The sequence below is a fragment of the Pseudorca crassidens genome, chromosome X (assembly GCF_039906515.1).
Source record: "Pseudorca crassidens isolate mPseCra1 chromosome X, mPseCra1.hap1, whole genome shotgun sequence".
NCBI lineage: Eukaryota > Metazoa > Chordata > Mammalia > Artiodactyla > Delphinidae > Pseudorca > Pseudorca crassidens.
The window spans coordinates 127624367-127908999 of record NC_090317.1 but is presented as its reverse complement, the minus strand read 5'-3'; the positions used below and the strand labels follow the sequence as shown (position 1 = coordinate 127908999).

At 50.3% G+C, this 284633-nt stretch overlaps 3 protein-coding genes across 12 annotated transcripts in view; 2 read left to right on the top strand and 1 right to left on the bottom strand.

The window, feature by feature from the left end:
- Positions 1–79376, top strand: part of LOC137216322 (F-box-like/WD repeat-containing protein TBL1X) — a 231348-nt gene extending 151972 nt beyond the window's left edge. For 6 of the 8 annotated variants that reach the window (XM_067722255.1, XM_067722252.1, XM_067722257.1 and 3 more), the window contains 15 exons: positions 8988–9076; positions 25428–25546; positions 54035–54180; positions 57415–57664; positions 59652–59784; positions 60164–60305; positions 61085–61148; positions 61268–61365; positions 63621–63681; positions 68805–68926; positions 72452–72526; positions 72892–73019; positions 74764–74929; positions 76662–76763; positions 77711–79376. In XM_067722255.1, the coding sequence (XP_067578356.1) occupies positions 25489–25546; positions 54035–54180; positions 57415–57664; positions 59652–59784; positions 60164–60305; positions 61085–61148; positions 61268–61365; positions 63621–63681; positions 68805–68926; positions 72452–72526; positions 72892–73019; positions 74764–74929; positions 76662–76763; positions 77711–77737 (1572 nt within the window). In that variant the 5' untranslated portion in view covers positions 8988–9076; positions 25428–25488 and the 3' untranslated portion in view covers positions 77738–79376. The remainder of the gene's footprint in view (positions 1–8987; positions 9077–25427; positions 25547–54034; positions 54181–57414; positions 57665–59651; positions 59785–60163; positions 60306–61084; positions 61149–61267; positions 61366–63620; positions 63682–68804; positions 68927–72451; positions 72527–72891; positions 73020–74763; positions 74930–76661; positions 76764–77710) is intronic. The other 2 variants (XM_067722258.1, XM_067722259.1) reach the window with 2 other exon arrangements.
- A 5349-nt stretch (positions 79377–84725) lies between these two features.
- On the bottom strand, positions 84726–110631 carry LOC137216323 (G-protein coupled receptor 143-like). Its single transcript, XM_067722260.1, is given in 10 exon segments — positions 84726–85135; positions 91952–92195; positions 93375–93492; positions 95113–95221; positions 96772–96881; positions 99345–99437; positions 105626–105720; positions 106648–106757; positions 110153–110428; positions 110431–110631. Coding segments are annotated over 10 exon segments (1299 nt in total). The 5' UTR covers positions 110480–110631; the 3' UTR covers positions 84726–85040.
- A 16013-nt stretch (positions 110632–126644) lies between these two features.
- Positions 126645–267129, top strand: SHROOM2 (shroom family member 2). Of its 3 annotated transcripts, XM_067722248.1 has the most exons (10): positions 126645–126908; positions 188305–188456; positions 208618–208749; positions 215952–218199; positions 219405–219502; positions 250375–251028; positions 255174–255692; positions 256783–256954; positions 261511–261783; positions 264393–267129. In XM_067722248.1, exons 1-10 carry the CDS (start codon positions 126744–126746, stop codon positions 264657–264659), a joined length of 4680 nt encoding a protein of 1559 aa, XP_067578349.1. In that variant the 5' UTR covers positions 126645–126743; the 3' UTR covers positions 264660–267129. The 3 variants fall into 3 exon arrangements, with proteins under 3 accessions (XP_067578349.1, XP_067578350.1, XP_067578351.1); XM_067722249.1 differs by lacking the exon at positions 208618–208749; XM_067722250.1 differs by lacking the exons at positions 126645–126908; positions 188305–188456; positions 208618–208749; positions 215952–218199; positions 219405–219502 and having other exon boundaries at positions 250794–251028; positions 261514–261783.
- The last annotated feature ends 17504 nt before the right edge of the window (positions 267130–284633 follow it).

Sequence of the window (284633 nt, the reverse complement as noted above, 5' to 3'; positions counted from 1 at the left end):
TCTTTAAAATTTCAGCATATTTCTGAAAAGTCGGAAATTTGGGAGAGTTGGGCAAACCATAGCATACTGTACATGGAGTGTCATTATCTAGGTGGATACCTGGGTACATGGAGGAGCCAGATGAGGAAGGTGGTCCACAAAATTTCTGCTGCCTACAGCTCAGAGCCATGAGAAAATCGTAACAGGAGAGAGATAATTTAGTGTATGTGAACCCCTGGTATGACACTGTTAGTGGTGGTTCGTGGATATATCATTGAAAACACATTGTGAGATTCTGGTAGGAAGGATTCTTTCATTGTTTATTAAAAGGATTACATAACTTAAAGCACTTAGAACAGAGCCAGGCAGATAATAGATGCAATTATGTGTAAACTTTTTTTTTTTTTTTTTGGCGGCACGCGGGCCTCTCACTGTTGTGGCCTCTCCCGTTGCGGAGCACAGGCTCCGGACGCGCAGGCTCAGCGGTCATGGCTCACGGGCCCAGCCGCTCCTCAGCATGTGGGATCTTCCCGGACCGGGGCACAAACCCGTGTCCCCTGCATCGGCAGGCGGACTCTCAACCACTGCGCCACCAGGGAAGCCCTGTGTAAACTATTTGTATTGGTTTTTTTCTTTTCCATTATAGTTTATTACAAGACATTGAATATAGTTCCCTGTACTTTATAGAAAGACTTTGTTGTTTATCTGTTTTATATATAGTAATGTGTATTTGCTAATCGCAAAGTCCTAATTTATCTTCCCCTGAACCCTGCGCCTGCCAAATCCCCTTTGGTAACCGTAAGTTTGTCTTCTACATCTCTGAGTCTGCTTCTGTTTTGTAAATAAGTTCATTTGTATCATAGTTTAGATTCCACATATAAGTGGTATATGATTTTTGTCTTCCTCTGTCTGACTTACTTTACTTTGTATGATAATCTCTAGGTCCATCCATGTTGTTGTACATAGCATTATTTCATTCTTTTTTACGTATTACTCCATTGTGTGTGTGTGTGTGTGTGTGTGTGTGTGTGTACCACATCTTGATCCATTCATCTGTTGATGGACACTTAGGTTGCTTCCATGTCTTGGCTATTGTAAATAGTGCTGCTATGAACATTGGGGTGCATGTACCTTTCCAAATTATGGTTTTCTCCGGGTATATGCCCAGGAGTGAGATTGCAGGATCATGTGGTAGTTCTGTTTTTAGTTTTTTAAGGAATCTTCGTATGTTTTCCGTAGTGGCCATACCAATTTACATTCCCACCAACAGTGTAGGGGCGGGGGGGGGGGTTCCCTTTTCTCCACACCCTTGCCAGCATTCATTATTTGTAGACATTTTAATGATGGCCATCCTGATCTGTGTGAGGTGATACCTCATTATAGTTTTGATTTGAATTTGTCTAATAATTAGCAGTGTTGAGCATCTTTTCACGTGCTTTATGGGCCATATATATTTCTTATTTGGAGAAATGTCTCTTTAGTTCTTCTGCCCATTTTTTGTTGGAGTTGTGTTTTTTTTTTATTGAGTTGTATGAGCTGTTTGTATATTTTGGAAATTAAGCCCTTGCCAGTCTCATCATTTGCAGATATTTTCTCCCAGCCCATAGGTTGTCTTTTTGTTTTGTTTATGGTTTCCTTTGCTGTGAAAAAGCTTATAAGTTTGAATAGGTCCTATTTGTTTATTTTGGTTTTATTTCTGTTGCCTTGGGAGACTGACCTAAGGCAACACTGGTATGATTTATGTTAGAGAATTTTTTGCCTATGCTCTCTTTTAGGAGTTTTATGGTATCACGTCTTATATTTATAAGCCTTTAAGGCATTTTGAGTTTATTTTTGTATATGGTGTGATGGTATGTTCTAACTTGCTTGATTTACATGTGTCTGTCCAGCTTTCCCAGCACTACTTGCTGAAGAGACTGTCTTATCTCCGTTGTATATTTTTGCCACTTTTGTCGAAGATTAATTGACCGTAGCTGTGTGGGTTTATTTCTGGGCTCTCAGTTCTGTTCTGTTGATCTGTATGTCTGTTTTTGTATCAATACCACACTGTTTTGATTACTGTAGCTTTGTAGTAGTATTGCCTAAAGGCTGGGAGGCTTCTGCCTCCTCCTTTGTTTTTGTTTTTCCTCAGGATTGCTTTGGCAATTCTCCGTCTTTTATGGTTTCATATAAATGTTTGGATTATGTGTTCTACTTCTGTGAGAAATGTCATGGGTACTTTTATAGGGATCACATTAAATCTGTAGATTGCTTTGGGTAGTATTCTGTAGTATTGCTTTGGGTAGTAATCCATAGTATTGCTTTGGGTAATCTGTAGTATTGCCATTTTAACAATATTAATTCTTCCAGTCCAAGAGCATGGGATGTCTTTCCATTTCTCGGAATCATCTTCAATTTCCTGTATCAGTGTTTTATAGTTCTCAGCATATAAGTCTTTCCCCTACTTGATGAGGTTTATTCCTAAATATTTTTTTGAAGCGATTTAAAAGGGATTGTTTATTGTTTTTTTGGTTTCTTTTTTTTTTTACTTTCCCTTTCTGATATTTCATTGTTAGTGTAAAGAAGTGCAACAGATTTCTGTATGTCAATCTTGTATCCTGCTACCTTGATGAATTCGTTTATCAGTTCTAGTAGTTTTTGCCTGGAGTCTTTAGGGTTTTCTATATATAATATCATGTCATCTGCATATAAGAATTTAATCTCTTCCCTTGCAATTTGGATACCTTTTATTTCTTTTTCTTGTCTCATTGCTGTGGCTAGGACTTCCAGTACTATGTTGAATAGATGTGGTAGAGTCGGCATCCTTGTTACAGATATTAGCAGAAAGACTTTCAGCTTTTCACCACTGAGTATTATGTTGGCTGTGGGTTTGTCATAAATAGCATTTATTATGTTGATATGTTCCCTCTGTACCCACTTTGGTAAGGGTATTTATCATGAATGGATGTTGAATTTTGTCAGATGCTTATTCTGCATCTATAGAGATGACCATGTGGTTTTTTTCTTTTCTTGATGTGGTGTATCACATTGATTGATTTGTATATGTTGAACCATCCTTGTGACCCTGGAATGAATCCAACTTGATTATGGTGTATGATTTTTTTTATGTGTTGTTGAATTCGGTTTGCTAATATTTTGTTGAGAATTTTAGCATCCATATTCATTGAAGATATTGGCCTGTAATTTTCTTTTTTGGTAGTGTCTTTGTCTGGTTTTGGTATCGGGGTGATGGTGACTTCATAGAATGTCTTCGGGAGTGTTTCTTCCTCTTCACCCTCCTGGAAGAGTTTGAAAAAGGTTGCTATAAGTTTTTCGTTGTTTGTTTGGTAGAATTCCCCAGTGAAGCCATTCGGTCCTGGAATTTGTTTGCAGGAAACTTTTTTAAAATTATAGATTCTATTTCACTTCTGGTGACCGGTCTGTAAAAATATCTATCTCTTCTTGATTTAGTTTTGGTGGGCTGTATGTTTCTAGAGACTTGTCCATTTCTTTTAGGTTGTCCAATTTGTTGGCATGTAATTGTTCATAGTGTTCTCTTGTGGTTTTTTAAAATTTCTGCAATATCAGATGTTATTTCTCCTCTCTCATTTCTTATTTTGTTTATTTGGGTCTTCTCTTTTTTCTTCTTGGTGAGCCTGGCCAGAGGTTTGTTGATTTTTGTTTACCCTTTCAAAAAACCAGTTTTTGGTTTTATTGAGTTTTTCCATTGTTTTATAAAACTCTAGTTTATTTATTTCCTCTCTGATCTTTATTATTTCCTTCTTTCTGCTGACTTTAGGTTTTGTTTGTTCTTCTTTTTCTAATTCTTTAGGTGGTAGGTCAGATTGCTTATCTGACATTTTTTCCTTACTTTTTGAGGAAGGCGTGTATTGCTATGAACTTCCCTCTTAGGATTTCTTTTGCAGCATCCCAAAGATTTTGTATGGTGGTGTTTTTGTTGTCATTTGTCACAAGGTATTTTTTAATTTCCTCTTTGATTTCATCGTTGACCCATTGGTTTTTTTAGTAGCGTGTTTAGTCTCCATGTAATCGTTTTTTCCTCATTTCTGTTTCTGTGGTTCAATTCTAGTTTCATGCTGTTGTGGTCAGAAAAGATGCTTGAAATAATTTCTGTTCACCTTAAATTTCTTGAGGCTTGTTTTGTGTCCTAGTATGTGGTCTGTCCTGGAGAATGTTCCACGTGAACTTGAAAATAATGTGTATTCTGGGGCTTTTTTGGATTTAATGTCCTGAAAATATCCATTTTTGTCTAATTGTTCTATTGCGTCATTTAGGATCCCTGTTGCCTTATTGATTTTCTGTCTGGAAGATCTGTCCATGGATATCACTGGGGTGTTAAAGTCTCCTACTGTTACTGTATTCCCATCAGTTCCTCCCTTTACGTCTGTTAGTATTTGTTTGATGTATTTAGGTGCTCCTTTTTATTGTTTTTCAGTAACTTTAACCCAGGGTTACCAATCCTATTGAACGTGGAAAATTGGATCACAGAGCTGTTTTTCATGTGGTGATACTAAACACATACTAACCATCTGGGAAACATCATTGTGAAGAACATGCTTTGGGAAACTCTCTCCTGCTTCTTTGAAAGCTCCGTTTGCTTGGCTTCCAAGTCCCTGTGGTTCTAGGCTTTCCTGGCAGCAGCCGTGCTTGACATTGTCCCATTCTGTGGATGATGATGGAGAGGCGATTGCTGAAAAGGCCTGCTGCCCCGGGTATCTTTCCCACCTGTCCTTCATGGTGTGTCAGATTCTGAGGGTCAGGAATGCTGTGGTGACTTAGCAGGGTGGTTCTGGTAGAGGTCTCTTTGAAGTTGCAGTCAAGACATCAACCGGAGCTGCAGGGACTTGATGGTCTGATAGGTACTGGATGATGCAGTGCGATGGTGGCTCTCATGTGGCTGGCATGTGGTGTTGGCTGCTGGCCGCAGGCCTCAGTTCTGCTCCGTGCTGACCTCTCCACCAGCAGTTAAAGGAGTTTAATTGTACACATTTGATTCATTTTTATCAGGAGATACAATCAATATGTATATAGTTAAGCATTTCATTTACGATCAATAAAAATGTAGGTTTATCCTGAATTTTCACTGAGTGAGCCATATGGATTATTTGTTTTGTTCCACAGATTTGGGCAACCAAGAAGGAAGCATTATGACAACCTATGAAAATATCCCCTAGATAATTCTTTTTGAATCTAAGCCCTGTGTGAAACTGTTACTTCACCTTCTAATATTTCTCCGTAAGAATCAGGCAGAAGTCATAAAGAGATGAACTTAGTCTAAAATCTCTTCTGTTAAAAAGTTTCTTGGCATTATTGGCATTTGGGGGCTGATGAGTCTTCCGTGCAGGGAGGCTGTTCTGTGCGTTGTAGATGCTGAGCGCTATTCCTGGTCTCTACCCACTAGGCGCCGGTACCTCCCCTCCTCCACTTGTGACAACCGAGAGATGTCTCCAGACATTGTCTGATATCCTGCAGTCCCCTGGGGCAGAGAGCACAGCCATCCCTGGTTGAAAACCACTGTGTAAAATAGGACACACCATGATACTTCCATGCTGCTATTAGGGGTTGCATACGTGGATCATATCAGATATCAGTGTGAGAAGGTACCTGGGTAGCCAGAGTCACCTCAAGGGGTCCTGGGAAGCCAGAAGTGCAGGCAATTCCCAACTCAAAACTTTGGAGCTGAACTACCTCAGGGGAGGGAGAAGGATTTAGAATGATAGCCAGGGCTGCAGGCAAAACAAAACCAATCCAGCGCCTCTGGTTGCCCTGATAGACTTGGCAGCGCTTCTGAATGGAAGAGTAATTTGGTTTGCCCCAAGGAGAGCGACACTGCACCATTCCTCGTCTCTGGCAAAATGATGTAGAACAATACATACCCAAGGCATGGGCAACGGGGGCGCAAGCACATTCCTGGACGTCAGTGTCCCTGACAGCAGTATTCACAGTAGTCAAATGCGCATCAGCTGGTGGGTGGAAAGGTAACAAACGGTAGCCCACGCGCTCAGCAGAGCAGTACTCGGCCGCCCAGAGGAGTGAAGGACTGACACCTGCTGCATTGTGCATGAACCTGGGAGACATTATGCTAAGCGCAAGAAGCCGCACACAGAGAACGTGTTGTGTGGTCCCATTTATGTGAAATGTCCAAAACAGGCAAATCTGCAGAGACAGAAAGCAGGCCGGTGGTTGCCTGGGCGGGGGGAGGGGGAGGGGGATTGAGGGCTGACTACTTAATGGGCCCAAGGTTTCCTTTTGGGGTAATGTAGATGTTTTGAGACTTGACATAGGGGATGATTGCACAGCATTGTGAATATACTAAAGGCTTTACGCCTCCTGTGTGGGAGGACTATTAGTCATCGTCTACACCATTCCATGCCAAGAACTGACGGCAACCAGAAAATGAGGCCTTTTTATATTTATTACTACCTTTGAGAGTAAAGAATATATTGCATTTGTTAAAATCATTTGCGTTTCAGACTTCCCTAGCGGTCCAGTGGTTAAGACTTTGCCTTCCAATGCAGGGGGTGAGGGTTCGATCCCTAGTCAGGGAGCTGAGATCCCTCGTGCCTCACAGCCAAAAACCAAAACATAAAACAGAAGCAATATTGTAACAAATTCAGTAAAGACTTAAAAAAGGTGGGGGTGGGGGGACTTCCCTGGTGGTCCAGTGGCTAAGACTCCGTGCTCCCAACGCAGGGGGCCTGGGTTCGATCCCTGGTCAGGGAACTAGATCCCACAGGCTGCAACTAAGAGTTCGCATGCCGCGACTAAAGATTCTGCATGCTGCAACAAAGATCCTGCACACCGCAGCGAAGATCCCATGTGCCACAACTAAGACCTGGCGCAGCCAAATAAATATTTTTTTAAAAATCATTTGCGTTTCACACAGATCTTTTTCAGCACGTAAATTTTTGCCAGCACTGTTTTTTGTTTTTGTTTTTCCGGTACGCGGGCCTCTCACTGTCGTGGCCTCTCCCGTTGCGGAGCACAGGCTCCGGTCGCGCAGGCTCAGCGACCATGGCTCACGGGCCCAGCCGCTCTGCGGCATGCGGGATCCTCCCGGACCGGGGCAGGAACCCGCGTCCCCTGCATCGGCAGGCGGACTCTCAACCACTGCGCCACCAGGGAAGCCCCGCCAGCACTGTTTATTGATAGTGGTTCTATTTAGGTGTTAATAATGGGAAAATCAGGACTGACCAGGGATTGGAAGTTCAGGATTCTCACTTTAACTTATTATTTCTAGTAACGAACTAATTAATTTTGACATGTTGCATAACCAGAATGTTATTAACCAGTCATATTTCACATTTTTTGTGTTTATAACACACAGACGATGTTAATTACATGTACTGAATTTAACAACTTATATCAAAGATAACCTTCAATTTGTGAGTTACCATCTGTTTTGGGCCAGAGAATAGGAATTTGATACTAAAGCTTTTTCCTGAACAGCTTGTAATGAGAGCTGTTTATATATTAATTACTTAATTGAATTGTTACGGATTTTAATGTTTTAATTTTCAAGCAGTTTGGGGCTTACTGTGGTGACATCTGCTTATATTTTGATACTTTATGGTGTTTAGCAGTTTCATCATAAGGCTCTTGGGTTTACAGCCCAATCCCGAAAATAATTTGCTGTCTGCTTCAGGTTTGCTGTAAGGAGTATCGTCCTATTTCATCTCCACTGCCGAGTTTTTTTCATAATGAAATGTATTTTTATTTTATAAGCAAACTCAGTATTCCCTAGTGCCTTCTTCAGTGTGGTGCCCTTTAATTTCTATTCAACGAGCTATAGAGGAATTTTGTTTAAATCTTACTATTTTCCTTCAGTGGTAGATTTTTTCAGTTGTCCTGGTTTTATCTTATAGATCCGTATGTGGTTTAAAAAGGTACTGTAATGAAACTTAAGGGCCTATGAACCTGCTTGTAGAATCCTTTTAGTCTCCTTTCTTTGAACAGTGTAACTATAAACGTGACTCAGTGGGAGTAATTTACTTGAATTTCCTTAAAACATTTCAAGAGGTTCTGTATACATTCACTAATAAGAAACACCTTCATTCATAGCCTCACTTATGGATTTGAATTATATTAAACCTGGCGCCTTTTTATTATCACTTAAGACTATCGACCAAGAATTTAGAGAAAACAGCAGGCATTTAATTTCCTTAGTTCTTGAGCTTGTAGATAATTTCAGCCCTGTAGGAGACTGGATTCACTCACAACTGAAGAGAATTTATGAGGAAGAAGGTAAATATTATTAAGTAGATCCTGGTTGACTGCTTACTGTTTATACTGACTGAAAAGTAAAAATGAGTTTTTGATATGAAGGATTATCATATGACATATACCCCTGGCTTCTTCAGAAATCCATGCAGGTGGAACCCCTGTGAAACGGAAACGTAGGAAAACAATAATGTAAAAGTTGAGAGTCAGTGCTTGCTTTCGCTTTATTTTAGGGAAGCCAAAAAAGGAAAAAAAGATTCTGACATTTCTGTGTTTTTTTGAGCACATAAAAGAGTGGATATCTGCACACAAACATGCGTGCCGTGATTATTGTAAACATGTGACCAGGCAATGTCTGTATTGTCAGAAAAGATGTCTGGAGCATCTTTTCTTCTCTTAAGGCTGTGTACAGTTTAATTTATTGGTTGTATGTGATACGGTCCCTAAAACAAAGATATTATCATTGAATGATAGCAGGAACAGTATCTGAGCTAAAATCAATTTTATTTACTTTGAGACGTTTTCCTTACAAATCTCTACATGTACCATAATACTGACTGGCCGTTTTAATTTCTCCTTTTTCACACTGCAAATAAAACTGCATAGTTTGTGTTAAAGTTTTAGGACAGAGATTATGAAACAGTAAAATGTGTTAAGTTTGAGTTGGGATGAAAAAGAAAAACAAGAATAGGACAGGTCAAAGGTGAGCAATTCCCGAAGAATTTTAAGGTGTTTTTTGTTGTTACTGTTGTTGTTGTTGTTTTTCAAATCTCTCTGTTTCTCACCAGGCAGGTCCCAGCAGACACTTGGCGTTTTATATGATCGGATGCTGGGGAGCCCACTGGTTCACAGGTCTACACATGAAGTCAGCCTAAAGGTAAACGCCTGCCTTTGATCTTTGTCTTTTACCTGAAATTCGTTTGAAGCAGAGCTGCGTTTTGCCAAAACTGAACACCTTCTGTTTTAAAATGCTTTCTTGAGACGGAGTCTGAGGTCTTTCTCCTTGCTGAAGTTGAAGGTAGTAGATAGAGCATCATTAAATAATGATGGGTTCTTTAGTCCATTCTACATAACAGATTGGCCTTTTATTGCCTTCTAAGAATTGTGGATGCTGAACCAGCCATTATAAACTTTTCTGGGTCTTACCGGAAGCAGATGACACTTTCTAAAATCATTCCCTCTTGTCAACACGGTGAATTAAAATTAAGCTGCAAAATTAATTACAATTGGGCACACAAGTCTGGATCTTAGTTGGCCCCTGTATCTTAATGCTATGGTTTATTAGTTTCTTAATACGATTTGTGTCTGTCTGCAAATTGATTTACTACTTAACCTTGAAACTTCTTAGAAAAACGTGTAGCTTACTATTTATAGATCTCATGAGAGGATAAGGTACCCAGAAGAGCTAACCGAACAGTCGTAGCTGCACAGGCATCAGGAGTTGAAGCCCAGGGAGTTTCAGTGGTTGTCGGGACTTCACACTTGCATTACGGGGGGCATGGGTTTGATCCCTGGTTGGGGAACTAAGATCCTGCAAGCCGCACGGCCAAAAAAAACAATCAAGAGTTGAAGCCACATCCCAAACTGAAACTGATGGCTCCCTCCCCGTCCGCTACCAAGAAAAAGCGCTGTTATCTGTTGGTAGATGGGATTCTAGGGTTTGCTTTTATCATTTACTGTTTTGTGTTTTCTGGTTCTTCCTTTAATTTTTTTAAATTAAAAAACTGATAGAACTTTTGTACTTCTAAAAACATCAAGATGGAAATTTGGGGGAGATTTTTGCTTTATTGTTTTAAAGGAACCAATCAGAACTAAAATGATAGACCCAGATTTAATCAAAGTAAGAATCTTAGAGGGGTGAGGTAGGGAGGGTGGGAGGGGGACGCAAGAGGGAGGAGCTATGGGGATATATGTATATGTATAGCTGATTCACTTTGTTATAAAGTAGAAACCAACACACCATTGTAAAGCAATTATACTCCAGTAAAGATGTTAAAAAAAAATCTTGTTGATGTATTTTTGTTTAAAGCCAAATGTATAACAAGGTAAATATGTACAATTGACCCTTGACTGGGTTTGAACTTCACAGGTCCACTTATACATGGATTTTTTTCAATAAACCATAGACTACTGTATACAGTCCATGGTTGAATCCACAGATGAGGAATCTTGGACACAGAGGCCCAACTGTCAAGTTATAAGTGGGTTTTCAACTGCACAGGGGCCAGTCCCCTTAACCCTGAAGGTTCAACTGTATTAGAATTTCAGTATTTTACTTAAATATTTAAAAAGCGTAGTTTGTTTTAAAAAATTATAAAAGGTTAATTGAGTCTGTGACATCAGATGTTGACATCCATGTTGTAACATGAATCCTTTTTATGGCCAAATAATATTCCATTGTATGGACGTACCACATTGTGTTTATCCATTCATCAGTTGACGGACATTTGAGGTGTATTTCCTTTTATTGAGTGGTTATGAATCATGCTGCCGTGAACGTTCGTGTACCAGTTTTGTGTGGATGTATACCTTCATGCCTCTTGGGTATATACCTGGCAGTAGAATTGCTAGGTTGTTATGGTAACTCTGTTTAACATTCTGAAGAACCGTCTAACTTTTCCACAGTGGCTACACCATCAGTCAGTATGTTTTGAAATGCAGTTGAACCATATTTTAAATGTCAGAGGGAAGAGGAGAGAGGGGAGGCCTGTTGCTCATGAGTGTTTCGATTGTGTATTAATTCAGTACTTAGGGAACGTAAGCTTTGCTTGGATTGAATTGAATTGAGCACACGCTGACTTCCTGCTGTGGGTGAGGCATTGGTGCTTAGCTTTATAGATGACTCTGGACATTTTTGTAGCCTTTATTTAGCTCCTTGTACAGTTTATACGTGCAGATGGTCATTTGGGACCGTGCTGGGAAATGACACACTGTTGCTTACCTACCACAGTACCCACGGTGCATCCACGAGCTGGGGAGTCATCTGTGTAAAAACCACATGCCCTTCCTCTCTGTGTTGGGTGCTGTGCGTCAGAAAGTGAGGGCTCATATCTGTTCCCCTTAGACTTCCCTAGTTTCAGCAGGTGCCTCCTTTGAAAGCCATTCGCAGCAGACCATGGCTGTGGTGTTTTCTTGGCTGTCCATTTCACAGTGGTTGGTGTGTTCACCAGGAACATCCACATTTCGGGGCATCACCTTCAGGTTCTCAGACAGGAAGATTTCAGGCTGGGAAGCGGTGAGGCAGGTGTGCTCTAATGTGGAAAGGGGAAAATCTTCAGGAGAGCAAGGTTGGCAGACCTTTTCTGTCCAGGGCTCGAGAGTAGATAGTTGAGGCTTTGTGGGCCAGTGGTCTGTGCTGCGGCCGCTCAGTCCTGCCCTTGTCGTGTGAGAGCGGCTACCGATCTTACGCAGATGAACAAGTGTGGCTGAGCGCCAACAAAACTTCACTGATGGACACTGGAATTTGAATGTCATATCAGTTTCATGGGTGGCAAAATAGCATTGTTTTGATTTCCTTTTCAACCATTTCAAAATGTAAAAGCTATCGATAGGTCACAGTCTTTGCAGAATGCAGCTGCAGGTGGGAATTGGCCTGTGGGCCACAGTGAGCCCACCTCGACCTAGAGAAACACACCTGTGTTATTTCTCCCTCTTCTGACTGCAGCCTTTGAGTTGGAGGACATCCGAGGTGCAACTCTGCAAGGTCTGTGGCGTGCTTAGGCCAGCATCCAAGTTGTGGTTCCTCGACGAAAGCACTGCAGATTCTCAGGGAATCGAGACTTGTAGGAATCTGAGGGCCTTCCATGTGAAGGGCGGCTCTGGACTTGTGTAACCGCCGCTGCTCAGATGTTCTTAGCCCTAGGCAGTTCCCCGCCCCTCCCCAGGGGACATTTGATCACGTCTGGAGATGTTTTTCAGGGAGATAGCTTCTGGCATCGACTGGGTGGAGACCAGGGGTGCTGCTCTACAGTGCACAGGGCAGCCCATCCCAGAGATTTCCGTGCTCCCCAAAGTCCGGAGTACTGAGAGTGACGAGCCCGATTCACTGCTACTGTCCCTGCTGTATTTTGTGTTCTAATCTGAACGGTTCTGTGGCTGTGGGAATGTAAGATGGCGAGCACTTGACTACAAGACTGAGTTCCTGCGTTTGCCGACGTAACATGAGACTCATTGAACTCTCAGCAGATGCTTGGGTTCACGATGCTTTAAGTATTTTTCTTTTAAAACTTTTTTTGTTGTTGTCATTCATTTAAATTTAAGCATCAAAATACGCTTTAACACCAAGATTTTTGAGACGCAGGCAGGCTACCTCAAAGGGCAAGGCATCGCCCGCCTTAACATCTATGGAGAAAACCACAGGGTTTATTTTTCAGAACTCTGGAGGTCACCTTATATGAGTAAATGACCTCACTTACGACTCCACCTACTGCAGAAAAGGGAATCATCAGGGCCCAAATAAATCCTGCGTTATGTGGGTGAAAATCACAGCGTCTTAGGGGTTTCATAACCAGCCTGTACATATTGCTGAAATTGGTCTGAGGGCCTAGTGCACATGGTAAACAATCCGATTGCAGCCTCTCAGTCTTAGAGATAATTAAAATCTGTACGTTAATTTACAGATTAATCAGAAGCGTTAGCTTACAAGACCCAAGTCATTAGAAAAAGAAGACAGACTACTCTTATGTGGAAGCAGCGGCTGTCTGTGTCTCCCAAGGCACTTTGCTTTGAAATCTTGGGTACCTGAACTGGCATTTCACTGTGTAGGGGAGAAGACTGAAACGATAACTGTGCGATTGGTCTTACATGCATCGTCTGGCTCCGTGATGCAGACTTTCTTAGCAGGGGTTTGCTGTTACTGGGTGGGACATTTTTTAGGAAGGCTTCCTTCTGGGTCTGCCTCCCGATCAGGCAGAGAAGTGGAGGGTGGGGAGGGTTTGCGGCTCAGAGGGTTTGCGAGAGGACCCGGGGGCCGCTCTGGAGATGCGCACGTGGTCTTGGCGGTAACTCCAGGACGGGACGCCTCTCTTGTCACGTCAGCATCCTTCATGGCTCTGCACACAGGGTTGGGATGCAAGGCCCCAGCCAGCCGTTAATTAACCCAGAAGGGCAGCCAGGCACAGAAAGGACCCTCTCTGAATGCCTCACTCAGGGGATGTTTTGGATTTTGTGAAGCGCTGCATTATTTTCGTAACCCGAGAAGACTCCCTTCTCTCTGCTCTCTCGACCCTGCGGCTTTATTTCCTACTCAGCTGGGTTGCTCTCATAGTGATGATTTCTGAAGACGCTGCCAGCTTTTAATGACATTTTAATGAACATGAAAACAGTTCACGTTCATAGGAGAGAATTTGGAAGCTACAGAAAGGCACGCACACACACACAGATAAAATTCCAGCGTGATCGCACCCTGGAGAGACGGGTGTATTTTATTATCTTTTTTATATTTTAGAGGGTATCTTTTGTGTGCGTGTACAAAATGAAATTTAGCGACATGCACGTTCCGTCCTGAAACCTATTTTTTTCACGTATCGCCGTATCATGGACATTTTCTCCCATCGTGAAAATCCTTTTGAGGACTGCATCTTACGACACTAGTGCATTCTTATATTTAAATGGCAATTCCACTGCTAGGCCTGTGAACTCTGATAATAAAATGATAGTTCTTTGATTATATTTATAATTTTGGACCATCTGACTCCCAAGTAAGTAAATATAACTGTAAAATGAGTGAAAAATCTTACCTTTGGGGGGATTTTTCTTTTCTTACCATAAAATAATAGACATACTCATTGGTGAATGAAGATATGTCTATTAAAAAAAAAAAAAACACTGTTAACATTTTCCTGTTCCCTGCCCTATCTTTTCTATGTATATATTCTCCTGTAATCGGGGTCTGACTGTAAGTGCCTTAATTTATTGAATCGCACTCATGCTGTCATCGGACAACAAAACAGCTTTCGGTCCTTCCAGTGGCTACGTATCGGCTTCGTTACAGTTATGCCGGAAGAACAGGTATATGCAGCGTATAAAACAAGCCCGCTTCATCTCCACAAGAAGCTGGGTCCCCGTCAAGATTGTACAGAAGAATTTATATGTAAATGCTGGTGCGTAAATTAAAACTCATCTTAAACTGACCACCGGGAAACTCAGTTTCCGTTTGAAGAGAGAAAAACATTATGGATAAAGCGAGCAGGGAGGTAAGACCCAGTGCGTTCCAGTCAGAAGAGAATTTGTGAAATGCGGAGAGAAGGAAAGTGCCTTGTTACGATGAGGTCATTTCTAGCAGATTTTCCAGCTGCTCTGGCTCTCGGTCCTCAGTCTGCATGGAATCGAGTCCCAAAGCACCCTGGGCCTCGTCCAGAAGATTACTTTAAGAGATGGATTCTTCCAGCGTGAAAGCCAGCAGACTAACAGCGGAGACAAGACATGAGACAAAGTTTCTTCCGTCCCTGCTTTAAAGGATTTTAAGAGAACATTTCATAATGGGACAGATTGCTAAAAGAGAAACTTCTGCCACCAGTGATACCAGCCGAGCACCACGGCCCCCGCCCTGTAATCGCTGTGCGCTTAATTCACTGTTTCCGAACCAGCCTCCCCTCCTGTTGGCAGGGAACGCGCTTGCCCTCTCTGTCTTCCTCTAGCAGAGCCAGCTCTCAAGGAGCTCTCCTGTGATTATAGCCTTTAAGATAATTAAAGAGCAGTGAAGATTTTGTTGTTTGGGGGCAGTGCTCTCCCTTCCCAGAGCACGAGAGCATATTAAATACTGTAAGTGCATACTCAGTACAACGAAACCCTCAGACACCATTTCTCCTGCAACTGAATTACTTTGTGAACTGGACTGTGAGTCATAGAAGTTTTTGCCACCTTGAAATTAGATCGTGAAAAGGAGAAATACTATAAGTAATAATGATAAATAAGCTTCCCTTTAGCTTCCTGATGGATTTAACCCCGAATTATTACTTATGTTGGAATACTCATCTTTAGTGGGGCAACTCCAGGGGTGTCATCCGTCCGCACTAATTTTTCCTCCTTCCGTAAGCAGAACAGCGAGGGAACGTGTAGCTTTACCTCGCGGTGAGGGCGGTCATTTCTTTTTCGCACACTCACAACGCCAAAGACCTCAAATCAACCTGACTGGAGGTGCCTCGAATCAAAACCGGGTCAGGCAAGAGAATAAACACAATTGCAGTAATTAAGAACCCTTTTTAATTTTTTTCCTTCTTTTGGAGGCCGAGGACGATCTGCCGGTGCTGAAAAAGCTCTCCTTTATTCTAGAGCTGGGGAGGTTGGAAGGCATCCACGGGAGTCGTCAGGACTTGAGCTGGCCACGGCCGGCTCCGGAAGCCGGCGAGGTGCTGCAGTGAGACCCGGCGCTCCGGGTCTCCGTGGTGGGAGTGCCGGGCCGGGAGTGGAGGGCGGCGAGGTGCTGCAGTGAGACCCGGCCCTCCGGGTCTCCATGGTGGGAGTGCCAGAAACCAGCGAGGTGCTGCAGTGAGACCCGGCGCTCCGGGTCTCCGTGGTGGGAGTGCCGGGCCGGGAGTGGAGGGCGGCGAGGTGCTGCAGTGAGACCCGGCCTTCCGGGTCTCCGTGGTGGGAGTGCCGGGCCGGGAGTGGAGGGCGGCGAGGTGCTGCAGTGAGACCCGGCCCTCCGGGTCTCCATGGTGGGAGTGCCAGAAACCGGCGAGGTGCTGCAGTGAGACCCGGCCCTCCGGGTCTCCGTGGTGGGAGTGCCGGGCCGGGAGTGGAGGGCGGCGAGGTGCTGCAGTGAGACCCGGCCCTCCGGGTCTCCATGGTGGAAGTGCCGGGCCGGGTATGGAGGGAGGTGCTTTCTCGGAAGGGCTCTCGACCTGCCGCTGGCCTGCTGACGCGTCACCCGCTGCCAGCTCTGAATCACTTTGGCAAGGGTGCTGTGTTCCTCGGGCCCTTTCAGGGGGCTCTTTGCTTTGGGGATGCTCGCAGGTAGCCGAGTGGGAGTAATAGCCGTCCTACGTCTCTCCTGTGCCCGGGGCCCTGACCTGGGAGTTCGTATAAAACCTGTGCATCCTCACCACCTCTGCCGGGTGTAACGGCTCTCGTCATCCTCAGTTTGGAGAAGGGAAAACTGAGCCACGTGACTCGCCCTGCAGTCCACAGCTAGAAAGGGATGGAGGTATGATTAGGAATCGGGCCACCTGGCTCTGAGCCACGAGGCCCCCGAGTCCTCCGTTTTGTGCTGTCCTCTGTGGCTCTCAGGACGTTAGTTCCCTTACCTCTAGCCAGTAAGTCCGCGGACACCAGAACCATGACCCTGGTGTACCCCAGCTTTATTGCAGCCAGTACAGGCATTTCGAGCTCCACATCACGTGCCCACAAAGACCATCCTTGGAAGAAAGGACACAGGCCAACTTCTCCCCCACCTCACAGCCCACAGTGACGGCACAGAGGGCCATCTTCCCGCCCTGGGTCCCAGGGAGCACTTGGTTCATCCTTGAAGGTTACCCCCACCCCCACACACAGCTCCTTCCTTTCCTTCCTTTTTCATACTTCTCCGCCAGATCTTGTGTCCGTCAGTCGAGGATTCACCTTCTCCCTCTCCCAGACCTTCCTCCCTCTTCCCTGACCTTCCTCCCTCTTCCCTGACCTTCTCCCTCTTCCCTGACCTTCCTCCCTCTCCCTGACCTTCCTCCCTCTTCCCTGACCTTCCTCCCTCTTCCCTGACCTTCCTCCCTCTCCCAGACCTTCCTCCCTCTTCCCTGACCTTCTCCCTCTTCCCTGACCTTCCTCCCTCTTCCCTGACCTTCTCCCTCTTCCCTGACCTTCCTCCCTCTCCCTGACCTTCCTCCCTCTTCCCTGACCTTCCTCCCTCTTCCCTGACCTTCCTCCCTCTTCCCTGACCTTCCTCCCTCTTCCCTGACCTTCTCCCTCTCCCAGACCTTCCTCCCTCTTCCCTGACCTTCCTCCCTCTTCCCTGACCTTCCTCCCTCTTCCCTGACCTTCCTCCCTCTTCCCTGACCTTCTCCCTCTCCCAGACCTTCCTCCCTCTTCCCTGACCTTCCTCCCTCTCCCTGACCTTCCTCCCTCTTCCCTGACCTTCCTCCCTCTCCCTGACCTTCCTCCCTCTTCCCTGACCTTCCTCCCTCTTCCCTGACCTTCTCCCTCTCCCTGACCTTCCTCCCTCTTCCCTGACCTTCCTCCCTCTCCCTGACCTTCTCCCTCTTCCCTGACCTTCCTCCCTCTTCCCTGACCTTCCTCCCTCTTCCCTGACCTTCCTCCCTCTTCCCTGACCTTCGTCCCTCTTCCCTGACCTTCTCCCTCTCCCTGACCTTCCTCCCTCTTCCCTGACTTTCCTCCCTCTCCCTGACCTTCTCCCTCTCCCTGACTTTCCTCCCTCTCCCTGACCTTCTCCCTCTCCCTGACCTCCTCCCTCTCCCTGACCTTCCTCCCTCTCCCTGACCTTCCTCCCTCTCCCTGACCTTCCTCCCTCTCCCTGACCTTCCTCCCTCTCCCTGACCTTCCTCCCTCTCCCTGACCTTCTCCCTCTCCCTGACCTTCCTCCCTCTTCCCTGACCTTCCTCCCTCTCCCTGACCTTCCTCCCTCTTCCCTGACCTTCCTCCCTCTTCCCTGACCATCTCCCTCTTCCCTGACCTCCTCCCTCTCCCTGACCTTCCTCCCTCTCCCTGACCTTCTCCCTCTCCCTGACCTTCCTCCCTCTCCCTGACCTTCCTCCCTCTTCCCTGACCTTCCTCCCTCTTCCCTGACCTTCCTCCCTCTCTCAGACCTTCCTCCCTCTTCCCTGACCTTCTCCCTCTTCCCTGACCTTCCTCCCTCTTCCCTGACCTTCCTCCCTCTTCCCTGACCTTCCTCCCTCTTCCCTGACCTTCCTCCCTCTTCCCTGACCTTCTCCCTCTCCCAGACCTTGCTCCCTCTTCCCTGACCTTCCTCCCTCTTCCCTGACCTTCCTCCCTCTTCCCTGACCTTCCTCCCTCTTCCCTGACCTTCTCCCTCTCCCAGACCTTCCTCCCTCTTCCCTGACCTTCCTCCCTCTCCCTGACCTTCCTCCCTCTTCCCTGACCTTCCTCCCTCTCCCTGACCTTCCTCCCTCTTCCCTGACCTTCTCCCTCTCCCTGACCTTCCTCCCTCTTCCCTGACCTTCCTCCCTCTCCCTGACCTTCTCCCTCTTCCCTGACCTTCCTCCCTCTTCCCTGACCTTCCTCCCTCTTCCCTGACCTTCTCCCTCTCCCTGACCTTCCTCCCTCTCCCTGACCTTCTCCCTCTCCCTGACCTCCTCCCTCTCCCTGACCTCCTCCCTCTCCCTGACCTTCCTCCCTCTCCCTGACCTTCCTCCCTCTCCCTGACCTTCCTCCCTCTCCCTGACCTTCCCTCTCCCTGACCTTCCTCCCTCTCCCTGACCTTCTCCCTCTCCCTGACCTTCCTCCCTCTTCCCTGACCTTCCTCCCTCTCGCTGACCTTCTCCCTCTCCCTGACCTTCCTCCCTCTTCCCTGACCTTCCTCCCTCTCCCTGACCTTCCTCCCTCTTCCCTGACCTTCCTCCCTCTTCCCTGACCTTCTCCCTCTCCCTGACCTTCCTCCCTCTTCCCTGACCTTCTCCCTCTCCCTGACCTTCCTCCCTCTCCCTGACCTTCTCCCTCTTCCCTGACCTTCCTCCCTCTCCCTGACCTCCTCCCTCTCCCTGACCTTCTCCCTCTTCCCTGACCTTCCTCCCTCTCCCTGACCTTCCTCCCTTTCCCTGACCTTCTCCCTCTCCCTGACCTTCCTCCCTCTCCCTGACCTTCCTCCCTCTCCCTGACCTTCCTCCCTCTCCCTGACCTTCCTCCCTCTCCCTGACCTTCTCCCTCTCCCTGACCTTCCTCCCTCTTCCCTGACCTTCCTCCCTCTCCCTGACCTTCCTCCCTCTTCCCTGACCTTCTCCCTCTTCCCTGACCTCCTCCCTCTCCCTGACCTTCCTCCCTCTCCCTGACCTTCTCCCTCTCCCTGACCTTCCTCCCTCTTCCCTGGAACCCTGCTGCCGTCCCTCTTTAGTACCTTGTGGTACAGGTGCGGGGCTTTAGGTTATTTGCATAGACATCTTACTAACAGCTTCAAGGAAGCGGTGTGTGTGTGTGTGTGTGTGTGTGTGTGTGTGTGTGTGCGCGCGCGCGCGCCTGCATCTGAGTTTGTTTCATCCTGCCATTGCCGTCACCATGCCTTGAATATCGTAGGCGCTTGGTAATTTTTTCTATCATCGCTTTGTACCTCATTTATCTCAAGTGTGGGAAAAGCAGGGTGAAGCATTTGCCTGTTTCCATTTGCAGCGGGGTTACAGTAAACACGAGACTGGGGTCCACATGCTCGTCTCCCGTGAGGAGTGGCGGCTTCTCACCGTGGGGTCTTCTCGTCACAGAGCGTTTCTTTCTGAAGAGGTGTTTGCAGGAAGTAATGTCCGGCCCTCATGGTGATTGAAGAAAGTCCATGGCGAGCGTCAGGGCTGTGCTAGTATTTGCAGTTGCAGAGTGCTTCAGAACTGACAGACACCACCTTCCCACCTGCAAGATGGAACGTGGCTCTCATTTCAGACTCACAGAGACAGAAAGGAGGCAGAAGAGTGGTTCCCGGGGCCTGGGGGAGGGGGGAACAAGGAGGTGGTGTCCACTGGGGACAGAGGTCATTGGCGGTGGTGAAGAAGTTGTGGAGGTAGGTGGGGGGTGGCTGCACAGGAATAGGAATGTCCTTAATGCCTCCACCGGGTTGTGCACTTCAGAATGGTCACGATGGTAAATTAAACGTTGTGTATATTTTAACACAATTGAAAAAACAAAACAAAACACCAGACCTGGGAATTGAGCCACTGACGTAAATTTCACCTGCCTGTGTCTGGGGTAGAGAAGCCCGCGCCCGTCCCCGAAACTTTGAATAGCACTGTAATACCAGCACGTTTATTTATTATACATGAAATTATACAGAAAATCCCTGATTTTAAAAAATCCATGATTTTATTCTAACATCTGTCTCTGGAAATTGAGCTCTTGTCTTGGAGAAAAGAGGATAGGTAACTTTTTTTCCCAACCTTATGTAGATCTTGACGAAATTTGTCTAAAGCAGTAGCTTTTGCCAAGTGAAGATCAGCCGTTTTACTCATTTGAGTCAGAATAGTGATGTTGACGCAGTAAAATGACAGCAGCCACCTTCAAGCGCTTTGCTCAGAGGCGCTGCGGTTAGACACCAGTTAATCGTTGGTTTCTCTTGATTTTGCTGTAATCAGACCCAAAGGTTGGCGTGGATTGAACGTTGCTGTGGTTTACGGTCGGTTTAAAGAATGTTCTCCGGTGTGTATTGAATAGTCTCACAATATATATGCACATTTCAGTCCACTGGTCACTGTAAATCCTTTTTTTGGAACTAGTTAGGTTTTAGAAGAAATAGTCATTTAAGAAATTTAAGCCATTTAATTTAAGAAGGTGTTTTATTGGTGGGGGAGACTTTGATCCAATTATTAGATCAGTTTTTTTGTTGTTTTGTTTGTTTGTTTTTTGCGGTACGCAGGTCTCTCACTGCTGTGGCCTCTCCTGTTGCGGAGCACAGGCTCCGGACGCGCAGGCTCAGCGGCCATGGCTCACAGGCCCAGCCACTCCGCGGCATGTGGGATCTTCCCAGACCGGGGCACGAACCCGCGTCCCCTGCATCGGCAGGCGGACTCTAAACCACTGCGCCACCAGGGAAGCCCTAGATCAGTTTTTTTAAATTAATACATGTATAGGCATACCTCATATGTGTACATACATGTACCTCATGTGTACAGTCGTACCTCATAAATGCCACGTTGTACTTCGGAGACATCGCGTTTTTTACAGATTGAAGGTTGATGCCAGCCCTGCAGCGAGCAAGTCAGCTGGCGCCGTTTTTCCAACAGCATTTGCTACTTTGTGTCTCTGTGTCACATTAGGGTAGTTCTTGCACCATTTCAGACTTTTCATTATTATTATATCTGTTATGGTGATTTGTGATCAGTGATTTTTTTTTTTTTTTTTTTTGCGGTACGCGGGCCTCTCACTGTTGTGGCCTCTCCCGTTGCGCAGCACAGGCTCCGGATGCGCAGGCTCAGCGGCCATGGCTCACGGGCCCAGCCGCTCCGCGGCATGTGGGATCCTCCCGGACCAGGGCACAAACCCGCGTCCCCTGCATCGGCAGGCGGACTCTCAACCACTGCGCCACCAGGGAAGCCCGTGATCAGTGATTTTTGATGTTAGTGCAAAAAGATTACAGCTCACTGAAGGCTCAGATTTTGGTTAGCATTTTTAGCAATAAATTTTTTAATTAGGGTATATAGCTTTTTTTAGACGCAATACTGTTGCACACTTAATAGACTACAGTATAATGGAAACCTCTTACATGCACTGGGGAATCAGAAAAAAATCCTGTGACTCACTTTATTGCTGTGGTCTGGAACTGAACCACAATACCTCCAGGTGTGCCTATGTTGAGGTGGACCAGTCAGTAGAAACACATGACACTCTTGTGGACCAAATGGTATGACATCCCTGGTTCTATCGCAGGCCGGGGATGGTTTTTGTTTTCTTTCCTCTGCTGTTTACAAATCAAAAATCCTTTAAGAAGTTAATACCATATTGGGGAAAACACTCTGATCTTGGATTCTAACTTAAAATTTCAGAGAGAAGATGAATCTGGGATCAGAAAGTAGAGAGCTAGAGCTTAAACAGAAATTTTCTTAGTTGGGAAAAAGGCTAATGCCTAAAGAAGAACAGAGGAACGGGCTAACAGAAGGCGTCCATAATCCCCCGTCCCTGGAGGATCTTAAATGCTCTTGCTCCAGAGTCCTGTGCTAACGCTTGTGCAGACACTTCTAATATATATTACAGACACTTGTGGGGTGGGGAACGTGAACCAGGCTGTGGGTGCAGGGGTGTCGTCCGTATGTACCCAAATACTTTCTCCTTAGGAAACGAAGATCTGTATGCTGCAAGACAAAGATCAGCACTTTCCTTATGAAAATGTGATTTTGTGGAAAGAGTTTACAGACTATTTGAAGAAGCCAAGCCCTTCTGGTGCATTTTAAGGATCCTTTTTAGTAGCGTGGCCGTTTCATTAAGCAATGTCTATGAGCTAGCTCCACGGTGTCTTACAATTTTATAAATGGAATTCATTTCAAACACAAAATGCTTAGTTTTCCTGTATAACAGTTGTTCTCAGCCAGCAGCAGTTTAGCAATTTGTAATATTAGGCAATGTCTGGGGGTGTTTTTGATCATCACAACCGTAGGGGATGGAGGGGAGGTTGTGCTGGCGTCTAGTCTAGTGAGAAGAGGCCAGGGACGCTGCTAAACATCCTACAGTGTGCAGAGCGTTCTCCTAACAGAGAATCGTCTGGCCCCAAGTCAAACTCCCTGAGGCTGAGAGACCCTGTTGGTTAGATTAGATTTCACTGTTTATAAGTACTCAAAATGACAGTAAAAGGGAGTTAGGGGTGGTGTCTGAGTCCATTCACGCTGCTATAACACAGTACCATAAACTGGACAGCCTAAACAACAAACATTTATTTCTCACAGTTCTGGAGGCTGGAAGTCCAAGATCAAGACACCAGCAGATTTGGAATCTGGTGAGGGCCAGATAACACCATCTTCCCTTCATGTAAGGTTTACACTATACTGTAGTCTATTAAGTGTGCAACAGTGTGTTCTTACATGGCAGAAAGAGGGAGAACTCTCTGGGGTCTCTTTTTATAAGGGCACTAACCCATTCATGAGGGCTCCACCCTCATGACCTAATCACATCCCAGTGGCGCCACCATTTACCATTTACCATAGAGAGAACCTGAAACTGAATTCCTCATGAGAACTGAGTCACCGTCATTACTGCCACTCAGGATCATCAAAAGTCTCTTTAGAGCTACACTATTCTGCCGTGCACATCTCTGTTATTATTTGTTCTGTCCCTTGAATAATGTTTTATTTTTTTACTTGTATATACTCTGATTTCATAGCTTTTTATTTAGTCTCAGATATCTTCCTAATGCCATCCTCTGTGTGAGCTCCCCAGAGTTCAAGCAGACGTCTCAGGACACATGTATATTCTGACCGTCAAATTTTCTTTCCAGTGTCTACAAAAGTGCAGAAATACCACCTAATTAAGTGAAGGAGATAAGTATTTTTGCATGACAAAATTCTGGTAACTACAAATTAAAATCTTGTTGTTAAGACGACAAAGTGAGAACTGGAGTGTCCCAAGAGGCCACTGCATTAGTTATCTGCTGCTGCATAACAAATGACCACAAGTTCAGCAGCTAGAAACAACACGTTTATTCTCTCACAGTTTCCCAGGGTTGGGAGACCGGGCACGTGCGGGGCTCCTCTGCACAGGGTCTCCAGAGGCTGCAGCCACGTGGTGGCTGGGCTGCATCCTTATTTAGAGCTGAGAAGGGAAGGGTCTTCTTCCAAGCCCACACTGTTGGCAGAACTCAGTTTTCTTGTGGTTGTAGGACTGAGGCGCACAGCTTGCTGAAGACTGCCCTTGGTTCCCTGGGTGGTTCGTGTGAAGGCCGGTAGGAGCGTCTTTCTCTAGTCCACTAAGAGTCTTATACAATGTAATGTAACAATTGTAGGAGTGACATCCGGTCATCCTTGCCATATAACCTAACCAGGGTGTGGCATCCGTCTCCTTTGACATATTCTGTGTGGTAAAAGGGAGTCATAGGTCCTGCCCACACTGGAAGGGAGGGGATTATATCAGGTGGGACTCATTGGGGGGCCATCGTGGGGTGTGTCCATTATGACAACCTTTAATTCAAATCCTCCCAACTTGAAATGTGCCTTTTGTCCTTTTACCTTGTTCTAAACAAATGGAAATTTAATTGTAATTCAATAATGAAAGATTTGCCACCATAAAGCTGCCTGAAAACATATGGCGTGGACTCTGAAGACAGTTCCCAAACAGCCTGAAATGTTCAGTATTGACGACACAACTGAAGGAAGCTGCGGCCCTTCTTGGCCACTGCCATTTGGAGTGAATGCTCTTGCACACGTGTGAATTCTGCTCTGTCTGTGGGTACAAGAGTTCTATTTGAGTGACTTCGGTCCTCTTTGGGCCAGGGTGCTCATAGGTCTGACGTAGGATTGTGAAGAAAATAAGGCTCGCTCTTCTTGTCTGCCTCAGACACAGAGGCTTCCGAAGTTCTCATCATCCCCTCCTCCCCCAGGTTTCTACGTGCCTTCCAGTACTGCGGTCTCGGCCAGACTGACGCAGCCAGTTCTGTGGCAAAACACAAACGATGTAGGTGCTCTCTGTACCCATGGGCTGGCTTCCTGACACCTGGCCTCTGTGTAGAAGTCATGTCAGGTGACACATACGCTGACTTAGCTCCGCACTGATGTGTGTCTGCCTTCTCAGGGCCATGTGCACCCTGTAGGTTCAGTGACGGTCAAGTTCATCACTGAACTTTTATCAGTGGAAGGTGTTATGATTATTCGCTGCTTCAGAGCCACAGGTGTTTTCCAGACCATATGGTCGCCCTGCCTGGGGGTGTCGACGTGCCTGCTGGCCTACCCGGTCGTCTTCCCCATCTGTCTAGGGAAGGGCGGCATCGAAGGCAGCCGCGTCTGTCCTACTGCGCATCGGGATTCCGTTCAAGCTCGCTGTCGACTGCGTTGTGATCATAACTCACACTTTAGTGAATAAAAAATCAGTGTTTCGGGGCTTCCCTGGTGGCGCAGTGGTTGAGAGTCCGCCTGCCGATGCAGGGGACACGGGTTCGTGCCCCGGTCCGGGAGGATCCCACATGCCGCGGAGCGGCTGGGCCCGTGAGCCATGGCCGCTGAGCCTGCCCGTCCAGAGCCTGTGCTCTGCAACGAGAGAGGCCACAGCAGTGAGAGGCCCGCGTACCGCAAAAAAAAAAAAAAAAAAAAAAAAAAAATCAGTGTTCGTTCTCATTCTCTGTGGTCCCTGAGTTTGTCTCCATTAGTGGTTTATATGTGAGTCCATCCCAGCATTTATAAAATACACCAACTCATCTTTTTTGGGAAAACTTTCGCCTGTATGAATGTGTCTATATATACATGCACACACACACAAATATAAAATCTTTATGTAATCACGAAATACAACACGGATCAGGCATTAATTACCTTGACACGGACAACATCCTGAGTATTGTATTTTTTAATCATCTCAGAAAGAATGCAGTAAAAAAAAAAAAAAAAACTACAAGCAGTGCTTCAAAACTCTCTTCCACTTTCTCCTCTCAGCGTTCTCACAGAAGGTGGCCCCCGCTTCGTAAAGACCTCATCGCCGCGAGGTGAGGCTAAGATGAGCATAACCAGTGACGAGGTGAACTTTCTGGTGTATCGCTATCTCCAGGAGTCAGGTAAGACGGAGGCTTCCTGTCCGTAGGAAATCATCTTCCACATGCCAAGTGCAAGGCGAGCAACCATGCACTGGTCGAACACTCAGGCTATAGAAAAAGAAGAGCTCAGAACACTCTTGTTCAGAGGATTACAGGAGGGAGGAGAAGGTTCTGGGGCCGTCCCATTCCGGGGGCGGGATGAGGCAGTATGTTCTTTCCCCTGACGTTTCTGTTCACGTGAAATCAGGTTGGAATTAAGATCAAGAGCAGTTGTGATAGATATGGTGAGGGGCGGGGGTGATTTGGGGTTCCTGGCCCCCAGCACAGGGAGGGCATTTATGGGCTGGTGTGTACATATGGTGTGTATATATGGGGGTGGGGTGATTTGGGGTTCCTGGCCCCCAGCACAGGGAGGGCATTTATGGGCTGGTGTGTACATATGGTGTGTATATATGGGGGTGGGGTGATTTGGGGTCTTGGTCCCCAGCACAGGGAGGGCATTTATGGGCTGGTGTACACATATGGTGTGTATATATGGGGGTGGGGTGATTTGGGGTTCCTGGCCCCCAGCACAGGGAGGGCATTAGTGGGCTGGTGTGTACATATGGTATGTTTATATGGAGGTGGGGTGATTTGGGGTTCCTGGCCTCCAGCACAGGGAGGGCATTTGTGGGCTGGTGTGTACATATGGTGTATTTATATGGGGGTGGGGTGATTTGGTGGGGTGGCTTGAACAGAAATATATCGTCTCAGTGTTCTGCAGGATAGCGGTCTCAAAGCCAGGTGTCAGCTGGCGTGGCTCCTTCTGAGGGCTGTGGTGGCGTCTGTCCCAGCCTCTCTCCCAGCTTCTGGTGCTTTCCCGGCTGTCTTTGGCTCTCCTTGGCCTGTAGGTGCATCCTCCCCTGATACATACCTGCACCTTCCCGTGGCATTCTCCCTCTGCATGTACCTCTCTGTCTAAACTTGTCAGGTTTCTCCTTTTGTAAAGACACAGTCATATTGGATTAGGGGCTCATGGTGTTCCAGTACGACCTCATCTTAACTAATTACATCTGCAGTAAGCCTTTTTCCAAATAACGTCACATTCTGAGGAGTGCTGGGGGGTAGGACTTCAACATGTGAATTTGAGGGGACAGTTCAACCTATAACAGTTTGCTCTGCACACATTTAAGCTTTATACACTTGGTGTCATGTTTTATATATTCTGCAACTTGATTTTTCAAGAAGGAAGCCAATTCCCAGGTCCCACTTGCCAGAAACACACGTGCTAGGACTCAGGGTGAACCAACTGTGGGCCCCTGGGACGGGCTCTTTCAGGGTCAGCCCAGAAGGGTGCGATGGGCAGGCCTTGAAGGCAAACCAAATGGCTCGATTCTTATTCTTGAACACATTATTTACCCATTGGAAAAATGGTTATCCTGGGGCTTCCCTGGTGGCGCAGTGGTTAAGAATCCGCCTGCCAGTGCAGGGGACATGGGTTTGAGCCCTGGTCCAGGAAGATCCGACATGCTGCGGAGCAGCTGAGCACGTGCGCCACAACTATTGAGCCTGCGCTCTAGAGCCACGAGCCACAACTACTGAGCCTGCATGCTGCAACAACTGAAGCCCACAGCGCCTAGAGCCGGTGCTCTGCAACAAGAGAAGCCACCGCAGTGAGAAGCCCGTGCACCACGAGGAAGAGTCGCCCGCATTCTCCGCAACTAGAGAAAAGCCTGCTCAGAGCAACAAAGACCCAAACGCAGCCGAAAAATTAAATAAATGAATTAGAAAAAAAAAAAAGGTTATTCTGGGCAAAAGGGATGAAATACATCGGGCATGTAGCATGTTATAAATAAACCTCTCCCCACCAAGCCTGGATCTCTCTTTCTGCAGCGACCCCAGCTAGAATTAGTTGTGGAAAGTACACGTTCTTTCTACATATACACTCGAACATTTGGATTAGCTTTTGCCAGAACATAGTATAAAAAATGGATAAGCAAAACAAAATAGGCACTGCCTCCCCCTGTAAACCAGGGCAATCACCACCACTGCTCTGATGCCTTAACCTCAGAACTTAACCAGGGAATCTCAGCTGCAGTACAAGTGTTCCCCTAGCACTGATCTGATAGATTCCCAGAAACGATTGCAAGTGAAAATTCCATGTACCCCACCCTGTCTCCCTGTAGATTTCCAGCATTGCATTTGGGATTCTTTCCTTTTAGAAACACCTCCTCCCAAAGATAAGATGAAGGTAAAAGCACAGTCACAATGTGTGAACCAATGACAGGCTACAATTCCCGCCTCCGTCTGCGCACAGCGGGGAGAATCAAGGGTGCGAAAGAAAGCTTTCGTGTAACCCAGAGAAAGGTTTCTCCCGGGCCGTGGGGCAAGAGCGTTGTGGACCTCTTTGAGTAAACACAGAAATCTCCATTCCTCCCCCAGAAAGGCGAAACTTCCTTTTTTGGTGTCTGTTTACATTTGTCTCACATTTGTTGATAAAGTTTCTGTAACCAGGCAACTGAGAGGGAGACTTGGGAGACAGCAATGTATAGAATTTCATCAACGCTGATTGCATGTAACGTCTGCTGAACTGCTGTCCTGATTTGTCAGACTCCCTAGAGAAAGTCCCATAGGTTGAGTGAGGAGTTAAGAGATGACTCTGTCTTCCTCTGACGACTGACTCGAGTACCCCACGAGGACATGCCCCAGAGAAGAAATGCCTAAGGTGTAAGTGTTCATTTGGGGGTTGTTGTACATGTTTATCTCAAATCTCAAGCTTTGGTTAAGCGTATGTTTATTGAGCACCCACCAAGTGCCAGGAGCACCTTCTCCTTGGCCTGTCAATGTCTCCTTTCTAATTTAAAAAAAAAAGAAAAAGAAAAGAAAGAAAAAAGTCTCTTGATTAAGTATCTGTGCTCTCTCTCCTTTACCACCGTCAAATGCATTAAAGCTAACTAAGTCCTGTATTGTGACAAGTGATTCATTCCTCAACCCCTCCCAGCGTGGCTTCTCTGCTAGAGGTTGAAAGTTCTCTGTTGTGGCGTCTTCAGTAATCTTCATCCTCAGGTTGTGTGTAGAAGAAAGTGGGCGTGGAGGAGGACGGAGATGGTAGGTGGTGAGGACCCCGCAGTGAGGCAGACCCCTGGTTCTCTGGTAGATCTGCTCATCACCTCACAACCAGGAATAGACTCAGAGGTTCCCCCCCCCCCACCCCAAGGGACAAGTTCCCTGCAACCACGGGCACTCCTGGTCCTGCGGCCTGAGCCTGCAGTGCAGAGAGTCCTGCACTAAACGTGTCACATATCAGGTAGGATGCTTTCGGCTGCAAGTAAGATAACCGACAGAACATTCATCCCCCCAGATAGCAGGAAGGCAGGGTATTGAAATGATACTTTCCTGAAAGTGTTGTGGGAATCCACATCTCATCTCTGCAAACTCAGGAAAGAATCTTGAACATGGGCTTGTTTTGTGTTTCTGCCCTCAAGAGGCAGAGTTCGTATCATCTGGGACTCTTCCCTGACCGTATCATCTGGGACTCCTCCCTGACCTTCACCCAGCTGTGTATATATTCCACAGCCTTTTCCTTCAAGGCTTCTTGTCACCGTTCGTTGTCTGAAGCAAGGGCCGTGCCCGTAGAAAGCACTCCCTAAACACTACTGATTTGTGACGTCTCACAGGTGCGCTTCATGGCAGCCTGATACGTGAAGCTGGTTAGTTAGTAAGCAAGGCTTTTCAACTCAGCAGGAGGAGATTTTGACCAGCTCTGGCACCAGAGTGGCTCAGTTGGTTTTTGCATGAGTTACCGGTAGTCCAGTTTTGGGGGCTAGGAGTCCGTTGGCCTCTGCCTTACAAGGGTTAGTCGTGTGGTCAGATCTGCCGTCTGGGCAATTTTTAAGAAGCAGATTGTGGCAGAGCGTCTTTGCCATGCAGCCCGTAAGTTCCCTTCACGATCCGAGCAAAGGCTCACTGCCCAGCACGCATATAAGCCAGTACTGTGTCACCAGCTTTTGAGAGAAGAAGGAGGTCTTTTGCGAGGTCAACCTGCCAGGACTCACATCTGTCTCCCTGATCCAGGGTTTGGGGCAAAACTCAAAGGGCTGGGGGAGTTTTGAACTTGGAAGCTGACGGGCTAGTCTCCAGTCAGCCCGTACAAGCTCCTCGCGCTGCTGGAAGCCAGGTTTTCCTTACGGAAGGGTCTCTCGCTTCACGAAGGGCTCTGGTGGCAACGTTTCTGTTCTCTGAGTTCCACAGACTGAAGATTCTTGGTTCCAAGGTCATCCTGGAGATGGGTTCTTGTCTTGTGCTGACACAGGGCTGTTTCTGTAAAACAACTCCAGGTTCGAACAATGAACAACCTGTTTAAGGAGGCACAGCCTCTCTGAGCTGCTCGGTGTTTTCCATGCTCTTTCAGTGTGCATGCGTGTCAGCCTGCCTGGGCTTCTGCGAGCAGCCCCTCCAAACGCTGGGCGAACCGTGAGTTCCTCCCCGCTGCTCTTCGTGAATACAGTGGCGGAGCCCGGCGTCGGTATGAGAAGTGAGGACATCCGATGAGTGAGTCTCTGTAGGCATATTAAATACTTCCTCTGGGGCCTCATCCTCAAATCTAAATTATAAAGAAAATTTGTTCTCCCAGATCCAGTGGGGCAGGGACCCAGTGGACGCTAGCGTTGGTGGCAGGCAGCTCTTTACACAACCAGGGGGGTTACCTGCCAGGAGTTACCAAGGCTCTGGTGAAGGAGCTCAATGAATGGGTTTGGAGATCTGTCACAGACAAGCTCGAGTGTCTTTGTTATGTCGTGCGCACAGGACCAGCTCCATGACGGATGGAGGGAAAGATGGTCTCATATGGAGCTGGGTCAATGTCACCATTAATTCTGGAAAGGAGAGAAGGTCTGGGGGTTTGGGGCCAGATTCTCCATGACGTTAAACGATGACAAGACCTTTTTCTCATTCATCTCAGTTGGCAGCCTTGGAGAAGACAGACATGACCTTTCCTTGTTAGATGTGGCTGCTTCTCCCCTCCCCACCCTCATCTGTACCATCTTTTTCTTTTTCTTTCTCTCTTTTTTTTTTAATGTAAGGTATAATTTTCATGCCATAAAATTCATCCTTTTTGGAGTACAGATTTGCAGTGTTTGCCAAACGTTTACAGTTGTGTAACCACCAGCACAATCAAGATACGGAACAGCTCCATCACCCCAAAAAGTCCCCTGTGGCCCTTCCCCCCACTGCAGCCCCTGGCAAGCACCTCTCTGCTTCCTGTCCCTGTAGTTTTGCCTCTGCGAGAATGTTTTAGGTGTGGAATCTTCCAGCAGGGAGCCTTGACGGTCTGGCCTCTCTCGGTGCGTTTGACGTTCGTTCACACTGGTGCGTACATCAGTAGTTCCTTCTTTATTGCTACATCATATTCCATTTTAGGGATGCAGGGCGGTTAGTCCTTTGTCCTGTGTGAGAACATTTGAGTTGTCATCAGGTTTTGACGATTACAGCCAAGGCTGCCACAAACGTTTGCGTACAGGCTTTTGTTGTATGTGGGCTTTCATTTCTCTTGGGTTGGTATCTGGGAGTGGGATTGCTTGGCCGAGTGGCAAGTGTGGGTTTAGTTTATCAGAAGCCACCACATCCTCTTCTGTCCCACTCGGCAGCGAGGCACTTCACAGCCATCCGTGGTTTTATAGGTTTGATTCGAGTTGTAGAGCTCATTGGTGCCTGGGCCGCAGGACATGTTGGGAAGTAAGGAAAAGGACACTGTCCCCCGCAGATATATCTACAGGATACTGATGAAGTTTTACGCTTCCTCTCAGGGTTTAAAATTAGCCTTCGTGAGCCTGTACCGGGGTCACGGTTTCCCCAGATCTGCTGAGTGAGAGAACGCCCGCCCGTGCACACCGGCTCCTCCTTAAGCAGGCACCTTTCTGCGGGAAACTAGGAAACTCTGCAGCCTGGCCAGCCCTCCAGTGGGTAAGACCGAGCGTGTGGGCAGCACCTATGTCCGTCTGGGCCGGCTTCCAGGTAGATAGCAGGATTCCGACCGGCAGGGCCCCAGGTAGGGCAGATGCTAGAAGTTGCCATGCGTTGATTTGACAACACACCCAAGGTATTAATGTCATTGAAACTTGGGGAAGTGTTTCTCTGCTGTGAGTTTTGTGACTGACATTTGCACAGCAGGAAGAACAAACAGGCTTAATCAAAACCACTTGACGACTGTGGTGGTAACCGTAACAGTGAACAAGGAACACAAGTGAGAAGTTGTTTCCCTAACGTTTTGCCAGGTGCGGGTGTGTTACCTGGCTGCGTGTCCCCAGTGGCTGTTTTTTTTAACATTTTAGACGGTAAGAGGAGCTTATCATTATGAGAGATGGTAGAAATTCATTTATCATATATCACAAATCAGCAGGATGGTGAACTTCTTTCTTCATTGTAGAGATTTAAAGACTTCCCAGTAGGATTGAAAACTCCTCATACGCTGGAATTTACTTTCTGATCTGTCATGATGCGTGATCGAGAGGCCAATCTATTACACATATGTTTTGCCTATATTAGCATTGCCGTAGGTGCCTTATTCTGAGAGGAACATCAGTGGTTTTCAAAAGTAAAAGTCTGGGGCTTCCCTGGTGGCGCAGTGGTTGAGAGTCCGCCTGCCGACGCAGGGGACGTGGGTTTGTGCCCCGGTCCGGGAGGATCCCACATGCCACGGAGCGGCTGGGCCCGTGAGCCATGGCCGCTGAGCCTGCGCGTCCGGAGCCTGTGCTCCGCAACGGGAGAGGCCACAGCAGTGAGAGGCCCGCGTACCGCAAAAAAAAAAAAAAAAAAAAAAAAATCACAGTGGGGGCTTCCCTGGTGGCACAGTGGTTGGGAATCTGCCTGCCGATTCAGGGGACACGGGTTCGAGCCTTGGTCTGGGAGGATCCCATGTGCCGCGGAGTGACTAGGCCCGTGAGCCACAACTGCTGAGCCTGCGCGTCTGGAGCCCGTGAGCCACAACTGCTGAGCCTGCGTGTCTGGAGCCCGTGCTCTGCAACGGGAGAGGCCACGACAGTGAGAGGCCTGCGCACCACGATGAAGAGTGGTCCCCACTCACCGCAACTGGAGAAAGCCCTCACACAGAAACGAAGACCCAACACAGCCCCCCAAAAAAAAAAAAAATCACAGTGGAAGCAACCCAGTGTCCATGACGGATGAGAGGGAAGCACAGTGTGGTTCCTCCATTCAGTGGGATGTTACCCAGCCTTACGAAGCAAGGCAACTCGGACCCGTGCTCCCACGGGGATGGACCTTGAGGGCCCTGCACTCAGTGAAGTAAGCCAGGACAAAAGGCAGATCCTGCGCGATTCCACTCACACGAGGTCCCTGGAGGAGTCACGTCCACACGGACGGAAAGGTGGGTGCCGGCAGGTGAAGGAGGGAAGGGGGAGTTCGTGTGGGAAGGGGATGGAGTCTCCGCTTGGGAAGATGAACAGATTCTGGAGGTGGACGGTGAGGATGGTTGCACAACAGTATGAATGTGTTTCATGCCACTGAGCTGGACACTTCAAATAGGTAACACGGTGCATTTGTGTCATGTATATTTTAACCACAACTTTTAAATAAATCACAGCATTATAGGTAAGTTTTCTGTATAGCGTATTTCAGAGTTTGGAAAATATGTCTCAAAAGGAAGATAAGAAACCACTTAAATTCCACAGTAACATTATTAACACTGAAAGGCTTCTTAATAGAACCATACAGCATTTGGGGTGAGTCCTTGGCACACGTAGCGTCATTTTTAAGCTAGGTTGGTATCCTACAAAAATCTGGTTATTTTTTAAAAATAATGCTGAAAACAGCATGTTTTGCAATAGCAGTATACTGGAGATTTCCCAAATGTCTGTGATTGGCTCAGCAGATTGTGATATGTCCATATCCCAGAGTCCCACTCAGCAATAAGTGGGAACGAATTATCGATACATGACACAGCCTGGGTGAGTCTCCAAGGAGATGTGCTGGAAACCACAAGCCATCGTCAAAGGCCGCAGACTGTGCGGTTCCTTTTGTAGAGCGCTCTGAAAAGGGCAAGCCTGCAGAGATGACTGCCGGGCGTCGGGTGGCTGGGCCACCTGCACAGGGCTGCTGTGGGGGAGTTCTTTCATGCTGATGAAAGAGCTCTGCGTCTTGACCGCAGAGATGATCACACATGGACACATGGGATAAAATCTTACACGCTACGTGCGTAGGTGATGCGCGTGCGCACACGCACAGGTCAGAAATGGCGAAACCTGGAGAAGGTTTGCAGTCAGGTGACCAGTCGGTTGGATGTAACTTCTCGGTTTTGATATTGTCCTAGGGCGAGATGAGATGTCACCATTGGGGGAGGCTGGCTGAAAGGCACACAGGACTCCACTGTTTTCACAACTTCCCGTCAGTCCATGATAATCTTGAAATTATTAAACAAAAAAATTAAACAGGAGTGATAATTTTGCACTTCCATGGTCTGCAGAGCTGTGTGTGTGTGTGTGTGTGAGAGAGAGAGAGGTCAGTAATACAACCGAGGCCGAGAAATTTTAATTAGAATTTGCAGGTCATTAGCCATTGTGCAGGCCTAGGGTTTTGTTGTTGTTGTTGTTGTTTTCGGTACGTGGGCCTCTCACTGTTGTGGCCTCTCCCTTTGCGGCGCACAGGCTCCGGACACGCAGTCTCAGTGGCCATGGCTCACGGGCCCAGCCGCTCCGCAGCGTGTGGGATCTTCCCGGACCGGGGCACGAACCCGTGTCCCCTGCATTGGCAGGCGGACTCTCAACCACTGCACCACCAGGGAAGCCCCTAGGCCTAGGTTTTGATGGGGTGTCTGTTTTACTCGGATTCCACTAATAGCTGTATTAACTAAGAAGTGGATAGCCACACTCACCTTCTGGGGCTTTTGGAAACAGAAAAAATAAAGAAAGGTCATCTGAAGGTGAACGGCAGTGGTCATGTGTACATAGCATGAGTTTTTGCTTCCTTGGGAACTCAGCAAACTCGGTGCCGTGCTCACCTGGCCGTCTCCTCCTGGGTAATTGTCGTGAGAAGCAATTCTGCATTTGATTGGGACCATAGGTACTGGACGGGCTGTATTTTTACGGGGAGGATAAAAGTCTATGCAGTGTTCCTCATCCCTTTTCCAGTGTTGTACGAGATTGTTAAATATCCCCTCATGGTCTTTAGCTTGAAGAATTCTATTAGGTGGGCAGAGTTGAGGGTCTTAATCTCTGGAGATATTCTGAATGGCCACAGGAGCGTGCAGTATCAAAAGACTGTCAGCCTCTCCTGGCAGTCAGGAAAGAGCCAGGGTTTCTCAGCCGCAGCACTGTTGACATTTGGGGCGGGTTGTTCTTTGCCGGTGCGGCTGTCTGGTATTGTAGGTTGTTAAACCGCATCCCTGGTCTCCACCCACTGGATGACAGCAACGCTTCCCCACCCTCCCGTGTTACAGCCAAAAATGTCTCCACTTTGCCAAATGTCCCCTGGAGGGCAGAATCATCTCCAGTTGAGAACCCCTGATACACATCCTTGAGCTGTGGGATGTTTCTTCTTCCAGTTAGTTTTTATTGGAAAGTGGAGTTGTAATGGGATTCTCATTTTCTCACTCTGTCGTCTTCTTGGGCTGCATTTTGATTCCTTCTGCTGCAGAACTCAAGTAGACTTTAAGAGTGAGCATAATGCAGTCCCTGTTTTTATTAAATTTTTTCCAGGGTATTTTTCCACTCGAGGAAGAGGGAAGTCTGCCAGCACCATTCTCTAGCAGATAATAAAATAATCGGGAGTAGCAGTCTTCAGTCTGGGTTCTGTTTTCGGTTTGGGGGGGTGCTTTGGACTCCCAATGAGGAGTTTAGATAACCAGGAAAAGGGTGTTCCTCTTAATATTTTTGAATAATTGCATCTCCAAAAATGATTAAGCGGCATTGCCCTCTGTAATCCCAGCAGCTGACACATCACCCAGTAGGCTCCGCCGTGTTTCCTGGGACCGTGGAATGACTTCTTATGCAAGACACGTTTCCCCGGATTCGGGAAGTCATTTTAATGGTTCAACTATCTTAATTTAAACGCAAGTTCAGGGCTTATTGTTCAGCTGAGGCTCTAAAAATATTTTTGACTGCAGTGGCTCTTCTCCATTGCTAATGTTGTCCCTGTTTAGAAAGAGAATCTTTATGAAACGGTAAAGACAGGCATTTCTCTGAGGTAGTGGTAGCCTTTGCTTTAGAAATCATAAAGGAAAATATTAGTTTCATTAAATAATAAATCAGGAAGACCTGAACAGTTTGTCCGTGTGAGTAGAGGACGAAAGTACCTTTAAAATCATGTGAGGGAGTTCCCTGGCGGTCCAGCGGTTAGGATTCGGTGCTTTCACTGCCGCGGCCCGGGTTCGATCCCTGGTCGGGGAACTAAGATCCCACAAGCCGCCCGACCAAAATAAAAAAATAAATAGAAATAAAATAAAATCCTGTAAAGCAGTGATGTCTCATGTGCTCATGTCTGCCAGGAGATGGAAGCAGTGCCTTTCTGGTGGTTTGTGGGCTGCGCCCCCTAGAGCACCCTCAGGCTCGATGGTTTGCTAGAAGGATTCACAGAATTTAGCAACTGTCACACTCAGTGGATTACAGCACAAGATACAGGTTATAATATACTGCATGGTGCTCTCCCTGAAGTAGACACAGGTTAATTGTGTGAGGCCATGCCTGTGTTGAGTAGCCTGTTGTGTAACCCTTCCACAGTGTATATCCGTGTGTCAGAGCATCACAATGTACACATTGGCATATGTCAGTTATATCTCAGGAAGGCTGGGGAGAAAAGATACAGCTCAATCAAAGTCAATCCTATGTGTCTCCATTTCTGTTATGTTCCTCTTAATTGTAGTATAATTTGGTTTATATTTTGTTTGTTCAAATGTCTTGTTTATGCAACATCTGATAGTGCCCTTTATTTTGAATTGATAGCTTCGACTTTTCTCCATTAAAATTTTATCAAGGGGCTTCCCTGGTGGCGCGGTGGTTAAGAATCCGCCTGCCAATGCAGGGGACACGGGTTCAAGCCCTGGTCCGGGAAGATCCCGCATGCCGCGGAGCCACTAAGCCTGTGCGCCACAACTCCTGAGCCCACGTGCCACAACTACTGAGTCCATGTGCCACGGCTACTAAAGCCTGCGTGCCTAGAGCCCGTGCTCCACAACAAAAGAAGCCACCGCAATGAGAAGCCCGCGCACATCAACAAAGAGTAGTCCCTGCTCGCCGCAACTGGAGAAAGCCCGCGCGCAGCAACAAAGACCCAACGCAGCCAAAAATAAAATAAAATAAAATAATTTATTTTAAAAAATTAATACACCCGCCCCCCCCCCCCAAAAAAAAGATACAGATTACAATCGGCCAAGGGAAGAGGTGCACGGGGTCCAGTCCGGGAGAACCGGGCACAGCTTTGCAGGTGTCCTCTCCTGGCGGAGCGACCTGATGGTACCTCATTCTCCCAGCAGCATGTACGATGACACGCGCAGTGTTGCTAACCACCCAAGCTTTGGTGTCCAGGTTTATATCAGAGGGCAGTCATGTGGGCCTGCAGCACCTGCTGAGGGGGACAGAAGGAGAACCTGGACAGGCCCTGGCTGTGTCCATCCTGCCCCAGTCCAGTCCAGGTTGTGGTTGCATATCCGTCACTTACGCATTTGTGAGTATGTGTTTACCTCACTTTTAAAAAATCACTTTAAAAAATGTAGGGGTGGATAAGTAGCTGGAGAATATGATGCCCACGCCTCTTATGTAGAAAAGAGTAAAGCACCCCCAGGAGAGCTTTGTGGCATCACTAATGCACACGCCTCCTCCAGCGAGGCCTGCCCACGTTCCCTTTGCAGAGCACAGTATGCAGAGGGGCTGAGCCTCCCCTTACGCTGTGCACGGGCGTCGGGAAGAACCTGTACTATGAGAATCGTCTCATCACAGACCCTCTTGTAGTGCTAGTTGCCAGCGAGCTCCACTTCGTTCAGAAAGAGTGTTTTCCTAAACTGCTCTTTGGGTTTGATGATAACCGCTTAGAGTAGCAAAACGGAACCGTGGAGAAGTTGCCTTTTTATGTCCCAGATGTTCACAATCATCCCATTTCCCGTGCAGTTTTGGTTGTGCAATCTTTTCTAAGCTTACTGCTCTCATTTGTATGTGTGTGAAAGCTCAGATTCAAGACTTGCCATTCTTGTGCTCATTAATTTGTCGGGGGGGCGGTGGGGGAAGCAATTAGAATAAAAACCACTTGAAAATCAGTTGAGTATTTATAAGTTACAGTTGTTTAAGTATGTGTCTTGCTCAATATAGCCAAGCAATTTCCCTTGGTATTGCCATCAGAGAGAGGTTAGATGCTGTCGAAGATGCCCTTAAGTCTTATTATACCGTAGTTTCCTACTTTAAACGTTAGTGATGATATGAAAAAACCTAAGATGGTTCCTGTTTCCTTTTTTTAGCTAAGACGAAATAACCACTTACGAAGGTGCCTGTTTCCAAAGTTCATACACCATTACATTTAAGATCCGCCTGCTCTGAAATTCTAATGTGACTTTAAAAGTGTCCGGCTTTGATGTATTTTATTTCCTGCCAATTTCAGTTCCCTTTCTTCCTTCCAGACTGAAGAGCCAGTCATCTGGACTGTCAGACACAACACTGTCCTTTTTCTCCCAAGTTTCTATATGTTGCTCTACTGATGTCTCCACCACCCACTTCTTAAATGCCATTGTCCCCAAGGTGACATCCTTTTCTTTCCCTCCCATGTCTATGTGGCCAGTGTGCTGTTCCTTCTGCAAGTCTAGGTGTCCATCCTAGCCTCTCTACTCACCCCCAGTCTAGGTGTCCATCCCTAACCTCTCTGATCCCCCAGTCTGGGGGTCCATCCCTAGCCTCTCTACTCACCCCCAGTCTAGGTGTCCACCATCCCTAACCTCTCTGATTCCCCAGTGTGGGGGTCCATCCCTAACCCCTCTGATCCCCCAGTCTTGTAATCTACCTCCAGCCGCTCTGTTGCCTTCCATACTGCTGTTTTGGCTGTGTATCTCCCAAGCATTCTTTAACATAATTCCACACTTAATACCATTGCCATTTCCTGACCACTGTCCCTCCCCGGCAAAGAAAAACTTCCTCTGTCCCATAATCGTGTCGCGGTTTAATATGAAAACATCAGAATCCTGTTCAAATATTCCTTCTCCATAATATCTTTCCTACTGTCTCCATCAGCTGGGCACTCCCCGTATCTTGTCAGTGCCACCTCTTTCCCCATTGTCACTGCTTTGCCTTAGTGACAGTGGCGCCCACTTGTCGAGCACGTGCTGTGTGCCAGGCATGATTCTAAGTACTTGACCGATAAAACCATTACCCCTAAGAAGGAGGTGCAGCTGCCGCTATCATTGACAGATGAGAAACCCAAGGCGTTGAGAAGGTAGCCACTTGCCCAGGTCACACTGCCAGGAAGTCGTAGAGCTAGGATTCACAACAGGCCATCTAGCTCTGGAAGCTTACACTTAAGTGATTTTTCTGGACTCTTTTTTTTTTTTTTAATTTATTTATTTTTGGCTGCCTTGGGTCTTTGTTGCTGCGCGCGGGCTTTCTCTAGTTACGGCGAGCGGGGGCTACTCTTGGTTGCGGTGCGCGGGCTTCTCGTCGCGGTTGCTTTTCTTGTTGCGGAGAATGGGCTCTAGGCACGCGGGCTTCAGTAGTTGTGGCTCGCGGGCTCTAGAGCACAGGCTCAGTAGTTGTGGCGCACGGGCTTCATTGTTCCGCGGCATGAGGGAATTTCCCGGACCAGGGCTCGAACCCGTGTCCCCTGCATTGGCAGGTGGATTCTTAACCACTGCGCCACCAGGGAAGCCCTTTGTTGACTCTTAATGTGGTGAAATTGTTGATTTATCTTTCGACATTAAAGCCTGCATTCCTGGAATAAACCCCACTTGGCCCGGACATTTTGTCCTCTTCATATATACCACTGAATTCCATTTGTTCTGTGTCTGGAATATTTGAGTGTATTTTACCAAAAGAAGTTAGGCTGTGGTGTTCCTTTTTGGATTTCCTCATCATGTTTGGATCTTAGTGTTATAGTGGCCTCATAAAACAAGTTGAGGGATCAGAAACTGCTTTCCTAAGCACCTGTTGCTCCCATCACCTAGTTTAGGTCTCTCCCCTGGATTAGTTGGAGAAATCTTTCTGTAAAAGATAGTATTTTCATCTCTGTCACAACCAGTCATTTCTGTCTTTGTAGTGCGAAAGCAGCCACCAAAAATACATAGACATGGGCTTCCCTGGTGGCGCAGTGGCTGGGAGTCCGCCTGCTGATGCAGGGGACACGGGTTCGTGCCCCGGTCCGGGAGGATCCCACATGCTGCGGAGCGGCTGGGCCCGTGAGCCATGGCCACTGAGCCTGCGCGTCCGGAGCCTGTGCTCCACAACGGGAGAGGCCGCAACAGTGAGAGGCCCTCGTACCGCAAAAAAAAAAAAAAAAATACATAGACACATGAGAGTAGCAGTGTTTCAGTAAAACTTTATTTGCAAAAACAGGCAAGGGAACAGATTTGGCTCAGAGGATATAGTTTGCAGACTCCTGTCCAAGCCTACTAATGGAATGTAGGAGTTTCTTCCCATCCAGGGAACCTGGACGCCCCCACTGCCCCCATGTGTGTATAGTGAGTATTGATTACTTCCCTGTCCTTTGGACACTTCTGTTGCCCTCCTCTGTCTACACATGTATTTCCCATCCTCAGTTCTCTTGTACTGTCTACATCATTTTTGCGTCTACCTAAAAGTATTTTGTTAATATTTATTAACATTTTTCCTTAAATTGAAGCAGTTACTTTATCCTGAATTTTCAAATACATCTATTAATTGTACTTGCATGAGGCACATTAAAGTAAATAACTTTGACTTTAAAAGATCTGGCCCTGTGCTACGTAAAATTGTTTTAGGTACTGTCAGAGGTAGGGATGCCATCCGGGAATCCTTGATATGCACGAATAAAGCAGTTGTCGTGGTTTGCAGGTCTCTACCTGTCTCTCGCTGGCTTGTCTGTTGAGTGGTGGCACTGCCCTAGGTGCTGGGGTTGGAAGGACAGATGGGAGGGGGAAGTCTTTTCCTCCCCACCTAGAGAGTGTCACAGATTAATTAAAGAGGCGTGTGACACAGAGGCTGATAAAAGTGAGGTTGGAGGAGTTCGCAGAGGACCACAGGGGAGGGTGCAGAGAGCAGGAGGCACTTGAGCTAGAACTCTTCAGGCAAAGGAGGAACGAGAGCATTTCAACCAAAACCAAGAGCCAGAGTTCGTGCCGGGAGGCTCAGCAAAGCCCCGCGTGTTTATGGAGGAGGAACCATCTTGGCGAGGGGAACAAAGGATACGGGACGGGAGGGGAAGGAAGGAAGTACTGGGACGCTGGGTCAGCAGCACAGGAAGGCCAGGATGTCCAGTGGGAAGCCACTGATTAGTCTTTGAAAGTAAATCTGGAGGCCGTGTGTGTAAGTCAGGGATGACTCGCAGTGAAAACAGAGACTCAACCAAAATGGTGACTGTTGACACCAATTAGCAGCCGGGGGAAATGCTCATATTGTGTTAGGTTAGAAAGAACACGGGTGCAGAATTCTAGGACCCCAAGAGTTACACGTAAAAACTACTTTGCGTAGGGCAAGCGGACTGGAGGAAATCCCCCGTGTGAGAACAGCACTTGTGTCGAGCACATAATGCTTGACTTATTCCCTCTCTCCTCCAACTTGGTTTCTCTGTTTTCCCCCCAAGTCCTATGTTAATTGTAGTTTTTAACCGTGCTGTCCGTTGTAAATCTCCGGTTTGGCAGTCGTGCTCGACTTTCCCAGTCACGAATAGCAGGGTTCACGAGGGTTCAAAGCCGTTGCGGCCACGGTGCCGGAAGGGGCGGGCTCCGAGCGAGGCTGCTCCGAGCGGCGGCCGGAAGCGGGAGCTGAGGTCTGGGTGAACTTGTGGGGGCAGGCGGCCGCCTCCCCGGCGCCCCTCGCGGAGCTGCCGCCCCCCCCCCCCCCCCGGCCAGCTGTGGCCCCAGGAGGAAGTAGCACCCTTGGTTTACAACCTGACTCGTGCTCTCTCCTTCTGGAGGCCTCCCAGGTTTAGCGGATGTTACAAGTCTTGGCAGGGGTGCGAGGTCTGCAACAGCCAGCAGCCCAGGCTGCTCTCCGCCGCCACCCCTGGGGTCCAGGCCAGATGTTAGAAGTGAAACCCTGTTTTTAACGAGGTCCTCCTGGTATTTCTTCTGGGCGCCATCCAAGCAGTCCCATTTTACACTGAATTCCACGTTACGGCAGGTCGGTGAGAACAGGTCTGCGGCTCAGAAAGCCACCTCCCTGCCCTCGGTTTTTTCTCCAGCAAGATCCTGGAGAATTGGGACAGTGTGGGAGAGCTGGGTCTCGGGGATTTTTTTTTTTTTTTTTTTTAAGATAAACACATTGAAGTGTAGAGTTGTCATGAACATGTATAGTGATGTAGACTGAAAAATCAAAAAGAACTCTCAGCATATGTTTGCGCTTTTTACCATGGGTAAAGCTAGAGTTTACGGTTATAAATTGCTTCCCGGGCAGAAAACGTAATCCTCTGGTGAGACGAATCCATCACTTCCAAAAAGAAGAAGTGAACTGATAATACATCGGCCCCCAGAGATGAGGGTATGATTTCTTATTCTCCCGCCTTTTCTGTTTACATCTTCTCACTCCGTGTGTGTGCATGTGTGCGTGTCTGTGTGTGTGTCTGTGTCTGTGTTCCTCTGTTTGATTTATTTGGTCCAGCTCGCTCTGGACCACCCTCAGCCTCTCTCCCGTCTTTATTTTTATCGGTACTGTCCCCACCCGCACACCTGAGTCACCCGGTCCCCCCACCCTCCTCGCCCCCCCAGAGGAAGGCGGGCCGCTTTGCAGGCAGCTGCAGTGCTGTTAGAGAAAACTTTGTGATCCGGGAAGTACTGACAGAGGAGAAGCTGTGCTGACTGCGCCGTGTCCAGGGATGTTACAGAAGTAAGGAAGTGCTACGTATTCCTTAGCAGTCCACGGTTTCGTTTTCAGAACGACCCCATTGTCAAATCCCGGTGGCCAGTTGGACTGGATGAGTGTGTTGACCAGTGGCTGCTTGGTGGTCATTAATCTTAGGGCTGGAGCGACGGCCAGAGCCATTGACCTCTCTCTCTCGAGGTGGCTTTTGCAGGCATGTGGAAATCGTATTACAGTCCCCCCATGCACAGACTCTCACATGTGTGCTTTCACTTCCTGACCAGTAGGGGGCACCCCCACCAAGCTCCCCACCCTCCGTTATGTTCATAAAGCCGTGGTCCCGGTTCCTCTCTCTGTTTCTTGGCGTCTGGTCTCTGCATGTGATAAGGTTTCTTGTGGCCCTGGTGGCCTGGCGTGGCCGCTTCCCACTGGAGTTGTAAGGAATGGCTTCTTCTTTCCGTGGCCTTCATCTCTCCATGTCATCACTCACTCACCTCCATAAATTAAAATCCCGTGGGTTTGATTGGGACGATAAGGTCATTTTTTCCTCTGCCTAGAATTTTAGAATTGAAAGGGACCTCGGAGATCGCCTAATTCCACCTGTTTGTTGGTCAGGAAAGGAAGCCAGGGAAGCAAGTGAGGGCAGGCCCGGGCCTCGGAGCACATGGGTGAAGTGTGTTCTCTCTGTGAACAAAAAGAAACAGTACCAGGGCTTCCCTGGTGACGCAGTGGTTGAGAGTCCGCCTGCCGATGCAGGGCACACGGGTTCGTGCCCCGGTCCGGGAAGATCCCACATGCCGCGGAGCAGCTGGGCCCGTGAGCCATGGCCGCTGAGCCTGCGCGTCTGGAGCCTGTGCTCCGCAACAGGAGAGGCCGCAACAGTGAGAGGCCTGCGTAAAGAAACGGTAGCAAACTCCTGCACCACTGCATCTGACTTTGCTGTCTCTTGTTCCCAATATAGTTTTTTCATACACTTCATCTTTGTTTGCCTCTTTAACCTGGAAAGCATTCTGTCTAGTTTCTGCAACGTAGGCCTTGTTTGCAACTTATTTCGTTGAAATTTGAAATATAAATGGTATTAACTGAAGAGACGATTTTCTTCCTCTTTTTAAAAAGGATACCATTTTGAATCATTCAGAGGTTTCTAAACAACTTTTAGTAGTGTCTGGTGTGTGGGTTAAGAGAATGGACTCAGAGATCAGATGGCCACTTGCTAGCTGTGTGCCCTCGGGGAAATCACTTTTAACTGCTCTGTGACTCAATTTCCCCATCTGTAATAGGGATTTATTAAGACTGAATCATAGGTTGTTGCCAACTCGCTAACCTAATTCATGAAAAGGGCTGATACACATAATAAGCACTTAATATCATTACTTTTATGATTAACTATTATTATTCTCAAATAACGTGATGGGTTTTTAATTCTGGAATAGACATATGGCCAAGAGCCCTCTTTGGTGTTTTAAGACTGTTGCTTGTATGACATCTTCATCTAAAAGCTGCTTTCCCGAAACTGAGTTATTTGTAGTGAGGTGGATGGGCCTAGAGAGTGTCATACAGAGTGAAGTAAGTCAGAAAGAGAAATACAAATACCGTATGCTAACACGTATATATGGAATCTAGGAAAAAAACATGGTTCTGAAGAACCCAGGGGCAGGACAGGAATAAAGACGCAGACGTAGAGAATGGACTTGAGGGCACAGGGCCGGGGAAGGGTAAGCTGGGACGAAGTGAGAGAGTGGCATGGACATATATACACTACCAAATGTAAAATAGATAGCTAGTGGGAAGCAGCCGCATGGCACAGGGAGATCAGCTCATTGCTTTGTGGCCACCTAGAGGGGTGGGATAGGGAGGGTGGGAGGGAGACGCAAGAGGGAGGAGATACGGGGACATATGTATATGTATAGCTGATTCACTTTGTTATACAGCAGAAATTAACACACTGTTGTAAAGCAATTATACTCCAATAAAGATGTTATAAAAAAATAAAAGCTGTTTTCCCTCTGTTATGCCGTTGCACCTAAATCCTTCATTCTTGTACTTCTTCCTAGTCTTTCATTCTGAAAACAATGAGGACTCAGTTTTATTCAGTTTCTCACCCCCCTTCGTCTACATCAGCTTCCCCGGTGTCTCTCAGCCATTCTACCAGTCCATCTGCAGCCCCAGCTGCTGTACTGAGGAAGGCGCTCTGTGTTACCTGTGAATCCCGATGGGCTTCCTGCCCTCAGGGAGCGTCGTCAGCCTTCTCAGGAGCTAGGAGACAAATGGGGATAAAGAGGGTGCTGCGCACTGCACCACGGCAAGATGGAGGAACGGGGAGGCTGCCGCGGGAGCCGGGAGCAGAGAGCAGCCGTCCCCTAGCGCGAGGACAAAGAGCAGGGATGCGCGGCCGCAGGCCTGGGGACCGGGAGGTCTCAGCAGTAAGGGAGAGGGAATTGAGCGGCAGGGTCGCTCAGCCTGACCCCACTGGCTTCGAGGCTGGATCACTCTTTGGCTTGGAGAGCTGTCCTGTGCATGGTAGGTGTTTAGCAGCCTCCTGGTCTCTACCTACTAGCCGACAGCACACACATACACAGCCCCTGGCGATGAGCAAAGATGTTTCCAGATACTGCCCAGCACCTTCCTCTGGCAGATGGAATGGCCCTCGCTTGAAAAGCACGAACCACTGTTCTGGACCAAGAGAGCAGAGTACAAGCAGAGCCATCCTGCAGGAAGGCAGGTGTGTGCTTCTAGCAAAAGCAGCCTGGAGAAGCAGTGAGATAAGGCCAGGCTCAAAACAGGTGGCGCAGTGGTTGAGAATCTGCCTGCCTGTGCAGTGGACACGGGTTCGAGCCCTGGTCTGGGAGGATCCCACATGCCGCGGAGCAACTAGGCCCGTGAGCCACAACTACTGAGCCTGCGCGTCTGGAGCCTGTGCTCCGCAACAAGAGAGGCCGTGACAGTGAGAGGCCCACGCACCGCGATGAAGAGTGGCCCCCGCTCACCACAACTAGAGAAAGCCCTCGCACGGAAACGAAGACCCAACACAGCCAAAAATAAATAAATAAAAAAAAAAAAAAAAAAAACACAGGGAATCAGAGGCCTCGAGGGTTATTCCCAGGCCTGCAGGCTCCTCACTGCTTTTGAGAAGGAGAGTAAGTCCTAGGTTCCTTGTGGGGCATCAGCCAGGTTACTGTGGTAGTTCTGTGTCCCATCACATAGCACCTGGAAAGCCTGAATGCTGCTGCCGGACACAAAGGAAGCGCGGAGTAAATGTCGGTGCTAGGCTGCTGCCGTCGTTGCCACTGTCAATCAGACAGAGCAGGAGGAGAGTCTTAGTGCCTTTGGGCCGCTGTAACAAAGCACTGCAGACTGAGTGGCACATAAACACACACGCTTGTTTCTCGCCGTCTGGAGGCTGAGAAGTCCTGGGTGCCGGCAGGTTCGGTGGGACCCCCTGACAGCCCCGCAAAGTGCTCTGGGAAGAAAGTTATATTTACTCCTACAGAGATAACTGTGGGAGTTTCTGCTCGTGTTGATATAAGGACCAATCCCATTCCTGAGGACTCTGCCCTCATGACCTCACCGCCTCCAGAGGCCCCGCCACCTAATACCATCACTTTAGGAGGGTGGGTGTCAACATATGAATTTGGGGGAGACAGACATTCAGTCCGCAGCAGAAAGAAATGAACGAGCACATATGGGAGGCCATGACATCTGCTTTTGTGTGGTCCGTGTGTGTGTACACATATATGTATACATGCATATATCTACGTGTGTGTGTGTGTCTATATGTATACATACATATATCTACGTGTGTGTGTGTGTGTGTGTGTATCTGTCTATCTATATGTATATATACAGTAATCAAGTTGGCACGCTTTTCCTATAAAGGAGTAGATGGTAAATATCTTTGGCTTTGTCGGCCGTACTAGCTCTGTTGTAGCTACTCAGCTCTGCCATCATAGTGTGAAAGGAGCCGTAGGCAATATATCAACTCATGTGCGTGGCTGTGTTCCAGTCAAACTTTATTTCTAGGCACAGGCAGCGTGGGCCTCAGCTTGCCTATCCCTGATCTAAGTAATTTTCGTATCGTGCCCATTGGCCTTGGACAGCTGTCAGTATTCCAAGTATAAAGTCCATTAAGTACTTTATAAAGATTCTGCGTTTTAGTGCCTCAAATCGGTGCCCTTGGTATTTGTTCCAGCTGAAGATGCAGAACCAACGGCAGAGCTGCCTAAGGATTCCGTGTCTGCTTTTCTCTGCCGAATAAGCAGTGTGTCTAAGGGCCGTGAGTGATCATTTAGCAGGTTTTGCTGATGAATCAGGCCAGCGTTAATGGGGCAGGATGGTTCACTGCACGACTCGAATGGTTTGGGAAGCCATTTCTGAAAGAGGTGTGGCTTAGTGGTTTTGCATTAAACAAAGCATGTACTCAGTTTGTTTTAAATCTGTTTTTATTGCCTAGTTGGATGGAGCACCTTCCCTCACCTGCTGTTTTCCTCTCTCATGAGATGGTAGCACCTTTCACCCTAAATGGGAAGGATTTTACTCTTCAAGATCTTTTTTTTTTAATTTACTGTTTTTATTGAAGTATAGTTGATTTACAATATTGTGTTCGTTTCAGGTATACAGCAAAGTGATATGTGTAGAGAGATGTATATATATCTACATAGATATGTATATATCTATATTCTTTTTAAAAATTCGATTCCATTATAATTTATTACAAGATATTGACTATAGTTCCCTGTGCTCTACAGCAAATCCTTGTTGGTTATCTATGTGATGTATAGTAGTGTGTATCTATTAGTCCCATACTCCTAATTTAGCCCTCCCCATCTTCCCCTTTGGTAGCCATAAGTTTGTTTTCTCTGTCTGTGAGTCTCTTTCTGTTTTGTAAATAGGTTCATTTGTACTGTTTTTTTAGATTCCACACACAAGTGATATCATACGGTATTTGTCTCTGTCTGATTTACTTCCTTAGTGTGATCATCTCTAGGGCCATCCATGTTGCTACCAATGGCATCATTTCAGTTTTTATGGCTGAGTAGTGTGTCTCATTGTGTCCACACTGCATCTTCTTTATCCATTCATCTACTGATGGACAGTTAGGTTGCTTCCATGCCTTGGCTGTTGTGAATAGTGCTGCAGTGAACACCGGGGTGCAGGTATCTTTTCAGATTAGTTACTCTTGAAGGTCTTACTGTGCTTTATAAAAAACGTAGTGCTTGTGTTGAACCTTTCCCAGTTTCTCATGATGATACCCTTTTTTCTCCTCGGAAGTATCTTCACTTCGTCTGGTTATCCGCCGTTACCGTGTGTTATCTGAATTCTGTCACGCGCTTTTCGACGGCAGCAGTCCACCCGCGGTGTTTATAAACCCAGCAGAAGTGTGAGTAGACGAGACCTGTGGATTGTGTCCTTTTGGGGGGTGTGCTTCCTCTGGGCCATTGGTTGTCTGCCATGGTTAGGGTGAGTTAGGCAACATCTGTAGACCTTTTTGGTTGTCATGGCCGAGAGGAGGCTTGCTACTAGCATCTAGTGTGTAGAGGGACTTCCCTGGCGGTCCAGTGGTCAGGAATCGGCACTTTCACCTCCGTGGCTGCAGGTTCCGTCCCCTGGTTGGGGAACTAAGATCCTGCATACAGCACGGTGCAGCCAAAAAAAAAAAATCTACCGTGTAGAGCCCAGGGATGCTGCTAAACATCTACAGTGCACAGGATTAAACATCTACAGTGCACAGGACAGCCCCTTCCAGCTCCCCGGCCCAGCGAAGGATGGTTTGTAGAGACCAGGGATGCTGCTAAACATCTACAGTGCACAGGACAGCGCCCCGGATGCTGCTAAACATCTACAGTGCACAGGACTAAACATCTACAGTGCACAGGACAGCGCCCCGGATGCTGCTAAACATCTACAGTGCACAGGACAGCCCCTTCCAGCTCCCCGGCCCAACGAAGAATGGTTTGGCCCAAATGTCAGTCATGCCACAGCTGAGAAACCTTCCTGAGGAGAGATTCATCGGGGATGACTCTTGCTTAGCAGGAGGCAAGTCTGCGGGCTTCAGTGACCGCTCCAGGCCGCCCGCGCAGTGGACAGCAAGGACGCGCACACTGAGCCGTCCCAGGAATCTTTCATCAAGGTGCCACCCAGCTCTGCATTCTGCCCCTGTTTACCAACTTCCACACCTGCCATTGAGCAGCTCTGAGCATTTCCACCTCTGTCACTGACATCCGGTTCTCTGTTCCTCCCAGTGTCTTGTTGGGGAGAAGAAGGGATGCACTGAAAGCTGGGGGACAGCTGAGGAGGCGTAAGGCACACAAGTCATAGCACTGGCAGACTGAAAACGGATATGCTCATTAGCCCTGGAGCCTCGTTGGGAGGGGTGGTGCGCTGCTGGTGGCATATGGAGGCTGGCCACCCCCAACACAGGGGCATCCTTCCTGGAGATGCCGGTCTTCCAAGGTGGCGCATTACACGGCACCTTGGCACAGGGCAGTAACCGTGACCTAAGAGGAAGTGCTCAAGCAGGCCTCCCCGACAGAGGCTGAGGACGTCCCCCTGTTCCACGGTGAATGAATTCCAGAACCGGGAAGTACCCTAACGACATCAGTTGTCCTCATTGCATGGACAAGGCAACATGGAAAAGGGATGTTTCCACTAGTTCATGGTCTTCTATCTAGATTAAAAAGCATCTGCGGGGGCTTCCCTGGTGGCGCAGTGGTTCAGAGTCCGCCTGCCGATGTGGGGGACACGGGTTCGTGCCCCGGTCCGGGAAGATCCCACGTGCCGCGGAGCGGCTGGGCCCGTGAGCCATGGCCGCTGAGCCTGCGCGTCCGGAGCCTGTGCTCCGCAACGGGAGAGGCCACAACAGTGAGAGACCCGCGTACCGCAAAAAAAAAAAAAAAAAAAAAAAAAGCATCTGTGGAAACCATGTAAATGTCCATCGACAGATGAATGGGCTAAAGAAGATGTGGTACATATATACGATGGATTACTTACTACCCAGCCATAAAAAAGAATGAAGTAATGCCATTTGCAGCAACATGGATGGACCTAGAGTTGATTATACTAAATGAAGTGAGTCAGACAGAGAAAGACAAATACCATATGATATCACTTCTATGTGGAATCTAAAATATGACACAAATGAACCCATCTACAAAACAAACAGACTCACAGACATAGAGAACAGACTTGTGGTTGCCAAGGTGGAGGGTGGGGAAGGGATTGAGTGGGAATTTGGGATTAGGAGATGCAAACTATTATATGTAGAATGGATAAACAACAAGGCATAGCACAGGGAACTCTATTTAATGTTCTGTGACAGATCACAATGGAAAGGAATATATACATGCATAACTGAGTCACTTTGCTGTACAGAAGAAACTAACACAACATTGTAAGTCAACTATCAATAAAATTTTTTTTAAAAATCTTGTGATAAACCATAATGGGAGAGAATATGAAAAAGAATGTGTGTATGTATAATGGAACCACTTTGCTGTACAGCACAAATTAACACAGCATTGTAAATCATCTAGACTTCGATTAAAAATAAATTTAAACTAGAAAAAGTCTCTGTGTTCCTGCTGCTCTCGCCTCTGATTCTCCCTTCAGCTCCTTGAGGTACTCCTTAGCCCCGCGTGGTAGTAGAGGAAACGGAGGCCCAGCCCAGTGAAGTGGCCTGGCCCAGACCCTCAGGTCCTGTGTGGCTGAGCGAGGATGGAACCCAGGACTCCTGACACTTTGTCTGCCTGGCCCTCCCACTTGCCTTGATGAAATCTGGTTGGCCAGAAATCAAGAAGAAAGTCTCAAAAACAAATGGACTGAAAGCAACCATTGATTTGGAGGCCACACATAGATCTGTCCAAAGAAATGCAGCTAATGTAAATTTAAACAGATAGGAGGACTCTCTTCAGCAGTGACATGGAACATTACAGCAAGGGTTTGAAGATAACCTAGCTTCCAGTCATGATGTACTGTCATCTCCAATAGCGGACCCAAGTGTTCAAGGTCATGGTTCCCTTATAGAGCTTTATCCTCCTTAGTCATCATTTTGCTTTAGTGGGGGGACATTCCTTCTAGCAGATGGCTTTCAGCCCTCCTCTTTGCAGAAGCCTCAGACTCACACACACACACACACCCATTCGTCTTCAGTGCTCCATCCCCTTCTTTCAGCGGTCCTTCACTGAGTATCGTCATCAACATGTTCTAGAAATGGAATCTACTTGGAAGAGCAGTATCACGGGGAGAGATAAGAAAGTTATGCAACCAAACTATACACCCAACCCAGATAAAGAGAGCAACCAAGGACGTATTCAAGTCTTGGCTCAGAAGTGGGTTTGCACCCAGTTCTTTTCAAGTTGCCTGCACTGTATCTGTGGCTGCTGGTGGTCCAGCTAGGAATGGACTTGGCATTCACCTGGAGAATTGAAGAATTTTGGTTCCTGTGCCCGTGGGTCTTAGAGTAAGTAAGGTTAAAAAGGTGAACCTTGGAGTCACGTAGTCTAGAGTTGAAATTCTAGTTCAGCCTCTCATCACATGTATGGACCTTGGACAGGTTATCTTATTTCTCCAGCATGTGTCCTTCTCATGTGTAAAACAGAAACACCAACTCTGAACAGCTGCTCTGAAGATGGAGATAATGGACACAAAGTGCCCAGGTTGATTAAAGGTGGTGAGGTAGTCAGAATCTGCTGTGTTTCATGTGACTTAAGTAGCATTGCTAACAAATATCCTATATTATTAACACATATATGTGGAACCTAGAAAATGGTACAGATGAACCGGTTTGCATGGCAGAAATAGAGACACAGATGTAGAGAACAAATGTATGGACCTCAAGGGGGGAACGTGGCAGGGGTGGTGGTGTGATTAATTAGGAGATTGGGACCGACATGGATACACTAATATGTATAAAATGGATAACTAATAAGAACCTGCTGTATTAAAAAATCAATAAAATAAAATTCAAAAAAAAGTAGCATTTTTATGGCCCTGTGTTACTTGAGGGAATAAATGAGTGGGTGAGCAGATGAATGAAATAATACTTCTGTAGACTGAATTTTGTATTTCCCTTCCGAACACACACACACACACACACAGACACACAAATACATATGCTGAAGCATAATCCCCAGTGTGATATTTGGAGGCAGAGACTTTAGGAGGTGATTAGGTCATGGGGATGGGGCCCTTGTGAATGGGATTGGTGCCCTTCTAAGAGGCCGCATGGAGCGCTCTTGCTCCTTCCACCTTGTGAGGTTACAGGGAAAAGACAGTCATCTGTGGACCAGGAAGTGGGTTCTCACCAGACACTGAATTTGCCAGTACCTTGATCTTGGACTTCAGCCTCCGGAACTGTGAGAAATAAATGTCTGCTGCTGACACCACCCAGTGTGTGGTGTTTAGTTATAGCAGCTGTAACGGACTAAGACATACACCAAAAGCTTGACTTTTCTCCCACGGCTGCTCCATCAGTCACTGAGATGTATTTGTCAGGAGCCCTGGTCACAGTCAAAGCTGTGCTCTGGTGGAACACTCTGTAGAAGTTTCTAGGTGGAGTTGTGTGGTGGGCTGCGATTGGTGTCCTACTGCCTGAGTTTGGAGCTAGTGACTGGGGTGTGTCAGTTACCCTTGGGAGATCTCAGGACCTGATCCGTAAAAGGGAGAAAAGAGAACGAGGGAATGACTGCAGAGGGTTACGGAATTAGGAGGAAATCCTTGGAGCAATGCCTGACTGAGAGAGTGTATACCGTGTAATGGCTGGCGGGTGTTATTTTATTACTGCCGCGGCGGGCGTAGTCCTGCACTAGACCTTGTGAAGATACCAGGAGGATAACAAATGGCTCTCAGTCCAGTGTCCTGTCCCATCAGCTGGTGGAGACACGAATGGAAGAGATGGTAGGAGCCAGGTGGACGGGGCTGTCACCTAGGAAGAATTCTTAGGAGAGAGAAGCCATTGTGGCCCAGAGTATATAGGGATGAGCCCATGCGATGGGGAGTCCGGCCAAGAACCCACTCGGTCCTGCTCCATCCATTGACCTCAGATTTTTCTAGTCTACCCCTTGCCGGAAAATGAGTGATAAGAGCTTAGAGATTAAGACCGTCCACAGGGTGGCAGAGACTCGGGGGGATAGAGTCATTGGTTAACACAGGGGTGGGTGGTTCTGTTCTGGCAGGAGTGGGTAGGGGAACGGAGGGCAGTGAGAGAGAAAACAAGTTAGAGGGAGAAGGGAAGGCTGACTGCAAAGGGCGTTTGTTCATGTCCTTCAGAGAGTAAGAGCAGAGGGACTCTGTGCGGGGAGAGCCTCTGAGGTGCTGTCCTGTACAGTCTAATTTAGGGGGTTACAGTGCATAAAGAAATGTACACAAGTTAATAGCAGCTACGGTGCTACTCCTGAAATAAGTATCAAGTGTCTGTTTTATATATTCTTAATAATGAGGCCATGAGCGGCAGGTGGGCTGAGCAACAGGGATTGGAGAGAGAAAGGGACGCAGATGCAGACAGAGCTCTTCTCGCCTGAGGGAACCTTCCCATCTGCTGAGCGTTTTGTTCATTGCAGAGGCTGGTTGTGTTTTGGTAACGAAAGGCAGAAGCACTGAGGATGTTGACTCTGATGGAGGGCGGGGGGCCCGCGGGGTTGATGAATGTGAGTGTGGCTCCAGCGGCGGGGAGACCCCCGCCAGCCACCCGCCAGCACGTAGGATGAGCCAGGGGTGATGGGAGGGCGCTCGTGGCGGAGACACCTTGGGAGTGGGCTGCCCGGGGCCCACACAGGTGAGGGTCTGACAGAGCAAAAGGCAGCCTGTGCCTCGGACCCGCAGCCCTGTCCCCCATGGCCCCGCAGCTCCCCCTGCCCTGCCCCGTGCCCTCCTTTATTGAAACAGGCATTGTTTGCGACCTGCAGTCACCGTCCTGACTTTGCTCCCGACGTTTGCCTCCAGGCAGCTCCATCCACACCTTACCTGCGAGCCCCTCTCACTTGCCCAGTGTTGTCAGCGGCTTCCTACGGAGGCACTTGCTGAGGGGTGCTAGGGGAGGAAGGGGGAAACCCAGCACCTCTTAGCCAAGGGGATCGCCCAGTGTTTCGGTAAAAGGACCCAAGGCCACACCACTGAGTCCGGACCGGCCTCTTTTTCTTCGGGCAGTTGGTGGTGAGATTCATGTGCCGTGAGCACCGCAGGGAGGGTGCAGGCAGACGTGAGCCTGAACTTCTGGGAGGAGCCCTGCAAGCCAGGCCGAGAGCCCCGCGGTCTGACTGCTGTAACAGAAACCTTGAACCCGGGCCGACACGGGCCTGTTTGGCTTTTAAAACGCGGAAAGGGCTCTACCTTTACAGCTGTTTCCCGTCCCGCGCAAGTCAGAGGCCTGCCTTGCTCTGCGTCTCTCCCTCTCGCTGCCGCATCCTGCCCGCGACACCCCACATCGCAGGCCGGGCATCCTCCGGCCACGTCCCTTCCGCTGTTAAGCGCGTTGACATCAGCGGTGCCGCCTTCTAGGTCTCAGTGGCTGTGCCTTCCGCCCTTGGTCCAGGCTTCACGGAACGCTGGCCTCCCTGTCTTGCTGCAGGTTTTTCGCACTCGGCGTTCACGTTCGGTATCGAGAGCCACATAAGCCAGTCCAACATCAATGGGACTCTCGTGCCGCCGGCTGCCCTCATCTCCATCCTGCAGAAGGGCCTGCAGTATGTGGAGGCCGAGATCAGCATCAACGAGGTACGTGCACCCCCGGGGCGGGCCCAGGCCGCGCGCACGCTGCATCGTGCGCGCGCACACCCTGGATCGCGCGCGCGCTGGGAAGACGCGTCACCTTAGCACACGGTTCCCCGCCATCTCTCGCGGTCGGTTAGGGTTCCTTCTCTCTTTGCGGTAAATACTTTCTTCAGTGGGGGGTGGCGCTTCCGTTGTACCCAAGGAGCAATCTTCCGAGGCCCTTTAGGTGGTTGTGTCGTTTTCCATATCCATGCGCACATCGCCAGCTGTGGACTGACGTCACACTACGTTGCCAAATGGGAAAAACACGCAGCAGATCCGCAGCTGCTTTATACGCTCATCCCTGGGTATGCACCGGGGATTGGTTCCACGACCTGCCGCAGGTACCAAAACCCGTAGTGCTCGGGTCCCACAGTTGGCCCTCCTGTATCCGCAGATTCCACATCCGCGGATTCTACCAGCCGCGGATGGTAAACGTAGTAGTAAATGTGTTGGGAAAAAAAAAAAAAATCCACGTATAGTGGACCTTGCCAGTTCAGACCTGTGTTGTTCAAGGGTCAGGGGTGCTTCAGGACAGGTGTGGGCCTTGCACGTGCACAGAAAACGCCCACCCCCCCGGAATATTTTGAGCAGTTCAGTCGAAGAGGGATCCTGGGAAACATTTGCCTAGAATCTGTGCTTCGTGTGGACCCGACAGAGGGCACAGCCAGAGACCACGGAGGACAGATGAGGACTGTTGTGTTCGAGAGGATTCCAAGGGATGGTCTTGTTACCCGTTGAAGAGCTGCAGAGGAAGGGGGCAGTTGTATCCATAATTATAAATTTAAGTCACTCCAATTTGTTTGTGTCCCCTCCCTCTTTATAGATTGGGGCACAGTGTTCCCTCCCTCTTTATAGATTGGGGCACGATGAGTCCTTGGGCCAACTTCATACCAATTTTTAAATGGGCTCTTTTGGTTGAAAACAGTGCCCGTCTCCCCTGTTCTATTTTGCTCTTGGGATCGTACTGTGAAGGTGCCCGGGGCCTCCTGTGATGTCCGAGGCCTCCCTTGCATCTCGGTCTGAGCCCCTCTTACTTTCACCGCACTTCCCGCCGTCTCTCCTTCTTTCTGCCCTCGTTTCTCCCACCTCGGTCTGGCACGCTGCTCTGCCCCAACTTCCCGTCTCCTGTCACGGTCCATCCTGCACAGCTGACGCCGTCCACTGCCCACATGCCCCTCTTTACCACCAAGTGTCCCCTTCCCGGGTCACACCACCCTCGGGCCCAAGATCTTCCTGAACCCTTCCAGTTTCCTCCATCCCCTCTCCCTCTGAACTGCTCTCACCCTTACAAGCCTGTCTTTTTTTTTTCTTTTCTTAACATCTTTATTGGAGTATAATTGCTTTACAATGGTGTGTTAGTTTCTGCTGTATAACAAAGCGAATCAGTTACACATATACATATGTCCTCATATCTCTTGCCTCTTGCGTCTGCCTCACAAGCCTGTCTCATGCATAGCATTTAGCTCCACTTTCTCTTCAGCTTTTAAAACTACGGAAGGAATGTGTCTTGTGTTCTGTCACGTGTATTCCTCTGCTGTTTTCCAAAACCCCACATCCTTAAAAACACCTGAGTGTCTGCCTACCCTGTGCTCTTTCTTGCCTAACAACGGGCAGTCTCCTCTTTCCTTGTCTTACATTGGGTGCCTGGGATCTTCCACCAGCAACTTGAGGCCCCGTCGCGTCTCTCTTTCCACAAAACAAACAAGTGTGGGGATAGGGTTACAGGACCCCAGAGGCCCCACCGGCTCTCAGATTGTGTGATGCTGAGTGAGATTGGATTTCCCTTCCCCCTGCCCCTGCGGCCCCCTGCCCCAGTTTCTACGTCTTTCATCCGCGGAGAGGCCCCCATACCTCTCTCTCTCGGCAATTCAAAGTCCAGTGTGTCCAGAGGAGAACGAAAGGTCATCTCATTTGTCACTTAGGTTTCGGGTAGTTAAAAGTGAGACAGTGTGCTTTTAGAGCTTAAACTAGAAGGTTTTTTGTCACCCTGGGCAGTTACAGCCTTTTGCAAAATCATCATCCACTTGGGGCTTGAATATACGAAGAAGGAAGGTGACGTAGAAGCCGGCTGACCAGTTGGTCAGCACTGGCCCCTCCATGGCTGGAACCCGGGCAGCTGTGAGGTGACTGGCTCCTTTTCCCCGTGTTCTCTGTTATTTTATATTGTTTCCCTGATTTTCAAGTACTGTGTAGTAACCTGTAGTCAGCTGGGGTGATGTTTCATTCACACGCTGTGTTGCTGAAACTTAGGTCCTTCAGTTCTTCCTGATTTATGAGAAAACAGGCTAAAACGTGTTTGCACGTCCCGTAGACACACTGAGAGGCTCTGAGTTTCGTGTGAGTGATATCTGGAGCGCTTTCTAAGGAAGGAACTCCCTCCTGCGTTGCTAAGTGTGTATGAAAATGTTTTCATTATCCACGGAAGCCAGAGGCTCCGGGGAAGTTCGGAAAACAGGAATTGTAACTAAACGATGCTGTTGTTAGAGTATCGTGGCCGTGTTAGTCTGTGCGCTGATCCCAGGAAGTCATTTCAGATGGTAGCAGACGTGTGTGTTTTAGTACATCAGACGGACAGATGCATTAGGAGTCATGTCGTGAGCAGTGCGGGAATGTCTGATTTGGGCCTGCGGTCTCCGAAGAGACGTCTGTCCTATCAAAAGGGAGCAGTTCCACACCTGTCAGAGCGCCTGGGCGGGGTTTCCCACCCTCGGCACTCTTGACACTTGGGGGCCAGATCATTCCTTGCTCCAGGGCCGTCCTGGGCCCTGGGGGGTGTGGAGTAGCGTCCCTGGTCTCCACCCGCTAGACGCCAGGAGCACCTCCACAGTCATGACAACCAGAAATGCCTCCAGACTTGACCACATGTCCCCCGAGGGGGTAGAATCGCCCCCCTGTTGAGGACAGCGCGTCAGGGGTAGCCCTGTTGTCATGACAGGAAGTATCCGGATGCAGGTTGGTATTTACCGAGTGCTGGGTGCCCTCTGGCAGCAGCAGGCACACCGGGCCCTCCATGGACGCTCGCTCTTGCCGGCCCCTACCCGCCTGCGCGCTCTGGGATCCCTTGCCCTGGCTCAGGACGCCCGGTCCGGCCCCGCCTGCTCGGCGGCCCCGCGGCTCCCGGGATCCTGCGTGTCTGTCCCCGACGCGCACCCGTCTCGCTGGGAGCTGACATCTGTGCCTGGGCTCTGTCCGCAGGACGGCACGGTGTTCGACGGCCGCCCGATAGAGTCGCTGTCCCTGATTGACGCGGTGATGCCCGACGTGGTGCAGACGCGGCAGCAGGCCTTCCGGGAGAAGCTGGCGCAGCAGCAGGCCAGCGTGGCGGCCACGGCGGCGGCGGCGGCCCCGGCGGCCCCGACGGCCCCGGCGGCCGTTTCCCAGCAGAACCCACCAAAGAACGGCGAGGCCACGGTGAACGGGGAAGAGAACGGAGCGCATGCGATAAGTGAGTGCGGGGCTCCAGAGCTTCGCGCTCCGGCAGCTTCTCCCTCGTCTGAGTCTGGGCAAGTCCTGCAGACCCCTTCCAGACCTGCCTGCTGGGCGGTGCGTATGCGGCAGCGTCTAGGGCTGGCTTGTTCTGTGGCCAGGAGGGCTTCGCGCTCTGTTCTCACTGAGATCCTTGGACGCAGCATTCTCTCAGCTTTAGGAGGTTGTGCTACTCTGAGGACTCATTTGTTCCACCTGTGATTGCTGTCGGGCACAAAAAGGAGGCCCCTGCGCCGTCCTCCGGCCTCGCGGACGAACTCTGACCTGACACTCGGAGCTCACGGTCACTGACAGGGCACCCGGCACAGACAGCAAGTGCCGTCTTATTTGGTGGTTGCAGCAGGGTCCCTGTTAGGTAATGGCCCTGAAGCGTCCGGCAGACGAGTCGGAGAGCATGAACCTTTACCCAGGGAGCCTGCCGGCACTTTGACACGCGGCATATCAACTCGGAGACGGCTTCAGGGTCTGAGCTCAGAGTGTGTGTGCGCACTGCGCACGTGCGTGTGCGTGTGTGCGTGCGTGTGTGTGCTTCCTCCTTTGAAAATCATTTCCCTCCGAGCAGCCATGCCGCCCCTGCGGGGGCGGCTCACCCCCCGCCCCGGCACAGGCCGTCTCCCGCTAGAGTCGAGATGCAGCTGCAGCGCTGCGCAGGAAGCCGGGGCAGGCAGCAGCGCGGGTTATGTTACAGCAGGGTGGCCTGAAGCCCATCTGTCTAGCGTCCGATGAAAAGACCTCCCGCCGGCAGGCCCCATGATCACTGTTAACGAGGTCCAAGATGACGGGACAGGGAAAGAAGAAGAAAAAATAGGTGGCTTGTACCCACAGGTCATTTATGGGCTGCCCACTCCCGTGGGATACATCCCTCAAGGCGCCCAAAATAAAGAAAACAGGAAGGAGGTACGTGTCCTTGTCTTTAGGCTTCCGCCCCAGGCAGCGATCCTAATTGGTGAGCTCTGAGAAACCTCTGTATCCGCCGAGACAGAAATTTTGCAAACTTATAAATTGCACCGTGTATTTTAAATCTTAACCTCTAAGGGAGTGTGGCCACGTGGAGACCGTCGCATGCCTTAAGGAACGCCGGTGGCTGGCAGGCCTTTGTTTCAGGAGTCCCTAAGCGTTACTTTTCACCCGAGGGCTGGCCAGCACCCCATCCCACGTACACCGTCCGGTGGTTTCCGACTCTCACCTTGTTCCGGAAACTAGTCCCACCTGCTCTTTGCTCCCATCTTGCTACAAGGCAGGCTGTGGCCTGAATGGAGTCTCTGAAGTGATCGTTCATTCTGATCTTCAAGAATCTTTTTTCTTGTGCCACAGAGGGGGAAAACGGCCACTACCCAGGGGGAATCTCTTCCGGGTGGCACTTAGCATGCCCTGTCACCCTTCCAGAGCCTGGACCCTGTGGGTTATATGGAGGGAGGACTGCTTGGGTTCAGAAACCTGGTGGTTCTGCTTGGCTTGAAAAGCATGGTACGCAGACGACTCCAGTCAGAAGATAGCACTTGAGTCCCAAGACTCTGAGGGGTTGAGGGTAGCAAGCTTCCAGCAGAATGATGGCCTGCCCCCGTGGTAGCTTCACAGGTAGGGCGCTTCACAGCTAAGCACCTCACAGGGTGCTTCCGGGTAAGACCCGTTGTCCCGTCAAGAGAAGGAACCTTCCGCCTGCTCAGGAGCTGGCTGGCTGTCATCTCTTCTGTCCAGTCTTCTTCCGGCTGTTGTTAGAAATTAGCCTCGCCCTAGTTATAGAGAGTAAATACCGGTTTTTATTCCTCTGTCAAATTTGGAGACTGTCAAGAAATGTCACGTATCTACTAAATTACACAGAACCCATGATTTGGTTGTCATCGCCATGGGTGACAGCAAAGGAGGTTGTTTGTAAAACCCACGCGCCCTGAGGATGTTTCCTTGGTATCCCTCAGACCTGTGTCTTTCCCTGTTTCCTGTGACAGATAATCATTCGAAACCAATGGAAATAGACGGAGACGTGGAGATTCCACCCAATAAAGCCACCGTCCTTCGGGGCCATGAGTCTGAGGTGTTCATCTGTGCCTGGAACCCTGTCAGTGACCTCCTGGCTTCCGGGTAAGGGTGTCCGGCTGGGGGTGCCCAGGGTCTGGGTGTCCGAGTCCTCCCTCACAGGACATGCGCTCCCCCTCCGTACCTTGTTGGTGGCATCTTCCCAGTGAGTGCAGACCAGGGCTTGGGGCGCCCCGAGTACCTCAGGCTGTGCAGAAGTGCCCAGTCCAGCCGTTTTCTCAGCGGGCTGGGGAGAAATGCACAGACATTTCAAATCACTAAGTGCAAAAAAAAGGTCGGGAAGAGAAAACCACTGTGAGTCAGCGATATCGAAAAGACGGAGGACCCCGTGCCGAGGATGCCCGACCTAGCCAGACAGCAAGTAGTGATGAGCATTGCTGGCCCTGGGACCGGAAGCTGAATGCTGTGTGTGTTCCTTGCACAGATCTGGAGATTCAACCGCAAGGATATGGAACCTCAACGAAAACAGCAACGGGGGCTCCACGCAGCTCGTGCTGAGGCACTGTATACGGGAGGGGGGGCATGACGTCCCCAGTAACAAAGACGTCACCTCGCTGGACTGGAACGTAAGCCTCCGCCACCGCCTAGACCCTTGAACGTCTGTAAACCACAGCGAGGGCCGCCGTGGTGCTGATGGAGCCGGGCAGACGCAGGAAGGGGGCAGTATTGTTGGTCAGCCCACCTGGGGGGCTGGCCCCCGTTTCTGAGCGCTCCTCCCGAGGCCCTCCGTGTTGGCGGACCTCTAGCTGGGTGTTCCCTAGCCACACGTTGGCAGGATGGAGTCTGGTGGTTTTATCGGGGAACCCGTTCTGCTGGCGCTCTGTGAGTTGTCACGAAGGGAAGATGACTTTCCCCCCTGACGCTTCAGCACCTGTGTTACGTGCATTTAACACGTGAGAGACACAGAGCTCTCTGACTTCTTTTTTTTTTTCTGATTGGAACATCTTTTGATTTTCTTGCCCTTTATCCTGTTTATGCATATTCTGTCATTTCACCACTCTTCCCCATTTGCACATATTTTTAAGAGCTCACCTAAGTCTCCAGGAGTCTCACGCTAACTTTTCGTACCGTATTTTCACGGACGTCGTCAGTGGTGAGGGGTTGCAATCTGTTTTCCTTGCCCCCTCGCCTCCTTGATGGTTGTATACGGGGAGCCTGTTTGGTCTCACGTTTTCATTGAAGGGCAGTGCGAGCTAAAGTAGGCCAGCGTGACTGATGAGTCTCGTGACTGGGAACCTGTTGTTGACGTCAGGTGCTGCCGCCCAGGGATAATGCGAGGGGCCCTTTTCCACTGCTGCCCCTACTAAGCTGCTTCTGTCGCTCTGTGTTTCTCTCTGGCCTGCAGAGTGACGGCACACTGTTGGCTACAGGTTCCTATGATGGTTTTGCAAGAATATGGACGGAAGACGGTAAGTCCTGACGCCCTTGTGTTGGGGTCGGAGAGGAGGTGCTTGGCCTGTTGTCATCCGGGGAACAGACTGAGGCCCGGAAGTCACCCCGCTTGCTGTGTTTGTGTTTTACGTACCAGGTAACCTGGCCAGCACCTTAGGCCAACATAAAGGCCCCATCTTTGCCTTGAAATGGAACAAGAAGGGGAATTACATTTTGAGTGCTGGAGTAGACAAAGTGAGTGTTTGCTTAAGATACATTGCTGTCCTCTGTAGGTGCCTGTTTATGTTTAATCTCAGATAACATCATGCTTTCTACGAATTCTGAGAATTCCGCCTCCCGTTAAGAAATCAGAGGGATCTGTTTTGTTTGCTCCTGTGGTTTTGGTCTTAGTGTTCATTTCTAGCACATCGTGTCTTCATGTACCGTAGACTGCTCTACAGACCTTTATCAAAGCTCTCCCCCGGCCCGTCACACCTTTTTCCTTGAGGTTCATAGTTCACTGATAGAAAGAAGAAAATCCCCAAATTGCGTTTGTCCGCTGCTTGAAGAAGCCCACTGGCGTGGGGTGTCCTCTGCATAAACTTACCCCACCCGCCCAGGGTGATCTTAGGAACACAAACGGTTTTCTCTCCCCAGGCTTCCGTTTTCCCAATCTGATGACTTGTTGCATCGCGCTGTAGACCGCAGGCTTCCCTGAGGGCAGGAGTAAGGTAGACACCCGTGCGAGGGGCGGGGCTCACTGGGATGATGTGGCCCTTTTCACAGAGGGGGAAATGGAGCCCCAGAGAACTTCACTAATTTGCCTCGGGACACATTGGTATAAAGTCGGATGGGAGACTCAGGCCCTGGACGCCAATAACAACTGCCCTGTAGCTTTCACACTCTGCCAGAGAATTCTTTGCATCTTCAGGTCCTCCCTGCCCCTGAGGCCGTTTTTTCTAATCATTTTGAATTTTCTACCTGATTATCTTCTGTTTCTACCAGGCGATGAACTGGATGGTTAGTGGAAATGCACATTTGGAATTCTAGTAGCCTCTGAGTCAGACACTATCTACCATGATTAGTCAACCGTGGCAGGAATAATAGTTGCTTTCTGTAAAGTGATACGTTCTCGGGGAGGAAATGTAATTTAGGGATGTTGACTTTGACCTTCAGCGCGAGCTTAACCCAAAGTGGCTAAAGTGTACTTCAGTTTCTTGAAAGCTTTTGTGTAAGGAATACTTTCTTTTGCCCAGTGCATATTTAACGTTACAATTGTTGATGGTAGTAGGTGAAATTGTATCAGAATTGTGGAAGGGTTTATATGTTCTCTGCCTTGCCAGATTTGTGAGTGGCTCAATTAAGAAAAACAGTTATACTCCATCAAACAAAAAATTGTTGGGAATTCCCTGGCAGTCCAGTGGTTAGGACTCCGCACTTTCGCTGCCAAGGGCCCGGGTTCAGTTCCCGGTTGGGGAACTAAGATCCTATTAAGCTCTGCGGCGCAGCCCCCCAAAAAAGGCAAACTGTTAATTGGTCTGGAGCTGACCGAAAGTTTCAGAGACACTCATTGCTCTGAGTACTTCCTCTGAAAATTACTGCTGTCGATACGAAATAGAACTAGTTCTTCTTAAAGTAAAATCTTTACTAAACGTCATTGACAGGGAGGTGTCCAGGTTCCAATTCAGTTGAAAATTCCAGTTGATTAAGAACTAATTCCAGTGGTCTTCATCGAGCTGCCAGATGGCTTCTTCCCTAAGTGTCTCCCAACATTAGTACGTTCTTAAGCATTTGTGATTTACTTTGTTTTCCGGGGAGGAGATCTTTTTTTTTTTTTCTCCTTATATATAGACCAATAAATCAGTGCCAGACCCCAGTGTAACCCAATTCTCTACTCTGTCTAGTGATCCCAATTCACGGAGTGAGTGACGGTCAGGGGAATTTTCAGAAATACCCATTTCTGCAGCTTTTCATTGGGAAAAGTGCCAAAAAGGTGTTTATCGTTACAGTTTTTTCAATAGTTTTTCATGTTTGGGGATAAGGGGGATTTCCCGCCAAAACTGGTAGTTTTGCGAATATCAGTTCCAGCTGCTGTGTCTGGTGGAGTAACCAGCGCATGTGGCCAACTTCATGAGTGTGACCCTCCAGATCGTTAAGTGTGTAAGAGACACCCTGGATTCCAAAGACACGGGTGAAAAAGAGAATGCCAGACATCTTGTTGATACGAGTATATGGATCTTATGTTGAAACGATAATATTTTCGCCATGCTGGAGTGAAATGAATTTTGTTAAAATTAGTTTTACTGGTTTCTTTTTTAATTTTTTCGTGTGGTGCCTGAACATTTTAAACTCCCTGTGTGACTTGCATGCTATTTATATAGTGTTGATTGGACAGTGCTGCTTTAGAAAAAAGAGGGGCTCACTGCATTTTCTTATATCATAAATTTTACTAGAGAAAACTTTGCAAGAAGAAGAGTAACTAACTTTTTTTTTTTTTTTGCGGAGCACAGACAACAATAATTTGGGATGCCCACACAGGAGAGGCCAAACAGCAGTTTCCGTTTCATTCCGGTGAGTATTTTTTTAAATTTCCCTTTTTATTCTTTGTCATTCAAAAATAATAATTCAGAGTCCTAGGAGGTGTCCCTTAAAGTAATGGTGAACGCTTAGAGGATGGCAGGCACGGAATATAGCTGGTAGGGAGGAAACCCTTCTCACAGGAAGCACTGCTCTTGAGGCCTCCAACATACAGATGCCCTTGGCGCTCGCTCGCTCAAAAGTTTCATTGCAAAGCTGCGAACCAGCCCCAGAACTGGTGTGGGCTCCCTTCTGCTGCTGCCCCAAGGGCGCTGTGTCAGGGGCGTCCCTAAGACCTCGCCCGGCGTCAGCAGTTCACCCAGGACGACTCCCAGGGCGTGCAGCTGAATTCATAGCGCAGATGTATTACAGTAAAAGGATACAAAGCAATGTCAGCAGAGGGCAAAGGCACATGGGGCGAGATCCAGACCTTCCAAAGGTAGTCTCCTGATGGAGTCGCGTAGGACGTGCTGGGTTTCCCCGGAAGCAGGCGGTGATCATGCGTGTGATAGGTCGTGTGAAGTCAGCAGAGCCTGTGCCCAGCATTTCTGGTTCGTAGGCACCCTGTGCCCGCCTGCACCCGAATGCTTCACTCCCAGGAGGAGCGTGGGATTCAGTATAAACCACGTTGTTTGCACAGACGGTGGAGGCACAGAAGCCGTTCTTACCAGTTAGGGCATGGTGGGAAGTCCGAATTCCCAGACTCGGGCCAACGCCGTCCTTGCCGCCAAGCCTTCCTACAGGGAGCAGCGTCAGGCCTGCAGTCGTCTTGCCTGCACGGATGTGTAGCTGCTGTTCTCAACCACACACGTCTGTGTTTGTGTTGGGTCCTCACCAGGCCACGTGGGGCAGCCAGGGGTCTAGGGAGTCCAGGTTCCCAGATTCCCCCCTGATGCTTCATGTTCCGTGGGACTGAGTCCTGTTGTTAGATGTGGTCTCTTATCTGAGGACAGAGGTGGAAACTAATAAACTTTTGGGAGAAGCTGGCTTGAAGTCGCCAGCAGGGCGTAGGTGCCGCTTCCCTTCACGGGAGGCGTCTGCTCCACTGAGAGGGAATCACTGAGTGTACAGGGTGCACGTTTTACTGTGTCAGGTGGCCCCGGGACAGTGTTTAGGAGGGGAGCAGAGGGGCTTTCCTGCTGGGTATTTCTGGGTGCCTGGCGATGGTCTGAACCAGAGGACTGGCCCCGAGGACTCCCCAGGACGGTGCATCTCCTCCGTGCCCAGGGAGGGCTCTACGCGGGGGACATGGTCCTGCAGGGAGCAGACTAAGAGGAAAGGTCCCGACCAGGCCTTGACACGACTGGGACACGTGCGTGGACGCCAGCATCTGTGACTCCACGCGGCACTCCGTTCCCTCCTGACGGAGGCAGGCCTGGGAGGCGCCGGCTTGCACCCCGCTACCCCGGAGAGGCAGCCCACCTCTTCCACGGCTGTCCTTGGGACCACACCGGACACACCTGCTGGGGCTGCCAGTGAATTTTCTTGTTGCTTTAATCTGATACCATTGATGATGTGGAAGTTGGTGGACGTTTTATAGAATATATTTCCCCACGAGGAAATGGGCAGGGCTCCAAGAGCAGGCAGCTTGGCATCCCGACCTGTCTGTCTGTGTCTGTGTGTCTGTGTCTGTGTGTGTGTGTGTGTGTCTATGTGTGTGTATGTGTCTGTGTGTGTGTGTCTGTGTCTGTGTGTGTGTACGTGTCTGTGTGTGTCTGTGTGTGTACGTGTCTCTGTGTGTGTGTGTGTGTGTCTGTGTCTGTGTGTGTGTGTGTGTGCCTGTGTGTGTCTGTGTGTGTGTGTCTGTGTGTGTGTATGTGTGTGTCTGTGTGTGTCTGTGTGTGTGTCTGTGTCTGTGTGTGTGTCTGTGTCTGTGTGTGCCTGTGTGTGTGTGTCTGTGTGTGTGTGTCTGTGTCTGTGTCTGTGTGTGTGCCTGTGTGTGTGTGTATGCGCCTGTGTGTGCACGTGTCTGTGTGTGTGTCTGTGTCTGTGTGTGTGTGTGCCTGTGTGTGTACGTGTCTGTGTGTCTGTGTGTGTGTCTGTGTGTGTGTGTGTGTCTGTGTGTGTGTCTGTGCCTGTGTGTGTGTGTGTCTGTGTGTGTGTGTGTGTCTGTGTCTCTGTGTGTGTGTGTTTGGAGCGGGCAGAATGTACAAAGCACTCCCCACTGTCTAGCTGCACGACATTTCTGTCACCCCGTAAGGAGACCCCTTGCCCGTGAAGAGCTCGCTCTCCCTTCCCCCTTTCCCCATCCCCGGCACCCCCGTCTCCAGGTTTTGATCTGTGTGTGTCGTCTCCATGTCAGACCTCTGTGCTGTAGACTCTGCAGACCAAAGCAAGTGAGCCTGGTGGGTTTCCATCCTGTTTGGCATAATCCCAAGACCATCCCTACCTCTGCTGCCAGGACGGATGCAGTGACAGGGCAGAGGCGTAGAACCCCAGGTGTGCTGACTTCTGTGCTCGCGTGGTGGGGGATATCTGTGATGAAGAGAGCTCTGGCTTCTGTTTTTCAGAGGATGATTTGCCCAAAATAGCCATCAGTAAGGTTCGTCTAACAGTTTTATCTTAAGAGTTCGTGTACCAAGGCTTCCAGTGGAAATTAGTATTCCCAGAGCATTCCCAAGGTCCATGCGACGGCTTTCCATCCCGCAGACCACATGCCCCTTGTGTCCTGAGAGAGCTTCTCAGCTGCGGTGTTGCTGCCCACGAGGTCGACCCGTATCCCGTTGCTGGGGCAGGAAGCTCTGTGTGTTCTCTGCTCTTTCTTTGCGTTGACAAGTGGTGTGGTAGAGACTGTCCAGGATGGAAGGAAAGAAACGGTGCTGTTTTTCAGGAGGAAGCGCAGGCAGGGAGAGCGGTAGGGGCACCTTTCCTTAGCATTTGATGGGTTGATCTGTGAAACCGCCTTGCCCCGTAGGTGTTCGCCATGAAGGCCTGGTGGGGCGCGTCCGCTGTTTACCAACAGCAGGAAGTGTCAGCTCAGAGCCTGACGGCGTTCCCCCGCTCAGCAGTGACAAGGAAGTGTTACCAATCGACTACTGATAACACGCGACGGCTTGGATAGGTTCTCAAGGGGGTTCTGCCGCATGGAAAAAGCCCGTCTGCAAGGGTCACGTGCTGGATGACGCCATTGACATAACATTCTCGAAATGACGAAATTTTAGATGTGGAGCCAGAGTTGAGGGGTGGTCCAGGGAGGGCTTGGTGTGCTGATAACGTGGCACAGGGAGGTCCTCGTGGTGATGGAACAGGGTTCCGGATCTTGACTGCGGTGGTCGTTACACAGGCCTGCGCGTGTGATCCAACAGTGCCGCACTGCACACACGTGGCGCGCGTTCACCTTCTGGGTCTGGGCGTTGTACTGTAGGGGCATAAGATGCCACCAGTGGGGGAGGGGTACAACGTGGGGCCTCTATTACATCTCTGCAGCGTCCTGCGATTCCGTAAGCATTTCAAAATTAAATTTTGTTTTTTAAAAAAACAAAGTAATGCTTGGCTGTACCTAGACTGCTGCCGACGGTCAAACCTCATTGGCCAAGTGTGGGCAGGGAGGCCACACAGACCCCCAGCATAGCTTAGCCCCACCCACACTGGATGGTGAGCTCCCGGGGGGAGGGCAGGGTCCCGGCAGCAGCATCGACGCAGAATGGGGCCAGACACCTGAGCACACAGCATCCTCCGTTTAGATGGCAGGGGTGCAGCGCACGTTAATTCTTAACGGCCAGGTGCTGGTCACCAGCCCCCGAAACGCCCGCCAGATTGTCCCTCTTCCAGGCGTATTAATTGCACACACCGCTGCAGAGGCTGGCCCGGGAATTCGTGATTTGGCTCCTGCAGTGTCGTAAACAGCAGCAGCTGCGGCTTTGCTCTTCGCGCTCTGGCTCCCGGGAACATCCTTCTGACCAAGTGGATCCGGTTCCTTTGTTCCACTGGGCACACGTAGGAAATGCAGCAGAAACCGTGGGCCCGTGCTGAACCGCTCTGCAGGGGGTGTGACACACAGAGATGCACGCCCTGGGGTGTTGAAAGAGCCTGCTGCCTCCCGGCCACATCCTCCCACCCGTAGCCTCTGTGTGGGGACAGAGCTGGACAGGGGAGCCAAGGGGATCCAGCCCTGCGGCTGTGGAAGGCTGGCGCGTGTGCACGGGTGCACCTCTTGCTTTAAGGCTGAGCACGGGAGGGGCAGTCCGAGTTAGCGTATCCTGAGGAAGCTGGATTCTTCTCCCAATTCAGTGCTGACCTGCCTGTAAGAAACACACGTGGGACATGGTCAGGGATCGATCTGTCGATGAAGATCTCACCAGGGGCTTGCAGGACTTAACCCTCTGTGTGTCCAGAAACAAGGAAGCGTGTGGAGAGAACAAGGATGCTGAGTAGTCTCTCGGGGAGGTCGGGAGAAGGGAAGAGGGCCGTCACCATCCCCCAAACCTCACAGAGCTCTTGGAGCCACTCGCCCCTGAGAAAGGCCCAGGAGCCAGAGGCAGCGTTCACCATAAGGTCACTTGCGTCCCCTCAGGCTGTCCCCTTGTCAACGATGAGCATCCTCCAGTTGGTGGAATGCATTCATTGTGTGGTGGGGGATTTTTTGGGGCCGCGGCACGTGGCCTGCGGGATTTCAGTTCCCCAGCCAGGGATGGAACCCGGGCCCTCGGCAGGGAGAGCACGGAGTCCTAACCGCTGGACCACCAGGGAAGTCCCTGTGGGAGATTTTCTCAGTGCGGATACCTTGAACACAGGGTATGAAATCTTTTTCCTCTCCTCTCTACCTAAAACACATCCAGTCAGCCCAGCACAGTGATATTCCTGGGAGCGGCAAGGTGCGGGAGAAGACGGCGTGCTTCTCCCCTACTCTGTCTCACCTGTGCCAGGGGAGCAAGAGACTGCGCTTATGCCGCCCGAGGTGTCACGGGGTCTCGCTCCGGAGGCCTCTGGGCATCCCTCCAAATGGGAAGGACAGACTTTCAGGTCTGTGGGGGACAGAGGCTGTGTTCACACTGGGGGTGCTGCTTTATCTTGTCCTTAGGCATCTTGACTGTGCTGTTACTTCTTCTAAGTCGCCTGAGCTCTGTGCACAACTGCTAAATGCAAATGTTCCCCCCTGACCATTTGCTGCTCCACAGCCCCTGCCCTTGACGTGGATTGGCAGAACAACACTACCTTTGCTTCGTGTAGCACAGACATGTGTATCCACGTCTGCAGACTCGGCTGTGACCGCCCGGTCAAAACGTTCCAGGGACACACAGTAAGTGCGAGTTCTGACTGTGGGGCTCAGGTTCGTGCGAATGTGCTGGGAGCTGGGAGCTGGCTCCTCTCTGCCCAGAGTTAAAGGATGCTGTGACTGCAGACCAGTTCTTGTGCAGCCCACTGCTCCTTGGGCTGTTGTAGCTATCTCAGGTGATTGGCTAACCCAGTTATCCATCTGGGAAGGCAGTGTAAAAAAAAAAGTGACCTGAGATGAGCCAGATGTTGGATTTTGCAGGAAAGACTTTAAAGTAGCTATTATTAGACTGTGTGAGGAAACAGAGGAAAGGCTGTTTGTAATGAGTGAATAGATGCAGAAGGGCAGCAGAGGAAGGAAAACTGTTCTTAAAACAGTCAAGGGGAGTCTCAGAATTGAGAGGTAGACTGTCTGAGGTGAAAATCTTAGTGGATGGTGGAGGGGTTGCAGAAATACGGTTAGTAAACCTGAGGAGAGACCACAGGGGCTAGCCAGTTTGAAGAACTGATAAAAGATTGAACAAATGAATGGAGGCTCAATGACCTACGGGACAGTGTGAAGAGCTCTAGCATATATGTGTAATGGAGAGAGAAGAAAAGAATGGAACGGAAAGATTATTTGAAACGATGATTTTGCCAAATTTTCCTAAATTTGGTGGAAAACAACATTCAATCCAAGAAACTCAAGACACCAGCTGACTTCTCACTGAATTCCTTTTTTAATTAATTAATTTTTTTTATCGAGGTGTAGTTAATTTACAATATTATATAAGTTTCAGGTGTACAACATAGCGATTCAAATTTTTGAAGATTATAATCTATTTATAGTTATTATAAAATATTGGGTATATTCCCTGTGCTGTACACTATATCCTTGTAGCTTATCTATTTTATGCGTAATAGTTTGTACCTCTTAATCCCCTCCCCCTGTCTTGCCCCTCCCCCTTCCCTCTCCCCAGCAATAACCGTTAGCTTGTTCTCTGTATCTGTGAGTCTGCTTCTTTTTTCTTTTTTTTCTTTTACGCGGTACGGGGGCCTCTCACTTCTGTGGCCTCTCCCGTTGCGGAGCACAGGCTCCGGACGCGCAGGCTCAGCGGCCATGGCTCACGGGCCCAGCCGCTCCGCGGCATGTGGAATCCTCCCGGACCGGGGCACGAACCCGCGTCCCCTGCATCGACAGGCGGGCTCTCAACCACTGCGCCACCAGGGAAGCCCTGCTTCTTTTTTCTTATATTCACTAGTTTGTTGTATTTTTTTGGATTCCACATATAAGTGATAGCATACGATATTTGTCTGACTTAGTTTATTCACTAAGCACAACACCCTCCAAGTTCATGTTGTTGCCAGCGGCAGAATTTCATTCTTTTCTTGTCTGAGTAGTATTCCGTGTCTGTGTGTGTGTGTGTACCACATTTTCCTTATCCACTCATCTGTTGATGGACACTTAGGTTGCTTCCATGTCTTGGCTATTGTAAATAACGCTGCTGTGAACATTGAGGTGCGTGTGTCTTTTCAAATTAGCGTTTTTGTTCTCTGGATGCATCATCAGATCCTCCCGCATAGCCCATGAGGCTCTTTGCAGCCTTTCCCTGGCAGATCCCTCTAGTGTGCAACGCCCCCGCCTCTACCCCGGTCCTCCTGGAGGACCTGCTGGCTTTGAGCGCCTCACACCTGCACTGTTCCCCACCTTTGACTCACGGCGTCCCTTGCCACTAACTTACCTGACATAAGTTGCGTTGTCCTTGGCACTTGCGTTCCCTTAGTACCCACTTCCTCCAGCATCTGTCCCTACAGGTCCCTGCTTCCAAAAGAAGGTTCTTTCAGAGCCCAGGGACCAGTTGTCCCGTTACCATCTTGTCGTGGCTATAAACAGACCCTTCTTTTTTAATTTTTCTGACCTAAACTTACTTCTCCTCTATGCCTAGACCGTCCCTGAGCTTTCACTAGGAAATCTTTGTGACTTGCCGTATGCCCCATTCGGGACTTTTGTGCCATCGCACCACCTGGCTCTTTAAACGGGTCTCATTGCAGCCCATCATTCCACACACGCTGTGAGCTAAATGTAGTTGAGCTGATTTCTTCCCGAGACCCCGTGAGCCGTTTCTGGGTGCTTTCTGGGAATTGTGACTTGGGCTGCAGAGGGAGGGAGAGGAAAGTCCACTTGCACCCTGGAAGATGAGAGGGGGTTCGACTGGGGACAGTCAGTGGGCACCAGCTCCCTCTTGCAGGCAGGTCCTTGGAGATGCGCCCTCGGGTTCTGTTCTCAGCAGTTACACTCAGAGCCTCCCACGCTGCCCTTGTCCCCGGTGCGCACCTCTCACCAGGCACCGCCTCTCTTGGTGTCCTCCTGGGTCCGCTTGCCTGTGCGCACACACTCTGTCCGACCACCTCGACCTCCCGGGCTCACCCACAGGCCTGCTCCTTGTACTGCAGGCTCCAATCCCTCCCTTTTTTCTGGGCCTTCCACCACGGGTACCACATGGAACACAGACGCAGCCTTATCCCTCCCTGTCTCGCACCGTTCAGCACTCAGTGCCCTTAGCAAGTGGCGTGACCATTACCATTTATCATCCAAACCAGAGCACTTAGCAGCGTGGGATTAATTGGGAAGTTAATTATGGGTGTGAAATGAGTTAATTGTTAGGCTGCAGCAACAGGCATGAGGGAACGGGACGGGGCTCCACGGTCCCCCTACTAGAAATGGGAGGCCCGAGACCCGCGGCTGGCTCCCGCCGTCTCTCCCCGGCCCACCCCGCCGGGCACATCGTTCCCCGCCTCCACTCAGCTGCAGGCGGCTCCCTTGCCCACGGGAGCATTTGCCTCGTCCTCCAGGATTTAGCCTCGAGGTCCCCTGGCCTCCAGAACCGGAAGGCCGCCTGCGGCCTTGTTCCTTTCTGCGCCTCCCCCCCCCCCCCCCCCCCCCCGTCCCCTTCGCACACTGGCCCGCCTGCTAGAGCTTTCCATATGGGCCGAGTTACGGCGTTCTGTTTACTTGGCTCTGTTTGCTCTGGAAGTAGCCAGGTAACGTGTGCTCGTCTGCGTGTGTGTGTTCAGGTCACATCGTCTTGGGCCTGGGTTTACCCCTCTGGCAACCTTGCTTCTTTACGTTTCCTCCCCCTCCACTCAGCACCAAAAGAGACATGTCCTGACAGATTTAGACAGAGCGGGCAGCTGCTGTATCAAGAGTGAGCAGGGAAATGACTTTCCGAGTCAGCTTTAAAATAACTTACAGGTCTTCCTGGTTTTACGTGCTGCCCTTACGCTGTGTAAATTCATTCGGCTTCCTTCCTAGTTGTGATTTTTTTCCTTAGAGAACTGAGATGGGGGTGGCTGGTTGTGTGTGGCACACGGCTGTACATTTTGTGTCACGGAGCTAGGCGGAGTAAGGAAAGGGGGCATGTGCACGTGGCCTGGGCGTGTTCTTTTCTATCCAAGGTGGATGCAAGTAAGCTTTTTGCAGAGAGGACGGTGCGCTCCTTCCCCCTGCTGGAAGGTTGTATTACTGCGCCCAGGCCCTTCTTTCTTTTTGAAACCCTTTGCTCTCTTTCAGAATGAGGTCAATGCCATCAAATGGGACCCTTCTGGGATGTTGCTAGCATCCTGCTCTGATGACATGACATTAAAGGTAAAGCATTCTAAAAGGCTGAGCCGTTTGACCCCAGATGACCCCCTGTACTCAGTGCTGGTCTTAACATTCACTGCTCCCCCGGCTGCATATTCTGTTCTGAGCGCTGTTCCCACTTGGCAAATGGCAAGTCGCTGTCCTGCAGTGACCTCCTGCTTCATCCTGCCCTTCCTGCGGCCTTTCTCATGGGCGCCCCCTAGTGTTCAGCCGGCCCCTCTGCTGGCCAGTCTGCCAGCTGCCCACCCCGCTGGGCGTGAGCTTCCCAGAGGCGGGAACCTAAGGAACGCTCCCAGCAGGGATGGTGGAGAACCTCCCCCGGTGGGAGAAGCAGTCGTTGCTCATCTTGTCCCCAATGTGTTCTCTAGATCTGGAGTATGAAGCAGGATACGTGTGTTCATGACCTTCAAGCTCACAGCAAAGAAATATATACCATAAAGTGGAGTCCCACCGGGCCAGCCACCAGCAACCCCAACTCCAACATCATGCTAGCAAGGTAAAGGGGAGACAGCCCTCAGCCCGGTCTCGGTTCCTAAAAGTAGCCGTGCTCACTGTGGCTGAGCCAGCAACATGGCCGGGAAACGTTATTCATATCCAGAGAGCCCAGAAAATGTTGCCAAGTTGTCTTCCAAATGTGCTTACACCCTTCCAAAGAACGGAGAGGCGGCTGATTTTGAAAGGGCCCCGAGACATAAATTATCACGTGACGGCTAACTTGAGGTAAGGACGGTCTTAACCATGAGGCTGGTGAGAGGAATCAATACATGTCCGGGCCCCCGGCACTTTGCTTTCCTGATGGAGAAAGGAAACAATTCAGCTTGGACCTCGGGCTTGGTGTACTTGGTTCAACTTGGAGCTGCAGGTGGTGACAATGCTGAATGGTGGTAAAGTCTCCCCAGCCGCAGCCAGATCTGACCTAACCGTTTATACAGTGAACGCCCCCCTCCCGCCAGCACACCAGCATTGGAGGCAGAGGAGTGGCCAGTCAGTCAGATGCCAGAATTGGGAAGAGTGGTTGTAAGTCACCACAGTGGCCTCCGCAGAACTACGTCACTTAGGCTGCGGTCAGCAGACTTGTCCCCGCGCTCATTGGACCCCATGCACGATATAACGTTCCAATCCCAATATGATATTTTAACACGAACCTTTAGAAAAACGAACTAAAGAGATTCTGAGGCTGAATTTCCGGATTACTTAGGGGTCCGGAGACCGTGATCCAACAGAGCGTGGGTGTGTGTTTAGCTGTTTGGCCTGGGAAAGACCAGGCTTGCAAGGAATGTTTCCCTGCCAGGAAGCACGAGTGGGTTGGTTCTGTATAGGTGCAGAGAACAGGGTTGTGGGGAGAAGTGGCAGGTGGCATGGCCCTCCTATAAATGAGGGAGAGCCCTCCGTCTTTGTGGTGTAGCTGTGGGGTGGGCGGCCTCGCCCGGCAGCAAGGACTCTTGGAACTGAGAGGACCGACCCCAGGCCACCTGTTAGAAAACACTGGATGGAAGTCCCACATCGGCTGAAAGGCCTATCCAGAAAGACACGAAGGCTGTTACTCTCTTATTTCAAGTAACTGTCGTGAAATCCACTTAAATGTCTAGGGTACAGATTTTCTTTATAACTTGGAAGGTGCTTTGTATCACGTGGCACCCGTTAGGAGCGTAAGCGGTCGTTCTACTTAACGAGCATAGAGGGACATGCTGCTGCCTGGAAGCCCCTGCAGAGAGAAGGAGCGCCGGGTGAAGCATCTTTGTGCTGTGTACTCTTCTTTCAAATTTGGAAATTACTGAAATTTGCAGCTCCCAGGAGTGCGATTGTGTATTTGGATGCAATTATATTTTAATTCTGTACTCGCTCGGTTTGGTATTTCCCCAAATACGGCTCTCAGCACTGTTTTAGTTGGCAACGATAGATGTTGTGTTGGTAAGTTGTGGGAGCACTTTAGAAAATGTAGTGAATACAAAAGTACGTATCATTCATATCTTAGAAAAACACACAGACAAATGAGTATGGACGTCAGTTTGTTTCCCTCGTAACAGCACCCAAAAAAAGGAGAAGATTTGTTTTACGACCGTGGCTTTGTTTTCAGTGTATCTGGTTCACGGTTTAGAAGAGGAAGAGTGTACCCGCTTGTTGTCTCGAAACGTAAGAGCCAGGAAGGGAGAGCAGCGCCTGCTGTCCGTGCCGCGTCTTAGGGAAACAGTCGGGACCCCGCGTGTGTTGTGGTGACGTTTTCTCTCCCGTCTTTCCAGTGCTTCGTTCGACTCTACAGTTCGACTGTGGGACGTGGAGCGGGGTGTTTGCATCCACACACTCACCAAACACCAGGAACCAGTCTATAGTGTAGCTTTTAGCCCCGACGGGAAGCACTTGGCCAGCGGCTCCTTTGACAAGTGTGTGCACATCTGGAACACTCAGGTAATTCCCTGATTCCCACTGCCCACTCCTCTCCAGAGGGAGCGCCCCCACAGTCGTGTTTTTGGTGGCCCACGCCCAGAACGGCAACCAGGGAATGAGTGTGTGCTCAGGAATGCCTCACCTCAGACGCGGAGCCGTGACACAAACCCCAGCTCCCCGGGTGGACCCCAGACCCGGTGCCATCTGCCCTGTGTTCCGTGGGGGCGGTCGGTCTTCCCCGCCAGGGACGCCCATCGACTCGTTGCTTTTTCTGAGTCCTTGGCGGGCAAGCCCTCCACCTGCCTCTTCCTTCTCTTGGGCATGAGCAGTCACCTTGGAAGATCGTAACCCAGTCATCTTCCCACCCGAGACGCTGCCCTGTGGGTACTGAGGTCTAGGTCAGAAGTGGCATTCCATCCGAGCTTTCCAGGGGGAACGGCCGTCCGGGGGGAGGCCAGCCGTGACCGCCTCTGCTCCACACCAGCTCCTGTAGCTTCTTCAGGGAACAAAATCAAGGACCATGGGGAATATTCGTTGGCTGTTGTCATGGCATTTTGATTTTTTGAAGGGAAGTGTTTTATGTTTGGGTAGCAGCAGGAATGTCCCTGTTGGTTGTGCTGTCACAGAAGTAAAAGGAGACGGTGTTTGAGTATACTGGGCTCTTGTGTCTCCTGCTAATGGAAGAGGGAAATGTGCTATGGGAGGGATCACTGCAGACAGCCAGCAATCCATCCTGTGTGGCCTCAGGATGGATGAAATGGCCTCTCCTCTCCTGGTTTTCTGGGGGGTTTTTTTTGTTTGTTTCGTTTTGTCTTTTGTATTTTTTGGCCGCCCTGTGCAGCACGTGGGATCTTAGTTCCCCGACCAGGGATTGAACTCGTGCCCCCTGCAGTGGAAGCGCGGAGTCCTAACCACTGGACCGCCAGGGAAATCCCTCCCCTCCTGTTTGTTCCCACGCTCCTTCCCGATTCCTTTAGGTCTGGGTGGCATTTGGATGGATGTACTTTCTCAAGCCCGCTCCCCCTTGTGGCTGGTGCAGGGGGGCGGTTCGGGAGCCACGTTAGCTGGCGGGGCGGGGCGTTGGGGCCCGAGGGTGGTCCACTGAGACCTCAGGCTTCCCAGGAGCCGCCTCACGTGCTCATGTCTTCTCCGCGAGTAAGAGGCGACGGCGGCCCTTACGTGGAGCCAGCCTGGTGCCGAGCCCAGCTTCAGAGCCCCAGATGGGCCACCCGGAAAACAGACATTAGCGTGTAGCCGTCTGTTCATGGAGCTCTCGCTGGAAATAGTGATGGATGGATTTCTGAAATGACATCATCAGTTAGATAACTCCTGCTGTCAGCAAGTCATTAAATCATTTTACCCCTTTACTTACTTTTTTTTATAAGTCACAGAACTCTTTGAGACATGTCGAGGGTCTCCTTAATCCTCAGTGCGATGGACGCCTTCTCTAAATATAAACACACGCGAGATCTTGTTGACGTGCCCCTTCCCCGGCTGCCTCAGTCCCCCTGCCACCCTCGGTCGCTGGCCCCCGGGAATGACCCCTGGGAGGCGTGACCTCGGCTGCAACATGTTTAGGTCGACTCCGCGGGCTGCCGTAGGTCAGCTGTGCCCCCCGTGGCAGCAGGTCTGAGAGGCGCGTTACGGCCACTGAAAACTCCGTTAGCTTCTATGTTTGAACGTTTCTGTGCCGACACCCTGGGGGTCCACGTCGGCGCTCTGCATCGTGAGTGACGGTGGCTTTGCTTTGCAGAGCGGAAGTCTCGTCCACAGCTACCGAGGCACCGGCGGCATCTTCGAGGTGTGCTGGAACGCCCGAGGGGACAAAGTGGGCGCCAGTGCGTCGGACGGCTCCGTAAGCAGCACCCGTAGTTTCCGGGGGGGCGGAGGGCTCGGCGGTGGAGACGCGAAAAGTCAGACCCCTGATACCCGCGGGGGCTTCCGGCGCTGTGGTGGCCTCCGAGCGCCGCGGCCAGTGTGTTGGTGAAGGAAACTGCTGGGCCTCTGCGAGCAGCCGTCTCTCTGACTTCCTGAATGGCGTTTTCTCCGTGAAATTGGTGGTCCGCAGCCGGGGTGATTCTGCCCCCTGGAGGACATCTGCAGCGTCTGGAGGCGTTTTGGGTGCCACCGCTCTGGTCGGGGGGCTACTGGCATCTGATGGGCGGAGGCCAGGGCTGCTGCTCAGACCTCCTGCAGGGCACAGGACGCCCACAGGAGAGACGTGACCGGCCCCAAGGAGCGCAGGTGCCGAGGCTGAGAAACTTGGTCCTGCCTTGGCTCCCAGCCTGCTGGGCCCTCTGCTGATAAAGGCCCGACTTTGCATTCCACGGGTCTCCGGGGTCCCGGTGGCCCTCTGCTGATCCCCTAAGATGTCTAGCTTTTGGATTCACGCCTGCACTTGGAACTGCCATGAGCTGTAGGGCAGGTGGCAATGGGCGGGCTGGCTGGCCAGATGTCAGCCCGGCCCCAGATGTGTGCTCAGGTGTGTTTTGCCCTCTGCCCCGCCGTGTCGGTGTCTGGTCTGTGACACCCGCCCATGGCTGTGGCCACCCCATTAGTTCCCAGCATAGCCCTTGACCTGGCTGTTCCCCTCTGTCCTGTTTGCCTGGGGTTGGTTGGTCAGATGCTCAGACGTTAGCCTGTCGTTAGAGATGCTCTGAACCCTCTCTACTGTGTACCAATAAAACTTTGTAAAAAGTGGGTAACAGGCTGGATTTGGTCCACAGGCCGTTTGCCATCCTCTGCTCTAAAGGCGTCTTGTGTCGTGTCTCGAGATAACAGGAACTTTCTCTCTCCTTCCAGGTGTGTGTCTTAGATCTGCGAAAGTAAACACGAAGTATTTTAGAAACAAGAAGAGAATTCTAACGGACCAGCAGTGAATGTGTGGGGTTGTAGCACTATTCAAACACGATTCTGTCAGCTCCAAAACTGTATGAACTTGACCTTAGAGTGTACTTTGAAATCAACTCATCCCTGGCCACAGGAGTCTCTATTTTTTTGTAATCTTTATCAAGAAGTTTAAAACAAAAACATACACACAGTCATATCAAAGGGGGAAAAGAATGGTTTCCACCTGGAACATTCAGCCTGGGAAGCACGAAGCCACCAGCTAGACGGTGCACGGTTTGGTTTCCATCCAGAACAGGCTCTGATGGCTGAGAGGAAAAGAAAAAAAAAAAACTGTGCCAAAAAGAAAAAGGAAAAAAATGCTGTGATAAACCAAAAGGGGGGTGGGGAATTCCTCACGTGGTGGGTTTTGTTTTTTTTCTTCCTAAAAATTTGGACACTACAGTTACTCTCACCAGGATGTTCAAAGACCAGTTTGTACGGATGACACGGGCAGCTTTGTAATCCCAACACTTTCTATTTTCTAGACTCTTTGTCACGTGGTTTTTCTATGGGCTGGAATCCTGTCGTCTGGGGGCCTTGGGTCTGAGGTGGAAACTGTTTTGGGTTTGTTGCTTCTTTGCTGATGTCGCCTGCCCCCTCCACCTCCTTCCTTCCTTCCTTCCTTCGTGGTCTTGATTGGCATCACGCCCTCACAGAGTCTCTGACAGGCGGGGCTTTCTCGCCCTCCCCTCCCCTCCCCCCTCCCCCTCGCGCACTCTCTCCGCCCCTTCCTCATAGTTGCTTCCCATCTTAGGTCTCAAGGGCACTTTTGGCGCATAATAAGTGCTTTATGTAAGAAGGCAGGGCAGGGGGACTTTTTACTGGAGGATGAAAAAAATAAGTGACTTATAAGAGAAAGAACCCAGAGTATTTTTGGAGAAAAAAAAATATTTTTATGTTAAAACAATTTTAAAATCCTAAAATGGCCATCAGACATAGAGAGCTTTGTGTGATTCATATTTAAAAAAAAAAATAAAGTTTAGGAAGACACAGGCAGGGTCTGAGGTAGCTTTTTCCCTTCACTTTCAGCCTGTCGAGAGGCAGTGAGGAATCTGTGTGGGAAGGGGCCAGCTCTGGGGTCGGCGTTGGGACTGTTCTACAGCAGAGAGGAAACTCCGGGCCCTTCCAGCTCGAAGACGACCTTGGCGTGTTTCAGGGTGTGTTGACCACATAGTAGGCAGCAGGAGAGACCTGGAGAAGCGTGTCTTTGGACCCAAGAAGTGTTCCCAGGACCAGCGGCGTGAAAGGGGCCGTCACAGCCGTCCACTGGGCAGGATGCCGCCTGGCATCGTTCGGGCCGCGGGGCCACTTGTGGTCCCCCCACCAAGAGCACCTCGGCTGGTCCTTGCACAGCTGACGGGACGGGCTCCAGGATCTCACTGGGTCTAATATCGACAAAAACGAACAGGGAGAGAGGTTTTCGGTCCTGAAGGTGAATTCCGTAGGTAGAGTGTCACTAATAATTTCTGTCCCCTTCATAGTTTCTTCCTCTTGCAACAGAGGAGGAGAAAGGTTTTCTTTTTGTAATAATGAATCTTTTTACTGTTTTTAAAAAATTAAACGTGGCTTTGTGTTCCTAGAGGAGTTTTCCTTTCATTGGATCAGGTGACCTTTGTACTTTTGTTGTCGTAACCCGACGCTGACCCATCTTTTAAATTAGCAGCGGGGGAAGCAGCGGAAGACAGGGCCTCTGGGTTCGTCCGTCTTCCTGCAGCCACAGGCTGGGATGGGGCAGGGGGCCGGGCCCGGGGGGCTGGCGGCAGGCAGGGTGCAGCCGTGTGTGTGTGTGCCAGCAACAAGGCCCGGTGTCACTTAGAGGGTGCTGTCTGTCCGTGGAGTCAAAAGGTAACGGGCAGAGCAGACCAGGCCCTCCTGCAAGCCTCGGGTTGTCCCGGGACCAGCCCCGCGAGCCAGAGTGCATTCATCTTCCTCGGATCATTTATGGGCCTCCGTGGATCTGTGAGTTACTCGAGCCCCGTCTGCAGGAGACCAACACGTGCCCTGGTTATGTGGGAGCGGAGCGTTTCACTTGGGACCTGTTGCCTAAACGCTTGGCCTTTAAGAAGATCAAAGTCCTCCAGGGTCTCCACTGCCGTCTGTGAAGATGGCAGATGTCCCCGGGCGCACTGGTAACGCCCTGCCACCAAGAAGGTACTAGGTTTGGGGTGCAGCTCGGGGGGGTCTAGACGAACACCATCTGGACCCCCTCACCCAATGGAAATGTGTCACGTCTGCAGGCATCTGCTGTCCAGGGTCAGGACACAGTTTGCGTTTGACGAGCCAAAGCCTGCTGGCGGGTGAAGACGGTCGGTTCGCGACACGATGCTCACCAGACGGTCGGCACCCAGGGTCTCCAAGCGCCGACTTTAGCCTCTTGGTAAATCTGAACCAGTTGGGACTTGCCGGGTTGGAGCCGAGGGCTGTGAGGCCGCTGACACGGGGCTCGATCCCGGCCCTGGCAGTGACCTGAGGCTAAGGAAGGCAGACCGTCCGCGTTCCTGGCGTCCTCGGCCGGCCACTGGGAGGGAGCCTCCCAGGGGCCCCAGGGAGGCAAGACGAGGAGGCAGCCAGCGCCCCTGGAAACCCGTCCCCACTCTCAGCAGGACGGCAGCTGTGCCCTGAGCCGCAGACGCTGCTTACCAGCTGCACCATGCCAGCCAGCGCTCAGCGGACGCGTCCCTGTCATCGGTGCCCCGTGGCTCGTGTTAGCATTGGGCGTCGTGTACAGCTTCTAACACTTGGAAGTAAAAGCCTCAGTCTCGGTGACCAAATGGGACCTCGATTCTGAAAGCAGGAGTAACACAACGACTCTCCCCGGGATTTTTGGTTGGGTTTGCGGTGACTGAGAACTCATTCTGCGCACACCTGGGAAAGGGATGCTGCCCCACGGGGCACGTCTGGCCCCACGTGACACCCAGAACGTGACGTTCGTTTTGTCTTTCTAAAAAGAGATCTTGGAGCCAAGTGAAGTGCACTTTGTCAAACGTAAGGGTCTGCTTTTGTTCCTTGTTGTTTTCCCTTTTAACCTCTGTTCCACCTTTTTCTTTTTTAATCGTGTTTCTTGTCAAACGCAGAACCATTCCTCCCGCCGCTCACTGAGGTGAATTCTGGCTTCTGCGGATTTTATTGTCTGTGTCAGACGTGCAGCCAGATGTGCTTCTGTCCGCGTTTTCCAGATTCTGTTCCATCCACACGGCCCCCGTCTCGTGCTCCCTCCCGCCCCTCACCCTCATGCGCTCCCAGAAAGAGAATCACCTTGTGCGTCGTAGCTCATTTGTTTCAAGAGAGAATCAACAGATTATATTCAGTGTCTTGAATAAATTGCTCTATTTTGATAGAGAACTTGGTGGGTGTCTTTCTTCGTCTTGGTCGGCACCTCTGGGGCCCACGCTGACACCCCTGAGTGTAGACGGAGCTCTGCGTTTTCTCCAGGAATAAACGGGAGGGCCGCTTTCGGGGTCGCGATGGCAGGAGGGTCAGCTGCCCCGTTACGATAGAAAGGGAACATGCTTTTTAGTACGTTTCCTTTGTGTTACTGTGTTTCAGGCTGGCTGTTGTAGAAAGTCAAAGCGGATGAATTTTCTCCTGTCAAGTGGGGTTGGTTTGCTGGGAGTTGGAGTTCAAGGATGAGCTTTGAGTAGTCAGCAGAACCTAAGGTGGTAGGATACTGGTGAGCGGACACTGGGCACGATGCGGACAGACATCTGGAAACGTTGACCGGAGTCTGCTCTGTGCCAGCCGCGGCCAGGTGTTTCCACTGACGCCACTTTCGTCAGTGAACGGATGTGACGTAGCTGAATTGAGCCGCTGTCCCCGTGGTAGGCAGACGCAACGAGACGGGCTGCGTTTGGCTGTACACATGGGTCACAAAAGAAGGTCGTGGTGTCGTTTCCTCTAATCGCAGCTCGATCCTGGGCTGGAACAGAGCCAGGGGCTGGCCCACCCCTTCCTCCCTCTGCCCCAGTGTTGTCTGGGGTTCAGCCTTGCCTGGTTTTGTTTTTCTCTTTTTTAAGTCTTGCCAAGTTGACCAAGCGTGTTCCCACGTGGTGGATTTGGGGTGAAGCTCTGAGCACCCCAAGCCCTGCTGCTAAAGCCACGGGGAGGCCCCGGGGAGACCTTTGTAGCAAGCACAGTGGGCTTGCACAGCGCGGGGCAGAGCTTCCCGGGATAGATGCGTGTGGGACGCGGGCTCTGGTGGCTTCAGCAACGATGCTGGTGGCATATTCATAGCTTCGAAGGGGTTTCTGTGTGCTGTGAAGGAAACTGGGTTGAGTCCAGATTGTCCAGCTTTCATCCTCAGATGCATGGAACCCATTGCCGCAGTGATTCTAAAAATGTTTGTCCGTCGAGGCTCCCACTTTATTTCGGGAACCCAAGCTTCCCCTCACTGCGCAGAGACCTTTTTTTTTTTTTTTTTCCGGCTGCCCACATGTGGGTGCTGTTCCTAAGGTCCTTGAGGTGCTCCTTATATTCACGGAAAGGTTTCTGTGCACCTGTGGGTGCTGGTGGCGGTCACTGTTGGTGGAAGCCTGCAGATCACATGGTGAGATGCATGAAAAGGGCTGGGAGAGGGTGGGAAGCAGATAACGTACCCTTACAAAAAGACGCAGAAGTGGGTGGAATGTTGTTTTTCTTTTTCTTCCAGTCTGGCTCCTTTTTCTCCCAAGTGTCTTCATCCATTTGCAAGGTAAGCAAAGGAAGACGCAGCTCCACCTGGAGGACCACGTGGGGGTCGCGGGGAGGGGGACCCGTGATGGGGGAGGGCTTGGGGAGCCTCGGGGTGGGGGGAGGGTGGGGGGCGGTACCCATGGTGGAAGGAAGCAGGGACTGTTACAGTGTTACCTTCTCCTGAAACTTGAAGTGAAATCCTCTGGGGGATGGGGGACTCCTATTAGGAATATACTTACCCTAGAGCAAAGTTCTTGAGAGAAACGGCCACCAGAAAACACAACTGTAAACCTCGAAGAGGGTATCTTTGGAATAGGGGGAATAAGTAGACTCATTTAAACGTTTCTTAAGGTGTGGTAAATAAACTGGCCAATAAATTGAAATCAAACAGAAGCCACCTGATAGGAGCAGGCTTATCTTTGCACCCAAGCTACACTCCCAGCTACACCTGTCACGTGCAAACTCCTGGCTCTGGGTCCCAGTTCCCTCCCCTTTTCAAGAACCTTCCCATCTCCCATCACCATCGGTTCCTCTCCCCTAGATCTTTCCACGTATCGTCCCAGCTACCATCTACAAAACAGTAACATAGCAGCCCCCTGCGGCAGCCAGCCTTACACGGAAGTTGCTGAAAGCCAGGCGTGGTCTGTCGTGATCTGCTGTGCTCGCTTGTTATTCCCGGGAGCGACCGATAGCATCTCTGTCCCCAGTGCCCAGGTGTAGCTTAGGGCGTGGCACGTAGCCACGGGAAGGCATCCACTCACCGGCTCACTCTGCCTCCATCCCAATCGAAACCACCCTGCCAGCTGTGACGCTGACACCCCATCTGCTGAGAGAGGTCCCTTTAACCAGATAGTCACAGCAGCCTGAGTTCTCACGTGCAAGCTCTGAACCTGACTGTGGCTAATGTAAAGCCAACAGAATGGGTGAGGATGACATTGAACACCTCGGGGGGAGCCTCTGGAGAACCAGGCTTGGGGGCCGTGTTCGGCTGCAGGACTGGGCCCATACACGTAACACCAGGTGCAGACGCGGCGCTGGGAGCTGCCCACACCTTGATACTGGACACTGGGCTGGCCCCTGAAAGCACACCCCGGATGCCTTCCGAAGCAGACACACCAGCTGCCGACCCCTTTCCAGCAGTGCTTCTGCACGGCCCATGGCCTTGGGCACCCGCTTCCAGCTTAGACTTGGGACACGAATCTGATTTTCTGCCAGGCCCATGCTTTGCTCTAGCTGCGAGGGAGCCTGGGAGAGTGAGCAGCTGGCAGCTTTGCTCTAGAGTGGGGTTGAGGCTGTGCCTCATTCAGCATGGGGAGTCCTCAGAGGACGGGCTTCTGATGCTGCGGGCAGATGGAATGTCGATGCAGAGATTAAGAACGCAGATGACACCCGGGAAGTTCAAACTCCTTCACACCTGCTGGACGCTTTGGGTCAAGGTGGCTGGGACGTCGGTCCATCTTGAGGAGCACGCAGCCCTGGGTACCACGGTCACAGTCATAGGATGCCCTGAATCCATCTGCGGCCATGTGACTCCAAAAACACAAATCTAGAAGCATCCTGGACAGCTTTTCTAGAGCAGGATGGAGTCCTAGTCTTGATATAAACGAGGGTCACATGGCAGAGCTGACTGCAGTGTCCTGAGGAAATGGTGCCTTGCCTTTCGATAGACTTACCTAGGTGGCTTGCGTCTCCAGGGAATAGTATACACAGTATTTTTGCCCCCAGATATATATGCACATGTATATGTTCAGTATCTATAGTATACAGATTTTATGAATAGCCGACCGTCTGCACTGCCCATCCCCCGGCCAGCGGCTCCTGCGGATGCGGAAGACCCCCCCACGGGTGTGGACCAGGGCCTCTGGATTTCGAAATCGTGCGGGTCCTAGAACAGATCTCTCATGGATATCAAAGGACGACTCTCTATATAATTATATATGTGTACTTTATATATGTAATCTATATTTCAGCTGATGGAAAGACGGAAACGTAGGCAATGATCTGAGCATAATGCAGGTCCCAAGGATTCCTTAGACTCAATCATTGCTCAACACAACGTGGGGACCGAGGGCTAAATTGCCGGTCCAAGCCTGTCCTCCGCTGCCCCCTAGTGGTGGATAAGGAGCTTGCTGTGCAGCTGCTCCTCGGTGCTCCGTCGGTCCTGCTGCCTCTTCTCGTGGCCTTTTGGCATCATCACTATCTGACTCAAGAGCATTCTGTGGAGGTGCTGTTCAGACAGAATCCAAGGCAGGCTGGGAGCTCGGACACAGCTCGTTTATTAACTTTTCCAAGGACCTGGGTCTGGCATTTACATTACAGCCAGATCAGAAAAACGAATGTCAGTGGAGAGTGTCTGATCTGGAAAGCCCCGCCCTGCCATCCCCAAGCGCAGGCTCACGGATCATCCCTCCTACCACAAAGAGGATCTTGGGGAATACACTAACGTGGTGACGGGAGTGGGATTTGGGGGGATGCTACACCATGCAGTGCGCTGACTGCAGGCGAGATCACAGTCCTAAGGGATGAGAAACGTGGAGTCTGAGGAAGACGGGATCTGGACCTCTATCTCGTCCTCTCACAGGTCTCCCTGGGCTTTTGGAACAGATTCAGTCCCCTTTCCGTTGCGGGACACACTTGCAATATGGATTTCAATTGTGCTGGAGTCAGAACCTGGAGAGGAAAAAAAGACTGTCACGTGACGGTGTCCGTGTCCGAGAACGTCTTTCACAAGCTTCACAACCGTCTGTATTTAAAAAAGAAAAGTACATGATACTTTCACCTACACGTGGTTAAATCATTCCGAAGGACAAAAGTCCTACAGAATCACCTGGGGCAGCTGATGTATGACCTCCCTGAAGGGAGGTCCACCCTGTCTCCCTTCCTCCAGACCTCACCACTGGGCAGCTCACCGCATCTCAGCCGAACCCTGTGGGTGCTGCAGCCCAAACGGAAACAGACTGTTGACACGGGGGAGTTTCGGAGCCCTGGAACACGCTGTCTAAGGGGCCCGAGATCTCAGCTGCCCCAGGGGTCACTCGGGGGCAACAGGGCTCCGGGGTCGCCCGGCCACCTGCTCTCAATTCCACGAGGTGCCCCAAGGACTCCTCTTACTAAAACTTAAGAGGAGGGATGTAGGTAACCATCAGTAGAGTGAAAGCAAACGTCACTCCAGCCAAAAGAGTAATCCTGGAGGTCTGTTTAATCACCCCAACAACACGCCTTCCTTTAGAAGGTGTGGGAGATCTTTGCAACAGATGTCTGAATTGTTCTTTCTACGGATATCACTCCACAAATATCCAGGCTCGCCTGCCGGGTGCCAGGTTCTAGGGGGGGTGTGTCCGGAATACAGCGAAGGAAGACGCAGAGAAGGGTGGACTTTTCAGCGGTGCATGGGGCAGGTGACTGCCCTTCAGGAACATCTCCAAATCCCAACTCCCTCCACCGAGAGGCCCCGCTGACGGCTGCAGCCTCCTCCCCTCACGTCCCTCTGCTCACTCACAACCTCAGGCACATGCTTCTCTTACATCCAAGCTCAGTGCTGCCCCAGGGCCTTTGCACATCTCTCTTTCTGCCCGCAAAGCGCTCCAGATTTTCTCATGGCTCACTCCCACACTGCATTCAGGTCTCCACTCAAATGTTACCTCCTCAAGGAGGTGTCTGGGACGCGTATCTAAAACCACTCTCCTGCCCCCTCTTGGCGTGTTGTTCTTCGCAGCACTTCTCGCCGCCTTGAATGTTGTACAGTTCTTTGAGACTTTCATTCACAAATGCTGATATAATAATTATTATATAATCATACGGAGAGTCTCAGTGGACAGCGCCATTTGTCTACCTTAGTCGCCACAGTATCTGTAGTGCCTAAACAAGGCCCCGGCACGATAAACTAACGCTGAATGGCTAAATACCGTGGGGTCACCGCCTTGACGTCGGTGGGACACGGCGCAGGCACCGCAGAGCACTCACGGAGACTAACGTGTAAAACCGGCAGGAAGAAGCCCGCAGTAAGAAGAGCCACATGCAGAGTTTCCGAGGACACTTCAGGGGGAAAAGGAGAGGCCGTCAGCTCTCTGTGGGCTTGGAAATGCCTGGGGAAGCCGGAGCTACAGGAACAGGTGACGATATTACCCAAGAGGACGCAAGCGCGGGGTCTGCGGCGTGGCCGACACAGCACCGTCCCCACCACCACCCACACCCCACAGCGGCCTGCGGCCAACCACACAGGTCGGAGGGAGCCGCCCCAAGCGTGAAGAGCCCACCAAGGGGCGGGGAAGGAATTCAGACGACGGGGGAAGGGCCGGTGCCTCCGACGGGGAGGGTGGGAGCGGGGAACCTGCGCTTCCGGAGGGGTTCGCTGGCGCTTCCCCGAAGGCTCGGTTCTCTCGGCGTCGCTCGCCGTTCATGAGCGCGTCCTGGGCTCGTGGGAGCTTGTGTGCGATTTCTGTGGTCTTTTCAAAAAGCCTCTGGGTTGGAGGGTCACACGGGGGCTCGGGATCAAGATCTGGCCCGTTACCTGACGCTTTGGGACATATTCTGCCCCCCTTTTCAGAGTTCCTGCTTCCTTCCCCGTCCCCCGGGGCTCCACGGAGGAGACCCCTTTGTGTCACGACAAGGCCATGGTGGGGGTGAGGGACTAATTCTCTGTCGGTGCATGTGCACATCTGAGTGTGCGTGCAGGAAATGCAGCCGCCAGCGACCTCCCAGTGCCCAAGGGCCGAGCGCCTTCCTAGCAACTCCCGTCAGGGAGCCTTGCAAGCCCAGGCAGGTTCTCGAGAACTTCCTGGCTCCACGCAGACCTAACATTTGGGAAGGCATGTTGGATGCCCCGGTGCCCTCAGCTGCTGCTCTTGGATCCCTTAAAACCTCGAGGCCCTAGATCAGAAATCCCAACCAGGTGGTTACTTGCATGAGCCATAGAGAGCGTACAACCCCTGGGCCTGCGTCCCCTTCAAAGTGTTGAATTGGGTCCCGCCAGCCCGACAGAGTTGGAGGCCCTGGGGTTGTTCCCTCCCACACTCCCCTGGCAAACACAACCTATGGCGCCACCTGGTGGTACGTGGAGGGGCAAGTGACGGCAGAGAGAATCACAAAGAACGAGGTGTATGAGAGAACAGAGAAATGGGGACGGTAACGGGGAAGTGTGGGAGAGAACAGGGAATTTGGGGATTGTGAAACTGTGATGGAGGATAAAGAGATGTGCAGAGACGCAATGGTGGGAGAGAGAGTACTGTGGGAAACGGCAGAAACTTGGTGGGAGGTGGGGGAGATACGGAATTGCCAGGCAGAACTGAGAATTATGGGGAAGAGAGTACTGTGGGAGAGACTAGCCGTTGTGGAAGAGAGGCATTGTGGGACAGAGAACTGTGGGAGATGACGGGCAATTGTCAGAGAGAAGGAATTATGCTGGAGAACAGAAATCTCTCCGAGAAAAAGAATTTGGGGAGCGGTGGAATGCAGTAGCAAAAGGAACTGTAGAAGACAAGAGATTTGTGAGAAACCATGAAGATTCCAGAATTGTGGCAGAAAATGGGAAATTGTGGGAGCAATAGGGGGCTGTGGGAGAAACACAGAACTCTGAGTAAAGCAAGGGGTTGTGGGAGAGGATGGAGAATTGTGGGAACAGCAAAGGATTGGGGAGAGAAAGGGCAATTGTGGGTGAGAGGGAATGGTGCAAGAACTAGGGTATTGTGAGAGACACGGAATTGTGGTAAAGACACTTGGGGGGAGAGAAAAGACGTGCGAGAGAGACAGACAGTTACGCCCCCTCACTTCCATCCACTGTGTTCTGCATAGGCCACAAGCTTCCTACCTGTGGACACACTACATGTGCTCTCTTCTAACGACAGCCTTCTTCGTCTCCCCACATGCCCCGCGTCTCGGCCCTACCCCACTGACGCAATCCTTTATACCCTGTGGTCCATCTTGTCCACAGCCACACCCCTATCCCTGTGGCCACGCCCCTCTGCCACAGCAAGGGAAGGCCTGTTCTCCTCAACGCCCCTCCCCGCCAGGCCTCCGCCTAAGACGTGTCCCCTTTGTGACCACGCCCCCAGCTCCACTGCCGTCCCGCCGTGCCCCCTGCCGGTGGGCAGGGCTTGGGGGAACCTGGTCCAGGGTGACGTTGAAGGCTAGGGGAGCAGATCTCCTGAGAAATACACACCCCAACCTTTGAAGGCAATGATAAGGTTAAAGTATCCATCAGATCCTGAACTTTTCCCTTGTGAGCACAAAGTGTCCCTATTAAAGAAGGGCCGGAAATCTGACACTACGCTCCGTAAAGCTCATGGACAGAGGAGATAATACTTTAAGGGTTTCTGGTGCTCACCAGATAAAAACCAACCGGGTTTCTGCTTATTTGTGAGAAGTACCCTTTTTTCTTGACTTTTAGTCCCAAGGGAAATCATAAAGATGCGATTTTGAACGAAGTTGTCATAGAGAATTACGCACAGATCCCCTCAATGTTAGCTGTTGCCATGGTCACGAAGCATGATCATCCAATCAACTCTCCCACATCCATTCGCTAGGCTAGTCCTACAAGCAAATCTGAGTGCATCTCTCCACTTAAAAACCTTAACTGGCCTCTCGCTGGCCACTAGATAAGATGCCAACTCCTTAGCAGAATCTGTAAAAACCCTTCGTTATCTGTTCCCGACCTGCCTCTCCAGCTTCCCACAAATCCCACGCTGTGCCCACCCCTGAACAACGTACAGACATTCTGCCCTAAGTCTCCACACGGGGCGCCCTCCGGGCTTCCTCCCCTCCCATTCCAGTCTGCGGTGCAAGACCCAGTCTGAACATCACCTCCTCCAGAAGCCCTCACCCATGCGCCAACACCAACAGAGGCCCTGCCTTTTCTGTGTTCCTTTAACGCATCAGACTTTTTAGAATAAAATACAGTATTGTCTTTACTTAACTGACACTTGCAAGTTTCCTACATGATCCTTCCCAGGGACACGCACAGTCCACACACACCGCCCCGCCCCTCAGCTAAAACGCCGTTGACCATGTTGCAGAGGCTCGATGAATATTTGTTCAAACTCGGTTGACTTGTAAGTGCCAGACACCACGTCAGATACTTCCTTTCGGAGGCTCAGAGGAAGCCTGTTGGCCTCGAAGTGAATCCTAAAGTAGAGGCTTAAGGATATGATAAACCAGTCAAGCTTCATCTTAACCGATGCAAACAGGGAGAAGCCTAACTGTATTTACTGCTTCGAGTTTGCATCTCTGGGCTTTTCTCCCACATGTAATAGTACTTTCTGTATTATGAGTAGCTCCCTCCCTTTACTAAAGAGACTAAAAGCAAAGCGGCTGGGAAGGAGGAGAAAGGAAACGGCCCAAGACCAAGCCAGCCGTATCTCATTTCCAAGATTACCACTGTAGGCAGAAGGCTGCCGCTTCCTGAGGGTCCTGGCAGCGGCGTGTACGGCCTGTGGTATAAGAACAGGAGTCTCCTGCGTGGGGATCCTTCTGCCCTGGGCTTGTTTCCTGACACGTATCCACATCGTTTGCCCAGATCGCTCTGCCTTCATACTTTAAACGCAGATTGGAAATTTTCACGGACTCTTTCATTCTCTGTCTCGCCAACATTTGCTCCATGTCTCCGCTCAGGTTATGAATATGTAATGGGGTTTAGGTATGCTTACTAGAGTTAGCATTTATGGAATGCCCTCTGTGTCCCAGCACTATTTAAGCACATAGCACAAAGATCTATTTAATCTTACGAAAATCACTGTCGTTAGCACCCTGTTAGAGGTCAAGAAATACTGAGTGAGATTTGCAGGAAGGGCTGTAGTCCTCAGCTCACTTGGAGGAGGCCGAGATGGACAGTCCTGCGCCCAGAAGCCACGAGCCCTCCCTGGAGGGTGTCATCGTGGCTCCTGCGTAGCAAGTCCATTCCTTATACTTAGACCATATGTCACCTTGCTTCTAACAAGCTTCACAAATGTTGCTTTTATTCAAAGAAAGTGCTTACTCATTATAAATTCTTACTAAAAAATTGGTTAAGAAGATCTCAACTTTTTCCCCAGCTCTTTTGAGATATATTTGACACAGTACCCCAACTCTATGTTACTAAGAATTCTTTAAATCTTACGTCTAAGAAGTCTTTACAGCTTACAATTAATTACTCTTAGGCCTTTTAGAACTAATTTCCCATCAAAAATGTGTAATTTAACATAATTATTACAAACGACTGTTGGGCCCTTACCACGTGCAGTGGTCAAGCATGAGTGCAAGATGGTACATGGGTTGCAGGGTGATGCATTCTGGTTAAAAGCATTTGCAACCAGCCCCAGTGTAATGAAGTGGGAAGAGGGAGGGGCTCCAGGGCCTCAGTGGGGACAGAAGGAGGGCATGGGGTGGCCTCCTCCCCAAGCAGCATTTGTGGGAATCAACCCCCCGACCCCCAGAAGAGGTGCAGCAAACATGTGTCCGCTTCTTGTAAAGAATTTCCAGTCTTGTTACTCAATGCTAACAGCAAAATGTCTGCTCAAGAAGAATCTTTCAAGGGAATAAAGGTCTGCATAGACCAGGGACAGTAAAATTAATCAGTTATCATAACCATGACAGTCCCTGAGATTTCGTTAGGAATAAGGATCATAGGTCTAGTGATTTTTCTCTCTCATTACCCATCTTGATTAGAATATAAGTGAGCTTTTTGTAATAGTAAATTCAGAATACAGAGCAAATGATAAATTATAAGGTTACAGTATGTTTAATGAAAAGTACATATAATAGTTTATTTATATATTTTATAAATATATAAATTTATATAAATGTATATATAAATGTATATATATATTTATATATATAAATAGTATACATGAATATATAAATATAAAATGTATGTAATAGGTTTAGTAGACGGCAATCTTTAGAGAGACATTATTGGGGCCTTGAACTTTCTTCCTCCTTGTCGGCTGGGTTAATAGACATAACCCCAAATCCGATTAAACAGGAGTTTAAAAACAGGACCCATCTGAGGACCACAGTGCTAGAGTCTTGAAATGAAAAGGGCAGATCAGAAGAGCCAGCACTGGACGACCAGCATGTTCCCTTAAATGTCCCCGAATGAGGTGGACAGACCAAGCGGCATCTAAAAGCTGCTGAGGTCAGGTCGTACCATTCCTTGTCTGACGGCAAACGTTCGCGACAGGTCGTACCATTCATTGTCTGACGGCAAACGTTCGCGACGGGTTTGAAGTGGCAGTTTTGCTCCTATTCAAAAGGCCGTCCAGCCCAAGGTGGAGCCGCTCATAATTATTACAAGGCTACAGTGCTTAATAACTAGAGAAAAGGTACCACTGTCATAGTAAAAGGAGAGGTGGATGACGCGATGAGACCTAACGCTGTCACTTTCCACTCTCGCCTTGAAGCAGGTTCCAGACATCAGGACGGAAATGCTATGCACCAGCCACGTGGCCGTTGATAAAGCACTTCCAGGGGAGCCGGGGCCCCGCCGTCCACCTGCCTTGGCGGAGGGGCTCTTACCTTCAGACAGCAGGCTCACGGCCTCGTCGGAAGTGTGCCCGCCGGCCCGCACCTCCTTCCTGGCAGCGGGGCTCTCCCGGGGCTCATGGGAGCCCCGCAGGGACGGGGGACTCCGCTCGGCGGCCGAGGTGCTCATCGATTCCCACTGGATCTCCTTCCTGGGAGCCTGAAAAGCCGGGCGGCAGCCTGTCCAGCCGTAGAAGGCCAGGGACAACAGGAACCCTTGGGCTGGATTCAGTATCCCCTGGCAGGGAGGACAGAGAGACAGGGGTGAGTCAGGGTGGGACGGTGGGAATCAGAGCACTGGGTGCTCCCAGGGTGACTCGGGGCCCGCTGGGCTGGCCTCACTGCGACCTGCCCCACTGGCCGGTGTGGGGCGAGACAGATTGGCTGGCGGTGCTGCGCCCTCAAAGGTGCCCGAAGACACGGGAGGTGGCGTGGGGAGAGGACCTGAGTCAGACCAGGGAGGAGGCGGGAGAGGGAAGGCCCTGCGCGGCCCAGCCGGGCTGTCTCACCTCTGGCCCGTGGCCGTGCTCCCTCGCAGGGACTCGGGGCCCTGCCCCTCGCGCCCCTGTTAGGATGTGACCGCACAAAGGCACCTGAGCCTGTCAGTCCAGGAAACTCTGCTTACGTGTGGTCCCTGCACGTGACCACGGCACGGGCAGGGGTGGAGGCAGGCAGTGTGGGTCTTACCCTCCTGCGTCAGCTTTCCCCCGACTCTGAAGCAACATACATTTTAATTCTGTGTAGGGCACCGTGCATCTCTCCACGAACAGCTCGTGTGTGGATTTTTGTATTTGGAAATGCAATATGATGAAAACACTGAGGGAAGCGACCCATGCTCTTTCCACCTTATCATGATTTTGTGTATTTCTCGCCAATATTTTTTCATGCACGTGTTACTAGGTAGTTGAAATCAGTATAATTATTAGATCTTGCATGTTTCACGGAACACTAGATTTCACAATTGTCATTTTTTTACACTGTCATCTTCGACATCGGCGTAAGATTCCTCAAGATCAAAGACCATCATTAACTTAACCGTTCCCTTTTGTTTAAAACAATGTGGGTTACCTATAATGCTTCATAACTACGGACAGTGTTATAAGCAATACCTACATCCCTATGGTTTTTTCAGTCTGAAACATTTCTTCAAGAGAAATTCCCTGATATTTTAAATCAGCCTGAAAGGTTTGATTCACTTGCCAAGTTGATTTACCAGAGTCATGTCCATTTAATAACGACCCCAACACTGAATGAAAACAGCTAGCTCGTGGACCCAGGCCAGATGTTAGCATCCCAGGAACCTATTCAACTCCCTGCCTATTTAAATAACATATAGATCATACTTCTGAGTGGTTTTATCCCTTCTGTTTTTTTTTTTTTTCTTTAGGAAGAACATTTTAAATTAAGATAGACCTACCATCATGAACCATGTGGTCTCGGCTGCATTTCTGACCTGTTTCAAAGAGTCTCCATTGATATCTGGTTGCATTTCAAGATAGAATAAAAGGCTTTCATTGATGATATTCGACACCCAACTGTTAGAAAGAAAATGGCCCACAGGTGAAGAGAACATGTGACATAATTCTTTTTTTTTTTTTTTTTTTGTGGTACGCGGGCCTCTCACTGTTGTGGCCTCTCCCGTTGCAGAGCACAGGCTCCGGACGCGCAGGCTCAGCGGCCATGGCTCACGGGCCCAGCCGCTCCGCGGCATGTGGGATCTTCCCGGACCGGGGCACGAACCCATGTCCCCTGCATCGGCAGGCGGACTCTCAACCACTGCGCCACCAGGTAAGCCCCCACAATTCATTTTTAACGCTGGGGGTCAGGGACCATGCCTCCCGACACCTAGAAGTCCTGGGGCGGGGGCAGTGCTGCTTAGCAAGGAGGACGCAGCACACCAAGAACCTGACGTAAGACATGCCACCCCTCTCAGCCCAAAGCAGAGACCAACATATCCTTCCGATGGTCGCACTCAACACCACATCAGGTGGAAGGTTCTAGCACATGTCAAATAACCCAGAGTTCATCCTTCCTCTGAAGAGTAAGCTAATGTTTTGATGGAGACCAAAACAAATCTTGACATTTTATGTTTGAATTTTTTGAGGTTATTCTTGGCAGGGAGGTGACGTTTGAAACCACAAGCTCAGTGTATTTTTAGAGGGAGCTAATGTACGTCTCTCGTAGGAGACTGTGCAAACAAACCTGCTTGCATCACATCAATTATTAACACCACAAAGGCGTGCTCTGTCTTGCGAAGCATTGCTTCACCACAGCGAAGTGTTTCCTGATTCCAGTCGATTTTGCATTGGTCACAGGTCTATGCCCAGCACACCCACTTGAAACGCTGGGGCAGGACACCTGTGGTGGGAGGGGGGGTGGGTGGGGGAATGGGGGTGCGTGGACAGTTGAGGACAGGAAGATTGCTCTCTACCCTTCTTTTTTTATTATTATTTTTATTCTTTTGGCCATGCCACGCAGCTTGTGGGATCTTAGTTCCCCAACCAGGGATGGAACCCATGTCCCCTGCAGTGGAAGCGTGGAGTGCTAACCACTGGACCGCCGGGGAAGTCCCACTCTACCCTTCTTGCCTGAGCGGTGAGTCATAACACTAAAGATGGGTCCTTGCCCTTGTATCTTGTCAGATACAGGAATCCTGGTGTCAAGACTGATGCAAGGACTTCCCTGGTGGTCCAGTGGTTAGGACTCCACGCTTCCACTACAGGACGTGCGGGTTCGATCCCTGGTCGGGGAACTAAGATCCCACATGCTGCGTGGCAAAAAAAAAAAAAAAAAAAGCCTGCTGCCAATGGGTGGACTTAGAAGGCACTTGATTTAAATGCTAACCCCAGCGACGGGGCAAAACTCCGGAGGCATATGGGTGGGACGCATCAAAACTAAACTCGGGACTTTTCGTTCTTAGGGCTCTTTATGTAGTTTGAGTAGATGTGAATAGCTTTCCAGAAGTTCACGGATGGTAGACTTGCCTTCCTGTCTCGCAAGCATTTCCTCCAAAGGCACCTAGCACAAGTTTCAAAAATTTCCTCTCCGAAGACTCTTGCCTTTGGAACTTTCAGGTCACACTTGGAAAAGCAAATGACAGGCGGTTTGCATTTCCCTTCCCAGGGACAGTTTTTTAAAAAAAGAAGAAAGGTTACCAAATAATGAAAACCAGCATTATTTTGAAAAATCGGGTCTTGATCACGTCTCCCATCCGCCTCTCGTTCTCCGTGTAAACTCCTTGACTTCCTTTTAGTAAAGAGGCCACTGTAAAGAGCAGAGGGGAACAGCACGTCATTTGGTTATTTACGTTTCCCGCGTGCAAAGGAAGGGCAGTAAAGCAGGTGGGAGCTCCGAAGCAGAGCCAGGAGGCCGTGACGCCCAGCGAGACCCGGCCGTGCTTTCCTCACCACCTGCACGTGGGACTTCTCGGAGACTCACGGGAATATAGAGTTTTTAAACGTTTACTATGGAATCACTCTAGATTTACACAAGATTTGCAAAGACAGTACCGAGAGTTCCCGTATACCTACACCCAGCTGTCCCCAGAGTTAACATCTTACACAACCATAGTCACATTGGTCACCATGAAGAAGTCAACACTGGTACAGTGCTGTTAACTACACTCTGGATTTTATCTGGGTTTTACTAGTTCGGGAACTATATGTGTTTACGGTTTATATTTTTTACTATAAAAATAATGCATGCTCACTATTGTAAAATGTTGAAAGATTTGACATTTATCCTTGTAGACAAGTTGGAAAATACAAAAAAGTTTAGAAAAGAATTGATAACCCGTAGTTCACCCAGAGACAACCATCGTTAGCATCTTAGTGTATTTCCTTCCGGTCTTTATTCTATAAGTCATTTTCATTTGTTTGATGTAATCAAATCACTATTTTTTAATGCAATTTTGTTAAAAAAAAAAGCTATATTTAATAGACTAGCTTTTTGGGGGGAGGGGTTTTTTGTTTTTAATTTTTATTGGCGTATAGTTGATTTACAATGTTGTGTTAGTTTCAGGTGTACAGCACACTAGTTTTAAATGCAGATATGCAAAGAGCTGCAGTGATTTTTCTCTCCCTAGTGGTAGAGCACTTCACTTAGGTTCAATTTCTGCAACCCACAGCTGATCATCAAGTGACCTTTCTGTTAAGGTGTGTTTCTTTCTTCTCATTCTGCCCGTGAGGGACCCACAGGGCGGCATGAGGGGCCTGGAGACTTGCCTCAGGGCACGTTTCCTTGAGGACGGGATGGGGGCTGGAATGCAGGTCCCCTGCCTTGGCCGGGAGGTCTGTCCAGTGCATTCTGCTGACTCACAAGATCCCTTTCACCCAGTTCTTCCTGATGCATTTGACTCACTTCCTGTGCTCTCCTTCCTGTTTACTGCCCAATGGGAGAAGACACAGGCCCAGACATCACGGGGAGGGCCCAGGCTCCCAGGACGGCTCAGTCCACATCCATCCCTTCCCCTCGGCTGCCCTTTCCTTTCCTGATCCCGTCTCCCCTCCGCAGTTTTCCAAGGCCACTGGGGTCCTCTGGGGCACGCCCATGGCAGACTCAGGAGGAGCCCAGACAGAAGTGAAACGTCTCCTGGTCCCGGCTTTGAGCTAGCAGACGTTGGCCAAGGACTCGTACAGCCCATAATTGAGTAGGCTCGCTCCCTCTCGTTTATTAAACCCCCTCACTTTCCCCACCTGTACTGTGCTCCTGTCTGGAGGATGACACATGAGGTCCATGGTCCTAGATAATGATCAGAGCCCGTGGCCTGGGGCCGTAGCCGCGGCCTCGCCCCCAGAGCACTTCCCTGGGTTTACCTGCAGTCACTGTCTTTCGGAACAGGATGGGGTTGGCCACGAGGACGAGCAGCAGAGGCAAGTACGTGGTGACATAGTGGGGGATGGCGTGCTCCAGACCCCTGTCACACCTGAGGGAGGAAAGCCGGGTCATTCTCCAAAACACCGGGGCTCTGCCTGAGATACGCCGACTCATCTGCAAGTCGAGACAAGAGGACCAGATCGAAGGAAACACACAGATCGGCTTCTGACTCTGCCCGAAGGAAACCTGACTCGTATCTCACGTCTGCGGACAAGCATTAAATCACAGAAGAAGGAGGGTCAGTCACGGTTCTGTGTCTCGTGAATCAGGGAGCTTTTAAAGTTCCCTGCTGGGAAAAGGTGAAGAGGGCAAAAGGCGCTCTGGGGTGGTGGATCCCCCCCAACTCCCCCACTGGGTCTCTCAAACAAGTGGGTCTCCCCCATTTGTCTTTCAAACAAGACAAAGGCGTTCTACGAACCTGCTGGGTTTTCGGCACTTACTACAGCTGTCAGCTAAGCCTGGCTGACATCACGCATAGGATCCAAGCTCTGTCCTCGACTATCAAAATACCCGAGCCTCACACGGCACAGGATATCTGTTGTCATGGTGACAGGTAATCATTTCAGGGGTTCTTTTCGGGGAGGGGGACCCGGATTTCTACTGATGGGTCTTGAGAATCATCTATCACCACAGGACACGGTGGGTGCCACACACAGGTATGCTACCGAGGCCGGGGCTATCAGTTAACAAATACATAGCGTAGAGGAGAACGGCAAAGAGGAAGAGAGAATCCAAAGCAGAGGGGATGTTGCCCAGGCCCGACCCCAGACGGGGTGGAAAAGCAGAGGAGGGAACAGCTCCTGTGGCCACGGAAGGTGGAGTGATAAAAACGCTACTGCTCTCGTTTTCATAGGTATGAAGTGCTCACACCAGAGGGGAAAGTGGCTGAAAGTGCATGGAAACAGGTAAGAAAAATGCAGTGCCCATCTTTGTTGCCTTAAGGATGACAGTACCACCTGAGGATGGTGCCTTCTTTCTGTTTTTTGGTTTGCGTGTTTTGTTTTTTACCCTGAAAGCCGTATTTTATTGGAGTATGGTTGACTTACAATGTTGTGTTGCTACCTTCTTTTATTTTATTATTATTATTTTTTTTGCTACCTCCTTTTTAACAGAAGCTTTCCTCTTGAGCTGTGAAAGCTAAACTGTGGTCGGGAAGGGCTTGAGGGGAGAAAGGGAAACAAGAGGGGGGAGAGATGAGATTCGGGTGCCTGTACTGAATGTAAGGAACAAACGAGAGAGGGTGGGAGCCTGCAGAGCGCCGAGGGCTCTGGGTCGTCGTGGGCTCTGAGGGTGGATATGAGGAAGGATGGAGATGCTTCAGGGGGCGGCCTGGAGACCGCGGGGCACCTTGGCGTTCCTGAGTGTCCTTGCAGCAATGGCTCCCTCGCGCTCAGACGCAACGTCCCCAGGATCTCACAGGTGGAGGCCAGAGATAAAAACTCCCTTTCCAATTAAGCGCATCCCTCTGTAACAGCTGCTAACTCTGTACTTGTCCTTTTAGGGTTCCTGGGGAGAGTGGGCTGTTTGGAGGGATCTACACAGAGGCCACAAAGCAACACCAACGTGGAGACATCTGAGTGAGTGGCTACAAGAAATCGAAAAAGAAGGGGCAGAAACGGTCTACACCACAGGTCAGCAAACTTTTTCTGTAAAGGAGCAGATAGTCAATATTTTAGCCTCCAGAACCCTCATAGCCTCTGTCAAACTACTCAGCTCTAATGTGTAACTGGCCATAGACCATACATACACACATGGGCACGGCTGTGTGCGAATAAAGCTTTATTTACAAGAGCAGGGCAGAGGGCCGGATCTGTCCTGAGGGCTGCGCTGTGCTGATCCCGGGTGTACACTGCCCTGAAGTCACAGACAAAGAGACAATGTCCAACCTCTGTTTTTCAGCTTTCCATTGAAAATTAGAGTATATATCCTTGGAGGGACCTTGAGGCTTTACAAGTGGTTGCACTGATGGGGTTTTAAACTTGAAGAAATGCCTGAGACAATTTCAGAGGCCACATCGCCCAGTGTCTGTGTTCAGAACAGCACAGGATGGAGAGAGGTGAGAAAGTGCAGACAGCAGAGGCTTAAAATAAGCTTGTCAAGAGCGAGCGACCCTTTGTGTCTTCCAGCCATCTCCAACTCATTCTTGGGACGCTCAACTCACCTGCTCGCCCAGAGGAAGCTGGTTTGAAGAATGAAAAATAAACAGTGGGCAGGGGAAGGCTGCGTCCGTCTGGAGGGGGACAGGCCTGGAGGCTGGCACACAGGCTGGTACGGGGGAGCCGTGGCCCCAGCTTTGCATCCACACCGCGCACAACACCAACCCACACGCAGGGGACAGGCAGAGGCAGGGACGCTAACTCAAGGTGCCAGCCACTGTGCTCTCAGCTGCACAGATCCAGGACGATGGCCTGCCCGCCCGCTCGGGGTCAGTGCCTGGGCGTCTCCTGCAAGAGAGGCGGGGGGGGGAGGTCCAGGCGTCGGGGGAGTGGGCTTGCTGGGAGCCCCGGCTTACCTGGCCACGGAAGGGTAGTACAGCATGAATGCTCCCTCCACGCAGAGCAGTGCGGCCAGGCCCCAGGCCATCATGTGGTAGAGCAGGATGGTACTGGGGGAAGAAGGGGCAGAGGGGCGGCCACGCCTGAGGTCCAGCACTGACCAAGCCCCGAGCTCCGCGAGCGGCAGGAAGATGCACGCAGAGCAAACCCTTGGCAAACAGCTGCCCGATTTTGCCTGGGAGGTTTTTATTTTTCCTCTGATTGAGGTGAAATTCATATAACATCAAACTCACCATTTAAAAATGAGCAACTCGGCGGCATTTAGGACATCTACAGTGCTGTGCAAGCACCCCCTCTATCCAGTTCCAGAACATGTTCATCCCCCCAGAAGGAAACCCGGACCCACTCAGTGGGCTTTCCCCGTCATGCTTGTGCCCCCGGCCCTGGTAACCACTCATCTACCCCCCGTCTCTGTGGATTTGCCTGTTCGGGACATTTCATCCAAGAGGAGTCACACACGACGTGGCCTTTTGTGTCTGGCTTCTTTCCCTCAACCTAAGCCTTTCAAGATTGAGAGGAGGGGACTTCCCTGGTGGCACAGTGGTTAAAACTGCACGCTCCCACTGCAGAGGGCCCGGGTTCTATCCCTGGTCGGGGAACTAGATCCCACATGCATGCTGCAACTAAGAGTTTGCATACCACAACTAAGGAGGCTGCATGCCTCAACTAAGGAGCCCGCCTGCTGCAACTAAGGAGCGCTCATGCCGCGACTCAGGAGCAGGTGACCGCAACTAAGGAGGCTGCCTGCCACAACTAAGACCTGGCACAACTAACTAACTAACTAAATAAATAAATAAAAGATTGAGAGGAGTGAGGCACGGGTACCTCATAATTCCTCCTAAGTGCCTGGCTCCCCCAGTAGGCAAGCAACTCCTGGCCTCTGTCCTTCCTGAAGTCACCTCCGTACCTAATATGCAAGCATCTTAATGCTCAATCCAAACCAAGAAGGTCTCTAACAAACGTGTGGTGGTTCGACGATCCAGGACAGCGGGGAGGTGTCCCATCTTGCCTCCTACCCCCCATTCCCTGCATAGTTCACATTCTCTCATCGTTACCATCTCCATCCTTCACCTCTGTACTCCCACACACCCCACCCTGTCCCTCTGAGAGATTCAAGGCAGCCAGCCTTGCAGGTGGGGTCAGGACGATGGGCCACCTGAGCCCGTGCAGAGCTACCTCGCTCTTCCAAGACAGCCTTTGTTTGCCTCTTCTGTGCAATGGGACGTGGCCCGGGGCTGCTCCCTCAGAGGTGCCCACTGTTACTCAAAACTCTGCCAGATGGGACTTCCCTGATGGCGCACTGGTTAAGAATCCACCTGCCGATGCAGGGGGACACGGGTTCGAGCCCTGGTCCGGGAAGATCCCACATGCCGCAGAGCAACTCAGCCTGTGCGCCACAACTACTGAGCCCGTGCGCCACAACTACTGAAGCCTGCGCGCCTAGAGCCCGAGCTCTGCCACAAGAGAAGCCACCTCAGCGAGAAGCCCGAAGAGTAGCCCCTGCTCGCTGCAACTAGAGAAAGTCCGCGCGCAGCAACAAAGACCCAACGCAGCCAAAAATAAATGAATAAAATAAATTTTTAAAAAAACCCTCTGCCAGACGCCTGGCAGAGGGTGCAGCCCCTGGCCCATCAGGACTTTAACCCTGCGGACCCGCCGTGGGGACAAAGGGCGTGGTCAGGGATGCGGTGAAGGACGCCCTTCTACAAGGAGACAGGAGGGAAGAGAGATGGCCCAGAGGGCATGCTTCAGGGAGGAGACACTGCACAGCCGGCCCACTGGGCGGCCACGCGGACGCGGCTGCACCTTCGCCTCCCCTGGCACTGCTGGTTCTGGAGCAGCCCTTCCCTGCCCGTCCGGCTTTGGGAGCGTGCGGGGGTCTGTCCTGCCCACAAGTCACAGGCTTTGCCGGACACTCAGGAAACTAAGGAGCAGCTTTGCACAGGGGCTGGGCCGTGGCAGGGTGGCATCTGCGTTCCAGACGCCAAGCCTGGGCTGCAGGGAGCCGCTGGGGTCATCTCCTGGGTGGGAGGGCGAGGCCAGCTCGCGCTCCCCAAAGCCCGGCCCTCGGTTCCCCTCGGCCCCAAACGCCCACGAGGGGGGGGAAGTCAGAGCCGGCCGCGGGACCCAGGCCGCGGCCACGTCAATAACCGATACAGCCAGAAAGCCGTGGCGGATCGATCCGGAGCAGCCCCGGCTGAAGACCCTCATCCCTTTTTCTGACGGCAAGCCAGTTTTCACGTGCGGGCACGCGAAGGCCGCTCCGCCCCCCACGACCCTCTTTGCTCTCACACTCCCCTTTTCTTAGGGCAAGCAGAGCTTCTCCCGGGATCTCAGGTGCCGGTCGGCATGGCTAAACCGTGCGTCTCCCGCACCTGGAGCCCAAGAGGCAGTTTACATGTTAACTTTCAATCTGCCTTAATGACATTGCTTAGGGAAAATTCTCCCGCGCCAAAGGAAACAGCTAAATGCTGGAAGGATCTAGAAGGGAATGTGGAGTTTAATCCCGCCATACCGGAGGAGTCTGGCCCCCTGCCTGGGAATTCCTCGGGACCCCTCTCCACCGGCTGCAGGTTCTTCATTGCCACCTACAGCATCCACTCCGCCCTCGGCTCTGCAAACAAGCTGGCGATTCAGAGAGGGGCTCCAGAGGCTCTGGACCCGCACGCTCAGCTCTGGCTCTAAACCACCCCGGGCTGGCCCCTCAGATACCTCACCCTGGGAAGCGTGACTTGTGCTAGGGACGAGGTCGGTGCTGGGTCTCCGTGGCTAGAGAGCACCCGTCTTATTTCTCTGCTGTGGGCCCGCTCCTTTTTGATGGGAGAGCCCACTTCACCGCCGACGGTCTTCCCAGCCCTGGAACCCTGCCCTTGGGAGGCATCTGGGTGTTTGGCATCCCTGGAGGGCCGCCTCCTGTTCGATGGGCGGGTCCTCGGAAGCCTGGCGTCCTCTAGTCCCTGCACATCCGCAGACTTCTGCCTATCCTAACGCCAAGCTCCAAGATGAATTCCAAACACCCGCCGGGGTGTGAGGAGGGCTTCCTGATCGCCTGTCCTGGCTTCTGAGGGCTCTGTCTGTTCTCCGGGTCCAGAGAGCTGTCACTCAGCCCTGTCCAACTCCAGTCCCTCACGGGTGGAGGTGCATTTCCTATGACAGCAGGAGACATACTCTTCTAGCTTCTGTTCGGTGCTCCAAGGTTCCTCTTATCTCCACAACTGAGTGGTGGTCTATGAGACCTCTAATTGTATCCTAGCTCCGATCCCTCCCAAACTGAGTGAGGGAACCATCCCACTTGCACTCAGCTTCTGGGACAAGGTCTCCTCGTGCTGCCTACCCAAAGTCATTCTCCCTTTTTTCCTCAGCAACAGAACCTGGATGTCAGGCAGAGCAGCAGCACGCTTGGATAATCAACTGTATTTCCTACCTCCTCTTACAGCTAAGTGTGGACAGAAAACTAAGTTCTGGCCAATAACATGAAAATGTTATTGTTGTGTAAAACTCTCATGGACAGCAGGCCTGCTTAAAACAGGTCCCTGCTTAAAGGGATCTGGCTCAGGGGACAACAGGCCCCTTTTGCATTGCCCCCTACCTCCTTCCTGTTTTCTGGAATGCTGATGTGATGACTGGAGCTCCAGCAGCCATACTGGGCCATGATACCTTGAGGATGGAAGTCACATAATAGAATGGTGGAGCAGAAAGAGAGAAGGAGCTTGGGTCCCTGATTTCCAGCATAAGAGCCCTAGATTGCCTACCTCTGGCCTCTTTTAGCGTGAAAGAGAAATTCCTATCTTAAGCCACTATTGTTTTATGTATTTTATGTAGCCAAAACTAATTCTCACTGATATACCTGGTTGGCAACCTTTAACCTTAACTGTCTTCCCTACAGAATTTTCACAACCAAGTATACCTCGGTTTTGTACAGATGTGTAAGAGCTTGGGAACTAAGGCAAAAAGGTAGAAGAAAGAAACGCAAAACTGAAGAGAGTACTAAATTTCAGGCCAGAGAGACAAAGTGAATGATGATGTGATACACGTAAGGAATACCAAGGATCTCAGAGTGGTGATTCACTAAGATTGCCCAGTGTAGTCTGTAGCTTAATATGGTCTTTATTTGGTTACTCACGTTGGTTTCAAAAGTGAATTTATTGAACCCGTGGTGCTGGGGCAACTGGATATCCACCTACAAAAGAATAAAGGCGGACCTATCCTCACCTCCACACATAAATTAATTCAAAGATCTAAATAAAATTGTTCAAACGATAAAACTCTTAGAAGGAAACAAAGGTATAAATCCTTGTGACCTCGGGTTAGGCAATGGTTTCTTAGATGACAGCAAAAGCACGAGAAATAAGAGAAAAAAACACAAAAACTGGATTTCATCAAAATGAAAGACTTTTATGCTTCAAAAGGTACCACCAAGTAAGTGAAAAGACAACCTGCTGAATGAGAGAAGATATTTGTAAATCATATATCTAATGAGGTACTTGTATCCAGAATATATAAAGAACTCCTATAACTCAATAATAAGAAAGACAAACAGCCCAGTTAAAAACTGGAAAAAGGAAGCAAAGAGATATTTCTCCAAAGAAAGTACACGAATGGCCAATAAGCACATGAGAAGATGCTAAACATCATTAGTTATCAGGGAAATCAAAACCACAATGAGATACCACTTCACACACAGCAGGATGGCTAAAATCTCAAAAAACCAAACACACAGAAAACAAGTGTTGTTATCAAGGATGCGGAGAAACTGGAACCATTACACATTGCTGGTGCAAAGGTAAAATGGTACAGAGTCTTTGGAAAGCAGTTCAGCAGTGCCTTACAAGGTTATGCAGAGTTACTATATGACCCAGGAATTCCACTCCAAGGTGTATACCCATAAGTATATGGCGAAAACATATGTCCACACAAACACCTGCATACAAATATTCATTGCAGCATTATTCGTAGCAGTCAAAACAATGGAAACAACCTAAAAGTCCAGTGACTGATAAACGGGTAAAAGGCAGATAGCGAAACAATGGAGTATTATTCAGCAACGCACAGGAATGAAGAACTGCTGCGTGCCACAATATGGATAAATCTCGAAAATAACAGGCCAAGTTTAACCAGCCAGATACAAAACGCCACACATTGTATGATTCCAGTTACAGAAACTGTCCAGAACAGGCAAATCCAGAGACAGACAGTAGATGTGAAGTTACCAGGAGCTGCGGGAGAGGGAAGAATGGGAAATGACTCGTAACCAGTACAGAGATTTGGGGGATGAATAACACGTCATAAAGCCAAATAATGGTTATGGTTACACAATTCTGTGGATATGCTCACAAACAATGGATTTTATACATTTAAACAGATGAACTTTATAAAGCTATTTAAAAAGAAAAAAGCAAACAAGGGCTCCATGCAAAGGGGGCCTAATGGAAGTGCACCACGAACTTGGTCGGGGACCCATCCTTCCTGGGCCTGGAGCCCGGAGACCAGGACACCCGCCGTGCCCTCCTGCTTCTCTTTGGCACGTAGGTTCTCTGTGCTTCTGTCTCCTCCATAACGTGCACATCCCAGCTCCAACCCCAGCTCCCAGTTACCGAGCGCCTGCTACGTGCCAGGCTCCATCCATAACCATCCACGGGTACTATCACATTTACTGTTTCCAGGAACCTCCTGAGGTGGGTACTGTTTTACAGCTGAGAAAACGGAAGTCCAGAGAGGTTCAGCCACTTGCCAACAGTCACACAGCTAGTGAGTGATGGGGCAGGAATTTGAACCCACCAGGACCCAGGCACTAACCCTTCCTGGGTTCCTCCCAGGCAGCCCCTGGCAGCTCCAGAACCCTCGGGCTCCGTATTTAGCATCCTGTATCAATACATACATCTAAGAACTTTTCTCCTAAACCTTTAGACACCATCAGAATTTTTTATTTTCATGCCAATTCTTATTTTTTTTTAAGTCTTTGTCGTGTTCCAAATATTTAATCTATTGAAATACTGTTTTCAGGGTTTTAAAATCCTGTTTTTTTCTGGTAGGGGGCACCTGGAGAAATCCTCGATATTTCGATTGTGCCTTCAGCCTTTTATAAAAATGAGCTGAACAGACGTTTCTCGGTGGAGGGGTCAGCTGAAAGGTTCTGATCAGCTGTGTCTGCCGTACAGAGATGCAGCGCTCAGCGGTGTCTCCAACCTTCCCTCAGGCAACAAACTAGGGCAGAAGCCAGCTGGCTTGCTCTGAATACCTCAGTCCCGCCGATCTCCGGATCACCAGGTAGGCATCGACCGCATAGCAAAACAGCCACCAGAAGCAGGCGCTGTACAGCAGCTGGATCCACATCTGTAATCGGGAAGAGCCGGCGTCAAAGCTCCTGGACATGGGTTTCCGTGAAATGAGCTGGCAGACGCCCACTTCCTCTGACGTCACGGGGCAGCACGTGAAAGCCCTCCGGAGAGGCTTGGAAACCCAGGCCGGCATGTGGCCTGGGACGGGCGTGCGCCTTGGTGCCCTGTCTGCTCAGCTGCACCGGGTCCAGCGAGCCCCGCCTTGTGCTACGCTTGTGGTCAGAGGTAGAGGGCTCAGGTGTGCGGCTTGGCCTGGCATGAAGCTCTTTTGCTGAGGACCAAGGAGGATGGGCAGGAAGGACCTTCCCAGTAGAAGGAAGGCGGTGGCGGGGGGACTCCGTACGTTAGAAGCGGCACGAGATCTATATACTAAGACAGAGGCTCCATCGGGATGCAGCTGGGAAGCAACAGAGGGGAGGAAGGGAGAGATGCTGACGGCTGTGGCACAGATGGCGGGTCAACAGGGTACCAGTGTCCTTTGAGGTCATTCACTGGAGTGTTAACTTGGCGGACAGAGCAATATGGATGGACAAATGGCTATTTTTAAATATATATTTTGTTAAGTAAATACATCCATTAAATCAGTAACTTTTTTTTTCTTTTTTCCTTTTTTGCCCAGCTGGTTTTGATTGTGGCTGGATCTAAGGTAAGGATTGAATGTGTGTTTAAGGGTGGGGATGGCAAACATACTAGCACAGTGGTTCTAAAACTGGAGTGTGGGTCAGAGGCCCCTGGAGGGTTTGTTAAATCACAGACGGCCCGCACCCCAGGGTCCCTGGTCAGTGGGGTGAGGGCTCTGAGCGTGTGCATTTCTAAAAGCTACAGTGGGCTAGCGGGAGGGATGCGACCACGCTTTGAGGACACAGCGTAACGGAGCGGGGCAAAGGGGAGGGAAGGGGGAGACCAGGGGAGGTACACTTACTGCACTCCCCATGCAGAAGGCGGTGGGCCACACGTCTGTCCCATTCACGGCTGAGATGTCGTCCACGAAACTCGGGAACCCTAACCACACCGTAGACCGGACTGTGATACCTAAGGGAGAATCAGGTGATGCTTTGTATCTGCTCCTAATACAAATCTAAAGGTGACTTGTTGACTCTGTAAAAATGATGGATGGACGGATGGATGGATGGATGGATAGATAGGCAGATAGACAGATAGATAGGAAGGGAAAGAGAAAGATGTGAGGGAGACAGGGAGGAAAGAAACACGCTGGTGTGTGCAGAGAGACAGAGAAAAAAATAAGACTCAGAAAATAATTATTATGGTAGTGGAGCAATCCCAGGCACTTTGATTTCAACTTCACCCCCATTAGCCACAGTGCTGTCCCTAACGTTGTCTGTCTGTTTATTTGGCACCCAGAAGTGATTATGTGAATAACAATTTATATTTCTTGGCTATATTTTTAATGTCCAAGTTAACTAGTCCTCACGTAAAAAAGAATGATTGAGAAAGCACATTCTGAAGTTTAAAAAGATAGTTCTTTCATTCTTTAAAAAATATACATTTAAGATTTTCACAAATTAGCTCTTGATAATCTACTTTTGCCATTTATTATTTGTGAGTTTTCCTTGCTATTTGACCCAAATATCTGATTCTCCTCAACACAGTATACACACGTAAGGCATATATTAGGGTTCTCTGTTAAGTAATTCGATAGATAGCCTTTGTTTAAGCATTCACTATGTAACACCCCGCTCAAGGGGACCTGTGAGCAGTACAGAGTTACACACTAGTGTTGTGTGTGTATTTCACATACAGAAATATACACTGTGTCACATGCTACCAAATATACACTGTGTCATATACCACTAAAAGGGTGAGTATGAACACTAAAAGCCTAAGATATAGCTTCTCGTTCTTAAGCACAGATAACAAAAATAATGCTTTGCGTCCACATAGTGCTTTGTCGTTTTCAGTCCAGAGCTCTGCTTTGAGCTCGATAAACACTTTTTTTTTTTTGTATCTATATGAGGTGATGGATATTTACTAAACTTGTTGTGGTAATCATTTCATGATAAATGTAAGTTATTATGCTGTACACCTTAAACTTATACAGTGCTATATGTCAATTATGTCTCAGTAAAACTGGGGAGGGAGTTCCCTGGTGGTCTAGTGGTTAGGATTCTGTGCTTTCACTGCCGTGGCCCGGGTTCAATCCCAGGTCAGGGAACTGAGATCCCACAAGCTGCACGGTGTGGCCAAAAAAAGAAAAAAAAAAAGAGATATTTAAAAAAAAACTGGGGGAAAAAAACCACCCCATGAGATAGGCATCTGTATTTCTTTTTTTTTTTTTTTTTTTTGGCGGTACGCGGGCCTCTCACTGCTGTGGCCTCTCCCGTTGCGGAGCACAGGCTCCGGACGCGCAGGCTAGGCGGCCATGGCTCACAGGCCCAGCCGCTCCGCGGCACGTGGGATCTTCCCGGACCGGGGCACGAACCCGTGTGCCCTGCATCGGCAGGCAGACTCCCAACCACTGCACCACCAGGGAAGCCCTGTATTTCTTATTTTTCAGCGAGGAGGTCTGGTCACCAAGCCTTCCCCTGACTCCTGCTTCTGCCCATTTGCCCGCAGTGTCATGCACCTTCCTTCTAAAGGCCAAAGGATATACGAATATTACTTTGCTGACCCTCAAAAGATGTTTGCATGCAGCTCTATTTTCAGATATTCAAGTTACAGAAACTAGATTATTATTAAGATGCTTTTCCAAAATGCTTTAGCAGAATCAGGAAGAAAACCAATTTTTTATTTTATTGTCCTGCACCAAATTGATTTTATCGCTATAGCTTCCTGTCTTACTCCTCGAGTCTAAGCAAGTGACTAGAGGTTCCATAGCATTTATCTGAAGCCAAGATTCTTGAGTGTCTCCAATCACACAACCAGGAACAGGAGGACCAGGCCCTGGGACACACAGCCACCTGTGCCCAGAGAAGCACTCAAGGGGCCCCCGAAGCTGCTGCCCCCTCACGGCACAGCGGTGGAAGGCACTTCAAATACCGCCAGCAGCCTTTCCTTCAAGAGCAAACACGACTGAAAAACACAATTCCAAAATGCCAGCACCTGTCAGCCAATTACAAAACATGGACAGTATTTGGATCCTGATTTGAAAAAACCAGTTGTAAAATAGCATTTATGAGACACCTGAACATACACCAGTGATATTAAGCAACTGGTTTTCATTATTTTGGGGTGATAGTGATATCTGTGTGATATGTATGTTTTTTAAAAATTCTTATCTTCTACAGCTATATATTGAGATTTGTGTGGGTGAAATGATATAAATTCTGGAATCTGCTTCAAATTAACCCAGTGGAGAGTGGGATACGGGGATGGGGTATAGATGAAGCTAGGTGATGGGTACAGGGAGTTTGTTATACAATCTCTCTACATTTGCATATGTTAAAAAATTTCCAAAATAAAAAAGTTAAAATGCTTGGCAATATCTAGCATAGAGGTTTGTAAAATGTGCCGTGCTGGAGTTGAAAGCAGGGGTCAACAAAGTCTCTGTAAAGGGCCAGAGAGAAGATATCTTAGGCTCTACGGGCCATAGTTTCTCTGTTCAGCACTCACTTCTGCCCTTTTAGGGCCAAGATGCCCCCAAACAAGGCACAAGTGCAGGGCATGGCTGTATCCCCATAAGACTCCACTTACGGACGCTGCCATTTACATTTCATGGAATATTTACATGTCAGAAACAGTCTTCTTCTTTAGATTTTTCTAAAAACACTTTAAAATGTAAAAACTTTTTTAGTTCCTGGGCCATAGATAAGAGGCAGCAGGCAGGATGTGGCCTAAAGGCTGCAAGTTTGCCCATCTGTGGTATAAAACCCAAACTTAGATAGATAAATAAACAAGTAAGTAAATAAAAGTGTAATAGATATACATATATATATACATATATATACACATATATATACATATATATATACATATATATATATATACACATATATATATGTATATATATATATATGGGTTTCTTCCTGATTCTGCTAAATCATTTTGGAAACGATTTTGTGTGTGTGTGCACGCGCACGAAATATTAACTGTTAGTCTCTCACTAGTGGTACATTTAGGGATGCATTGTATTTTCTGGGTTTTCCTTCACAGCACCGTCTAAAGTTTCCCTATAAGTGCAATAACAAATACATCAAACTGTTTAAAAAACAAAAAAAACAACGGTCCCCCGAAGGAACTTTTACCGACCATCTTGTATCGCAGAGTCCCCTGGTCGTCCAGTCCGGCCCCTGGGGAGCCGCCTCCGGCTCGGCCCTCCTACCCGTGGGCCGGGCGTCCTTACCCGCGTGGCGACCAGGTCCTGGGCGGGGGCCGCGCGCGCTCATCCACGCCCCCGGCCGGGAGCGACCTGCGGGCCGCGCGCCCTCAACCGCGCGCGGACGGATCCCCACCCGCGGGCGCGCCCTCACCCAGGCAGCCGAGCAGGTCGCAGGCGGCGGCGGCGCGCAGGATGCGGGCGGAGGCCGGGGTGCGGGCCGTGGCCGGCGGGGAGGCTGAGGGGAGGCCGGGGCCCGCGGGCCGGCGCCCGGGCAGCAGCCGCAGGAGGCCGAGCGCCAGGTGGAGCGCGCCGCTGCCCAGGCACAGCGCGTGGAAGGCCCGTGGCTGGAAGCTCAGCACCAGCTGCGTGGCGGCGTCCCGCGTGGCGCAGCAGAAGGTCCCCAGGCGCGGGGAGGCCATGGTCCGTGCTGGGGATGCGGCTCGTGTCTGCCTGGACCCCGCCGGCCGGCCCGGGTCATGTGCTGGTCCGGCCCTTGGCGGGGGTGGGGAGGGGGGGAGCCGTCATGTGCCCTGGGCCTCTCCGCAGCCCCCGCCCGATCCCCCGCGCTGGCAGTCAAGGCGCCAGGCTTGCTGGGGGCGTCGCGCCTCTGCAGACGCGTCACGAGGGTGATGCTTGGTCGGGGGCGGGGGGTGCGGGGGAGGGGCGGGGGAAGGAGCGCGCCGGGGTGGGGAAATCAGCTCTCTCCCCTTTCACCAAGGCCTTCCCAAGGGGAGGCGTGGGGCGTTGCTAATTCTCCAGAGTCCAGAGCCCCCCCTGCCCCCACCACCCCGACACCGCCGTCTCATCTTAACTCATAAGAAAGCATGCCTCGTGCCAGATCTGCCCGGTGTGGGACTCTGCCGTCCCTAGTTTTGATCCCTTACAGGTTCATAAACTGTGACTGCAGTGATTGGCATTAAAATACTTCTTTTTTAGGGTCGCTCTCCCATACGGAAACGACCCCCTAGAGCTAAGATTTTCCCTGAAAATCAACAAATCTTGAAGAAAGGGGAAACTGCTTTGCCCAGCTCCACACACACACACACACACACACACGCACGCACGCACGCACACACACACACACACGCACTGTGCACCTTCCAGGGCTCTTCCATTTTTACTCATCTCAACAATGTAGGGTTAAGTTTTTCACATTGTAAAATTACTCGCTTTTGAGAGTACCTCTGTTTAGGAAAAAAATGTTCAAGTTTATTCAGATTTTCTTAACTTCTTTCCTTTCTAGATGAATTTCAGTATACATTGAAAATCATGCTTTATTCTCTATGTATAAAAGTTTCAAAATGATATTAGTACTAATGATAATATACTGAGTGGACTGTTTTCTTAAAAACACTTCAGGGTTGAAAATAAAAGAGCCCCCTCTAGATTCTGGCTTTACTAACCAAAGCTTTATTTTTTAAAAAGAACCCCACCCCCACCCCCAGCTCCATCATATTTATTAACAGCAAACCTAATAGGCCTGTTTGCAGCCAGGAGCAGACACACTTTGACCTCTCCCTGCAGTACATGAATTTTTCCAACCAGAGGTGAGGCGTCCCTGTTGTTTTCCTCTGTCTCCTCCCACCCTGTCTTCTCGTCTACATTTCCACCACCAGCTTTGCAGTTTTAAGTAAGACAAAGTTTGGGCTCAGGCCCTCAGCCTTCTTCCCGGCAAACCACAGGACTGGGCTTCTGTTGGGACCCGTGAAAGGCAGACGGGAGCTGCACTGCCAGATGGAAGCAGAGCCTTTAACCAAGAGCTCCAAGTGCCACTACTTCAAAAGGTCTGGCCCGGCGCATCTGTAAGCAGGGGCAGCTGCTTTGATAGAAGTCCGGAGCAGACCGACATTGCCAAACCTTAACTGCTCTTGGATTTTACGCCCTTGCTTGCAAAAACAGTAGGAAACATCATAGGGCTACTCCCCAAACGCTGGTCTGCGCTCCTTCAGGAAGCGTAAATCTCAGTATCTGTTTTGAACAGTTGATCTTCTATTTCCTTAGCTCTTGGAAGGCAGAAGCGGCTTCTGGAAGTTTGTGTGTGGAATGTGCTTTAAAAGATAAAAATGAAGAAGGAGAGTCTGTTCGTCTGCTCCAATGCCAAAGGTTCCGGGAGCCAATCTGTGCAGAAGCGTCACTGCGTTTCAATCTCTGTCGCAAGCCCAAGCTGCAGGTACCCCGCCTCTCTGCTTCCCACGTGCACACCTGCAGGCCCTGGAGGACTCAGGTGCCCAGCGTCCTCCAGAATGGAGGTTGCCTACAAAGCTTCAAGAGGATAAAAAGCGTTGCCGTGGCTTGTATCTTGGTCTTCAACTCCTTTTCTGCCTCCTGGGGAGTTCAGTAGTTCTGCAAATATTCCACACGATGGATGGGTTTTGAACCCAGGCTTAGAAACCAAAGAGCCTCCTGACTTGTGGTTTTTGTTGGCAACTGACCTCACCTGGCAAGACCTGAGAGTCTTGGCTTCTGAAGGAATCTTGTCCTTTCCTCTGAAGAAACAACAGAAGTGGATGGATTGAGAAGTAGCGCCTCAGTACAGCTTCAGCTCTGCAGCGGTCACAGAACGAATCTGTCAGCTACGCCGTGTCAGCCTGGGAAGAGATGAAACCGAGCAAGCCCTGGAAAGGAGAGGGTGGGATTTGTGTCCTGAGAGGAGAAGGGAAACTAAACGAACATGAATATCATCGCTACCCCGACCGCCTTCCGTGAGCTGGCAGCATTAAGAACTTCAAGTCTTGCTTAACTCGTACCCCCATCCTTGTGTCCCATCTTTTTATCTCTAGGTTCTGTACAAAGCACCAGAAGAGGTGAGGAAACCTATCCAAGGTCACGGAGGTGGTAGAGCTGATGCTCAAATCCAAGCAGATTACGCCGTAAGGTCCAGAGGGGAACTGGAGATTCATTTCCCCGTCAACGTGAATGTCTGCGAACTGGTCAGACCAATGAAAGCACTTTCTCCACTCACCATCTTGAAGCAACAAGAAGTCCGCTTTTGAGAAGTTGGAAGCAGGTCGCAGATGGCCGAATTTGAGGCCATCAGAACGTGACTGCACTTTCAAGGAAGTTGGGGGTGGGGGCAGTGAATAGGATGGACACACACATATATGTGTTGCCTGTTTCAGACTTCGTTTAAATGGTATGTTTCCTTTTGTGGCACAGTATACTAATCTAGTAAAATGAGATGAAGTTATTTCTGGGCAGGCTCTTTGCTCTGGAGTCCTGATGCACATGAGACTGTCAGATCTCAGGTATCTAGTAAAAGACGAAATCCGCTCATTAACCACAGGCTTTGGCTAATTTTGAAATGACTGCTTCGCTGCTACTCAGGCAGCTGTGAGCAGAGGCAATAGGAAACCCACAGAAACCTCAAGAGCTTGGCTTGTGGCGAGAGCTCCCGCGTGTCTGCAGAGGACGCAGCCTTACGTGCAGCTGGTCGCACACACGGCAGAAACATTTGTCTGATACACACCGCAGAACAACAGCTCAATCTCAGAGGGACTGAAAGGCAGTCACAGAGAAAGTGCGGGTCAGTCAGTCCCCTGAGGGAGCCCGTGGTTTCAATGTGATGGCTCTTCCCCCCAAGTCTTTGGGTCTCACTGTGTTGCCTTTAGTTGGACATCTAGAGTAAACCGTGTGCAATAACCCCAGTCTCTCAAACTCATGGCAGCTCTTTAGTCTATCACAGGGGTCAGAAAACGTATTCTTCAGAGGCCAAATGGTAAGTATTTTAGCCTTTGCAAGCCGCATGCTCTCTGTGGCAGTTACCCAACCCTGCCGTGGGACCCCCCAGACTAGTCATCGGCAGAAGGTAGATGGATGCGAGTGGCGCTGTACCAAGAAAGCTTTATTTACAAAAGCAGACAGCCGGCCCTCGGGCTATAATTTGTCCACCGCTGGTCTTTTCTGTCAAACTAAGCAAACCAAAATAATAGTAAACTAAGAAGTATGTATGGGCTTTTTTTTTTTTTTTTTTTTTGGCCACATGATGCGGCACGTGGGATCTTAGTTCCCTGACCAGGGATCGAACCCAGGCCCTTGGCAGTGACAGCCCAGAGCACCAACCACTGGACCGCCAGGGAATTCCCTGTATGGGCTTTTGTAAGGTGTGGTTACTAGATTTTTAAAGAGTATTTGATTCTGCTTTAGAAAATAAGAAAAACTCTGCAAAGAAACAAGTAGCTCGTGAAACACGTGAGACCAGAAGCCTCCGAACATTAGTGAGCTTTTCAATTGGCTATCACTGGTGACACCTATCCTGGCTACCCTTTCTCTCAGGGCTTTAAATTGTCTTAATGTTGTGATTGGAGCATCTTAATCTGGTCTCAGGGATAGCCTAGCCAGTTATGAACTTGGTGGCTACCATTGAATCAACGTGATTTCCCACAGAACACTTTTGAATCATAAAGATGTTAAAACAGTCAGGAAAAGGAAAAATTTCCCAGTAACTTTGTAGTGAGAAACCTGGCAGTCACTACCTTACCCTAGAGGTCAAGGTGAGTGTCACCAGTGACAAGCAAGTGGATGTCAAGTACCCCCTGATGGGATGCGCTGAGGGCGCTGCCATCACTTCTGCAAGTTCCTCCCGAAATCCATAACCCAGTCTGGTCGTGAGAAAAATGTCAGACAAGGCCACATTGGGGGACATTCTATGAAATACGTGACCAGTCCCGCTTAAAATTGTCCATGCCATGGAAAACAGGGAGAGGTGGAGAAACAGGCCAGAGGAGGCTAAGGAGATGCGACAACTAAGTGCAGCAAGGGATCCTGGGACATCAGTGCACAAACTGGAAATCCAAATGAAGTCGCAAGTTTAGTTACTAGTAAGGTAATGATGTTAATTTCTTAGTCTAGACAAAAGAACCATAGTTACGAACGCTGTATTCAGGGAAATCAGGTAAAGTGTGTACAAGCTTTTTGTGTATTATCTTCGCAACTTTTCTGTAAACCTAAAATTATTATTATTATTGCTATTATTTTCTGGCCGTGCCGCGCAGCATGCGGGATCTTAGTTCCCGGACCAGGGACTGAACCCTCTCCCCTTGTGGTGGAAGTGCAGAGTCTTAACCACTGGACCGCCAGGGAAGTCCCAACCTAAAATTATTCTAAAATTTTAAAAATTTTATTGTTTTAAAAGCCAATCACAGGGCTTCCCTGGTGGCGCAGTGGTTGAGAGTCCTCCTGCCGATGCAGGGGACACGGGTTCGTGCCCCGGTCCGGGAAGATCCCACATGCCGCGGAGCGGCTGGGCCCGTGAGCCATGGCCGCTGGGCCTGGGCGTCCGGAGCCTGTGCTCCGCAACGGGAGAGGCCACAACAGTGAGAGGCCCGCGTATCGCAAAAAAAAAAAAAAAAAAGCCAATCACAGCGTATCTCACCTTCTGAGATGCTCCACACTCTGTCTGTGGAGTGTGTTTCTCTCCAAATAAATCCAATTTTTACCTATCAAAAAAATAAATATAAATAAAATAAAAGCCAATCACACGATCGTGCCTGCAGGCCTTCTACAAGGCTAACTATGCAAAGGTAAAGAAGTATCATAAGTCAATTAAATTTTTAGAAACTTGCTCTGTGTGCCCGGAAGAAATCTCTACATTGCGGTTAAAATTCTACCACCTTTCAGAAAGCCTGTTTCTGATACTTCCTGTTATTTCTACTGCTAGTCAAGTACTTCTACATTCCTTGAAATTCAAATAGATTCAATTGAAACAAATATTTTGGCCAGCAGCCAGTGAAGGAATTTCCAGCAGCCGAATCAGTAGCCCTCCAACACCAAAGCAGTAGCGGCTTCCGTTTTCAGGGCCTCTCCTTCCCATGCAGCCCCCGAATTGTTTCAGCTCTGAGGATGCACAGATGGCCAGTCCCTTTCTCCTCGTGTGTGTGGTTGCAGTTGTGCTGGGAGTGAGAGGCGGAACGGGATGAACGTTACCGAGCTCCCACAGTGTCCGGACTCTCCTGGCTGTCGTTTTATTCCGTGCTTCTCACGGTGTGCTCTCACTAACGGGACACACCACCCTCGGAGTTTGTTAGAAATTCAAGTTCATCGTGCCTTCTCTGAGAACCTCTTATAAGTATCTCTATTGGTTTTTTCCCCCCCTCAAACTGTGGCATTTGAAGCTAGAAAGGCCTTCATTCCCTAAACACTCAAACGATATCGTCGTGAAGGAGCAGAAAGTTCATGCTGCCTTTGGGAAAATCAGTCCGTTCAAGGATCTCACGGAAATCTCACGCATGTAGAATCTTTTTCTTTTTCTCCTTTTTGGTTGCGCCGCACGGCATGTGGGATGTTAGCTCCCCGACCAGGGATTGAACCGGGGCCCCCAGCACTGGAAGCGCAGAGTCTCAATCGCTGGACCTCCAGGGAAGTCCCTAGAATCCTTTTTTTGCTGCTTGGAAATTGCTTGGGCTGGTTTTCACTAGAACCCACATGCCGCAATTTTATGCTACGATTTCGTTGGCACTGCTATCCCCAAGTTGCAAGCAGGTTGGGTCGCAGAAGGCATTCAAGATTTGAAAAAGATGTTCCCCAAATGTAATTCTCCAGATGGAGGTAAGGCTGCCAGGCTGGCCTCACAACTCCTGTTCTCTCAGGAGCCCGGAGCCCGGCCCCCGGGGCAGAGCTTTGATCTCTGGCCCCTGACCTCAGCTGAGGGTCACTCAGGGGTGGGTGGTGGACATGGCCCAGGCAGGGGGCCGCTTTTTATTCTGCCCTTCGTCCCCTCACCCCTCCCTGAAGTCTCCCTAACTTTGAATGTTGAAACAGAGGCTGAGCTCTTGGTTTCTCTGAAAGCCCTGGGCTTTTCTTTGTAAAGCAGAGGACCGCACCAGAGACCCTGGGGAGAGAGAACTAATACTAGACCCAGCATGCCTAGGGCAGCCACTGAGAACTTGGGTCCCCGATTAGAACTCAAGAAGGCAGTGACAGCAGATGACTCACACCCCCTCTATTCATTCCGCAGGGAAAAGTGTTCTGTCTGTGGCAAGAAGTCACCACCATTCAGAATCTCTCCTGGGATCACAGGGAATGAGACACCATTCACCTGAGTAGTAAACCTGGATTAGGCCTGAGTTTGTGGTTTTAAGCCCCTGAATTTCAGGATGGTTTGCTGTGAAGAGATGTCATTTTCATCTTCTTCTTATTATTTTTTTAAATTAATTTTTATTGTAGTAAAATTGCTTTACAATGTTGTGTTAGTTTCTGCTGTACAGCAAAGTGAATCCGTTATACATATATATATATCCATTCTTTTTCAGGTTCCTTTCCCACATAGGTTATTAAAGAGTACTGAGTAGAGTTCCTTGTGCTATGCAGTAGGTCCTTATTAGTTATCTATTTTATATATAGTAGTGTGTATCTGTCCATCCCAATCTCCCAATTTATCCTTCACCCCCTTTTCTCCCCTGGTGACCATGTTTGTTTTCTACGTCAGTGACTCTACTTCTGTTTTGTAAATAAGTTCATTTGTGTCATATTTTAGATTCCACATGTAAGTGACATCACATGGTATTTGTGTCTGACTAACTTCATTCAGTATGACAATCTCTAGGTCCACTGAAGTGACATTTTCAAGTGTACTTGGAGAGTCAACCCACTGCTCAGCCCCCTTGCTGTGATGCTGTCTCGGCCCTCTGCTCCCGTGGGCCCAGAGAGCCCAAAGCAATCAGTGCTATTCTGTGAAATACAACCTGAGAAAGAGATGCCAGTGTGTCTTTTGTAGGTATCCCAAATCTTTTTTTTTAAATTGCAATATAGTTGATTTACAATATTGTGGTAATTTCACGTGTACAGCCAAGTGATTCAGATATATATATATATATATATATATATATTTCAGATTATTTTCCATTATAGGTTATTACAAGATATTGAATATAGTTTCCTGTGCTATACACTAGGTCCTTGTTGTTTATCTATTTTATGTATAGTTGTTTGTATCTGTTAATCCGAAACTCCTAATTTATCCCTCCTACCCTCCCTTTCCCCTCTGGTAACCATAAATTTGTTTTCTATGTCTGTGAGACTGTGTCTGTTTTGTATATAGATTCATTTGTATTATTTTTTAGATTCCACTTGTAAGTGATATCGTATGATATTTGTCTTTCTTTGTCTGACTTACTTCATTTAGTATGATAATCTCTAGGTGCATCCATGTTGCTGCAAACGGCATTACTTCATTCTTTTTTATGGCTGAGTAGTATTCCATTGTTTTATATATATATATATATATAATATATATATATATATATATATATGCCACATCTTCTTTCTCCATTCTTCTGTTGATGGACACTTATGTTGCTTTCATGTCTTGGCTATTGTAAATAGTGCTGCTATGAACAACGGGGCACATGTATCTTTTCAAATTAGTGTTTTTGGGTTTTTTGGATATATACCCAGGAGTGGGACTGCTGGATCATATGGTAACTCTATTTTTAGTTTTCTGAGCTGTTTTCCACAGTGACTGAACCAATTTACATTCCCACCAACAGTGTACAAGGGTTCCCTTTTCTCCACACCCTCTCCAGCGTTTATCGTTTGTAGACTTTTTGATGCTGGCCATTCTGACTGGTGTGAGGTGTTGCCTCATTGTGGTTTTGATTTGCGTTTCTCTAATAATCAGCGATGTTGAGCATCTTTTCATGTGCCTGTTGGCCATCTGTATGTCTTCTTTGAACAAATGTCTATTTAGGTCTTCTGCCCGTAGGTATCCCAAATCTTTTTTTTTTTTTTTTAATATTTATTTATTTGGCTGCCCCGGGTCTTAGTTGCAGCACATGGGATCTTTAGCTGTGGCATATAGGATCCAGCTTACTGACCAGGGATCAGACTCTGGCCCCCTGCATTGGGAGCGCAGAGTCTCAGCCACTGGACTACCAGGGAAGTCCCAGGTATCCCGAATCTTTATGAGGGCTTCCCTCGGAGCAGTCCTCACCTGGCTTGAGGGTGGGACCAGGCTTCCCTAGGTACCACCTGAAGTCAGCAAAGAGCTAGCCTGTTCTGCTGGCCCTCAAGAGAGCACTTAGGACCACCAGCAAGCTGCAGGCCTTTAGCCAGGCTTTTCCCACACTAACAGGAAGAGTCCCATTCATTGTCTAGAACACCTTAGAGTGGTTTCCATATCTGCAGTAAACCAACTAATGTTCCCCAAAGATGACAGGTCCTAATCTCTGGAACCTGCAAATGTTACCTTATTTGGAAAAAGGGTCTTTGCAGATGTGATTAATATAAGGATTTTGAGATGGAGAGATGATCCTTGATTCTCTAGGTGGGCCTTTAGGGCGATGACAAGGAACGCCCGCAGCCACCAGAAGCTAGAGGGGGCAAGGAACAGATTCTTCCCCAGAGCCTCCATACGGGGTATTGGCCCTCCTGACACCTTGATTCCAGACTTCAGGCCTCCCAAAGGGAAAACATTTCCCCTGTTTTAACTAGTTTATGATACTTTGTTACGACAGCCCTAGGAAACTAACACAACATCTGCTAAAGCGTCTCAGATTCAACCTGCCCAAATGAAAGCCATCAGTGCTCCCTTCACTTGTTCTTCTGCCCCAAATTCCATGTATCAGCTGCTCAACTCAAGTAACTTCAGCCAGAAACCCAGGAGTTGTTTTTGACAGCCCCCAACTCCCAGGATACACACCCGCCCTAGGAGTGGGGCCTGGGGGCTCAGACAGATTCAGAATGAACAGGATTGGGGAATTTCTGTGCTCGTTTACAATAGAGAACATTCCTCTGCTCGTGTGGTCCCCACCTGATGAAACGTCGCCCCTACTTCCTCTCAGCTGGCAAGATAGTAGCTCAGTCACTCCCTCCTGGATGTGATTTGAAATACTTCACAGAAAAAAAAGTGGGTAGGGATGAAACAAAAGAGGTCTATTTTTGTGTCTGCTTGAAATTTCCACGATAAAAGATGAAATTTTTTTTTCAAAATTTCACCTATGGTTTTGTTCATCCTTTTTTTTTTCCTTCTCTTCTCTACTTGGATTTCTTTCCTGCTGAAACTTTTGCATCTAAAAGACGTTTTGCCTGTAATTGTGCTCTAATTGTTTCAGGGTGGTTCATGATTTTTTCCCTCACAGCCACAGTTAATGTTTCATATTTCCGGCATCCTTTACATTCCTTCGCAAGCCCTCCCTGCTGTTGGACAAGTAAAAAGGGCTCAAGAAATAGATGCTCATTGGCTACTTTATTTTTTTAATTTATTTTTGATTGGAGTAAAATTGCTTTACAATGTTGTGTTAGTTTCTGCTGTACCATGAAGTGAATCAGCTGTATGTATACCTATATCCTCTCTCTCGGACCTCTCTCCCCCCTCCCCGCCCACCCATCTAGGTCATCACAGAGCACGGAGCTGAGCATTTATTGTTTGTAGATTTTTTGATGATGGCCATTCTGACCTGTGTGAGGTGATACCTCATTGTAGTTTTGATTTGCATTTCTCTAATAATTAGTGATGTTGAGCACATTTTCATGTGCCTGTTGGCCAGCTGTATGTCTTCGCTGGTGAAATGTCTATTTAGGTCTTCCGCCCATTTTTCAATTGGGTTGTTTTTTGATATTGAGCTCCATGAGCTGTCCGTATATCTTTGGTTACTTCATTTAAAAAAACAAAACAAAAACTGAAAAATAGGCAATGGCTTTCTAAAAATGTACTTTAAAATATAAAAACGTTTAGGATTTCCCTGGTGGTCCAGTGGTTAGTACTTGGAGCGTTCACAGCCAGGGCCTGGGTTCGATCCGTTGTTCGGGAACTAAGATCCCACAAGCCACGTGGCATAGCCAAAAAAAAAAAAAAAAACCTAATAAAAACTTTTACAATAGTAGCTTCAGCTAAGTACTCTCTTTTTAAGTACTCCTGATTTGCATAGTTAGGTATTGTTATATATATATGTGTGTGTGCATTTTTTTTTTTTTAACTTTTTTTTTTTTTTTTTTTTGCGGTACGCGGGCCTCTCACTGTTGTGGCCTCTCCCGTTGTGGAGCACAGGCTCCGGACGCGCAGGCTCAGTGGCCATGGCTCACGGGCCCAGCCGCTCCGCGGCATGTGGGATCTTCCCGGACTGGGGCACGAACCCGTGTGCCCTGCATCGGCAGGCGGACTCTCAACCACTGCGCCACCAGGGAAGCCCTGTGTGCATTTTTTAAAGCACCATTTGTTTAGTCCCTTCTATTTGCCAGCAGGAAACTTGGCCCTTCACATATATAACAGTTTAAAGAACATGTCCTAAAGGTAAAGGAATTGGGACTCACACAGACCTAAGCAAGAATCTAGTTTTATAGGCAAAGCTTCCCCATAGAAGGTTTCAGCCTGTTTGTGGTGATTGGCATTTGAAGGTCGAGGGAATCTCAAAAGGTGGTCAAATGCCTAAGTATCAATATCTTACAGAAGGAAGTCAGCTCAGTCGCTCAGTGAGAACTGCCCTCTGGTACTGGAGCTGGCGCTGGTTCCCGTGAGTGGTAGCGTGTGAGTCCTTCACGGGGACCTGGGCTCAGTGACCTCAGTCACGTTATTTAAGCCTGATGAGTCTCAGTTTCTTCTTCTGTAAAATGGGCTGATGCATGCCCTGAGAAAATCTGCTGAGAGGACCCGAGTCCATGTGAATAACATGCTTGGCACCCAGCAGGCTCTCCGTGAATGACGGTCACTGTTTCTCAGCTGCTGTGGCTGCTTTGTTTGCAGTTATAATTGCTGGGCCCTAGGACGCAAACTTCAAAGATGGGGGCCACAAATACTATCACGGTGCCAGGCACATGGAGAGACCCAGCGGTCTGTCCTCCTGTCCCCTGCACAGAAAGACGAAGTCTCTCCCGCCTAGAGATCTGTAAATATTCCAAGTAATAACAAGATCCAGGGTAAAATCCTTGTGAGAGGGAGAAAGTGGTTGCTGGGCTGTACAGACTCAGCTTTATCTAAGATCTGCAGCTAAATTCCAGTGTTTGTAACAATACCTTGCAGGAATCAAGAATAAGATGACAAACACTGGTGACTAAGGGCAAAGTCATTGTGTCAAAGTTTTCCTCTAACTGCCACCATACCTGTGCTCCCTGATCTTGACTGACCCTCTACCAGTCTTAATCATAGGGTCCCCAACTCAGGTACACTGTGAGTCAGGTAGGAAACGGCTAAGCCTGCCTTTTAAAAAATATCCCACTGAAAGGTGTTTCGGAAAGCCTGATCTTACTAACTGAAGGGTACTTGGCCCTACAACGAGAAAGGTAAAAGCAAAATTCTGGCACTCCATCCTCCATTACGTCTTATAATTATAAATCTCCTGTTAGGACAAAAAACTAAAATAATTTGAGCTCTGTTTCATAGGGAGGGCTAGTTATTTTTTTTTTTTAATAAATTTATTTATTTTTGGCTGCGTTGGGTCTTCGTTGCTGCCCGCGGGCTTTCTCTAGTTGCGGCGAGCAGGGGCTACTCTTTGTTGCAGTGCGTGGGCTTCTCATTGCGGTGGCTTCTCTTGCTGCGGAGCACGGGCTCTAGGTACGCGGGCCTCAGTAGTTGTGGCACAAGTGCTCAGTAGTTCTGGCTTGCAGGCTCTAGAGCACAGGCTCAGTAGTTGTGGTGCATGGGCCCAGTTGCTCCATGGCACGTGGGATCTTCCCGGACCAGGGCTCGAACCCATGTCCCCTGCATTGGCAGGCGTATTCTTAACCACTGCACCACCAGGGAAGTCCAGGATTCGCTATTGATTAAATCTCTGAAAGTCGGTTCAATTTGCCCTTGGTTGACTAATTCATTGACTGTTGAGCAAGTGAAGGCAGAGCTCACTTTCATTTCACCCATTTCCTCTCTATCAAAGGAAACAAGCCTCAGACTGGAAAAGGTGGCACACACACACCCGAGGCTATTGAATGCCCAGGTGTGGACGCTTGGAGGATGCTCCTTGGGTCTGGAGGGTATATGCTCAGCCTCATGTTCTGAGCAGTGAAGATGAAAGTCCAAAAAGTGAGAAGCTACACAGAACAAATGTGCCCTGGGCTTTCCAGAAGGACAAAAGCTACGTGCTGACAAACATACTCCACTCTCAGAAATTCTGGCCGAGCTGTGAGTTCCTAGAAGAGAAAGCTGTCACCACTAGAAGTCCACACTGGTTCAATGTCATACTGAATTCTTTCAAAAGGGGTGCAAGGTTGATAAATTGGGACTATGCCTTTCATTCACAAGACAGTGAAAATTTCACAAGATTGACAGTCTTGTCATAATATGTCAGACATGATACAGAAGTTTAGGTGTGACAGGACCACAGGCAGATGTGCTCAACTGTGTAATCCCAAGAATGTTGATGAAAGATTTATGAGGGGCTGAGAGGAGAGCATCTATCTCACAGCAGGCCACACATGGTGTGGCGCTGTCCCTTTCATCATGTTTATTAATGTGAACGTAGACAGCTTTATAAATATTCAAATGATGCTAACTCGGAAGGGAGGCCTAATGTGAAGATTAAAAAAAAAAACAAACTCAGCAGAATGATGTTTAGTAAGGATGAAGGTAAATTTACACCTAAGTTCAAGGAATGACAGTATAACACTTTCAAGTGGCAGATGGGTGATCTGACAATGATTATACAGTGAACATAAAATGTTAAAGACGACTTCAGCTGTGATTTATGAAGGCAATGATTTCATGCTTTAGTGAATCTAATGGTCTGAATAGTTCAGCCCCAGGTAAGATCTGAGATTTAAACTGAGTTTTTTTTTTTTTTTTTTTTTCGGTATGCGGGCCTCTCACTGTTGTGGCCTCTCCCGTTGCGGAGCACAGGCTCCGGACGCGCAGGCCCAGTGGCCACGGCTCACGGGCCCAGCCGCTCCGCGGCATGCGGGATCTTCCCAGACCAGGGCACGAACCTGTGTCCCCTGAATCGGGAGGCGGACTCTCAACCACTGCGCCACCAGGGAAGCCCTAAACTGAGATTTTTGTCAATACTAGCTTTAACTGGGGGCAGCATGTTTTGGGATAGGGGACGTGCATAAACTCTAGGTGCATTTATATGGTCCTTTAACTTTTGGTTGATCATATACATCTTTTTATTTATTTTTCCCATCCACTTTTAACTTAATGTATCTAGGCCATGCCACGAGTCTTTCGGGGTCTTAGTTCCCAGACCAGGGATTGACCCGGGGCCCTTCGCAGTGAAAGCGTGGAGTCCTAACCACTGGACCACGAGGGAATTCCCTCCATCCACTTTTTTTTTTTTTTTTTTTTTGCGGTACGCGGGCCTCTCACTGTTGCGGCCTCTCCCGTTGCGGAGCACAGGCTCCGGACGCGCAGGCTCAGCGGCCATGGCTCAAGGGCCCAGCCGCTCCGCGGCATGTGGGATCTTCCCGGACCGGGGCACGAACCCGCGTCCCCTGCATCGGCAGGCGGACTCAACCACTGCGCCACCAGGGAAGCCCCCACTTTTTTTTTCTTTAGTTTACTTATTTTTGGTCAATCCTCACAACATGTGGGATCTTGGTTTCCCGACCAGGGATTGAACCCGTGCCCCCTGCACTGGAAGTGCAGAGTCTTAACCACTGGCCCACCAGGGAAGTTCCCCCCAACCACTTTTTAAATTAAACTTTTTATTTAGAGATAATTATAGATTCACATGTAGTTGTAAGAAATAATACAGGGACCTCCTTTGTATCCTTTAACCCCACTTCTCCCAATGGGATCATCCCGGAAAATGACAGCATACTGTCACAACCAGGATGTCAACATTGATACAATCTGGGCTTCCCTGGTGGCGCAGTGGTTAAGAATCCGCCTGCCAGTGCAGGGGACACGGGTTTGAGCCCTCATCTGGAAAGATCCCACATGCCGCAGAGCAACTAAGCCCGTGCGCCACAACTACCGAGCCCGCGTGCCTAGAGTCTGTGCTCCACAAGAGAAGCCACTGCAATGAGAAGCCGGCACCACAAGGAAGAGTAGCCCCTGCTCGCCACAACTAGAGAAAGCCCGTGCACAGCAATGAACACCGGACGCAGCCAAAAATAAAGAAATAAAGGAATAAATTTATTTTAAAAAAATTGATACAATCCACCAAGCTTATATATAGGCGTGTATTTAGTCCTGTGCAATTTAATGTGACCACCACAGCGAAGGTACACTTGAGATGGATTTTTACAGGCACCTTCCTTTCAAGTCTCCATTTACAAAGGAAAAGTCACCTCATTCTTCTAACTAGAGGCATTCTGGACACGGCAGCTTGGAGTTATTTATGAGGCGGTAACCCCGTGCCCAGCGCCATGACCGCTGCCCAGGGGAGCTTGCTCTCTTTCTTCAGTTGTCCGGATAAGATGCAACTGATCAGCCACAGAACCAGAGAATGAAAATCTCTCTTGACCGCGAAAGACACTGGGACTGCTGCTGAGATTCCTCGTCCTGGCTCTGCAGCGGCAGATCCCAGACAAGGACTCAGGGACCCCTGACTCTCTGTTCTGCGCTCTCCTGGCTTGTCCTTGCCACCTACTTCCTGCATCATCACCTGGATGAAGCGTCTTCGAGGAACCAGCTGTTTCCTAGCGTCCAGCTACAGAACAGTAATATACCTAATACGTCAAGTCCTCAGGGCACAATTGTACCAAAGGGAGAGCGGGGTTTGAACGCAATGACTTCCTCAGCTGTAACTATAGAAAGAGCCAACACCGGCCACTCGGTAACTGGGCTGCAGCGCCGGACAATGCGGGCGCGCGCAGAGGGCTCCAGGGACCCGCCATCCCGCTGCCCTGCGCTGGGGGCACAGTGGGCCGGCGCGGGGACAGGCGGGCGGCACGCGGGTGGGCGCGGGTCGGCGGCGGGGACCCCCGCGGCGCTCCCGGCCTCACCTGCGCGGCCGCCCACCGCCCGCGGTCCGCGAGAACAAAGGCGGGGGCGCCAGCCGGCCGCGCGCTCCAAGATGGAGGGCGCCGGGGGCTCCGGCCGCCGCTGGGCCCGCCTCGCCCGGGCCCGCCTCGCCCCGGCCCGCCCCGCGCGGGCGCTTCCGCCGCCTCACCTGCCGCGCCTAGGCCACCCGAACAGCGAGCGGACGTGCCCCGAGCCTCCGAGGGCGGCCCGGCGCCCGAGACGGAGGAGGGGCCCCCGGACCTCTAGCCCCCGCCCCCGCCCGCCCTCTGGCACCGCGGGTCGCGCCCCTCACCCCGAGCGCGCGCCCCCCACTCCGCCCCCCAGGCCTCCGCGCGCCCCGAGCGTGAGCTTCGGCCCCGGCCCCCAGTACACTGCGCTCGGCTGGCGGCGCGAGGTCCTGAGCGCGCTCCCAGCCTCGGGGCGACTTGGGGAGCCCCGGGCGCGCGCTCCCAACCCCCGCGCCTCTCCCCGCCCCTCCCACCGCCGGCGGCCGCGGGGGTCCCGGACGGCGCGCCTCTCCCCCCACTCCGCCTCCCACCCTCCGGGCAACTCGAGGGAACCCGAGCGCTCGCCCCGCCCCCTGCCCCCCGAGCGGCGCGAGCCCCCGAGCGCGCGCCGGACCCCGCCGCTCCCCGCCCCCTCCCCGCGGGCCCGCCCCCTCCGGGGCCCGCCCTCCCCCGCGCGCCGCGCCGCGCCGCGCCGCGCAGCGCCGCGCGTTCTGCCGGCTCCCTCCCTGTCCGGGGCCGGTACTTTCCTCCCAAGTTGCAGCGCAAGTTTGCCAGTGGCCGGCGGCGGCGGCGGCGGGGCGCCGGGAGCCTCCCTCGCCCTCGGCCGGCCGGGGCTCCCCCGAGTGCATGGGCGCAGGTCGGGCGGCCCTGGGGGCCTGAGCGGCCGCGCCGCCTCCGAGCCCCGCGCCATGGAGGGCGCAGAGCCCCGTGTGCGGCCAGAGCGCCTGGCAGAGGCCGAGGCGCGGGCGGCCGATGGCGGGCGCCTGGTGGAGGTGCAGCTGATCGGCGGCGCCCCTTGGGGCTTCACCCTGAAGGGCGGCCGCGAGCACGGTGAGCCGCTGGTTATCACGAAGGTACGGAGGGCGCGGGACACGCACGGTGACAGCCGGGAGGTGGCCTGGGGCCGAGGGACTCGTCGGGGGGTAGGTACGCTGGAGGGGGTGTCCAGTTCGCGCCCCCGGGCCCAGGACGCGCGTCCGCCCAGGTCACCTGCGAGGACGTGGGTAGTAGGACTCGCATAGGTGTGTGGTCCGGGCGCCACCTTGGTCCCTCTGCGTTGTTTCCCGGTCCTGCTGGCTCCCAGCGCCGCGGTTTCAATGGCTCCTGTTCCGGGTCCCCTCCCCTCCCCCTCCTGGGAAGGGCCTGGCAGGGTCCCCTGTCACTCCCGGCTTCGCCTGTGCCGGCCTGCACCTGTGGGCCTACCCAGAGGTCGGGGAGGGACATTCCCACGTGCCGGGGGTGGACAGAGACGTCCCCACCTGTGTTTGCCTGTCTAGGTATTTGTTTCTGCACCCCTTGGACCTGCACCCGTTATCGCTAGGAAGCCCAGACTAGCAGCTGCCGCCAGCCGAGCTTCTCGATTCCCAAAAGCCCATCAATATTTATTGACTTTCGCTTCCAGCCCTAGACCCACGGCGCTCTGGATACCTGCAAAAACAAATTGAAACTTTTCGTCGTCCTTTATGAAAGTGGGGTTTGAGCCCCCAAAATAAGTTCCTAGTGTGTGTGTGTGTGTGTGTGTGTGTGTGTGTGTGTGTGTGTGTAGGGGTAACTTTGAATTCTCTTGTCTCGAAACAGAAAACCATCTTGAAACTTACCAGCCGAACCCGTATAAACCTGTAAAAAGCACACAGAGAGCAAACCAGTCGTCCTGTTTTCTTCTGGTTAAAAGTGTCTGTTGGTCAGTTTCTCTGGGAAGGTCTGGGCCGCGCCATTCCTGGGGACAAAGTTCCCTTTAAAATGCAAAAATTCTTGGCTTCTAGTAGCGTTTGAAGGTGACTTACTGGTTTTCTCTGCTTTCCTGCTTCACCACAGCAGGAAGAACTAAAGTGACTCCTAACCCACCCCACCGGATTGAATTTGGGAGGCGGTGTGGCTTTGTTGTCTAGATGGTAAATGAGACACTCAACTTCTGATCTTTATTTTCTCTCATTTTTATATTTATAAAACTAGAGACTCTGAGGGGAGACGTGCACTGAATTTATGTGGAACCGGGGAAAGAGGCTGTCATTGTTGTTATAAGTTTCACCCATGTGCAAACCCATTAATGAATTGGATTCTTTGGAAAAATGTATGTGGTGGAGTAGCCATAGAGTGTACACCTTGTGCAGGACAGGCATTTCCTGCATATACGTGTATTAAGGCACAGTAGCCTGTGCCTTTTCAATAATAAAAGTTTTACTGGGCATTTCTCATGGTAAAAGTTAAAAAGATATCAGGTAAGTTACTCAGACTTTTATCGTTTCTAGAGCTTCTTTTAAAAAAGAATATGCGTGCGCGCGTGCGATTCAACCTGTCTTCCTCGGACCTGTCTTTACAGCAGATGGAGTAAGTCGTAAAACATTATTTAAGATGACATCTTGCTTTTTGGGCTTATGCAGTGTAAGAAAGCTGGACTTAAACTCTAAAATTCAGTTGTTTGACCGGAAGCCGGAGAAGGGGACCTCCTCCTTTCTCTGTACCTCAAGTTCTAAAAAACCCCGGGCATTCTTAGTTGTTTCTCCTCAGCTTGTGCAAGAGGACCCTGTTCTAGAAACTGAAGGAGGTGGGCAGTAAAACCCACGGACACACACCAGGGCCTAATCAGGGCACAGGAGGCAGGCAGTCTGCTCCTGATTGGGCCCCTGGGTTGGCTGTCACCGTAGTTGCTAAGGTGTGTGGGTAGGTAGGGCTAGGCTGGTAGCGGTGTACACGCCCTGCCTTTCCAGATCGTGCTTCAGGATTTTGCAGAAATAAAACTGCTTCTGAGTCTTATCTGAGACGCTCATATGTCCCTCCCTTAAACTGCTGCTTGGTTTTTGTAGGTGCTTTACTGTGACTGGAGATATGTGGTTTCTTTGCTTAGGATGGAGAGGATTCAGGACAGTTTGGGACATCTGTGACAGATTTCCATGCACACTTGTGTACACATGCACACACGTGTCCTCACACGTGTGCTCACACATGCCACAAACGTGTGCTCACACATGCATGTGTATATTCCTTAACCACACATTGTATTGCATGGTATTTGCAGTATTTCACCTACTTGTCTTTTCTCCTGCATTAAGTCATCACTGATGCATGTTTACAATTCAACAGCTGGTAATTAACTGTCACATTATTAGAGAAGGATAAAGGAAAGCGTGCCCATTATAATCACTTAAAACATGGAAATAGACTGTTGTGGCGGAGGCTGGGGAAATTTGTTCCACCTCCAGAATGTAGATTAATCCAAGGTTTGAATCTCCCTTTCCCGGCACCTACTAAAAAATCTTTAGGGCGCGTTAGATAATAGGCCTTCTAATGGCTTTTTTGTTTTCATTTAAAAAACCTTGTAATTAAATTGTTACATGTTAGAGCCCTGGGATATTATACAGCTCATTTCTAACAATCTGACTTGGAAGAAGCTTGATCCAGTGTAAGAGGATGCACTCTGTTTACGATGATGATGTCTCAGTTGAAAGCCTCATAGGAGTGTACATCTTAGAACTGGAAGTGATGCCAAGAACAAGGCTGGTTCAATCCCTGATCTCCTGATGGAGTTTTTTATTTTATTTATTTATTCATTCATTTATTTTTGGCTGTGTTGGGTGTTCGTTGCTGCCCACGGGCTTTCTCTAGTTGCGGCGAGGGGGGGCTACTCTTCATTGCGGTGCGCGGGCTTCTCATTGCAGTGGCTTCTCTTGTTGCGGAGCACGGGCTCTAGGCGCGTGGGCTTCAGTAGTCATGGCTCGTGGGCTCAGTAGTTGTGGCTCGCGGGCTCTAGAGCGCAGACTCAGTAGTTGCGGCGCACAGGCTTAGTTGCTCCGCAGCGTGTGGGATCTTCCCGGATGAAGGCTCGAACCCATGTCCCCTGCATTGGCAGGCGGATTCTTAACCACTGCGCCACCAGGGAAGCCCCTTGATGGAGTTTCATTAGCCCATTTTGTAGATGAAACAGCTAAGGCCAAGGAGGGTTCAGTGGTGTGCCCTGAGGTCACAAACCTGGCAAATCTTGAGAAGCGTCCTCAGGACCAGATCTTGACCCTGCATGTCTCTGCTTTCTCTCCACGTGCTGCCATCTGCTCTTGTCTGGAATCCCTTGCAATGCCATCTTCAGTAACTTTGTCACATCCTATGAGGGTTTTTCAGCCTTGGCACTACCGATGTTCTGGCCTGGATGTGTCTTTGCTGGGGGCGGGGGCGCTGTCCTATGCATTGTAGGGTGTCCAGCAGCAACCCTGGCCTTTGCCCACTGACACCACCCCCCAGGTGTGACAACCAGAAAAGTCTGCACATGTTGCCAGATGTCTCCCGGGCACAGGTCACCCTCGCTAGAGTGACTGTACATCACTTTTGCTTTGAAAGGATTTTAGCTTTGAACGCGTGTGCTGAATTCTTCCTTCTGAAGATACTCAGAGGCCCCTGGCATAGTCAGCTTTGGCCGGGAAGGCTGTTTTCTTCCTAAGCGCTCGCTGGCCCTGGTGATAGGCTTTATTTACATAGTAAAACTCAAACAAATACTTGCTTCATCTGCATTTTTGTATCTGGAAAAAGGAAATGGAAGCAGGAACTCCCGAGTGCTGTGTTTCATGGGCATTCAGCGGGGCTGCTCGGGGAGGACTGCCTTTTCTCTGGGTCGGGTTTGCAGTTACAGGGATACTGACTTCCCGGGAGTGGCATTCCTGGAATTCAAAGTGCACACTTGAAGTCCCCCAGCAAAGTGGCAACCAGATTTGTGACCATTCGTTACGTTGACACTGACTTGTAGGTTGATGTATTACCAGGGCTGGAAGAGACACAGAACCCCAGTGTTTCATACTGCTGTCGGAGGGGAGCAGAAATAATGTCCGTGCCTTAAGCTCCAAAGACTCTGACTTGTTAGTGTTTCTGAGACTGTGCTTTGATGCGGGGCCTCTCAGGACCTGTGTAAGCAGGTGCGATGTTGTACGTGGTCCTGCTATCTGCGTGGCGCCTTCTTTCCCCATCAGCTCAGCAAGTGTTAAAGTTCCGTGGGCGTGGCTAGGGCCTGCTTTCTAGTGTGGCCCTGGAGGGGCTAGAACTCCAGGAGGGGAGGGCCTGCTTTCTAACGTGGCCCTGGAGGGACTAGAACTCCAGGAGGGCCCTTGGGGATTCGTTAGGAGACCTTAAGTGGGCCAGCTGGGTGTCAGCAGGCCCCCTTCGGCCTCAGGAATGTTTGTGAACCGGGGAAGGAATGAAGCCCCTGGCCCTCCTTTTCACCGTTTCTTAGCCCTCCCTGCCCCTTCCCGCCAAGAATGCGAGAGAGCCTCAGCCAGGAGCTCCAAAGAGGACAGTAATTTGGGCCTGGCCTGGTCCCACGGGCGGCTCCTTTGGGAACCCGTTGATTTTCAGGTTGCCTTTGGGGACCAGAGCCGTCCTGGGGGTGGTGCGGGGGAGCTGGGGCTTGGGGTACCCAGCCTGACGCACCCTCTCGGGAGCCTTTAGACCGTGCGGCGTTCGCTGGATGCCAGGCCGTGTCCTTAAACGTCCTTCTTGGTCTGCACGCTGAAGGCGGGGTGGAGGGGAAGCGGGGCGCATTTCTGGGGGGTTGGCGCACACACCCAGGTGGCACATGTCCTGTGTCAGCCGTTAGAGCTCCTGATGGCGGAGGCTTGGGGCAGAGACTAGCTGCCGGTTGGGGGTGGGAGGTCCCTTCCGCGGTGGTCTGAAAGGGGCTCCGTTTCACGGGCTGTGCTGAGTCACGGTCGTTGGTGACCTGGCAACCCTGGTCAGGACAAGTTGTTGTCTGGACGTCCTTGTATTTGCCCCCAAGAGCCAAGTTCTTTATCAGTTACCACTGAAGGCTGTGAAAAAGGGTGGGGGGGGGGTGTTGAATTCAGCTGTGTATCGGGAACCGATGGATCTCAGCCTCTCTGGGTTTTGCTGGATGTCGGTGTCGAAGCACAGTCCCACGTCAGCACCCATCTAAGGACCGCTGCCGCTTTCCCAGGGCTCCATAGAAATAGATGGTGGGTGGGCGAGGGCTGGGCGCCCCTCCTCGGCAGACCCAGGTGCTGTGGGTACCGTTATGGCCGAGGCAACTCCTGGGCACTGTGAGATCCCAGCCTCTTGGAGGCCAGCTGCAGTTTGCTGATTGTTCAGAGGAGTGTAATGCCGGAGACTCATTTGTATTTAAAAATTAATAGTACGGTTAAAAAAAAAAAAGAAGGGTGAGTTTTCTTTCCTGTGCTGAAACCCCTTTCCAGTTGGTGGAAAGGCAAGACCTGTCTTGCCAGCTGGCATGCAGATATATCTTTATTCCCCTGTCCCAGCCTGTGCCTAGCTGGGTCCTGTTAGTTCTTACCCCTGGTCCTCCTGAGGTGTTTTGGGTGCAGGGGTGGGAAGTCTGGCAGAGAGACCCAAGTCCCATCCCGAGCTCTGGTGCTGGAGCTTTGAGGTGCAGTGGGTGGGGGGTTCTTCCTCTCGTAGAAATTAATTCAGCAGGACTCACATCTATAAATCCAGAAGCTTCCACAGTGTGAAAAGCTATAAACGTAAGCTGTCCATCACACTTCTGCATCGTGATGGATTTTGCCCTTCCTGGTTCAGTTATGAGTGCTTCGTAACGTGTCCTAACACTCATCTTTTGAAAAGAAGAAAACAGGTTTGCCCGAGAGCTAAATGTAGAAGAGAATGAGAATGGAAGGCTCATAAAAATAGCCGTTTTCACCTTGTCCTAACTATCTGGGATCTCTTAATTCACCTTCCCATTTCTCGGCCAAAGAAACCGGGCTCCCAGCTTGCAGAGGGCTGGCTTTTCTACTTGGGAGGCATTTTGGGGCTGTCCTCCTGCCGAAGTTGCTTTGTGTCAGCATGCAAATGAACCTGGATTTGAGGATTTCTTCGGGGCTCTGGGGAGCTTTTCTCCTTGTACACTGGGCGCAGTGTAAACAGTCAACGAGATAATTTAAGGACTTAAAGGCTGAACAGACTTTTCATTCAGTCTTACCTCTTTTACTTTTCATGCACTGCAGTCAGGCATGGGGCCATCCTTTGATGAGAAATTATGCAAGCCGCACTCTTCCAAGCTGCAATTTCCACCCACACGAAGGGTTTTGAAAGCCCTCAGGGTTGCATATTGCTCTTTTGGTCTTTTTAAAACCTTGCCAGTGCTCAACAGAGGGAGGGTGTATTCTGGAAGAATTGTTTTCCTGTTACCTTGCTGGATTCGATATTTGCATGGCCCTGTGGTAGGTGGAGCCTGTTTCCCTGACCAGTGCGAATGTTAAGGCCTCTCTTTGGGGGAACATATCTTAGTGGAAGGACGACGGTAGGATATGGTTAAAAAATAATTGGACTAACTTTATTTTAGGTTCGAACAACTAAGGTTGTTACGAAAAGCCAGGATTTTCTGAATTGCAATGCAGAGGTGACTTTTTTTTTTTTAACCTGGGCTGTTTTTCTGAAATCTCCTGGGTATGAAGTTGGAGGTAATGTCTGCCGCCTCTGTGGGATGGGTCTGGAAGAACAGTGCTCTACGTGGCCTGGGAAGGGTTGGGATTGTCTTTCTTTTGGCCAAAGGTGACTAAGACTTTCAGATCAAAGGCAAATTGTGAAGGTCAACAAGAACCCAGGCAGGGTAGATTGTGTGGGCTCTAAAGGCAACATTTTACTTATTCAAGGGAGGAAAGACACAAAATGTTAGTGTATCTTTTTTTTTTTTTTAGTGTATCTTTTTGAGATTTGTTTTTATTTTTATCAGAGTGGCTCTTGCAGGGTTGAAATAATCAAATAGTTCTGCAGGGCTTGTTATCATACCAGCAGTTCCCCACTGTCATTTCCTCTTCCCTAGAGAAGCTATTGAAACTTTTTAGCTGATTTCTTTGGGCATTTGCCCATATTCTATACGGCTGCTACTTTCATTGTTCCGTTTCGGGATAACTGTTGACTTCCCACTATGGGAGCTTGGGACGTAGTCTTTTTTTCCACACCAGCTACCCAAACACATACCTTGGGCCCCCATACTCCCAACGTAACTCCATCATAATTTTGGTTAGAAGAGGGTTTTTTCAACCTTAGCATCACTGACGTTTGGGGCCACCTAGTTCTTTGTCGTGGGGGGCCGTCCTCTGCCCTGTGGGAGCAGCATTCCTGGCCTCCACCCCCGAGAAGCCAGTACAGATTCCTCCGTCTCCGGTAGCTGAGATGGTCAGAAACGTCTCCAGACGTTGCCAGATGTCCACTGGGGGACAGAAATCGCCCCCTTTGAACTGGGAGTTTGGGATGAGCAGATGTAAACTATTGTATGTAGGATGGATAAACAATAGGGTCCTACTGTAGAGCACAGGGAACGGTATTCAGTGTCCTGTGGCAAGCAATAATGGAAAAGAATATTAAAAAAAAGAATGTCTCTATGTGTAGAACTGGGTCACTTTGCTGTACAGCAGAGATTGGCGCACATTGTAAATCAACTCTACTTCAATAAAAAAAATAAAATTAAAAAAAAAAAAACCCTGTGCGCTGAGAAGACCATGGTTCGGGGGAGAGTCATGTGTCACAGTGTTCATTGCGGCGCTCTTTGCAGGGGCCAGGACCTGGGGGCATCCTGGCTGTCCGTCGACAGATTAATGGGTGGGGAAGATGGCTGGTGGGGGGCGGCCGCGTGGCACGGGAAGATCAGCTCGGTGCTTTGTGACCACCTGGAGGGGTGAGATAGGGAGGGTGGGAGGGAGGGAGACAAAAGAGGGAGGAGACGTGGGGATGTATGTATGCGGGTGGCTGACCCACTTTGTTGTACAGCAGGGGCCGACACACCATTGTGGAGCAATTGTACTCCAATGAGGATGTTAGAAAAGAAAAACTAATATGAATACAAAAAAAAATAAATGCTAAAGCATCTTGCTAATATGTAGAAAAAGTTATTTAAAGACAAAATTTATTTTTAAAATTTGTTTTTCGTCTCATAATTGACAGAATAAAATGTTACAGCATTTGCAAAAAAATAAAATAAATTGCCCCCTTTGAGAACCACTTGGTTAGCAGTATTCGGTGTGTGTGTTATTTTGAATGCCAGTGCCAACACCTGCTGAGCCTGCTGGTGCAAACTATGATTATTTCTCCTGCACAAGTTTTCATAACCACCAAGTGTAAGGATACGCTTTGTTTCTTTGCCTGATTTTCTATGTGCATATCGTTGATTCATCCGCCGCATCTTCCCCAGTTGCAAAAAATCTTTTACTATATTCAGACACAGAGCGGGTCGTCTTTTGAGACCTTCTCTATCTGAGAATGTCATTATTTTACCTTGACAGTAAATGGACTGTTGGGTGTGCAAGTCTGAGTTGGAGACGGTTTTCCCTAGGCACTTTCTTTGCAGGTGGTGTTCTAACCTCTGCAGGTGTACAGTATTGTGGGGAGACAACAGAGCTTTCTGTTTCTTTTCTTTTTTTAATTTAATTAATTTATTTTTATTTCTGGCTGCGTTGGGTCTTCGTTGCTGCACGTGGGCTTTCTCTGGTTGCGGCAAGCGGGGGCTACTCTTCGTTTTGGTGCGCGGGCCTCTCATTGAGGTGGCTTATCTTGCTGCAGAGCACGGGCTCTAGGCGCGCGGCCTTCAGTAGCTGTGGCACGCGGGCTCAGTAGTTGTGGCTCGCGGGCTGTAGAGCACAGGCTCAGTAGTTGTGGCGCACGGACTTAGTCGCTCTGCGGCATGTGGGATCTTCCCGGACCAGGGCTGGGACCCGTGTCCCCAGCGTTGGCAGACGGATTCTTAACCACTGCACCACCGAGAAGGTCCCAAAGCTTTCTGTTTCTTAGTCCTTTGCACTAACTCTAATTTTTTCTGTCGTATTTTTCTTTTCTCTGTATTTTTGTTCTTCTCCGGAGATTTTGTACAGCCTTATCTTCCAACCCTTCCATTGAGTTTTAAATGTGTGCTTTTGGGTTTTTTTTTATTTCCAGAGTTGTTTGTTTTTTGTTTGTCTGTTTGTTTTGTTAGTGTTGTTCTCGAATGTTCCTTTTTGATACCATACTGATCTTGTTTCATGGTTCTTCTTTCATATCTTTGAGAATATTCACTGGTTTTACAAAATGTCTTCTTGCTGTGTAGATTCCGTTTCTGAGCTCCGCTGCTTTTTGTGTGTTTGTTTGCCTTCTGTTGGGGGCTCAGTTCGTCCTTGCCGTCTGCAGGTATGTAAGAGTGGGTGACCACAATGCGTTTTGGAGGGTGGTGCATGTGGGTGAATGATCTAGCCAGGCTGCTTCTCTGGGGACTCCTTTAAGGCCATAGCTTCGCTTGTTTCTTTTGCGCTGGTCACATCCCTTCAGATAGTAATGTTTTCCTCTACTGAACGTAAGTTTCTGGTGTAGGGCAGATTTGAACGTTGGTGCGAGGTTTGCCAGTTTGGAGGAGCCCTGCTTTGCTTGGCGACGTGAGAGTGGTCATCTCTGCCTCCTGCTGTGGCCACAGCGGTTCCAGTTTGGAGAGAACGTCTTGCATATGTAGCTGAATCGTGCACTCTGTCCTTAACCTTTTCTCACCCTTAATCCTTCAGGCTGTCAAACTAGAATCATTCCCACTTCACTATATTGACACAGGGGTGAAATGAGTCAGTATGGAAAGCTAGCTCTAGTAGATTTTTTTTTTTTTTTTACATTTTAAAAATTCTATTTATTTATTTTTGGCTGCATTGGGTCTTTGTTGCTGTGTGCGGGCTTTCTCTAGTTGCGAAGAGCGGGGGCTACTCTTCTTTGCGGTGCACGGGCTTCTCATCCCGGGGGCTTCTCTTGTCGCGGAGCACAGGCTCTAGGCACGTGGGCTTAAGTAGTTGTGGCTCGTGGGCTCAGTAGTTGTGGCTCACGGCCTCTAGAGCGCAGGCTCAGTAGTTGTGGCACACGGGCTTAGTTGCTCTGCGGCATGCGGGATCTTCCCGGACCAGGGCTCGAACCCGTGTCCCCTGCATTGGCAGGCGGATTCTTAACCACTGTGCCACCAGGGAAGCCCTAGTTCTAGTAGATTTAAATTCCATCTCTCCTCCGCCTTCCCCCCTTTCCCCTACTTCATCCTGCTTCACTAAGAATTTGGAAAACTATAAAAAGTAATGTGAAAAAATTTCTTAAAAAAGTAATGTTAATGTATGAAATTGCCAATTTATTATGGAAAGACTTTAAGCTGGATTTTGTATGGCAACATTTTAATGCGTCTCCTAGAGATTTTGGTACTTATTCTGACTGTTTAGCATTGGATTTGTAGAAAAGCATTTAATTCAAATACACATCTTATGCCAAGCACCAGTACATTATTTGTGCTATTTACAGCCTACTGGAAGTGATTATTTCCTCCTTTCCACCAAAAACTGGGGGTTTTTTTTGTTTTTTTTTTTCCAAAAACTGGTTTTTTAAAAATATATTTATTGGGGCTTCCCTGGTGGCGCAGTGGTTGAGAGTCCGCCTGCCGATGCAGGGGATACGGGTTCATGCCCCGTTCCGGGAGGACCCCACATAATATATATATATTATATATAATATATATTTATTTAGGCTGTACCGGGTCTTAGTTGTGGCATGCGGGATCTTTAGTTGCAGCATGCAGGCTCTTTAGTTGCGGCATGCGTACTCCCAGTTGTGGCATGTGGACTTTTAGTTGCAGCAGGCATGTGGGATCCCCAACCAGGGATGGAACCTGGGCCCCCGCATTAGGAGCGTGGAGTCTTAACCACTGGACCACCAGGGAAGTCCCTAAAGTATTTTTGAATAATACTGGTCTTTCTTTTTTATAATATTAATGAAAGGTGGCTCTTTCAGATCAATGTGATATTCAGAAGAATTGGATTTTAAAAAGTGGTTTGGGAAGTGAAAATAGTAGGAAAGATGAAGGTTAAATATCCCATGGCAACAAACTCCATTTCTTCACCGCTTTGCTTTCTGGCAGTAGAAAATCTTTCAGGGCATGGAGTCAGACCCACAGGCTTGGTAGAGATGCTATCTGTTTACTGGAGCCTGCGTCTCCTTTTCCTTCTGCACATGCTGCTGGACTACACTTCCCAGATTCCCTTGCAGCTATGAGGCCATAGTTCTACCCAATCAGAAGCAAGTAGAAGTGATGCAGGCCATTTACCGCCTGTCGTGCTTTCCTCTTCTGGTTGTCTGGAATGAAGATGGTCCTGGGGCAGAGCCTCATCAGCACGGGTCCCTGAAAGCCTGAGGAGGAAGCTAGCTGACCATAGCCTGGTTACCCTCCCAGTAGTACCAGTATATGAGCAAGAAATAAGCCTCTGATGTATTTGGGCCATTACACGTTTCTTTGATTACTCACTACAAGAGTTAGACCATTCTAACAAACGAAATCTGGAGAGAAATCAGGAATTTTCTTTTTTGTTGTTGTTGTTTTTTTGTTCTGTTTGTTTGTTTTAAATTTTTATTGGAGTATAGTCGGTTTACAGTGTTGTAAATAGTTTATAGTATAGTTTCTGCTGTACAGCAAAGTGAGTCAGTTATAATATACATATATCCACTCCTTTTTAGATTCTTTTCCCATATTGGTCATTACAGAGTACTGAGAAGAGTTCCCTGTGCTCTACAGTAGATCCTTATTAGTTATCTATTTTATATGTAGTGGTGTGCATACGTCAATCCCAGTCTCCCAATTTATCCCTCCCCCCCCGTTACCCCCCTTGGTAACCATAAGTTTGTTTTCAGAAGTTTTCCTTTTAATGAATACCGCTAGCTTTAAGAGACTGAATGTATAATGTTTAATCTACACCCATACAGAGGGAATGATTATTTACTTTGCAGACGGAATCACTGTGGGTGTCCAATTAGCATGTGGCTTATTCCCTGCACACTTATTACGTAAAATGAGACCTGCGTGCTCAGAAGTTTCGCTTCTTTCCACCGTAGCTTTTCCCTCAGCTGGTAATTTAATTTTCACCCCGTGTTGCTTTGCCTTCCCCTCCCTGCAGACGATTGCCTGGGAGCTATGGAGAGGTGGGGCAGAGGCGGGGAGGCTCCCGGGTCCAGCTCCTTAGCCCCCTGGGAGGGCTGACCACAGGAGGGGAGGGTGGCTGCCCGGCCGCCCCGCCGGTATGATGTCAGGGCGTGCACCTTTCTCCTGGTTGAATTGTGCTTTACTCACCACTTTGGTTCAAGTGCAGAGGGTATTGCCCGGGTGGGTTACATTAAATCCTCATTAACCGGGCTGCCTCTATCAGATTAATCAATTATGATCTTGTATGGCAGCCTCTTCTTTTCCCTAGGGAATAGAATACAGAGACACATGAGGTAGACCATCAAGGAAAGGGAGATAAAGGCGAGTGCAAAGTAAAGCTGGTCCCCGGAGGAGGGTGGCATTCGTGTGGGGATCTGAGGGTTAGGGGGCAGGGGATGCCGAGAGGGGTGGGGAAGGAGAGCCTCCTCTGTTCCAGGTGTTGAAATGCTTACCGAAAGCCTGGGAAGGTGGGTGGGGGGAACCCCGGTGGCCCTCCATGACTTTCAGAGGAGGTGAAGGGATTCTTTGCTTGTGGCTTGGAAATGCTGCAGCTGATGAAATACTGCTGCTGCTGAAATTCTGATCTGTCTGTGTGAACTGTGCCATGCTCGTAAATCTGTAAACCCAGTGACACTTATCTGTGCTGATTGTGCGCGTGCTTGTCAGTTTGTGAGCATAGCAGTGCTGTTTTTTTCTTGTTGCAGAAAGATTCAAACCAGCTTCAAAAAATTGAAACTCACGGAAAAGATAATCAACAACCCAAAACAGTTAATAATCTTATTTTTGGTAGTAGAGCTATATTGAATTTTTTTTTCCCCGTCTGTGGAATTCTTTGCTTGGTACCGTGCAGATCTAATTACGAGTTGCTTGAACGTAATTCTCTTAAGAATTACGTTGTCGACAGTCTTTGGAATCACATGCTAGCTTAAAGGAAGCTGAGTTTTGTGTATGCCACTTGGAATTTTAAAAATGATATGTTTCGTTTCTATGGTATATATTGAGTTTTATCATTTAGCTTTTTGTAGACAAGCATATAAAAAAGAAAACCCTAACTTCTGGAAAACTGAGTACTTCGTGTTGATCAAATATGTTGGTCTTTAAAACAGCTGTGTGCTTTTTCTGGTAGGTGCAGCTTTTCTTCTAATTTTCATTAGTGTTTAGATGCCCTGAATCTTTTTTTTTTTTTTTTTTTTTTGTGGTACGCGGGCCTCTCACTGCCGTGGCCTCTCCCGTTGCAGAGCACAGGCTCCAGACGCGCAGGCTCAGCGGCCATGGCTCACGGGCCCAGCCGCTCCGCGGCATGTGGGATCCTCCCAGACCGGGGCACGAACCCGTGTCCCCTGCATCGGCAGGCGGACTCTCAGCCGCTGCACCACCAGGGAAGCCCAAGATGCCCTGAATCTTGAATGAAAGTTTGGAAAGGAACATCTGGACTTGAAAAGACAGGCCTGCTGCTGCTTGAGTCATATTTATTTTGCGTTGATCTCACCACAGAGTGGATGAAATCGTCCAGAGTGGATGCCTCTGCGGGTTACGAGCTGGGGTGGGGCTACTGTTTCCCCTCTTCCTCCCCACTTTCAGGGGCTGGCATTTTGGAGAGAAATTATTAGAACCTCACACCACTGCAGGTACTTGTGCAGTTTTACCCCCGAAGGTGAATTTACATTGTCTGCTGCTGACCGAGGACACTCCTTCTCGTGCTCCCTGGCAGGGACTCGGTTTGCTTTTACAGAGTGTGACTCTCGAATTACCTGTGGTGTTATTGCCGATCTGAAAGAGATGTCTCATTCACGGAGAAACGCTCTTTCTTTTGACCCTTGTGAAAGTGGCCTCTGCTGGCTCTTCCTGTTGGCGTGCGCGGCAGTGTTGGTTTCTGCTGGAGGCCCCTCCTTTGTCTCTCCTCTTGTCTAGGTGGTCTCGTGCGCTTCCTTGAGGCAGGCAGACGGTGCTCAGGTCTCCACTGCAGGCCCGGAATCTGGGAGATCCCCCTGGGTACCGCCCAGGCTGCTCCAACTCAGTGTGTTGCAGATGCAGAGCTTGCGCCTTCCTTTACCTTAATTCTCCTGCACTTCCGGGCCTGCCCACAGGTTTGTCCCCAAATGCAGGAGGCATCCTTGATGCTTGTCTCTCCTTGACCTCCCGTGGCCAACCGATCACCCAGTCCCTGGAGCCTCAGTGTCTCGTATTTGTACCTTCTCTTTCACCCCCGGTGTCCCGGCCTCCGTTATCGCCTCTCGGGGCAGTCACGGGACCAGTCTTGTACCGTCACCACCTCTGGACTCTCCGTGCGCCAGCCTCCTCTAGACCCCCAGCCGTGCACGTGCCAGAGCCCGGCGGGGCTTCTCAGGCTCTTGCTGGAAAGGTAAACTCCTCGTGTTGCACCTTAGCTGGTCCGGAAGGAAGGTTCTTTTACCTTTCAGCTCCTGCCCATTTCCAGCCTCGTCTTCTGCAGTCCTCCCTCCTGCCTTGACTGAGGAAGGAACCTTAGGTGTTTCTAAAGAACGAGGCCACGCGTGTTGTGACACCATTACAGAATGACGCTTCCCAGGCCTCCCAGCGGCAGGGGATGACTTGCGGTGTGTGACGGGCAGTGGAAGGAAAAGCAGAGTGCGGGACTGGAGGAGTCTGCCCTGTAGAGACGGTGCCCCCGGCCTCACCACAGCGGCTTGTCTTGCACATTGCTGTCGCCAGGTCCTGCTTTATCCTGGAAAGGCAGGCATGCGCACACGTGTGCAGGAAGCCCTGCCAGAATTCCCCGCAGCGGGGAGAAGGGGAGAGGGTCCGTGGGCTGTCCTGAGTCTCCCTCGCCTGCTCTCCTGGGCTGCATTTCTGCTGTCTTTACTGCCTCCGAGGTCCCTTGTTAACCAGACTTCAGTGTCATGGGCAGGTGCAGGAGCGGGTGGCCCAGGGAGTGTGGAGGACGCAGAGAACCCGACCTGTGACCAGCCTGGGGGCCAGGCCCGCCCCGAGCACCCGTGGCCCCGCGCTGTCGGCCAGAACCAGCCCAGGCCTGGCGCCACGGGGCGCTCGTCCCGTGGATCCACATAGAGACCACGGCCTGGCTTCCTTGCCATCCTTGCAGCCCCGAGAGCATTCTGACCTTGGATCTTTGCGCATGTCTCCCAGCTCTGCACCCACTTGGACTAAGGGTGCATGCACAGTGTTGAGGAAGCCAGTTCCATTCCCTGGGGGCGCTGGAGAGCGTGCAGGGCAGGCCTGCCGGAATGTTTTTTCCCTTGAGTTTCAAAAAATTTTTTTTTTGGGGGGGGGTACGCGGGCCTCTCACTGTTGTGGCCTCTCCCGTTGCGGAGCACAGGCTCCGGACGCGCAGGCCGAGCGGCCATGGCTCACGGGCCCAGCTGCTCCGCGGCATGTGGGATCTTCCTGGACCGGGGCATGAACCCGCGTCCCCTGCATCGGCAGGCGGACTCTCAACCACTGCGCCACCAGGGAACTCCTAAAATTTTTTTTTTTAATTGAGATATATCTCACGTAGCATAAGATTCATCCTTTTAAAAAAATGTACAGTTTGGTGGGGTTTAGTATACTCGGTTGTGCAGCCATCGCTCTAATTCCAGAAATTTTCATCACCCACAAAAGAAACCCTGTGCCCATGAGCAGTGCCTCCCGTTCCTGCTGCCCCCAGCCCCTGGCAACAACCGGTCTGCTGTCTGTCTCCATGGGTTTGCTCTTCTGGACATTTCATCTAAATAGAACCACACAGTGCGTGGCCTTTTGTGTTGGCTTCTTTCACTCAGCATCACGTTTTCGAGGCTTATCCATGTTCGCGTGTGTCAGGACTTCATTCCTTTTTATGGCTGAATCATATGGCACTTTATGGGTAGAGCACATTTTGCTTATCATTTGTCAGTTGATCGACATCTGGTTGTTTCCACCTTTTTTGCTTTTATGAATAATGCTCCTGTGGAGAGCCGCACATTCACATAGTTGTCTGTGTGTGGATGTATGTTTCACTTCTCTTGGGTGTTTTCCTTGCATTTTGAGCTTGCCATCCGCACGCCCAGGCGTGGTACCTGCGATTCCCTGGGCACGGTCGGTCGGCGGGGGCGGGGGTGGGTCATACCTCTCATAAATCAAAAGAATAGAATCGGTCATTCTGGCTTCGAGGCTGTTTAAGCACAATTGAAACTGACCATTTGGAAACCCTTAAAATCTTTTAAAATCTTAAAAAGAACACTTTTCAAAACTCATGGGACTTCTGTCTTAACGACAACAGAGGGGATGTGGGCCCCTGCCCTGACACACGCGGTCAGCGTCTCACCTCGGCCCCTGGAACACTCCAGAGTGTGTGTTGGTTCCCGGCATCGTCTTCGTCTGTAGGATGACAACTGACTTTCTGAGGCCTTGCTTTTGCCTGCTGCTCCTTGCTTTTGTGCAGGAGTGTAGAGCACCTCCAAACAGCCCTGGAAAGTGGACACCCGTATTTCTCCTGTATCGCAGATGAGGGTAGAGATTTGCCAAAAGGGGGGACTGCGCCCACTGCCCTGGTCACCCAGCAGGGCCGTCCTCGGGAGGAGGGAAGCTGCAGCCTGTCTCTTGAGTGCGTGGAAGATGCCCATGGACCCGTCTTAGAAGGAGGACACCGTCCTTTCCTCCTGGCACCCTGCTGACCTCCATTCTTCTGTTGAGGGATGCCTTTTCCTCTCTGCAGGGGTGGATTCTGGGGTGCAGACACCGAGTAGGGTCACTCTGTGGCCAAGGGCAATAACAGCTCAGCAAGGCGTCGCCCCTCCTTGGGAAATGAGCTTCTCTCTTTTCCTTTCTGCTCTCTTTCCTCTTTCCAGTAACACAGCTTCAAATGAAAATGAGGCTCCGCATCTCGAACCTTTCTGGTTGTTTAACGAACCCAGACTACAGGGGAATCCCTGAATGGACTTAACCTTTCCAGGGTTGGGGGTGCCTTGATATTATCTTGATATCACGTTGTACAGTTTATCAGGTTTTCTGTTGAGTCTTTCTTCTCACCCTTGTTCTGTAATGAGCCTGCTGGGAGGCTTCACCAGGGTTGTTTGTGTTTACAGATGGGAAACCAAGCCCCAGGCGGCCTGCTTGCAGATCACATTAGGTGGTCAGGACTACGCGACTCTAGCCGGGGGCCTTTGAGTACAGGAGTGCACTAAAGCTCTTTTTGCTATGTGACTTAAAAAATCTTTCTTTTTTTTTTTTTTGGACTGCATGGCTTGCGGGATCTTAGTACCCCGACCAGGGATCGAACCCAGACCCCCTGCATTGGGGGCATGGAGTCTTAACCACTGGACCACCAGGGAAGTTCCCCAAAAATCTTTTTTTTTTTTTAATATTTATTTATTTGGCTGTGCTGGGTCTTACTTGCGGCACGCAGGATCTTTTTTTTTTTTTAGTTGTGGCATGCGTGTGGGATCTTAGTTCCTCAACCAGGAATTGAACCCGGGCCCCCTGCATTGGGAGCATGGCGTCTTAACCACTGGACCACCAGGGAAGTCCCCGAAAGTCTTTCTTAAGGGCATTGTTTAAAGTGTAAAGATCCTGAAGATTTTATAAAATTACGTGCCATCCCCCCGCTTCTCTGAAATGCATATGAAGTACCGGAAGTCTCACCTTGGCCGTAGACACACTCATGACATTTCTAATACTAGGATCATCCTCTGTAAACTAGAGGTCAGCAGACTTTTTTCTGCAAACGGCCAGGGTCAGTGTTTTTGGCTTTGTGGACCGAACTACTCCTTTCTGCTGTTGTGGCATGAGAACAGCCGTAGACAACGTGGAAAGGCCGGGGGGGGGGTTGCGCCCCAGCAGGCGGTGGTTTTCACAGTGCGGCCCCCAGACCAGCGGCATCAGTCTCACCTGGGGCCTTGTTAGAAACGCAGCGTCTTGGCCTCATTGCAGACCTACTGAACCCCACACTGGGGCTCGGTCGGGAATCCTCCTGGGGATTCTGACGCTGGCTCTAGTTTGAGAACTGCTGCTCTAGAAAGGTGTGACTCACCTGCCATTTATATCGGAATTAACAAGTGCTAGCCTACTGAATCAGGGTTGGTGGTGCCCAGGAATCTGAATTTTAACAGTGGCCCCAAGATGGTCTTATGCCCATGAAATAAACCAATTTCTAAAGCGGGACTAGTTTGGACCAGTAGAGGAGATGGGGGAGGTGTCAGGGAACTTCTGAAACCTCAGCTGGGACTTGTTTGGGGTAGGGGGTAGTGAGAAGAGGGTGAAGTGGAAGATTGGGGTGAGGGTGGCCTTGTCCCAGAAGGTGGATTTCTTTCTCCCAACCCCTCATGTGTGTCCCAAAGCTGGGAGTTTCTGGAACTGAAATTCAGCCCTTCTGTTAATAGCTATCGGACACCACATTTCCTAATGCGTGTGTTTGGTATTTGAAATGAAAACAGGTCAGGAGCACACACTGTATGTTTCCTTTGATATAAATGTCCAGCGCAGGCCAGATGCACAGAGACAGCGCTGACGGGCAGTCGTCAGGGGGAGGAATGGGGTGATGAAAATATGCTGGAATTAGAGAGTGGTCGTGGCTGCACCGCTCCCAGCATGCTAAACCCCACTGGATTTCCTCTTTTTTTAAATTAATTTTTATTGGAGTAGAGTTGACCTTACAATGTTGCGTTAGTTTCAGGTGTACAGCCCAGTGAATCAGTTACACGTACACCTATATCCTCTCTCTTTTAGATTCTTTTCCCATAGAGGCCATGACAGAGTATTGAGTAGAGTTCCCTGTGCTGTACCGTAGGTCCTTGTTAGTTATCTATTTTGTATATGGATGTACTCTTTGAAGGGGTGAATTTTATGGTGTGTGACTTACAGCCCAATAAAGTTGTTACTTCCCATAAGGAAATGGGTCAAGGTGTTCAGCCTTACCCTTGAGTTGCCCAGACCTGGCAGAGAGGAGGCTGATGGGAAGGCCCCTCCCAGGGCTTGTCCTGTGGGCAGACCCTCCACACCCCTCACCATGCATGTCATAGGGATTCCTCTGCTGGTGCTGGGTGGACCCACAGGCGGACAGCCTGGGGGGAGAGTCAGGCCCTGGGCTGGGGGAGGGGCCCATGCTGTTCCTGCAGGTTAGTGGCAGGGGAGGGGGCTGCCGTGGGTGAGGTGGGTGCTGAGAGCCAGGGAAGTTTTTTTCTTAAAAATGTACTACTTATTTATTTTTGGCTGTGTTGGGTCTTCGTTTCTGTGCGAGGGCTTTCTCTAGTTGCAGCGAGCGGGGGCTACCCTTCATCGCGGTGCCTGGGCCTCTCACTGTCGCGGCCTCTCTTGTTGCGGAGCACAGGCTCCAGACGTGCAGGCTCAGTAGTTGTGGCTCACGGGCCCAGTTGCTCCGCGGCATGTGGGATCCTCCCACACCAGGGCTCGAACCCGTGTCCCCTGCATTGGCAGGCAGATTCTCAACCGCTGTGCCACCAGGGAAGCCCAGGGAAGGTTTTTAAGCAGGAGGTGATGGCGGGGATCTCTCCGCAGCAGAGGGCAGATGGCTCGGGGGTGTGGGCAGGAGTCGGAACGCTGCGGGCTCTGGTGCCGACAGAGAGAAGGCAAGGGATCTGAGGGGTACCCCGGGGCACAGCAGGGTCCACCTAGCGCTTGGCTGGAGGATGCTGGAGATGTCCTGAAGGAGCTGGGCGGCTGCAGGTGCTGGTCCCCTCTCCCATCCCATTTGGTGGAGGCCCGGGGCTGCACGGCCATGGGAGTCCCAGCTCCTACGTGCAGGTGGCACCTCTAGAAAGCCCCGGGGAGGGAGCAGTGTGTTCCAGGGCAGCCCTGGCCCCTCCTCTTTGCCCAGGTGTAGTTGGGGTGATGGGGCAGGTGTGCTAGGGGCGCCTCCCCTGGGCCTCTGTGCCTTCCGGAGGGTTCCCGACAGACATTTGACTTGCCTTGCTGCTGTGTTTTCCATGCGTGGTCCTAGCTGCTTCAAAAGGAAAGGAATCATTTGGAAAACAAAACTCCCTTGAGTGTAATAATTATTGAAAAGTAGGTGTCTAGTTCAACCATTGGAGTCACTTTGACTCAATTTTTGTCCTTTCCCCCCCACCTCCTTTTTGTGAAACATCCGTCAAAATAAGGATGTCACAGACAAAACAAAGGCTAGGTATTGACTGGGCTTCTCTGGAAGGGAAGATTACAGTCGTTTTGCTTTTCTTGTTTTAAATAACATGCAGCCAGCGATATCCTGGTGAGGATTAAATGTCATAATGATGATTTCAGGGGCTCTAGAAGTGAGGAGATAGCGGAAAGTTCAGATGTCCCTTTCATTACAAAGCGTTAGGAAGAGTGTGTCTACATGGACGTGTGTTCACCGTTGAAGGGATTACAGACCACGTGTAGAAATGACCTCTGTGCATAACAGAAAAAGCAGTAATTTAAAAGTGCAGTAAATATCAAACAGCCCTGGGCTGACAGCCTGCACTTTGGGGACCCAGTTCCAGTAGTAGCATTAAAAGCTAGACTTCCCTTGTAATTTAGCCCCAAGCTGTAGCCCGATACAAATAATATGAATCCCCACAAAACTGTCACTCATCAAATGAACCACCTAATTTTGCACAGATCAGTACCCATTCTGGTTATGTGACTTCTGGCAAATTGATTGCACTGTAGAATAAAAATCGATGGCTATAATTGAATAAGTCTTTTCCATGCTTTGTTCTCTTACCTTTCTTGTTATTCTTAATTGTAGATTGTATATATTTTTTTAATTTTTATATTTATTTATTTATTTATTGGGTTGCTCTGGGTCTTAGTTGCGTCAGGCGGGCTCCTTAGTTGTGGCTCACGGGCTCCTTAGTTGTGGCTTGCTGGCTCCTCAGTTGCAGCATGCATGTGGGATCTAGTTCCCTGACCACGGATTGAACCCGGGCCCCCTGCGTTGGGAGCGTGGCGTCTTAACCACTGTGCCACCAGGGGAGTCTGTTGTAGATTGTATTTAAATTGTCAGTAGATTGTATTTTTATAGTTGTGCCTTCAATTCATTAAAATTACATGCTGCGAAAACATAATCAGGTATTACTTTTCTCAGAAAGAGGGAGGATCTGAGAAAGTCATTTTTGGTTTTTGGCTATGTTTTTTGTTCTTGGTGGGGAATCAGGAAATCATGTTTCAGATTTAAATAAAGAAACAACATTTAGGTTTTAGGCGAACGAGGTTAGTACATTCTGGGTTTTCCCTCAAATCGTTCTAGTTTAACTGTTTAAGCGTTTAAAAAAATCATTGATTTCTAGTGAGAGAAGGGAAACATGTTAAGTTCAGATACATAAAACCTAGAAGTCTTCCATTGATTCTCCCCGCCTCCCAGGAATGAGGCGTTTGGACAAAAGTAATTGCACGGAACCTTTGTTAGTTCCAGAATTTCGAGCCTCCGAGTCCAGGGAACAGTGATGGACAGCGGGAGAAGCATTCTGGGGATTGGAATGCCTGCGAGCGGATCAGCAGCCCCGCTGTGCTTCTGTGACCCCAGCACACAAGAATTCTGCCCTTTTGCACCGGGCAGGGTCTTGATTGGGCCAGGCCAGTTAATGTAGCTGTTTTCCCCCATTCAGACGCTGCATTAGGGTTCAGAACCTGGGCAGGGTAGGGAGAGCCTCTCAAAGCCAAACACTCCCAGAAATCCCAGGTGGGATGCAAGGGAGCGCCACCCACTGGGACCGCCAGCATCTCCGCTGCTCGTGACGCTCTGCTGAAAGGAATGAAGCACTTTCACTTCTTGCCCAGGAGTAGCTCATTTTCAGATGTGGTGGAGTAAAAGCAGGAAAGATTTTGGACTTCCCTGGTGGCGCAGTGGTTAAGAACCTGCCTGCCAATGCAGGGGGACACGGGTTCGAGCCCTGGTGTGGGAGGATCCCACACGCTGCGGAGCAGCCGGGCCCGTGCCCCACAGCTGCTGACCCTGCGTGCGCTCTGGAGCCCGTGAGCCACAAGTGCTGAGCCCACGTGCCGCAACTGCTGAAGCCTGCGCGCCTGGAGCCCGTGCTCCGCAACAGGAGAGGCCACCCAATGAGAAGTCTGCGCGCCGCGACGAAGAGTAGGCCCCGTTCGCCACAACTGGAGGGAGCCTGCGCACAGCGACGAGGACCCAGTGCAGCCCAAAATGAAAACAAATAAATAAATTTATTTAAAAAAAGAAAAAAGCAGGAAAGATTTCTCCTGAATGAAAGATCACTGTTCTTACATCAGGAGCTTTGGAAAAATAACCCCTCAATATCAAAAGACAAAGGTTGTGGAATGATATGTGCTTGGAATAGCTGTAACGGGCTCCATCTAGAAACTTCAAGTTTCAAAAATTTCTCTGTGCAGCTCAATATTAAAGAAAAAACCAGACTGTTCCTGGACAAAACGAAAGGAATTGCAGGGAATGTATTTTAAGCCTGCTTCGTTGACTGGGGTAATTACCTATGATTCTGTCTTCTGAGTAGAGACCACATTCATTGTGTAATTAGTTTTTGCTTCAAGAAAACAGTATTTGCACAGATACCCTCCTGATAGCATGAAATTTTAGCTTTTAAAGCTTTTTGGGTTCTCACTAAATGGTGAGAATCTGGGGTTCTATTCCCATCATCCACTTGGCAGTGAGAAAATTAATGGGCTGGCATTTTAGGGAAACTTACATGCGTGGTTACTTCTCTTCCTGTGTTTATATCCACACTGTCAAAAATGCACCCTGCCTAGCTCATTGTTTAGGAACTTGGGTGTGAAGGACAGTCACTGGGTGCTCAGGCTGTGTTCATGGTACCGTCTGTATTGCATGAGAGCAAAAGGAGGAGCTGCTTCCCTTCGGGAAGAAGAACCTGTGGGTGTGTTTGAAGCTCTCCGGGTAACTCCACCTTGACCCGTGGCCTCCTGCAGCTGTATGGCCCCCTTAGCATGAGCTTCCCCAGGTAGCAACTCCAGGGCCTGGCAGCGTGGGCCCAGCATTCCCCTGGGAGCTGCATCCCCACTTCACTGCCCAGCGCCTGACACGTTTTAGCTACTCAGTGAATGTGTTATGCAACGGCCTTTGTCAAAGTCAAGGGCACCTTTCTTCCTTTTACTTTCCTTTTGCATATTGGGTTTTGAAAGCAGGTTTGTAGTCATCCAAACTGAGCTCTTTGTGGATCACCTAGCGGTCTGTGTCACCGCTGGGCTCGGGTGACGCGGGCAGAACAGCTTGATATAAGGTAACCGTAACATCTAAAGTTTACACCAAATGCCTTTTCTTTGATAGCTCTCATTTTACCTGTTTCAGGTCTCGATTTCTAAGAGTAACTTTACTTTCATTTAAACACAGTAAGAACAACAATAACAAAATCACTGCATACATTCTCACTTTTCACAAGATGAGCACGAGTTGGGAGATCTCGTCCAAAGGCGCAACTGCGTTTGTAAGACGGACCGTGGCAAAGGGTGCCGAGCCTTAAAGCCTCTGGTCAGTTTTAAAACCCGAGTGACCCTGACTCCCGGAAGTGTCACTGTAGGTTTTGGGTACGTACGGGAAAGGGCACGACTTGACAGTTCTTCTGGGTGGGGGGGGGGGCAGCGGATTGAAACCCCGGCTGCACATTGGAATCACCTGGGGGAGGGAGGGGCTTTGAAAGCTGTCGCTGCCTGGCCACACCCTGGGCCAGTTAAGTCGGGGTCTCGGGGGTAGCCCAGCGTCCGTGACTCTGAAGCTGTCCGGGAGATTTGAATGTGCAACCAGGTGGCGAATCACGGCCTGACATTTTAGTTTTTACTCGTGTTGGTAGGTTTACAGACAGGCACCAAGAGCTCCCTGCAAAACTCAGAGAGAAAATTCCGTCCGTCTGGCCAGAGGTCCCCCGGGTACGCTTACAGGTGTGTTTTCTTAAGCCGAGGAGGCGTGTTTTCAGCCAGGGCAGGGAAGCAGGGTCAGGCTCTGGCCGGGTTCTCGTGGCCGGGGCAGTCACGGGAAGCAGGGACGGAGGGGGGCACAGCCTGCAAGCTGAGGCTGGGGCCGAGGGATTTTTAACACAGCAGGAGAGCTGGGGTGCTGAGCTGTGCTTATGGGGTCCTGGCTGCCAGTTGCAGGCCTGCCAGGTGCCGGGGTAGACGCTTGAAGCGGGCATTCTCTAGGCGGGGTTTCTGAGTCAGCAGCGTTCTCCTCAGGGAGCTTGTCAGAAATGCAGAGTATCAGGCCCTGCCCCCGACCCGCTGCTTCAAAAACTGCACCAGAAACCCCGGGGGTGGGGGGAGCTTAGCAGGGTGCATTTAAGGCCCCTCCCGGAGCTCCTGTTCGTAGCCCAGGTTTGGGAATCTCAGCTGTATATCCTTTCTCTCGCTTACTCCTCACATCTGCTCTGTGGAAGCGCTTGTTATTTTGTAACACGTTAGAGCTGAGGAGATCATGCTTTTACGTTTTCCAGCTGCTGGAAATTGAGGCTCGGGGATATATCAGTCCAGGGTAGCGACGTTGGCGGACGGCGGAGCTGCGAGCCGCGGTCAGCCGGGTGCCCCGGGGCTCTGGGCGTGGGCGCAGGACTTGGGGCCACTTGCAAAGCCCCTGCACCCCAAGTCCGTCACCTTTATGACATCTCCTTCCAGGGCTGCCGGGATTAAATGAAGTGTGAGGTATGTAAGCGTGGGACCAGCAGTTGGTGTTAATAGATGGTTAGCTTTTGTCGTTTTTTAATCTTTTTAAAGGTTACATACTGTGTGGTTCCATTTATTTGATACTCTTTTTTTTAATAAATTTATTTATTTGTTTTTGGCTGTGTTGGGTCTTCGTTGCCGTGCGCTGGCTTTCTCTAGTTGCGGAGAGCGGGGGCTACTCTTCGTTGTGGTGCGCAGGTTTCTCATTGCGGTGGCATCTCTTGTGGAGCACGGGCTCCAGGCGCGAGGGCTTCAGTAGTTGTGGCTCGTGGGCTCTAGAGTGCAGGCTCACTAGTTGTGGCACACGGGCTTAGTTGCTCCGCGGCATGTGGGATCTCCTCGGACCCGTGTCCCCTGCATTGGCAGGCGGATTCTCAACCACTGCACCACCAGGGAAGCCCAGGCGGTTAGCTTTTAACAAACACTTATGTGGCCCTTGTGGGGGGTTACTTTCTACTTTATGCCCTGCTGTAGCGCTTGAGGTTTTTTAACAGCATCGTGGCCTGTGTATACATACACACAAGTCTGTGTACAGATAGTAAAGCAATGGTTATTTCCATTTGAACAGGCAACAGCACGGGTAGCATAAAGACCTTAGAATTATGCATGAGTTAGGAAACAGGACGCTTGTGAATTGAGCTTAGACAGGCACTTAAAATCTCTGGACACATGGGCTTCCCTGGTGGCGCAGTGGTTAAGAATCCACCTGCCAATGCAGGGGACACGGGTTCGAGCCCTGGTCCGGGAAGGTCCCACATGCCGCGGAGCAACTAAGCCCGCGCGGCACAACTACTGAAGCCCGCGCGCCTAGAGCCTGTGCTCCGCAACAAGAGAAGCCACCTCAATGAGAAGCCCGCGCACCGCAACAAAAAGTAGCCCCCTGTCGTTGCAACTAGAGAAAGCCCGCGCGCAGTAATGAAGACCCAACGCAGCCAAAAATAAAATAAATAAATTTTAAAAAATAGTAATTAAAAAGAAATCTCTGGACACAGTTCTCTTCTACCTCTAAACTTGGCGTGCACAGGGTGGTTTGAGCAGTGGGCTGGAGCGTGTTCGAAATGCTACAGCAACACCCGTCAGCTTCCCCGCTTTTCAGTGTCCTTGCAGTAGCTGTGATTGGTGTGTTTGGCCAGGCGGACGCCTGGTCAGAGGTGGCAATGAACAGAGCTGTCCTGTGGCCATGGAATCCCGGGGATGTCCAGTCACCACGCTGGGAGAGGTGGTAACAGGGCCACCGCCTGTCCAAACAGCAGGTGGTTACACACTTGCTTCCCTGTCAGTCCTTGGGGTGATGAGGGCCCACCCAGGGTTCTAGGGCCCACAGGCTGGGAGTCCATCCCAGGACAAGAGAGTTTTTTTTTTTCATATGAAAACTGGAACAGAGAACTTCAGGCCTGAGAAATTGCTTTTGGCTGAAGATGAATCACACGTGAGTGTATTTTCTGAAGTTCGCATCCAAGTCAGGTAGAAAGTATGATTCCGACTGGGAAAAGAGCATATACCTGTTTGTCGGGGCGCAGTTACCTACCTGAATGCTTATTGTGACATCCTAGTTGGGGTAGGTACCAAGGTTAGTTATGCTGAGTGTTTTCAGGGTGAGAAAACCCAGGACTGGGATCTCACACCGTATGATTCAGGCGTCAGGTTCAGCTGGGAGAGCATTTCCAGCCAGTGCTTTTGAAGATCGAGAGCTACTAGCTTCAGAAAATGATCAGATTATTTCAGATTTCCAGTGGCACGTTCGGGTGCTTCTGAGGGGTCGGACTTGGAAGAGGTAGGGGACTCGCTTTTTGCACGTTGTCAGTGAGCGTGATCAGGTTGGCAGGAGATGGAAAGGAAGACTCAAAGCCGGGGCCAGGCGCACGCGGGCCGGGGCCGCTCTCTCTGATATCAGAGCCTTGTGGGGCTCTGTGCTGGTTTCCTGTGACGGGAGTGTCTGTGCAGGCCGCCGGGACAGCTGGTGATGTCGGCAGGCTTGGTAGTGAGGAAGTCGTTGGCTCAGAAGCAGGCCGACGGGAAGGGAGCGGGCAAAGCCCGTTCGGGAAGTCGCCACCAGCTGGAAAAGCAGCCCAGCCCGAGTGTGGAGCAGATGTGCGGCTGTGAACGGTGAAGTGTGCGGCGTGCGGCGGGGCCGTGAATCACCGGGCGCCCCTGCTGGTCCAGCATTGAAGTGTGCACCGTGCTCCGGGCCCTGTCACTGGCTCCCAGCCGGCGTCGTCCTGATTCCCCCCCCCACCCCCCGGCTGGCCGACTGACCAGGTGCTCCCCCGGCCAAGGTTAAGGTGTCAAGTATTTGATGTCACTTGCTTGTGTCTGGGTCATAGGAGAAACCCACCTAATAAATGTGTCAAAGGGAGGGTGAGGACGTATTCCTCCTAGTTTGCGCAGCAGGCGTGGCCAGATGCGAGGGTTTTGCCGTGACCAGCCGTGCGCTTGAAGAGGAGAGGATAGAGTCGCCAGGACCACTGTGAGTGTTTTCCTTCACCTTCTACCAAGTGTTTTCTGGTATCGCTCTGGTAAAGGAAAACCGCAGGCAATCCTTAGACTCTGCTAGGAATGGACGCACCTGAAAACTGCAGCCTGGTGCAGAGCTCACCAAGCACCCTTAACTGTCGGCGTGGGCCGGCAGGCTGCTTCTCATTGGGAACACGTGGACCCCAGTGGGGAGTGGGCGTTCTGTTACCAGCCGTTTCTCATTGCCTGTTTGGGGAAATGAAAGCTTGCCGAGGTTTTTCTCTGGCTTTCCTGTGAAGACTAGTCTCACTAGTCCTGTGACTAGTCTCTCCAAGAGTGAGAATTCCACTCTTGAGTTTTTCTAGTATTTCTGAAATTCCCCTCCCCTAGGTCACGATTGTGAAAATAGTTCAGAATCCTGGGTGTGACGTTTGAGCTGCCGGCTATTTTTGCTTGTAACCTTATCGTGAATCTCTCTACGTTTTTAGCCTCCCCTTACCCGCAGGGACCTCCTAACTCTAAGCACTTAGTTACTAAGACATTGACCACCGAATGGTGACCCGCAGGCACATTCGTACATGTGGCTGATGAGGGGAACAGAGCCCTTGAGAGAGCTGGACCATTTCGGTTGCAGGGAGCCAAAGCGTTTTTAATCCCCAGAGTAGAAAAGGGAATACGCGCACTCCCCCAGCTGGGACACCTCCAAGATGCATCAGGCGTGGTGGGAGAGGGCCTTGTGCCAACGCTGGAGGCCCACGTCTCCCTCCACCACCCCCTTAGGTCTGATTGTGTCCCTCCTGCTGGCTGGCTTCTCGGGCAGACTGCCCCACGGGCAGGGGATGGTGGCCGCACGTGGCCCTGGGCATGTGCTCTACAGGCGTGCCTTCTCAAAGGGGGTCCTTTCCTCCCTGTCAGGCCTAACAGGTGCTCACCTAGACTGCAGCCGGGGGTGACTTTGTCCCACACACGTCTGGTGATGTCTGGAGGTACTTCTGGCAGCTGAGGGGGAGGGTGGCTCCTGGCACCTGGTGGAGAGAGGCCAGGGATGCTGCTTGCCGTGCTGCAGTGCACAGGGCGCCCCCCCATAGAGAGCGGTCCGTCCCGGCGTGTCAGTAGTGCTGGGTTGAGAACCACAACGCCAGACCCAGCGAGTGGTCCCTCGCGTGGGTTCAGCAGTGAGCCTTTGCCGTTGGGAAAGGGGCAGGGCAAACGGGACGGTGGTGGGGACACCTGTGGGGGACAGACGGTTTTCTCAAGAGGAGGGAATGTTGATAGACAAAAGGGAATCTCTGGAGTTAGCTGCTAGGTGTGGGCCCCCGGGGGGCCCTTCCTCTGTGTTCTCCGGAGTAGTGAGGACACAGCGAACGCTCCGTAGACGCTTGCTGAAATGCATGGAAGTTGCGGATGCATCTGGAGCTCTTCAGGCGGGATTGCATAGCTCAGCATTTACTGCTGTGCTCAGGTGTTGGGAGTTTTGGGAACATACTGCAGATGAAGCAAGGGTAATTGATGAGCTCTGAAAAGTCATCTGATACTGGTCCGCAGTGCCCTCCCCAGCCCCCTTTCTCTGCCTTGGTTTTGTTTGTACAAACCTTGCCGCTTTGTCAGCTAATTTTACACCCACTCTTTTTCCCTGCCCGGTAGGTACCATTTCTTAGTTGAACCCCTCTCCGTTTCTTCTCGTGTCATCTGCAGACCCTGATGATGTCTTAGGGCAAGAAGGGACTGGGAGTTACACACCCTCGTGTGATGGAGAAAACACCGAAGTCCAGGGAAGTAAAGGACACTCCCCAAGGTCACACAGCTGGTTTTTGGCAGGATAATGCTAAAAGGAGGTTTGTTTGGGGCTGTTTCTTAAAAAAAAAAAAAAAATAACACGAATGACACAATCATATAGTTGCTTTTAAAAAGTAAATTTATTGGGCTTCTCTGGTGGTGCAGTGGTTGAGAGTCCGCCTGCCGATGCACGGGACATGGGTTCGTGCCCCGGTCTGGGAAGATCCCACATGCTGCGGAGCGGCTGGGCCCGTGAGCCATGGCTGCTGAGCCTGCGTGTCTGGAGCCTGTGCTCCGCAACGGGAGAGGCCACAACAGTGAGAGGCCCGCATACTGCCAAAAAAAAAAAAAAAAAATTTATTTATTTTTGGCTGCGTTGGGTCTTCGTTGCTGCACGCGGGCTTTCTCTAGTTGCGGCGAGCAGGGGCTACTCTTCATTGCGGTGCGCGGGTTTCTCTTTGTAGTGGCTTCTCTTGTTGCACAGCACAGGCTCTAGGCGCGCGGGCTTCAGTAGTTGTGGTGCGCAGGCTCAGTAGTCATGGTGCACGGGCTTAGTTGCTCTGCGGCATGTGGGATCTTCCCGGATCAGGGCTCGAACCCCTGTCTCCTGCATTGGCAGGTGGATTCCTAACCACTGCGCCACCAGGGAAGACCGTATATAGTTACTTCTAAAGAGTCATAAAAACAATGGTAGTGGATATGGGTTAAAAAAAGCAATAATTATTCCAGCCTGGGGTTTCAGAGACTTGTGCAAAATAGATGCAGGCTTACCTCCTCCTTTTTCTAAAAATAAATAAATAAATAAATAAATAAATTGGTTGCACCGGGATTTAGTTGCGGCTCGTGGGCTCCTTAGTCGCGGCACGCATGTGGGATCTGTTTCCCTGACCAGGGGTCGAACAGGGCCCCCCGTCATTGGGAGCTCAGAGTCTTAACCACTGGGCCACCAGGGAAGTCCCTAGACTTACGTCCTTTGAGTATCTTTATTACGTGGCATTTTTTCCAGTTATTAGTTGGTGAACTGGCAGTGTGACATTATAGGGTGACATCTGGGTTTTTTTTAAGACTTTATTTTTTAGAGCAGTTTAAAATTGACTGTGCAATACAAAGATTTCCAGTGTACCCACCCCCCCGTACACACACAGCCTCCGCCGTTCTCAGTCTCCTCCACATTTGTCACCAGGCCTGAACCTGTGTTGACACACCGTCATCAGCAAGTCCGTAGTTGACATTGGGGTTCACTCTTGAGGTGGGACATTCTCAGGTTTGGACAGATATATAATGGTATCTATCCATCGTTATAATATACAGAATAATTTCACTGCCCTGAAAGTCCTCCTTGTTCCACCCATTCATCTCCTGATGATTTTTAGACTGTCTGCATAGTTGAGCCTTTTCCAGAATGTCGTCTAGTTGCAATCGTACAGAAAGTAGCATTTTCAGATTGGCTTCTTTTATGTAGTAGTATGCGTTAAGGTTCCTCCATGTGTTTTCATGGCTTGATAGCTCATGTCTTCTTAGTGCTGTGGAGCAGAAAATGATGTTACTTCTTATGGAAGGAAATATCGATTAAAAAAAAAATTCCCCGCCCCTCATTTGTCCTTCTCCTCCCTGGGTTGCTGAGCAGCTTCTCTTGTCCAGTTGGTCCTGTACAATGTGCTTTGGAAATAATATCACTCAGGGAGCGTCTATTATGTAGCAGATTCTTTGCTACGTGTAGGACATACATTATCCATTTGATTCCTTGACAGCGACAGCGCTGAGCTATGTACTGTTATTCCTACTGATAAATGAGGAAACTGGAGTGTGCACACCTTAGTTAGTCCAAGACTATGAGCCAGTACTTAGTGGATGCAAATCAGGGCTCTCGCTTTCTGGATCCTGTGTGCTTTGCACCTGCACCGTCTCTGATCGGAGTATGTGCTTTAATATGGTAACGTGGGTGTTCTCCAGTAGGGCAGGGCTGAGGGTTCCCTGAGGACACCACGTGGTGGTCTAGACCATCTTCAGAACACTGTTGGTCATTGCTGTTGGGATTGAACAGGAGTCACTGCAGAAAATACTCTTCTGTTTGGTTAAAACCTGCTGTAAGGAGTGAAGTAAGTCAGAAAGAGAAAAACAAATACCGTATGCTAACACATATGTATGGAATCTAAAAAAAAAAGGTCATGAAGAACCTAGGGGCAAGACAGGAATAAAGACGCAGACCTACTAGAGAATGGACTTGAGGACACGGGGAGGGGGAAGGGGAAGCTGGGACGAAGTGAGAGAGTAGCATGGACTTATATATACTACCGCATGTAAAGTAGATAGCTAGTGGGAAGCAGCTGCATAGCACAGGGAGATCAGCTCGGTGCTTTGTGACCACCTAGATGGGTGGGATAGGGAGGGTGGGAGGGAGGGAGACACAAGAGGGAAGAGATATGGGAACATATGTATACATATAGCTGATTCACTTTGTTATAAAGCAGAAACTAACAAACCATTGCAAAGCAGTTATACTCCAATGAAGACGTCAAAAAAACAAAAACCTGCTGTAAGGAATTTGTATTTCTAGCTGAGATGCACAGTTTGTTCCTGTCCTTTAAGTCCTATGTCGTGTTTTGTTTGAGTGTTGCTTGGTGAAATTAGCTCTTGTCTTAAAAGAGGACAACTGTCCCCTTTCTTGGGCACTTGTTCCTCCAAGTCCTCTGTGGCTTTGTCCTCTCCTGTCCCCACTAGCTGGTGTTTGTCTCTTATCTGTCTGAACGATCAGCCCCTCGGGAACCTTCGCTTGCTGTGTGGTCGGCCCGCTTGGGTTCTGGGTTCTGGGTGCCTGCCGGGTCCTCCCGCCCCCGCCCCACTCCCGCAGTTTGTCGTTTGTCGTGCTCTCCACGGTCGTGGACTTAGAGATCGTTCGGTGCTTTGCCTCACGTGCAGTGGACTGCAGCCGTAAGATTGGTTTCTCTGCCCCTTTGACAAGCAAGGGAGAGCTGGAAATGCCCTCTCTCGGAGCTGGCCGGGCGGAGGTCGGGGGCTAGAGGTCCCATTTGGTGGGCAAGTTGCTGCTCGAAGGTGCCGGATTAGAGACGATCCCCCGGCACAGGGACAGCGGAGAGGGGAAGGGAGCAGGTGAGGGAAGAAGGGGACAGCTGGATGGAGGGGAACGGGTGTGAACACCAATGGAGTGAAGACGCTAGAAATGATGGGATAACAGCGGTCCAGCGCTGGCGTGAGAAGGCGTCCCTGAGGAACCTCGTCTCTGCGCTGGCGGGACACTTCCTACCCGCCTGCCTTCTCATTCACCCTGCAAATTCCCAAGCTATGTGGGCGGCTTCCCCCAAAAGAGGCCTTGGAGCCTCTTGGGAAGGAGTCAGGACGAGCATCTTCCGGGAGGGAGGACAGAGGGGCTGTGTGGTGGGGGTGACCGTCACATCAGAGCTGAGCAGAAGCGGCTCCACACGCACCCCGCCAGGGCCCACACGGGAACACGCCCGCCGGTGGCCGCAGAGCCGCTGTTCAGCCTCCGCTGCGGAGCCGTCCCCAGGGCCTGGCCGGTGCGGGAGGGAGGAGGTGTTGGCGAGCACTCTCCCTGCCTGACCGCTGGCCTCCAGCTCACGGGGAATGTCAGCCTCGCCCTGCACTGGCCCCGGAACTTCAGCAGCCGCTGCAGCGCCGAGCCCAGAAGGTTCCCTTAGAAGGCGCGGGCTGCTGTGTCCTCCTTGGCCACTCGAGGTTGTCCCTGTTCGTCCCGACAGATGCCAGCTCCCAGTCTCGCAGAGAGCTTTTCGTCGTTACGGAAAGCAGGTTTTATCCTGCTAACCCTGGAAACAGCTCGCTGATGGAAACAACGCAATGCCAATATTTACTGTAAATATGGTGACCTAATACTTTCATTTCGAAACTGGGAGTCGGGAAACTTAAAGCACGGCTCCTTTCTCCCTGACAGGTGACCTCAGGTAAAACATCTGACTTACACTCTGTGGTTGCTTGGAGGACCAGAGCTCTGCAGGAGGGAGGGGTGGGCTGTCTACGTGTACTGCACGTGCGGATGTATAGGTGGCAAATAACTTCTGGGAATCAGTCTGTCTGCCTCCCCAGTTCCACCCCTCTCCTCCTCATGGGTCCCAGTTCCTTCATCCCACTCTTTGTTTTCTTCCTTGACTGGTGAGCTCAGGTAACATATCTCATCACTGGCCTCAGTTTCGTCATCTGTAAAATGGGTGGAAAACCCTCCCTGTGGCCTTGTTTCCAGGACCTGCAGGGCCTGATGTGTTGCCTGACACTCGGGCAGTGCTCAGCAGATCGGAGCCTCAAATTACGAGGGACGTCTGTGACTCTCGTTTGTGTGTGTGGAATGTCCGTCTTCCCTCTGCACTGGCCTGTGCCAGCTCGTCTTCTCCCTTATTTGCCTGCCTGTTTTGTCTCCCTTCCCGTCTTCCTCCCCGTTCCGTCCTCCTTCCCCTCCCCTTTCTTCTTCTGCAGCTTTATGTAGGTATGTCATTTCCATACTATACAATTCGACCGTTTTACGTGTCCAGTCCAGTGACTTTTAGTAAAGTCAGAGTTGGGCATCCATTCCCGGAATCCAGTGTTTCAGAGCATTTCCATCACCCGAAAAAGATCCTTTGTACTGCCTGGTCCCACCCCGGCCCCAGGCAACCACGGATCTCCTCTCGGTCTTTCCGGGTTTGCCTGTTCTGGACATTGATATGAATGGAATCGTGTTCTCTGTGGCCTTTTGTGCGTGGCTTAGTTCCCTCAGCATCACGTGGTTCAGGTTCATCCGTGTTGTAGCCTGTGTCACTAACTCATTCCTGTTTCTTGCTGAATACTAGTCCGTCGTGTGGACAGACTGCCTTTGTTCATTTGTTCATCAGCTGGTGGGTATCTTCGCGGTTTCCCGTGCGTGCCCTGTCTTAACTGTCCGAGTGGGCGCATCCCCACCTCCGGTGGGCACCCGGGGGAGGTGATGAAGCGCCGTGGCCAGGGGGGAGACAGGTCACTTAAGTCCATGGACTATCAGTCAGTTCCATCGCTTGTAAATAGGGCTCCTAAAATATGTCATAAGCTCGTTAGGAAAATCTAATAAACCAACTATTTGAAAAATGTGTTTCATGTCGTCTCTGTCTGACCTCAGGAAGTAACTCTGGATTCCTGTAACGTGGAGAAGAATCCCCGGCTTCATCAGACTGACAGCTAAATGGACGAAGCTTCGGGAGGCACCTCTTCCACGTTGCTTTTCTTAAGATAAAGCGTGTAGCGTGCTCGTGTCCGGTCTTGCCTCCTGCTAGTGTGGAATGGGTTCGTCTGTAGAGTGTCAGGATGTCTGGGGGCGGCGGGCTGCACCCCGAGGCTGGATGCCTTGTCTTGCATTGTTCTGCCCTCTCCATGGAGTGGAGCGAGCGTCAGGCGGTCACAGACACCTCGTCCTGCGCCCAGGCCCTCCTTCACGGGGTCGGCGAGTCCCTCGCGGGCCTGGCTCTGCGGTCAGTGCCCAGCCCGGGACAGTGGGGGACACTCGTCCCCGTGTTGTGCATCAGGCCACTGGGCGATGGGAGGCGCCGTTTATTGGCAGAAGCGCGGGAACTGGGTGGTCCCGGACGCTTGGCTCGTGGAGCAGGGGTGCTGAGGTGGGTCGCGGTTGAAGTATGGGGGTTGGCTGGAGTTGGCCGCGTGCTCCCCTCCACGACGGCTGGAAACCGCTATTAGTGTGTTTTATTATGGTCTGCGTGGCTCAAGGGAGCCTGGGGCTGTCTGAATTCCGCAGCACGCATCTGGTCTTGACCACTGAGGAAGGCGCTAGAGTAACTTGCCTGTTTCCAAGTTTCTAGAAGAGCAAGCAACTCGTCATAGAACATCCTTTGCTTCTTTTCAGAGCTTTCACAGCAAGTCCAGTGCAAACTTAGGCCCTGTAGAGTTAAAGCCAAAAGGAGACAAAACCTTAGAGAACGCTAAGACGGCCTCCCTGCCCTGCCTCAGTTTACGTTGGAAAACATCTGCGTATGATGGTCAGGGAGGGGAGAGGGCCGGCACTTCTTCCCGAAGCGGCCTCAGCTCTGTGACCTGCCTGGGAGAGCAGTTATCCGCTGAGATGCAACACGAGTCTTCCGTGGAAGGAAACGGGAAACCTAACAGAGGGCTGGATGCATGGAATCGGCGACATCATTATCTTGACTGAAATTTCACCAGGTGGCTCTCGGGGTTGAGATAGACGACATCGAGTAATACCAGGTTACACCGAACATTCATGGTGTTTGTCACTTCCCTTGGCGTGCTTGAGGCCAGCAGCCCTTGCCTGCCCGGTGAGCGGCGTTGGTTCTCCACAGCCGTGAGGGGGCTCTGGGGAAGGGGCGGGTTTCTGCTGGTCACCCCCTGTGGTTTGGGTGCCGTGTATTCACGTGATGGGTCTCCTGCCCTCCTCACCCGCGTTTCCTTGCTGCGGCCTGGGATCTGGCCAGGAAGGAAACCTTGTGTGTTCTTCTAAGGCTCAAGAGCTTCCCCACCCCCTCACCCTCCAGAAAACAAGTGACTGAGGGTGAGTCTTTGAAAACCACAGCTGGAGCTCCTAGTGCCTTCTGTGTGTGCTTCCTAACTGCTCATTACAGCCCCACCTCCAGGCCTTGCAAACGCCCTTCCAGAGGAATTCTTTTAAAAAGGCTTTAAGGGGAGTTCCCCGATGGCCTAGTGGTTAGGATTCCGGGCTGTCACTGCCATGGCCCGGGTGCAGTCCCTGGTTGGGGAACTGAGGGTCCCGCAGACCACACAGTGCAGCCAAAAATAAAAATAAAATAAAAGGCTTTTAGGAATAGAACTCAGTTGAATGACTCAATGAAGTTCTGACTTTTTTTTGGTTTTGACATTTTATATATGTGTACTTGTATACACACACACGTGTACGTATATGGATACACTGTACATGGGAAACCGTCCGCAGCATCGAAGGGTGAACGACAGGCATCACCCTGAAAGTGTCCTCATGCTGCACCCTTGCGATCTCTCCTTCCAGCCTCGCCCCCAGCCCTGACGCCAGTCTGCTTTCTGACCCACTGGGGGTCAGTGTACGTTTTCTGGAATTTCATACAAACGGACTCTGGTCAGTACTCATTCCTCTCCGGCTGCTCTCCTCAGTAATTGTTCTGAGGTCACCTGTGTGGACGAATATACCAATAGTTCGTTCCATTTTTTCACTACTGCACTGGCAGGCTGTGTGTTACGTGCTGGTGGGAATCTGTATTTTTGAATATTAGAGGCTACTTTCTAGAAATAGTTGAAAGGAGAGCTAACGAGGCGGACAGAGCCAACTTCCCTTGGCTGTGAAGGCTGCCGCTCTGGACGGATGGAGAGAAGCACGTGTCCGCCACTTCCGATTCCTGCGTTTAGCCCCAATGCCGCGAGCTCTGACTTCAACCTTGACTTAGGTCTTCTCTAAACTGGGAAGGTTATCTCCTACCATGTTGGAGGCCATTGGACACCTTCATTTTATCACCAGCAGGAGAACAGTGGAAGGTTTTTCAGGGGATTATTAAGGGGTGTGACGTCCATCTGGGAGGAGAATGTGACTTCACAAGGCCTTGCACACCTGCTTCAGTGTGCCATTCCCAGCCTGCCTGCTCTACTAGTATCTTTTTAAAAAAAATTCAAAGAATGTCTGTAGATGTACTTAAAGGCAGTCTTTCATACAGAAAAAAAAAATGTAAATTGAACTCACCTGTATAGTTGATTCCTGTCTTAAATTCTTGTGACTGCGTGTTAGAAAACAAAAATTTGAACCTCAGGGTTAAAATCTGCTGTTGTCACGGTTGCTAAGTGAAAACAGATTCAGAATTCTAGGCAGGTGTTCAGCCCATGGAATATTCTGCAGCCATTCAAGCTGCTGTTTATGCGGAGTTTGTAGGAGGGCAGATGCTCGTAACTTAATGTAAAATTGAATGTGCAACGTAGAAAGAGGAAACAAAATTGAGAGTACAGAAAGATGTTACGTGTTTGTGTTTTGGTGGTTGAATGTGGATGAGGTCCCCCCACCCCCATTTCTTTAATACTTTCAAGTAATTTAAAACTTTTCTGGAGTGAGTACTTGTTTTTTTTTTTTTTTTTTTTTTTTTTTTAAATTTCATTTATTTATTTATTTTTGGCTGTGCTGGGTCTTTTCTGTGCGTGGGCTTTCTCTAGTTGCGGCGAGCGGGGGCCACTCTTCATCGCGGTGTGCGGGCCTCTCACTGTCACGGCCTCTCTTGTTGCGGAGCACAAGCTCCAGACGCGCAGGCTCAGTAGCTGTGGCTCACGGGCCTAGTCGCTCCGCGGCATGTGGGACCTTCCCAGACCAGGGCTCGAACCCGTGTCCCCTGCATTGGCAGGCAGATTCTCAACCACTGCGCCACCAGGGAAGCCCGAGTACTTGTTTTTAAGAAGGAAAATGAGTGTTGCATGCAACCATCTTTGCAAAACTGGGCTTTCCTGACTAGGGTTACTGGCAGACTGAAAGAACTTCTCTCTTGAAAAGTGAATATGGTAACATATGTACGCAAGGGCTTTTGTAATGGAGAAGATATTACAGTATAGATTACCGTACATGCGTTTGATGTGTTTGCGGCCTTCTCCCTTTGGCTTACATAATAAATGATGAAAACCCTGTAGAGTTTCCAGCTGGGGCCACCGAGAATTCCTAGGAAGGGAAAGCGGAGTCGACAGGAGAGAAGAAGCTGGGAGAGATGCCGGTGTGACAGTAGCTTTTTCTTTCTGTGGTCCGCTGTGTGTCAGACGCAGGATGCTCACTGCACTGTCCCTTGCCCCACGGTTAGTATTCCCCCCCTTTCCCGAGGTCACACAGCTCAGGAAGGGCACTGACAGACCGCGATGTCCCAGTCTGCCTTTGAGGCATTGCTGGACACTCCTCAGCAGTTACTCACCATGAGTTACATGCAAAAACGACCAGAGACTTTTCAGTAACGGGCCACAGAATTGAATCTGATGTCGCAGTGCTGTGCGGTGTGTATGTTTGTGCGTGGTATCGTAACTTGGCCACTTCTTTTTTTTTTTTTTTTTTTGCTGTACTGCGCGGGATGTTAGTTCCCCAACCAGGGATCGAACCCGTGTCCCCTGCATTAGAAGTGCAGGGTCCGCTGGCCCGCCAGGGAAGTCCCAGTAACGTCTTTAATAAGCATTCTGTGTTACAAGTTTCTCTTATTTATGATTTCCTGAGATTCTTTCAGTTCTTGTTAAAGCAACATAAATTTAAGGAGTTTGGACCTTTTCCCCTCAACCTAGTTAGCGTTCTACTTAATGATTGATATATCTTTTATTTAAAGGAACTCCTGAAGGTCCGTGTGGGGTTCTGAGCGATTTCTGAAATGCATTCGCACTTTTCCGTTGCACCTTGGCAGCCACGCCTGTCCTGGGGTCCTCGGGAGAGAATTCAGCTGCCGGGCGTGCGGCGGCTGGATGACTTTTAGTCCTAGCCTGTAAGCACGGTGGGCTCTTAAGGGGGGGTGGAGGTCCCCTCCTGTCCCTGAGTCTGAAGGCAGCACGTAACCTGATGGTACACATGCCTTTGGTCCATTCAGAGCCTTCAAGGGGATCTCCCCCGACGTGCTCTCGCAGCTGTGGAAGGCCGGGGAGCCAGGCAGGATTCGGTCTGGTCCTTCGGTTTCCTCGGAGATGCTGTCTTGCGTTCCACACCAGTGCCACGTCGGGGAGGGCCGGAGGCCCGGTCTGTCCCTCTCTCACGTTTCCCCTCCCTCCCGCCTTTCCTGGAGGTGGGGTGGGGTCTGTCTTGGGAGGGAAGTAAAGAAAGCTGGAATTTGTCTCCAGTGCTTCCAATGTGCCCTTTTCTGACACCGTCCCGCCCATCAGGTGGCTGGGGTGCCGTCCGCCTGGCAGGGGCTCGTCATCCAGTGGGTTGGCCCAGGAGGTCTGCAAGCCCTGTCGCAGTCAGGCTTGTTGTTGAATCCTTGCAGCTCTTCTGTGGCTTATAGGACTTTTCTAAGACATTTAATTTAGTGACTTGTATCTTAAAAAAAAAGATGATATGGGTATCCATTTCTTAAAGGCTAAGGTTTCAAGTTACTCTTGAGGAAATGATGCGAGTTGCCTTCTGCCTTGCCCCCGTGATCCCTCGAGCTGGATGTTGCCGTGTTTAAAGGAGAGCCCTGCCGTGCTGAGCTCTGTTTCTCCAGGCTTCTGAAGGCGATGGAGTAGGGCTGCGTGTCTGCTTACTTGCTGTCCTGTTCCCACGTCCCTACAGCCCGGCTGCCCCGGAAGTTCTCACCTGTGGGCTTCACCCAGCAGCTTCCCTGGGCATCGTGCCCTGGGCCTCACAACTGCTAAAACACTTTGAGGTGGCATCTTGGCTTCCTGGTGCTTTTGCTGAGGTGCGCTTTATCCATCAGCATGACCTTGACCCCAGGGGCCCTAGGCCTCTCACCGGGCAGTGAGCTGGCCTGTCATTGGATATGGTTGTTGAAGTGCAGATGCCAGTCGCCGGTGTCATGGTGGTATTGATGGAAGAGTGGCATAACCCTGCTGTGGGCAGTACCGAGGGACACCCCAGCAAGGGGCTGGTTCTGTTCTAGAACAGATGCTTTTGGGGCTGTGCTGCTATGTGTTTTCTGAGTTCTGTTGCTTTTTTATTTCCTTGAAATAGTAGACACACCCTCTGTTTTTTTTTTTTTTTGGCTGCACCTCGCGGCATGCGGAACTTCCCCGACCAGGGATCAAACCCGGGCCCCCTGCAGTGGAAGCACAGAGTATTAACCACTGGACCGCTGGGGAAACCCTATTTTTTTTTCTTTTTTTTTGTGGTACGCGGGCCTCTCACTGCTGTGGCCTTTCCCGTTGCGGAGCACAGGCTCCGGACGCGCAGGCTCAGCGGCCATGGCTCATGGGCCCAGCCGCTCCGCAGCATGCGGGATCTTCTCAGACCGGGGCACGAACCCGTGTCCCCTGCATCGGCAGGCGGACTCTCAGCCACTGCGCCACCAGGGAAGCCCCCCCCTTTTTTTTTAATGTGTATATTTTTGGTAATGTAACTTGCATTCAGAAAAGTGATCCCACAGTGATAAACAGCTGGATGAATTTTCATGGGATGAACACAGCTGTGTAACCCACTACCCAGATCAAGAAATAGAACGTTCCTATTTATGTTCTGGGAATGTTCTAGTCTCCCAGAGGTGCCCTTGAGTCTCCCCGCCAAAATACTGCTATCTTGAACTTTCACACCACAGGTTAGCCCCTATTTGACTTTTATGTAAATGGAATAATATATTTATGTCTAGCGTTTTTTTACTCAATCTTACATATGTGACATTCACTCCTATTATTGCTGGTGGCAGTTGTAGCCCGTTTTCTTTGCCGAACCTCAGTGTTTCTTTTTTTCTTTTTTCTTTTTCCGGTACGCGGGCCTCTCACTGTTGTGGCCTCTCCCGTTGCGGAGCACAGGCTCCGGCTGCGCAGGCTCAGTGGCCATGGCTCACGGGCCCAGCCGCTCCGTGGCATGTGGGATCCTCCCGGACCGGGGCACGAACCCGTGTCCCCTGCATCGGCAGGCGGACTCTCAACCGCTGCGCCACCAGCGAAGCCCTCAGTGTTTCTTTTTCTAAGGGCACTTCTGAACGTGGTTTTGAGCTTAGTTTAGTCCCTTCTCATCCTTCCCCAGAGGCGAGCCATCTTGAACACAGATTTGGCGTCTGTGTTGCCTCGGAGCCTGTGTCTGGCTGCTCTGCGGTGGGTGTCTGCCTTCCAGAAAATTCATTGTTTTCCCACAGCCGGTGGGTAACTCTTCAGTAGAGCCTTGGGGATCATGTGAGCTGCTTCTGGGTTTCACTTCCTGTCCGGCACACCTGAGGGTTGTAGAGGTTTGCAGGTGGTGGGCTCTTAGAGGTGGAATCTGCACTCCAGGACAGGTCGGCTTCCCACGGTTAATAAGGGCCAGAAGAGGGCTTTGGACCTGTTGGTTTTCCTCATTTGGGTTTCTCAACACCGTTAACCGTGTTTATCGTTCTGTGCTTGTCTCGGCTTGAGCTGAGTATCCACGGAGCCGGACAGATCTTGTAGAAGAAGGCTGGCATGCCAGAGGGATAGCATTCAAACCCAAGGGCAAGGGATGGGACCTTGAAATTTACACCCGTCTCTGGGTGCGTCATTGGTCGGGGCTTTGACGTGACTGCGAGATGGTGCTCGAGGAGTAATGTCATGTTGGGGGCTTTTGGGGTGCATCGTGGGCTGCTGGGCGAGAATCTGTTTCATAAGCTGTCTTCTGCAGCGAGTGACCATGGCGTGCTGAAATGCAGCGTGTACCAGAGGATGGTAGCATTTTGCGGGACATCCCAGCCTAGCGCTGAGGTTTTCAGTACAGAGGAGCATAGGAGACTCAGTGTCCTGGGGGCGTCTGCATAAGTAAGTAGAGGTCCGGGGAAAGGGAGAGGAGGGGGTGCTGGAGGAATCATAAGGTAAAAGTTTTACCGGGAGGACAACTGATCAAATGTCCAGTTGTATAAAATGTGTTCTTCCTGAGAAGTCCGCGGGGCAAGGCGTGGCCAGTCCTGAAACGAGTGCTGTCTGGGGTTTATTTTAATCGGTGTTCTCATCCTCACCAGTGATTGGGGAACCTGCTTGTGCTAACTTTCATGTGTCGACTGCTGTAATACGGTCCGACTTTTCCGCGTTTCCAGTGTTGCCTCGTTCTTTCTAAAGATTTCTTCCATTCAGCTTACTCCTGTCCCAGTCACTTTGTCATTTTAAAAATAGTTTTTTTCTCTTTTTAAACTATTTATTTATTTGGCTATACCAGGTCTTACTTGTGGCATGTGGACTTCTTAGTTGTGGCATGCATGCAGGATCTAGCTGCCCAACCAGGGATCGAACCCAGGCCCCCTGCATTGGGAGTGCGGAGTCTTACGCACTGGACCACCAGGGAAGTCCCAGAATAGTTTTTCTCCTTAATCTCTGGCACCTGTAGCTGCATTGCTCCTCACCCACAATGCAGGTAAGGGGTGGAAGGAGGAATATATTATGGATTTGAAAGGCTTACGTTCTAAGGGGGTTAATACCACCCAGGCCTTGGAGTGCGTGTCATGAGGGTTATAGATGTACGAATCCACATTTTGTGAGCTCAGTTCAAGGTAGCCTTGGGGGATCCTGCCTTTGTTTTCCACCCTGACTGTTGAAATACGTTTGTTATGGTTCTTGAATTTAAAAGGATTTTCAAGATGCTTGTCAAAATGCTTCGCACAGGACGGGCTCATTGGTTCTAAGTATACTGGGAGTCAGATGACGGTACCTACAGTCATACGAGCTTGGTGTATTTGTTCAGAACGTAGTGGAGCCCTTCCCATAAGCCAGGTTCTGTGCTGGGAGGTCTGGGGAGACTTCCAGGAAGAGGACTTGGGTATGAGGTGGATAGCTCGCCACAGGGCTCATCACCTCACTTCGTAATCTGTGTCCTGAACCCAGCAGAGTTGACAATCAGTGAGTTAATGTTAGGAGTCTACCCAAAGTAAGGCAGGACAGGCTTTCGTTTTATTGACCCCAAGGGACTGTTCATTTAAAAATTGTCCATTAAATTCTGTACTCAAATGAGAATATGGTTAAAAATCTCATACCATACAGACATCCTGTAATTCCGTTAAGTGCAGAGGGACATCACGTCTAATTCCCAGGGTTTTCTTTAAGTGAGCTAGATAAATTCACATCAGTGAAGCATTATTGATGTTACTGTCTAGCTGTCCGTCGAGATGGAAGAAGATACACTTCCTTTTTATAAAAGCTGAGTGCTTTAATGGTGTGGATTTAAAGCCAAGTTCTGTGTCTGCCTAGAAGGGTGGTAGAGAGAAGGGCCCTGCGTTCCACATGCTTAAGTTCCCCCTCCCTGCTCCCTTTGATGACCGTAACTGTCGAGTTTTTTCCATGGGCTGAGTTGTTGATAGTCTGCTGAGTGTTAGTGGCAGCAAACAGGCTGCATCAGTAGAACTTGGGTAGTCATTTTTCTAAGACTTTGCAAAGTGGCTTCATATTATGAAGTGAGTGAGTGGCTTGCTGACCGGCTGCTGGGTGAGAGTTCACATCCTCTGAAACGAGTAGTGGACGTTGGTCGGTGTTTGGCTTCCTCGCTCCCGTGGCCCTTCCTTGGAGCACCCCGATTCCTTTACGAAAATCGCTTCCCCGTTGTTAAGTCTTGGCTTGTCCCCACGGCCTCCCAAGGGTCAGCCAGCCACATTCCTTCGCTTCTGCCCCCGGAACAACCTGGGTGGCCGTGTGATCCGCTCTTGGCCAGTCTTTTTAATTAAGCTTGTATTTTGAGAGAACTGTAGATTGACTTGAAATTGTAAGACTATAGAGAGATGCCACATACCCTTTACCTGGTGTCTCCCAATGGTAACACCTTGCAAAGCTCTAGTAACAGTGTCACAACCAGCATGTTGACATGGATACGGTCAAGATACAAACCGTTCGATCCCGCATGTGGCCCCTGGATAGCCATACCCACTCCCTCCTGCCCTCAGCCCCACCTTAAGCCCTGGCTGCTGGTTTTGTAATTGTTTCATTTCAAGAATAAGACATAAATAGAATCAGACAGTGTGTCACCTTTGGGGATTGGCTGTTTTCACATAGCATAACTCTCTGGAGGTGTGCCCACGTGTATGTATATCAGTAGTTGATTTTACTGCTGAGTCATGTTCCATGCTGTTCACTCACTGAACGACCTTGGGCCAGTCTCTTGTCTCAGACTCCTAGGACTTTTGTCCTTACACGAGGAAGTAAGGAAAGAAGGAGGGGTTGGAGCACATTCACGCAGCCGCCTCCAGGACCTTGGCATGCCAACCAGCCGGTTTCTGCCCTGGGGCCGTTGCGGACTTTCCTTGTCCTCTTTGCTCTCTGGAACCTGCTTGGGCAGTTCCCGGTCCTGTGGTTTGCATGTTTCCCCATCTCTCTGTAATAAATTCCACTTTGCTTGTCTCTCGGTCGGAGCCTTAAATGATCCAGAACCCGGTGATTACTTGGTCATATATGCCCCACCTCGAGCTAACTGGCCATCCAGGAGGCTGGAGTTCAGAGAAAACAGTGCAGCGCTGCCACTCAGATGTTTGAGTTTCTCGCCGGTTCGTCCAGTATTTTCCTCTGAAGTTTGTGTGTGCAGACAGTGCTGTTACCCCAGGCGCATGAATGGAAACGTGGAAAGGCACAGAATTGTTTTTCTTCTACTCTGTCAAAACACTGCTGCTTCCCCTTTCTGGTGACACTACTCTTTTAGCTTTTGCTTTCGGTTGCCTCCTCTGTCCTGCTTTTATAAGGATAAAAAGTTCAGAACCTTATTCTGTGGTAAAACTCTGTTAATCAGTCATTGACCACTTAGCCTGGAATTTAACTTAGAGCCAGGGATGTTCCCTAGGTGACGAGTGTCTGTTTTGTCCCATCAGTTTCTAGTCTTGTATTAATAGGAGTTCACTGTGTCAGACAAGAGACCTGTCTCTGCCTCATTCCGTTCCTTTCAAGTTAGGGTCCAGCACGAAGGGCCTGCTCGTTAAAGGCAGTGTCTCCTGAAGCTGATGGAGATGTACAGAAGGGCAGGGCGTGACTACCAGCTGGCTGAGCCATCCACATCCTTTGGGGGAGGTTAGTGCCCATGAAAAGGCCGAGTGGTAGTCTGTAAAAAACAACAGCAACAACAAAAAAACCTGACAGCAGCTCCCAGCAACATATTCAGCTAAAGCTTTGATTGCTTGGAATATTCAATTGACTAGATTGATTTTCCACGCTCTGCTCCAGGCTTCCAGGCTTCTCTGTGCTGGGGTGGAGAGCAGCAAACATATGACCTCCTGGTGCCCAAACCGTCTGTACAAGTTTTCCTGCTGAGACTTGTCTAGCTCCTTGCTGGGGTTTGTTTGTTTGTTTGTTTGTTTGTTTGGTAGCATCTGAGGCTTAATTCTTTCTTATTTTATTTATTTTATTTTTGGCTGTGTTGGATTTTCATTGCTGTGCACGGGCTTTCTCTAGTAGCGGGGGCTACTCTTTGTTGAGGTGCGCGGGCTTTTCATTGCCGTGGCTTCTTGTTGTGGAGCACGAGCTCTAGGGCGCACGGGCTTCAGTAGTTGTGGCTCGCGGGCTCTAGAGCGCAAGCTCAGTAGTTGTGGCTCGCAGGCTTTGTTGCTCCGCGGCATGTGGGATCTTCCCGGATCAGGGCTTGAACCTGTGTCCCTGCATTGGCAGGCAGATTCTTAACCACTGTGCCACCAGGGAAGTCCCTGAGGCTTAATTCTTAATGGCATCATCTTGAATTTCTGTTTGAACTGGGTCTGCCGGAGGCTTTCTTTCTGTTATGCGCAGTCTCCCTTGGGACACACATCATAACCTTATTAGGGCACAGGTCTGCATGAATTGCAGTTTTCAGGTGTGTTGAATTAGACCCACAATAAAAATGACTGTAGAATTGCTGTTGCAGAAAAATTTAATTATGCTAATAATCGAGGCTAAAATTACTTGTAGATATATAAACATTTCCTAGTAACTTTAGTCAGGAAATGGAAAATTCTCTAAAACACATTACAACTTAGAGAATTTTATAAGGATACTCCTCATAGATAAAGTTATATTTTTAAAATGAGATACTAATTTTCTAGGTTACAGAAAAATCATGCAATAATCATTAGTGCCTTGGGGGAAAATGGTATTTTAGAACATTATAGAACATAAGAACGTAAGAAATGTAATCTGTTTTAAAAATTTTTATTGGAATATAGGTGACTTACAGTTTTGTGTTAGTTCAGGTGTACAGCAGAGTGGTACAGTTATACATATGTTCGTTCTTTTTCACATTCTTTTTGCATACACTTATTACAGAATATTGAGTAGAGTTCCTTGTGCTCTACAGTAGGTCCTTGTTGTTTATCCATTTTATATATAGTGGTTTGCATCTGTTAACCCCAAACTCCCAATCCACCCCTCCCCCTGCCACCCCCTTGGCAACCACAGTTCTGCTCTCTGTGTCTGTGATCTTGTTTCTGTTTCGTGGATAAGTTCATTTGTGTCATATTTTAGATTCCAGGTACAAGTGATATCGTTTGGCATTTTGGACAAAGTATTTTTTAATACCCTGTCATGGGAGATAGCTGCCTGCCCCCCCTTTTTTGAACACAGTGATAAAAGTCCCAAATAGTCCCATATCAGTCCTAGCAGACGAATATATATTTTGTATTAATTTGTCCCCCGTAGGGCGGAATAAAGCACAGGAGATGAAACGAAGGCAGGCTGTGGCCAGCTTCAAAAATGCCCTTGCACAGCAGTGTAAAGCAGCTATACTCCAGTAAGGAAAAAAAACAACAAAATGGCCTTGGTGCTGCTGAGTGTTACAGCGCCCCAACCCAGGAAGACATAATGGCTCCTTCCCTCCTCTGGGCACAGTCTTGGGGTGTGTCGGGCTCTCGTGGCCCGTGCCTGCCTCTGCACACTTCTGCCCATCGTAAACCGGCACATGGTTACCTGTTTTCCCTTGACGAGTGAGTAATACAATCTTCAGCCTGGGGAAGAAGGAGAAGTGGGCTCCTAAGCAGACTCTGACGTCCTGATACAAGGTTGCACACCTCCCTCCCCGCGAAGCACAGCGCAGAGGCTCTCGACACGCCCTGCCTCGGCAGACGATGAGGTGCTGCTGTGTCGGAAGAGTTAAAGTCATTTTAATACGAGTCTTTTTTTTTTTTTTAAACTTAAGAATGAGTCCAGTTTTTCCCCAAAGCTGTGAATGCACTTGGGAGACATAAATGTAACATTCAGGAATGAGGATTTCGCCTATGAAAGCTGGCCGCTGAAAAGTTGGCAAAAGGTTTCTGTTTTTTTCCGGCGCAGACGCATCAGGATTGGAGTAGCTTAAATCTTTTCTTTCTTTTTATTGAAGTATAGTTGAGTTACAGTGTTGTATTAATTTCTGCTGTACACCACAGTGATTCCGTTATACATATTTACATTCCTTTTCATATTTTTTTCCCATTATGGTTTATCGTAGGATATTGACTGTAGTGCCCTGTGCTCTACAGTAGGACCTTGTTGTGTATCCATTCTACGTATACTAGTTTGCATCTGCTCATCCCAAACTCCCAGTCCGCCCCTCCCCCACCCCTCCTCCCCCTTGGCAACCACAAGTCTGTTCTCTGTGCCTGTGAGTCTGTTTCTGTTTCGTAGATAAGTTCATCTGTGTCATATTTTAGATTCCACACATAAGTGATATCCTATGATGTTTGTCTGACTTACTTCACTCAATGTGATCATCTCTAGGTCCGTCCATGTTGCTGCAGATGGAACTATTTTGTTCTTTTCTATGGCTGAGTAGTATTCCATTGTATACATGTACCACATCTTTATCCATTCATCCGTGATGCACGTTTAGGTTTCCATGTCTTGGCTGTTGTGAACAGTGCTGCTCTGAATATAGGGGACGCATGGAGTAGCTTAAATCTTAAGTGCTTTCCTTTTTTTTTTCTATTTTTAGATGACAGAGGGAGGTTACAAGTTAGAAACATAATATTTTGGCAGTTTTGGTTTGATTCTAAACTTCAGTTCACTGGGGAGAAATAATATTACTGCGGAGATGAGGAATGTGTTTAGTGAAACACCTGTGTGCATGTAGTAGTCCCATTGATTTACACTCTCTAGATTTTCTAAGTCTCCAACCCTCACTCCCCTCGTCCATGATATATGTTTTAAATGCATTATACTCCTCTGTCAGCCAGGAGTACAGGTGTTAGATGAGGAGAAATGTAGTGACTTGGAGCTGGTAGATTTCTAGGGCGTACGCAATATGTCTTAAATAAAAACATGAGTACAGCAAGACGTTATAGGTTTTCGTAGCCTGTGTCTCAGACGTGATAATAAATGATGCCCCTCAGCGGTTTTTTGTTTTTTTTTCTTTTTTGGCCACCATGCGCGGCCTGTGGAATCTTAGTTCCTCGACCAGGGATTGAACCTGTGCCCTTGGCCGTGAAAGTGCAGTCCTAACCCCTGGACCGTCAGGGAAGTCCTTCAGTAGGTTTTTTTTTTTTTTTTTTTTTTTTTTTTGCGGTATGCGGGCCTCTCACTGTTGTGGCCTCTCCCGTTGCGGAGCACAGGCTCCGGACGCGCAGGCTCAGCGGCCATGGCTCACGGGCCCAGCCGCTCCGCGGCACGTGGGATCTTCTCGGACCGGGGCACGAACCCGGGTCCCCTGCATCGGCAGGCGGACTCTCAACCACTGCGCCACCAGGGAAGCCCCGTCAGTAGTTTTTTAATTAGAAAAGCTAACAAAGTTTTAGTGTTTCAAACTGTTTTAGTTGGTGTTGATTTTTTTAACATTATAAACATTAAAAGGAAAAAACGATTTGCATTTATAAAGAATTCGGACTCATTCTAAAGTATGGATGTCTTCTGGATGAACCCGTCTGGTTCTCTAAGGACCTCACCCTAGGCCCTTCCAGGGAGCCCCGGGAGAGGGTGGGGTGGGGTGTGTGTGTGCTGCTGCCTCACCGCCCAGCCCCATGCTGGGCACATCTAGGGCCCTGGGACCCTTCGGGTCTCTGCCCTGCATCCACAGTCGGTGTCTTTGTTCACGGCCACAAGCAGAGGGAAAGGGTGGTTCCAGATGTTTCTGCCCTTTGATGGCAGAGACAAAGGCTTTCCTCACAGGCCTCCAGCCGACATCCGCTCCCGTCTCCTGTCAGGACCGTCACGGCTACCCTCCCTGTGAGGGGGGACGCACGGGGCCCCTCCCGTGTCTGCGGGGACTCTGGCTCCACAGTGCTGCCGGCCACCGCGGATGGTCGCATCCTAGTGACAACGGTGGAGGGCGGCACCTGCGCAGGATGGGGTCAGGGATCCTGGAGGATCCGGACGGGGGCGAAGCCCTGATAGACCGGCCGGCCGTGGGGAGGCAGGAAGAGGACCTGGCGGTGGGCGTAGCGGAGACCACCTTGGTGTGTGCAGGATCCTAACTGGATTCTAACCGCAGAGAGGAGGCGTGTACACAGAGTAGGACGGGAACGCCCCAAATCACAGGCTGCCCCTTGGGGGTTATGCGCATGTGACTTACCCATGCAACTTTTCTTTTGGTGTGGGGGGCGTTCTCGCCAAGTTTTAAAAGCAGAAGAGTGCCAGCGATTTGAGGACAGAGGAATAGTATCTGTAAAAATCCAGATCTCCAGCTTCTTTAAAACAAAAAAAAACAACAACCAGAAACCTGGAAGATTCGCCCACACTGGCTGTTAATTTCCCTGGGGCTCCCAGCCGCCAGGACCGGATCTAGCTGCTGCGCCTTCAGAGGAGAGCGCCCTGCCACCGCCCCAGGGCCCCCTTCGAGGGCTGTCTTTTGCACCCCGGTCCCCTTCCCTACTCTCTGGGTGCGAGTGTGTGCAGCCCCGAGATTCCTGTGCTTAGGTTCCCCAGGCTTGGCCTTTGACATCTATCTTTGTCCATTTGAGCTGCCGTAATTAAAAAAAAAAAAAATTCCTATAAACAAGAAACATTGAGTTTTCATAGTCTGGAGGCTGGAAGTCCAGGATCCATCCAGGTGCCGGCAGATTCAGTGTCTGGCGAGGACCTGCTTCCTGGTTCATAGGTGGCATTTTCTTGTATCTTTAGCCGGTAGAAGGGGTGAGGCGGCTGTCGGTGGGGGGGGGGGGGGCTCTCGTATAACAGCACTGATCTCATTTCTGAAGGTTCCACCTTCATAACCCAGTCACCTCCGCGAGACCCCACCTCCTTATACCGTCACATTGGGGGTTGGGTTTCAACATGTGAATTTGGGCGGGGGGCACAAGCATTCTGTCTCTCACAGCATCCCTGAGGAGAGTTTTTCAAAGAGACAGCCCTCGTGATGGGTGAGATCTTCTCTCTTTCACCCGATAGAGAGACGAAGCCTTCCGGGGAGCTCTGACTCATCCAAAGGGAAGGTGAGGTGGCCTTGGGCGGGTCCCCTTGGAGCAGCCCCTGTCCTGAGTTGCCCAGCGGCAGCCTTATCTAAAAGAACAGGCGCCGTTTCTTTGAAACAGCAGAAGGCTGGGAACGTCCATTACAAATAAACAGCCATGTGTCTGACAAGCAGGGACACTTTGTTCTCGTGTCCAGCAGTTCCGCTTCCTGTTTCTTGATTGTCTATCAGCTCCTGCAGATCGCTTTTCTTCTTTGAAAACTGCAGAATTAAGTCACTCCAGTCATCCCTGTTGAACCGGTGCTTAAATGTTCCCACTACTCATGTGCAAACGATGTATGAGAAAAGGTTCGAGTCGGGGCAAGTCTCTGTTCCCCGACTGCTGCGGAGCCCGCTTGCTTCTGCCCGGTGCGTGCCTGATGCTCGTACAACGCACTGCAAAGGGCAGGTGTGCCTCGTATTCCTCCTGTGATGTAAGGTGAAGGCTGGCTCTAGACGGGAACTTCACTCTCCAGGCTGACTCTTTTCCCTCTCTGTTCACCCTTCCCACAGACATTGCGTGACAGACGGTGGTATCGGAGGGGAAGAGATAAAGAGACTCTCGGGGTTTTATCCTCCAGGAGGTGCTAGTCTTGCTGTGGGGCTGACAGCAGAAGCAGGGAACCGAAAACAGGGGGTTTGGGGGACTTCCCGGTGGTCCAGTGGTTAGAACTTTGAGCTTCCATTGCAGGGGGCATGGGTTCCATCCCTGGTCAGGGAACTAAGATCCCGTGCGCCACGTGGCGCGGCCAGAAAGAAAGGAAGGAAGGAAGGAAGAAAAAGGAGGGAAGGAGGGAAGGAAAGGAAGAAAGGAATACATAGAGCTTCCCTGGTGGCGCAGTGGTTGAGAGTCCGCCTGCCGATGCAGGGGACACGGGTTCGTGCCCCGGTCCGGGAAGATCCCACATGCCACGGAGCGGCTGGGCCCGTGAGCCATGGCCGCTGAGCCTGCGCGTCCGGAGCCTGTGCTCCGCAAAGGGAGAGGCCACAGCAGTGAGAGGCCCACATACTGCCAAAAAAATAAGGAATATATAAAAACCCCAAACCAGGGGGTTTGGAGCCCTGAGTGGTGATGCGCTCAGGGTATTCAGGAGGCCAGGAGGTGGCCACTGGGTCCCATGGTGGAAGCGGTGTTGGGGGGTCCTGGTGTGGGACCCAAAAGGATGAGTGGGGTGAGCCAGGCGGAGTGAGTGTGTGTCTGTCAGGGGTAGCGGGGTGTGAATAGAGGGGACCCAGCCAACAAAGCCTGCAGGCAAGGAGGACCATTTCTGCGGGGAGAAAGGACAGAGGCTTCTTAGTTGCAGCCCCGTGCTGTTTGGGCCGGGCTCAGGGCGTCCAGAACAAGGCCTGTTCCGCCTGGTAATGGTGGGATCTGGCTGAACACAGTGGCTCCACCTGGCCTGACTCGCTGGCCTCTCGCGTTGCTGGTGGAAGAGGCTTTGCGGCAGGTTCAAAGGGGTGTTAGAGCTGTCCGGTTTCCTGTGTTCCCAAGAGTTATGATGACTGTTGCAGGTACTTCGTCCTTTCTCTAGTTCTCAACTGGGGGAGGTGGCTTTTGTCCCCAGCCCCCTCCCCCCCACCCCCACCCCGGGGCACCCTGAGTAGTATCCGGAGACGCTTGGGTTGTTCTGACTTGGGGTTGGGGACGCTGCTGACACCTAGTGGGTGGGGACCGAGAATGCCGCTCCTCAGTGTCTGACGGCTGCCACCCAGAGCACAGGACCATCCAGCCCTGGTATTGGAGGGGAAGCCCTGGTATTGGATGTCTGTAGCGCCGTGACGGGGAGAGGCAGTGTGGTACCCCATCGTACCCCATCGTTGGGCTATGCCGTGTATTGTCTGCTGGACATTTGGGTGGTTTCTGTGTTTTAGCTGGTGTGGTTGATGCCAGTATGATCATTCTTGTACGGGCCTCTTGGTGAACATACCTACACAGGGTTGACTTGAAGGTTATTCTCTCTGTTTCTGCAAGTGGTTGTGTTGATCTGTGCATCCGCCCCGTACACAAGAGTTGCAGGGGTTAGAAGCAGGCCACGTGTCCACCGACAGGCGAAAGGATAAGGAAAATGTGGCATACACATACGATGGAATATTAGCGTTAGAGAAGTGTGATCACGTGGACGAACCTCAAGCGCCGTAACCAGACACAGAAGGACAATCCTGTATGATTCCACTTACACAGGGTATCCTCAGGAGTCAAGTTCATGGAAACAGAAAGCAGAACGGTTGTTGCCAGGGGCCGGGAGGTGCTGGATGGATATGGAGTTGTGCAAGGTGAAGTTCTAGGGATCGGTTACACACAATGTAATTCTAGGGAACACTGCTGAGCTGTACGTTTAAAAACGGTTGACGGTAAATTTTCTGTGGGGTTTTTAAACCACGCTTTTAAAAAACAAGAATTACAGGTGCTCCTTGCCAAGCTGCTTTCCTTCGGGTTCCTGGTGTCTTCGTGGTTGCACTGCACTCCTTTGCAGCTCGTGGGACGCACCCTGCCTCTTCTCCGAGGTACGCTCGCTCGCTCGGGGCAGCAGAGGCACAGTGGCTGTTACAGGGTGACAGGAGTTTGAGCTTATGTAAATGTGGGAGAGGGTCCGTAAGGGAGACCTGGGGGATCCTGGACGGAAGGAGTGTCTCTGAGAAGCCACGCCCAGCCGGCCTGGGGAGCTGGCCCGGAGGGTGCCTGCATGCAGCCACCTGTACGTGGGCCCGGGCCAGGCATCTCCTCGTAGGAAGACAGGGGATGCAGAGCAATGGGGCGTAAGAGAAGCTGGAGGCCGCCGGGCTCTTCTGCATCGCTTCCACCTTCTATCCTTGGACAGATTCTCCTTTGGACCCCATCTAACCAACCGTACAGGGATAGAGATTCTAGAAAACGTAGTTCCTGTGTTAACCACGAGGACCCAGAGCTGTGCCTGTTATAGACACCTGACCTGTGCCTGCAGCGTACATTTCAAAGGGCCGCCTGGGGAGATGGGGCATGTGTCCTTTTTTCCCCTTTGCTTCCTTGCAAAGCCACAGTATATAAACCATGACATCTTTTAAAGAGGTATTTGTGTCTTAGCCTGAGAACTTAAGTACCACTTAAATCATGTTTTTTGTTTTTTGTTTTTTTTAATGCGAGAAATGCGGTCTGGGTTTCCATGAACATAATCCACTTAGGGGAAACTTTTGTAAAACACTCCATGTGTAAATGGCAACTTGCTGTATTTTAGAAGTTTTCTGTAAGGCTATAGTCGCTAATCAAGGGAAAAAGAAACTTTAAAGTAGCTTGAGAATAACCAGTAAGAACATCTAGGATAACTGAGCTTCGGGATTTCTTTTCCCCCAAACAATGTTGCTTGAAAGGACTTAGAAACCACTCTACCTAAATAGCTTGGAGTATTGTAAGTGAAGCAGTCTCCCTTTACCACTTCAACGTCTGGTTTCCCCGTGTTCATGATCAGGAATGGGGATCATGTGTCCCTGAACTGGAGAGTCCAGGGACCTAGCCTGTGCTGTAGTCCTGATTGGAACACCAGCAAATGACAAGTAAAATGATTTGTAAACATACTTGTATAATACTTCTGAATTTACAAAATATTTTCATAATTGTCTCACTTTTATTCCCCTGTTGGTCCCGGGTTGTAAGACAGCCAACTCTTCCCACCCTTGTTTTGGGCGACAGAATTGAGGCGAAGAAAAATCCAGTGACTCCCTTCCAGTTGTGTAGTGAAGGGGTCGGGGTGAGTCTCCAGCCCTCGATCCGTCACCCCTCATCTCTGTGAAACCTTGCCTGATACCCCTCCCCGAACCCTGTGGCTTGACTCTTCCCTCCTCTGTGCCGCCGGGGCCCACGAGTGCCTCCCTTGCTGTGCCCGTCACATGGAATTTATATCCGTCAGGGTCCAGTTGGGAGGCAGAAAGCGCATAGTAATTGGAACAGGGCCCGCATAATAGGAAACAGGATTCCGCAAACCGGCCACATAGCAAAACACCCCTTATGTCTTGTCTGTCTGTCCGGCAAGGTTGAGCAGTTACCATAGGGACCGGAAGGCCCCGCAAAGCCTAAAATATTTACCATATGGCTCTTGAAGGAGAAGTTTGCCAGCCCCTGGTGTAAAGGATGACTAACTATTAGCAGATTATTACTTATTGTCAACTTACTGAGTCACGATGAGCTAGGAACTCCTCCGGGGGTAGAGAGAGCTTTAAAAGAGTGCAGGAGTAGCAGGTGCAAGGACCAACCACTGCCTCTAGGGCTGAGGCACGTTACCTATAAGGGAGGAGGAAGGAGGTGTGCGACTGCCCCCCCCTTACTGCCCTCCCTTCCCCCAGTCTGAGATTCAGATCTGCATGGCATGGGTGTGACAGCAAAGTCACTGAGCCCCTCGGGCTAGCTGACAGACAGGAAGCTGCCCGTGCAGAACCTGGCAGGTGGCCAGGGAGCTGGCTGGCATGCCAGTGGAACCCCTGGGAAGCCGTCCGAGGGCATGCTTCTAAAACTGGCCGGGAAGCTGCCCGCTGGAGTGCTCGTGGAACTTGGCTGTGGAGCCGCGGTGGATTCAGCCACTGCCTTGTCCACAGGAGGAGGCGGAGAGGACAGCAGCCCCTCCAGCACCCTCTCCTGAGGACCCTTGCAGAGCTGCCAGCCCACGGAGGAGAGCTATCCTCAGGTCCTGCCCCAGTATCACCGCTCGCTCGGGCAGCGACGGGTGGTTTGCACTTAAGAGGCTAGCTGGCGTGGTGTTGAAATGGGTCGTTCGCACACCTTGCTCCTTCTGGATTGTGACGTACCAGGCACGGGTGTTCGGAAAATGCTCCCTGAATGGTGCTTTCCAGAAACTGTCCCTTGCACGGGTTGGCCCGTGTTCTCTAGAGTGCTGTGCTGAGGCTCTGGACTCCGCAGGGTCCCGAGGCCCCTAGACCTTTGCCCCACCTGGAGAAGAGGCACATACCTTGGGCTTTATCCTCCCCGGGGGAGGCCGTGGCCCCTTGGCTCCGAACGAACGCTCCTCCCGGGGTTCTCTTCTGCAGCCAGCCTGGGGTCTGAGCTGCCGCTGCTGATGCCCTGTTGCAAATTCCCTCCCCTCTCTGTTTCTTAAGACCTCTCCCTGAGCGGCCAGCTTCTTGTCTGTGTGTGTTTGGACTTGGGGTTGCGCAGTGCAGCCTCCGCTGCCTCTGGGTCTTCACACGTCTCATTGACCTGCTCAGCCCCTCAGCCTGGCTCTGTCGCCTTGTTGGGGCCACACCTGCCTTTGTCTTGGGGTGGCATGTGATCCAGCGTTCGCTTTAGCCATGAGTGGCAGGCGTGTGTTAGAATCTTCAGAGCAGACCCTCGTGTTCTTGCGTGTGGGACTGAATACTGACGTGCTCACCTGAATCCGAATGTATGAGGTGGGTGTCGGTTTCTTAGGATTTTTTGCATGTGGGGGTAGTTATCATTTTTCTTGTTTTTTGGTACGTTTTTTTGTCAACCATGAGGAAAGCAGTTTTCTTCCCTAATTGATATTTTATTGGTTGTTTTGAGGATTGGTACACACACGGTTCAATTTGTACATCCTTCCTAATGTATGTAGGAACTGAGGAACTAAGAGACCACGTAGTTCTGATTCTTTTCTAAACAGGTGTTCCACTGACTTTCTGGCTTAAAATGTGGAAACAACTTTTCCTTAAGAGGATATCAAGTATGAATCCCTTCAAATGTTGATAGGCTGTGACATCACAGGTCCCACTTCACCGTTTCATATCATAAGCACCACGTGCTCAAATTTCCATGTTTTTCTTGGCACATTCATGGCACGTTATTAGGGAAACTGGAGTGTCGTGACCGGGGACAGGAAGGGCCAAGATCAAGAAGTGGTTTTCTTTAGGAAGTAATTATACTAAAAAAACATAGGAGTACAGGTAATTTTATTTTTATTTTTTTAACTTATTTTTTTGTTTTGTTTTGTTTGTTTTTGCGGTACGCGGGCCTCTCACCGCTGTGGCCTCTCCCATCGCGGAGCACAGGCTCCGGACGCGCAGGCTCGGTGGCCATGGCTCATGGGCCCAGCCGCTCCGCGGCACGTGGGATCTTCCCGGACCGGGGCACGAACCCGTGTCCCCTGCATCGGCAGGCGGACTCTCAACCACTGCGCCACCAGGGAAGCCCTAACTTCTTATTTTATATCGGAATATAGTTGATTAACAATGGTGCATTCGTTTCAGATGTACAACAGAATGATTCAGTTATACGGTATACATGTATCTATTCTTTTCTAAATTCTTTTCTCAGTTAGGTTGTTACAAGATATTGAGCTGAGTTCCCTGTGCTACACAGTAGGTCCTTGTCGGTTATCCATTTTAAATATAGCAGCGTGTATCTGTCAGTCCCAAACTCCCTAACTATCTCTCCCCCCACCCCCCTTGGTAACCATAAGTTCGTTCTCTAAGTCTATGAGTCTGTTTCTGCCTTTTGTAGCATTTTTTAAATTTTCCACATATAAGCGATATCATACGATATTTCTCTTTGTCTGTCTGACTTGTGTCACTCAGTATGACAATCCGTAGGTCCATCCGTGTTGCTGCAAATGGCATTATTTCATTCTTTTTAATGGCTGAGTAATATTCCATTGTGTGTGTGTGTGTGTGTGTGTGTGTGTGTGTGTGTGTGTACACACACACACCACATCTTCTTTATCCTTTCCTCTGTTGATGGACGTTTAGGTTGCTTCCGTGTCTTGGCTATTGTAAACAGTGCTGCAGTGAACACTGCAGTGCACATATCCTTTTGGACCATGTTTTTCTCCGGGTATCCTGTTCAAGACCTATTACGTGCGTGACTGCGTCTCCAAATTGCTATTGAGTATGTTTTGTGTTGTCAGGTTAAGAAAAACTACCCCCCATGGAATGTTAAGCTGAATTCATTATCCCACCCTTCCCTGGTTGGACCAAAAAATAACCAACGAACAATGTCACCTCTTCAGAAAGCGTTTATACTCCAGAAATGGGGTGAGGTGGGATTTCCTTCTTAAGCATGTTTCCAGAGCTACGGCGAAGCTTAAATTCCCCAAATAGTCGATAAAAACACTCCTCGGGATGTACAAGAAGGGAGACAGGGACCAGTGACTGATGGTATGTTCACGTCTTAACACTTGAGAGGTTTTTGGTTTTCGATGGGCTTCTCGGTTACCAGAGATGCACTCTCCGATTAGTTCACAATTTGATACTTTTCCTGGATGAGTCAGCTCTCTTTTCTGAAACAAGGGAGCTCAAGGAGAACGAGTTAAAATAGTTAAATGAAGCAGACCAAGGAGGTGACGTCAGTGATTGTCCTGGCTCACAAAAGGCAGTGCTTTCTCATGGCTTGTTCTCCAGACAGCAAAGCTTTCTTTGAGATAGTCATAACTGATTAATCACGGGTGTGATTCATGGCCTTTGAAATATGATACTGGACTTAACACATTCTTCCTCCTTTGGTTTTGATCTCTGGGTGTCGCGATTTTCCACATCAGTCCCGCTCAACGTCTGAGCTCCCCCCGGCCGACCCCTTTCCTGTGGCCCTTGACGTCCAGCATCGCTTCTGTCCTTAGACCTTCCTTCCCAGTGTCTGGAGCACTTGCTTACATTAGTGTTCTCTGCCCTGTGTTGGTTTGAGCCCTTGTTTCTGTCCAGTACAAAGACAGAACCCGCCGCCTTCTGTTCTCGGGCAGAAGAAATTCTTTTCGCGTCAGCCTCCAGGATGAAGCTACCAGACGCATTTGCTGGAATAAGAAGGTCACTCCCCTGCTTCCGTGCTGGCCTTGGGGGGCCCCCACTGCCTCCAGGATATCATGCCAGATTCCGACCCAAGGTCAAGTTCCTCATCTTCCTCTTTCTGCCCTTATCTTCAAACGCTCCCCAGCCAGAGCTCTGCGCTGGGCCAGGCTGACATTCCTCAGACCGGCCCGGCTTCCTGCCTCTGCCCCATCTTCACATGCAGACCCCCCTGTGGAATGTCCGCCCCCATCCATGCCACCCCTTTCAAGTTGCCCTTCGTGGGCCTCTCTCTTCGTGAAGTCTTTCATCTCCAGCCCCGAGGCCAAGCGAGCCCGGCCCCTCGCGCCCCTGCTGCCCTGATGTGGTTCCTTCCCACGGGAGTCCCGGCTCCCAGGAGAATCAAGGTTCTCCGGCCTCCGTGGATGTCATCCTTGATCAGCTGTAACTAACATCCGTTGGATGAAATACAAAAACTTTGTTCCAACGAGACTTCCATTGACTGTTTTTTTCCCCCGCTGCTGTTTCCAGAAAAAGCGTTTCCGTAAGAACAGCAAGGAAATCTGCACATGTGGGGACACTTGAGTCTTAATTGAGGCCCTACACAGGAGTTTTCCAATGCCAGTGAACACTCAGACCAGAATATTGGACCTGGCACGTGAACGTGGGACGTTGATTCTGCCCGTGACACACGGACAGGCATCATGGGCGTGGAGTCATTTGTTCTCGCGTGCCTGTCTTTTTGTAAAGGGACTTTTCTTCTGAGCTACAGCGAGCGGCACTGAGAACTTCGCCTGGTGGCTCTGGGACAGGACTGCCCTGTTTGTGGCTCCCGAGTGCTGTAGATGTCAGGCAGTTCCCTCTGCTAGGGGCAGTGCCAAGCGCTCTCTTGACTATAAGGCAGGGGACGGTGACAGAACGATCCTGAGTGTCTGTAATGTGTGATACACTGTACAGTGCTGGCAGGCAGAGTCAGTAAGTATCCTGTGAGACTAGAGCCAACTTCAGGTTTGCTCTCTACCAAGTTCAAGCCTAATTAATTCTTCCTAATGGGAGAAGTTTGATGGGGTCAAGAGTACAGACTGGAGGTTTTCAAAACGTCTTCTTTTACAACTGTTTTCTCCATGAGCACAATAAACGTCAAACAGACAGTTTGTCTTGGCGAGGAAGCCAGGCGGGGAGAATTCCCCAGCTTCTGTGTCTCCCAAGCCCAGGGCCGTCTTTGCTGGGAATGTAGGTAGAGTGTGGTCGGGACGGCGCAGGTGGACACTTCGGAGTGCGGTCTTTACTGGTGCAGGAGGAGCTTGGGAAGTCTTTGCGGATGAGGGGAAGCAACACGATGTCATCAGACTTCGATGCCAGCGCTTGGAGACAGTCTCGCAGAACTTGTGCATCCAGGGGTTTGTGGGAACGAGACTGAAAAACCCACCAGGTCATGGCTGAGTCACACGGGTTGCCTCCAGGACGTCCTGCCTTGGAAAGCTGCCCTAAGGCCCTTGCAAGTTCCTTGGTCATAGTTGTCTTGCCTGAAGAGTTTTCTTGTGAAGCTGAAATTCAGAGAGGCATCATCGCAAGGAGAGGGACGCACGTACACGCGCTACCCTCGCTTCTCGCCAGCTCTGCGCGTGTTTGCTTGTTTGGGCTTTTGTGACTCTCACCCCCTCTTTGTTCACTTCCTGCACCTTCACCCACCCATCTTCTTCCAGGTTTCTCCGTGTTGGGGCCCCAGGGTTCTGTCCTCAGCTCTTGGTGGCTCTGTTTTCTGTGTAGGAGGCCTCCATCCCCGTCCCTCCAGTTTTTAAATTTCTTCCGCTGCTGGTCACCCCATGAGCAGGCCACCTCTCCCCGGGTACCCTCCCCTCCCCTCAGGCAGCCGCCCACCGACCCTCCGCCTGGACGGCCCTTTGGCCTCCCACCCAGGGCGTGCCAAAACGGAAACTCCCCACCACGTAACCTTCACCTTGGCCACGTGTGGCTGAGTGTGTAATCTTGGTGGGGTGGAAACTCATTTACGATCTGTTATCATGTCGGGATAAAAGTTGTCTAGACTTTGAAACCGGTTGTTAACCGAATGGTTCGCTTCATAGTTTAGTTAGGAGCGCTCATTTTGTTTATGCCGTGGACTTGCGATGAATAATTGCTTTATTAACCTAGGAAAAGTTCAGCTGTCCTTGGGATCCGGCGGAGACTTTAGGAAAGCACCACGTGGTCTCAGAGCGGAGCCTGTAAGTTGCCTCGTTTCCAGCTTTGTAACTACCGGAGGAGAAACGTTCACGGCTTTAGTGCTTTGTGAGGTTCGGAACGGACTTTTAGGTTAGTCCTGGCAAACAGAGCAGCGAACTTCCTAACCCGTACACCTCTGTGCCTGTAAGCATTCATCTCTTTCACTAGTTGTCCTAGCAGTTCGTAAACATAATGGCTTTTCGGTGTGAAACGGGGGTTGGCAACTTTTTTTTAACAACAAGCCAAGTAGTAAATGTTTTTGGCTTTGTGGGTCAGACTCTTCTGTTCTCTCCTGTAGCGGCGTATAAACAAATAGCTCTGGTTGTATTCCAGTAAAATTTTATTTACAAAAAAAAAAAAAAAAAAAAAAGCAGCTGGCTGGATTTGACGCATGGGCCCCGGTTTGCCAAGCGCTAGTACAGAAGCAGGTTGGTTAATCGATGGATTATTTGATGCTGAGTTGGATTATTACTGTATAGGGAAGACAAGGGTGAGGATTTAAAGATTAAGATTCCTCAGGATAAAAATCATAAAACGCTTTTAAGGAGTCAGTCAACACATTCCTACACGCGTGTTTAACACCGAGTAGGGAGTATTTCACGTACCCAGCGTGGTGTAGTCATCTAGGACTGTAATGAAAGGAATCAGATACTAAGCGTCAGCAAGGATGTGGAGAAACTGGGGCCCTCGGATGCAGAACGTAAAGTGGTGCAGCTGCTTCAGAAGGCAGTCTGGCGGGTCCTCACAAGGTTCGCCGTAGCTACCGTGCGACCCTGCCGTTCCACTCCTAGGCGTACACCCAAGGGAAGTGAAGACGCACGCGCAAGCACGCACCTGTACACCAGTGCTCACGGCAGCGTTAGTAGCCAAAAAGGAAAAGCAGCTTCAATAGCCATCACCGATGAACGGATAAATAAGATGTGGTCGTCCCTACAGTGGAGCTTCCTGCAGCCATAAGAACGAATGAAGCTGTGACACAGGCTACAACATGGTGCACCTTGAAAACCTGAGTGAAGGAAGCCTGACACAGAAGGCCGCCTATTGTAGGATTTTGTTTATATGAAATATCCAGGATAGGCAAACCCTAGACGCAGAGAGCAGACGCATGGTTGCCAGGGGCTGGGAGCATCGGGAAGTGACCGCTGACAGGCACGGACGAGGTTTCTTCTGGGGTTAGGAAACCGTTCTAAAATGGGTGGTGGTGGTGGCTGGACAACTGTGAATTTACTAACAAGCCGCTCATTTATCTTTATATGGGTGAGTTGTGTGCTATCTGAATTATATCTAAATACAGCTGTTACGGAAATAACTAGGTGCGGGATTAATCTATGAGAAATAACTAGTAAATAATAATTTTTAAAAAATCCATCATGATTTTTTGGAGGAAGGAGATCCAGAAAGTGAATCGGTATTTCTGGCTCTGCTGTTTCTGGTGTGTTTCTGAGAGCTCGTGCGCTTTCCCGCCCCTCCGTGAATGGTACACCTTGCAGAGGCAGACCGGGTGAGGGATGCGTCCCTGGTCTCCCGCTGGGAATCAGGGCCCAGGTGGATCCCTTCACCCCTGGGTTGTCCTGAAGCCAGTCTGAGAAAACCTGTGGGTGGCGTGTGTCACGGGCATGTTGTCTTCCTGGCCAAGTCCTGGGAACTTGTTTGCTTGTTCAAGAGGCTCACAGGATACACTTCTGTGTTGCAGATCGAAGAAGGAAGCAAAGCTGCGGCAGTGGACAAGTTGTTGGCCGGAGATGAGATCGTTGGCATCAACGACATCAGTCTGTCGGGGTTTAGACAGGAAGCGATTTGCCTGGTGAAGGGGTCGCATAAGACCCTGAAGCTGGTGGTGAAAAGGTAAGACCTGGGCCTCGTGCCTTGTTTACAAACAGAGATGAGCGGGACCGTGAAACCTGGAGTCTATTGGCTGCGCCGTGTCACTGTGGCAATCGTGATTTGGACTTAAGTCGCGTGCGCGTGTGTGTGTGTACATGCATGTACACTTAGGAATCTATCTCTTGGCCAAGGATGAATCCAACATCAAAAATTTTAAACATTCTTTTTTTAAAATTAATTTTTATTGGAGTATAGTTGATTTACAGTGTTGTGTTAGTTTCTGCTATACAGCAAAATGAATCAGCTATACATATACAGATGTCCACTCTTTTAGATTCTATTCCCATGTAGGTCATTACAAAGTTGTTGTTGTTTTTCCAATAGTTATTTATCTTGGCTGCGCTGGGTCTTAGTTGTGGCACTCAGGGTCTTCATTGCAGCACGTGGCATCTTTAGTTGTGGCATGTGGACTTGTAGTTGTGGCGTGCATTCAGGATCTAGTTCCCCAGCCAGAGATCGAACACAGGCCCCCTGCACTGGGAGCGTGCAGTCTTGCCCACTGGACCACCAGGGAAGTCCCTACAAAGTATCGAGTAGAGTTCCCTGTGCTATACAGTAGGTTCTTAAAAGATTTCTTCTTTTATTACTGTTGACTGTTAATTTTGATGTAAGTGATTTTGAATACTTAAATCTTATTCTTGGCAACATGTCGGTGGTTTTCTGGCAGTGAGGGAAACTGCTTATGCTCCAGATGATGAAATGTCATTGCCTGTGTTTTACACAAGGTGGCAGGCTACCAGGTTTGGGGGTTTTAGGCTAAAATGGGATGCATATAGACTTACAGGTCAGCTAGCAGGTGTTTCCAGTGCTGTGCTGAGGTCTGAGGGGAGCAAGTGCATATTCCAAGAAAGGAGATTGTGGATAGGAGTTGGGATGATTTGAAGGGGTCGGAAAGTGAAGTTGGGCACGGGATGCTTTCACACACAGGCACTAGAACGGTCCTACGGGGCAGCATGGAGGTGTTGTGTGACTTTTGTTTTTTGGCCACGCTGCACAGCTTGTCGGAATCTTAGTTCCCCAACCAGGGACCAGGAATCGAACCTGTGCCCCCGAAGTGGAAGTGCTGAGTCTTAACCCCTGGACCGCCAGGGAATTCTGGTGACTGGTTTCAGAGAGAAATAATTCTCGACCTTGTGTTCTACAGTTGGCTAATTCATAGTAAAGTGTTGACGTGCCCCTTTTAGCAGAATTAGTGCAGTCTTTCCAAGGTTGGCTGTAAATTTTATTTTACTTTTTAAAAATTTATTTATTTATTTATTGTTTATTTTTGGTTGCATTGGGTCTTTGTTGCTGTGTGCGGGCTTTCTCTAGTTGCGGCGAGCAGGGGCTACTCTTCGTTGCAGTGCATGTGCTTCTCACTGTGGTGGCTTCTCTTGCTGCAGAGCATGGACCCTAGGCGCGCGGGCTTCAGTAGTTGTGGCACACAGGCTTCAGCAGTTGCGGCTCACGGGCTCTAGAGCACAGGCTCAGTAGCTGTGGCGCACAGGCCCAGCCGCTCCGCGGCATGTGGGATCTTCCCGGACCAGGGCTCGAACCCGTGTCCCCTGCATTGGCAGGCGGATTCTTAACCACTGCGCCACCAGGGAAGCCTGGCTGTATATTTTAAAAAGTAAATTGACTCAAGGCCTTCAGTTTTTAGTACAGACTTGAAGACATATCCCTGTGGACTTTTTATGTATTTATTTTTTGGGGGACCAAAATAGCATCCAAGGAGGAGGTTCAGAAACGAAGAAGGAAAAAATTTCATCCTTTGCCACATTAATGAAGCAGCCTCATTTCTCAGTGGAATAGGCTGTCCTCCTTGTAAATCAGAAAACTGAAGTCTCAGAATGGCCATTTTGGAGACTTCTGGGGGAGCAGGGGACAGGACGGGTACCATCATGGTGTGTAATTTCTTTGAGGTCACCTTATTAAGCCTCCTAAGGCAGGACGTGTGAAGTCCTCACAGGATTCCGTCAGACTTGGTGGAGCGCTGGTGATGGTGAGGGACACTTGACCCACACAGGGGAGACAGCGGTTATAAACCACCACCTGAAATGTCTCCTTTGCGGGGCTGCCCGAGCCCCCAGAACACACAGACGGCTCGTTGGCTTACTGTCCATCTCCCCGCACTGGGAAAACACTGGCTTAGTTGACGCGGTGAGCAAACCGTCTCGCCAGTTTGCGGCTCCTTATTGCAGTGCCCGACACGCAAGGGCAAATGAAGGGCTTGGACTTACTGAATCGAATTGATTTGAACTGCACCGGGACGGGCGTCATTGGAGGGCCTCATGGGGATGCTGACACTGAGGTGCTCATTCAGTAAAACCTGTCAGTGTGACATCGGCCAGCCCGGGGGAGGCGGCAGCGAATAAAAGCGAGCCAGTGACACATCCTGGGGGACGGAATCAGGATGCATGAATACTTTCACCGGTTGCATCTCACAAGGTAAAAATGAAATGTTGGTCTATGTCAGATCTTATTCTAGGGTCCAAAAAAAGAAAAAGCAGGTGTGTAATAAAGTTGGTTTAGTAACAACAGCTATAAAGAAGGGAATTTGCACCCCAGTAGGAAGTTGAATGAAAGACACTCATAGGCAGTTTCTAATATGAGAAATGCACATAGGAAACAAGTGTTTAAAAAGACGTTTAACTAGGGATCGACAAGTTTACTTACAAACCAGGTTTTGATTCTCCAGCTGGCCGACATCTAATGGAATAGCAATGCCCGTTGGTGCTGAGATGTGGGGAAACAAGTGCTTATTTGATGTAATGCTGATGAGACTTTCTGGTAAGCGGTTTGGCAACATGTGTCAAAAGGCCTATTTTGGACTCAGAATTTCATTTCTTGGATCCTAGATATTCAGCAAAAGGAAATGACTGAAGTGAATTAGGGACCATCCGTACTACAGAGTGCTGCCATTATAAATGGTGTGAGCCAAATGAACTTATCTACGAAACAGAAACAGACTCCCAGACACAGAGCACAGACTGGGGGTTGCCAAAGGCGGGTGGGGGGCGGAGGAGGGATGCATTGGGAGGTTGGGATTAGCAGATGCAAACTATTACATGTAGAATGGGTAAACAACAAGGTCCTACTGTAGAGCACAGGGAACTCTAGTCAGCATCCTGTGACAGACCGTAATGGAGTAGAATATGAAAAAAAAATATATGTGTGTGTATAACTGAGTCTCTGCTGTACAGCAGAAATGAACACGTTATAAATCTATACGTCAATAAAAGTTTTTAAAAAGAATACAAGTGCTACTACAAAATTAAAAAATGGTGTCAGTGGGCTTCCCTGGTGGCACAGTGGTTAAGAATCTGCCTGCCAATGCAAGGGACACGGGTTCGAGCCCTGGTCCGGGAAGAATCCCACATGCCGCGCGGAGCAACTCAGCCCATGCACCACAGCTACTGAGCCTGCATGCTAGAGCCCGCAAGCCACGATTACTGAAGCCTGCACGCCTAGAGCCCGTGCTTTGCAACGGGAGAGGCCACTGCAATGAGAAGCCCGCACACCGCAGAGGGGACTGAGAAAGCCCGTGTGCAGCGACGAAGACCCAACACAGCCAAAAATAAATAAATAAAATAAATTTATGGAAAAAAATGGTGTCAGTATTTCGTGACATGGAAAGATGCCCCTCAAAGTCCAGTTGAGTGGAACACATACAAGCAGTTATAGAACTGTATCGGCCCCATGAAAAAAAGTTTTAATTTTGGTAAAATACACATAACAAAACTTACCATTTTATCCATTAAGTGCACAGTCTAAGTGTATTACTTCTCTGATGATAAAAATGGCGAGCTTGAAAAAAAAAAAATGGCGAGCTTGTTGCACTTTTTTTTTTTTTTTTTGCGGTACGCGGGCCTCTCACTGTTGTGGCCTCTCCCGTTGCGGAGCACAGGCTCCGGACGCGCAGGCTCAGCGGCCATGGCTCACGGGCCCAGCCACTCCGCGGCATGTGGGATCTTCCCGGACCGGGGCACGAACCCGTGTCCCCTGCATCGGCAGGCGGACTCCCGACCACTGCGCCACCAGGGAAGCCCTCGTTGCACTTTTAAAGAGGAGAGGCCTTTGGGGTTCCGTGTGATGTGTTCACAGGACTCCGCAGGAGGTTTGGTCCCCAGGAAGCGGTCAGCTGTGCTCTGTTCTGGGCGGTGCCCCCAGGAGGCTCTGTTTATTGCTCTGTGATCAAGACAGGCAGGATCACCCTAAGGGGTGGGTGTTGGAATGCCGGCTACAGTTACTCCAAGAGTGACTTTTTATTCCGCATTTATGAGTACTCAGAGTAACCCATGGGCGTGGGACAACAGTCACTTTGGAACGGGAACTGGGTGGGATACATCAGCCTTTCTCCCAAGCCCTCTCATCTTCCCATTTTGCCGCTCCGGAGAGTGGCCGTGTCAGTACTAATCTCTTAGGTTTCCTTTTAGACACAGGTACCTCCTTATGTGTTACACTTGAAAATGGGGGTTGGTCCAGGGTGAGTGCTCTGAGTCGAGATTTCTCCTGACCCCGTGCGGCTCCACGGTCTGGATCCTCTGCTGTGTGTCTAGCAGGTCCTCTGTGTGCGGACATTTACGGTGCTTCCGGTGTACAGCAGACAGTGCTGCGATGTGATGTTTTTGTACCCGAGACCCCATACATGTGCGTGTAGGCCGTCCTGATCCGTTCCTAGCGTGGGAGGTTTGGAGGCAGAAAGTACCGTGCATCGTGAAGTCTGTTTTTGTTGGCTTTGTGGATGTGATAGGTGACCGATGCTTTTACCGTTTAAATGGGCATTTCTGTCATTATGACCGAGGTTGGGCATCATTCCATGTGTTCAGAAGCTTTTTTTTTTTTTTTGAATTCGAGGAACATAGTTAAGGATGTAAAAACCGGATGATGTGAATTCTGTTCGGAGTACACACCATGAGAACTGGGGGTAGAAGGAGAGAGAAGGCCTGGGGGCCCGGCCCGTTGGCCGTGGAGCTGACTGCGTATCCAACAGACTTGTGGGGAGACCGGTCAAACTTTGGCTGTGAGGGGTTGATGGGGGCCCTGGTGTAGAATCCCACTTTGTAATCCGCATACCCGGTTTCCCTTTAAGTGAGGGGTGTGCAGGATGACTGTCTAGTTTAGATAGCGCTTAATATTCTAACTAACACATACAACCCAATATAAAACCAAACCAAGCAGTTTGTCCAAATGTTTTTTTCTTTTCAAACACACTTTTAAAAACAAACTTAGGTGTTTTTAAATTTTTTAAAGGTAATTTTGGATTAAATTTTAATACTGTGTGTGGGTATTACTTTTGCCTATTAGAAAAGTCTGAAACGGTGGTTTTGCCTAGAAATGTGAATAAAATTCTACAAAATGGTTAATTAGTCAATACTAGGATCTGTTGATGTCATCCGGCACATGGTGAATTACGGTTGTAAGTACTGAAGATGCACATAATAAGGAGTTTTAAAACTCCATATGGGGCTTCCCTGGTGGCGCAGTGGTTGAGAGTCCGCCTGCCGATGCAGGGGACGCGGGTTCGTGCCCCGGTCCGGGACGATCCCACGTGCCGCGGAGCGGCTGGGCCCGTGAGCCATGGCCGCTGAGCCTGCGCGTCCGGAGCCTGCGCTCCGCGACGGGAGAGGCCACGGCGGTGAGAGGCCCGCGTACTGCAAAAAAAAAGAAAAAAAGAAAAAAACTCCATACTAACTTACCATTTACCTTATTACAAAGGCACCAGTGAGTGCTTTTAACATGATTTCTCTTAAATCGGTGACGTTTTCTTCTCTCTCTAAATCTCACCATTCTCGTGTTTCTTTATCCCTAGGCAACCACTAATCTGACTTGTATCTCAGAGATCAGTTAGCATTTTCTAACTAGTGTTAATATGGAGAGCTCCAAAAGGGATCATGTACTCTTTTAAAATATATATATATATAAATTTATTTACTTTTGGCTGCTTTGGGTCTTCGTTGCTGCGCGTGGGTTTTCTCTAGTTGCGGCGAGCTGGGGCTACTGTTCGTTGCGGTGCATGGGCTTCTCATTGCGGTGGCTTCTCTCGTTGTGGAGCACAGGCTCTAGGCACGCGGGCTTCAGTAGTTGTGGCGCGTGGGCTCAGTAGCTGTGGCTCGCGGACTCTAGAGTGCGGGCTCAGTAGCTGTGGCTCGCGGACTCTAGAGTGCAGGCTCAGTAGTTGTGGCGCACAGGCTTAGTTGCTCCGCGGCATGCGGGATCTTCCCGGACCAGGGCTCGAACCCGTGTCCCCTGCATCGGCAGGCGGATTCTTAACCACTGCGCCACCAGGGAAGCCCTGGATCACGTACTCTTAAAAAAAAAAAAAGTGTTTAGTGTATGAAGGCACTCTGTAGTTAATTCATAGACTGAGCCACCAACACGTCAATATCAAATGTTGCCCTACCTGCGGATCACCAAATGATAAATGAGCTGCCTGAACCCTCAACTCCCTGCCCAGCCCAGGCACCTTAAGAAAGCGTGGCTTTTCTGATGAAGATTGAAAACAGCTTAGGGTCCTGAGGGTGAGAGTGGCCAGTGCAGGCTTGGTTTTTCTCGGAGGTTCTGGGAAGAGGCGTGTACGCGCCTCGGTGTAAAACACATACCCGTGGTTTTATGAACGAAGTGGGCATCGTGGATCACATCCTGACGCCCTCCCGCTGGTGACAGCTGCTGGGTGTGCGTGTCTTGCTTCAGACTGTGCGGCGAGCAGGGCACCCGGCGGCCAGGCGAGGGTGGTGGCGGGCTGACTTCACGAGGCGGTGGCGTCCGGTTTCACGGGGCATGGGCACTGTGTATCTTGTCATCGTTTAGAAGCCGGGATTGGGTGAGCGCGATGCCTTGGGAGACAAGGACCCAGATCACTGTCTCTCCCCAGCCACGTTTCTTTCCCAGACAGCTGAGAGCCAGCGCTTCCCTCCCAGAGCTGTGTCGGCTGGAAACAAAGCAGGGTAACAGGAAGCCCCACCGGGTGCACACATGTTCTCCTTTGAGATGTCCAGGTGGCATCCTGGCGTCTGCCCGGGAGTCAGCGGAACCGGGGCACCAGCAGGGGCAGCCTGGCCGTGCCTCCCGGGCACCCTGTCCTTCCCTCTTTGTTCGGCCAAGGAAGTGCTGCTCGCAGGAAAGTGTGGGAGGATGTGGTAACCTCTTCTTCTGTGCCTGTTTCTCTGTGTACTTGTCGCCTGCACTTTCTTCCCCCGTGTCGGCCCCTCCCTGGAGATCCTGATGGGCAGGTGTGGGATGAATCTCGGCGCTGGTGTTTCCCTGAGGGCCACGGGCTGGTTTGCTGGGTGGCCGCAGTGCTTATACCACTGGCTTAAGCACATGTGCTTGGAAAAGGTTAAGACCCGAAACTAGGTCACTCGAGGCCTTTTCCTGATTAACGCAGGCGTCGGTAAGCCCCTTGCTGTGGGAGACGTGCTGAAGTAGGGGACGCTTCTCGCCCGGTGCTGGGTTAAGGCTGTTGCCGTCCGATGCCGTGAAATGCTCACTAAAAGCTCTGTGTGCGCAGCGCCGGGATACCATCCACTGTCCTCCGTTCACAGGGAAGTTGGTACCATACGTTCAGCTCCTAAAACGTACATGGAATTTCAAACACCGTAGGGAACACGTCTCTTAACTGTCAGGCCGTGAATTCTATTGTATAGCTTGTAATGACTCTTTCGGTCTTCCTTCCAAATGTATGTGGTAATCTTAGTCTCGTCTACAGTGAACTTCGCCTGCCACTTCGTTGTTCGTGGCCCTCTTGAGCCGTCCGCTGCTGTGAGCAGTTTTTATGCCAGGGCCACGTTATGCATAGGGTTGACGTATGTTTCCTGCCTCTTTGCCGGAGGCCTTAAACCCTTCCGTGACTCTGCTTACGTCCGCCAAGCTTGCCTTCGGGAGGAGATTAACACCCAAGGATGGAGGTTCGCTGCAGGAGGCCGTAAGGGACGGCCACGTGGGGTGGCGTGGCGACACATCTGAAGAAAGGAGGTGTCTGGTCTAGTGACGGCACCCACGCCTGCTAGGAGCAAGTTTCTTGCCCCGTGCGTGGGTTTCTGGACGTCACTGAGTTGCAGTGAGTTCTACACCAAGCCAGTGTCGTGCCGGGCTCCCCTCTGCTGCTGGCTCCTTGGAGCTGTCCTAGGGCAGGTGTCTCTGTGCGTGGCCCCAACATTGATGAGTGCAGGTGTTCCTGAAGCAGCAAGAGGAGAGGGATGGATGGGACGTCAGCAGGTTGTATCCCTCCTGCTTTTCCCTCCTCCCCCTTCCTCTCCTTTCTCCCCCCTCTCCCCCACCCCCAAGAGCTCTTCCTGGGGCAGAAACTGTGTGTTCCCACAGAGGGTGTCTGTCTTACTGGCGATGCTGGTGGGTGTTGCCTTTGGAGGGTGGTCTGAGATGGCTCGTTCAAATTTCAGGGGGAAAGTGTCTGTTTTGAGCATTTGCGGGATTTGTTCCTGTTTGTTCCTGTGCTTATTTTCTTCTTAAAACAGAGTAGACCCAGAGGTTTATCCTGGACAGACGCCGACTCGTTTGGGCTGTTTGCCATTCTTGTTTTTATGAAATAAAATCGGAGGAAAAAAGCCACACAGAGCAGGACTGTGTTTTTTGGGGAAAGGTTGCTTCTCCTCAGATGCAGATTCAGCGTGTGGCTTAACCAGCTTAATCAGCTGAATCTCCAGGTGAGATGTTTCAGATTCTAAGCCACGTAGAGAGCGGTAAACAGTTAGGATTTTGTTTTTCGTTAGAAGGCGTGCGAGTGATGTTGATATAATTTAGTTTGGAAGCGCTGGTGGTTTCTAATATATTAAGGCAGGCAGAGAACGTTTCACGTACTTTTGTTTCTATACTCTGACGTATGAGACTCTGTTGCTCTGTTGCTAATCCTTAGGGCTGCTCGTACTTAGTTATGTTAATGGTTGCACATTTGAGTGTCTGGGGTGTCTTTACCGAAAAATCCATTCTGTTTAAATGTAGCCAAGAAGCTGCATCGGTGCCTTTCTGAAAACTGGGGACATGCACCGTGACCTCGGGTGGTTTGGACAAAGCGTTTTTAGTACGGGTAGTGCTGGGTGAGACAGTCCCCTTCACCCCCCTTTGCAAAAGTTAATGGAAAAATAGCCAGGCCATTTGGGTCTGCTCCAGTTCTGCCTGCGTTCATTGTGTGACATTTCTACGCGGTCTTTCCTGCTCATGCACCCGGGGAACGCCGGAGGCCGAGACAGGCGTGCACTTGCCCTTGCTGGGAGACAGATAAGGGGTGCCCCGGCCTCGTGGGGCGGAACCCTGATGCTTTTATCCCGTGTGAATGCTGCTACACGGCCCTGGCATTGGTTTAAAATGCAGCTTTGATGTCTTGTATCAGTTTCAGCTATTTAGGTCATTTGGGAATTGTCCTCTTTACCTCTTTCGCCTCGTTTATAAAGGCAGGAGCTCCTGGACTCTTATCCCGGTTTATCAAGTGTGATGTCACCACCCACAGCATCGTGTTGTCAGATCAGTGCCCGGGAAAACAACTCCGCCATTCACAGAGTGGTCTGACCTCTGTTTTTATTCATTCACGTAATGTACATTGGAAGCGCTCCAGCCAGGCGGCTGAAGTCGTACCCATAGGTCCTGCCCTCGGGGCACTGGCAGCTGAGGGGGCGGATGGGCATGGACAGGAAAAGCTCTAACAAGTGGTGGCTCTGGCAGAAGGAGGGAGGGCTGGAGCAGAGCTCAGCAGTCAGGTTGTCCTTTGAAGGCTGAGCCAGCTTTGAGACACAGACGTGGACCTAAGTCAGTGATGCCGGGACCTCCTAAAGAGGCTGGCAGAGCGGATGGGGGAAGGGAGGAAGGGTATCTCGGGGCTAGAGCGGCGAGTCTCAGACCTGAGCTCGCCTCGGAATGACCTTGAGGGCTTGTGCAAACACAGCCGTCCCAGCGATGCCAGTGCCGCCTGGCCCGGGCTTCGCTCCGTGGCAGTTGGGAGCAGCTGAGGGCGGTGGGGTGAGGCAGGAGCTGCCAGAGCTGAGTTGCAGGGAGCTGGTGTGGTAGAAGGTAGAGGCAGCTCGGAAGAGGGAGAGGCCGGTCAGCACCTGTCCTCTAGAGGCTTGACCGGCTCAGCACCTGTCCTCTAGAGGCTTGACCGGCTCAGCACCTGTCCTCTAGAGGCTTGACCGGCTCAGCACCTGTCCTCTAGAGGCTTGACCGGCTCAGCACCTGTCCTCTAGAGGCTTGACCGGCTCAGCACCTGTCCTCTAGAGGCTTGACCGGCTCAGCACCTGTCCTCTAGAGGCTTGACCGGCTCAGCACCTGTCCTCTAGAGGCTTGACCGGCTCAGCACCTGTCCTCTAGAGGCTTGACCGGCTCAGCACCTGTCCTCTAGAGGCTTGACCGGCTCAGCATCTGTCCTCTAGAGGCTTGACCGGCTCAGCACCTGTCCTCTAGAGGCTTGACCGGCGCAGCATCTGTCCTCTAGAGGCTTGACCGGCTCAGCACCTGTCCTCTAGAGGCTTGACCGGCGCAGCACCTGTCCTCTAGAGGCTTGACCGGCTCAGCACCTGTCCTCTAGAGGCTTGACCGGCGCAGCACCTGTCCTCTAGAGGCTTGACCGGCGCAGCATCTGTCCTCTAGAGGCTTGACCGGCGCAGCATCTGTCCTCTAGAGGCTTGACCGGCTCAGCATCTGTCCTCTAGAGGCTTGACCGGCTCAGCATCTGTCCTCTAGAGGCTTGACCGGCTCAGCATCTGTCCTCTAGAGGCTTGACCGGCTCAGCACCTGTCCTCTAGAGGCTTGACCGGCTCAGCACCTGTCCTCTAGAGGCTTGACCGGCTCAGCACCTGTCCTCTAGAGGCTTGACCGGCTCAGCACCTGTCCTCTAGAGGCTTGACCGGCTCAGCACCTGTCCTCTAGAGGCTTGACCGGCTCAGCACCTGTCCTCTAGAGGCTTGACCGGCTCAGCATCTGTCCTCTAGAGGCTTGACCGGCTCAGCACCTGTCCTCTAGAGGCTTGACCGGCTCAGCACCTGTCCTCTAGAGGCTTGACCGGCTCAGCACCTGTCCTCTAGAGGCTTGACCGGCTCAGCATCTGTCCTCTAGAGGCTTGACCGGCTCAGCACCTGTCCTCTAGAGGCTTGACCGGCTCAGCACCTGTCCTCTAGAGGCTTGACCGGCTCAGCATCTGTCCTCTAGAGGCTTGACCGGCTCAGCACCTGTCCTCTAGAGGCTTGACCGGCTCAGCACCTGTCCTCTAGAGGCTTGACCGGCTCAGCACCTGTCCTCTAGAGGCTTGACCGGCTCAGCACCTGTCCTCTAGAGGCTTGACCGGCTCAGCATCTGTCCTCTAGAGGCTTGACCGGCTCAGCACCTGTCCTCTAGAGGCTTGACCGGCGCAGCATCTGTCCTCTAGAGGCTTGACCGGCTCAGCACCTGTCCTCTAGAGGCTTGACCGGCGCAGCACCTGTCCTCTAGAGGCTTGACCGGCTCAGCACCTGTCCTCTAGAGGCTTGACCGGCGCAGCATCTGTCCTCTAGAGGCTTGACCGGCGCAGCATCTGTCCTCTAGAGGCTTGACCGGCGCAGCATCTGTCCTCTAGAGGCTTGACCGGCTCAGCATCTGTCCTCTAGAGGCTTGACCGGCTCAGCATCTGTCCTCTAGAGGCTTGACCGGCTCAGCATCTGTCCTCTAGAGGCTTGACCGGCTCAGCACCTGTCCTCTAGAGGCTTGACCGGCTCAGCACCTGTCCTCTAGAGGCTTGACCGGCTCAGCACCTGTCCTCTAGAGGCTTGACCGGCTCAGCACCTGTCCTCTAGAGGCTTGACCGGCTCAGCACCTGTCCTCTAGAGGCTTGACCGGCTCAGCACCTGTCCTCTAGAGGCTTGACCGGCTCAGCATCTGTCCTCTAGAGGCTTGACCGGCTCAGCACCTGTCCTCTAGAGGCTTGACCGGCTCAGCACCTGTCCTCTAGAGGCTTGACCGGCTCAGCACCTGTCCTCTAGAGGCTTGACCGGCTCAGCATCTGTCCTCTAGAGGCTTGACCGGCTCAGCACCTGTCCTCTAGAGGCTTGACCGGCTCAGCACCTGTCCTCTAGAGGCTTGACCGGCTCAGCACCTGTCCTCTAGAGGCTTGACCGGCTCAGCACCTGTCCTCTAGAGGCTTGACCGGCTCAGCACCTGTCCTCTAGAGGCTTGACCGGCTCAGCACCTGTCCTCTAGAGGCTTGACCGGCTCAGCACCTGTCCTCTAGAGGCTTGACCGGCTCAGCACCTGTCCTCTAGAGGCTTGACCGGCGCAGCATCTGTCCTCTAGAGGCTTGACCGGCTCAGCACCTGTCCTCTAGAGGCTTGACCGGCTCAGCACCTGTCCTCTAGAGGCTTGACCGGCTCAGCACCTGTCCTCTAGAGGCTTGACCGGCTCAGCATCTGTCCTCTAGAGGCTTGACCGGCGCAGCACCTGTCCTCTAGAGGCTTGACCGGCTCAGCACCTGTCCTCTAGAGGCTTGACCGGCTCAGCACCTGTCCTCTAGAGGCTTGACCGGCGCAGCACCTGTCCTCTAGAGGCTTGACCGGCTCAGCACCTGTCCTCTAGAGGCTTGACCGGCTCAGCATCTGTCCTCTAGAGGCTTGACCGGCTCAGCACCTGTCCTCTAGAGGCTTGACCGGCGCAGCACCTGTCCTCTAGAGGCTTGACCGGCGCAGCACCTGTCCTCTAGAGGCTTGACCGGCGCAGCACCTGTCCTCTAGAGGCTTGACCGGCTCAGCACCTGTCCTCTAGAGGCTTGACCGGCTCAGCACCTGTCCTCTAGAGGCTTGACCGGCGCAGCACCTGTCCTCTAGAGGCTTGACCGGCTCAGCATCTGTCCTCTAGAGGCTTGACCGGCGCAGCACCTGTCCTCTAGAGGCTTGACCGGCTCAGCACCTGTCCTCTAGAGGCTTGACCGGCTCAGCACCTGTCCTCTAGAGGCTTGACCGGCGCAGCACCTGTCCTCTAGAGGCTTGACCGGCGCAGCACCTGTCCTCTAGAGGCTTGACCGGCGCAGCACCTGTCCTCTAGAGGCTTGACCGGCTCAGCACCTGTCCTCTAGAGGCTTGACCGGCTCAGCACCTGTCCTCTAGAGGCTTGACCGGCTCAGCACCTGTCCTCTAGAGGCTTGACCGGCTCAGCACCTGTCCTCTAGAGGCTTGACCGGCTCAGCACCTGTCCTCTAGAGGCTTGACCGGCTCAGCACCTGTCCTCTAGAGGCTTGACCGGCTCAGCACCTGTCCTCTAGAGGCTTGACCGGCGCAGCATCTGTCCTCTAGAGGCTTGACCGGCTCAGCACCTGTCCTCTAGAGGCTTGACCGGCTCAGCACCTGTCCTCTAGAGGCTTGACCGGCTCAGCACCTGTCCTCTAGAGGCTTGACCGGCTCAGCACCTGTCCTCTAGAGGCTTGACCGGCTCAGCACCTGTCCTCTAGAGGCTTGACCGGCTCAGCACCTGTCCTCTAGAGGCTTGACCGGCTCAGCACCTGTCCTCTAGAGGCTTGACCGGCTCAGCACCTGTCCTCTAGAGGCTTGACCGGCTCAGCATCTGTCCTCTAGAGGCTTGACCGGCTCAGCACCTGTCCTCTAGAGGCTTGACCGGCGCAGCACCTGTCCTCTAGAGGCTTGACCGGCGCAGCATCTGTCCTCTAGAGGCTTGACCGGCGCAGCACCTGTCCTCTAGAGGCTTGACCGGCGCAGCACCTGTCCTCTAGAGGCTTGACCGGCGCAGCACCTGTCCTCTAGAGGCTTGACCGGCGCAGCACCTGTCCTCTAGAGGCTTGACCGGCTCAGCACCTGTCCTCTAGAGGCTTGACCGGCTCAGCACCTGTCCTCTAGAGGCTTGACCGGCTCAGCACCTGTCCTCTAGAGGCTTGACCGGCTCAGCACCTGTCCTCTAGAGGCTTGACCGGCGCAGCACCTGTCCTCTAGAGGCTTGACCGGCTCAGCACCTGTCCTCTAGAGGCTTGACCGGCGCAGCACCTGTCCTCTAGAGGCTTGACCGGCTCAGCATCTGTCCTCTAGAGGCTTGACCGGCGCAGCACCTGTCCTCTAGAGGCTTGACCGGCTCAGCACCTGTCCTCTAGAGGCTTGACCGGCGCAGCACCTGTCCTCTAGAGGCTTGACCGGCTCAGCACCTGTCCTCTAGAGGCTTGACCGGCGCAGCACCTGTCCTCTAGAGGCTTGACCGGCGCAGCACCTGTCCTCTAGAGGCTTGACCGGCGCAGCACCTGTCCTCTAGAGGCTTGACCGGCTCAGCACCTGTCCTCTAGAGGCTTGACCGGCGCAGCACCTGTCCTCTAGAGGCTTGACCGGCTCAGCACCTGTCCTCTAGAGGCTTGACCGGCTCAGCACCTGTCCTCTAGAGGCTTGACCGGCGCAGCACCTGTCCTCTAGAGGCTTGACCGGCTCAGCACCTGTCCTCTAGAGGCTTGACCGGCGCAGCACCTGTCCTCTAGAGGCTTGACCGGCTCAGCATCTGTCCTCTAGAGGCTTGACCGGCGCAGCACCTGTCCTCTAGAGGCTTGACCGGCTCAGCACCTGTCCTCTAGAGGCTTGACCGGCGCAGCACCTGTCCTCTAGAGGCTTGACCGGCTCAGCACCTGTCCTCTAGAGGCTTGACCGGCGCAGCACCTGTCCTCTAGAGGCTTGACCGGCGCAGCACCTGTCCTCTAGAGGCTTGACCGGCGCAGCACCTGTCCTCTAGAGGCTTGACCGGCTCAGCACCTGTCCTCTAGAGGCTTGACCGGCGCAGCACCTGTCCTCTAGAGGCTTGACCGGCTCAGCATCTGTCCTCTAGAGGCTTGACCGGCTCAGCACCTGTCCTCTAGAGGCTTGACCGGCGCAGCACCTGTCCTCTAGAGGCTTGACCGGCTCAGCATCTGTCCTCTAGAGGCTTGACCGGCGCAGCACCTGTCCTCTAGAGGCTTGACCGGCTCAGCACCTGTCCTCTAGAGGCTTGACCGGCGCAGCACCTGTCCTCTAGAGGCTTGACCGGCTCAGCACCTGTCCTCTAGAGGCTTGACCGGCGCAGCACCTGTCCTCTAGAGGCTTGACCGGCGCAGCACCTGTCCTCTAGAGGCTTGACCGGCGCAGCACCTGTCCTCTAGAGGCTTGACCGGCTCAGCACCTGTCCTCTAGAGGCTTGACCGGCGCAGCACCTGTCCTCTAGAGGCTTGACCGGCTCAGCATCTGTCCTCTAGAGGCTTGACCGGCTCAGCATCTGTCCTCTAGAGGCTTGACCGGCGCAGCACCTGTCCTCTAGAGGCTTGACCGGCGCAGGATCTGTCCTCTAGAGGCTTGACCGGCGCAGGATCTGTCCTCTAGAGGCTTGACCGGCTCAGCACCTGTCCTCTAGAGGCTTGACCGGCGCAGCACCTGTCCTCTAGAGGCTTGACCGGCGCAGCACCTGTCCTCTAGAGGCTTGACCGGCGCAGCACCTGTCCTCTAGAGGCTTGACCGGCGCAGCACCTGTCCTCTAGAGGCTTGACCGGCGCAGCACCTGTCCTCTAGAGGCTTGACCGGCGCAGCACCTGTCCTCTAGAGGCTTGACCGGCTCAGCACCTGTCCTCTAGAGGCTTGACCGGCGCAGCACCTGTCCTCTAGAGGCTTGACCGGCGCAGGAAGGAAGCAGCAGCTCGGGGCAGGCTTCATTCTGTGTCTGTAGGGTGGTGCTTTTTATGTGTGTGTTTCACTTTTAAAGAATAAAAAGGCTGTTTGCAGTTGCCGCCCTCCTCCAGCCCAGTATCTCGAGGGCCTGTACCCTCTGTGGGCCTGTCCCTCGGGGCCTCTGCACACCCTCCCTCCCTAAGCTTCTGGGGGCTCCTTGCCCGGAACTCACCCCCATCACCCACAGGACTCACTGGGAAGCATTTGAGGAACTTCCAGCCTTCCCTTTATCTGGAAGCCCCTCCCCACTGCCGCCCCCCTTGACGCTTGCTTCTAAGGTGCCCCAAGCATCACTGTTGGTTTTATTTTCCCCCGAGGATGTCGCCTGCAGCCAACACACCCTGTGGCGCCCCCTCACAGTGTCCCGCCAGGCCCTTCCCGTTGGCTTCCCAGCCTGCAGGCCTGGTACTGTCAGCCCCCCCCCCCCACCCCCGCGCGCTCGTGGGGACCACATGCGGACTGCGTTTGTTTTCTGAGGCACCGCCTGTTGGCTGCACTTGGAAACGTTAGGAAAATAATCCGGCGTTCACGTGATTTTTTTTTTTTTTTTGAGGGACTTCTGCTCTTTCTCTGAATGAGAAACATTTCATTGAAGCCCTTATTTTAATAATTTCTTTTTAAAAATGAATTTTCTGTATCTAGATCCATTCTTAACTTTCATTGGTATCCTAGCATTTTTTATATTTGAGATCTAAACCCCTTCCCTTCAAAAAAAAAAAAAGACTACCTAGCATAAAAAATTATTTTTAGAAATTGAAGTAAATTTAGATTAATTTTGGTGTGCACCTTTTGGGAAAGGTTTCAGAGAACCCTCATTAGGGCGAATAATTTGATTTGGAAGCCAGGAAACCCGGTGTTAATAGTCAGCAGCATTGCTTTTCAGTATTCATGTGGAAGGAATATTATGCCATATTAAAAATGACATTTTGGAAAAGTGACAGTGGCCTGGAGAGTCAATGCTCACCAAACCAGGCGGGCTGCAGAGAGAAAGGGCCCCGCCAAGTCTGCACGATGCTCTCAGCCGTCTGAAACGGGGAAAGAAATGCAGAGACGTTACCCACCGTTCATCTTCAGATGACGGGTTATCCTCCTTTATTGTCTTAATCGCATTTCAGTTTTTAAATGTTCCATGTTTTCTACAATATGCCTATTCTTTAAGCTTTCCGAGCAGCAGTGGCCATGTGAATGAAAAGGCTTTCTTCCCTGTACACGGGGTGACCATGGTAGTGGCTGTTAGTCTCCCGTGGGCGTGCCTTGGACGCAGCCCTGTTGCGTTTCCTGAGCTGGCAGGATCGTGCAGCTGCACGCACAGGAGGGTCAGCACCCGCACCCCGGCCGGGTCACGGCTGTTTCCTCCCTGGCATCGCTGACCACACGGCCTTGCACAGAAGCATGGCCTTGGATGTCTCTGGGCTGAGCCGTGCCGTCCTTCTTCCTCCCGGAAAGGGCGTCCTTGCTGGTCTCCCCAGCCGAGCTGGCTTGTGTCTGACTGCGTGGCCTGCGGAGGGGGCGTTCCTTTCACAGCTCTCCCTTCTGTTCCTGTTTGATGTCTGTGGCGGGCGGCGGCGGGGTGGGGGGGTGGGGGGGCTGGTCCAGCTGTAGCAGACATAGCAGACGTCCCGCCCGCCAGGACAGGAAGGTTCGGGTGTGGTTCGCTGCATACCTGCTGTGTGTGCCTTTCCTCCCGACACGCGTGGCCCCCTGAGGGGGCAGGGCGGTTAACCCCTAACCAGGTACCACCAGGTACCACGTGGTCCGAGTTCTCCGAGGCCCTCACATCGGGGCACCTTGCCCACCTGTTTTGGCACAGCCTGTGGCCTGTGCACCCCTCACGGCCCCAGACTTCCAAGGACCCGGGTGGTTTAAAGCCACCTGGAGTGCGTATCTTGTGTGGGAAGAAGCACCATCGTCTGTTGAAACGAGCGCCTTAAATCGGCCCCTGCCATTTCTGTTCCATCTGGGAACGCTAGGTGGCGCCAGAGCGTTCGGTCCCCAGAGCTTTCCTGCCCAGCGTGGTCACGGGCTTGTGATGGAGAGACCAGCGCTCAGCCACATGTTCTCCTTTCATCAGCCACATGTCCTCCTTTCATCAGCCACATGTCCTCCTTTCATCAGCAGAATCCAGTTTTAAACATCAGAGGGGCTGACAGAAACTGCCTGAACCTTCCTCGATTCCCAGATACGTTCACTGTGCTCTAGGAAAGTCTGAGGACCTGACGAGAGCCACATACGTAGGGAAATTTCAGTCTCCCCAGGAGCCATGATTCCTCACTTACAGCTTCTAGGTATCACCCTTTTCACTGTGTTTTCCTTTTTTTTCTTTAAAGCTCCAGTTAGTACCGTAACTGTTGACTATGTCTCCTCGAAGTAGAGGCATGTATCTGTGTACAGACATACCTTGCTGTGTTGTGCTTCACAGATACTGCGTGTTTTCTGTTTGTTTGTTTTACAAATGGAAGGTTGTAGCAACCCTGTGGCAAGCAAGTCTGTTGGCAGCATTTTTGCAACAGCACTGGCTCACTTTGTGTCTCACAGTTTGGTAATCCTCACAGTATTTCAGACTTTTCCACTATCATATTTGTTACGGTGATCAGTGATCTTTGATGTTACTAATATTACTAGGATAGATAATAGTGTTTTTCAGCAATAAAGTCTTTTAAAATTAAGGTATGTACATTGTGTTTTTGTAGGCATGATGCTGTTGCACACTTGGTGGACTATAGTATAGTGTAAACATAGCTTTTATATGCACTGGGAAACCAAAAAGTTCACGTGACTAGCTTTATTACAATGTTCACTTTATTGTGGTGGTCTGGAACCCAACTCGAAACATCTCCAAGGTCTGCCTGTATTATCCTTTAAAATAAGAGGAGAAACATTTAGTCTTCTCAAAGAGCTCGACTGCCCCAGTAAACCAGCTGGTTCCCCACTCATCCCAATTACAGAGTTGAAATATGTTACCACAAAGTGTAAGGCGTTTTCTTTTCCAAGCCTCTTTTTCCTTTGCCTGCAGTTTGTCTAGTTTGTTTCCTTCATTAATTACCTGTAAAGGAAGATGACAGACGTTACGGATATTATAGCACAGGAAAAGCCATCTGAAAATGAAATTCACGTGGCCAGAACCTTCCTTACGAGGATTTTGAGAAACTTTATGAGGTACAGTTTTGGTTTTACAATCCCTTTACTTCTGTGGTGTGATGAATTCGTCTCTTTTATGCTTTAGCTCGTGGGAAACTATCAAAAAGTCAACACATTCCACATTTTGCCACCCGTGTATTTTTCCTCGTTTCTGAGTCATCAGAAGGTTTATGTTATAAATGCTTTCTGGGTTTTCTTTAATATTCGTTGTTGCATAATATTCTTTAATGTTTTTGCCTGTTGGAAGAATGTTTGATCCCCATCAGGTACTTAGAGGCTCAGTTGAACCCTTTCTCCGATCTCGATTGGGCTGTACAAAGTGTCCCTGGTGAGGCTAGATCCATCTTAAATTGCAGGAGGGGGCTTCCCTGGTGGCGCAGTGGTTGAGAGTCCGCCTGCCGATGCAGGGGACACGGGTTTGTGCCCCAGTCCGGGAAGATCCCACATGCCGCGGAGCGGCTGGGCCCGTGAGCCATGGCCGCTGAGCCTGTGCGTCCGGAGCCTGTGCTCCGCAATGGGAGAGGCCATAGCAGTGAGAGGCCCACGTACCACAAAAAAAAAAAAAAAAAATTGCGGGAGGAGGAGGGGCGAGCATGGGCCATGTGCTCCTGCAGCAGCTTTACCCGGGAGGCCCTGTGATGTTCCTACGTCGGCTGCAGGGATGTCCAACTGGACATGCTGTTTCACACCTGGGCAGGTGTGGTCAAAAACCTAATTAGCCACCCACGGATGGTGGGGGCGGTGGAGGCGGGCAGGGAAGGCTCCTGCCCCGTTCAGAAGCCCTGGCAGGAATGGACTGGAGCCTGTTGGTCTTAGGGCGTGGTGATTCCCATGACAGGAACCCTTAGATGACTTTGGACGCTCTGGGAGGCTCAGAGGAATACATGTCCATCAGTCCCCGTTAACTGCAGGATAGCTGTGTTCACTTAGTGAAGTGAGTGAATAAATAAATGCAGTCAAAACTCCACGGGACCCAGCTCAAGCTTTTCTGCAGCCCAGTGCCTTCTCCTCAAACAGGCTAAGGGCCTGTGCAAAGTTGCACTGGCACTGGACAGACAGAAGATGCTGCTGTGTCTTGGGGGTGGGGCAGCGGGGGTCATGGGCAAGATTCATGTACTTACTTAGAATGAATTTGGAAGCCTAAGGGCTGGTTCCCATTCTGGGGCCTGTGATTCTCGCCCGGGGATGTTCTCCGGTAACGAACCTGTACAAAGAGCGTTGGTGCCCAGATGCAGTGGGAAGCACCTGACAGCGATGCAGTAAATCACCCAGGAATCGTTTCTGCCTCCCACTCCTTTCTTCGCCTGAAGTTGTCCTTGCTGTGAAGTCCCTGAGCCATCTGCATCCTTTTTCAGGAGGACTGAGCTGAGCTGGAGGCCACACTCCTGGCACGTCACCAAGTTCTCCGACAGCCACCCCGAGACATCGGCATCTCCATTCCCCTCTACCACCTCCTGCCCCTTGTGGCCAGGCCAGCACCACGCCAGGTAGGCACGCCTTTCCTGCCGGGATGGGAAGCTGGTTTCACTTTCTGCCACACTCATGACTTCCCTGCCTTGTCGTAATTGTGCATTTCTCACTTTATTTTAGTTTTTGTTGAGGTACAGTTAATGTACGATATTATTCATTTCCGGTGTACAACATAGTGATGCAAAATTTCTATAGCTTATACTCCATTTAAAGGTATCATAAAGCATTGGCTCCGTTCTCTGTGCTGTACAATATATCCTTGTAGCTTATTTATTTTATAGCTTATACCCCTTCCTCCCCTACCCCTATCTTGCCCCGTCGCCCTTCCCTCTCCCCACTGGGAACCACTGATTTGTTCACTATGTCTGTGAGTCTGCTTCTGTTCTGTTATATTCGTTTGTTTATTTTTTTACGTTCTACGTATAACTGATATCATACAGTATTTGTCTTTCTCTGTCTGACTTAGTTCATTAAGTGTAATACCCCTCTAGGCCCATCCATGTTGATGCAAATGGCAAAATTTCATTCTTTTTTATGGCTGAGCAGTATTCCATTGTGTGTGTGTGTGTGTGTGTGTGTGTGTGTGTGTGTGTGTAAGATATACCAATCTTCACCTTGTAAATAATGCTGATATGAACATTGGGGTGCATGTATCTTTTCAAATCAGTGTTCTCATTTTCTTTGGGTATATACCCAGGAGTGGAATTGCTAGATCATAGAGTAGTCCTATTTTTAGTTTTTTGAGGAACCTCCATACCGTTTTCCACAGTGGCTGCACCAGTTTACATTCCCACCAATAGTGAACAAGTGTTCCTTTTTCTCTACGTCCTCACCAGCAGTTGTTATTTGTTGTCTTTTTGATGACGGCCATTCTGGCAGCTGTGAGGTGATACCTCATTGTGGTTCTGATTTGCATTTCTCTGATTAGTGATGTTGAGCACTTTCCATGTGCCATCTATATGTCTCCTTTGGAAAAATGTCTGTTCAGGTCTTCTGCACATTTTTAAATCAGGTTTGTTTTTTTAGATATTGAGTTGGATGGGCTGTTTATATATTTTGCATATTAACCCCTCATTGGTCATATCATTGGCAAATATCTTCTCCCATTCAGTAGGTTGTCTTTTCATTTTGTCGATGGTTTCCTTTCCTCTAAAAAAAAAAAAAAGGCCTTTAATTTTCGGGATTTCCCTGGTGGCGCAGTGGTTAAGAATCCGCCTGCCAATGCAGGGGACACGGGTTCGAGCCTTGGTCCGGGAAGATCCCCCATGCAGTGGAGCAACTAAGCCTGTGTGCCACAACTGCTGAGCCTACGCTCTAGAGCCCGCAAGCCACAACTGCTGAAGCCCACGTGCCTAGAGCCTGTGCTCCACAACAAGAGAAGCCACCCCAATAAGAAGCCTGTGTACCACAATGAAGAGTAGCCCCTGCTCACCGCAACTAGAGAAAGCCTGCGTGCAGCAACAAAGACCCAACACAGCCATAATTAATTAATTAATTATTTTTTTAAAAAAGCCTTTAGGGCTTCCCTGGTGGCGCAGTGGTTGAGAGTCCGCCTGCCGGTGCAGGGGACACGGGTTTGTGCCCCGGTTCGGGAAGATCCCACATGCGGTGGAGCGGCTGGGCCCGTGATCCACGGCCGCTGAGCCTGCGCGTCCGGAGCCTGTGCTCCGCAACGGGAGAGGGCACAGCAGTGAGAGGCCCGTGTACCGCAAAAAAAAAAAAAAAAAAAAAAGCCTTTACTTTTAATTAGGTCCCATTTGTGTATTTTTCCTTTTCTTTCTTTTGTCTTAGGAGACAGATCCTAAAAAATATTGCTACAGTTTATATCAGAGAGTGTTCTGCCTATGTTTTCCTCTAGGAGTTTCATGGTGTCTGGCCTTACATTTAGGTCTTTAATCCATTTGGAGTTTATTTTTGTGTATGGTGTTAGGGAGTGTTCTAATTCATTCTTTTACATGTAGCTGCCCAGTTTTCCAAGCACCACTCACTGAAGAGGCTGTCTTTTCTCCACTGTATATTCTTGCCTCCTATGTCATGGATTAATTGACTATATGTGTGTGGGTTTACTTCTGGGCTCTCTATTCTGTTTCATTGTTGTACGTGTCTGTTGTTGTGCCAGTACCATATTGTTTGATGACTGTAGCTTTGTGGTATAGTCTGAAGTCAGGGATTGTGATACCTCCAGCTCTGTTCTTCTTTCTCAAGATTGTTTTGGCTCTTCAGGGTCTTTCATGTTTCCATGCAAATATTAAAATTATTTATTCTTGTTTTGTGAAAAATGCCCTTGGTATTTTGATAGGGATTGCATTGAATCTGTAGATTGCCTTGGGTAGTATGGTCATTTTAACAGTATTCTTCCAGTCCATGAACACGGTATATGTTTCCATCTGTGTATGTCATCTTCAGTTTCCTTCATCAGTGTCTTACAGTTTTCTGAGTAGGTCTTTTACCTCCTTGGTTAGATTTATTCCTAGGTATTTAGTTCTTTTTGATACAGTGGTAAATGGGATTGTTTCCTTAGTTTCTCTGTCAGATAGTTCGTTGTTAGTATGCAGCACGTTTTTTTGTATTGATTTTGTATCCTACAACTTGACCAAATTCACTGATGAGCTCTAATAGTTTTTTGGTGGCGTCTTTAGGATTATCTATGTACAGGAAGTCCCCTACATACGAACGAGTTCTGTTCTGAGAGCACGTTTGTAAGTCCAGTTTGTTCGTTAAGTCCAACAAAGTTAGCCTACGTACCCAACTAACACAGTCGGCTATATAGTACTGTACAGTAGGAGTTTTATAATACTTTTCACACAAACAATGCATGAAAAAAGAAACACAAAAAATAAAACATTTTTAATCTTATAATACAGTACCTGGAAAAGCACAGCAGTCCAGTACAATAGCTGGCATCCAGGGGCTGGCATCGAGTGAACAGGCCAGAAGAGTTACTGACTGGAGGAGGGAGAGGAGGTGGGAGGTGTAGAGCTGAAGGATCGTCAGCAGTAGTAGACAGGGGGGGAGCTGCAATTTCACTCACTCCTCACGTTGCTGGCACAGATTCTGGTTCCTTGCTGGATTCAGTTCTATCTACCCTCTTGAAAAAACGATCCAGTGATGTCTGGGTAGTAGCACTTTTTTTTTTTTTTTTTTTTTTGCGGTACGCAGGTCTCTCACTGCCGTGGCCTCTCCTGTTGCGGAGCACAGGCTCCGGACGCGCAGGCTCAGCGGCCGTGGCTCACGGGCCCAGCCGCTCCGTGGCACGTGGGATCCTCCCGGACCGGGGCATGAACCCGCGTCCCCTGCATCGGCAGGCGGACTCTCAACCACTGCGCCACCGGGGAAGCCCGGTAGTAGCACTTTTCTTCTCGTCCTAGATGACACAGTAGCACTGGATTGCATTCTGAACGGCTGCTGCAGCCTTCGTGTACCGTTCTAAGTTTGGGTCCTGTGCCTCGAAAACTAACAGTGCCTCCTCAGATGAAGAAAATCCCCTGCCGTTTCCTGCATCGTGAATCTCCTTGGTTCTTCAGCTACTTCTCCCTCTTGTTCCTCTGTGCTTTCTCTGGGCCTCCAGTTCTGTCAGGTCTCCATTAGTAAGCTCCTCGTGTTACACAGCAAGGAGTTCAATGAAATCATCCTCTTGCAGATCTCGCTTGAAATAAAGATACTGTACTACTGTACTCTACACAGTACTGTACGGTACACAGACGCACAGCCACTGGTAGAGGATGCACGCACGTGACAATGTGCCAGACACGTGAACTAACTTATGTGATTGGACAGGCGAATGCGTGCTGCCGTCTTTGAAAGTTCTCAACCTGAAGGTTCGTAGGTAGGGGACTTGCTGTACAGTGTCACGTCATCTGCAAGCAGCGACAGCAGTTTGACTTCTTCCTTTCCAGTTTGGATTCCTTTCATTGCTTTTACTTTGATTGCTGTGGCTAAGACTTCCAAAAGTATGTTGAATAAGAGCGGTGAGAGCGGGCATCCTTGTCTTGTTCCTGATCTTAGAGGAAATGCTTTCAGCTTTTCACCGTTGAGTATGATGTTGGCTGTGGGTTTGTCGTAGATGGCCTCTATTATGCTGAGGTACGTCCCCTCTATACCCACTTTGTTGAGAGTTGTTATCATAATGGGTGCTGAATTTTGTCAGAACCTTTCTCTGCATCTCTTGAGCTGATCATATGGTTTTCATCCTTCAGTTCGTTAATGTGGTGTCTCACGTGGGTTGATTTGTAGGTGTGGAACCATCCTTGCATCCCTGGGATAAATTCCACTTGATCATGGTGTATGATCCTTTTAATATATATTTTGGATTCAGTTTGCTATTATTTTGTTGAGGACTTTTCATCTATGTGCATCAGTGGTACTGACCTGTAATTTTATTTTTCTGTGATATCTCTGTCTGGTTTTTGTATCAGGGTGATGCTGGCCCTGTAGAATGAGTTCAGAGCATTCCTTCCTTTGCAATTTTTAGGAAAGTTGGAGAAGGAAAGGCATTAGTTCACCAGGTGAAGCCATCTGGTCCTGGACTTTTGTTTGTTGGGAGTTATTTAGTTATTTTTTTAGATTGAGTTTCATTACTGGTAATTGGTTTCTTCATATTTTCTACTTTCTGGTTCGCTCTTGGGAGATTGTACTTTCCTAGAAATTTGTCCGTTTCTTCTAGGTTGTGTTTCTGTGGTATCAGTTATAACTGTTTTCATTTCTGGTTTTATTGATTTGGGGCCCTCTTTTTTTCTTGACGCGCCTGGCTAAAGATTTATCGATTTTGTTTAGCTTTTCAAAGAATCGGCTTTTAGTTTTATTGATCTTTGTTAATGGCTTTTTAGTCTGTATTTCATTTAGTTCTGCCCCAATCTTCATGATTTCTTTTCTTCTGCTGACTTTGGGCTTTGTTTGTTCTTTTTCTAGTTCCTGTAGGTATAAGGTTAGGTTGTTCGAGCTGTTTGTTTGTTTCCTGAGGTAAGCTTGTGTTGCTCTAAACGTCCCTCTTAGGACTGCTTTTGCTGTGTCCCATAGATTTTGGCTTGTTGTGTTTTAAACAGCATCTTTCTTGACCTGAGAATGATGTTCTTTTTCTGATGAGAAAAGGCCATGGACACACCGTTACTCTAAATTTTTTCACGGAGCAGGCAGGTGTATAATGCCTGAAAACAAAAAATAAAACACCCAGAGAAACGACAGGCAAGTGTGCTTCCTCATTTATGTTGTCCAGCTGATAGATCAGGAGCCTGGAGGCTTCGCTTTCTGGCTGAATCCCTTTGGGCCAGCCGAGTGGGATGGCTGTCCGCGTCCCCCACGTGTCCACAGCCACCATGTTACTTATTGCTGGGCAGGTGTTTTGGCCAAAGCTCCCCCAGGAAATTCTGTTAAACACCAGCACTCTCTCCCCAAACCCCAGGTTGCTGTGTGGAGGTACAGGGGAGACCAGGGGGCTTCACAGCCCGTGTGCCAGGCCTGGTGGTTTCTTGGTAACTGTGAGACAGAGGATGTTAGAATGGTGAGCTGGTGGAAGAGGGGGGGCGCTGCTCAACCTGGCTTCTCTGAAGCCCACATTTTGGGGTCAGAAGGGCTAATGCAAGGCACACATGGGAGAGCACCATGGGTGTGTTGGCTTGGAGACGTTCCTCCTGGCCACGTGGAGCGTCCAGTCACCTGAGGCTAGCGGCCAGTGTCTTCACTGGTCTGTTAGAAGGATGATGGTAACAGCAGTAGTGTGGCTGTGGGGTATGTACACCAGTGCACGTGTGAGTGTGTGTGTGTACCTCTGTGTGTGTATGTGTCTGGGTGTGTGTGTGTATCTGCGTGTGTGCATATTTGTGGTATGCATGACTGTGTGTGTCTGTATGTGTGTGTGTGTGTGGAGCTAACATAACTATTTCAAAATGAGTTTTCGGCTGTTAGTAAATACTGGTCTGCTGCGAAGGAAATAGGTCTTAAATACAGTATTACCTATTTCAAGCCATAAGAGATTATAGTAGTTGGAGTCCCGGGTGTTTTTGAAAAACCAAATTCTCCTCCGTGTGGTAAAACTTAAGTAAAAAGCGGGCCTTATATTTCATTAAGCCCGTTTGGTGGTTTCTTGATTAAAGAAACATATACGCCCTGTGGAAGAAGTGCTTAGCTTTGTTTATATTTGCTTGGACTTAGAATCTCCTGGAAAAATTCCCTCAGGAATACTGGTGGGAGGATGGAGAAGAACATGCTCCGTTTCTGCGAAGGGTACCTGGTCTGTCCTCTGCAGACATGGCGTGGAACGGTCATTGCCTCCCTCGTATGACTTAATGAAAGCACTTAACACGCCTGGAGAAATAGTTTCATTATTGAGAGCTTTAAGTGTGCAGTAGTAGCACTATGTCTAAAAAACAAGTACATACGTTAGTCTTAAAATACTTTATTGCTAAAAAATGCTAATCATCATCGGAGCTTTCATTAAATCACAGGCACACGTCATTTCAAAAGGAGGTATGCCTGTGATTTTAATATCTGAGCTTGGAAAAGTCATGTTATCTCTGAACTTGCCTTTTTAAGTTGAAGATCGTTCTCTTTTGATGGCTTTCTTTGCGTTAGCAGTCTGTAGTATGAATCATTTCCTGCACTCAACCAGGGGTCCACAGACTCGTCTCGCAGGGGGCCAGACAGGATTGACACCTCAGGTTGGTGGGCCAGTGTCCGCGGCAGCTGCGCAGCTCTGCCGTTGGGAGCAAAGCACACAGCCATGACCGAGTTCCCGTCAAACTCGAGTTATGAGCACTGAAATCGGAATTTCGTATCATTTTCACGCATCAGGAAGTAGTCTTTTGATTCCGTGCCCTGCCCCGCCCCGCCCCCATTAAAAAACTCTAAAAGCCGTCCTTAGCTCACGGGCTGCGGTTTGCTGTCTGCGACACTTAACCGGTGATTGAGGATGAAGGTGTTCACAGGGGCATTGCCTGCTGCTGCCTGCTCTGGACCTGGTCCAGCCTGTGGGTGTCGAGCTGAGAGATGTACCGCGGCGTGGAAGGTTTTCTGTTTGGGGACAGGCGTCGTGTGGGTAGGACTCGGTCCTTTCAGCCTGCCCTTGGAAAGCTGCTCTTTGAAATGGGAAAACTTAGACGTGCCGCACCCAGGGGTCTCGCTCCTTCTGCCCAGGGCCAGCCGCTCCTACGTGCATTGTCTCATCTTGCCCTTTGTTGCAACATGACTCTAAAGCACGCTGTTGCCTGTGGTTCTTGTTTCCTAGCTCTTCGTCCCAGGACCTGTCGAGCGGCCTGTGGGAGCAGACGCATCTGCAGCGCGCCTCTGACCACTTCAGCTCCCTGGGGAGCGTGGACAGCCTGGACCAGCCTGCCCAGTCCTACCCGTCCGGGCGCCTCTCGGCTGCCAAGTCCAACAGCAGCATCGACCACCTGGGCGGCCCGAGCAAGCGGGACTCCGCTTACGGCTCCTTTTCCACCAGCTCCAGCACGCCTGACCACACCCTGCCCAAGGCGGATGCCTCCTCTGCTGAGAACATCCTCTACAAAGTAGGCCTTTGGGAGGCCTCCACCGGAGGCAGCGACCGGCAGGGCCTGGCTGCCGGCGACCCTCAGTGTGTGGACGAGAGGCTCGGGTGCTTCCCCCCCAGGGTCCCCTGTGACAGCAGCAGGAGCCCCAGGCCCGAGGACAGCCCTGAGCCCAAGCTAGCTGCTTCCGGGAGGTCCAGTTTTGGGCCAGTCTGGTATGTTCCCGATAAGAAGAAGGCCTCTTCGTCCCCTCCTCCGCCCCCTCCCCCTCTCCGCAGTGACAGCTTTGCGGCCACCAAGAGCCACGAGAAGACCCAGGGCCCTCCATTCTCAGAGGCGGCCACCACGCAGCACCCTCCGGGCCTGACCCGCGCTCAGTCCCACAGCGACTGGCGACCGGAAGCGGCCGATCAGCCGCAGAGACCAGCGCGCCTGGGCGACGGGAGGAGAGCCGGAAGCTCGGGCTGCGCGCCGGGTGTCCCCCTGGACTGCGGGTGGCCGCCGTGCGACAGCGGGGCCAGGGCCCTCCCGGGGGCCCCCAGCCGGCTCCAGGCCTCCCTGTCCAGCACGGACGTGCGCTGCCCGCCACCTTCGCCCGCATGCCAGCACCCGCGCCACTCCAGCGACGAGAGCCCCTTCTTTCACGAGGGGCCTGGTGCCGCCACGTGGCTCAGGGAGCAGCCGCCTGCCGAGCGCTTCCCGGATGACAGCCCCGCTCCGGTGGGGCGGCCCAGCGCTGGCGACCAGAAGGGGGACGGTGGCGCGCAGAGCCGCTACTACTGCGTGACCTCCACACGCGGCCCGCAGGGCGGCGCCCCGGCCGCACAGCCCCGCTGCTACCCGCCCCGGCTCGAGGGGCCCCCGGGCGCCCGGCAAAGGGGGAGGGTGGCGCCGGCGGACAGGGAGGCCGGGGGCCACTGCGAGGGAGCCGAGGAACCGCCCGCGGCCGGCCTCGTGGAAACGGCGAGTGTGAAGAGGGTCGCAGGCGGCTTCGCGTGGGGCCACGCGGGCGGCGAGATCTGCCCCCTGCAGACGCCCATGCTGCACTCGCTGACCCAGGAAGGGGCGCGCCGGCCCGAGGCCAGCTACGAGGGCGCCCTGGAGAGGCCCCCGCCCGAGGCCCCGGCGGGCAAACCCATGCGGAGGAGCGACCGTTTCGCCACCACCCTGAGGAACGAGATCCAGCTGCGGCGAGCCAGGCTGCAGAAGAGCCGGAGCACGGCAACCCTGGCCGGCGCCGCGGAGGGGGACGAGACCACCGCCGAGGCAGAGGCGCGCGACTGGGGGGTGCAGCCGGCAGGGGGCGCCCCGGAAGCCGCCTTCTCCAGCACATATAAGGACCACCTGAAGGAGGCGCAGGCCCGCGTCCTGAGGGCCACGTCGTTTAGGCGCCGCGACCTGGAGCCCAGCCCGTCGGACCCCGACACCCTCCCTCGCGTCTGGGAGGCAGCCCCGGCCAGGCTGCCCTCGAGCGCCGGCGGCGCGCTGCATGCTCCGCGCATCGCCGGCCGGAGGCGCTTCACGGCCGAGCAGAAACTGAAGTCCTACTCCGAGCCCGAGAAGATGAACGAGGTGGGGCTCGCGGGGGATGAGCGCCCGCGCCAGCGCCCCGCACCTCCTGACGAGACCGTGCGCACCTTTGCCGACAGGTGGAAGTTTTTTGAGGAAACCAGCAAGCCCGTAGGCCAGCGGTCGGGGCTGAGGCCGGCACCCTGTGGGTTCCCCAAGGAGAAGCCAGAGAGGCCTTGGACAGCGGGCCCCGGAAAGGAGGGAAAGGTGGGGAGATCAGACCCACCTCAGAGGCTGGGAACCTTTGCAGAGTATCAAGCCTCGTGGAGGGAACAGAGGAAAGCCCCGGAAGCCAGGAGTTCTGGGAGGTACCACTCGGCAGACAACATCCTGGACGTGGGTCTGGACCAACACGAGAGACCACAGTACATCCACGGAAGGTCCCGGTCGTCGCCCTCGACCGACCTCTACAAGCAGGTAAGCGTCCTGCAGGGAGCCAGGACAGAGCCACCGCAGTCCCATCTTAAGGTGCGTACAGGACAGCCCCAGGACATCATGGCCCATTGCCGTTGTGACTTGTGTCCAGCTGTCTGAGCGTTTACGTGCACCAGCTTTTCTAGTATCAGCACCTGGAGACAGAGGCGATACGCTCATGACAATTGCGAGTGCCCTGTTTTCACCCACGTTTCGAGTTCCCAGCCTCATTGTCAGCTCTCGCTGAAGCGGTCTTTCCCTTTGATTAGCTTGCCCTTAACATACAAAGGGAAGAAATTGGGGGAGATGATAGAAAATGGCAAGCACTCCTCTGAAATTACAAGGGGCGCGTTATAGCACGGCTTAAGGCAACCTTGATGTCACTTGTGCTATTAGTTTTCTTCTTAGTCCCTTTTTGTGGTGAAATATTTTTAAAGGTTGTTCTGGGGCAAATGTAATTGGAAATGCAGTGTGTTAAACTATTTCACTTTTTTTAAAGTAGGAGTTTTGATGGTGAAAGTTGATGGGGAGCTTTCTGAAAAGATGCACATTTGTATCCATACCTCAAAGTCCATAGTCAGTCTCCCTCTCCCACTCTCTCTGCTTTTTCTCCCCCTTCCATCTGCATTTGTACATTTCAAAGAAAAGATTTCCTGCAGCATCAGATGGAGGTTCTTTTAAGAAAAACCAGCCATCGGTTTGTTACACAATAATGAACGTCCGCATGTGAAGACAGGTGCAGGTTTCTGTGTGGCCCCCTGGTGCAGAAAGGCCTGCAAACACCGCGACCGTGTGCCCGTGCCCCGTGCAGTGTGACCGCTGAGAATTCCATGCTTGATCGGTCAAGAAACAAGGCTCCCAGACTCCAGGTCCCGGGGCTTGAGGTTTCGCTGCAGGGAGCCGTGACCAGCTGGGTTTGATTTGATGAGGGTTTGGGGGCCAGTGTGTCAACACAGGTTTATGACCCTCACGTAGGAGTTCTGCTTCCTGCCCAGAGCCGAAGGGGACGCATGGTCTTGTTGAGTCTTTTTGGTGAGACGCTTTGGAGAGCCGGGCTCGCGGGTCCCGTGGCCGGCTGACGGCAGGCGGCGTCACTGCCTTCGTGGTGCGGGCTCACAGGGCGAACCCACAATGAAGGGTTCGTGATCACAGAGGTCTCGGAGGCGGTGGCTTGATGACCGGGTGTCTCATTGTGCCACCCTTGGCAGGAAGCTTCTGTGGAAGTGCGACGGCAAACGGAGGACCCCGGTGCGCGCAGAGAGCTTTCTTCCTCAGTCCAGGCCGAGGAGGGACGCCCCACCCCAAGGTAGGAGACTCTTGGACTCGGGGTTACTGAGAAGGCATCTTGGGGTGGGCTGCGTTATGGTGGGTGAGTGCTTGGGCGTCCGGTTTCCGCCAGACCCGAAGTGGCCACGAACCAGGTTCAGCTTCCAGCGTCCCCAGGACCAAGCCCTCAGCCCTACAGCACTGCCGGCGGGAGAAGCATCCCCAGGGCGGGGACGCTCTGAATGCCATCGTGGCAGTTTTGGTTCTTAAAACAGCTGCTGTGTTTTCCGTACAGTGGAGTTCTTTATGTTCACAGAACGAGAAACCCAGCGTAGTGGCTTGAATGACGTGCTTTATCCAGAGCGGCCATCTGACGGGATGCCTTAACGTCGAGGGCACGGCTGGGTTGCTGGGTCTGGAAATCCACATTGTCTGGAAGGATTGTTGGTCAAAGGACGAGGGCAAGCCTTTCTCAATTGGCCTTATGTACTGACTTAATTTTGAGCTTTAAAATAGAAATCGAGTCGGTTGGCTCCCCAGGAGGGGATGAGAGCATCTGAAAGAACGGAATGGCAGCAGTGTTACACTGTCACGTGCCCTGATTCTCCAGTGTGTCCAGTGTAGCTGTGTCACTGTAGTGAGGGTGGAATTTAGGTGAAATACATACTGTCGTCTGGACCCTTATCCACAAGGAGGGCGGGGGAGGGAAGTGTAGGTCACTGCAGGAACTGGGGTACGACCTTATTTTAAAAGGGCTGATGGAAGAATGGAAGCAAATTTGTACACAGTAGGGTCGCTGAGTGCATATCTTTCTGTTCCTTGAGCATCTCTGGGAGTTGGCGTGCCGCTCAAATTAAACACCAACCTCAGAATTGAAGATTCTGTCCCAGAGATGACCAGTTTAAATGCTTCCTTTTGAGAGCCTTACGTAACGGGGTTTTATTTCATTTGGCTGTCAGCTGAGCGCTGCTGGCCTTGAACAGGAGTGCCGGTGGCTCTGAGGGAGCAGGCATGGTGGTCTGTGTGTGCATGTGTAGGATATGGTCGCAGTTACTTACCAGTCTGCACGGCCAAGACCAGAGACCCCGGGTGAGAGAGGAAGGTCCGTGAATAACACGTACAGAGCTGAGCTGTGTCTGAGCGGCACAGTCAGAGCTCCATGGCTCTGGATTGCGAGCAGCTCACGTGCCAAGTGCCGGCTGTCCTCTTTATCAAAAGCCACTTCCGGGCCCTGCTGCCGTCGTGGGAGTGCGAGCAGTGCTGTAGTGCGGTGCGGTGCAGTGCGGCGGGGACGTTCCCCGCACACTCGGGCGCGGGCTTCGCTGCTGCACGGAGGCCTCGGGCGTTTATCCTGCAGAGAGACACGCATGTGCTGCTTGGAGTTCAGCTCTCCTGCTGTGAAGAGTCCTAACACATGGCTTCTAATGTACATACCGTGTGTGTGTGTGCGCGTGCGTGCGTGTGTGCGGTAACGGCACTGTCGGCAGCGAAGGGGTCAACGGGAACGGGGGAGGGACCCCACGCTGCCTGTCTCACAGCTGTGTCCTCTGGCAGGCTGCGTAACCACTCTGACAGAACGAGTTCCAGAAACTTTCTGCTTTTGAGCTGCAAACCCAGCAATTTTCAGAATCATTGTGTGTGCTTTTAAAGAGTGGTGAGACTCAGTGAAATCCTAGATTAGGGATGTCAAAGAGGCTTTTTTTTTTTTTTTGAGAAAATGTTTATCTTCTGAAGGAGCAGCGAGGAAGAGTGCCCTTGAAACATTAAATGGGAGAAGAAAGAAATGAAAATGTAGGCAGGGACTGTCCTTTGCTCACCAAAACCCAATCTATAATGCAAAGATTTAAAGATGCCCAGTGTTTTGCATACATTGATGTAACATATCTGTGTAAAGAAATCGAATCGCTGATCTGTTAACGGGAGCACGATGATGAAGACTGGCTTCTGTTGTGATGCCAGAAGAGCGTCGAGAGAACATTTATGCAGCAAATCGAATTGAGAACATTTTTGTGAGGTTCAGGATTCTGTGTTCCAGATAAAGTAGGACAGAGGTTCTGCCCCAGGGGACCTCCCAGCGTAGGGGGGACGGAGAGACACCAGCACTCAGCACTGAAGCGATGATGCGTAATTGTCATCTTTGTGAAAAGTCACGGGATGGTTCAGAATCTTGGAGGGACGAGGGTGAGGCGACTTCTGCCTGGGGGTTGTGGACACGACGGTGGTGTTTGAGCAGGACCCAGGCCCTCGGGAGAAGATCTGACAGCGTTTGCTTGCCTCCAGCTGTGTTCGCGTGGGAGTGGCCTCCTCAACCATCATGTTTCCAGAGCCAGCGTCCACTGTTTTTGGAGGTTTTGCGCCAGATCTCCAAGCTCAGGTGTCCTGCCTAACGGCAGTCTGCTCCCTGCCCCAGTGTCACGGGGACCTTGAGAGCTCGGTGCAGCAGTTTACGTGGCTGCCGTGACAGACTGCTGGGGTCTGGGCGGCATCAGCAACAGACAGGCATTTATTTATTTATTTATTTTTGCCGTACGTGGGCCTCTCACTGCTGTGGCTTCTCCCGTCGCGGAGCACAGGCTCCAGACGCGCAGGCTCAGCAGCCATGGCTCACGGGCCCAGCCGTTCTGCGGCATGTGGGATCCTCCCGGACCGGGGCACGAACCCGTGTCCCCTGCATCGGCAGGCGGACTCTCAACCACTGCGCCACCAGGGAAGCCCCAGACGGTTATTTTCTCACAGCTCTGGAGGCCTGGGTCTAAGCTCCAGGTGCTGGCAGGGTGGGTGTCTCCCAGGGCCTCTCTCGGGGTCTTGCAGGCGGCCGCCTTCTCCCTGTGTCCTCACCTGGTCTTCCCTCTGTGTGTGTCTCTGTCCTGATCTCTTCTTAGAAGGACACCAGCCAGATTGGATTAGGGTCCCCCCCATGCCCTCATTTTGCCTTAATCACCTCTTGAAAGAGCTTCATTCCATCACCTTCTGAAGTCCTGGGGGGTTAGGACTTCAAGGTATGAAGGGGGGAGCAGAGTTAGCTCATAACACTAGGAGGAGTATCTCTGCTTCTCTCTAACGCCTTTAACCGGTTCTGTCTGCTGTGTCCACTCTCTCAGGAAGTGTCCTTTCATTGTCCAGACAAGGTCACGCCTGATGTCCTAGCGTTTAAAATAAAGGAGCTGCCATCCTAGCGAGCAGCTGGTGCAGAGGGGAGAACAGTGAAGCCCCTTTGGAGGGCTGTTGCCGGCGTGGAGTTGCACACACCCTCGGGTGGGTGATTCCCTTTCTAAGGGTGACCTTCTGAGCAGACGCCCATCGCCCTGTAAACAGCGTATGGGGACCAGGGCCTTCTGGTGCCGCCTCTGCCGCTTCTCATGGAGCTGCCCCCTCGTCGGCTGCTCTCTCCCTGCCTGGATGGCTGGTAGCGCCCTTGGCAGACCCTGGGCAGAGTGGGGTTGGGGCTCTGTGCTCCTTCTGGATCGTGGGGAATAGTGCTTCCATGTTGGCATGACCTCCTTGCTGGAATTGTATTGACGATTTTAGTATACATGACAGTACAGTGCATGAAGCGGGCTTTCCGTGCCCGTTAGAGGGGAGTCATCAGCACCTCAAATTTGGTACGCGGACTTGTTGGCCAGTGTCGTGTTTTAAGCCTTGTAAGAAAGCTAAGTTTTATCACATGGGGTTCGTGCCCCTCACACGTGACGGTCTTCTAGAGGACTGCGTCTGGGGGGTTCTGCAGACAGGTCTTGTAGGGGAAGAGCCCCGGAGGCTGTGGCCACTGGCAGGCTCTCACTCCCCGGCCTTCTCCCGGCCATTTCTGCCCCCGTAGGAGCTGCCGCCAGCAGGCTGGCTCTGATCTGCAGGCTTGTATTGTGTTGCGACAGATGGGAGGGGAGGGGCGGGGGGAGAATAAGAATAAATCCTAAATCCCGCTAACAGCCAGAAGGTGGAGTCTGTATGAAATCAAGCTCTTTCATTTCACGTGAAATTCATCAACAAGCTAAGTCCACCTGAGGGTCACCTTCCTGTACTTTTGCCCTGAGAGGTGATTTGCGGTACAGAGCTCGATGCCAAGACTGATTTCCATTTACTCCACAGGCTGCTTGCAAGCTGATTGCCCCGGTGGCTGCATGCGAGTCCTTTGTTGGGGGCGGGGGTGGGGGAGGGAAAAGCCAAGAGTCCACGGCCCCTCTTCTTGGATGGAGAGACTTCCACAGCTGTTTGACAGGATCCTCTGCTCTTTTATCCTCTGGTCTCCTTTCTTCTCAGTTGACTCCTGTCTTCAAAGCTCAAACCCTTGGGACTTCCCTCGTGGTGCAGTGGTTAAGAATCCACCTGCCAAGGCAGGGGACACAGGTTTGATCCCTGGTCCGGGAAGATCCCACGTGCCGCGGAGCAGCTGAGCCCGCGAGCCACAACTACTGAGCCTGCGCGCCACAGCTACTGAAGCCCATGCGCCCTAGAGCCCACACGCCGCAACTACCGAGCCCGTGCTCTAGAGCCCTCGAGTCACAACTGCTGAGCCCGCGTGCTGCAGCTGCTGAAGCCCGCACACCTAGAGTTATGCTCTGCAACAAGAGAAGCCACCACATTGAGAAGCCCGCGCACCGCAAGGAAGGGTAGCCCCCGCTCGCCACAACTAGAGAAAGTCCGTGCGTAGCAACAAAGACCCAATGCAGCCAAAAAAAAAAAAAAAAAAAAAAAAAAAACTCAAACCCTTGTCAGTTGCCCTTGGTCGAACTTGCACGTACAGGTACTCTTTGCTGTTTTTGCCTTTCTCCAGAAACCCACAAGAACACACCGCCACTCATCATCTCCTTTTGATCCTTCCACCCATGCTTCTTTGCTCGATGCCGTGTTTTAAGTCAGCGTACCATGGTTTAGGGCTGGGATGACCTGGAAGGCGGCCATATGGGTTTAAGTACACCTTATGTTAATGCTCTTCACGGTGGCAGGGGTGTCGGCAAAGTCTCCTCTGACTGCTTTTGAGACGATCTTTGCTGCCTTTCGGTTCTTCTAGACCCTTCTGGCTCGTTGTCTCATTAAAGTGCTTTCCTCTTGGCTCAAGAACCGAATTGTCGGGACTTCCCTGGTGGTCCAGTGGTTAAGAATCCGCCTCCCAACGCAGGGGACGCAGGTTTGATCCCTGGTCGGGGACCTAAGATCCCACGTGCCACGGGGCAGCCAAGCCTGAGCAAAAGAACCGAATTGTCAAGGACCGGGTCTCTGATTCCTGTTTCTTCTAATGGGACCGAGTGTGGCGACCTACTTAATCCTAATGTGGTAGACTTTTATACCGTTAATGGGTGAAGTCACGCGTCTTAATCCAGGCTGCGTGGTGAATCCGTGTTGGGAACACGAGCACGTCTCATCCGTGAGCTGTGAACACCGACTTGTGGTTCCTCCCCTGCGGAAGGTACGGCCTGTGAGAGGCACCGCAGCATCCTTGCAGGGTGGAAACGAGGTCGAGCTTCGTTGCAGAAGTGGACGTGGCAGAGCCACGTTAGGGTGAAAACTTGCTTCCCAGAGATGATCGAGGGCATCCCTGATGACTGGGAGGGTCGTGGTTGAGTCCACGTATCCTTCTCACACCTGCCTCTCCCCAGGCCTTCTTGAGCAATGTTCGGGAACTTTGGAGACCAGGTACCAGACGGAGGCTTTTCTCTCTTGGGCAAGGACGAGGCAGCTTAACTGCAGTAGGTTTCTCCTGTGCTCCTTTCTGTCTGTGTCGGCATTTGATATTAGAACTCTGAAATCATCGTCTGGAGAAGACCAGCGGGCAGTGAGTCTCGGGCCCACTGAGGTCAGGCGCCCTGACGAGATGGCTTCGGGGACCGGGCACCTGTCCAGTTTGACCTCCGTCCCTTGGGACTCACAGGCTTTGTAGGTGTCTGTGTGTTGGGTCACGTTGGCTGCTGTCTGTGAGGTTCCTGTAAATGACTTGCTTTAATTTTTAAGTTACGTGAAGTAACTTATGCTGCTGTATTTAAAATGGATAACCAACAAGGGCCTACTGTGTAAAACAGGGAACTCTGCTCACTATTATGTAACAACCTAAATGGGAAAACAATTTGGAAAAGCAGTAGATAAAACTTAATCACTTTGCTCTACATGTGAAACTAATGCAACATTGTTATTCAACTAGACTCCAGCATAAAATAAAAGTTTAAAAACATAAAATAAAAAATAAGTAACTTACGCTTTTTTTGCAATGGGGCTGAAAAGATTTTATTTATTTTAAGATTGTGGTGGGATCCGCGTAATGTAAAGTTAACCATTTGAGTGTATGTGATTCAGTAACACTTAATACATTCACAGCATTAGGCATCCATCACCACCGTCTGGTTCCAGAAGATTTTCATCACCCCAAAAGGAGACCTTGTACCCCTTGAGTGGTCGCTCCTGAAGTGGGTTTATTATTTTTCTCCCCCCTCCCCCCCTTTCCACTTCGCATTTTCCTTTTTTTAAAAATTATTTTTGGCTGCGTGGGTCTTCGTTGCTGCGCGCGGGCTTTCTCTAGTTGCAGAGAGCGGGGGCTACTCTTTGTTGCGGTGCGCGGGCTTCTTATCATGGGAGCTTCTCTTGTTGTGGAGCACGGGCTCTAGGCGCACGGGCTTCAGTAGTTGTGGCACGCAGGCTCAGTAGTTGTGGCTCGCGGGCTCTAGAGCGCAGGCTCCGTAGTTGTGGCGCACGGGCTTAGTTGCTCCGCGGCATGTGGGATCTTCCCGGACCAGGGCTCGAACCCGTGTCCCCTGCATCAAGGGCGGATTCTTAACCACTGTGCCACCAGGGAAGTCCCCGTGAAGTGGGTTTATTTTTAAGGTTCAATTTGAAGTGACGCCCTCTCTCGAGTTAGACCGCATCTTATACATGGCTGCCATCAGTCAGAGGTGAGGTGGACCCTTGGCTGTCAGAGTTGATTTCCTCGTACTCGGTGTGTTAAGCGGTGGTGAGACGCCTGCAGCTAGTCCCAGAAATCAGTTTTCTCATAAACTTTCTGAAGGTCCACATGTTGAAAATAAAAAACAATGGTTCTGCGATTTGCCTCTTAAGCAGCGTAAGGTGCATTAAAATATTTCCGAGTGGACGTGAAACATGCATGAAACCGAGGAGTCGGTGGATCCCCTCGGTGCCCCAGGCAGCCACCTGCTCTCCCCTGGCACTGTGGAGGTCGCATCACCTCCACCAGCAGCTGCAGTCAGAGGACAGGAAGGTGAAGGAGGAAGACAGTGGTGCGGGCAGTGGGAGGACGCTAGCCGGGAAAGTGCATGGACTTGAGGTTTTCTCAGATGCAGCACTTGGAGCACGTGGGTTCCTGGAAAACGTGCCTGTTCTCTTTCGAGTTGAACCTTTTGTGTCTTTATTTCCATGTGAACTTAACATTCTTACCAGGATATCCTGGATGGTGTGCACGGTCGTGCCTGTGTGTGTGGGGAGCCCCACTGTCAGAGGTAATGAGGTTGCTGTCCCGTGCAGGGAGGAGAGAATGAGTCCAGGCTCACACGTGAACCCAGCTCTCCCGCCGAGGCGAGGGACAAGTCATCAGGGTGCCATGACAGCAGAGCTCCAGGTCCTGTCTGTCCGGAGACGCGTGATGAGTCCTTTCGTGGCATCTGGGAACCCAGGGTAGCTGAACCCACGAGAAGCGGGGTGTCCGGAGCCACGAGAGGAAGAGTTCATTCCCAGCAAAGCCTTTCAAGTCACGTTGGCTTTATAGTTCTTTTCCCACGTCACTTGCAAATGTGTCGTGTGTTATGTAGTCTATGAGCCATAAAACTAAGGAAAATATATTTAGACACATTTAACAATACAATAAAAGGCCCCACGTTGCGTGATTCTGGTGCGTGTGTGCTGCCCAGAACAGGTCGATCCGTAGAGACAGAAGGGAGATGGGTGGCTGACAGGAGTGAAGGCCCGAGGGAATGGCAGTCACTGCCAGGGGGTGTGGAGTTCTTGGCGGGTGAGGGAAGCGCTTTGGAATTAGATAGTGGTGATGGCTGCACAACTCTGTGAGTTTACTGAAAGCTACTAAATCATACGCTTCCAAAGGCTGAATTTTAGGGTGTGCGAACTTCATCTCAATTTTTAAAATCTGGTCGGTGCTGAGAGTCCCCAAGAAGAAAAGGTTTTAAAATTTAAAACGAGGCCGCGCGTCACCCAGGTCTGAGAGTCGCGGCTCTAGCTCAGACTTGGCCAAGGATCAGATGGTAAGTACTTTGGGCTTTAAGGACCTCAGTGTTCCTGCTTGCGGACATCTGTGCCCTTGTAGCCCGGGAGCAGCCGTGGACAGTCCATGAAGAGGTGGGTGTGGCTGTGCTCCCATAAAACTGGACAGAGAAGGTTTGCCAGCCCTGGGATTTGACCAAGGGCCGTAAGAGATTGGCCTTCAGCGAGTGTGCTTCCCGGACGGGGAGGTGAGGCCTGCATGGCCGACTGTCTGGATGTTTGCAGAGAGGCTTCTCACGTGCTTCTCTGCAGCATGACGTCCGTTCCTCTTGCCATTTTCATTTTACTGGTCTCTCCGGCTTGGTTGACTTAACTGTGGCCCGTTCACGGCATGAGCGTGTGGGAGAGCGAAGGATGCTGTTAAGCACGGGCTCCTTGGTGATGCTCTGACTTGGAGCGCTGGCATCCTTGGACTGTAAGAGCTCAGTTCAGGCGAAGTGACTTGGGGAAGGGTTGAGGCTTTGCCAGGCTTGGCCCAGCGGCTACGAGGAGTTCTTGCGGCATTTCAGCGTGCCGGGGTGCTTATCGTGTTCCGTTCCCTTCTTATCTGTGGACTTCCTCGAGGACGTGAATGTACTGTATCAAGTAAAGGCGCATTTGTATTCAACTTGTTACAAGTATTTACGATGCACAGCCTTAACGACATGAACACAGCGTAGGCTTTGAGCACCTTGTACACCCTGATAATTACGCCTTGTTCTAGGAAACACGGATATATGAAAACCCAACGATAAAACTTAATATTATAAAAGTGCTCCCCCTTTACAAATTGTTCATAGAGGGTGTCCTTTAAAAATGGATTCCTAGAGCAAAAGCAGCACCCAGATCCTGGTTTCTAATACGCTTCTCCATGAGGAGGACGCAGGGATCCTTGGAGGAACGGCTGACGCTAGGGCTGGGGCGGAGGGTGTGTGCGGAACGAGTATGGAGTGTCTTGCGCCCTAAAAGTAAGGAAGTGTTCAAACAAACACAAAACCCTGTAACAGTGAGGCTATGCCAGAGGGACCACAGGGGTCCACTTAGAGGTAGGTATGACCAAAGCTGCAATGAAATAAAGTCGTGCAGGATTATAACCCAGCGTATAAAGTATCCCTGAGTCCACACTGATAGACGTAAATGATTGGGTATATTAATAAGTGGGGGAGAAGAGACAAATCTGTGCCGAAAAATTCCAGATCTCTGTAGATCCTCTGCCCTCAAGGGGGTGGGGCAGAGCCCTTCATTCCTGTAATATGGGCTCCATATGGTAACGTCGTTCCGCAGAGGGCAGGGTGAACAGGTGGGGTGAAAGTCACGTGACCGAGGAGAAGCGGATGCATGCCGTACCTGACCCTGCCAGCCGATGAGCAGACTGCTGTGTTGACGGCGTGATCCTTGGTATCGTATGGTAAGCAGGGCATTGACCTCTTGTGGCCTGCCCTCCACGTCCATAACTCCAGGGTAATCACGACAAAAACATCAGACGCATCCCAGTTGAGAGGCATTCTGCAAAATGCCGGCACGGTACGCCTCCAGACCGTGGAGGGCGTGGAAAACAAGGGCAGTCTGAGCTGTCGCTTAGGTGGGAGGAGCTGAAGCAGATGTGACAACTAAATGCAATGTGGTGTCCTGGCTGGGATCCTGGGACAGAAGGAGGCTATTAGGTGAGAGTGAAGGAAGTCTGAATAAAGTGTAGACTCCAGTTAATATGAATGTACCAAGATTGGGGTCACTAGTTATGGCGAAGGTACTCATGTCATGTGTAGACAGTAGGGGAAACTGGGGTGTAGGGTACATGGGAACATCCTCCTCTCGTTGCAATTTTTCTGTCAGTCTAAAACCATGTTAAAATAGAGTGTTGAGATGTTCCGAGTTACTCAGTTTGTAAACATCAGGAACGTACCTTTTGAGCAGTAAGTGGGTGAAATCACTGGCCAGCCGCCAGGCTCTTGCTGGATGCCTGTTACGTGGACGGCCTCACATTGTGCTCTGAGGCATAGACAGGTGTGGAGCTGGCCTGGGGTGGATGGTTGCCCTCTCTTAGTGATGGGATCCTGTACTTGGTAGAATAACACGTGGAGATGAAAACTAGTGCAAAGAATGTGGGACGTGGGGGGGGGGGCAGACACAGGTTCAGATTCTTACTCTCGTTCTCCGTGTGCTTGCATCAGGCCACCTAAGCCTGCTAATAACTTCCCTTCCCTGGATGATGGGATAGCCACACCAACCTTCCTTGCAGACTCACTTAAATGCCAAATGGGTGTCACACGAACGCAGCAGCGTAGTGCTTAAAATCAAGCAGGTGTGAAAAAATGGAGAAAGTCACTCTTGGTGAAATAGTGGTAACGTGGGAGATACTGCAAAGTAGCACGTGTTACTTGTTTAAATGAGGAAGAGTCGGAAGTAACCGCAGTGAATTTTGAAGACGTTGACTGAAGCAGGTGGTGAAAAGAGACAGTCCGTCCTGGAGGGTAAGTGCAGGACGGGGAGGGTCGGCGCTGTCCGTGTGGCTGTTAGAGACCCTGGTGGGAGGGGCACTGCCTGCGTCAGGGGGCGGGAGCTGCCTGAGGAGGGGAGGTGGGGCGCGGGGACTTTCAATGCAGTTCATTGTGAAGTGTCAGGGTCAGCCTGTGACCCCTTTGTGGTCTGCAGCGAATGCCTTGTGCGCAGTGAAACCTCCGGAAACACTTTGTTAGTTGTTTGGGTTACGTTCCTCCTGAGTGTGTAATAAACCCCCAGATACGAAGGACGTAAAATAGGCTGTTGTTTGTTTTTGTTTTGTTTTGTTCTGTCTTAAACGTCATTGTTTCATCTGACTTAACGGCTGTGGGATTGAACCTTGGATTGCACACGTTATACGATGGTCTAGCACAGTTAAACAGGCAAAGCTGCGTAAAATTCGTGCAGAAGGCTTTTCTGCGGTTCCTTCTTTTAAATTACAAAGAGGAAGACACCCGTGCCTTTAGGGGTTTAAAAGGGCAAGGCTTTGGGGGTTTAGGCAGAGAAGCCTTGGGAACATTTCCCCCTGAGGTCAGGAGTCGTCAGGGAGGTCACAAGGGAGCCTTGAGTCCCGGGGTTGGGGGGGGGGCGGGGCTGCGTGATCTTGACCGTCACGAGGCAGCGGGCACAGACAGGCAGGCAGACGCCGGGGCTGCCGCAGAGCGGGTCCGTGGGGCGCTGTGCTCACGGCGGGCGGAGAGCCGGTAAGAGAGCCTGGGTCCCCTCTCGGAGCATCTCCTGCAGGACAGGGATGCTTTCCTGCCGCCGTGGCTGTGTGCCAGGCTTTGCAGCGACTCGTGCCCCTTTTGTTGTGCTGTTTTGAAGAGCAGGTGGTCAGCTCACAGGGCGGTGTGAGGCCAGCGGGAGAGGTCTGCAGACACGCTCCTCACGTGTTGTTCTGCCTGAAAGTGAACGATAATGCAGATCGGCGTGCAGAGTCCACCTGAGCTCTGCCCGTGCGCACGTGTGTGTGTGGGCACGCAAGCCCGTGCTGTGTGTGTCTGTGTGTGTGTGTGCTTGTACACACGTGCGGTTTTGGTCGCCTGGGTTTCTGCCGTTGGCTGAAAGCGCGCTGGAGCTAGAAGGCAGTGCCCCTCTGGACTTGCTCTGGGCGGTGAGCTGGTGTGACTGGGAGCCCTTGGTATGTGGGGCGCGCTCCACGTGAGGTCTGCAGACCTGCCTTCCCTGCCGAAGGGTCCCCGAGGAGACCGGCGGGATGGCGCTAGCGTTTCACGAAGACCCTTCCTTGCTTTGCCTTTTCTTTTTCCGTAGCAGTGAGACATGAGCGTTCTCACAACGGAGGCTTTGACTGTGGATGTAGAAAGGAAATGGTGAGTCAGCCACATCAGAATGAAAAAGGCAGGGAAATCAGGTGTGCGCGTTGAGTCCTGAAAAAGATGCTTGGTGGGTAAATTCACTCATCGCCTGCTGATGGCAATGAAAAAATGCAAATGGAGAAAATGGCACGGGGTGGTTCTGAGCATTTTGCAGCTTTTGCTCTGCAGTCGTGACAATTTAAAGGCAGCATTTCTTACGGGGTTTACTGTACATGTGCTGTGGGGTTTGGGGTTTTTTTTTTTTGCCTTTTATATTGTGATAAATAAAACAAGTTATTAATTTTGGCCATATTTCTAAACGACTGAAATTGTTTGGCTTCACTAAAGCAGGCTTCTGTGTGTGTGGCGGGAGTGTGCCATTTCCACAGGGAAACGGCTGCATGTGTGTGGTACACAGACGCTCACGCACAGTTCGGGTCTGCACTGACTGACTCACGTGGGTAGGAATCAATCTTGAAATGACTTAGTGGTCGTGCTTAGGTGGAATGTAAAGAGGCAGAGGGGTTTGAAGAAAGGTTTTCAGAAATCTACCTGACAGCATTTATAATGAAAGAACCTGCTGTCGTATACATTGTCTGAAGACTTACACAATGGAGGCATGGAAAATGATATTTTAACACGTCATAAGATAACTGAAGATTAGGGACAGGCTTGATGAATGGTTGACATATTTCTTTTCCTTGCAGAGCAGAATCTTTGAGGGCGTATATTATAAATATTTTTTATGATTATGTTGCAGAAAAGTATTTGATGGCTGGTAGGAAACTGGACATCTCTGTGCAGCTTTTTGTCAAGCAGAATGGAAAAAACATTTCACACTTTCTCTCTCTGTCTCTCTCACACACATGCCCACAAACATATACCCCTTAGGGAAAAATATTTGCAGGGCTATTTTCATCCGTGAATGCATGAACGAACAAAACACAGAAAAGCCATTAATAAAAGGAGTATTAGAAATCACCATGCGTATTGGTGTTGACCATGCAGGGCAGGTAAGGCTTCTCCTGCCCAGCTGGGGTGACAGACAGCCCTAAATGTATGCTGATGGCTGCGTGTTTGGCGTGAACCGGCAGCTCCCCCAGCCACCTTTGGGTTTTGGAGGTTGCGGAAGCTGATACTTCATGTGGCCTGTAGAATGCATTTGCTTTACTCTCACTGCCTTGAATTCTTTGCCTCTTGTGTGCATTAAAATTTAGGAAGGTCTAGGTGGGGAAGCAGTAGAAACAAGAGGTGGTGTTTTGTGTCCACCGGATCGGCCCATCTCTCCCCGGTCAGCAGACACTCGTGTGTTCTGGCGGGCTTTCCCTCCAACAGGTTAGATAAGTCATTTCTGTGAGGCTTGTAGACATCCCTGGATGTCTGAAGAGATCCTAAAGTTACTTAGTTTTTCACCTTTGAAAAAAGACTTGCAGAATCCTTTGTATTCATTACTTAAGGTTCAGAAGGGCTTCTCGCCTGTATACCTTGGACCTCACAACATGGGTACCATGTTCATTTGACGATAAGCAAACTGGGGCTTCAGTAGCTGGATTCACACAGCTTCTGGGGCTTCAGTAACTGGACTCACACAGCTTCCTGATGGAGAGCCCTGCATGCAGTACGGCTGCTCTTTAATCTGGTGGGTTCCTGCTAAGTCCTGCCACCTCGGATGTTGGAAGGTTCTCCAGATGGGCACAGCCTGCATATAGACCTGTATAAGATGCCACACCTCTTCTGTTATTAGCTGTCACGTCCCAGGGCCAGTGCACCAACAGTGCAGTGAGAAGGGGTTCCAGTGTGGGTTTCCGGGGCAGTGGTGTAATACAAAGACTTCTTAACCAGGCTGAGAAACTGCGGACTCAGGTCCCAAGCCTGCGTGGACGTGACCTTCTGTTTCTTCATCCACGAAATAGGAAGTTTGGATGAAATGATTTCTGAGGACCCTTTCAGCTATCATCATTTTTGATTCTCGGGGAGAGAAGCCAGGGACTCAGATTCCCCTTAAATGACACATCCAGGCCAGTGGGTTGTATTGTTGTATTCATTTGCTACCAACATTCATGTGAGTGAAGACATATATGAGATACACACGTGTGTAGCATCTTTGAGATCCGTCTGTCAATAAATGAGCTCTGCAGCAGACTTGATTTTTCTGCCTGCAGGGGTTTCTTTTTTTTTTTTTTTTCTGCAGGGGTTTCTTGATGCCATGGCAGTGTCACTGACAGCACACCCACTTAGGTGTTCTGTGGTGAAGTCAGCTGCTACCAGACGAAGTTCTCCCAGGTACAGCTTACATACCACGTGTTATTTAATGACTTTGTTAAAAAGTCCAGCCAGTGGGCGCTTACACATATTTGGAGGCCATTAAAAATAGAATAACTAGGGGCTTCCCTGGTGGCGCAGTGGTTGAGAGTCCGCCTGCCGATGCAGGGGACACGGGTTCGTGCCCCGACCCGGGAAGATCCCACATGCCGCGGAGCGGCTGGGCCCGTGAGCCATGGCCGCTGAGCCTGCGCGTCCGGAGCCTGTGCTCCGCAACGGGAGAGGCCAAAACAGTGAGGGGCCTGCGTACGGCAAAAAAAAAAACACAACAGAATAACTAGAAATTCTAGGAAGGTATTAAACATTTATACAGACACACACACCTGCAGATATATGTGTATACACCTGCATGTATATGTATAGACATGAGCATGCAAGTATGTGTATATATACACATGCGCACATAAATATGTATTATAGACATTTTATATAGGAATAAAGTAAATTTTCATGTACAGTATATATCTGAAGCCTATTCAGTAATCATTTCTAAATATGGTTCAGCTGAGTAACAATCATGCAATATTCTGAGATGGTATTTTCAAAATTTTGGGTCACGTGCATTGTGCTAAAAGGGCACGCTTAAAGCAGATGGTTTTCTCTTAATTTACGGAGATCCTATGCTATTCTAAGTATGTTTTAATCTCTTTTACCACAGAGTTTCCCAGAATTAAAAAATGGCTCCTTATTTCATAAGCTTGTTGTATGTTTTTGAGAGCTAGGATTTATGCTTATCTGTGGTTACAGCCTTCTAGGGTGTGTGGTGTATAGTCTGTAATAACATTTCCTTCTTTAAATTCCGGAAAGCAGAATGAAGACATTAAAAATTGCCCTCAGCCTCACCGTCCAGAGAGACCGCTGTACCCACTTCGTGTCCTTTTTCAGCACAAATATTCATTGATACACATGGGATCACACCATACGTACTGTATATGAACAGCTTTTTCTCCCCTTGTACGTATGTGCTGCCTGGCATTCTAAGATGCGGTGGCCCAGTAGGAACACCATGGGCTTGTAGGGATGTTCCCAGTCTTTCACAGTGGGAAGTGATACCACAGCGGACATATGTGGTGAAATACTTGTGCTCTTACACGGTCATTTCCTTAGGAGAACATTCTAGACATGGAATTGCCAGGCAGTCTTTTGGAAAATACCCCCAAGTTGCCCTCCATAAGGTGGGTCCCTTTCATAGCCCACCACCAACAGCCTAGGCCCGTCCTGCTTCTCCCGAAACCTTGTCCATGTTAGACATTTTTAAAATTCTGTGACCTGGTAGGCAAAACTATTTCATTTTTAACCAGCATTTCCTTGGTGACTAGTAAAGTTGAACTTCTTTGTGTGTTCATCGAGCCATTTGTGTTTTTTCTTGTGTGCATTACTGTTCACATTTTCTGTGTCTTCCTGCTGACAGTGGGGCCTTCCTTGATCACTGTTCTTTACTTTGCAAATAGATGCCCGAGGTGTGTTGTGTGCTTTTCAAACACTAATGGTTGGTTAGGGTTAGATTTTTTTTTTTTTTATTGAAGTATAGTTGATTTACAGTGTTTTAGGTGTACAGCAAAGTGATTCAGTTATACGTGTATATGTATTCTTTTTCAGATTCTTTTCCATTATAGGTTATTACAAGATATTGAATACAGTTCTCTGTGCTGTACAGTAGGTCCTTGTTGTTTGTCTGTTTTATTTATAGCAGTGTGTATATGTTAATCCCAAACTCCTAATTTATTCCTCCCCTCCCTTTCCCCTTTGGTAACCATAAGTGTTTTTTCTATGTCTGTGAGTCCGCTTCTGTTTTGTAAGTAAGTTCGTTTGTATCATTTTTTAGATTGCACATATTAAGAGATGTCACATGGTATTTGTCTTTCTCTGTCTGACTTACTTAGTATGATAATCTCTAGGTCCATCCATGTTGCTGCAAATGGCAATATTTCATTCTTATTTATGGCTGAATAATATTCCAGTGAATAGGTATACCCCACATCTTCTTTATCCATTCGTCTGTCGATGGGCATTTAGGTTGCTTCCGTGCCTTGGCTGTTGTAAATAATGCTGCTGTGAACGCTGGGGTGCATGTGTCTTTTCGAATTAGAGTTTTCCTCTTTTCTGGACATATGCCCAGGAGTGGGATTGCTGAATCATATGGTAGCTCTTTCTTTCTTTTTTTTTTTTTTCCGGCCACGCTGCATGGCTTGCAGGATCTTAGTTCCCTGACCAGGGATTGAACCTGGGCCGCCTGCAGTGGAAGCGCAGAGTCCAAACCACTGGACCGCCAGGGAATTCCCAGCAGCTGTATTTTTAATTTTTTTTTTTTTTTTTTTGCGGTACGCGGGCCTCTCACCGCTGTGGCCTCTCCCGCTGCGGAGCACAGGCTCCAGACGCGCAGGCCCAGCGGCCATGGCTCACGGGCCCAGCCGCTCCGCGGCATGTGGGATCCTCCCGGACCGGGGCACGAACCCGCGTCCCCTGCATCGGCAGGCGGACTCCCAACCACTGCGCCACCAGGGAAGCCCTGTATTTTTAATTTTTTAAGGAACCTCCACACTGTTCTCTGTAGTGGCTGCACCAACTTACATTCCCACCAACAGTGCAGGAGGGCTCCCTTTTCTCCACACCCTCTCCAGCATTTATTTTTGGAGACTTTTTGATGGTGGCCATGCTGACTGGTGTGGTTAGTTTTTTTTTTTTTCCAAACTGTACAAGTGTTTGGGGTTTTTTTCCCCCCTTAATTGGGGTATAGTTGCTTTACAATGTTGTGTTAGTTTCTGCTGTACAGCAAAGTAAATCAGCTATATGTGTACATATATCCCCTGTTTTGGATTTCCTTCCCATTTAGGTCACCACAGAGCATTGAGTTTCCTGTGCTATACAGCAGGTTCTCATTAATTATCTATTTCATACATAGTACTGTATATATGTCAATCCCAATCTCCCAATTCATCCCACCTCCCTTTCCCCCGCTTGGTGTCCGTACATTTGTTCTCTACTTCTGTGTCCCTGTTTCTGCTTTGCAAATAGGTTCATCTGTACCATTTTTATAGATTCCACATATATGCGTTAATATACGATATTTGTCTTTCTCTTTCTGACTTACTTCACTCTGTATGACAGTCTCTAGGTCCATCCACGTCTCTACAAATGACCCAATTTCATTCCTTTTTATGGCTAATATTCCATCGTATATATGTACCACATCTTCTTTATCCATTCATCTGTCAGTGGGCATTTAGGTTGCTTCCATGACCTGGCTATTGTAAAGAGTGCTTCAGTGAACATTGGGGTGCCGTGTATCTTTTCGAATTACGGTTTTCTCTAGATATACGCCCAGGAGTGGGATTGCTGGATCGTACGGTAGCTCTATTTTTAGTTTTTTAAGGAAACTCCATACTGTTCTCCATAGTGGCTGTATCAATTTGCATTCCCACCAACAGTGCAAGAGGGTTCCCTTTTCTCCACACCCTGTCCAGCATTTGTTATTTGTAGATATTTTGATGATGGCCATTCTGACCGGTGTGAGGTGATACCTCATTGTAGTTTTTATTTGCATTTCTCTAATAATTAGTGATGTTGCGCATCTTTTCATGTGCCTTTTGACCATCTGTATGTCTTCTTTGGAGAAATGTCTACTTAGGTCTTCCGCCTACTTTTTGATTGGGTTGTTCGTTTTTTTGATATTAAACTGCATGAGCTGTTTGTATATTTTGGAGATTAATCCCTTGTCGGTCACTTCGTTTGCAAAGATTTTATGTGGGTTGCAGATATTTTCTGTGGGTTGTTGGTCACTTTGTTTGCAAACCCATTCCGTGGGTTGTCTTTTCGTTTTGTTTCTGGTTTCCTTTGCTGTGCAAAAGCTTTCAAGTTTCATTAGGTCTCATTTGTTTACTTTTTTTATTTTCATTACTCTAGGGGATGGGTCAAAAAAGATCTTGCTGTGATTTCTGTCAAAGAGTATTCTTCCTGTGTTTTCCTCTAAGAATTTCATGGTGTCTGGCCTTACATTTAGGTCTTTAATCCATTTGGAGTTTATTTTTGTGTATGGTGTTAGGGAGTGTTCTAATTTCATTCTTTTACATGTAGCTGTCCAGTTTTCCCAGCACCACTTATTGAAGAGGCTGTCTTTTCTCCATTGTATATCCTTGCCTCCTTTGTCACAGATTAGGTGACCATAGGTGCGTGTGTTTATCTCTGGGCTTTCTATCCTGTTCCGTTGACCTATATTTCTGTTTTTGTGCCAGTACCATACTGTCTTGATTACTGTAGCTTTGTAGTATAGGCTGAAGTCAGAGAGCCGTGATGGCCATTCTGACTGGTGTGGTTAGATTTTCTTTTAAACCATACGAGTGTTTTTAACTGTCACATCATCACCCTTGCCAGGTGGCTTTGTGCAGTCTGTTTGTATTCTGGTGGCTGCTGGCTCCTGGTGGCTGTGCACTCGGCTCAGTGTTTGCAGAAAGGGTGTCCACCCGGGGGTCTATGGGCTGAATCCCTTGTGAGGTGTAGACTGCCATCTGAAATACTTTGCAGTGCTTTGCAGAGAAGATAAAACTGCTTGGGAGAAGAACCCGCGGGTTTGATGAACGTCTAATGTGGTGATGCCGTGTGGAAGCAGGAGTCAAAAGATGGGCGCTGCAATCCTCGCTCAGGGGGTCGGGCGGGTCACTTAGGCTCGTGACATCAGTGAGGCGGGCATGCTGTGCTTTCTCGGGTGTGTGGAGCTCTGTAGGTGGAGGTTGGTACTAGATTTGTCTCCCCGAGAATAGAGACGTGCCCTCTTTCCCAATAACCCCCACTCACCGTCCTCCCTTTTTGCTCTGGGTGGCAGGAACCTCAGGGTCACATTTGAGGCACATATACCCTAATGACATTGGAGGCACATATACCCTAATCACATTGGAGGCACATATACCCTAATGACACTGGAGGCACATATAACCTAATGACATTGGAGGCACATATACCCTAATGACAAGCCTCTTTGTGATGCTTTCCCACCCTTATGCCTTTTCACTTTTTAAAAAGATATTATCTCTTGTTGGGATGTTTCTATGTTCATTTTAATGCTCCTGCTGTGTTTTCGTCTGATAAGTCACCTCAAAACATTTGATCATTGAGGGTGTAAGTATGTTGAAATAAGGTAAATAGGTGTCGTAGAACTATAAACTAAACAGATTCAAAAGAGCCAAGGGCTTCTCAATAATCAGTTAATATTTTTGTGATGGTCATTGTTTTATGGAAAGATCAAGTTAGTTCGAATTGCCCTTAATGACCAAGTCACCCTAATGGAATCTGCCCGTTGGACTCGTGTCTGTAGCAGTCGGGGCAGCGTGGTGGTCATAAGCGGAGATGGAGCCGGGGCTGCCCACCTCTCAGGTAAGGTGAGGGGGCAACATGAGTCCTCTCCCAGGCCCGTCAGCTCCGACACGCTGGACTCCTGAGGGTGTGGGTTGGTTTCCAGATCAGAAGAAGAAGTGCATTCTCAATGGACAGGTCTTTGGGTGACATCGTACAATATCTTACAGGTTACCGATTGTGTTCGTGTGGTTAGGTGCCCTGGAGCCTGCAAAGTCGTATCAGGTAGACAGAGCACCTCCCTTGAAGGCGCTTACCCTCTGCTGTAATGGAGAATAATACATAACAGATTACCACAGACCAGGTGACTTCAGCAATGGTCATTTATCTCTCACAGTCCAAGATCAAGGTGCTGGCCAGTTCAGTTCCTGGTGAGACCCCTTTCCTGGTGGGCAGACAGCCATCGTCCTGCTGTGTCCTCACATGGTGGAGAGCAGGGGCGTGGTGGGAAGCAAGGTCTCTTGTGTGTCTTCTTATACGGGCACTAATGCCACTCACGAGGGCTCCACCCTTACAACCTAATCATTTCCCAGCCATGTGATACCATCATGTTGGGGGTTAAGATTGAACATGAATTTTCAGGGGACACAAACATTCAGTCCATAACATAAGTGTAAATGGCTGTGATGTAGGGTAGTCAGAAGGCCCAAGAGAATCAGTCTGCCTGCTTTGACTTCCAGTCCTGTACCTTCCCTCCCTCCTCCTCCCCCTCCCCCCTCCCTCCCTCCCTCCCTCCCTCCCTCCCCCTTCTCCCCCCCACCTTCCTTCCTGTTACCTCACTGGACCGTTGCTGAAACCTGCTTTGTGCCAGGCACCGTTAGGACCCGGGACACACAGGGTAGACAAGACAGAAGTGGGTGCTGTCAGTCTAGCCAAGAGGAGTGATATTAAATTAAAATAATACAGATGCGTCAAGTACAGTTTAGGGACAAACCCGTAGAGATTAAATCCTTATGGGGGTTCACGAGCAGAAAGGCTTATCTTTGGCAATAGGCCGGGGAAGCGCTTGATCGCAAAAAAGTTTCCCTTCATTTGGATCTTAAAGAATAGGAACGGTGTCCACGCGGCAGAAAAGGGAGCCCCAACCGTGTGGGGCGGGGAAGGGCCTTTGTCCGAAGTGTATGTGCAGGAACGGGGGTGACTGGCGAGTGGCAGGTGGTTTGGGGCGGACGTGAGGGAACCTGGCAGATCAAAGCGGGCAGGCTGGCCTTGAGTTGGGAGGGAGGGCGGGAAATTTTAGGGGGAGAGAATTAAGCATATCTGCCTTCCATGCTAACTGTAATTAAGATGTGTGCGTGTCTGTAAAATTGAAGAAGTAGAGGAGACAGGAGGATTGGACATGCCCGTCACCGGTCATCTATCACACAGGACGCTTGAACATTCCGGAAAAGTCACCGCGAGATGGCTTTGCTTTCAGAAAATGTAACTTGTGAATGTTGTAAATGGATTCACGCTCTAATGTGTTGAAATGGGGTGTTTCCCCCTTATAACTGCAATATGGTTTGACTTGTAGTTTGAATCCTTCACATCTGCTGCAGACAGTCGGCCATCTTTGCAGACAAGAGTGCTGAGTAACTTACAAGGATTTCAGGCAATGACCGCCGTAGAGCGAAAGGAAACTTCCTTAGGCAGTGGAATTGTACTTAGGCTTGGTTGTGGTGGCGAACGCACAGCCCTGCACATTTACCCAAACTCGTCCACCGGGTACACCTCGAATCAGTGAATTTTATGGTATGTAATTGATACCTTGATAAAAGTGGGATGGGCTGTGGAGAAAAATGCAAGTGGAAGTGTTATGGAATGTGAAAACCTCCCACATCCATAGCTACCTGTCTAGGAGATCAAACGTGCCTTTTCAAAACAGCGAAGTGGCTCAGAAGAGCGTGTACCTGTAAGGGACAAGAATTAAGGTGAACCCAAATTCATACGTTGCTTGTTACCTAGGCCCTAACATTTTTAGCTTTTTCGTCTTCATCAACCGTAGATCACACTTAATAAAAAATGACACAGGCTAAATAAAAATGACACAACTTAGATGTTCCTAAAACTGTTACTAAGGGAAATGTCTGCCGTAATAAAATAGTATCTATCACGGCGACTGTCCAGACCTGATTTTTCTTCTAACTCTTATGACTTTGTTTTTGTCATTTTTGGTTATTATTGTGGTTTTTTTTGGCTGCTCTGTGCAGCTTGCAGGATCTTAGTTCCCCAACTAGGGATTGAACCTGGAGCCGTGGCAGTGAAAGTGCAGAGTCCTAACCCCTGGGCCACCGCAGAATTCCCCCCCACCACCCTTTTTTGTGGACCGTCACGACTTTGAATGACAGTTTGTGGAGGTGCCCTTGGTTCACAGGTGGACGGTCACGAGGGACCATTGCTCCTACTAGCAGCTCAAAAGGAGGGGGGCACAGAAAAGTAATTCAAATCGTTGTTTTAAAAAAAACTCCCCAGATGCTCCCCCATGTAAACGAAATCCCTTCCCTAGCATTCTTGTCATAGCCTGCAGAGTGCGTATCAAAGTGAGCACTGACATATGTTTGCATTTTGCAAAAATTACTGTCTTCCTTGATTTCTAGACCAGGGCTCAGCAAACTACAGCCCAAGCGCCCAGTCCCCTGGGCCAGGGTTCGGGAAGCCTGTCCTGGTGCACGACTGTGGGTTGGTCCCTGCAGGCTTGGTACCAAGGGGTATCTCATCGTTTTGTTTTGGTTTTTTTCAGATGATGATGATCTAGTTGGGGAGAGACATGCCACGCCAAGGATGAAAACTTCAGGAGTAGCTTTTAATACCCAAAGTGGATAGAAAAGTGAGAGAGAAGGAAGTTGGGAAGGGAGGTCCCATAAAGCACAGCTTCCTAACACTGGCGTGACATCCAGATTGCCTGGGAGGTGTTCTGTCAGACACAGATTTGCAGGCAAGCATTTCCTCCCCGGTCCCTACCTCCATCTGCCCAGGCCTGGCTTTCTGATGGAGTAAGTCTGAGGAGAACTTAGATTCGTGTGTCTAAAATCATCATCTGCATTCTTCAGAATAGTCTCGACAAGAATTGGAGGGGGGGTTGGTTTGAAGAAATAAGGTTGGCTGTGAATACAAGATGATTGTCGGATAATGGGGATTGCCTGTATATCCTCTCTCACATACTCAGTGGATATTTTCTTACCTAAAAAACTTTAGGACTTCCCTCGTGGCACAGTGGTTTCAGAATCCACCTGCCGGGCAGGGGACATGGGTTTGATCCCTGGTCCGGGAAGATCCCACATGCCGCGGAGACACTAAGCCCGTGCGCCACAACTACTGAGCCTGCGCTCTAGAGCCCGAGAGCCACAACTGTTGAGTCCGCGTGCCACAACTACTGAAGCCCGTGTGCCTAGACCCCATGCTCCGCAACAAGAGAAGCCACCGCGGTGAGAAGCCCGCGCACCGCAACAAAGAGTAGCCGCCGCCTACCGCAACTCAAGAAAGCCCGCATGCAGCAATGAAGACCCAGTGCAGCCATGCGTAGACAGACGGATAGATAGATAGCTTGCTTTAAAACCAAAAAATAAAACTAAAAATGTTGCCCGGCTCTCCGCAGTAAGGGCAGGGGTGGTTCTGGGTGGGAGGGAAGGGCAAGGGGTTGTGTATCTGCAGCATTCTAGTTTTTCTTTTTGGAAACTTTGGAAACGAGTACGGAAAGGGTAACTTTATTCCTGGGAGGGTAGTAAAGCCTCTGATGTTTGTTACAGTTTGCTCTGTTCTTTTCTGTGGGTTTGGGATACTTTGTTTTTGCGGTACGCGGGCCTCTCACTGCTGTGGCCTCTCCCGCTGCGGAGCACAGGCTCCGGACGCGCAGGCTCAGTGGCCATGGCTCACGGGCCCAGCCGCTCCGCGGCATGTGGGATCTTCCTGGACCAGGGCACGAACCCGTGTCCCCTGCATCGGCAGGCGGACTCTCAACCACTGCGCCACCAGGGAAGCCCTGGGATACTTTCTAATGTATCCACTTAGCTCTCTAGACAGCCTGGTCTACTGTCAAACAGGATACAGTGGTCTCCTATGGGCGTAGCAGGGGCTGTAGGGTCAAAGGCAGGTGGAGCTGCTTTTGAGTGCCTCCCCTGCCTGTGGCTTGCGTTTTGTTCCGCGCTTCAGGTGTCTTCTGGTCAGCTGTTGGTTGACCGGGGCTGAGCGTGTGCGACCGGCTTGGCTGCCTTTGTGTGCAGCTGAGCTGAGGGGTCTGAGTGCCCATCTGAAGAGGTAGCAGCTCCGCACTGGGACTGGGAGGTCACTGTGGATCCCTGAGGACCCTCTTCTGTCCTCCAGCTTCACAAGACAGATCGTGTCCCGCCTGATTGCCGAGTCAGCTTACGGCACACACTCACATTGTCACCTATGACAGGTGGCCCAGCGTTGCTGATGGCCAGCCCCGCCTCTCCAGACATCTTAATCCAATCAGTTTGGCCAGTTGTAAGAAAATTTCAGATCGGTGTCAGGCTTGCCCAAAAGACTGTGTGTAATGTATGTTTTTAGCAAAGCAAGTAAGAGAAAGGCAGAAGAAAACTTGGCTTAAAAAATCACATGAAAATAGCATTTTTATTCCGTTAGTCTATGGTGATATGATTCTCTTCTTCTGAAAAATAATTTTGCAACAGAAACCGGTCTGGAGCTTTGATTGGCAGAGGGGATTTGCCTGATTTCTGTCAAAGCAAAAACAAAACCTCCAAGGATCACATCTTGGGACGAAGAATGAAGGTCTCTAGCGACAGAAGTAAGAAAGGCCTGGAATGGATTCTCGAAGAAAACGTAGCGCTGGATACTTGAGGGGCTGTCCCAGGTGATCATCTCTGGACCCAGGTGTTCTCTGTTACTGGAAACCAGCCCCTCAAGAAATCAGTGCCTTTACACATTTGGTTTTGGATCATCTGTGAGTGGCGTCTTTTCATCTGTTCTTCCCACTTAACCACAAATGACATCAGTCTCTCTAATTCGAGTTCTTTCTTCTTACCATCCAAGTTCCTGCAAGCAAAAATAAAACCCAAAGGAAGCAGCAGACCTTTTTATCCATCTGTTAAGACACGGAAGGAGTAACATTTCATTTGGTTTTGTAAAGTAAGTGCTTTCCCCACATGGCATTAGAATCGCGGAAGGGAGAGCCTGCTTGGGGGCTGGTGCAGAGGAAGCTTCCCTGGAGAGGTTGCAGGGAAGAAATGACCGGGGACTTCCCCGGTGGTCCAGTGGTTAGGACTCTGCGCTCTCACTGCCGAGGGCCGGCGTTCAGTCCCTGGTCGGGGAACTAAGGTCCTACAAGCTGCGCCGTGCAGCCAAAAAAGAAAAGAAAAATGAGTAAGTGAAGCATGATTCAGGCTACCGTCTTCCCTGAAGGTGGTCCTCCAGGATACACACTGGGAGCTGAACTTGTGGACACGGCCCTCCTGCATGCCCTCCAGTGAGGGCATATCTGTGCATTCATTTGGTCAGTGTTGGTTTTGTGCCTGGAAACAGAGAGAAGGACAGTCGGACAGCCTGTGCCCTTGGGGGGCTCCCCATGTGGGAAATGCCAAGGAAAACTGGTGTCTCCTGGGAGAAGAGTGGTAACGCCGTCATTCCAGGGCATCCGTGCTGTTTGAATGGACTCTCATGTGTTTCTGTCCATTGGTGAATGGATTGGTTGGTCAGCTGGTTGACGGCCTCTCTTGGGTTCCCACGTCTTGCCCCCCATCTCATTGGGCTTGTATGGGGTGCCGTGTAGACAGACGAGCCTGCAGTTCCCCAAGGCGATGGGTGGCTGCTGGGGATTCCTTGGGGGACAGGAAGATCCCTGGCGACACCAGCGGCTCCTTCAGGAGACCTGCACATGGAACGGTGTGGGTGTCCCGTGTCCCCCCAGCCCCCTGGCCCTGTGCTAAGGCCTGGTGGTCCTCCGGCTTCAGACAACCTGAGTGGCGATGCCCGATACATCCCAACACGCCAGTGTCCCTGATCGTTAACAGACAGTTTGACACTTCACAAAATCACCGTGGTTCACACCCGCAGCCAACAGACGTGCGGTTTCTAGGAACCTCGGACTGTGACTCAGGTCCTTGGTGGAAGCATGTCTCTGTTGGAAGGCAGCCCCTCGGGTCTCACCAGCTGTCAGGCAGTTTCACTCTGCAGACAGCGCAGGCCCCGGACCCTGGGTCTGCAGCACGTTCTCAAGCACACTTCTCGGAGCACCCAGCCGCCCGGTCCATGGCTGACCTTGGCGGTGTGCCGGCCATGTGTACAGTCTAAGTGGTGGTATCCGCTGGAAGTTCTCTCTGTCTCCCCCTCTCTGTTGTTGCAACGAGGCAGTTCCACTGCACGGAGTTCCGGTGGTGCCCTTCGTACCCACAGATGCCCCGGGGTGGGTGGGGGGCTGCCGCTGGGATGCCCTTCCCCGCTCGGGGGCCTGTGCTGTGCCGTGATGTGGGGAGAAGGTACACAGGGTGTCGGTATCGCGGGGACCTGCTCTGGGGTCTGCTCGGCCGCACGCCGGCCCCTTCCTGGTGGGTGCCAGGTGTAGCATCCGGCTGGTAGGAAGCCCCACTCCGGTCCTTCCACACCAGGGGGTTTGTCTGCCTCTGCCCCCGCCCGCAGCGACCCCATGTGGCCTGTGGTTCACCCGGGGAGGTTAGGGAATGAACCTCCGTGGGGGCACAGTCACTTGCCCGACGGCACATAGCTAGTAAGTGCTTCTGCGCCTGCAAGTGGGTGCCCGAGGGAGCCCCAGTCGGGCGTGGCCTAGTTCTCTCTAGCCGCCTCAGGCCCCAGAGCACGTTAGGAGGAACCGCCTCCAGCCGTAGCTGTGGGCACAAGTCACACTTGGCCGTGCGTCCTCTTCTGATCATTGATTCCAGAAGTACTTAGGAAGGGAGGGAAGGAGCCTGTGTGAGTTAAGTTGTCCAAAGAGTTGGAATTTTTCTCTCTTCTTTGGTGAGGATAATTGCTCACCCTGTTTACAGAGGTGTGCTAACTTAGTGATCCCAGGGAGATCCAGAAACACTTGCTTATGTTGGGAATGTTCACATGCAAGCTCATGTGAACCCTGCTGCCTGCATCTCCGAAAAAATGCGTCTTCCCTCCTTACCTTTCTGCCCGGGGACCGAAAGCCATGAATGCATTTGTGCATGTAACAGACGTCCAGGCTGTGGTGTGACCCAGTGCACGTAGCTAACGATGGCCCGCGAGGCCCTGGAGAAGAAAACCTGGCTCCCTGTCTCCGTCGAGGTGCTCACAGCCCCAGGGTGAGAGTGGAGACCAATGAACAGTACAGTCATCAGAGAGAGTGACCAGCCCTGTGCTAGGGGCTACCCAGAGGCCGGGAGACCGCAGGGCTTGCGGAGCCGCGGGCCTGTGTGAGGGCAGGGCAGCTGTGCAGAAGATGGGGCGGCAGGGAGCAGAACACTGGCACCCGAGGACACAAGGAGCCCAGTGACGTCACGGGCTCGTCAGGAACAGATGGCATCTGGAAATAGAGCCGCTGCCTCTCAGGGATGCAGCCTGTGCTTAGACACAGGGCTGGCTGTCTCCACACCATGATCAGAAGTGGAGACTTGAGGGCTTCCCTGGTGGCGCAGTGGTTGAGAGTCCGCCTGCCGATGCAGGGGACACGGGTTCGTGCCCCGATCCAGGAGGATCCCACATGCCGCGGAGCGGCTGGGCCCGTGAGCCATGGCCGCTGAGCCTGCGCGTCCGGAGCCTGTGCTCCGCAACGGGAGAGGCCACAACAGTGAGAGACCCACGTACCAAAAAAAAAAAAAAAAAGTGGAGATTTGAATCAGAGCAGTGTTGACGGGATTTCAAGAGCATTTGATACATAACTTATAATTGTTTTTTTTTTATTACATTTTTTGGGGCTGTTAACAGTGGTTTGTGTCCTCTCGCAGGGTGTTTGCACTACTGGGCAGTGTTGAAGGTGGCCTTTCCTGCGCTCTTCCCCCTTCAGATTAGCTGTGTTTCCCTCTGCAGTCCTGTCGCGGACCTTTCTCCTCCCCGTGTCCTTCACAGCGTCCAGTTGGCCTGCTGGGCTCCAGCCCCCAGAGGGGGCTGCGGGTCTGTGGAATCCTCAGCCGCTGAGAACCTGCCGGCCTGTCCTCCCTGCCCTGGGAGCTGCTGTCTCCTTGGTAACAGGTCCTGAGTATGTTCCACAGGGGAATGAGCACCCGAAGCCGTATATCGCGGCTGCCTTTGCAGTTCTCCTTTGCGCTGCTGACTCCCCGCTCCTGGGTCCACCCTGGAGTGCGTGCAGGGAGATACTCAGTTGCTTACTCGCCCGTGCAGAGTCCTTAACTCATTGTATATTCTTGGTCTTTACGTCTGGATCTTGCTATCACCATTGACTGTGAAGATACAATAGAAGGGGATATACGTGCATATACACGGATACCACACAGACACGTGCGACACATGTGATGTGTAAGCACACACACATTATCCATGTTATGTACAAACTAGTCACTTGGAACCTATTAGAAACACAGGTTGGAATATGACCCCAGTAGAACCCCAAATTCCCGCCTTTAGTCCTTTTTTCCTTTGTGAGCTGGATTTCCTGAATTCTTACCAGCTGGGACAGTAAGAACCAATTCATGCTTTTATGGCTTTCACTTTGCAAGTTCGGGAGGAAGCCAAGAAAAAATCAGGGGTGGAGGACAAACTTGGCCCAGAAATTGCCACGTGAAGTTAGATGTGGGGTGGGCCACAGGGGACTAACTGTGCTCCTCCAATGAGAAGTGGCCAGGCAGCCCTCACTTAGAGAGTGCCCTCAGGTCCTGCGAAGGCTGCGGCGCTAGTAAGGCAGGAAGGAGCCCGGGGCACCTGCTGACGACAGAAGGTCTTTTGCTCTGAGTCACTGTCCCACTCTCGGTGGGGCTTTGCTCCTACAGGTGTGACCTCTACCTTCTCTGGGTAGATCTTAGCGTGTCCTGTCTAAGGCACTTTGCAAATAGAGCTCCTTTTATTTTTATTTTTTAAATTTACTTTTGGCTGCATCGTGTCTTCGTTGCTGTGCGCGGCCTGTCTCTAGTTGTGGCGAGGCGGCGGTGGGGGGGGGGCCTACTCTTGGTTGCAGTGTGCGGGCTTCTCATTGCCGTGGCTTCTCTTGTTGTGGAGCACGGGCTCTAGGCATGCGGACTTCAGTAGTTGTGGCACAGGGGCTTAGCTGCTCCGCGGCATATGGGATCTAACCGGACCAGGGCTTGAGCCCGTGTCCCCTGCATTGGCAGCCGGATTCTTAACCACTGCACCACCAGGGAAGTCCCTAGAGTTCCTTTTAAATTAACATATTAAATATGAACCCAGATGGCCCAAGACGCTTAGATTTTAGCAGTAAATTGTAGCTGATCTAATTCTCCGTTTTCATGAGGTGGTGGCTATTCATTTAATAGGTACCAGGTGCTTTCGTGTGGGTCTGTGGATGCTAGAGTTCAAGAGTTTTATAATAAGCAAAAAAGTTCAAGTGTTCCTCAACTCTTTGAAGTGAAAGATTGGGGAGGCGTTCATGAATTGTCATAAATTAGGTTTTACTGTCTTAAGAGGCACTATGGTTTCAATGGAAGGGAGGCACGAGGTTTGCTTTTCCGCGGCAGGCCAGATGAAGTAGTGTGTGACAGGGCATCTGAGCTGTGAGTCACACTTCTCCCACTGTTGTCCATTTGATGACGTCTTTACTTGTGGTCAGTGCGCCCTTTTCTTTAATAATTAATGCAGATGTACAGTGTATGTTTGCTAGGCCACAAACAGGCTGTTTAAGTTAGCATAAAATTCAAGTTAACTTATGTGTAAGCCGGAATGACTTTCCCAGACCTCAGTAAGTTAGCATTTCTTTCATCAATGTGTGCCCAGTACAGATTAAAAAAATAAAAATAAACAACACCTAACTTCCCCGAGCTGGGTTAATATTGTCTTAATTTGGAAGCAGAGAACAAACCTCTGCCCCTTTTAGGGTCCCAGCAGGTCTGGCTCTCTTCTGTCCTCCTGCAGATGCTGAGCCCTTGCAGCTGCTGTCTCTGGGCTGGAGGTAGTGCCAGTGGGGAGTGTGGCCCCAGCTGGCTGATGGGGGAAGGGAGGGGAGTTGGGGGTGGTCCATGGTCTACTCTCGACCAGCCATTGAACCTGGAAGGGACCTTTCTCCTGAGGACATAGCAAGAGAGACATGCAACGAGCAGTTGACTCTGAGTACAGCTGCCTGGATGGGGTTGGGACATCTGTAATGCCCAGGCCTGGTATCGTGTCCCGGGAGGAGGACACACGTCCAGGGCCCCAAGGGGTTGCCAGGGTGTGTGGGGAGGAGGTCTTCTATCCCACTTGTTTCGCAGTAGGTTACATCTCTTACTGGCACTTGTGCTCTACCTACTGGGTCTCTGATTGCTGCCCTTTTTAGGGTCTCCTTTAACAGCTCTGAGGGTGTCTTAACGGAGAACAGCTCTTCCTGTGAACGGAAAAGTCAGTCAGAGGCTCATTTTATTATTCAGTCAGGTCGGAAGAAAGTGTGTCAGCGAAAGCAGCAAAGGCGTGGCCGGCTGACTTGTTGCGAGTTTGATGGTTATTATAACGCCCACGAGCTGTAGCTTCGGCACAGCTATACGTGCATGTGGAGCATGCCTGCATGTGTTTTGCAGGTGTGTGTGTGTGTGTGTGTGCGCGCGCATGTAAGTACGTTTCAGGGAAAGAGAGAAATGGATACGGATGTGGAAATGGATGAGTATGGAAAGATCAGTGTCGCACTGCAGCTTCCAAAACGAAGCCTCTGTTTTTCTTCTATTTAACGACAGACTACTGATTTTAAAGTTTATCAGTTTACTTGCTGCCCGTCTTAGAAAGTTCCGTCCCTTTGTATATGGCAATTTCCCGAAATAAACCACGTGAAAATATTGTTGCAACATGAAGTAAACATTTCTGAATATCACAGTTTGAGGATTTCTACACACATTGTTTTTTTAAATGTTTGTGTGAATTATATTTTGCCCCCAAATTGCAGTCTGTGTGTACACGTGTGTGTGTCTGTAACGTGCGTACCTCCTGTCCTGTGGTATGACACGCCAGCGTACTGGCGAATGTCCAGTGTGGGTTTGGCGTTGATGCCTTGTGTTAGGAATCGCAGCGGGGACAGGCGCAGGCAAACGTATGTGGATTGAATTTCTTAACATGACTGAAGGAGGTTATGGAGACGTGGGTGTAGTCCTGTTTGGGGAGAAGATGTTAACTGGAACCGTTGGCTCATTTTTCTTCCCTTCTCCCCTAGACAAGCAGATGCCCCGTGTGCAGAAGACAGTCCAGGAGCGCAGCGGGACCCCCAGCAGCCGTCCCAGGTCTCTGAACCAGCTGGCTCCCGGGAAGCTCCCGAGGTGCCCCCGGAGGGCCGTGGCCGGGCGGGGACCCTTCCTTGCGATTACAGATACCCGGAGGAACGCGCGCCCGCGGACCGGCCTGCCGCCCCGCACGCTCGGGGGCAGGACCCCCGGCCCCTGAGCGCCGCCCCGCTCTCCCGGAGGCCCGCCCCACAGAGGCCGCCGCCGCCCAGGCGTGAGCCCAGGCCCTTGGCGGGCGCACCTGCGCCTGCTCACCTGGGCGCGCCCGGCAGGCCCCGTCCCCTGGCCCCGGAGGTGTGCTCGTGCTCGGACCGCCCGGCCCTCGCCCGCTGCAGCCCCGGCGCCTCGGCGGAGAAACCGAGTGCCGCCCGGCCCGCGGCAGATGGCCCGCGGGCTGCGGGGGAGCCGGCCGGGCAGCATGTAGACGAGCGCGCAGGCTGGCCCCGGCGGGAGGCGCCGCTCCTTTCCAAGTTCCGGCCCTTGCAGACCTCCGCCATGGAGACCTCGCGCTCCCCGTCGCCTCAGTTCGCGCCGCAGAAGCTGACGGACAAACCCCCGCTGCTCGTCCAGGATGATAATTCCACCAGGTACTGTCTCTGGACGGCGGCCTGAGGCCTTCTTCCCCTCTGCCGGCCCCCTTCCACCGTGGGAGGCTTTCAGCGCTCCTTTCCTGGGTGGTGAACCACTGCCGCCTTGCTCCCGGCTCCCCGTCCTGGAGTTTAAGTGGGTCCTGGGGGCTGACATGGGGGAGAACCCACCACTCGAGTGGTCAGCTGGATTGTTAACTTGCTGGGGGCTTTCCTGCCCCACAGGGGGTGAGGGAGGTAAAGGAGGGAGTAGACTGTCCCCTGGTCCTGTTCCCAAGCCCGACAGGTTGGTAGCTGCGTTACCTACAGGCTTCTGCACAGCGGGGCTGGTTTTCCCAGCTGAGTTCTGTTTGTAATCAAGTTTAACCTAAGCATGAGACTTTCAAGCAAAATCGGTGTTTTTCGTGATGTCCAGTATTTCCACATGCCTTTTTTTCTAGTTCTTTTTATATGAAAAGGCTGAGGTGGTGTCTACCTTTTATTAAAGCAGAGGAAAACTCGATCCCGTCCCATGGTGCTGTTCTCAGGGTCACCGGCATGGGATTGTCGGTTGTGCCCACTGAGCCACTGGTGAATGCTGTCAGGCAGGGACCAGTCAAGAAATGAGAAATAGAAGGGGGGGAATTTTCTTCTCATTCTCTAGAGCACTGGTTCTCAGCCGGGGGGGTGGCATTGCGGCCCCCAGGAGGACACTGGGCCGTGTCTGCAGACGTTTTGGGCGTCACAGCTGTTGGGCGTGGGGCTTGTTCCTCGGCTCCTGGCATCTGTTGGGCGGAGGCCAGGGGTGCCGCTTAGTATCCTACAGTGCCCAGGACGGCCCCCCAGCAAAGAATTCGCTGGCCCTGCATGTCAGTACCGTCTGATATAGTAGCTACCAGTCGCACGTGGCCATAGCGATATAAGTTAATGAGAATGAAATGAAACCCGTTGCTCAGTTGCGCCCTCTGGGGCTAGTGGCTACCACCCTGGACAGCCCAGATGATGGCTGACTTCATCATCATGGAAAGTTCTGCTAGATCTCCCCGCTGTAGAGTCTTGAACTTTGGTTTTTTTTTTAACCCTTAAGATAACTTGACAGAGAGGAAACAGTACTGATAGCGTCCTGGGTCTCCGTGCGTGGCATGGCCAAATGCGGCTGCACCTGCGGGCCGGCACTGTTCTGCATCGTTCAGAATGCAGGTGTCACTTAGAGATCCTTTCTGTTGGCAATGTTGTTCAGCCCTGAAAGGGAGGAGAAGCGATGAACTAGTTTGTGTGGTTGGTGGAGTGTGTTGGTACCGCTGTAGGGAAGGTGACCGGGCCCCTCGGGTCTCGGGAGCTGGTTTGGGCACAGCGGGCTCCACGGCTTTGCGGAGAAACAGGGCCACGTGTTTGCTCAGTGCTCACCACGTCTGTAGACTTCAGGAGGTGGGAAGTGGCTCATACTGTACTGAGTTCGGTGTCCCCGTCCCCAGAGCGGGTGTTACCGGTTAGCGTGGGCCTGAGAGAGTGGCATGCCCTTGGCATACACTGCGAACCTGAGGCCGGCGCTCCACACGAGCGCTGGCCGGCTCCATACCCACCATCAGCCACCAACGGGCAGCGAGCGCAACACAGTGGCCGGGGCCTCGCAAGCTGCCTGGTGTTTGGGCACAGCTCAGAGACTCTCTTCTTGTCTGCACGTGTGCTGACTGATTTCTTGAGCACTACCCGCCCCCCTCATCTCCCTCCGCGTTCATCTGTCCCTCCCTCCAGTTACCTCTGCTGGGGAACCAGCCAGGGTGCAGAGCAGCTCCTGTGTCCCTGAGACACGCCTTCCCGAATTCAGCAGGCAGGTCCAGAGCCCTCCCTCGTGCCAGGCCACGGAAGGGATGCCGCGAGGCAGAAAGTGCAGCCTTCCCACCCTGTGGGGAATTTCAGAGTCATTCACTCCGAATAAAAATGCCTCAACTCCTGTTGCAAAGCCAGGAAGCTTACTATGAAAAAACTTCTAAAATTTTGAGGGTTTTGCTGGTTTACAACAACATGGAGACAATGCCCAGCAGCACGGGCGAGTGAAAATCAGAGATTTCATTGCGCCCAGCAGTGTTCCCAGGAGATTTCCTGGGGCCGGTTTCTGGGTTTGGGAGCGTGTGTGAGCATGGAGCTGGGGGGCTGCTTCGGGGTCGTTCGGACAGTCTTGCGGTCACCTCGGGCATCTTGTGGTTGGAGAATCTCCTTGTGGGGGTTGTGGTTTATCAGACCCAGGGTGGCATGTGGGCTGAGGGCTCCCTCGGGACTGGGTGTGTGAGCACAGCGGGTTGGACTGCTTGCTGTGGGGGGCTGGGCCCCTGTGGGCGGCCGGCGGCTCACCTGGACGGAGCCCGCGCTCTGGGAGGAGCCGCTGCACGGAGAGGGGGCCAGGCCCGGCACAGCCCGCATCCTCCATCCCTCCTGGTCCGGCTTACCATGAGGAACGGGTGCGGTCTGGCTGCGGTAAGGTCTTGTCCACTGTGTTTTGTCTTCACTTTGAGGTAGAAGTTCATCAGACTTCTTAAATGTGAAAGTCTGCCTAGGTTTCAAGAGGAGAGATCATTTGTGCTTAGAAATGACCAGGAAGAGATGCTTTGTTGGAAAGTATAGGACAACCTGCGGAGGATTTGTTTTTGTTTCTACCTCGTGTCTTCCTTCGCTGGAAATTAAGTTTCCCCACGAATCGGGCCGGGGGAGATGCAAATACAGGCTGACTTTGAAGTCCCTAACAGGAGTTGAGGGTCTCTACGCATGGAATGCAAGGAATGGAATGAAGAGGGGTTCTTGTTTGTGTGTCCTTGCTTTGATAAGATGCCAGAATTTTCCTTCGGAAGTTCAGCATGTCTCAGCAGTATTATGCACGGAGTGACAGCCTTTTGAAATTTATTCACTAAGAAGGCACGACAGGGACTATATATGACCACCTAGATTAATAAACAAACACCTCTGCTCTCAGTGGTTTCTGCTGGAGGAGAGAAGAAAATAAAGTTATTTCATTGTAGCCTGCGTGCCCCACCCTTAGGAACAAGGAAAGAACCGTAATGTGTTGTGTTATGCCCCTTGTGCACCATAAGATTACGTCCATTCGGATCATAGAAATGGTTTTACGCTGAGTTAGGAACAAGTCGGGGTGTTGGTTGTATGATTTTGGCCTGTCTTTTGCCTTCCCTCCTGGCTACCAGCAGATGGCTCTCTTTCTCCAATTTGTCCTTCAAGGGTATTTGAAATGGATTTGTGTCCCAGCGGCCCTGGTCCGGGGGATCCCCCGGCACCAGCCGGCTTTCGGGTGGCCCCTGACGCAGCCCCATTGCCTCGACCAGGCCGTTCCTTTCCGTTTTCTCTTCCATGTGGCTGCTCGAGGTGCCTCCCCCGCTTTCACCGACAAACTTTTTTAATTTAATTTTATTTTTTTTTAAAAGGACGCCTGCATGAGTCATTTCCAAGATAGCGCAGGAGCAGCGTGTCCCATGTTCGCTGCTGGATTCTTATCTGTCTGGTATGAAATGCCGTGTGGAGGGCAGCTCGAAGTGTGGGGCAGTGGCAGGCAGGTGGGGTGAGACCCGGGGCGCACGAGGGTCCAAGGACGCTTCCAACCGGGACCAGGACCGGGCGGCGCTCAGCGTCTGCTCAGAACACGGCTGCTTGTTCTAAAGGAGTCCTCCGGCCACCGCGAGGACCACGCAGGCACCCAGCTGTGAGAGACGCTGGCTGACGCACCGGCGCTAATTCTGTGAAACACGCCTGTCTGTTGCAGGGCTCCCTTGCAAAAGAAAATTTCACTGAGCAGGCTTCTTACCGTTGGCTCTGCCATTGACCTAAAAACAAATGAGCATCACACTGCCCTTCTATCTGTCAGTAAGCCCACGGATGTGCCTTCAGGCGTGCAGGCGACCGTTGGAAAACGGAAAGACACCTACACGCCCAGGAGGCTTAGGAGATCAAGGTAGGGGTGGCAGGCACCCCTCAACCTGGTCTCCCCATCCTGGGACGTGTGACCATGAAGGCTTCTCCCCTGGGGCCGCTGCAGGCCTTTGAGTCAGGCTTCCCAGGCTGTAAGGGGATGCGGAAACCAGCCGATTTCTCATCCAATTTCTAATTCTGGTCTGTGCCTGGGCGTACAGCGTGTCTTTAACAGACGGCCCTTCTCTTTGCAGAATCGAGCGGGTGATGGACAACAACACCACGGTGAAGATGGTGCCCATCAAGATCGTGCACTCGGAAAGCCAGCCCGAGAAGGAGAGCCGCCAGGGCCTGGCCCGCGTCCCGGAGCCACCCGTGCTGCCCAGCGGGCTCGAGCGGGACCAGATCAAGACACTTAGCACGTCCGAGCAGTCCTACTCCCGCTTCTGCCTGTACAGCCGCCAGGGCGCCGAGCCCCAGCCCCCTGGCACCCCGGTGCCCACGGCCAAGGACAGCCGGGCCTCCACGCCCACACTCAGCTACGTGAAGGCCAAAGAGAGGACTGCCGAAGACCTCAAGTCGGAGGAGCTGGCCCGCGAGATCGCGGGCAAGGATAAGTCCCTGGCGGATATCCTGGACCCCAGCGTGAAGATCAAAACCACCATGGACCTTATGGAGGGCATCTTCCCCAAAGACGAGCACCTCTTGGAGGAAGCTCAGCAGCGGAGGAAGCTGCTCCCCAAAATCCCCTCTCCCAGAACCACAGAGGAGAAGTGAGTAGACGCCGCCCTGGTTCTGCCCCCTGGCTGGATGTGGTTTTGCCCGGTGCCTCTTAGGCTTACAAGGGCGAGGGAGTGTATCTCTTTGTCTGTTTTCGTGACTGCTCTTTGGGGACAGATTTCCATAAGTGCTTATGAGCACTCTGGGGCTCTTCTGTCACCCTCCCGAAATTAAAAGCCCATTCTGGGGATGATGACGTCAGGTCCTGGCAAAGATGTGAAAATATACGTTTCCGGAGATGCCCACGGGGCTTCTTCTCATGAGGCGGTGGTTCTCAGCCGGAGGCTGTTGTCTCCCGCCACGGGACAGTTGGCAATGTCGCGATACACTTTCGGTTGCCACCACTGGGAGAGGTGCCCTGGCATCTAGTGGGTGGAGACCAGGGATGCTGCTTGCGGCTCTGCACTGCACGGGACGGCCCCCCCCCCCATCAAAGAATGGTCCGGCCCCAAGTGTCACTAGTACGGAAGTTGAGAAACTTGTCACAAGAGGGGTGAAAGTTGAGACTACTTCTTAGTATATGTGTTTATGAAAGAGGCTTTCTGTTGTTGCTTATTTAACGGAGGGAGTGAACTTGCTGCAATAGGTTTCGTAAAGAGCGCTTTCCAGCCCGTCCTTCAGTCACCTGCCCACAAAGGTGTATCTGCTCACATCTCTCCTGTTTCTGTACATGGTCTCCATAAGCATCGCTGACTGACGGTAGGCGGGAGTACCAGGCAGACAAGAAGTCAGGCCGTAGCAAGAGGCAGCAAATGCGGCTGCTGGTAGAAAGGTGCCCGGTGACCTTGGGCGTGCGGCCACGCCTACGGATAGCGGCAGACCTCTCCCCATGGACCTCGGGCTCCCGGCGGATACCATCTGCACTCTCCTCCCTCCGGGGCGAGCCTTCGAGCACCACCTGGCGGGGTGTTTTAGTTCTGACCTCACAACCTACTCCTTCCCCACTCTTGCTGTCTCATCTCTCTAGCTGGTGCCTTTCCGTTAGCACCACCATTTGCCGGTCACAGCCCAGGCTGTGGGACTTGCGGGCACGTCTGTGTGTACGCTCAGAGCTAACGGGTGTTCTGATGTTTTGTTACCCAGGAAGGAGGAGCTGAGTGTGCCGGCAGCCGTGTCCCTGGCCACCAACTCCACCTACTACAGCACATCGGCCCCCAAGGCGGAGCTGCTGATTAAGATGAAAGACCTGCAGGACCAGCAAGAAGCCGAAGAGGATTCAGGGAGTGACGCCGACCACGACCTGTCGGTGAAGAAGGTAGGGGAGCTGCAATTCCAAACGAGAACGCGCCGGCTGGCTGGCAGGCAGGCCGGCCGGGGGCGGCACCCGGCTCCACCCCGACCCTGGGCCCTGCGCCGAGCGCCGTTGGTGTTGGGCTTCTATGTGGGACGCTGACATTTGGGCCTGTGTATTAAGCCCTTTGTGGGTGAGTCTTCTGTTCTAAAATTGGGCCTCTCTGCCAGGGTCTCTTTGCCATCTCTTTGTAATGAGATCCAGTGTCAAATTAGCTAGGTGGCCACCAGTCTCTCTCATTTTAAGGTCAACTGATGTGTCTCTTCTACCCCAGTTAAATCCAGAGGGCTTAATTGTATGACCTTCTGCAAGGCACATGTCCTCTTTGACTATCCGTTTCAAATATCTGTGATCATCTGTGATCCGATGATGTTAATTAAATTCAGCAGTACATTGTGAAGTGCGTTGTTAACCAAAAAGCATCATCTGTTCAACTCCAAAAACTCACCCAGGCACTTGGGGATACAGCAGTAGACAAAACAGACTGGAGTCAGTCTTTATTTCCCTGAAGGCACTTGAGTGCTCACAGAGGAGATGGATAGCCAACATAAAAACAAATATAAAAAAACAAACAGGGCCCCGTGGGCCCCTGCCCCCCACCTGCTCTTGTAAATACAGTTTTATTGCAACACGGCCACACTCGTTCATTTACATATGGTCTCTGGTAGCTTTCACGCTACACCAGCAGTGTTGAGTAGTTGCAACAGTGGCTGTGTGGTCCCTGAAGTCTAAAATATTTACTGTTTGGCCATTTATAGAAAAAGTTTGCCAACCCTTAATGGAGTAGGTCGGGTGGTCAGAAAACTAAAACAGCGTGAAGGACTAGAGAGAGGTAAAGGAGTATGATTGTAGAGAAGGCTCTGATGAGCGGATGATGAACAGAGACCTGGAGTGATGTGAGCGAGTGTCTGGTTGATCTGGGGAGGGTCTGGGGGAGTGGGGTTGGGGCAGCAAGTGCAAAGGCCCTGGGGTGGGAGTTCTGTGACACGTGGGGGAAGCAGCAGTGACCAATAGCTGGAGCTGTGTGGACAAGGAAGGGGGAGGATTAGAGAGGAGGTCAGAGGTGAAATAGCATGTAACCATGAGGTCACGGTAGGGACAAAATTATTGCTATCAGTGCCGATGTCTTCACTACTGTACGAGCTTCCAATCTTCACGGCATGTCAACGGGCCAGACTTGTGACATCTAGGTGTGATTACCTGGTTTTTTTTTTTAGGAAGGATTTAGCATAAAGGGAGAAAGGAATTGCCCAAGGCAGTCAGTTTCAGAGGATAGCATGTGCTGTTGGTTTAATTCCAGGGGCTTTGAGCATGCGTAGTCAGCACCAGGAGAAAAAGGAGGGAACCAGCATTTGGTGCATTTTTCCGTACACTTAGCATCTTGGAAGGGGCTTTCATAAAAAATACCAATTTGCTTTGACAAGACCCTTGCAAAGGATAATGTTTAATACCTCCTCGTATTGTTAGTTGTTTAAAAAATGCCATTGATTGGTTTCAAATATGATAGACAAACCCATTCCAGAAGAAATACCCTGACCCTTGTGTAAAAGAAAGTGACTTTCAATTTAGGAAGTGATAGCCTTTTTTTAATTCAAAAAGGAAATGAAAACTAAGAGTTTTGGTCCTGGGATTTTAGAGGCCCTGTGTCTGGCACAGGGTACCATTTGCTTTCTTCTGGTTGTGTTTTCCACGTTCTTAAAAATAATGAATTTAAAAAAACAAAGTGGTGTTATTCTCATACACCTAGAAAAAACATCCAGTTTGGACAGTTTTAATTTCGTCCACACCCTAGATGCAAAGAACTATGTTCTTTACACTGTGCCTTTGTTTCTCATGATGTACTGAATTTGGGAAGCAGCAGCCTTGGTACCGCTCCTTTCATCTGTCTGGGGCCTCTCCCGATTTCTTTGGGGGCACGAGATGCCGGCTTTGGGATTGACATGAGTCACTGTGAGCTTGCCCCCTGCCCATCACCCCACCAGGATTAACTTCCTAAGCCAGCTGACGCTTTTGGTTCAGTAAGCGTATGTCGGGCACTTTCACCCCAAGCAGGAAATGCTTTAAGCGCTAGGTCAGTGCTGTCGCTGACCCAGTAGTCCTGTTCTCCTGGCTGCGCTGCCTCTGCCGCCTTTCCAGTGCCCTCATATCTACGGTGTCACGCGCTTACGAAGTGTGCACGGGACGAGGAGAAGGGAGGGCTGTGCAGGTGCGCTTGGGAGGACTTGATGGCTCGCTTGATAGGAAAAATGCTGCATGGAGACCCTCTTTGGAAGCATCGTCCTGAGACACAGATCACCCGTATCAGGCATACGAAGTGTAGGGTGCCTCCAGCGCTTCAGCGGGTCTCCCGAGGTGGTTTGATTTTTTTTTTTTTCTCTCCTGCCCAAATAGTCCCTGGGATGGGGCAGTGTCTACCGGACGGTAGCGGTGAGCTCGGAGCAGCTTCTCATGCACACTTGCAGCCTTGCCGGCAGCGGCTGTGGACAGGCGCCTACTGCATGCCAAGCAGCGGGCTGAGCCTCCGGCGATTTCACCCATCTTTATGTTAACCCTGGAGGTCGCGGCAACTGCTCCCTGCTCAGCTCTGGACACCATCCTGGAGGGTTTCACGAGACTGAGCCTTCTCCCTGCCGAGCCCTGCGGACTCCGTCTGGGGCCAGAGTTTGGAAACTGCCCCAGGACGGGGCGGGGGGGGGGGGGGGGCGGTGGACAGCACGGACCATTTTCATGGGTCTGTTGTACATAAAATAGTGTTACTCACTGTGGAGCAACAGACTGAGTTTAAAAATCCTAATCGGACTTAACATTCCAACTAATTGTTTAATCCTCATTTGGGTGCGGGCAGCAGAGCACTGCCTCCGTTTTCATCACCCCAGCCTCGGGCTAGCACAGGGATGCGTTGGCCTCCTAAACCCCACGTAACCTGCTGTGTCCGTCGACACGAGGTTGGCGGACTCGTGCAGGGCGGGTGGCAGCAGGGTTCCGAAAAGGACAACGGGTGACTTTGCTTCTCGCCGTTGGCCCTTCACCGCTCACCGTGTCAGGTCGGGCCGCCGGTTGGCATCCGCCATGCGTGGGTTTAACAGCAGAAGCACGTCCGTAGTCATGGGAACAGGGTTTTTCTGGGGAAGGCTTCCCTGCTGGACCCCTTCTGAGCGGTCCTTGTAATTTTTCTCAAATGTGATGACCCACGAGACAGATAATCTGCTTTCTCTGCCCCTCAACTTGGACCACATGGTGCCGCTTCACTTCAGGATGGTGACCGATTAAAAGGTCTTTGTACGTGTCATTTTTGCTCTGTAAAAATTAGTCATTTCGAGAGCTGGCAGGAGGGGGGGAATGGGGAGCTCGTATTGAATGCTCGGAGTTTCCGTTTCGGAGGATGGAGAGGATGTGGAGATGGGTGGCGGTGCTAGCCCACAGCACCGTGCACGCCTCAATGCCACGGAACAGCACACGAGAAAAGAGGCGGGACGGTAAACGTTGCAGCATGTATATTTCATGACGTTTAAAGAAGTCATTTATTTACATTTTGGTCAAATGGAGGTCAGTACTTTATTATTGTGAAAGACTTGCCTAAGTTCATTGACATCCTTCATTTGTCTTAATTTTTATTGCTCATTCTACATGGAAGACATGTTTTAATCACGGAGTTCAGTACCAGACGTTCACTACCAGACTCAATAACTTGTGTGCATGTAAGTCTTCCAATTGGGAACTGCCAAAGAAGGAAGCGCAGAGACTTCCCTGGCGGTCCAGGGGTGAGGACTCGGCGCTTTCACTGCTGAGGGCCTGGGTGTGATCCCTGGTCGGGGAACTAAGATCCCACAAGCCGCACAGCGCGGCCAGAAAAAAAAGCAAAAAACAAAGAAGGAAGCACAGGGTATCACAGAGGCCCGGAGAATCCTTGCAAAGATACAGGCTGAAACGAGGTTTACCGTGAGTAGCCCCAGGGGTCCCACTCCTGCATAGTCTGATAGGACAGTCACAGGATGAGAATAGGTTTGTTCTGTTCCGTTTCTAAATCAAACGCCAATGATTGAACGGGAAGGCCTTATCCTTCCCCTAGTCTTAAACATCCCCAGTTAGTTATGTTTATTTTTGGCTGCGTTGGGTCTTCGTTGCTGCACGCGGGCTTTCTCTAGTTGCGGCGCGCAGGCTTCTCATTGCGGTGGCTTCTCGTTGTGGAGCACGGGCTCTGGGCGCGCGGGCCTCAGTAGTTGCAGCACTTGGGCTTCAGTAGTTGTGGCTCACGGGCTCTAGAGCGCAGGCTCAGTAGTTGTGGCGCACGGGCTTAGTTGCTCCACGGCATGTGGGATCTTCCCGGACCAGGGCTCGAACCCGTGCCCCCTGCATTGGTAGGCGGATTCCCAACCACTGCGCCCCCGGGGAAGTCCCCCTGTTATTTACTGATGCCAAACAAGCTGCCGCCCGGCTGAGCTGAGTGGCCCGCAGATCCGGGATGGGTGAGGGGGTGCCGCAAGGCGGCCCTGACCGTGTCCCCTGCCCTGTGCCCACAGCAGGAGCTCATCGAGAGCATCGGTCGCAAGCTGCAGGTGCTGCGGCAGGCGCGGCAGAGCCTGCGGGAGGACATGCAGGCCAACAGCGCACTGGGCGACGAGGTGGAGGCCCTGGCCAAGGCCGTCTGCAAGCCCAACGAGTTCGACAAGTTCCGCATGTTCATCGGGGACCTGGACAAGGTGGTGAACCTCCTGCTGTCGCTGTCCGGCCGTCTGGCCCGCGTGGAAAACGCCCTCAACAATCTGGACGACGGCACTGCTCCTGGCGATCGGGTAACTATGGCCAGGGCTGACCTGGAAGGCGCGGCGGGGTGTGGCTTTCCTGTGGGGGGTGGAGCAGACCGCCGGGAAGCCTCGTTCAGCCGCCGCGGCCACCTGTCCGCCTCGTAGCGCAAGACGCCGTTGAACGCCCAGGGCTTGCTGGCTCCGTCCTTGTAGCGGGGGCGGGGGGGGGTGGGGTGGGGGGGAGGCGGCGCGGCGCGCGTCCGGGAGAGTGGACCTCTTCTCGTATAGTCCCACGACCGCTGCTAGTGTCGGTCTCTTCCTAGTAACCTTTCCCCACCGCAGGTAAGTGGGTAAGTGGAGCTCCCCCACTGCCTGACGAGTCCTCGGCCCCCGGTGACAGTGCCGTTTGATGGTGACTTGGTTGCTGGGACTTCACAAGAGGGCCGCAGGGTCTAGAATGAGTCTAAGAGCTGCTCTGCTTTCCTCCTCCCTTCACAGCAGTGCAACTTGGGACATTTCTTAGTGGGTCTGCGTGTCTGCTCTTTGCACATGCAAGACACCGTCTACCTCACAGGCTTTACTACTTCGTAGGTCAGGTAGCAGGAGCACATCTAGTTTGCTTCTTTCCACATAATAGGCCTTCAAAATGATCATCTTCATCATTAATAAGGCACCTTAACTTCTCTACAAGGGGAGCAGAAAAGGCACCCCTCCCCCTGGACTCCAGGTGAGAGTGGTTTCAGGTTACACAGAAAGATCTTACAAAGCGCGTGGCTTTGAGCCCGTGATCTTTTGTGCTTAGCCAAGTCGTTAGTGACTATCAATCACGGAACGTATTGCATAAGGGTCGAAAAAGTAACGGGCTTTGGACCCCGATCCCCTTGGACCCCGATCCCCTTGGGTTACGTTCGCATTCCATTTTGCTGCTCTTGCCGTCTTTGCCCAGTTTATCTGAAAGAACTTAGGGAAATAACATGAATGGGAAAGAGAGACTTACTTGTAATTGAAATAGTAAACTCTCAAGGATCGATTAAATGAAAAATAGTAATATCTTTGCAGCCCAGCTCATCCTTATCTCCCCTTGCTTGGGACTGACCAAGCCTTACTTAGAATTGGAGGAAGTAGAAGCAGTCACACACCGGGGACCGTGGTCCTCCTGGGGACCTGGCTGCATAGCTCCTAACTGCATCCCTAGGGGGGCCGTGGGAGGGAGGAGAAGCAGACAGGCGCTCTCCCCCGTGGCTGTGTGTGGCTGATGCAGCGTCACCTTCGTGGACCCAAAGGAGTGCTCAGTCACCACGTCCAGGGGCAGCACAGTGGGCTAGCCTCCCGTGTGGCCGGTGCCAGATGAACATCTCCGGGTCCGGCAGCCAGGGCTTGGGAAAGCTGCGGTTTGCAGAGACAGGCACGCTAACGAGTGAAAAGATGTGGCCTCAGGCTGTAGGCGGCTTCCCCTGTCTTCCCAGGTAGAAAATGAGCACGTGGGCAGATGCAGACACGTGAATCCCTCCCTCCCATCAGCAGCTTCTAGTTGCCAGGGAGCCCAGCTGACCTTAGTGGCCCGAACCGCATTTCTCGCATCAGTTGAGGTCTGTTTCCCTTTTGGTTGGCATGAATTGGCCTTATACCTTGCCTCTTGCCGTGAAAATACATTGTCTTTGTTTCACAAGCACCTGAAGCTCAAGGTGTCCCCCGGAACAGGTGACCCCGAAAGGTTGTGCAGTCAGGGGCACTTCCCGGAAGCCTCACCCCAGGAGCAGCTTCTGCTGTCAGCCTCCGTTTCATAGCAGCTCACCTTTTCTGAGCTCTTTCTGTGGATCGGCGCTCTGCAGAGCACTCGCGCACCCGGGATGCTCATGCGTGGCCGTGGGTAGAATGTCCAAGCTGCAAGGTGGCCCTGCTGGTGTCAGAAACTCGCACCGAGGACAGGGCGTCCGTGGCTTCTGCCAGCCGGCACTTGCAGACATCTACCGCGTTCACCTCTCCCCCCGCTCAGTTTTCATTAAAGTTAGAGAGGGCAGGGGAAGTAGGGGCGCGCCCTGTGGGCAGACAGCGAGTGCTGCGTTCTGGAAACGGGGGCGTCTGTGTGACCCAGGGCGGGACCCTCGGAAGGAGAGAGGGCACCTCCCCGACAGGCGCGGTCTCGCCCCCCCGCCCCGCCGCCCCCTCTCACGGCCTCGGCTACAGCTTTGCTCCCGGGCTGCAGCTCCGTCTGCCGGCAGGGTCTAGCAGTCCTGCCCTGGAGTCTCTTTAGAACCTGCGCCTTGTGTCCGTTTGGCCACGGTATCGGCAGGGAAAGGCCTTGGACGCACACCAGCTGCCTCAGCCCTTTGCTTTCTGAGCATCTCCCGGTCCTGGAGCATTTCGTGCCCGGATGGCTCCCGTGTTCCTCACGGCCTTTCACGGAGACAGGAGCAAGTGGAGGTGGCAGCGGCCCAAGAGCGCCAACGGGGGAGCTGGCGCTGGGGCCTCTGCTCCGCGAGGTGCCTCCTGCCCATGCCCCAGGTGCTTCTGCGCGGGTCCCTAACTCGGGTGGCATCAGGGTCTCCACTGGACCAGCCCCCAAAAGAGCTGCCGGACACCGTTCCCCCCCCCGGCCCCGCCCACCACCGCCACTGCCTGGTCCCCAGCAGGCTCGTCTCTCTCTGTCTCTCCAGCAATCCCTGCTCGAGAAGCAGCGGGTCCTGATCCAGCAGCACGAGGACGCCAAGGAGTTGAAGGAGAACCTGGACCGCCGGGAGGGCATCGTGTCCGACATCCTGGCCAGCTACCTCAGCCAGGACAGCCTGGCCGACTACGCGCACTTCGTGAGGATGAAGTCGGCCCTCCTCATCGAGCAGCGCGAGCTGGAGGACAAGATCCACCTGGGCGAAGAGCAGCTCAAGTGCCTGCTGGACAGCCTTCCGCCCGACAGAGGCAAATGAGGGGCCTGCGGCCCGACGCCTCCCCAGCGGGGCACGCAACAGGAGGCAGATGAAAACCCCAGCCTGGACTTAGGTCCTGGAGAGGGAATCCCTCCCAGAACCAAATGGCCGTTAGAAAAGCAATAATTTCCGTGGGCGCGTTTGGGATGATTGATTGAATGTCTTAGTTCCCCTCCTGAATGCTGAGCAGAGTGGCTCCCCGTCACCCTTGGCCTGGAAGCAACCCCACGTGGCGCCCGGTGAACGGTGAGTTCCTGAGTACGGACTGAGCTCTGGTCCCGAGGTGCACGCACGTGGTCCTTGCCGGCTCGGGTCTGCCCTTCCGTCTTCCCACGCTGCACCCCTTCCTCCTCTCAGGAGGCAATGAGCGCGTGTCGGGCAAAGCCTGGCGCACGACCTCTCCGGTGGGTCACGGGAGGTGGCGGCTGCCGGCTTCTCCTGTTGGCCCAGAAGTGTTGAGCGGTCGTTGTCTGTCCCGTAAGGATGATCTGCGACCCAGCAAAAATCAGGATGATACTTTAGTAACACTCTGCAAAGGTGAATGGTTTTCCACGTGGTTAAAAACCAGCTGTGAAAAGAAGAGCGTACATGTTGGGTTCACTCACTCTAAAATTGCCACTTAAATAGCGTTCGCGCTTTAAAACACACGCAAAGCAGACACACGGTTTTAGGACTTCTCGGCTGATGTCACGGTTCAAATGGTATTTTCCTGCAAAGAGAAATTACTTGGCTAAAAGCGTGTCCGGTAAATGTGCTTGCTAGGTGTTTTTTTGCTTAAGGCCGACGAGATATTTCTTAACTTACTCTTTCCCCAGAACATTTATTTTGCGTGTGTATGATCCTTAATTACAATTGGCAATTTCTCTCTTTTTGCCTCTATTTGTTACCGTGCCGTAAGGGCCACATACCGTTTGAGAACCGTTGCTCTGGTTTCTCACAGGTCCCGGTGGACCACAGAACTCCTAGACCCAATCTTTTTCTGCCACACAGTGTACAGCTCCTAGTACCCTTTTTTAGTGGTTGAAATTGTGAGATGGTAAAGAGTCTATTCACTAAAGAAAACTGTCAAGCTGTCATTTTCCACTGGACAGATCACAGGCTAGGAGAAAATAACTTGCAAATCATGTATGTGACAAACCGTTTGTATCCAGAATGTATAAGAACGCTCAAACTTAACAGTAAGAAAACAAACAGCCCGATTAAAAGGTGGGCAAAAGACTGAAATAGACACTTCACCAAAGAGGATATATGCATGGCGAGTAAGCACGTGAATCGCTGTTTTAGCCACCAGTGGCGTGGTTCTCACGTACTTCTTTTTAATCTGATCACCGTGGAGTGGTGAGTTTCGTCACAGTGCTCATCTGTTGAAATGTGTGGTTAATGGCGGGAGTAGCCCTAGGATAACTTCACGTCGAGGTCATGTGCAGACTTTGGTTTGACCTGTGAGATCGTTTTACTCCTTATTCCTCTTACTCCTATAAAAGAAGTTTTCCAGCGGCGGGGGGAGATGTCCCTCTGTCAGCAGTGGCTGCTGCCTCACCAAACACAGACGCACGCAAATGTCTTAACGGACACTAACTAGGCCATACTCGCCAGCCAGAGGGGAGACTGGACTCCCGGGCTGCCGCAGTGATCTCCGTGCACCCGTAGGGGGGCCGACCTGGCAGGCGTCCGTGATGCTGGCAAAATAAACACTCCTTTGGCAGCCCACCGACGCCAAAGAGAAATGCCTTTTCAAGTTTTTACTCCTATTCAATTAAGCTATTCCTGACTTGAAAAATCCCTCTTCTGCCAACGAAGTGTCCTTGCCACGTGGTGTGGGTCACTTGCTGTGAAACTGATCACGTCAGGAAAGGTAAAGCTGGCTGTCCATGGACCCCCCCCCCCCCCCGCACACTGCCCCTGCTTCCTCCTTCGGGGAGACAACCACGGTGATTTCAGTGTTTTTAATTGTCACAAAGCTTTTACCTGTGATTCTTTCCCTTCAGATACAGTATTGTGATCATTTTGATGATATGTCTGTAAAATGTGAAAATAGAATTTGTGTCTGTATCCAGCTTTTTGGTGTCTTTTGAGCCCTTTCTCTTCTACATAGCAATATATAGTGCTCTACTGTCCTTTTAACGAAGCACATAGAATCACAACGTTCCCGTTTGCCTCTTCAATGTCTGGTTAGTGGGGACCCACAGATTGCAGTGAGTCAATGTACATAACTTTGTATATAGTTATGTTATTGCATATAAAGACGATCTGGTGCTAATGTTTTGCCCTTGGCATTCTTCGGTGGTGGCTGATAGCTCACCCTTGGTCATAGCTCAGCTGTGGAATGCTCTGTATAGTGAGATTCCAGTCAGGGGCGTTGCGCCTTTGGAAGATGCGTACAGATTTCACGCTCAATACTTTCACTTACGTCTCAACAGATCATTCTGCTTGACGTTCACAAAATAAATGGTGTCCTTCCGTGAACCGAGCATGTCTTTGATTTACATCTTTTTTTTTTTAAGAATTGCAATATCCTTACCGTATATTAGATTCTTCAACCATTGATAAATGGTGGAATTAATTCTATGTATGTATGTATGTGACTATTTCTGCCAGTCTAGTAAAGGGCAGTCAATTTGCAGTCAGGAAAATGTCACAGACACAGGTTGTATAAGTCAGTGCCTGCCACAGCAGTGCTGTGTAACAAGCACTGTAAAATCGCAGCAGGGTCCAGTGAGACGTATTCCGTTAGCTCATGAAATTGGAGATCAGGCTCTACTCCACGTGCCTGTCATGTTCCTCCTGGCACCAGGAGTTTGGCCTGGGCAGGTCAGTGGCAGATGCATAAGAGAACAAGCCCAGTCCCAGCGGTGCTTCTCCTGTCTCTGGTTAGAGTGCACCTGCTAACCTTCCATTGCCAAAGCAAGGGCTGCAGCCAAACCCAAAGTCAGAGGGTGCGGCATGTGCTCTACCCCTTTAGTGGAAGGAACCGTAAGTCCCGTGGCAGAGTGTGGCTACAGGGAGCTGTGAGGAGTTGGGGCCGTTGATGGACCACACCTCCCACACCAGGGCCCGATACCGAAGAGCACGAAATCGTCCAGGACCCGAAGCCAAATTCCTGGAGGAAAGCCAGCTCTGTCACTTCGGGCGGATGGCTGTGAGCAAGCGCCAGCCTCTCCAGCCTCAGCTTCCTCCTCTGTAGTTGGAGGAGAGCTGTTGTGAGAGCAACTGAGCTGATGTGTTAATGTGCTCAGGACCAGTGCCTGGATCAGAGGGGTGCCAGTGGAAGCGCCCACACTTCTGCTGCCATCACTGTATTCTGGACCTGGAGGAAGTGCCTTCCCTGCATCCAAACGCATCTGTCGGAACCACCCAGCACACGGCAGTTGCTCCTGGTTGGCTGATTAGAAACGCTTCTGCTGTGCAGCAGGTTGGTGGGACCCGAAGGTTAGCCAATTGAGAGGGAGGGATTCTTTTGTTTTTAACAAATTTATTTAGTTTTGGCTGCATTGGGCTTTCTCTAGTTGTGGCGAGCAGGGGCTACTCTTCGTTGTGGTGCGCGGGCTTCTCACTGCACTGGCTACTTTTGTTGCGGGCTCTAGGTGCGTGGGTTTCAGTACTTGCGGCATGCGGGCTCAGTAGGTGTGGCTCGCGGGCTCTACAGTGCAGGCTCAGTAGTTGTGGCACATGGGCTTAGTTGCTCCACGGCATGTGGGATCTTCCCAGACCACGGCTTGAACGCGTGTCCCCTGCTTTGGCAGGTGGATTCTTTCTTTTTTTTTTAATTCATTCATTCATTTTGGGCTGTGTTGGATCTTCGTTGCTGTGCACGGGCTTTCTCTACTTCTGGCGAGGGGGGCTACTCTTCGTTGTGGTGCACAGGCTTCTCATTGCAGTGGCTTCTCTTATTGTGGAGCACGGGCTCTAGGTGCGCAGGCTTCAGTAGTCGTGGCTCGCAGACTCTAGAGCACAGGCTCAGTATTGTGGCTCACGGGCTTAGTTGCTCCGCGGCATGTGGGATCTTCCCGGACCAGGGATCAACCCGTGAGCCCTACATCGGCAGGCGGATCCTTAACCACTGCACCACCAGGGAAGCCCCAAGAGCGAGGGATTTTTCTTAACAAGCATTACTCAAAATTAGGAGAGTGAATTTGTGTTTAGAACAAGAAAGAAATTGACCCAAATCACAGATTTTTAAAAAGTGCACAAATGCCTCCTACAGTTTATGCTTGCCTTCTACCAGGGTACTCTGCTGGTCTTATGTGAGTTCTGATATGGTCGAGGAATTCATCACACAGGGGGCAATGGAAACGCACCTCAGGCTGCTGCTGGGATGGTGCTTCTGGGAGCCAGTGACCCTTGTGCCGCACTCCACGACCCATGGAAGGAGATGCTCAACGTTTTGCTTCTTCAGGGCCAGCTGCACTGCACACGCTGAGCCAGTCTCAGGCACGGGGACGCAGGAGACACTGACTCCATCGTTAACCTGTCAGCTGTACTGCCCTGTGGCTGTGCCCTGAAAGCCCAGGCATCCTGAGTGTGTGTTTTCTGCATTTCCCATTAAAACAATAGAACCCCGGAGGTGTGTGTGTGTGTGTGCTGGTATACGCTGAGCACTGAGTCACAGTGAGCCGTTTGCCTGTGTGTGTGGGCGGACGGGCTAGTATACGCTGTGCATTGAGTCACAGTGAGACGTGTATGTGCGTGTCCCTGTGTGTGATGGTACAGGCGGTTCACTGATTCACAGTGAGATGTGTGAGTGCGTGTTTGTGTGTGTGTATGCTGCTACATATTAAGCATAGATTCACAGCCGTGTGTGTGTGTGTGTGTGCTGGTACAGGCTGTGCAATGAATCAGAGCTGTGTGTGCGTGTGCGTGTGTGTGTGTAGGGGGCTCAGCACTGAGTGAGGTGTGTTGTGTGTGTGCGTGTCTGCGCACACTGGTATGGACTGTACATTGAGTCACAATGAGCTGTGCGTGTGCGTGTGTGTGTGTGTATTTGGCTTAGTGTCTACGTGAGTCACACTAAGTTGTGTGTTGTGTGCAGGTATACGCTGAGCATTGAGTCACACGTAGGTGTGTATGTGTGTGTGTGTGTGACAGTATAGGCAGCTCATTGACTGACAGTGAGCCATGTGTGAGTGCGTGTTTTTTTGTGTGTGTGCGTGTATAAACTGTGAATTTAGTTACACTGATGTGCCTGTGTGTGTGTCTGTATGTTGGTATGGACGGTGCACTGAGTAACAGTGAGCCGTGCGTGTGTGTGTCTTTGTGTATGTGTGTGCTGGTATAGACTGTGCACTGAGTTACAGCAAGGTGTGTTTGTGTGTGTGTGTGTGTGCTGGTAAAAACTGTACATTGAGTCACAGTGAGCCGTGTGTGTGTGTGTGTGTTGCTACAGGCTAGGCATTGAGTCACAGTGAGCCGTGTTTTTGTCCTGGTTCAGGCTGTACAATGAATCACAGCCGTGTGTGTGTGTGTGTGTGTGTGTGTGTGTGTGTGGGTATAGGCTGAGCATTTAGTCACAGTCAGCTGCGTGGATGTGTTTTTGTGTGTTGGTATAGGTTTTACGAGTCACTGGGGTGTGTGTGTGTGTGTGTGTGTGTGCTGGTATATTCTGAGCATTGAGTCACAATGAGGTGTGTGTGTGTGTGTGTATGTAGTGGTGTGGGTGTGCACTGAATCACAGTAGGGTGTGTGTGTCTGTGTGCTGGTATAACCTGAGCATCGAGTCACAGTGAGCTGTGTGGTGTGTGTGTGTGCTGGTACAGGCTGTGCACTGTGTCAGAGTGAGCCGTGCATGTGTATCTGCTGGTATAGGCTAAGCATTGAATCACAGTGAGCTGTGTGTTATTTGTGTGTGTGTAGTGTAGGCTGTGCATTGAGTCACAGTGAGCCGTGTGTCTGCCTGTGTGTGTCTGCCTGTGTGTGTCTGGGAGTGTGGGCTGGTATAGGCTGGGCATTGAGTCACAGTGAGCCGTGTGTATTTCTCTGTGTGTGTGTGTGTGTGTGTGTGTGTGTGGCCTGGCATATGCTGTGCACTGAGTCACAGTCAGCCGTGCGTGTGTGTGTGTGTGTGTGTGTGTATTTGGAGGTGTAGGGTCTGCATGAGTCACAATGTGTGTGTGTTTGTGTGTGCTTGTATAGGCTGAGCATTGAGTCACATTTACATTTACATGTGTGTATGTGTGTGCTGGTATGGGCTTTGCATTGAGTCAATGGTGTGTGTGTGTGTGCTTGTGTGTGTGCTGGGATTGGCTGAGCATTGAGTCAGACTGCGCGGTGTGTATGCGTGTGGGGGGGCGCTGATATCGTCTGAGCATTGAGTTACGGTGAGGTATGGTGTGTGTGTGTGTGCTGGTATGGACTCTACATTGAGTCACAATGAGCTGTGTGCGTGTTTGTGTGTGTATTTGGCTTAGTGTCTACGTGAGTCACACTAAGTTGTGTGTGTATGTGTGTGCTGGTATGGGCTTTGCATTGAGTCAATGGTGTGTGTGTGTGTGCTTGTGTGTGTGTGTGTGTGTGACGGTATGGGCAGTTCATTGACTGACAGTGAGCCATGTCTGTGTGTTGTTTCCAGTGTAGGCTGGGCATTGAGTCACACTGCGCCGTGTGTCCGCCTGTGTGTTTGGGTGTGTAGGCTGGCATAGGCTGGGCATTGAGTCACAGTGAGCCGTGTATGTTAGTGTGTGTGTGTGTGTGTGTGTGTGGCCTGGCATATGCTGTGCACTGAGTCACAGTCAGCCGTGCGTGTGTGTGTGTGTGTGTGTGCTGGTAAGGGCTTTGCACTGAGTAACTGAGGTCTGTGTGTGTGGTGCTACACACTGTGCACTGACTCACAGTGAGCCTTGTGTGTGTGTCTTTGTGTGTCTGTGTCTGCTGATATAGGCTGTACATTCAGTCACACTGAGCCGTGCATGTGAGTCTTTGTGTGTGTGTGCTGGTATATGCTGTACATTGAGTCACAGGGAGCCGTGCGTGTGTGTGTGTTTCTGTGTGTGTATTTGGTGGTATAGGGTCTGCATGAGTCACAATGTGTGTGTGTGTGCTTGTACAGGCTGAGCATGGAGTCACATTTAGATGTGTCTGTGTGTGTGTGTGTGCTGGTATGGGATTTGCATTGAGTCACTGGGGTGTGCGTGTGTGCTTGTGTGTGTGTTGGTATAGATTGAGCATTGAGTCAGACTATGCCGTATGTTCTGGGGGCTGATACAGTCTGAGCATTGAGTTACAGTGAGGTGTGCTGTGTGTGTGTGTGTGTGCTGGTATGGACTGTACATTGAGTCACAATGAGCTGTGCGTGTGTGTGTGTGTGTATATTTGCTTCAATGTCTGCATGAGTCACAGTATTGTCTGTGTGTTTGTGTGTGCAGGTATACGCTGAGCATTGAGTCACACTTAGGGGTGTATGTGTGTGTGTGTGTGTGTGATGGTATAGGCGGTTCACTGATTCACAGTGAGCCATGTGTGAGTGCATGTTTGTGGGGTCTGTGCTGGTACACACGGTGAATTTAGTTACACTGAGGTGCCTGTGTGTGAGTGGATGTGTTGGTATGGACGGTACACACCGATAGTCTATTAATTTTTGACGAAAAAGGCAAGAATATACCATGGGAAAAAGTCTCTTCGGCAAGTGGTGCTGGGAAAGTTGGACAGCTGCATGTAAATCAATAAATTTAAAACACACCCTCTCACCGTACACAAAAATAAACTCAAAATGGCTTAAAGACTTAAACGTAAGACATGACACCATAAAACTCCTAGAAAGGAACACAGGCAAAACATTCTCTGACATAAGTTGCACCAATGTTTTCTTAGGTCAGTCTCCCAAGGCAATAGGAATAAAAGCAAAAATAAACAAATGGGACCTAATCAAACATACAAGCTTTTGCGCAGCAAAGGAAACCATTAACAGAACGAAAAGATGACCTACAAAACGGGAGAAAATATTTGCAAACAATGCAACTGAGAAGGGCTTAATTTCCAAAATATATAAACAGCTCATACACCTCAACAACAAAAAAATAAATGAACCAATCAAAACAGGGGCAGAAGATCTAAAACGACATTTCTTCAAAGAAGAAACACAAATAGCTAATAGGCACATGAAAAGATGCTCAAAATCACTAATTATCAGAGAAATGAAAATCAAAACTACAATAAGGTACCATCTCACACTGGTCAGAATGGCCATCATGAAAAACTCTACAAATAACAAATGCTGGAGAGGGTGTGGAGAAAAGGGAACCCTCTTACACTGTTGGTGGGAACGTAAATTGGTACAGCCAATTTGGAGAACAGATGTGGAGGTTCCTTAAAAAACTAAAAATTGAATTACCATATGATCCAGCAATCCCACTCCTGGGCATACACCCAGACAAAACTCTAATCCAAAGAGATACATGCACCCCTATGTTCACAGCAGCACTATTCACAATAGCCAAGACATGGACACAACCTACGTGTCCACTGACAGATGAATGCATAAAGAAGATGTGGTACATGTATACAATGGACTAGTACCCAGCCATAAAAAAGAACAAAATAATGCCATTTGCAGCAACATGGATGCAACTAGAGATTACCATACTAAGTGAAATAAGTCAGAAAGAGAAAGACAAATACCATACGATATCACTTATATGTGGAATCTAAAATATGACACAAATGAACATATCTATGAAACAGCAACAGACTCACGGACATAAAGAACAGACTTGTGGTTGCCAAGGGGGAGGAGGTTGGGGGAGGGATGGAATGGGAGGTTGGGGTTAACAGATGTAAACTATTATACATGGACTAAACAAGGCCCTACCGTGTAGCACAGGGAACTATATTCAGTATCCTATGATAAACCATAAGGGAAAAGAATATTCAAAAAGAATGTATATATATGTATAACTGAATCACTTTGCTGTACAGCAGAAATTAACACAACGTTGTAAATCAACTACACTTCAATAAAAAAGAAAAGAAAATGACCGAGAGAAAAAACAATGATGGGTGTATTTTACTCTGTGTAAAGTTTACGTTCAAAGAAAAGCACTGTAAACAAATACGGCTCACTAGTTAATGCCACGCTTGCTGAGATACTTAAGGAGACATGTACTCACGTCTGCAGTTTACCACAAAATGCATCAAGGGATAAGGTGGATCGGGGCTTTCCTGGCGGCACAGTCGTTAAGAATCCACCTGCCAATGCAGAGGACACGGGTTCGAGCCCTGGTCTGGGAAGATCCCACATGCCGCGGAGCAACTAAGGCCGTGCAGCACAACTACTGAGCCAGCGCACCACAACTACTGAAGCCCGCGCGCCTATAGCCCGTGCTCCGCAACAAGAGAAGCCACGGCAATGAGAAGCCTGCACACCTCAAACGAAGAGTAGCCCCCCACCCCCGCTCGCCGCAACTAGAGAAAGCCCGCGCGCAGCAACGAAGACCCAACACGGCCACATAAACAAATAAATAAATTAATTTTTAAAAAAAAGGTCTAGGTTAGCACTCCAATAGCAGAAAAGTTGACTTTATACCGAACGAACTACTACACCCTCATCTTGTTTATCTCCCCTGCCCAGGAACTCAGAATCCTGAGCTAATAATAAAGGGAGATTATGGGTGAGGTTTTCCTTTCTTTGTATTTCTCCGGGTACTTTAAGTTTTTTACATTGCACATGTATTAATTTTTAATAAAGTTATATAGCATCTTTATCAACATGTGAAGAACACATCTGCATTTTATAAACTGCTCTGCGTTCATAAGCATTCTTCTATTTCTCCACCGGAGGGCAGCATAAGCACAGTAAATAGCAAAAATAATTTCAAGGCGTTTGGTCTGAAATTGAACGCTGCTCGCTCTTCAGCTGTTTATTTCGACAGGCTGCTGCTACAAATTAATCATTAGGTTGTTTATTTTTCTGATAACTGACTATACATTCACTGTAAAAACTGACATATTGGAGAAAAGACAACTCACCTATAATCAGGGACCATGTGGCATTACGAAAAGAGGAAGGTACACCTTTTTTTAAAAGTCTGCTGACAAAAAGTCCCCCATACAACAATTTTCTAATCTACGCTTCACATCAAATGTCTCTTAAGCATTTCCCTGCTTCCCTAAGTTCTCTGACATGGTGGTTTCTGAAGGCCGCCTGGTGTTCCGGTCTGTGGACTCGTTGGACCTTGCTTCCCTGATTTAAATTGGTCATTTAGGTGTTTTAACCGTCTTTAAAGTATTAAAGATTTCCCATGTATAAAATATACAGAGAAAACTATACCACCCAATTAATCACTACTCGAATTCGATAGATGTTAATTGTTGCCACTTTTACTTCAGATATTTTGAAGAAAGAAAAAGTTTACAGGTAGGGTTGGAGGTCCCCATGTCCAACTAACTTCTCTCCTTCCTTCCCCAGAGTCACCTCTGATCTGAAGCTGCTGCTTATTTTTCCTATCCTTGATCTCAGGCTTTCATTACAAAACTATGTTCTGTAAACAATATAGTATTGTCCTGAGCTTTTAAATTCTACACGTAAATGTAATCACCACGGCATGTCCCATATTTGCTTAACGTTATGATTTACCCCCTGTTGATTTAGACCTAGTTAACTTTAACTGCTTTAAGGTATTATACTTTATAAACAGAATTTATTAACACATTCCCTATCGATGAGCATTTAGGTGGTTTCTAATCATTGAGTATCACTGCTCCTTTGATGGGGCAGGTGTGCACAGCTTCTCTAGCTGTTATACCTAGAGAAGAATTAAGTTTGGGACTCCAGCAGAGGAATGGCGGATTCGAAAGGGTCATCCCCTTCAGCTCTACTGGCTACTGCTGAATCACACTCCTGAATTACCAATTTTCAATTCAGCGGGTCGTGAATTAGTCCCGTTTCCTCACTTCCCCTTTGCGGTAGGAGGCATGGCTTTAAGCATCTCGGACGTTAAGCACCTCTTCACGGCCACTGGCAACAAGGTTTTGTCTTTTGTGAATCCATTGCCTTTGCTTATTACCTGCTTGGGTTCTTTACCTTTTTCTTATCGATTTGTACAAATTGTGTATCTATGTCTGATTGAGTCACAGTGAGCCGTTTGTGTGTGTGTGTCGGTGTGTCTGTGTGCTGGTATAGGTTGAGCATTGAGTCATACTTAGATGTGTGTATGTGTGTGTGTGTGCTGGTATGGGCTTTGCATGGAGTCACTGAGGGGTGTGGGTGTGTGTGTGTGTGTGTGTGTGTGTATGCTGGTATAAGCTGTGCATTCAGTCTACACTGAGCCGTGCCTATGTGCGTGTGTGTGTGTGCTGGCATAGGCAGTGCATTGAGTCACAGTGAGCCATGTGTGAGTGCGTGTTTGTGTGGTCTGTGCTGGTACACACGGTGAATTTAGTTACACTGAGGTGCCTGTGTGTGAGTGTATGTGTTGGTATGGACGGTACACACCGATAGTCTATTAATTTTTGACGAAAAAGGCAAGAATATACCATGGGAAAAAGTCTCTTCGGCAAGTGGTGCTGGGAAAGTTGGACAGCTGCATGTAAATCAATAAATTTAAAACACACCCTCTCACCGTACACAAAAATAAACTCAAAATGGCTTAAAGACTTAAACGTAAGACATGACACCATAAAACTCCTAGAAAGGAACACAGGCAAAACATTCTCTGACATAAGTTGCACCAATGTTTTCTTAGGTCAGTCTCCCAAGGCAATAGGAATAAAAGCAAAAATAAACAAATGGGACCTAATCAAACATACAAGCTTTTGCGCAGCAAAGGAAACCATTAACAAAACGAAAAGATGACCTACAAAACGGGAGAAAATATTTGCAAACAATGCAACTGAGAAGGGCTTAATTTCCAAAATATATAAACAGCTCATACACCTCAACAACAAAAAAATTAATGAACCAATCAAAACAGGGGCAGAAGATCTAAAACGACATTTCTTCAAAGAAGAAACACAAATAGCTAATAGGCACATGAAAAGATGCTCAAAATCACTAATTATCAGAGAAATGAACATCAAAGCTACAATAAGGTACCATCTCACACTGGTCAGAATGGCCATCATGAAAAACTCTACAAATAACAAATGCTGGAGAGGGTGTGGAGAAAAGGGAACCCTCTTACACTGTTGGTGGGAACGTAAATTGGTACAGCCAATTTGGAGAACAGATGTGGAGGTTCCTTAAAAAACTAAAAATTGAATTACCATATGATCCAGCAATCCCACTCCTGGGCATACACCCAGACAAAACTCTAATCCAAAGAGATACATGCACCCCTATGTTCACAGCAGCACTATTCACAATAGCCAAGACATGGACACAACCTACGTGTCCACTGACAGATGAATGCATAAAGAAGATGTGGTACATGTATACAATGGACTAGTACCCAGCCATAAAAAAGAACAAAATAATGCCATTTGCAGCAACATGGATGCAACTAGAGATTACCATACTAAGTGAAATAAGTCAGAAAGAGAAAGACAAATACCATACGATATCACTTATATGTGGAATCTAAAATATGACACAAATGAACATATCTATGAAACAGCAACAGACTCACGGACATAAAGAACAGACTTGTGGTTGCCAAGGGGGAGGAGGTTGGGGGAGGGATGGAATGGGAGGTTGGGGTTAACAGATGTAAACTATTATACATGGACTAAACAAGGCCCTACCGTGTAGCACAGGGAAGTATATTCAGTATCCTATGATAAACCATAAGGGAAAAGAATATTCAAAAAGAATGTATATATATGTATAACTGAATCACTTTGCTGTACAGCAGAAATTAACACAACGTTGTAAATCAACTACACTTCAATAAAAAAGAAAAGAAAATGACCGAGAGAAAAAACAATGATGGGTGTATTTTACTCTGTGTAAAGTTTACGTTCAAAGAAAAGCACTGTAAACAAATACGGCTCACTAGTTAATGCCACGCTTGCTGAGATACTTAAGGAGACATGTACTCACGTCTGCAGTTTACCACAAAATGCATCAAGGGATAAGGTGGATCGGGGCTTTCCTGGCGGCACAGTCGTTAAGAATCCACCTGCCAATGCAGAGGACACGGGTTCGAGCCCTGGTCTGGGAAGATCCCACATGCCGCGGAGCAACTAAGGCCGTGCAGCACAACTACTGAGCCAGCGCACCACAACTACTGAAGCCCGCGCGCCTATAGCCCGTGCTCCGCAACAAGAGAAGCCACGGCAATGAGAAGCCTGCACACCTCAACGAAGAGTAGCCCCCCACCCCCGCTCGCCGCAACTAGAGAAAGCCCGCGCGCAGCAACGAAGACCCAACACGGCCACATAAACAAATAAATAAATTTATTTTAAAAAAAAAGGTCTAGGTTAGCACTCCAATAGCAGAAAAGTTGACTTTATACCGAACGAACTACTACACCCTCATCTTGTTTATCTCCCCTGCCCAGGAACTCAGAATCCTGAGCTAATAATAAAGGGAGATTATGGGTGAGGTTTTCCTTTCTTTGTATTTCTCCGGGTACTATAAGTTTTTTCATTGCACATGTATTAATTTTTAATAAAGTTATATAGCATCTTTATCAACATGTGAAGAACACATCTGCATTTTATAAACTGCTCTGCGTTCATAAGCATTCTTCTATTTCTCCACCGGAGGGCAGCATAAGCACAGTAAATAGCAAAAATAATTTCAAGGCGTTTGGTCTGAAATTGAACGCTGCTCGCTCTTCAGCTGTTTATTTCGACAGGCTGCTGCTACAAATTAATCATTAGGTTGTTTATTTTTCTGATAACTGACTATACATTCACTGTAAAAACTGACATATTGGAGAAAAGACAACTCACCTATAATCAGGGACCATGTGGCATTACGAAAAGAGGAAGGTACACCTTTTTTTAAAAGTCTGCTGACAAAAAGTCCCCCATACAACAATTTTCTAATCTACGCTTCACATCAAATGTCTCTTAAGCATTTCCCTGCTTCCCTAAGTTCTCTGACATGGTGGTTTCTGAAGGCCGCCTGGTGTTCCGGTCTGTGGACTCGTTGGACCTTGCTTCCCTGATTTAAATTGGTCATTTAGGTGTTTTAACCGTCTTTAAAGTATTAAAGATTTCCCATGTATAAAATATACAGAGAAAACTATACCACCCAATTAATCACTACTCGAATTCGATAGATGTTAATTGTTGCCACTTTTACTTCAGATATTTTGAAGAAAGAAAAAGTTTACAGGTAGGGTTGGAGGTCCCCATGTCCAACTAACTTCTCTCCTTCCTTCCCCAGAGTCACCTCTGATCTGAAGCTGCTGCTTATTTTTCCTATCCTTGATCTCAGGCTTTCATTACAAAACTATGTTCTGTAAACAATATAGTATTGTCCTGAGCTTTTAAATTCTACACGTAAATGTAATCACCACGGCATGTCCCATATTTGTTTAACGTTATGATTTACCCCCTGTTGATTTAGACCTAGTTAACTTTAACTGCTTTAAGGTATTATACTTTATAAACAGAATTTATTAACACATTCCCTATCGATGAGCATTTAGGTGGTTTCTAATCATTGAGTATCACTGCTCCTTTGATGGGGCAGGTGTGCACAGCTTCTCTAGCTGTTATACCTAGAGAAGAATTAAGTTTGGGACTCCAGCAGAGGAATGGCGGATTCGAAAGGGTCATCCCCTTCAGCTCTACTGGCTACTGCTGAATCACACTCCTGAATTACCAATTTTCAATTCAGCGGGTCGTGAATTAGTCCCGTTTCCTCACTTCCCCTTTGCGGTAGGAGGCATGGCTTTAAGCATCTCGGACGTTAAGCACCTCTTCACGGCCACTGGCAACAAGGTTTTGTCTTTTGTGAATCCATTGCCTTTGCTTATTACCTGCTTGGGTTCTTTACCTTTTTCTTATCGATTTGTACAAATTGTGTATCTATGTCTGATTGAGTCACAGTGAGCCGTTTGTGTGTGTGTGTCGGTGTGTCTGTGTGCTGGTATAGGTTGAGCATTGAGTCATACTTAGATGTGTGTATGTGTGTGTGTGTGCTGGTATGGGCTTTGCATGGAGTCACTGAGGGGTGTGGGTGTGTGTGTGTGTGTGTGTGTGTGTATGCTGGTATAAGCTGTGCATTCAGTCTACACTGAGCCGTGCCTATGTGCGTGTGTGTGTGTGCTGGCATAGGCAGTGCATTGAGTCACAGTGAGCCATGTGTGAGTGCGTGTTTGTGTGGTCTGTGCTGGTACACACGGTGAATTTAGTTACACTGAGGTGCCTGTGTGTGAGTGTATGTGTTGGTATGGACGGTACACACCGATAGTCTATTAATTTTTGACGAAAAAGGCAAGAATATACCATGGGAAAAAGTCTCTTCGGCAAGTGGTGCTGGGAAAGTTGGACAGCTGCATGTAAATCAATAAATTTAAAACACACCCTCTCACCGTACACAAAAATAAACTCAAAATGGCTTAAAGACTTAAACGTAAGACATGACACCATAAAACTCCTAGAAAGGAACACAGGCAAAACATTCTCTGACATAAGTTGCACCAATGTTTTCTTAGGTCAGTCTCCCAAGGCAATAGGAATAAAAGCAAAAATAAACAAATGGGACCTAATCAAACATACAAGCTTTTGCGCAGCAAAGGAAACCATTAACAAAACGAAAAGATGACCTACAAAACGGGAGAAAATATTTGCAAACAATGCAACTGAGAAGGGCTTAATTTCCAAAATATATAAACAGCTCATACACCTCAACAACAAAAAAATTAATGAACCAATCAAAACAGGGGCAGAAGATCTAAAACGACATTTCTTCAAAGAAGAAACACAAATAGCTAATAGGCACATGAAAAGATGCTCAAAATCACTAATTATCAGAGAAATGAACATCAAAGCTACAATAAGGTACCATCTCACACTGGTCAGAATGGCCATCATGAAAAACTCTACAAATAACAAATGCTGGAGAGGGTGTGGAGAAAAGGGAACCCTCTTACACTGTTGGTGGGAACGTAAATTGGTACAGCCAATTTGGAGAACAGATGTGGAGGTTCCTTAAAAAACTAAAAATTGAATTACCATATGATCCAGCAATCCCACTCCTGGGCATACACCCAGACAAAACTCTAATCCAAAGAGATACATGCACCCCTATGTTCACAGCAGCACTATTCACAATAGCCAAGACATGGACACAACCTACGTGTCCACTGACAGATGAATGCATAAAGAAGATGTGGTACATGTATACAATGGACTGGTACCCAGCCATAAAAAAGAACAAAATAATGCCATTTGCAGCAACATGGATGCAACTAGAGATTACCATACTAAGTGAAATAAGTCAGAAAGAGAAAGACAAATACCATACGATATCACTTATATGTGGAATCTAAAATATGACACAAATGAACATATCTATGAAACAGCAACAGACTCACGGACATAAAGAACAGACTTGTGGTTGCCAAGGGGGAGGAGGTTGGGGGAGGGATGGAATGGGAGGTTGGGGTTAACAGATGTAAACTATTATACATGGACTAAACAAGGCCCTACCGTGTAGCACAGGGAACTATATTCAGTATCCTATGATAAACCATAAGGGAAAAGAATATTCAAAAAGAATGTATATATAACTGAATCACTTTGCTGTACAGCAGAAATTAACACAACGTTGTAAATCAACTACACTTCAATAAAAAAGAAAAGAAAATGACCGAGAGAAAAAACAATGATGGGTGTATTTTACTCTGTGTAAAGTTTACGTTCAAAGAAAAGCACTGTAAACAAATACGGCTCACTAGTTAATGCCACGCTTGCTGAGATACTTAAGGAGACATGTACTCACGTCTGCAGTTTACCACAAAATGCATCAAGGGATAAGGTGGATCGGGGCTTTCCTGGCGGCACAGTCGTTAAGAATCCACCTGCCAATGCAGAGGACACGGGTTCGAGCCCTGGTCTGGGAAGATCCCACATGCCGCGGAGCAACTAAGGCCGTGCAGCACAACTACTGAGCCAGCGCACCACAACTACTGAAGCCCGCGCGCCTATAGCCCGTGCTCCGCAACAAGAGAAGCCACGGCAATGAGAAGCCTGCACACCTCAACGAAGAGTAGCCCCCCACCCCCGCTCGCCGCAACTAGAGAAAGCCCGCGCGCAGCAACGAAGACCCAACACGGCCACATAAACAAATAAATACATTTATTTTAAAAAAAAAGGTCTAGGTTAGCACTCCAATAGCAGAAAAGTTGACTTTATACCGAACGAACTACTACACCCTCATCTTGTTTATCTCCCCTGCCCAGGAACTCAGAATCCTGAGCTAATAATAAAGGGAGATTATGGGTGAGGTTTTCCTTTCTTTGTATTTCTCCGGGTACTATAAGTTTTTTACATTGCACATGTATTAATTTTTAATAAAGTTATATAGCATCTTTATCAACATGTGAAGAACACATCTGCATTTTATAAACTGCTCTGCGTTCATAAGCATTCTTCTATTTCTCCACCGGAGGGCAGCATAAGCACAGTAAATAGCAAAAATAATTTCAAGGCGTTTGGTCTGAAATTGAACGCTGCTCGCTCTTCAGCTGTTTATTTCGACAGGCTGCTGCTACAAATTAATCATTAGGTTGTTTATTTTTCTGATAACTGACTATACATTCACTGTAAAAACTGACATATTGGAGAAAAGACAACTCACCTATAATCAGGGACCATGTGGCATTACGAAAAGAGGAAGGTACACCTTTTTTTAAAAGTCTGCTGACAAAAAGTCCCCCATACAACAATTTTCTAATCTACGCTTCACATCAAATGTCTCTTAAGCATTTCCCTGCTTCCCTAAGTTCTCTGACATGGTGGTTTCTGAAGGCCGCCTGGTGTTCCGGTCTGTGGACTCGTTGGACCTTGCTTCCCTGATTTAAATTGGTCATTTAGGTGTTTTAACCGTCTTTAAAGTATTAAAGATTTCCCATGTATAAAATATACAGAGAAAACTATACCACCCAATTAATCACTACTCGAATTCGATAGATGTTAATTGTTGCCACTTTTACTTCAGATATTTTGAAGAAAGAAAAAGTTTACAGGTAGGGTTGGAGGTCCCCATGTCCAACTAACTTCTCTCCTTCCTTCCCCAGAGTCACCTCTGATCTGAAGCTGCTGCTTATTTTTCCTATCCTTGATCTCAGGCTTTCATTACAAAACTATGTTCTGTAAACAATATAGTATTGTCCTGAGCTTTTAAATTCTACACGTAAATGTAATCACCACGGCATGTCCCATATTTGCTTAACGTTATGATTTACCCCCTGTTGATTTAGACCTAGTTAACTTTAACTGCTTTAAGGTATTATACTTTATAAACAGAATTTATTAACACATTCCCTATCGATAAGCATTTAGGTGGTTTCTAATCATTGAGTATCACTGCTCCTTTGATGGGGCAGGTGTGCACAGCTTCTCTAGCTGTGATCCCTAGAGAAGAATTAAGTTTGGGACTCCAGCAGAGGAATGGCGGATTCGAAAGGGTCATCCCCTTCAGCTCTACTGGCTACTGCTGAATCACACTCCTGAATTACCAATTTTCAATTCAGCGGGTCGTGAATTAGTCCCGTTTCCTCACTTCCCCTTTGCGGTAGGAGGCATGGCTTTAAGCATCTCGGACGTTAAGCACCTCTTCACGGCCACTGGCAACAAGGTTTTGTCTTTTGTGAATCCATTGCCTTTGCTTATTACCTGCTTGGGTTCTTTACCTTTTTCTTATCGATTTGTACAAATTGTGTATCTATGTCTGATTGAGTCACAGTGAGCCGTTTGTGTGTGTGTGTCGGTGTGTCTGTGTGCTGGTATAGGTTGAGCATTGAGTCATACTTAGATGTGTGTATGTGTGTGTGTGTGCTGGTATGGGCTTTGCATGGAGTCACTGAGGGGTGTGTGTGTGTGTGTGTGTGTGTGTATGCTGGTATAAGCTGTGCATTCAGTCTACACTGAGCCGTGCCTATGTGCGTGTGTGTGTGTGCTGGCATAGGCAGTGCATTGAGTCACAGTGAGCCATGTGTGAGTGCGTGTTTGTGTGGTCTGTGCTGGTACACACGGTGAATTTAGTTACACTGAGGTGCCTGTGTGTGAGTGTATGTGTTGGTATGGACGGTACACACCGATAGTCTATTAATTTTTGACGAAAAAGGCAAGAATATACCATGGGAAAAAGTCTCTTCGGCAAGTGGTGCTGGGAAAGTTGGACAGCTGCATGTAAATCAATAAATTTAAAACACACCCTCTCACCGTACACAAAAATAAACTCAAAATGGCTTAAAGATTTAAACGTAAGACATGACACCATAAAACTCCTAGAAAGGAACACAGGCAAAACATTCTCTGACATAAGTTGCACCAATGTTTTCTTAGGTCAGTCTCCCAAGGCAATAGGAATAAAAGCAAAAATAAACAAATGGGACCTAATCAAACATACAAGCTTTTGCGCAGCAAAGGAAACCATTAACAAAACGAAAAGATGACCTACAAAACGGGAGAAAATATTTGCAAACAATGCAACTGAGAAGGGCTTAATTTCCAAAATATATAAACAGCTCATACACCTCAACAACAAAAAAATTAATGAACCAATCAAAACAGGGGCAGAAGATCTAAAACGACATTTCTTCAAAGAAGAAACACAAATAGCTAATAGGCACATGAAAAGATGCTCAAAATCACTAATTATCAGAGAAATGAACATCAAAGCTACAATAAGGTACCATCTCACACTGGTCAGAATGGCCATCATGAAAAACTCTACAAATAACAAATGCTGGAGAGGGTGTGGAGAAAAGGGAACCCTCTTACACTGTTGGTGGGAATGTAAATTGGTACAGCCAATTTGGAGAACAGATGTGGAGGTTCCTTAAAAAACTAAAAATTGAATTACCATATGATCCAGCAATCCCACTCCTGGGCATACACCCAGACAAAACTCTAATCCAAAGA

What these genes read in the sequence shown, in the direction of transcription:
- SHROOM2 (XM_067722248.1), top strand. Translation starts at nt 126,744, where the DNA reads ATGGAGGGCGCAGAGCCCCGTGTGCGGCCAGAGCGCCTGGCAGAGGCC. An exon ending in CCAGGCCAGCACCACGCCAG is followed by an intron (nt 208,750 to 215,951) that starts GTAGGCACGCCT and finishes CTTGTTTCCTAG; the next exon opens with CTCTTCGTCCCAGGACCTGT. An exon ending in CCCAGAACCACAGAGGAGAA is followed by an intron (nt 255,693 to 256,782) that starts GTGAGTAGACGC and finishes TTTGTTACCCAG; the next exon opens with GAAGGAGGAGCTGAGTGTGC.